This window comes from Aptenodytes patagonicus, chromosome 1, assembly GCF_965638725.1.
Source record: "Aptenodytes patagonicus chromosome 1, bAptPat1.pri.cur, whole genome shotgun sequence".
NCBI classification, from domain to species: Eukaryota; Metazoa; Chordata; class Aves; order Sphenisciformes; family Spheniscidae; genus Aptenodytes; species Aptenodytes patagonicus.
The window spans coordinates 148,835,141-149,123,498 of NC_134949.1; the positions used below are offsets into that span (position 1 = coordinate 148,835,141).

Here is a 288,358-nt window from a genome sequence, read left to right on the forward strand (position 1 = left end):
CTTGTGTAACAGTACTGAATTTGGGAACGTGTATGTGTGCATGTCATTACCTAGCATGCCCTTTCAGTTCATGCCCATAACCGTTTTCCAGTAGTGCTCATGTTCTTAGCGAAAGCTGAAAAATATACTTGTAAAAATATGTGCAGAATTAAAAGAAGAGATGAAGTCTAAAAAGTGCCAGCTAATTCTAACTTTAAAAAAAAAAAGTTTCATTACAACACACTGATACATAGAGCTACCTCCTTTAATAGCCAAAAATAACACTTCATGTGACAGATACACATGCAGAATAGAAAACTGGGCAAGAGGAGCTGAGTCTAAATGCTTAATGCATCCCAGCTTGGCAGATAGCACATGCCAGTTCCACAGGCTGTTCAGAGCCTCCTGTCTTGTGCTTGAGATGCATTTCCTCACGCTCCTCTTTTTATGGACAAAATGACCTTGTCCTACTTTCAGTCTTTTCCACTACCATAAATAGATATTCGTACACTTCACTTTTCCATTCCGTTTCAACAACACACAGGTCAGATCTTTCTGACCATTGGAATGGGATATATTAACAGCAACGTACTCGTTCAGTCTGGTTCTGTCCTGCAGCTCTGTGGTGTAATATTCAGAGCTGAGAGATTTTATGGACAGAATATCCATCATAGTTACGGGTATTCCATTACTGACACAACAACTGCCATTGTTTTCCCATAAAATGGTGATAGCCATCTGGAATAACAAGGAAATGAGCAGAAAGCACTTCAGATGGAATAAATATATTTTATTTTAATTACCAGTTTTACATCCAAAAGCACAGGGGGGAATTTACAGTTTTTCTGTTGAAAAGGTAGCAATGGGAGGGTTTTTTAAACTATTTCATTCCTCCTACAGCCTTAGCTAGCAATGTAAGTCTAGCGTGAAAATTTCTAGTTTGAAACATTTATCCCTGATATTTTGCTTAAAATATGTTTATCTCATTTTTTAAAGGTTGATAAAAATTGCCATGATAAAAAATTTCATCATTTTTATTATTAAAATATTAGTAAATATTTATATTTAATAATAGCTCTCTAATTTACATTTTAAATTAGGCTATTGATTTATTACCATACAATAATCAAAATGTTGTTTCATTCATTGCACAGGTTTTCAAAATCTGCAGTGATTATTATGCAAATCCGCAAATGCATGAAGAAATAAATTATCATCATTAAAGAATGTCTTATTTTTAGCTGTATATTTTCTGATTTTATTGTAGCAAATCATACTGAATTTTTTGAAGTGTCTGACCTTTTTTTGGTTAATACTATTTTTTACCCAAGTAATTGTTCAGGTTTTGATCAATAGGTTAAATGAAGTGCTTCAATTTTCCTTGCAAAAATCCACATTTACTTAAAAAGTGGAGAACAAAAAAGTTTTTGGCTAAATCACTAAAATATTTTATATTCCTGTGACAATATTTCTAAATTTGTATTTTTGCATTTTTTTCTGTATTCATACTGAAATGTTTTATTTCAGTACAACTTGACAGTCATCACCCATATTTCTGATATATTATACTGACACAATAGTTGCCTTATTGACTATTTACCCAATAAATTGAATTCAAATTCTGATTTTGTTCACCCGAACAGCTCACCTGAGTTGGAGGCATGGAGCTTAATGTCTGATTCATAAACAAAATATTTTCAGCTCCTCTAGGACAAAATGCAAGACTTTTGCATCATGATGATGATTCTGATATCCTTATTGTCGTGGTTTAACCTCAGCCGGCAACTGAGCACCACGCAGCCGCTCGCTCACTCTCCCCCACCCCCGGTGGGATGGGGGAGAGAATCGGAAGAGTGAAAGTGAGAAAAACTCATGGGTTGAGATAAGAATAGTTTAATAATTGAAATAAAGTAAAATAGTAATAATAATGATAATAATAATAATAAAAGAATATACAAAGCAAGTGATGCACAGTGCAATTGCTCACCACCCGCCGACCGATGCCCAGCCAGTCCCCGAGCAGCGGCCCCCCCGGCCAGCTTTCCCCAGTTTATGTACTGAGCATGACGTCACATGGTATGGAATGTCCCTTTGGCCAGTTTGGCTGTGCCCCCTCCCAGCTTCTTGTGCCCCTCCAGCCTTCTCAGTCGGTAGAGCATGGAAAACTAAAAAGTCCTTGGCTAGTGTAAGCACTGCTTAGCAACAACTAAAACATCGGTGCGTTATCAACTTTGTTCTCATCCTAAATCCAAAACACAGCACTGTACCAGCTACTAGGAAGAAAAATAACTCTATCCCAGCTGAAACCAGGACATTTATCTATAATGTTTTAGAAAAACAAGCAAAACAAACTATGATACATCACAAATAAATGAAACAATATAAAATGTATATACCTGCCATACAATACCAGTATAGTTCCAGTATCCTGAAAATGAGAAGACTTGATTTCTGCTTCAGATTTTTGCATCTGAGCCCCGTCTGCAAGAGGGCCTTAGGAGGTTTGGGAGGTTCAAGTCAAATATTAGGATAAAAATTTTCATTCACATGAATGAAATGTGCAGCACTGGAAGAGGATATCTGAAGAGACTGAGGAACCTCCAACACTGGTGATTTTCAAGATTTGATTAGAAAAAGCTATGGCTAACCTCATGTAGTGCTGGTGCTAGATTTGTGGTAGGTTGGACTAGGTGACCTCCAAGGTTTCCTTCCAACTGACTCTACAATTAATTGATTTCAGCAAGATCAGCTGCTCTTGCCCAAATGCATGTCAAAAGGACTGCAGGCACACTTACAAGGTCTGATACCATACAACAGCGTACACTAATTTTCATGCAGATGGAATTTACAGTTACTATGTGCATTTTGTAGAACAATGTCCTTCCTCAAAATCCTGACTGAGCCCAGGCTTTTAATTCCCAGTGCAGTTGATTAGATTCAAATAAGAACAGTATTATGGTTTGCCATTCCGTTAGATGAAACACCATACACGAATATTAATATTAGCTATCCTGTACTCCTTTTTGTATTCTACTCAAATACATAAGTTGAATGAGATTTTTGTACTCTTGGCTAATGCAGCTGATTACAAATCCAAGTATACAATACACATATGGCTAAGACACCAACAACGTCTGATTATATCATTAATATGACTGTAGACTATAACAAGGCATTTCAAACCCAATTACAAAGCACTGCTATAATATGGCCCTGAGATCAATAACAGGGTTTAAAATATAATTAATTCAACACTATTTTACCAGAGAGACAGAAAAAAAAAAGTGAAACACATCATAACAGAGTTCTATTTTGAAACACATGCTTGCTTCCAGTTTCTTATACAAGACAGGTTCGGAAAATTATTTTATGACCTAATTTCCCCTGACAGCATTTGTCCTGAGGCTGAGCGGTGAGGAGCTCTGCAGTGCCCCACGCTTTGCTGATTGCAGCCCCGGTGCTCTGCAACTAATGGGGCCCAGATGGGGCGAAGAACAAACAAAATGAGCTGGGTAGGAAGGGACTGATTTATAGTCCTACTCATTCTCCTCCCTCTCCAAAATAAGCAAACCTAAGAAAAGGCAAATCCACTTGGCTGCCAGAGAAATCTCCAGCCCACGTGACGTGTACACTCTTAGAGGTCTCAAAAAGGAGCAAGAAAATGAGACCATCAGATGCATTCTTCCTGACAGGGCAGGCTAATCTGTAACTACTATAACTGCTGTATCTTTTTTGGAGTCATTGCCTTGGAGGAACATCTGGCCTAAGAGGGACAGTAGAGAGTCAGGTAAGCTGTGTGTGATATTTCAACCAAATGATACATATTTTCTATGTGTATGGTAGGGCTTAGGCTCTCCGAGGACTATTGCATCTGAAAAGTCTAGTATAGCAGAAGGCCAGCCTGTTTGTGAGTGCCTGCCTGCTCATAAAAACTATCTACATAAATATTTCATTCTAGGTATATGACAAGTTACCAGATAATGCATAAAATGAAGTACGTTTCCTTTAAAATAAATCCAGTCTAGAGGTAGAAAGAAATCTTTCATTTACGCATGAAACCTCTCGCATGTAATTTTTGCCCTTTCCACAACTGCTTTCTTTTTACACAAAAAAGAAATAGATTTTCTTACTGGTGAATAAGACTCTTGCGTAAGTCAATTTTTATAGGGTATGTTTTCTCATCTGGCCTTCTTCATGTTTGTTGTAAAGTCTAGCAGTGATCCAAGAGCAATCTCATGCAGATAAAATTGTTTTATGAGGTAACAACACAGCATGATTGTTTTACTACCCCTCCACCTATAAATTAGGATATAGGATTAAATGACATTTTAAGATTGAGCAGGACAATAAGTAAAGAAGGATAGTAAGCTGTCTTGAGAATTATAAATATATTGTCATACCTCCTGACACCCCTTGTTTAATCATCATAAATATTGATCGTCAGTAATATTTCCAAGTTTTCAAAAAATGGTTATGATTTGGAAACCAAATGCACATTTTAAATATTATTTTAGCCTCAAAAGCGGGACTCTGAAAATGGTGTCATCAGACCTGCTACCTGCCATTCCAGGAGTATGTGGGGAAAACACATCTCTGACGTTGCTGAAGCTGTGCACGTGGCAAGGTGGCTCTGATTTCACCAAAATAATGCCACACAGCTCTTGGGCAGCGATGGCTGCGAACCCTCAGCTCTGTGCTGAAGCTGGCCTCCTAACTGTTTGCAGAAGCCACTGACATGTTAGACAAGTAAGAAGCACTTGTGAACGTGCACTAGAGTGTCAACTTCAAGGTGTTAACAACATTTAAAAATGTTTCATGCACAGTGTAATCTCATGTCGTTTATGTACTTTTGTGTACTGTATTCATGTTGTTTTGTTCAACTTCTTAATTTACCCACAAGTCTTCGCAACAAGCAGCAAGAACCAACTGTGGCTTCATGCATTTTCTCTTAGGAAAACGAGCTCCCTGGTTAGCAAATCCAAGATTTTGGAGGAGTGTGGTCCCTCACAGTCCAGGAATTCTGTCTCTGAGCATTACAAGAATGAAAAAGACAGATGAGGAAAAAGTCCTTTTTAAGCTTAACGAAGAAACTAATGATTGCACATTTTAAAAGTAATTAGCTGCTGGTTGAGGAGTTGTTTAATAATGTTCCAAGAGCAAAGAAATGTAAAGGTACCCCAAGGGTGTTCATATTGCCCTTCTGTGACAGTGGAATGACCGGTAACAAAAGACCAATTCAGTGCTGGAAGAACGGAAGGGAAGACCCAGGTTCCACAAGAATCTCTCCAGTTCCCCAAAATCATCCAATTGACGGTAGCTTCTCACATTGCTATATGCATAAAACAGCAGTAATTATTTTGTAACTTAACTGTGCATTCTTGTCACTAAATTAGAATATGAAATCTTAGGGTTTATATTTCCCTACTTAGCAAAGGTGGAGGTGTTCTTTATATGAAAGAAAAAGCCTCAGTGAAGGTAAGTAAGACCTGCACCCCTGGGTTCTCATCTAATGTGCTACTAACCTCACCAGCCTGAGGCTGCTGACATGAAAAGTGGGACCTGAGCCAGCAATGTGGCCAGTGGACTGCTGCAGAGCCTGAGGAGCGACAGGAGTGACGTGGGGACCAGGAGGAAAAGGGGTGGCATGTGAGGCTGGGAGAGGGGAGAAAGCCACAGCAGTGAGACCCACCTAACATGGGAAGCACTGTGTTTTAGCCTAGAGTACGTATTGATTTAGGGGCTAAGGACCAAAATAGTTAACAGCAGATGTGAACATCTTATAAAAGAACAATGTAGCATGTTGCATTTTTACTGACCTCTTGTTTCCCTTATTAGGAACACCCTGAGACAGAAAATCACAGCTGCCCTCCAAATGTAAAACAGCAAACCACCAGACTAAGGGTGACAAACTATTTTCACTGCAGGAGTATCAGGGTTTTTAAGCACATCCCATTCTGTGGGGGATCTTTAATAATCTTTAATTTACATTGACTACTTCGCAAATGCAGCCAGCTACAGGGTCTGATGGCTTCTCTTGCCCTTCTGCATGGAAGGCCAGCAGCAGCCATTGTAACATTTCAGTTTGCCCTGAGCTGGTTTTGTTTGTGGCACAAATGTGAAACTATTATTAAGGATGAGTGACCTAGTGTGACACTGCTCATCAAAATGTTTCCACACTCTGCAGGCTGTAAATCTATTGATGTTCCTGAGTTTTGTGAACAATTGCTGTGGAAGTGAGGAATGTCCATGTAATTTTATTTGACATGTAAACTGTACTATGTGTTCCAAATCTGTCATCGCAGCGCTGAAATCCATCCTTGACACTAATTTGTACAAACGGCAGGTCACTCAAGGAGGAAAATATTTTTTCCTGGAAAGCAGTGCAGTTTGGTTTTGTAGGAGACAAATCTTTGAAGGGCTTTTTGCCAGTCATTAAGCTACAGCTGTCAGCTAGATCTGTTTCCCATGTAAATAAAGCTCTCTCCACAGTGTAGTTTTTTCCTCCTGGAAGTGCTTTGTTTAAATACAAATGAATGCAAACAGCGATCACATTTCTTTAAAATGGAGGAGAAGCTCGTGAAGATTGACAGGAAGGAGGGCTGGCTTTCAAGAATTTTGGAGTTTCAGGCAAACTTTTTTAGAAGCATAAAACTTGGCTTTTATTGTTTTCCTTTTAATAGCGTTTTGGGGTAAAAATGGACAGCTCTATTCATGGTATTCAGAAATAAACAAGCAGTTAAAGATAAAGCCAACCCGAAACCTGGATACCTTTTGTATTTTTTTTAAACATCAGCCTATGCCATGATTCATTTCCTTAGAAAGGGACTCTAGTGAAAATTAACGCTTTACACGTAGAATATAACAAAGAAAACACTGTAGCTTAAATAATTTTTGAGGCACTGCATAATTCCAGGGATGCCAAGCATTCTCCACTCTCATTGATTTCAAAACCTCATGGCATTAGGCCCTGAGTATTTTAAAATGGGTCCTAAGCTATCCAATAGTCTCATGTCCTTTCCTAATGAAAACCCAACTGACTTATAAACCAACTTAGTGCCAAAGATATCAAAATCTGAAAGAGTTCCTGTAAGAATTTTGTTCCAAAATGGAAAGAAATGTCTTTTCTGTCATCCACACCAAGCTTTTGAGTGGCAGTTCTCACAGCCTTGACCATGAAAATAGTTGGAAAATCTTATTTCTATAATTCCATCTCTAACTCAGACCCTCGGCACACAAAGTGAGTTCATACAGTGAGCACCTCAGCACTGACTCTGCCCTAAACACTATTTTACTGTAATTATGTAGTCACGCTGGACTGGAAAACAGGCCAGATAATAAGCAAAACTTTGAATCTTGCTCCCTGACACAAACACATACTTTAGGCTCCAGAATATCAAACCTTTGTTCCTAATATAGTTTAAAAGGCAAGGTGTCCCACCTAGCTCCTTTCATTTTGTTCATAAATGGAAGTATTGCATAGCTGGGTTATATGTGCAATTATCTTTTAATTCTGAATTAAGATCATCTTTCATTAGCTGTAAAGCTGCGGTGTTACTGAGACTGCCATACACAAAAAGTAACTTATTTTTCCAAGAGCTGTGCCTGTTTTTAGGGTCTTCCTGGGTGACTGGGATAACACCAGGCATGGTCACCAGAAATCCCAAGTCTCTCACTCCTTGCAAACTGCTCGAGTGCTTCCTCAGTTTGTCGCAAAACCTTCTGCTTTTTATCTTGCTCTCACACCACAAAGTCAATAGGAAAAAGGTTTGAAGAGCAGGCAGCATTGTTTCATCTTCAAACACTCAGAAGGTGCTTTTTTTTTTTATAACTCCAAAACCCCGTTATGGAACACTGGACTCCTGCTGGCACAGTAGATCTGCCTAGGTCAAACATGAAGGGATCACGCTTGGCTGAAAAAGCCAAGTAATAGAAATAGTAAAATTATTTGTTTGTATTCATATTACTTGTTTAATGTGTTTATTTGTGTACAGTACTGTAAGTTGGATGGTAGTTATCTGTACTGAAGCTGAATCCCAACATCTCCTCTCTGCTTTCTGGCTTATAACTTCCTCAATAAGGAAGTTAGTTCTTTTCTGACCTAATTTTTTTCACAAGTGTCAGTCCAAGGATACTTAGAAAGCAGAAGGAAAATTACTTTAAAAATCCCCAAGCATTGCATTCTTCTTCTGTATACAAGAAATTGCTATGGGACGTTATAAGTGGCTGCTGCCTTTGGCAGCACTGCAGCCTGGGAGCCCCTATCCTGCCCGGGGACCCAGGGTCTCTGCCCAGGCTGAGGGACACGGCTGTCGCTTTCCCCTTTGCAGGTTCAACCAGTAGTGAAGCTGAGTGTGCATCCCAGAGACACACACACGGACACACAGACACCTTCCAGAGTCACAAGCACTTTTCACAGATCCCCTGAATACCAGCACGGCTCCTCCGCCCCCTCTGGTGCCCCTGCCTGGACCCAGGGCCTCTTGCTCGCCAGTGGGTCCAGCATGGAGTTTGCTGCGATTGACACACACACCCCCCACACACACTCATTTTGGGTGAGATATGGACACTCACCCCTCATCAGCTGGCACCAGGCACATGGGCTGTGACCGCAGCCCCACTCCAGCCACCGGCATGGAGCCCATCACTCGCCTCATTCACCTGGTCCCCCCATAGTTGGTTTTCGGGATGCACACTGTTCCTGCTCCACGGGCTGCGGGCGAGTCCCCCACCTGCTCCAGTTAGTGCCCCTGAGACCCCACAGGATCCAGCTGCTGACACCACCAGCCTGGGGCACCTGTACCCCCATGACTCCAGTGCCTGGCCCCAAACCCACTCGCCCCCCCCCAGCAGCCGGCACCTTGTCCCTACAGCACTCACACCCACATGGGACAGCGAGTGAGGAGGCACAGGGAGAGCTACCACAGGATTTAAGGAGAAGACAGGCCAGGCTGGGGTGGTGAAGCACAGGGCTGGTCAGACAAGCGTGCTGACCCACCACAGTCTGCACACAGCCGGACCCTTTTATACACAACCCCGTCCACCTCTTACCCCTTTGCTCCTCCCCATCCCTTACACGGTCCCTCATCAGTTTTGCATAGTCCCACTGATACCCCACCCACCCCAAATATCTGGGACACCCAGCTTTGCATCCTTATCAGTGGCAAAGCCTGCAATTCCTTGATGGCCCATCAGTCAGTGTGACCAAAGAGGTTTGTTTCTTCCCACTGTCTCCATTATCTTTGTCGTACAGGTTTGTGACTCTGTATGATCTCATCACTTGCCCCTTTACTTGTTATCCCCTTTTTAATTGAAAAGGCCCTTGATCAGATCACCTTACTGGAGCAGGGGCTCTCGTCTCCCACGTGCCCTTGCAGAAGGAACAGGGCAGAAATTGCCCAGATGTAGGTAACATCGAGTGCTGAAGTGGAAAAGGGACCATCCCGGTAAATACTGTTGAGATCTAAAAATCAAGGGACATTCAAAGGCAAATGGTCAGAAAATGTAGTTGGTGGGTTCTGGAAATCAAGATGTCTACAGGAAATATTTCAGAGGTAGGGATGAAAGTGTTCCACTTGTGTGCTCCACCCAGTCAGAGACGCTCATCTCTTTTTCATACAAAGTATTTTCTGTTTAATCATTTCATACCAGAAATAAATGCTTTGGGAACCAGCATCTGTCAGCTGAGTTCCTGCGTTTCCCATGATCAATTATGCTAGTATACAGATAATAAAGAAGAAAGTAGCAATTTCTCCTTAGTCCTATATTTGCAAACCAGACCACCATGTACCCTAATGGAAAAGAAGTTGGTTAGAAGTCCGTGATGTTGGACCTCCTGTGCCTGTAAAGAAAACCAGTATTTCCCTAGGGGAAAGACAGGACTCTGTTCTTCTTCACCCAAATGTATGTTTTATTAATTTCTCCATTCAGTTCTTAGCAGTTTAAGTGGTAAATAAAACTTAACATTTTTTAGCTCATCGAAGCAAATCTAAATCAGGGTTTCACTAATGTAGAGCTTTTGGCATCCAAAAAAGCCAAGGGGCCTTTTAATTGTGGTGTCATATTGAGCATAAAGTTATTCATCACAGTGTTAGTTTTGTTACAATGCAATCATCAGTGTTTCATTATGAAAAAACTGTCAGTGGATCTTCCCTGGGCAGAGCCCTCCTGATGTAAGGAAAGAGAGGTGAGAGTGTACCTGAAATTAAGAAGAAAAGGACGTGGGTGTTTTCATCGCTACTTCAGCCAGCTAAAGAAAATCCACTCTGTCCAATTTTATATATATAAATATATATGTATAAAAATATAGTTACTGCTATATTAGTCTAATAGTAAACCTTTGGAAAATGAGCTTTGGAAAAGAAAATGCAACACATACCTCCGACGAAAACCTGTCCAATACTAGGAATAATGGGTCTTTCACTCACCAAAAGAATAATGACAAAAAACCCAGATTAATTCCTCCAAAATATGATTGTTGAAATGTGGTAAAATAGGTAGTGACAGATCTTTAGTAGTCTTCCCTTCCTACTTCCCCACCTCGGAGCACCCTGACCCAAAGCAAACTTGCCATTAAACTGCCTGTATCTCCTTCATTAAAGCATGCTGATGAGCAGTAGCATTTGAGAGCCATCAACAACTGGAAAAGTCTACCTTAAGGAGTACTATTTCCATTTGTGAAAAACACGGGGTTTGTTATCAGGTTCTCTGGTATCACTGCTCTTGGTTAAAACTAAATTTTACAGTTTATGCTTTGTAGTTCATAAAATTAATATTTTTCTTATCTGTAACTTTAACCAAAAGAATTTTCCCACTGCTGCTACTGCAAGGCTATTTCCAAGTGTCAGGCAACAAGCCCATTATTTATATATGACCCACACAGAGAAATGGAAGTGATTGCTTTGAAATCCTAGAGCCTTCTAATGAAAAAATGGCAAGGGTCTTCTGCCAGACAACAAATGCCATGTTTCTCCTGTAGTTGCCCATGTTGCCCACACTGTAGTGCTGGGCAATTCTGTGAAAGTCATCTGGTCAAATCAAACCTGTTTCACTGCATTTTTGCCTCTGACTGCTAGTCCTGTGCAAAATACTGTAAACTCTTCTTTTCCTGGGACATTCAGACACTTCCACTATTGTTCTTACAACGCCAGAATTGGAAAAATATTGTAATTTCGTTCTGAAAATAAGATTTATAAAGAAGAAGGTTGTTAGTTTGTATGCACTTTTTTGTACTTGTAGGTAGAATAGGCCTTTGAATCTCTAAATTTCCTTGGCGCACAATCATTTACACTCACTGGAGATCTGGCCTTTGGCTTTTGATTTCCACAGGGGCACAATAAATAGTATAGCATCATTGAGAAAAATAAAGATCAAACTTGTAGTCTTCCTAGCTTATGGAAGTGATAATAATAAATCTTCAGTGGCTTTAATATGTTTTATAGTAAGATAGTGAAATCCTATGGTTCCCTATAGGAAGGTGGGAAACAGGTTAATGGAATTGTAAGATAAAGAAGTGACTGGTTGACTGGACAGTTGCACAAACAATGACTGTAGATACGGTATTAAATAAATTAAGGCTTTTGTTCTGAAAGATATTGAGATGGTCAGCATGAACCGCTTCCTATCAAGTAATAAAAGATACTGTACACCGCAGAACTGCTGAAGAAGATGCTCGGTATGCCTTTTTAGCTGGTTTGCTATTTCTGCTCTGGAAAATATGACTTGGAAAACCCAATCTCTAGACGGTTTGGAAACACAATAATATTGGAAGGGAGGCAGAGGAGCAGGTCAGCTCTACGTGCTGAGTACGTGCTAGAGTTTAATCATGCTCTGAGGTTTTGCCTCTGCTAACTGCAAGCAGCTGACTTTTCGGCAGCTTTTCTTTGAAAAGGGTCTTTAGTACTATAGCACCAGCAACAGAGTTGTTCATCATGATCAAAACAGCAATAGCAAAAATTTCACTAATGGTCACAAAGGAGACAAGTGCAGATCCTCTGTGCTGGTTGAGGAAAAAGGAGGGGAAGTAAGTTTGCTGTCACCTCTGTATAATTCAGTCAGAAAGTATTAAGTGACTTATCTCTAGCTTTACCTCCTGCACCTTTGTTTTAAATTGTTACGTTTTTTAAAAACTAATTTCAATATAATACTACATTGGCAGTATCATAACACAGCTAGGATTTAGTCAAGTTTTCTGTTGTAAGGATCTATTTTCAGATGTCTGAACTAGAACTTAATGGGGAGAAAAAACTTTCTGGGGCATAAAGGCACAAAATTCAACTCACAAAATCTTCAGTCCAGGAGAGCCTATTTTTTCCTAACTATTTCTTAAATGTAGAGGCAGAAAAAAATAGTTTAAAGACTAGATACACAGTCAATTTATCATTCCACTGTCTCAACTGTGTTAACTTCTCCTGTCAAGCAAAAGCAATAGATTTTGGTATGATCAATAAGCATGGTCTTTTGGCATATAAAGCATTTTTAATGCATTTTGGGCTCAGTTTTTTGAGGTAATGGAATTTGGGTTTCCCAGAGAGCTGGACTGGGGTCTGATCCAACACATTCAGATTCATTAGCCATGATTTTGTATCCCAAGGTAACTCCTTGGAAGAAAACAAATACATCTGGATTTCACATCGATTGTAATGGAAAGCTGCAAAAGGAAATGCTGAAGTAACTGTTTCATTGCAATGGTAGTATGTATGCAATAGTCCCAAAGCCTAACCAAAGTCAAATAGCATCTAATGCAACTTGAGGAATTTAGGTAACAACCAGGCTGCCCACAATATGTTATAGTGAAGAGCTTATTATTCTTCTTTAAAATAATGCTACAGGTCATGAGATAGTAAGAACCATATAGCCTTTTCCAGACACAGAAGTTGTGTATCTTTTCTTTAAGAATAGCTTGAGATGCTGTCTTTTTTTTTTTTTTTCAGAGAGGAATCAAATGGAGTGAAAAATGCTTATTTCTCATCCAGAATTTCTCTATTCAAAGTTGAAAGTCAAAGTCTACAACCAACAAAACAGTTAGTAGTATCTCTATGTGAAAAGGCCATGACGTTGTGCAGCCATGTATGAAATAAAAGCTTTTCAAGGAATGATTCATAATTATCCAAATCTGTAAAGTTTTCTGAGCAGACCTCAGAAGAAAAATACATATGTCGATTTCTCTTTAGTGCCATTTCGCTAATGTGTGGCCTCTAAAGTCTGTCTCCAGGGGATGCAGTTTGAAGTAATTTTCCTTTAAATTAGCAGTGGTGAAATAGTCTTTTAATTCTTGGGGGGGAGGGGGGCGGGAATCACTCTTTGACTGTACAGTATTTATTGGCATACAGCTTTGGTAGTCAAAGTCTTCAGTTGCCTTGGAGCAGGGGTAACACGTCCCATTTTTAATTTGGAGGATCTATAGCCAGTACAGAGTCCAGCAATAACAGCTGCTACACAGGTGTGATAGGCAAGGAGCCTGCCCAGAGTTAGCCTGCCACTTGTGTCTTACAGGAGCAGGATTGATTTGTGACTGACAGAGGAGATGCCTTTCCAAGACCTGGCAAAACCAGCACCCAGGCTCCCCGGGCTTGGCAGGAAATATGCCGTAGCCCCTAGGCATTTATACACGTGTCAATGTGTGAGATCCACAAGGTCTGCCGGCACACACTCTTGTATTTTGGATCTTTTCCCTCCAAATAGGCAATACAACCTAATTGCTCAGCTTTGCCTGGCCACAGTTCTATCGTGCAAGTGCATGGGTAAAGAACGATACAGCATACTCAAGCAAACACAAGGTTAAACTCTCATTATAAAGTTGGAAATGGCTTAGAAAAAGAACACAAATTCTCTTAAAACCAGCTAGATTTATTTATGAAAATCCCATTTTTGGCTGTGTACCTTTCATTTAGGATATTTAAGAAACGCCTCAGCTGTTAGACCTGCAAAAACATCTCATAGGGCAACATCCCCTTTCTGCTCAACAGACTTGAAAATTTTCAATTTCTAGATCAAAAGTTATCTTCAGCAGGCAGAGACTTAGTGCCACTCCTTCTCAGTGTAACTTGCACAATCATTTTTCTGATCCACCCTCTTCCCTTTTCACTGTAACACAGCATCTGTGATTGTGACTGATCATACTGCATCAGTTTCTACATCAGCTGTTTATCGACACCAGAGACCAGCCGAAGCTGCCATCGGATTGTTTGTGGTCTCATTTTACAAGTGCCAGTGAGCACAGGCATTCTTTTATCCTCTCTATTATTACATTTGCATTGATCTGCATTATATTAATAGTCAGAAGACATTAATATTCATCATTATAATATTAACAATTAATATTATTACAATGCAAACATAGTAAGCATCACTACCTGTATCCATAGTATTTAATAAAATGAAATAAATTTCTGTTGCTTCTTTGTAGTTTGTAGTCTATGATTTACCATACTGATTTATATACTGTGTAAAAGAGCCTCTTCTTTCTTATGGGTTCTTCTTCTACACAATCTTCAAAGTTCTTACTGCTGAAAAGTAAAACTACACCAAAACAGTAATGAAATAAATTAAGGAGTCAAGTCATATATCATAGAATCACAGAATGGTTTGGGTTGGAAGGGACCTTTGAAGATCATCTAGTCCAACACCCCTGCCATGGGCAGGGACATCTTTCCCTAGATCAGGTTGCTCAAAGCACCTTCCAACCTGACCTTGAACATTTCCAATCATGGGGCATCCACAACTTCTCTGGGCAACCTGTTCCAGTGCCTCACCACTCGCATATAAAAAATTTCTTCCTTATGTCAAATCTAAACCTACCCTCTTTCAGTTTGAAACTGTTGGCCCTTGTCCTGTCACTACAGGCCCTGCTAAAAAGTCTCTCTCTGTCTTTCTTATAAGCCCCCTTTATGTATTGAAAGGCCACAATAAGGTCTCCCCAGAGCCTTCTCTTCTCCTACCCAACTCTCTCAGCCTTTCTTCAGAGGAGAGGTGTTCCAGCCCTCTGGCCATTTTCATGGCCCTCCTCTGGACCCGCTCCAACAGGTCCATGTCTTTCTTGTACTGGGGACCCCAGAGCTGGACACAGTGCTCCAGGTGGGGTCTCACCAGAGCGGAGTAGAGGGGCAGAATCACCTCCCTCGACCTGCTGGCCACGCTTCTTTTGATGCAGCCCAGGATACGATTGGCCGCCTGGGCTGCGAGCGCACATTGCTGGCTCATGTCCAGCTTTTCATCCACCAGTACCCCCAAGTCCTTCTCGGCAGGGCTGCTCTCAATCCCTTTATCCCCCAGCCTGTATTGATACCGGGGTTTGCCCTGACCCAGGGGCAGGACCTTGTACTTGGCCTTGTTGAACTCCATGAGGATCGTATGGACCCACTCCTCAATCCTATGAATGTCACGCACCTTTATTTTATTGCTTATTATCTGAGTTGTAGCTACTTCACTGATCATCACAGGTACAGCATTCACTGGGTACTCTTAAAATAAAGAATGATGATTCCCCTCCCTGGTCCCATGCTCTAATTTCACTGGCATCAGACAGTGCTAAAGCACATAAAACAGCTGGGAAAGACAAACAGTAAATGTGTCAGTTCTCAAAATTACAACATTTCTCTTTTGAGTATGATTTTTCCTCAGCCACAAGAGCTTACTAATTTGCTCCGGGACTGCTATGAGCAATTGTAGCCTTCTTTAGGTAGCACGTAATGTACTTCATCAATAGTCCCTCAGCACGCAGGGGAACTTCCTCTTGTTTGGGCTGAGGCCGACTCTCACTCTCCAGGCCAAGGCACAGGCTTTCAGAGCTCACTGTTTCCCTGCAGTAACTCTTCCTCAAGAGCAACTCTATCTTCCAAACAGAGGAAAGCCGACAGCAGGGGGAGAGAGCATTTTCTACAAGGCAAATCCTTTAGTCACTCTCCGTATACTTCCGGAATAAGGGTCCCTCTTTTTACTTTGCTTTGGAGAGACAAAGAGGAAAAATGGTGCTAATGCTCTGTGCCTAAAAGCACATTAAGAATTGTTAAGCTGATTTTAAATCCATGGGAATGCATGTGAACCTGCAATTGACTGGGCATTTTTAGAGGTATCAAAAACCCTGTTTTTCTGGCCAGTTACACGCATTGGTAAAAACGAAAAGCACAAATTGCACATACATTTTTGCATGTGCTCTTCAGCAAAGGAAGATCCACAAATAGCTCCTTTAGGTACCTCTGGTAGCACCTGTCAGTTGGTCTATGGCTAAAGTTTCCTTCTGTTATTTCATGCTGTAGAAACAGGAAACTCTACAGATAGATAAATCTTCTCCCTTAAGTTTTTCAGTGGCATGTACTTGGACATACGCTAGAGAAATTACTGTAATTTTTTGCTGCTAGACAGTATTCACAATTGACTTAATTTTTTGGCTCTGATTTTTTAATAGCTCTGAATATGACTGTAAAATATATGATAGTCTTAATAATATATTAGCTAACTTTGCACATGAGAATGGAAAGAACTTGCTGGGTCCTAGAGTCTGATTCTCTGCCTTTATGGGCAGATATGTCACATAATTCCTTTTAAAAATAAATAAAATTATCTAAATATATTTTTAAAGTATTCATAGGTCTCATTATTGTGGGAAGGTTGCTCTAGAAGCTACCTTCCTAAAGCCAGCTCGTAACTGTTTGGTCCTGGGACATCACTGTACTTAAATCAGAAGTTCTTTTTCACTCTTTACCTACCCAAAATATATATAGACAGGATTCATGAATGATGCCACTCTTTGTGTCATTATCTTCATTGTAAGTTCTAGAAATTCGGCTGACCTAGTAATGAATCCACCTCCTATCACATATAATTTTCTGCTAATTTATAGATGGGAAGAGAAATGGTCTCTTCTGGAGAGAGGAAATACAAAGTGCTGGTCATACATAGCATTACAGAATATAGTGCATTACACTGACAAAATTTAACAAACACAGAGCCATAGAGCAGCTGGGGTTCGGAGGGGATGCTCCTTTGCCCTCCATGGATGCTTCTCATGGAACCCCTCGCAGATGGGCTCTGAGCGCATTGAAGCTGGCTCTTCTAAAAGCCAGGGTCTTTGTCCTACTACTGGTCTTCAGTGTGCTCAGCAGGATCTTAAACACCCCAACGCTGTGATCTCTGTATCCAAGGCTAACGTTGGTGGTTATGTTGTCAAGTAAGTCTTCTTGGTTTGTGAGCAGTAAATTGAGCAATGTGTTGTCCCTTGTCAGCATGTCCAGCACCTGTAGCAGGAAGCAGTCCTCAACGCATTCCAGGAACCTGATGGACCACTTGTGCACCGCCATGTTGTTTTCCCAACAAGTGTCTGGGTAATTGAAGTCACCCGTGAGGACCAGGTTCTGTCGGCCCAAGACTTCCCTGAGCAGCCAAAATAACGTTTCGTCAGCCTCGTCATCCTAATCCTGAACAAAACTTCAACCACACTTCACCTACGGACAAATGTTACTCAGATATAAGCATTTTCAGTTCCAAGTAAATATTAAAATTACCTGTCTCCCACTTTCATCATGTTCAGATATCTTGCAAAGAAACAGAAAATAGTGGCTTGTGCAACTTGTTTGTGTTTTTCTATAGTTGCACAGAGATTCTGCATATGTCTAACTGCTATATGAAATAACTGACTGTAAACTTGAGATGCCTCATGCTTTGACTCTAGAGTTACTCATCATTTTTTATATATATATTTTTTAGAGCTTAATGAAAACTCTGGTGTAGAAATAATGAGTTACAGGAATTTAAATTAAAAAAAACCTAGAGAACTGCATAGAGACACTATCTGTAAGTTCAAATAATGAATGTGAACTTTATCTAGTTATTTAATAACACAGACTGTTTTAATTCTCCTTAGGTAATCAATCTTGATTAGGTAATATACCTTGATTATCATAAAATCTTTTTTTGTACAACAACATTGCACAGATTAGGACAATGGGTTTCCTTTTAAGCAGCAAATTACAGATGAGTTAAACCAGCTGTCGTTCAAATACCCTTTTTCACTCTAAAGGATCCCAAAGCTATTTACAAATATTGTGTATGCAGGAAATACTTCATCATTGATGCATATCCTTCTGGGAATAAGGGAGGGTAGAAGCATCATAAAACAGGTTAAGACTTGCAGCAAAACAAGACAGCTGAAGTTAGAGGAGGAATTGGGGGAGAATGAAAGGAGTGCCAACAAGATTACCAGGACTAACACAAATCCCCTTCCAAAAGGGGATTGTAGCGCGCACTTGTAGTGTGCAAGTGAAATGCTGAAGCATACTGCCCTCGCTTTCCTGCACTTTGGTTTCATTGCTCAGTGAAACACCAGCCCAAATTCTTTAGGGAGTTTAGGGACTGCAGGAAAACTTAAACTGATTTGACTCCTACAGCCACTGTACATATATATCTCAGTGCACTGCCATTTACAGTTGTCAGTCAAGATTCAAAAAGGGAATAACACGCAGCTTGTGAATAAAGCATTAAATTCACATGAAAGACACTTTAAGAATACTAAGAAATATAGTCAATATTATGCATACTTGTCACCAGAAGCTATTGGCCTACTATTGTCCATTAGATATTTCTATATTTTGTTGCTGTTGCATATTTGTCTGCAAGAGTCCAACAACATATTTACAGTGTCATATTTAGATGTTGCACACACACACACATATATATCTCCTCCCCTGACCTTCATTCAGAGTTGTTGGTCCACAGTTGCAACACAAAGCTCTCCTGAGCTATAGGGAAATGGCAGCATCTCAACCCTGTCCAAACTTCATCACCATGTTAGCAAAGATATTCTCGCCTGGGTGAAGGGTGACCATTTCCTTAGTCCATCATTACATCACCGGCTGCAGCACCCAAAATTCAGAAAGCACACATCCTGGGCATGTTTGCATTAACCAGGTTGGTTCACGCCCTCCAGCCTTGTTCTCTGAGCAGTTTAGCTCCGGGTAAGCACCTTGAGCTGCTCACAACTAAACCTTCTTCTGAATCACTGAAAGAAAAGATTTTACATGCCTGAGGTCTCACACACTCTATTTTCTGTTTATTTCTGCCTTTTACAGTCACCATCTGGCTCCACACTCTGCATGCGTGCAGAGATGGGGACACATGCAAGTCTGCGGCCCTTTCCTATTATTTCTTAATCTTTCAAGGACAGTATTTAATGTCTGTTTGAAGTCTGTGATTTGAAAAGATTATCCAGAACTACAGCTCATTTTACCACCTCATTTTTTTTCAGGGCCCTGTGGGGGTCAGGGGCTCTCTGGGAGCAGTGGGGGCTCCCCATGGGGTGTCAGGGCAGGGTCTGGCAGCCAGGGCCTCTCCCACCCCCAGCCAGGAGCCGGGCAGCCGGGGGGGCACTGGGGCACCCCCAGCCACAGGCATTGGGCACCTCCCTGGGGACGGGCCGAGGCCAGGCTGGGACCTGAGTCTGCGGGTGGGCCCGGCCCGGTGGGGCCCATGGCCGGCCAGGGCAGGGCTGTGGGCAGCTGGAGACTGGCCCTGCTGCGGCGTCGCTGGGGCAGGGGCTGACGGCCCCGGGGGGGGTTGACATGGGGTCCTGGGCTGTGGGCAGGGGGGGTGGAGGGCTCCGGGGTGCTGGGCAGGGACAGTCAGGGCAGTGGGGGCACTCAGAGACATGGCAACCACAACACAGCCTTTGTTCAGAGGAAAGAAATCTCTAATCTACTAACAGTGCTGTCTTTGCAAGCTAGTTTTTTGTTGGTAGTTTTGGGAATCCTGATCCGCTGGCTGGGCACGCCCATGCCTAGGAGCATACCTACCCACCCGGGTGCAGATAAACCCTAATGCACCCTGCCCATCCCATGCTCCGAGGCTGCTGCACTCAAGCCAGTTTTGACCCAAAGGCAGTGCAGTTCAGCAGAGGTTTGTAACCGGCCAAACTACTCGTCTTGAAGGAGCATGGCCCCGCCAGAGCCCAGTGCCATGCTGAGGAAGCCATCTGCCTCCGAGGTGAGTGTGCAGCAGCCTGGAGCACAAGCGGGACAAGCTGGAGTTCATCAAGCCCCACCTAAGCACACCTGCCATAAATTATGGCCTGCAGTTGGATAGCTCAGCATTTAGCTGGTTTTTAGATACTTCTGAACTAATATATTTAAGAGACAAGTGCATTTTACTGAGGCTCGTTGTTTTAATTAGTATTACAAAAAGCAATTCTGTAACTGACAGAAGAATTGACAGCATAAGATTGCAGTCCCTAACAAGTCTTTTTTCCACATAGCCCCAGGCCACTAAGTGAACACATCAGAAGTTGTAAGTATGTTGTAGCTCTGAAATCATAATGTTTGGCATTGATTTAGAAATGCCTCCTACACCTTAAAGGATATAGGGTTTTGCTACTTGCAAGCACCACATTCCCCTGTATTGTAGTCATAAATGGATCAAGTCATGCTTTTGCTTTTAATGGATACATCTACTCTTTTGAAGCAATTCCCCCTGTACTTTCATGTACACGGCGCATTTGTTTGTATGGTGGAGTTAGTGGAGCTGGCATGCACAAACCAGATTTCTTTCAGGTGAAATTAAACTGAAAGATGAACTGCAGGACCACACCTAATGTACTGCAGCAGCTCCAGCATTCAATCTCTGGGACAAGTCTGAAGTTAGTCTGAAGTAAAAAAAATCCCTCAAGTGTGTTGTGAGGTTGTAGCACCAACTGCCTCACGCTGCAGATCCAGCAAGCAGTGTGTGCATTGGTCCCTGCTCCTTGCTAATGTAGACAGAGCCTCTACGACTTTACAGGTGGGGTTTTGACCAAATGTCACCCTTTAATGATGCAAAGATATTTTTCATACAGAAGCATGTAACATGATATATTTAAAATCCATATTTCCACACAGGATATTGCAGGTTATATGTAATTTTTCCTCTTGTAAAATGGCCTTACACTGTGCTATACTCTACTGCTTTGCCATCTCATATGACTGTTTTAAAGAACACAATTTGTGTCCTCTTATTTCCCATTTTAGGTTCCTTTCTGCATTTATCTTTTATCTCTTTCAGTATTCGTCATAGTATTTCTAGAATTACAAACAAGAAACTACCAAGCAACTAGTATATTACTTTCATCAGTAAGGAAGCATGTAAAATTTGGTAGATAACTTCCTGAAGAAGGTGGGATGAATGTTCTGTAAGCCCTTTGGCACCGCAGGCTGGCTGAGCTGAGAGTTTAGGGTGACATAATACATTTTTCCATGTAAATGCAAGGAAGAAAAAAACACAAAGGAATCTAGGTTTCATCCATGCTGTCACAAAGTCTGGTAAATGCATTAGCTAAGGGCAGTGATTAATTCATCACTCATGTAAATGAAATGTGCTGTCAAAGTCATTTTTAGTCTTAGTCCAAGTATAACTTCATCATCAGCTGTTGATAACATGTCACTTCCTACCTTTGGTTATTTCTCATCCATACGCTCCCTAACATATTAACTACTCTGCATTATCACAATAATGCATATTTTAATACAAATGCATCAGTGTTTTCATAACACCACCAGAACAATTTCCAGTGGCAATGTACTTCTCTTCAGATATGATCTCATGACTAAATTATTCCTGACTTGCTGCCACATACACCCCTAGGTCATATATGTATTTTTCTTAATGGGTGAACATAAATTCTACCGTATGGAGAGAAGTAAAAGATGCCTAATAGGGAGGAAAACACATCCCTTGATAGGATTGAGGCAGGAAAAAGAAATGTTGCTCAATTACTGCCCTCTCTCCCCTGCCTCTCATTTATCTTTGCTCTTTTTTCCTATAATTATATGTGACAGGCAAATGAAGTACAATATTTCTAAATAACGTGTATTGCACCAGCATATAGGAGGAACAAAATAAGGGACACCATTTTCATGATACTTAAAAGCAAGAGCTCAAAAAAGAGAACTAGTGTCATAGAACATGGAATGGGAACCGTTCCAGGTCTAACTTTCTTGAAAATAGGGAAAAGATGGTACACCCAAGTAAGGTTATCCTCGTAAGGCACAGAGGCCTCATCACGTTGTCTCCATTAGCTTGGCTGAGAGACCGGTGACCACCTCCCTCCGCCTTGTGCCCGTTGCAGAATGCACCTATTTGATTGTTAGGCTGCGAAGACATTTTGAAAACTTCAAATTCAGAAAGTAGCGGTTTCCAAACTGTAGGATAGCTCTCTGTGTGCTTGATTCCAGCAAGACTACTGCTAATGCAGTGTAAGCACTTAAATAGCAAAAACAACCTTGCAATTTAATACATTCCCCCTACTTTGCTACTAAGAACTCCTCTGGAGGTCAAAATATTCCTTGGGGAAAAAAAGAACAAACCACAAAACAACACAGGGATCCGAGAGCTACAGCTCAATAGTGTTAATAAATAGCAAAGCACCTGGCAAAACATCGGCTGGAATAGCGGAACCTGGTGTGTGTGGAGGAGCATTATTATTATTTTCTCACCAAGCCTTATTTCAAGACAATGTTTAAATCAATCAAAGCATTTATATGATTTCCCAGCTAACTAGATCATTGGATGAGATTGCTGTGTAAATTTTGCTTCATAGCATCGTTGCTGTGATAGAAATTGCTGCTTCTAAAAGGGGAAGAACCAGCATATGCAAGCATTGCTGCTATAAACAGCGTGGCAGAGGAACTGAAGGCTTGTTCTGAAACTATGTAAAGCTTGTTTTGCCACATTAACACCAACTGGAGGTGCAAAAGCTCCTGACCTCTGACAACTGAATTGCTTATTCAGTCAGGTGCCTAAAAAGAATCAGACATTAAAATCTGCAAGCATTTAAATTTGAGGATTGTTTGGGGTCTCTAATAATAACCCACCAGCTACTTGCAGTCATGTGAAATGGCTCAGCCGTGTCAGACGGACTGTAATGGCTCACTGGCATCAGTTTGCATTTCTGTTTGTGCACTCAGATTTGCCTAAAGAATATACTGCATGAAACTTGCAGAAAGAAACGCTGGTTAGAATCTGGAGGAAAGCCAAGGAATTATTTTATCCACAGAAAGTTAGATTCCTAAGTAAAGTCGCAAAATCTGGGCAAATATGGATTAGTATAAGAACTGGATTAGCATAAGAAATATGGAGTCCCTTTGTACGATGTCTTTACACCAGCACAATACGTAAAGCCATAACTGTGCTTGCATTTTATATCTGCAGATGGTTGAAAGGCAGAAAGGTTATGTCAATTTCTCTATTTACATATACAAGTCCAGTACTTACATTGAAAATAAATGGAAGATTTAGACTTATAACCCCTGAAAAAATTGCATTCCACAAAAAGATCTTATTAAGAAAGTCCTATGCCCTCAGAATTTAGGTATTCAGCAGTGCTGACTGCATCTTATAAAACCTAAGGCAGAAGTGCTCTCTATAAAGTCAGTATATCCTGTTCTTGAGCTGCCCCTTAAAGCTATGGCCAAAACAATTTTAAAAAGATAACTAATGTAACAGGATTTATAGTCCACATAAAGTCACACATGCACAGTTATAGGAGCAACTTGAAAGAAAAGATTCACTATGATTTTTCTACACTAGATTATTACAAGTCATATATTAATATAAAAGAGAGAGCAAGAAAGAAATGAGAAATTTGTTTGAAACCAAAACTGCAGATATTTATACTAATCTGCAGAATCAATCATGGGGAAGGGGTAGATTTTATGAATGGAGGACAAAATACACGCTTTTTTAATAGTGAACATTTTGTATTGGCATGAGAAACCTGACATAATTGTTTTCTCATATGCTCAGGAACAAGGCGTAATTGACTTGACTGAAAAAAGTACAGTAAGTTGGAAGAACAAAATGAAAACTATTTCAGAAGAGCAGCAGTAGCTTTCAATAGCTCCCTGACCAGACAACACCTTACTTGTTATTTAGGCATTATTATAAGCCTGCCAAGGACAAACGGTCCAAGAAGGTCATTCCTTCTTTAAGGCCAGTTTGGCTTTTCTCCTGTACTGAACCAGTGCGTTTTATTTTATAATGAAAAGGAATCCTGCAAAACTGCTTAAAAGCACTGGTTCCTGGTGTGTGCTTCAGTCTAGACTGTCTTGTCTACACTGAACTGCTAGAACATGTTGGGTAACAGCCTTTTCAGAGACTCATGGAGTTGTATGTCAGTAGGGACCATTACATCATCTAATCTGACCTGCAAGATATCAAAAGACCTTACATTTCATCCACTTATTTCTGTATTAAGCCAAATAATCTACTTGGCCGAAACTTTTCTTCCAGAAAGGCATCCAAGCTTGAGCTGAACATGTTAAGAGAGAAGTCTATGCCTTCTTCAATAGTTTCTTCCCATCTGAGATCAAACAAGGTGGCTTATTTCCTGTTTGTAGGTGTCTATCCAGATTCTGCTGCCAGCCACTGGTATTTGTTAAGTCTTAAAACATTAATATATTAGTGACTCTAGTATTCATTATACCCTCCCCCCCGAGAAACCTGCATATTCATGAGGAATCACCTCTTGGGACATTCTTTAATCAAGTCTTTTGAAGACTGCCACTGTAAATTGTGTTCTGTGATCCAAAAATTATTTTTCTGTACCTCTTCCATTGTTTCAAAAGTCCTTTTGAGAAAGTAGATACCGGAAGAACGGCTTTCTAGCACTCCGCTACTCCTTCCTTGTGTGTATAAACTCAATGATCACATAATCCTTCCTCTATACTATCATTCTGACAATCCGTGCCAAGTTAAAAGGACACCATCACTAGTTGCTTTTTACAGCCACTCTTTCCAGGATATGCTCCATACTTGATAGCTTGCCTGTCGCAGTCCACCATGCGAATGCCCTGCCTTTGTCGAAAGGACCCAGCTTATCAAGCAATCCAAATTCCAGTGTAGGACTGTCTTGCCTTGACGATTACTTAGTCTTCTTCAGCCCTTGGAGCAAATGTGTTCAGCAGTAATTTTTTTTGCTCCAAGTCACACGGACAATGTCAATTGCACTAGATCTAAGGCAGATATTTATAAACACAAGTCTTAGAATAACATTTCCTCACCAATGACTGCCTTATTCATAATATGCCAGTTAGTCTATTCTTAACCCATTTAATATATGCTTCGCTGGTATTGTGGAGTATTTACTTTTTAAATTAGAATTCATTCTACATTATATAAAGGCTTTCAAAGCCGTAGGCAGATTGCAATCCTGCAATTACCATCACCTCCCAAACTAGTAATTGCAAAGGAAAACATCAGGTTTGTTTGACAGGTAATGTTAGTGTAGCTAGCCCAGGCTTGCTCAGGTCAATCTTCCTGTGCATTTTAAACATCGCCATCACATCACCACTCTCCTACTTTTTCGAAACTTCCCTGGTATTATCAGTATTTATTTTAAAAGCATGGCATTAGGCCAAAGATTTCCTTTGCCCCCTATTCAAATATGTAGTCAATGCAGCATTCAGTTCAAGACAGACAGAAGGTATGATGTCTCTGCGTAATTATCTCATCCAGTTTGGGTAATAACTAAGCTGCCCACTTTGTAAAAAGGTCATAGATGAGCCGTGCTTGAGAGCTGTTGGTCCTCCAGCATCTCCCACAGTTTCTGTGTGTGTTCAGAAAAGGACACTTCCCCCACTACCACCACCCACAACTCACAAGGATCAGTTCATCAGCTGCAGTACAGAGAATTAGAGGAGGTGTCTTCTAGAGGCCTAAGCCCACAAGAAGGACGAAGCCAAGTGTTCTGGTTTTGGCTGGGGCAGATTTAATTTTCTTCACAGTAGCTCGTATGGGGCTGTGTTTGGGATTTGTGCTGAAAACAGTGTTGATAACACAGGGATGTTTTAGCTATTGCTGAGCAGTGCTTATAGAGTGTCAAGGCCTTTTCTGATTTCACACCACCCCACCAGCAAGGAGGCTGGGGGTGCAGGAGAAGTTGGGAGGGGACACAGCTGGGACAGCTGACCCCAACTGGCCAAAGGGATATCCCACACCATATGACGTCATGCTCAGCATATAAAGCTGGGGGAAGAAGAAGGAAGTGGGGGACGTTCGGAGTGATGGCGTTTGTCTTCCCAAGTCACCATTACGCATGATGGAGCCCGGCTTTCCTGGAGATGGCTGAACACCTGCCTGCCGATGGGAAGCAGTGAATGAATTCCTTGTTTTGCTTTGCTTGCGTGCACGACTTTTTCTTTACCTATTAAACTGTCTTTATCTCAACCCACGAGTTTTCTCACTTTCACTCTTCCAATTCTCTCTCCCATCCCACTGTGGGGGAGTGAGTGAGCAGCTGGGTGGTGCTTAGTTGCCGGCTGGGGTTAAAGCACAACACCAAGAACATGCCACTAATGAGGAAACAGTAATTGAAGCAAAGACTAATATGTGCTCTCTGAGCTGGATGCCAATCACTCAAATGCTGCCTGCAGTGAACACACACCCTCAACAAGCACAGCAGAGAGCAGATCCTCAGCTTTCTCTGCGTCCATCTCCTTATCCACAGGCTCAGACTGCAAGGAAGCCAAAAAGGCTCTTGCCTCCCTTCCCAAATAGCATCTGTGTCATGCTCCTTTGTTTCATTTCCAGCAGCATTAACACACCCAGCACAGAGCGACTGCTTTCCTCTGGCTCTGCTTCAGGAACAGGACTGGTGTCAGTGCAGCTGACTGGACCCAGGAGGTGGGAATAAACCTTTTCCCACAGCTGCGGTAGGTTAAAGTCACCCTTTCTTCTCCAGAGTACCTAGAGCCAGGGCTGTAAGTGCTAGGGCTATAGGTGGTACTCCAGCTATAGGGGGTGCTAGGTCTATAGGTGGTGCTCCAGCTATAGGTGGTGCTCCACACACAGAGGTTTGGGCTGTTGGACTTCCCCCTCCCACTCTTATCAGACAGCCTGTGCCAAGGAGGAGGTTTAGATTGGATATTAGGAAAAATTTCTTCACTGAAAGGGTTGTCAAGCATTGGAACAGGCTGTCCAGGGAAGTGGTTGAGTCCCATCTCTGGAGGTATTTAAAAGACGTGTAGATGTGGCACTTATGGACATGGTTTAGTGGTGGACTTGGCAGTGTTAGGTTTACGGTTGGACTCGATGATCTTAAAGGTCTTTTCCAACCTAAACAATTCTGTGATTCTATGATAAGAAGTGAGGAATAAACAGGGTTCAGGCCATTCATTCACACTGGGCCTGCATCTGTTCCCATTTTGTTTTTCTTTGCCTCAGCCTGAGCTGAAGTAAAGCTGTGATGTGTATGGCAGCAGGCAATGAAAGGGGACTGTTTCTAGGAGGAATTCTTTACAGCAGATGTTTTTTAAATAAAGTGGTTTTTTTTCACCTAATGCTTTTAGCAAACTCTAAGGAAGTCAAAATCTGTTCTGAATATATAAAAATTCAGCTTTGTGAAAAGTTGTATTTATCTTCTGATTGTCTTTTACTTTACATATAATTTGGGGGACTTTTTTTCCTATCTTTTAATTACAGGGGTGCCTCTAAAACAGGATTCACTGGCTTCTAACGTTTCTTACCTAAGGAGTCAGATAGCAATTAATGACTTGTTGGAAGAGGAAAATGTTATCTTCTGAGCAGGTTTTTTTATTCCACAGAAGAAAACAAACTAATGAGAGAAAACAGAAAAGAAAAAAATCTTTCCAGTTATTGTATCTTTTTGAGAACTAATAAATTTCTCTTGACAGCCTAATCATTGATATCTATTCTTCATTTTTAGAGTAGCTTCTCATATCTGAGATAGTTTGAGCTCCCCTGGAGTCCCTAAATCCCCTGCAGAGCACTACCAGAGGATCCTACTACAAATTCTGTCAGAGGAGCACAGGGCTGCAAAACCCCAGTGATGATGACAAGTGTCCTAGCACCAGGGGGCTGTGAGTGGTGTCACTGAGAAATGTAAAACAAAGCCCATGGAACATCTGAAGTCTTTCTTTTGCAAGCAGTATGGCATTTCAAACTGCTTTAGGAAAATGAATTAATTTAGCCAGAAAGTCAGGTGGGGATTTTAATTCTGCAAAATATATAATAACTCAATTATAATATACCCAGTACATCAGAACTAGTACCCTTCAGATTGATGAATGAACAGAAACATGTATAGGTTGAAATTAGAAGGCATTCATATAGAACAAACCCTGAGTCCAGGGATGCCACCTAAAGCCCTGTACACCATTTACGTCTCTAAAGAGTTAAGGAATCCATTAGAAAGTACCTGAGCTGTCTGCAACAAAATGTTTTAACCTGTGGTTTTTTTCAGTAGAGGACAAATTTTATTGGATTATGCTAGAAAGATGATCTGAGTGGCAAAGGATATACATTACCATCCTCCATTTTGTGTATTTTGTTTCTGCTCTATACATTCAAAAGAAGTTGTCTTAGAATTTAATTGTCCAGTTTATAACTTACAGATGCTTTAATTACAGTGCATAAACCTTCAGATAAGTTTAACCAAGAAGCTGAGTTTAACCTTGAGACGCTGCAGTGATATACTACTACACATACCATATTTTAATTATATCACCAGATGGTTAGAAACCAGCCTAATTGTATTTTAAACACCTCCCTATTCCCAGATGTTGCATTCTTGCATACAGATAAATTCTCTCAGAGGATTTTAAAACACATCACAAAAATGGCTATCACGATCACGGAGTTTTGGATTGCAAAGCAGAGATACAGAGGACAACTACTCATCAAAAATCCCACCAGCCTTATGAAAGTAGGCTTATTAAAGTACTTGTGTACTTTAATAAGTAGTTTAGGCTACCTCACGCATAGCTAGGCTTCAGCTTTCCGGCCTTAGAGAATATCTGGGCGCGGTGCTGCAAACTTAGCACTCAGGTTGAAGTGAACCCTGATATTCAAATACGTTGGCAGAAGATTGTTTGCAAGCAGTCACGGTAATGATCTGGTTTTGATTCACCTCTTGCCTGGGAGCTGTATTCTGCTAACTTTACTCCGTCTGAACAGTCGTGTTGAAAAGAGTGATGGAGGAGCCTCTGGATCCTAAAATCAACAAAGCAGAGTTATTTTCCTTGTAGATCAGGGCATTTTTACTTGCTGGCCAATGCTGTATTTCTCTACCCTCTAGTGGTGAAAACACACTCTCAGAAAACAACTTCAGTAAATTTTAAAAATATCACCAAGATTTTAGCCAGAAGATAGTTAAGCATTTGGAAGTTCTTAATGAAAGACAAAATGACTTTTTATGTTGAAATAGAATACCAAAGCACTTAAGGCACTAAAATGTAATAGGATTCCACAAGTACGGAAGTGTCCACGTTAACAAACCCAGCCTGGAATGAGGGCTGCGGCAAGTGAGAGTGTGCGTTAGTAATAGAAAACGGGGCATGACCCAAATAACTGCTTGTTACTTATTTAGTAGAGTATTTTAACTAAGAATCTCGGGTGGAAAGTGTAATGCATATGCAACATGTTGTTAGCAGAAGCAGAAACAGTTAAGGTTTGCACAAGGCATGTGGCTTCTAACCAGATCATTTGAGCATATGTTATAGTTCAACCCAATAAATGGAAAAATGCAAACTTGATTTTTACATTAAAAAGCTTGTTTTCCTGAAGATTATGTACAAGGCTTTTGTCCATTCATCAGACTGAAGAGTATTAGTTGTGATGTACTGTGTGTATTCTAGTTGGATTTATTATATATTATGCATAATTTAAATCCCTACCTGACTTTCTGGCTAAATTAAGCCAACAAGCTGGGATAACTGAAATAACTGCCATGTACATGCTGTATACCAAAAACGTGTTAAAATACTTAAAATGTATAGGAGCACACAAATAATTTTATCTTAACTACTTCTCCCTTATTTCACCTTCTTCAGTTGTTGCCCTTTTAGATAATTTCTGCCTTAGCGTTTATAGTATGTTTCAGTAAACACAATAAAGTTTAGCCGATTGTTAAAATCAGAGCCTAAATAATGAATAGTAAGACTTCCTTATTGGTCTGAGCATATGGAAGCTGTCAACACACTTTGGATCAGAGTTGCTACATTACTGAATACCTGAAACTTGCACGTAAAAGTAATACCAAACATTGTTCGTATAATCTTCTCTTCAGTACAGGAAATTGTTTGGCTGTGGTAATTAGCATTTCTTCAGATACATTTTCCATACCTATTAACAAACTAGTTAGCTCTGTAGCATAATGCATATTCTCCTAATTACTGCATCTGGACCTGTTTTCACTGCTAATATTCTGCTTTTAATTTTCTTGCATGCTTAGATAGATAGATACACATACTATGCATACACACATGTACCATAACGAAATATATATGAAAAATAACTCACTCTCATAAGTGCATAAGAAATGTAAAGCAATTTAGAGTTGCTAAGATGTAATTTCCCTAATGCAGGGCCTGTAAAGGACAGAAGTGAATAGTTGTGTCGTTCAAAATCCCATCTCTGCTTTTAGGAATGAGGGCAGCCTTCTGGGCGGTCTCCAGAAATGACATGGGGAACTGCAGACGACAGAGCTGAGTCTGCTGAAGTCAGAGTGACATTTCCAGTATTTTTATGTCTGTCTAAAAGAAGTTGAGCTTCAAACCCCAGCACAATTCTCTTCCTTCTTAACCAGACTAGAAGAGAATGGATGAAGGTGGATGAAGGCAGAGAGAGAAAAGAGAGATGTAACGCAGCCCCAGTGCTGGCAGAGACAGAAGCCCATGTCAGGAGACATAGCGGGGTCAGGTCCCAGGCATTTTGGCAAACACTGGGACAGCAGCTGAATGGGTAGCCCAGGCCCTCTGAAACACCGAAGGGTGTCCCCACACTGGGGTCTGTGTAGGAAGAGAGAGCTGGAGAAAAGTCAAGACTCTGCTCAGGGAGCACATGAATCTCCAGGTCTTCTGCAGCGAGGTGAGCATTTAGGATTAGTAAAGACTGAAACAAGGGGGCTTGTGTCAGGGTGTGCTGTGGGGCTGCGGTGGGGCAGGAGAGGAAAGGGTTTGCAGGGGAAAGAAATCTGGGAATGAATTAAGAGCCTGGAGCCTCTTTGGGTCCTTGGTAAACCTGGACGTAGATGTAGCCCATGTTGCTGATGATCAAAAGCTAGGAGCCCCTAGAGACAAACGTTGACTTTGGCAGCATAGCAGAAATAAAGTACCTGGTATTGCTGAGCACTTATGGTTGCAGACCAGTTAAGTTATAAAACTACAGGGGAAACTCTTGGATTGTTTAATATTTTGAAACTGGCCAGTGCCTGTAACACAATACAGGAAGGAAGGAAGTCTGCAGTTTGTGGGAAATGTGATCTGCTTCATTGGTAAACCCAAGCTGGTAAATTCCAGGATAAAACTAAAAATAAAGAGACTTTTAAATTAGTGCTATAGTTAGTAAATATGTGGCATGTAAAATACAAGGAAATTTTACTTGTTTTCTGTAGAAGTATTTTGCAACTATTAGAGAATTCTTCATTTTAAAAATGAAACAAGGGAATTCTAGTTCTGCTTCTGAAAATCTGCTTAATACAATGCCAGCTGTAAAGTCACAACTTAAACTTCTGTAACAAGAAAATGAAAGAGAATTCACAATTTCAAAGACACTTCTTAATGACTCAATAGATATATATAGAAGGAGCAAAAGATAAAAATTTCTAATTACATTTGTGGGTATATTCTGCAGTGGTGACCTTCCCCAAGCTACACTAACAGTAGAATTTAATTCACTGGCCCTTAAAGAGGGGGGTTTACAGTATTTAATTACAAACCACAAAAAGCCAAGAGGGAGGGAATGGGTAGGAAAATCAGACATATTAAAATAAAATGTACACATAGGGGAAAAGGAATTAAATCTATAACTTCATAAACTGATAGGTAATTGGTGTAGAGAGAGCGAAATATAGTACTCAGCATTTTTATAAGGCTACAGATGCTATAGTATTTGGATTCCAGATTACAGTATGTAAGGTACAAGCAAAAATTCCAAGGGTATTTTGATATGTTTGTCTACTCACCTCCCCCCAAACCTACATATGTTGAAGTGAGATGTTAGAAGAAGATACAGCACATTCATGAGTGAAAAGCATGAGACCACATCCATTTTCAGAGCACTTAAATGGCACAGTAGAATATCGTATCAGCCAATCAGTTCTACTGAAGATGCATTTTGTACCAAAAAAAATCTCTTCTAGCATTTTAGTTTGTTTTAACCATTTCTTTCCCACAATACACTGGCAAAAATGCATTTCACACCCTTGACCAACATAGCTATGCCAGCAGAAGTCTGTAGTTCAACCTTGGCTTAAGAATGCCATTGATATAAAAACATTTCAGGCCTCCTAATCCATGTTTTTGTTCTATGTAGACCATCACAGCAAAGCTGTTTCTTTGTGGCTTCATTAGGAATGTTCCCACCTTTGATTTCTGGAGCAAAGTCGCATTCCCTGAGAGTGCAAACAATATCCCTGTGATGAACCTGCACATCTCCTTTCTGCAGTGCTGGAGCCATTCGGGTGCTCAACTGCTGTAATTGCAATGGACAGTTTATGTGACTTGTGATTTTAAATAGGCAAGAGGATCTACTCTGAAGTCAATCCTCAGACCAGTGCTCTTCTGCAAGCTTGTAATACAAAAATACTATTTAAAAGGACTTTGATTTAACGAGAACTAATTTTAATGCTCTGTATTTACAGGTCAGTGTTCTCCTTTTTTCTCTCCATTGTTTTTTCAGTGGTGACGATTACAATTAGTAGGCTCGAAATCAAAATGTGTCATGGCTTTTGAAATGCTAAACTCAGAAACTGCAGCTTGTGGCAGTTGCCAGAAAAATACTGAGGATAGTTTTAAGCAGACTTATGAACTGTAGTAACAAGGAGTAACATGTCTATAAATCTAGAATAGTAACCATTACCAAAATGTACGCCAGGGTTTCTTTTTGACTTTGCCGTTGGGTCTGTTTGCAGACAAACATGAGTGTTGTTCTGTCCCCTGCAAGTCATACGCAATCTGTATGCAACACTTGCTCTATGGTATGGCTCCCGGCTTTTTAAGAAGTCTCAAGACCTTTTACCTTTTAAGACTCCATACCTCTCTGGATGCTGAATTATAGATCTCCTCCATCATGGGTTTAAATGATCACTTTCCAGTAGACAGAAAAATTGACCTGAAGATGAAATACTCAGTTGTTAGGCTGTTTATTTTACTAGAATTTTATATAATGTCCAATTATTAATACCCATTATTATTAATTGCTAATTAATAAGCAACAGAAACTAAAGCCTCCTATACTTCATCTTGAAAATCTTTGATAAAGTATATTAGCACTAAGGCATTCCTGACTTCATACTACTAGAGTTTATAAAAACATTGAAAATCTGTGACATCCTGTGAGTGCCTTATCTAGTCTTTATTTAGTGACACAGGTGGCTTGTGGTTTTTCACTATGTTATCTTATAAATTATCATGCTAGTAAAAATATTTTGCAAAATTCTCATAGTAATTTTTCTAGATAGTCTCTGCCTATGTGAATGCGTTTAGTCTCAGCATCAGAAAACAGTCTGAAACAAAATACTGTAGATTTTTAACCATCCCCTGTATTTGGAATAGCACCCCACTGAGACTAAAGCTCTTGGTATCTGCAAGACCAGCTGCAGTGCTGGAAAATTCATAAAGCAGCAGAACATGGGATCAGGTAATACCTTCAGATCCTCATGTATTATTGTGCTTTATCCCAGCCTCTTACAGATTTAAGCAGTTTTAAAGGGCAGAGTTTTTAAAGAACATGCTAGATATGTGCCTTGCTTCCACCAGCTATCAAAAAAAAACCCAAACAAACCTGTTTTGTGTATTTTATAGCTTGTCAGAAAAAATCCATGGTTTTTTTTTTTTCAGATCTCTCCACTCTGTATTGATCCTATTACTTGTGAAACACTCTTGGTTTGGTTTTTAATATTTTCAGTGTAAATTTTAGTCTAGCAGTCTCAACTGCCTAAAAACTGTTCTAAATCTATTTAGCTTTTCTTTCCCATGAGAAAAAAACAGAAATATTTGAAATAAGCTCTATAAATTCTGGTATGTACATATGTATTCACACACATTAAGCTATCACTACCTTCACTGCAGCAGAAGGAAAAGAGGACAAGAGACCACCTGCCTGTTATTAAGCATTTAACTTACATGTGACTGTTCCTAAAAAGCAGTATCCATGCAGACTGCCATGGATGCACACATGGCCTGCATTGTCCGGAGAGGTCAACAGCGGGAGTGATGATATGGTGCTTAGAGGAGGCGGGTGCCCCCCTGGAGCGGCACACAGAGAAGTGGCCACCTCTGTGGGACAACAAAAGGGCTGTGCGCTCCTGAGCGGGAAGAAGCCATCAAAAAAAGAAGCTGTAAACCTGCGATGAAAAAGTGCATGACCAAGGGCAGCAGAACGGCCTCGGGAGTCTGAATGAAGCACCATCTTTTGCAGGCAAGCACAAGAAGGAGAAGACTATTTCTTTGCCATTGAAGATCATCTACAGCAGTTTTTCCTGAGCTGGACAGAGTGGTCATGGCCCTTTTTGCTTTTAACTACCTTACAACAAGCTATAAGCTACTCTGAAGAGAGCTAACATCCCTCTCTCTTGTAAAAGGTGGGGTTCCTGAAAGGGAAATCCAGAGCCATGGTTCCTGTTGTAAGTGCTCTTTATACACCTTATTCACGGCTTTTAATTTAAAAAAAAAAAAAAAAAAAATCCACCAAAAATCATGGGAGTGAGATCCAGAAAAAAAGGTTTCCATTTTTTAGCTAAGTTCCCATCCCACTCTGCTGAAGAGTTAGATCATGCCTATGTGCAGGTTCCTGGCCCCTACCGTTTATACTGGCCAAAGTAGGCTGTTATGCTTAGACAGCACAGCAAATTGTTTTTCAAAAATGGAAACACACACTGATGTTTAGATTTCCTTGAGAGGTTAGGTGGTGTGTAAGTAATCTGAATTGTTCTCTGAGACTTGTGAGCAGCAGCCTTCTAAGTTGAGCCTTAGGCAGGAATTGGGGCATCTGAATTGCTGCTTTACCCCAGATCAGGAGTGCACTTTTGAAGTTACCCTCCCACTCGCCCCTGCTTACTGCGCTTTGGCTAATGTTGCAGAGCAGTCCTGGAGTGCACAAGCCAGGTTCCTTCCCAGTGCCACAAACCTGGATTACATGCTCCAGGACAACAGGTAAGGCTCTGCAACTGCTCCTGGGCATTCAGGCCTTGAAGACCTAGTGTAAATCAGAGTTCAAAGAAATAACACCATTTTGCATCATTGTGCAATGACTTTTAGAAAGGTAGAGTGTGAATCAAATGTTCTCTGAAACAAAACAAGATTTCAAAAATAAATTAGTCACTAGAGGGAGCCTCTTAATCATCATATCGTAGTATCAAACCACTACTAACGGACCTTCACCTCTTAGATGTTGAAGTACTTTAATAGGGTCAGTGAGTGCTACTTCCTTCAGTACTCAGTTTAAAGAAAATGAGGGTAAAAGACGAGTATGCAAGGCTTCTACAAAATTCCACATTCATTCCACATTCTGAACAAATACAGATTTTCTAAAGACTTCCCCACAGAAAAACAGGTAGACCCAGTTAGTGCAATGGCTGGGAACAGAATTAGCTTTGCCTAAGCCTCTTAAAAAAGCCATCTTTACATGGCGTCAGTGAGAGGGCATTCACCTTTCCCTCCTTCAACGATCAAACACCAAAATAAGCACAAGTTGTCACTGTGAGAGAAGTCTTTAGGCCGCAAGCACTACCCTCCCTCCGTTATCTTCAATACACCATAGCTGTGCCCAGGCGGTAATTCCCAGCAGCCAGATTTCAACGAGCGCTACTTACAGCAGTGATCTGGTCTAGCTCTCTCGGTGTTAGAAGGCGGCTACCTACAAAACAACGAAGATGTGTTCCTGCAGTGTAACTGCAGACATGCATTCAGTTTTCTGCTATACTCTAAATTTAGTAAATAACATAGCAGTTATAGTTTGTGGTTCTCCGTTACAAATACTATAGAATTTGCTAGAAGTCCTGGAAAAACACAGGGAAAATAGGAGAGCTGTGGAGGAGAACCCAGCTGCAAGAGGGGCCCTCCCAGTCAGCAGAGCCTCGCTGGGATTGATTGCAACCTGGACAGAAAAACCCAGCACCTCAGAAGGTGCTTTCTTTTTAGAAAATATACAGCAGCAGAGGGCATCAGACAACAAGAAATCCTATATACATTAATGAATCCTGAAGCACTAAAGGCACAGTGAAGGGGAATGGGAACTGGAAAGGTACAGATTGAGATGCTGTAACATAGGTGGGGACAAGGAAGCAGGCACTGAGAGAAGGAAAACCAGACACACCACTTCTCCTGTGTGTGTTGGCTGTAACCACTCCAGCATGGAAAGGCTGGGGTGGGAGAGACCAGGGGAGGGATCACCTATGGCGCTGTAACTAGCCTCAGAGGTGCTCCACTAGCAAACCAACCTGAGTACTGCAATTGGTGATGAACCACCAACTCATAACCCTTCTCTTTTAAGATATGAAAGCACAGCAAATTCTGACACTAAAGCAAGATTGCTGTTTGATAGTATCTCATGCTCTCCCAAAACTCTCGGTACAACAGGACTCAAAGAAGAAAAATCAAGGGAGAAAGCATTAGCCAGCATGTAACCTTAATTTGTCTCTTTGAGTGATGACTAGGAAACAGGCAGCACTCAGAAGTGAAGCCAAATGACTCATTTTCTGCAAAAGCAAATTCAAGTCTCTTGCTGGCATTTCCTCCCCACGCCTTAAAACTGTTTCTCACTGCGTGTGCAGAGATGAGCCTCTCATTGCTGCAGGCACTCAGGGCTGCCATAAAGTGAAGATATTCATTCAATTTCTGCTTCTACAGACAAAGTATTGTTGCTTCGTAAGTACAGCAATTTTCTGTTTTCCTTGGAAATGAGGAGAGGTTTATGGGAAGTATTATTTATAGTGCCTTTCATTGGAGTGTCTCAGACTTGAAGGAGGTCCTTCCCTTCCCTTGAGAAACGGCTGCTTGGGCAGAAAGCATTTTAGCTACACTTCTGGTGTTCCCCAGCCCGACCCTCACGCGTGTATGAATGTCATCGTTGTGCAGACGGCGGTGGGACGTGCAGCTTAAGGGACTCCGGGATAAGTTAGACCATCCAGCCGCTTGCAAGCTCCGGTATAACACAGCTTTCCTGTGGCAAAGTGTGCATGAGCAGCTAGGGCAGATTTAAGGACTGCCTTCAGAAACAGATGTTAGACGCTGTGCTGTAACAGCAGTCATTGTGCTGAAAAATTTGGAATGGTTTTAAGTCGACTGAAAATAAGCTCACGCTCCAGTCTATCAGCTGCCTACTTTGAGCATAACTTGACCAGGTACCGTATTCCTCCCTTTCTATGTTGGGAAATGCACGGGAAAATTTTAATTGGAATTTGGAATTTTTTTTTTTCTTTTGCTTCTGTAGATAAAAATATCTCGAGGAAGTTTTTAAAAGGCATTTCTCTTTACAACAACATTATTCTCATACATGCCTGACTACAAAGTCAGAGCAGTCAGCTGCAGGCAACTTGTTATCATGAGTCTGGCTTTTATTATCATGAGTCTGGCTTTTATTGTATCTATATCAAGTCTACAAAATAGGAGTTTTTAGAAGACCTTTTCACAGACTGAACAGTACCAAATTGAATGGAATTACCTGCAAGACTTTTCACTGAGTATTGCCAAACTGATGCCACAAATGGGTACTCTTTTTGTGAAATGTGTATCTGAGCGTCTCTAAAATTATGAATATTTTCTCTCATGCAAACTGGCTTCGATTGGGATTTCAGTATCTTGTGGGTATTTTGATAGAAAAGACAGATTACAAAAGTACAATCAGTAAAGGAAAATAGTTAGTAAAATATGAAATATATGCAAGCTATATCCCCCCTGGATTATTAAAACGGATGAAGAAAGGGATAAAATCTAAATTACTTTGGGGAGGTTAAGAAATGGGAGAGGGAGTTTTGCTTTAAGCCAAATTCAATTCAGATAGCAAAGTGGACAGTTTGCTTGCAGCATGGCTTGAGTGCCACTTTGGCAAAAGCGGTCCCAAAGAGGTCCCCAAAAAGGCATCCTCCAAACTGCTGGTGGCTGAATCAGGCGGGCGCTTGCTGCTGCCCCAGCTGCGGGGGCTGAGCAAGGAGCTGCACTGCAGTGCGGGGACCTGGGCCCCCCCCGACTTCTCAGAGAGGGGAGGAACGGGGCAAGCTGCTTTCACTGTCCCTCTTGTTCCCACCTGAGCTGCTAAAGTTTCTCTGACCGGACTCCCATCACCTCTCACTAAGGAAATGGCTTGACAGGGATAATACCAGTCAGCGCAGTAACTGTTTTCTGTATATTACCTGCTATTTTACAGGCAGCTTCTGAGGAAACTCAGCCTTGAGCTCCAGCCTGTGCTTTGAATCAGTGTATCGCTACTGTCAGGTACAGGCAGTTAGTGACAACCAATTACACAATTAAATTTTAATATTTCCAATTCCCATTTATTTCAACTGTTTTGGAGGCATAGAGTATGCATATGCAAAAGACAGCTGAGGTGTCCTCCGTTATCTTTCCTATACCTACTTAGGATGCAGCAAAGGCACAAATCCAACTGCAGGAAACTGAGCCTGAGTGTCTGTAGATAGCGATGCTGCATCAGCATTGGTACTTGTAAATAAGTGTTTAGAGCCGTCTGGATGCCAATTTCCTAAGCATAGAAATTTAAATTTTCCCATTGAGGCCTGTAGTGTTGGTGAATAAAATATAAGAACTATGGATATTAACTAAGCTGCTAAATACTATCATTTCTGGAAACAAAAATTTGAAACCAACATAATTTATAAAATTGAAATGCTTGGAATAGTTCAACCAGACATGGGATAAATTTGAAAGGAGTCTATTTTAAAGCCTTTGAACCAAGGTCATTTGGCCCTTACTTCAAAGCCTTTAAACAGTTTGTCTTGTCCTGGCAGTGAAAGAGAAAGCCCCAGAGGAACCTTTGCAGAAAGCAGTACAGAGAAGGGGAAAAGAGCATCACACCCTGAAATCTGACACATACAAAGAAGGAAAAGGCTCAGCTCAGAGTCAAACAACAGGAGGTCACAAATTCAGTGTCTCCTAAGGAAAAGTCATCATTGGAAGAGGATGACTAGAATTTCTATAACTAAAGATCTCTCTTACAAGCCTGAAAGGAAACTTGGCACATTATGTGAAGAAGCAGCAGGCTGGTACTGTCTCTGTGATTACAGAAAAATAAATTACATTGAGGACTGGATTTTAAAAAGCTCTTCTCTTCCTTTCTGAACAGCAAGTATTTTTCATACAGCTGAGTTGTGTAACAAAAGAGAATTATTTTTCTATTTTAAGATAAACTTCTCTACACAAAAAGAAAAATTCCTCTAAGAAGTGAAGAACTGCTAGCAATAAAAATAGCATTAATGCCTTCATTCTTCTTCATTAGGGTCTGATCTGAGGTGCACTGAAGTAAATAAAACAGAGAGAATGTTGATAGGCTTAGATTACATTTTTTTAATCTATTTTTATTGCAGTGACTACTAGGAAGATGCAAACATGACAAGGCTCTCTCTTGGTTTTGCAGGATCTGAACACTCCAAATGCAGAAATGATTTGGCAACTAACATCTTATTGGTAAGAAAAAAGTTCATTGATTATTGTTATATCATACTTAGATCTAAAGTGAGCAAAGTTTAATAATGACATAATACCGTATTACAAAAGAGTAGGGTTGTTTATAAAGTATACTCAATGTGAATTTGTTTGTTTGTTTTTCTTGTTCTTAACTTTTTCACAACACAAAGGTCCCAGTCCGGGCGAGAAGGATGTCAGAGGAAGTTGATCCCATTCTCAGTTTCCCAGACCAACTTCTAAAAAACATCCCAAGCCACTAAAGCAAAATAACTTACACGTCATCTGTCACATGTAAATTCCCAAGTGAGACTGCTCATAGGAAGTTTGGAAACAATCAGAAAAGGAGATTTTAAAGTTATGGTCCTGACATTTTCCTTTTCATGACATCTGTTTGGGTCAATGATCAAAATTTAACACACCCTCTACATCTGGGCGGAGAGTGGTCTGGTCTGCAGCCCGGCTCACATGGGAGGGTCTTCAGCCACTTGCAGTGGGAGTGATGAATGGCCAGGTCGTTGGCTTCTTTTCTTCTTCTGTGTTTCAGGACATCTCTGGTCGCACCCCTGGTTCTTGGTCTGCTTCTGCAGCCACCACTGACACAGCTTTCCATCATCACACAGCCAAACATTGTCCTGTTGATGGCTGATGACCTCGGCATAGGGGATGTAGGTTGCTATGGGAATGATACTATCAGGTAAGGAAATGGAGCGTAACATTGAACAGAGCTGGTGGTTTATTTAATGTAAGACTGCAATCCTCTGCCCATCACCAGCTATTCGAGCTCTCTTCAAGTTCATTTCCTGGAGAAATGGGAGGATTTCCCTTGGGTGCCATTAACAGTAAATGTAAAGCACTACCAGGATTATCTCGCAGCCTAGAGGGCATTCCCAGGGCCAGCTCTGCTATGCCGTGCTGCTTTACTGTGGGACTATGTCAACCATTCTTGTGTATTCCTTAATTGCCTGACATTGAGAAACGCTAAGCTCTTACACATACCTGAAGATAGAAAAGTTGTCCCATCTTTCAACATATCAGGCCTCATTACCTCATTTAACTCTGTTTTGCTATTCTTTCCCAGTCTCACATCAAAATACAGTAGAAATCACTGCAATGAGCTATGTTACTATGAAATACTTCTCTTTTCTGACCCAAGGACATAGAATTTGTCTTCTCTCTGAGAATTGTGCCACGGTGTTGCCTGCTGGCTTCCTACCAGCTTGTCACTTCTTTGAACAAAACCAAATTTGGTATGATCACTCCCCTTGTCCAGCAAAGTTCTTAGAATCTCACCCTGATCAGCACCAGCCGGCAAGTTTCTGATAGGTAGCTGATGATCATAGGTAGCTGATGGGGCTCTGCATGGCTGGGCCTCCACTTCAGCATAGCATCATCCCCAAGGCATGAGTTTTCATCTCAAAAGCCTTCTGCAAGGCTCTTCATAGGGCTTGGGAAACAAGAAGGAATGATTGGCTTGAAATTTATCCAGATAGCAATTGTTAATGAAGAAAGAAAAAAAAAAACAAAACATTTCCCCATCACTTGAGAGAATTAAAATAAAACTAAAAAATAAAATATTTCCTGGCCATCTTCAAATAGAAGAAACTTCCAAAATAAAGATAAGTATATTATTCCTCATCCCCATTCCCTTGAAGACCCTCTGAATAATATCTGACAGTGTTGGTTGCATTTTTAGGACCCCGAACATTGATCGCCTGGCAAAGGAAGGAGTGAAACTGACCCAACACATTGCTGCGGCTCCACTTTGCACCCCCAGCAGAGCAGCTTTCCTCACTGGCAGATATCCCCTCCGATCAGGTTTGCCTTGCTAAACCAAGCAGCCTTTAAACATTGCTTTATCGCTGAAGGGAACAATGTCATACAATGGGCACAAAAGAAATGAGGGTGTGCAAATAGAAGGGGTGCCACAGACATGTCACCCCTCACTGAGGCACACAAAGACACACCAGCTAGGTCTAGTACCTTTGAGGTGGCATCTAGATTTATGGGTACAATGAACCAACCTGGGGCAGAGATGAACAAGCTCTGCAGAGCAACTTGCTCCCTGCAAGCTCGCAACTTGGGTTGCGTTTTGGTGCTCTGTTGCACAGATTGCAGCCAGAATGGAGTTAGTACAAACTGTTAGATTCAAAAAAGTCATTACATAGAACATGTATAATAAAAACAACACGTTTCTAAAGCACTAGTTACATTAATTTCTGACATGGGTGACTCCTCATCAGATATCAGAAACAGCTCAGCCCTGCAGGGAGCAGAGTAGATCTATGCAGATGTGTGTCCATTCCCTCCAGTCAAGGTGCAGAATGAGTAATTTACAGGAAAACTTTGTTACCTATGTGTCAGAATTCATCTGTCCTATGAAATAACAGTTTGACAGCTATATTATTTTTCCCAAGCTCTTTTCTTCTTTTTTGAAGAAAAAATACTATCCTGTCAAACTGCATCCCTGAGATGAAGAGGTATGAAAAACAAACAAATAGCTCTACATGTTTCTAACAGCAACTCTCTAACACCTGTTCTATTGCAAATAATCTTCAGTGTCTTCATTCCCGAGGCATTTTAAAGCTGACATGTCGTCCTACTTCTATCATGACAGCTCCCACTGAGATAGATAGCTTGAAAACACACATGAGCTTGTACAGACTGTCTCCCGCTGTAACAACAGGGCCAGAGACGTTCAACGCTTCCATGACAGATTGTACTTCACATAACGTTGTATGATGGGGTTATGCCAGTATATAATGCTAAATAACAGGGTGTAAACCTGCAGGTGAGGAGAAGATTGTCGTGCTAGATAGCTACTCTGTGGTTTCAGAAGTCAGATACCAGCCACGCCACTGTGCAGGGAAATCTTGAGTTCCCAGGCAGCCTTATGCAAGCTGGAGTTTGAGACTGACAGAGGGCTGACGTCTCCCTACCCTCCTCCCTGCCCTCACAGTCACACTAAGTAAGTGCACTTCATACAGCCTGGATGCCACTGTGACATATAAAAGCTCCTATACAACTGTGCCATTCCAAACAAAACAAAACAAAACGTCTCATTATGAAGTACAAAGAAGAATAGGTATAATGGAGAGACTTAACTCTTTCTTATTCTTGTCCAGTGTCCTAGATGCTTTTCCCCAAAAAAACCAGCATTAGGATAAACATTTAACACTATAATACCAATGAAACCAGGAAACAAAGAAGTGTGTTTGACAAAAGTATTCTACCAGTTATACTTACTAAGATTGTTTATTATTGTATTTTGTAGGGATGGATGCTATAAACAATTACCGTGTTATTTTTTGGAATGGCGGCTCAGGAGGGCTTCCTCCAAATGAAACCACTTTTGCCAAAATACTGCAGCAGCAAGGCTACAGCACAGGGCTGATAGGTATGGGAACATTCCTGAAGATGGCCTAGAATGTGTTTCACCTGCACATCTCACTCAAACCATTTGTTTTAGTTAGCAACTGCTCATACCTCAGCTGTAATATTTTTATTTCCTGATTTAAGAATATCTTGTAAGAAGAAATCCTTGCCAAGAAGAATCTTTCTCAAAAGAACAAGCATCTGATAAAGTGAATAATCTTTACTGTTGACCTGCTTTCAAGCACAGCTGTGGTTGTTAAAATATATAATGGAAAACATGTTAATATTTCTTGAATACTATTCTACCAGGTATATGATAATTTTTCCAATGCTATTTCATAAAAAACAAAAACATGAGTTCCATTTAAATATGCATGCCGATGCTTTACACAGCTCAGAGCAGATTCACAACAAAAGGCAACAGCTGCTACTTAAAACAATGGAGCCAGTTCATAATATCACAGGATTTTGCCTTTCAAAAACAGAAACAAAGCAATTCTTTTTTCTTTAATTGGAGCTTGCCTCTAGTTCACCAAGATTTCAGTACAGCCCACAAAACATTGCCTCCTTCAGCACTAATAAGAATCCCATTTTACAGGACTTCTTTTTTAATACATTTGTAACTTTTGGTCATGATCCAGCTGCACATAATTATTTATCTTAGATACATCACATAGTTCCACAGACTGATAAAACACAAACATTCCTGAGCCGAGTTTTCAGCTATTTGCTCTACCTCATCTGAGCATCTAAATGTCAATATCCAAAATCTATGTCTGACACACACAAAAAAAATCAGCTGCACAAATAAACTGAATTTACTAATAAAAGTGTCTGCAGGAATGGATTTGTATTCATTCAGCAGAATAAATCTGAACCATACAGGACAATACTAAACAAAGCTCTCCAAGCATTTTAAGTTCTATGTTACTGAATCTTCTTTCCTGTTATTTTTGTAGCAATATTATTTTGGCTCTTTTAATCAGCTCACGTCTATTAGCCACGTGCTTCAGCTTGGCTTCAGCACGTAATCACTAACAAAACAATCAGATTTGTCTCCACTTTGCCAAAGGAATTGCCCTGCAGGGAGATTGTGCTGCATCCCTCCTAGAAGCTAGCTAGCAAAATGGGCTGGCATTTTACCTGTGGGCATCTTAGCTAAAATCACACCATAGATGCCAAGAGCATCACTTAGTTTAACTGGATTGACAGATTCTGATTAATTGCACCTCAGGGGATGATGGAAAGCACTGGTGATAAGTGACACAAAAAAAAAAAAAAACATAAGAACAACTTTACATTCAAGTCAGGAAGCAAGAAATCTTACAGAACATCTACCCACATCACCACAGCTGAATGAGCACTAAATAGTCTTACCTGAATGGTTTGTGATTGTTTTGCTCTGAGCACAACCAATTTAACTGCAGAGTTAAATCCTATTAATAACCTGCAGCCTGATGTGATAATGAGACTTTTTATTGGGAAATGCTTTGCAGATTTTTTGTAGTTAGAAAGCCAATGTTGTATAACATATGCCCTCAAGACTAATTTATCTTAATCATACACTTAGTTTATCTTCTGGAGATTTGAGTCTTTTGTAGCATGTCAGAAGCCTTTATCGACCTCAGCTGGAGATTTTAGGTGTTGGAGTGCATCTGAAGTCCAAAGATACTTTAGCTGCACCTGTATTTATGACTACTGCATCTATGTATTGATTACAAACCTGTTTCATTGTATCACTGGCTCTAAATATGTCAAGAGGTAAACTGAGTAGACGTTTTAGCTGAAAGCAATTAATCCACCTAGAATAGAACTTTCACTCCTCCTTTATACCCAAAAAGCAGCAATTTTTTTCCTCTGAAGTAGTTTTTTCTGCTCCTATTGTAATGCACAGCAACTCTATTGAAACCTACTCAGGGTTGGCTGCTAGTATATGTATTGGTAACATAGTGAATCAGTTGTTTAGGATAATATCCTTCTGTAAGTACACAGTTCTTTACTCCACAATAATAATTAGTCGCAAATTAGTTTTCAGGTAAAATTTTAAAAGTTCCTTTTGATCTATAGATCTGGTATCCAAGGCCTGCATTACGTCAGAGATCATAACATGCAATTAAACTGCATCTCCCTGATGAGAGGTAGATTTTGGTCTCTTGATTCACGTATTCTCAAGCCTCAGTGTTTGAGCCAAATGAGCCAACTTGTTATGTCTCTGTGTAAGTGCCTAACAGTCTGTTTGAATAGACTGGAGGGGAAGCAAAAGCATGGTTTTGATGTGCCACTCATCATAATAGTGGACATATGTTCGTAATAAAGAACAACTTGTATTGCAAAAGGTCAGGAGATGTTCCTTTTGATACATGAAGACTTCAGAATTTAAAAGGCGGCGGCTTTGACTTTTTAAATTTGATGAATGCAAATAAATGGCAAAAATACTTATAAAACAAAGCCTTTTATCCTCATCCAGTATACAGAGATATTATCAGCAAAGTTACTTACATATGTACAGCTTCATGAGAAATACCGATCTCCTGAGCTCAAGTTCTTCCGGATCCGGTGGTTTGTCTGGCAAACCCACTGCTGAGCTGCCAGTTACTTGACTACGCTATCCATAGCTTCCCTTATCAGTCTGGCACCAACACGTCGCTGAGTGTTGCCATAGTCCTGACATCAAGCCGTCCAAAACTTTCCAGAAACAAGTCTGCATAGCGTCTTGAAGGTAAAGAGACAACAGAACAGTGTTCTTTTGCCCTGTGCTTACAAAAGGACTTCTTCCTCCTGTTTCATACCTGACAGGTCTCCAGGAAGGCCATACATTTTTGCTCGGCTCTGAAAACCTGAATTTTTCTCAATTTCTAGTTCCCTTTATAGTCCAGGTTTTTTTACATTTGAGCAAAGCTACAGGGCATGAATATGTATACAGAGCACCAATAACTCTGTTGGAAATTTATAATTTGTAGATGTTTACTTTCATCAATCGCAAGGTGTATCCCATTATATCACTACATACTCGGTATATATGTGCAGGATGAAGAAGTTGTCACAAGTAGGAAAAAAACCAACTGTTTTTTGAGAAATGTTTTGTATGAGGAAAAGCCTGGTTTTAAATATTATCTCTTTACATTTTAATAATCTGTATTTTCAGGGAAGTGGCATCAAGGTGTTAACTGTGAATCCCGCAACGACCATTGTCATCACCCTTTAAACCATGGGTTTGACTATTTTTATGGGATGCCTTTTACGCTAATAAGTGACTGCCAACCAACGGAAACACCAGAGATGGACAGAGTCTTTAGAAGGAAACTCTGGGTTTACACTCAGATGATTGGCCTCGTTACACTCACGGCTGCCCTAGGAAGACTGACCGGCTTGATTTCAGTCCGCTGGAAAACGCTGACCTGCCTTGCTGGGTTTAGTCTCCTGTTCTTCGTATCCTGGTTCTCAAGTTATGGGTTTGTACGATACTGGAACTGCATTATGATGAGAAACCACGAAGTTACTGAGCAGCCAATGGTGACAGACAGGACTACGTCTCTTATCTTGAGAGAGTCAATTTCTTTTATTGAAAGGTAAAGTGTGTTTCCTTTGGTCACATTTCTTCTGGTTCTTGCATGTCTTGCAACTTTTAAACAGCTATGTGAAGTCTTTATAATTTTTATAATATTATATAGCATTATAAGTACTGTTATGACTATTAATTATTAATAATAATGATATCATGTTATTAAACAAAAAAATTAGCTGCTGCTTAAGGATATCTGTTATTCCTAGCTTCACTAAAGCTCATAATATTTCCAAATTTCCATGGGCTGGATTGAATATTTCTAGCCTAATTTGAGGAAAGACATATTTCTATCCACGAGACCCACATTGCAGTTAAGGTAGCCTTATCGTACGGACTGACACTGGGCAACAGCTGGCAGGAGATGAACCTGCCGCCTTTGTTTCAGTAGCACTGTGGTGGTTTGCAATAGCAGAAAGTGGAGCTTCAATCTGGAACGTTTCTACCCATGATTCAGGGAAAAAAGAGGGTCATTTTATATAAGCCAAACGTTATTTTATCAGACAGATCCTAAACACTGGGATTTAATACCTAACAAAGTAAGATGTTTCTGAAGTGATTGTTGAAATATGTATATACGCAAATCATAATACCATTTTCCATTACGACTGACCTCTGCATGTATTGAGAACCTTCCTCCCTAATAACAAAGTGTTGATTTCTGTTTTTTAGAAATAAGCACAAGCCATTCCTCCTCTTTCTGTCCTTTTTACACTCCCACACCCCTCTCCTCACCACAGAGAAGTTTCTTGGGAGGAGCAGCCATGGTTTATATGGAGACAATGTAGAAGAGATGGACTGGATGGTGGGTAAGTCACCATAGCAAATAACAATGTCTCCAACTACATAATACCTAGGTCTGAATATATAATAAAAATGAAGTTGTTATTAAAAGAACAAGGAAGAGAATTAAAAACAAGAAGGAAAAAAGTCCTAAGCTTTTCATGAGCATCTGTCAATCTTGTATGAGCACTGTCGGTTTATAGTGTTGGCTTTTTGTTTCCTCCAGTCTTGGACTAAATGAGTCTTTCTGTTCACTCAGTTCTTTTGGTCTAGTGTTTACCAGTTTTAACCATGTCCCCTTGGCTCCTGCCAAGGAGCTCTCCTGTTCTTCTTACACTAAATACTACATGGTGAGAATTATTTCGTTTTCTGTGATTATTAAAGATCAGGTAATTTCAGCCTCTTATGGTCATCTATTTCTAAGTAGGACACATCAGAAGGAGATAAAACTGATAAGCAAATTAATGCCAGGTGTAAACCAGCAGGCTAGTTCTCTGTGACTGCTGTATTCAGCAGAGTACTGAATATTTTTCAGCCCCATTCACAAATCCAGCAATGTTTGTAAATGTTAATTGGTATGCCTCCAGAAATTAGATTCATGTTATTTTTTAGCCTGTTTTTTGGAGTGGAAGAAGAATTATTTATCATCCAGTCATGGTGGAGGAAAAGTAGCCACATTTGCAAAAGAGGTAAGAATCAGGTAGACATACAGAAAGAATTGGTTTTCAAACCTACCTGTTAAACACTTAAACACTGGTGTGTTAAACACACCACAAATATAATTAAGAACATCAGAAACAGCTCAAGAACCACTTTTAAATAAAAAAGAACTGTATTATTAATGCATATTATATTCAGCCAGTAATTTAATGCAAATACTAACTGTGGTCTAGACAATGTAAGATAAGGGTATATGACATTTTTTCCTCGTTCTCACGATGGCCATGACTGATGCAGAATCTAACTTTTTGGGGGCCTTGGATCATGCTTTCTTTCCATATTTTTACAGCACACAGCACTTCTGCCCTTTACAACACAGGGTTCTGGTCTGTGACTGTGGTTCTTGCACTCCTTTGTTATAATATTAATAATAAAGGGGTTACAGCACATCACAATTTTTCTGTGCTTTTACAGACAGTGAAATCACAACTACAAATCTTGATCCTAAAAAACTCTTCTTTTAAACAATGAGCAGCCCTACATAGATAAGAAATTATATTGATGAATGTTTACAAGTCAGAGGCTAAAATTTATGTAGTGTAAGCAATATTTTTGCTTTTTAATACACACATATTCCTGTGTTTACAGGCCAGGTTCTAGACGCTATTGACAAGGAAGGTTTGAAAAATACTACACTAGTTTACTTTGCCTCTGATCATGGTGGATGGCTGGAAAGACAAGAAGGCAAAAGGCAGCTGGGTGGCTGGAACGGAATATACAGAGGTAAGAGCTGTCAGGGACAGTGACAGCCCAGCAACAACTAGCAAAGTACTCAGGACAAACCTAAAGCTTAGATAAGACTGTACGCTCAAGGAGTAACAGTGTTTTATCACTGAGAAGCAAATTTGTCTCATTCTAATCAGGCATATAAGAATTTAGACAATTCTAGCATGTGCAGGTGTTCTTTACAAGCATGAATTCTCAAACTGGCATTTCCTTGTGAGGCAACTGATCACAAGTTAATTTTGATTAAGCATGTGTAACTTCTCATTAAATATTAGCTGCATCTTACATCTGAACCCTTGCCTTAACTACAACAGGTATGTTACAGGATTGTAAAAGAGAGAGGAGAACTGGGCTGGGAAATCACTTTATGCCTGAAAATTTTATCCACACTGAGTTCTGATGGGGCAATGTGTTTGTAAAACAATAGAAGGGAGTAAGGTCATTCGAGGGGTCTGATATAGTGAACACTCACTGATGCTGAGGAGAAGGAGCTTAGCAGTAAAAACAAAAGGGTAAGGAAGGCTCATAAAGGTAACATTAGACAGCTTATGATAATACAATAACATTTGTCTAAAAATTCTGTTTTAAATGAAATATTTATTTTAATGATTTTTTTTTTTTTTTTTTATGAAAGGTGGAAAAGCTATGGGAGGCTGGGAAGGAGGAATCCGAGTCCCAGGGATATTTAGATGGCCAGGAGTGTTACCTGCAGGCACAGTCATTGATGAACCTACAAGCCTTATGGACATTTATCCTACAGTAGTTCATCTGGCTGGAGGGGTGTTACCCCAGGACAGGTACAAACTCAAGTGTCTTTATTCCTCCTTCTCTCCCAAGACGATGGAAAATCTAGTTTGGAAACACGTTCTGAGTCTGACATTTTCTTTTTCACTCCTGCTCCTTTTCTAGACACATAAATGTTACCACAGCTCAGTCACCTCTTCTCTACATTTCAGATCTAGCATCTACCTGCAATCTTCCACAAGCATCTTCCTCATTCAGAGTTGGCAGTTCCAGCAAGAGGTGTGCAGAGGGAACGCAGCCCTTTACAGCTTACCCCAGTCTGATGGTGTCCATTTTTTTCTGCTAGGGTAGTTGATGGCCGGGATCTGATGCCTTTACTGCGAGGAACAGTTGAGCACTCAGAGCACGAGTTCCTGTTTCATTACTGTGGTATTCACTTACATGCTGTGCGGTGGCACCAGAAGGACAGTGAGTACGGAACGTCTTTCCCCAAGAATTAGGTTCAATCTACGGGAGAGCAGATTTGTCTCACACATTTTTTCTGGGATTGTAGCTTTCCAAGTAGTTCCAGACGTAACGTGGTAAAGAACTTACTAGCATTGCCTGTACTTACATGGCACAAAGAGTTTGTTCGTGGCTTCAAGGCAGGCTACTGGAACTCAGGATGGGTCTTGTCCACCTCTCTATCTGAATGCAAGGCCTGGGGAGTCCACACCCTCCTTGTCTCAAGGAGAAGTCCTTACCTCAGTTTTTGCCTGTCCTTCTGCTACCTTAACAAGGAAGCAAGCCATGGAAACCCCAAAACTTTTTTTCATGTCTTCACAAAAAACGATGTCAGGGATAACTGATACTTGCTGAAAATTTTGGAGAAATTTTCAAACATCAGAAATCATTTTACATTATTGGCTTTATTCTATGGCACTTAATTTTAAATGAAATTACAATACTATATCAACTAATAAGTGTAGAGCTGAAGTGCAACCAGAAATGAACTCTAGAAAAATATTCACTCCTCTAATGCCTTGTGATAACCACCAGTGTCATTGCAAGCCTTCTTTCTCTCCTGCCAGGTGGAGCCATCTGGAAGGCTCATTATGTGACCCCTGTCTTCCGTCCGCTCGGGGCTGGGGCTTGTTATGATAGAGGATTTTGTCCATGTTTTGGGGAAGGTGTGACCCATCACGACACTCCGTTGCTGTTTGATCTCTCGCGAGACCCTTCTGAAGCCAAACCTCTGTCGGCTGACACCGAGCCCCTCTTTGACACTGTAATAAGGAAGATTGGAAGAGCCATAGAAGAGCATCGCAGGACACTGACTCCAGTCCCCGAGCAGCTCTCCTTGTACAACGTCGTGTGGAAGCCGTGGCTGCAGCCGTGCTGTGGGACGTTCCCATTCTGTTGGTGTGATAAGGAAGGCGATAATAAAATTGCTGACCTATAAAGGAAAGAACCAAAGTTACTTCCTCAAAAGGGTTTTTAGATCAAGAGTGTTTTCTTTGGGGGTGTTGATTGGTGGGTTGGTTGGTTGGTTGTTTTAATGGAGCCTTTATTTGAGAATTGTTCCAGTGAATGGCACAGTATTTGGCAAAGGTGGCTTTAGGATGGACACTCTCAGGGAGGGATCAAGACAGAATGATCTGAAGAACATGTTTTAACTTGCATCTGCTGACAACTGAACGAATAGGTCAAATGCACTGAAGCGGGCCAAGATTAGAGCTGTACAAGTAATAATATAACTTAGGTTTTGTTGTTTATGAATGTATACTTAGAAGCTTTGCTTTGATTTTTTGTTCTGAATTTCTAAGTGATTCCTGGACTGAAGCCTCCCTTAATTTTGTTATCCTTATTGGCGATGCATAAAATGTCCCTATAATAAATTTTTGCAGACTGCTGCTTCCAAAATAATTCAAAAATAGTTTTGCCCACAGTTCCTCACAGAATCTCCTTTAAAAGTAGCTTTCTTCTTTCCTTGTAGCTAGTGCCTCCAGCACCAGTGATGATGGCAGCTGATTATCCGGGGGCTTCCGGATCAGGAGAAATTGCCCGTGTGAGGCATAAAGCTTGGAAACATGATAAGCTGGGTAACAGCTGTCTGTACTTTCCGAGAATGATGGGACTCCTCTGATTGGAGTCAGCCTCTTTTGATGGAGAACACAAAAGGGGAAGGATTTTCTCTTTCCAAAGCTCCCATTGCACCCAGCTCCCTAAGCAGCACTGGCAAGGGCGTAGTGGCACTGATGGTCACAGAAGTGCCACGCTGATAACCACTTCAGTCATTTGGGCACAGGATTGCACGAGTTACCTTCCTGCCCATATCTCAGTCGTAACTGGTTCCTGCTAACAAGTAGTAGGTTCAGAAAAGACTCTTTGCAACATGCCCAATACTAATTATGAAAACAAACAAACTCTAAATTACTATTAAAGAAAGAAATGGAGAATTAAGGGGTTTTTTTCTTCACAAGTTAAATTTTCATCCCACCAAACAGCTAGATTTACTTAGATGTATCTCCTTTGCTGCTGTAAATTCAGTTCTTTCCTTCTTTGTGTTAAAATAGTTGTTCCTATTAAAGTGGCCCTGCAGGTAATGCTTCTCATTGTAGGGTACAATATATATCTGTTCACATAGACAAGTTTACATTGGTATATCTGAATATGTAGGCATCTGAGAACGTAATTTGCCCATTCAATTTATTTCAAATGTTTTTTACTATTTTTCTAACTATCGTGCTAGGACCCATTTCAATTGTTCATCTCCTTTGATAAATGTTTAGTTTAATTTGGTTTTATTTTCCCCCTTGTTTCCCGCCATTCAGCCACCAGGAAATCTGCAGGTAAACAAAGCCCTACAGCTTAAAAGCAAAGTTTTACTGTATGTTGTGACTTCATGCATTTCACAGACTGTTACAATTCACCCAGATGCTCCATCAGTGCTGTTGATGAGAAAGGCACTCAGTCTTACTGTGAAAACTTCAAGAGATGAAGTGAATCCATCACTTCACATGTACTGGATTGTTGCCTAATTTCCTCCACTGTTAAGAGTGTGTGCTTTATTTCTCATTTGAATGTATTCTATTTCACTGGTTCTTTCTTGGCTAGATTTAAAGGTCTTTTCATATGCAATATGCAGTATTTTCTTCACATGAAATTACTGTAATCAGACTGGCATTCTTGAATTTTCTCAGTCATTTTCCAAGATCTCACTTTCATTCTCAAGCCAGTTTAGTACCTGGGATTTTACATTCTCTCAGTTTTTCAACACCTTTAAAAATATGTGGGTATAATACTTGTTCATATGATTGATTGAACCAGTTTTTCTTGCACAGAAATACTTCATAGTACTGTGGGATATCCATTTGGAGCTAGAGAGTACAGGAAGACATCTGAGCTAGAATTTGTCCTGGATACTGACGTTTGCCCATGAAAGCACAGTTATCAGGCCCTGCTGACATGCAAAGTGCCTTGGGATCAGCAAATGTTCAGGGCTTGGTAACATGGACATTACGTGTGGAACAGCCACGAGCAATAATAAAGGGTGCCTTGACAAAACCATACTGTCTTTCTTTTGGGTAGTCAGCAGACGATGGTATCCTGCTTTCTTGTGCAGCTGAAGCAGAAAAACAACTTTTTAAAATTCCTTTAGTTTCTTTTTTCTTTAGGAATTCTAACCTTACATTCGTCTATGTTAAGTGATAGGAGCAGGGCCGCCTCCTCCAGCCGCCCCGGCCCAGGACCCTCCTGCCCGGCTGCTGGAGCCCAGCCCAGTGCCTGGGGACGCGGGGTCACTGCCCAGGCTGGGGGACATGGCTGCTGCTTTCCCCTTTGCAGGTTCAACTCGTGGTGAAGCTGAGTGTGTATCCCAGAGACACACACATGGACACACACAGACAGATACACACGCAGAGGACATTGACACGGCCAGTCATTGTCTCCATGTATTGTGTTGTCTGATGAACGTGGCACAGGCTTACATGCAGTTTTGGTAGACTCAAAATGGCATTTATTAGATAAAAACAAAGTAGTGCATCAAAATAGTCTCCTTGACAGTAAATATAATGAACATCCATAAATATTTGCCATTGTTAGGAGTCCTTCAGGCTGTTTTCCAGTTGAAAAAGAAGTGTATGATTAAGGCAGGTATTTCTTTAGGACAGTCTTATTCACTTACAAAGAAGGTACCATCTCCTGTACGTTCTATAAATACCATGGGAACTGGTTTCTCTTTTTGCTGTTCTTAACCTCTTCTTGTCATCAATTTGTTAGAAAGTGGTTTTTTTCAGAGTAATTTTTCACCTTCAGGCTATTCCCCCTTTTCCATTTATCATATTGCTGTTGTGGCAGTGAGAGTTGCAGTTTCTCACAGCTGGGCTACCAGCTTTTCCCCATGTCAAGAGAGCATCCAGATTTATTTTACAAATGGAAAGGTCTAACAGTTAATATTTACTAACATATTGCAACCTGTGCTTTGAGCTTCCCTCCCCCCCCCCCCCATTGCTTACCGTTTTCAGCTTTTTGGAAACTTATTTAAATCCGTGAAAACTGACAATTTCAGGAGATTTGAGACTAGGATTTTTACACATTGATAATTTATTTATTGTTGCCACACCTCACAGGAAGTTGCAAAAAAGAACAAGGCTAGGCTATCCCCCTTTGCTTTACAGGATCCTGAGATATAAAACTCAGAAAGTACATAGCAAATAAAATGTTGCAGATAAGAAGAAAGTCCCCTAGGAAAAAAATAATATTCTATTCTATTTGGAATTAGACTGCTATTAGTTATATTACCATACTAGTGTGATAAAAGTAGTCATTTTATGTATCTCATAAATTGTTATATTAAGTAACTAACACAAGTATGTCACATATTTTGTAAATACTTTAAAAATTTTGGTGAATATAAGATCTATAAAACATGAAAGCAATGTGGCTTATAGGTGGTTTTCTGCTTCCCTTTCTTAGTCTTTTTGTATCACCAGCAGCATAAACTGATGTGAGGAAAACTGAAAGAGGACTTTCTAAGTATCAGTTACAACTCTTCAGCCTAATTTAAAAAAAAAATAAAGTCAAAGCCAAAGCATAAAAAAATAAAGTACTTTCCCATTAAGTGTTACATGTCAAGCACCAAGCTTGAGTAAAAGTAGTTCTGAGAAGGTTGAAGGGAATTAGAAGGCTGGAAGAGGTAGGGTTGTACTTTCTCTTTGTGACAGCAGTTTGGAGTTAATAATCCAAGTTTTGTGCACTCTCTCTATTAAATGGAGAACAGCAGGGGACCAGTTGGGTTGTACCAGAGTGCCACGTCAGGTTCTCAACCTCACGCCAGGTAAAATTTAGCGCAGAGGAACACTGAGTTTTCTCTCCTCCATGCGGACAGGTCTCCTGCCTTCACCAGAGAAGCCAGGAAGGACAAACCAAAGGCCTCCCCCAGGTTTCCCTGCCTTGGTGGCATTTCAGGAAGGGACCTTAAAGGTCACCTTGTTCCAACCCCCATGCCATGGGCAGGGATATCTCCCACTAGATCAGGTTGCTCAAAGCCCCATCCAACGTGGCCTTGAACACTTCCAGGGATGGGGCATCTACAGCTTCTCTGGGCAACCTGTTCCAGTGCCTCACCAGTTATCAACTCATTTTCTTGGCCAAGTAGTATGAACTGCTTTATTACTATCTTATTAGAAATAGAATAAGAATTTCTTGTTGTCTTAGAAAGACCAACAATGCTGAATCTCAGGTGCGGCGTTTGAGCTCTTGGCTGTGAGCTAACCAGGTAGCAGAAAGTAATCCTGGTAATAAATAAATAAATAATCCAGGTAGTAAAAAAAAAAAAAGAGAGAGAAAAAGATTGATGCTGTTTTCACTCCTGAGTAAAGTAAGCTTAACAGATTCTTCATATATGTAAAATAGATCATATGATTTCTGCTAGCCTCAGGAATTTATAGGTTGGGTCCTCACATACACAACACTTTGGTTCCCTGAGTCAAACCATCCATCATGGATGGTCACTCGCAGAGGCGATCAGCTCCGGTGCAGGCGCGTCCCGCAGCGGAGCGGTGGATCACAGTGTACAGAGGGGTTTCCTGAGCCGGGGAACCCACAGGGGAGCGCAGAGACCCGCCGGGAGCCGGCAGCTCTCACCAGGGCGGCTGACGAGGCCTGGGCGGGGCCAGGAGCAACGGCTGCCACCCCCCACTCCCACTCGAGGCAGCCCCGGGGAGCGCTGCCACCAGGAGCGCTGCCAACAGGGCGGGCAAACAGGGCGTGGCGCGGCAGTTCATGTGGCACTTCGCGGGGGAGGGCGCCTCTTCGAAGGAGGGGCATTCCACGGGCCGAGTGGGGGACTCGGCGTGCACATAACCCAGCAACTGGGCACAGGCCAAGGGCACTCATCCTACCCGACCCTCAAGGCAGAATGGCGGGCACTCGTCTGAGGGTAAAGGCCGCGGCTCCAGCTGGGGGGTCTGTGCCATCTACCCCAGCGGCGGCCGGTGCCTCCACGCAGACGGAACTGCTGAAGGGAGAGGCTGCAGTGCAGACCTCGGGCTGCAGGGAGTGCCTAGACCTCTCTCCTGGGGCAGGGACAGGCACAGACCTGCCTGCAAAAGGTGTGCCCAGGTGGAGGACCTCCTGCAGCAGGTGGCTGAGCTGCAGGAGGCAGTGAGAAGGCTGCGTAACATCAGGGAGGCAGAGAAGGAGCTAGATAGCTGGTTCCAAGTGCAGTCTGCAGCGGACCCGCAGCCCACGGTCAAACAGCCAAAAACTCCCCCACACACTGGCACACGCAGAAGGGAGCAGGGGGGCCAATAATGCAGAAGAATGGATGGTTGCAACAGCAAGGACCAGCAGGAGGAAGAGACTTCCTGCGAAGCCTGAGGCGCCCTTGCAGAACCGCTTCACTGCTCTGCAGGCTGAAGAAGAAAGTCCTGTCACAGCAGGAGAAGCGCTGGAGCTGAGCAATGCAGCCCGATCTGCCCCCCATATAACAACCAGCGCAATTAAGAGAAGGCGACGGGTGACAGTAGTAGGCGACTCCCTTCTGAGAGGCACAGAGGCACCCATTTGCTGACCTGACACACTCTAGAACGGTGTGCTGCTTGCCGGGGGCTCACATCAGGGAGGTCACCGAGAGGCTACCAAGCCTCGTACAGTCCACTGACTATTATCCACTGCTGCTGTTTCATGTGGGCACCAGTGACACAGCCAGGGGCAGTCTGAGGACTATCAAGAAGGACTACAGAGCCCTGGGAGTGGCAGTAAGGGACTTGGGAGCGCAGGTAGTTTTTTCATCAGTCCTGCCGGTCAAAGGGAAGGGGTTTGAAAGGGCTAGTTGAATCTGGCGAGTCAACAACTGGTTATGGAATTGGTGCCACAGCCAGGGGTTTGGCTACTTAGACCGTGGGACTCGCTTTGAGAAACCTGGTCTCTGGGGGCTGATGGGGTCCATCTGTCAGAGGAAGGGAAGAGCATCTTCGGTCATAGGCTTGCCAAGCTGGTGAAGAGGGCTTTAAACTAGAGATGCCGGGGGAGGGGAACCTCAATCCATCCCACTCCTACCAGTTTGATGCCAGGGCCAGCAATAGATGCCCCGAGCCTGGAGAAGCATCACAGGTCAGCAGGAGAGCGCCTGGAGAGGAGCACAAAGGAACTCCAGCCAGTAAGACAGCTTCATCGGGGACCCAACTTAAATACCTCTATGCAAACACACATAGCATGGGGAATAAACAAGAGGAGTTAGAGACGTGCGCACGCCTGCAGGGCTACGACCTTATTGGCATCACGGAGACATGGTGGGATGGGTCCTATGATTGGAGTGTTGGGATGGAGGGATACAGGCTCTTTAGGAAGGACAGGCAGGGGAGACGAGGAGGGGGTGTCGCCCTCTATGTCGATGACCAGCTGGAGTGCATGGAGCTCTGCCTGGGGATGGATGAGGAGCCGACCGAGAGCTTATGGGTCAGGATTAAAGGGAAGGCAGGGACAGGTGACATTACGGTGGGGGTCTGCTACAGGCCACCTGACCGGGTAGACCGAGTGGATGAGGCCCTCTATAGACAGATAGGAGCAGCCTCACGCTCACAAGCCCTGGTCCTCATGGGGGACTTCAACCACCCCGATACCTGTTGGAGGGACAACATGGCAGGGCATAAGCAATCCAGGAGGTTCCTGGAATGCATCGATGATAACTTCCTTCTCCAAGTGGTAGAGGAGCCAACGAGGAGAGGTGCTATGCTGGACCTTGTTTTCACCAACAAGGAGGCCCTGGTGGGGAATGTGAAGCGCAAGGGCAGCCTGGGCTGCAGTGACCACAAAATGGCAGAGTTCAAGATCCTTAGGGCACCGAGGAGGGTGCACAGCAAGCTCACTACCCTGGACTTCAGGAGAGCAGGCTTTGGCCTCTTCAGGGATCTGCTTGGTAGAGTGCCATGGGACAAAGCCCTGGAGGGAAGAGGGCCCCAAGAAAGCTGGTTAATATTCAAGGATCACCTCCTCCAAGCTCAGGAGCGATGCATCCCAACAAAGAGGAAGTCTGGCAAAAAAGCCAGGAGGCCTGCATGGATGAACAAGGAGCTCCTGGACAAACTCAGACACAAAAAGGAAGCCTACAGAGGGTGGAAGCAAGGACAGGTAGCGTGGGAGGAATACAGAGAAATTGTCCGAGCAGCCAGGGATCAGGTTAGGAAAGCTAAAGCCCTGGTAGAATTCAATCTGGCCAGGGACATCAAGAGCAAAAAGAAAAGCTTCTATAGGTATGTCGGGGATAAAAGGAAGACTAGGGAAAATGTGGGCCCTCTCCAGAACGAAACGGGAGACCTGGTTACCCGGGATATGGAGAAGGCAGAGGTACTCAATGACTTTTTTCCTCAGACTTCACTGGCAAGTACTCAAGCCTCACCGCCCAAGCAGCAGAAGGCAAAGGCGGGGACTGGGAGAATGAAGAGCCGCCCACTGTGGGAGAGCATCAGGTTTGAGACCATCTAAGGCACCTGAAGGTGCACAAGTCCATGGGACCCAATGAGATCCATCCATGGGTCCTGAAGGAACTGGCGGATGAAGTTGCTAAGCCACTACTCATCGTATTTGAGAAGTCGTGGCAGTCCAGTGAAGTTCCTACTGGCTGGAAAAGGGGAAACATGACCCCCATTTTTGAAAAGGGAAAAAAGGAATACCTGGGGAACTACCGGCCAGTCAGTCTCACGTCTGTGCCTGGGAAGATCATGGAACAGATCCTCCTGGAAGCTATGCTAAGGCACATGGAGGACAGGGAGGTGATTCGAGACAGCCAGCATGGCTTCACCAAGGGCAAGTCCTGCCTGACTAACCTAGTGGCCTTCTAGGATGGAGTGACTACATCACTGGACACGGGAAGGGCTACAGATGTCGTCTATCTGGACCTCTGTAGGGCCTTTGACACGGTCCCCCACAACATCCTTCTCTCTAAACTGGAGAGGTATGGATTTGATGGGTGGACTGTCCAGTGCATAAGGAATGCTTAGATGGTCGCATCCAGAGGGTAGTGGTCAACGGCTCAATGTCCAGATGGAGGTTGGTGACGAGTGGTGTCCCGCAGGGTCCGTATTGGGACCGGTACTGTTTAATATCTTCATCAATGACATGGACAGTGGGATCGAGTGCACCCTCAGCAAGTTTGCAGATGACACCAAGCTGAGTGGTGTGGTTGACATGCCTGAGGGACAGGATGCCATCGAGAGGGACCTGGACAAGCTCGAGAAGTGGACCTGTGTGAACCTCATGAGGTTTAACAAGGCCAAGTGCAAGGTCCTGCCCCTGGGTCGGGGCAACCCCCGGTATCAATACAGGCTGGGGGATGAAGGGATTGAGAGCAGCCCTGCCGAGAAGGACTTGGGGGTACTGGTGGATGAAAAGCTGGACAGGAGCCAGCAATGTGCGCTCGCAGCCCAGAAGGCCAATCGTATCCTGGGCTGCATCCAAAGAAGCGTGGCCAGCAGGTCGAGGGAGGTGATTCTGCCCCTCTCCTCTGCTTTGGTGAGACCCCACCTGGAGTACTGCAGGGGGGTTGGACTAGATGACCTTTAGAGGTCCCTTCCAGCTCAAACTATTCTATGATTCTATGATCGTGACATAATGGGGGAAGACAGGATGTCATGTGTCTTGTATAAACTAGCACATTTTCATTAGATAGAAACACCATCAGTGACTACTACTGCTCACAAGCTCTATGCTGCTCAAGTTCATTCTTAGTAACACTAGATTTGCTGTTAACAACCTGGATTACAGGTCCTTGGAGCAAAGACCCTTTGAAGCTTTGCAAAGTGCATCAACAAAACTGGTGCCAGACTGAAACAGTCACATGAAAAGAAGGAGGAAAAAAAACATTAATTATACTCTAGGTGAAACACTTACATTGGGACTGGTAAAAGGTTGACTAAGTAGCCTCCAAGAATAGAGAATGCCTGTAAGTGAGATTTTGCCCTGTGTTTTAGTTGTTGCAGTGGTCCTTTAGACTGTATAACTCCCAGCTCTAGTCTATTTATGACAGTTTGGATAAACAGCTTCCTGGAAGCTTTCTTCAGCCAAACAAAAATAGTTCATTGAAAGCTCTGCAGGGTGCTGCACGTTCCTGACTGACGGGCACACTGCTCTGGGAACCCCACATCTATCAAGATGAAAATTTTTCCTCATTGCAACAAATGTGCATTCCACTTCCATATCTGAGAACTAACTGAGAGACCATGTGTCCCCAGTCTGGTCTGTGTTGCCTCTCCTTTCCTCATTTATTTCCCTCTGATACTCTTCATGAAACTGGGGCCAGGCGCTGCATCTGACGAGTTTTCAAGGAATCACCAATAAGTCACTGAAGCTCTTGCTCTTGTTCCAGCTCTAGGAAACTCCCCGTGTCCCTTGTGATGGGCTCCTGCTCTCTCTCTGCAGGAGACCCAATGTGAGTCATGAAGGAAGAGAGGATTAATTGCTGTCTTGCTCGCACAGTCAGTCACAGCAAGTGAAGGTCAGATAGCCTACATGTTGAAGACAGCGGTAGTCTCTGCTGATGTGCAGCCTTCAAAAATACAAACAACAAAAAGACTGTAGCGTGAATAAATGTGGATATTATTTCCTGTAACAGACTACTCCCGTTCAGAAACATGAAATCACTTAGCCCTTAGCCCTACAGGTAACCGAACTAATGCATGCAGACTCACGCTCGTTCCCTTCAGGCAGAATTACAGACAGGACGTCTGGCTTGCAGACCCATTTTTGTTAGCTGTATATCAAATTTTGTTCATCCCATAAAATAGCCATCAGTTTGACCACTATATTATTTTCTGAAATTCCTTCTTTCAAGACAAGCTATCCTGTCAAACTGAAATCCTCAGAAAGCTCCGAAAACCAGACAACTATATACACCTCTATCAGAAGCTGCCTAGTGCCTGGTACTGCAATGGTTTCAACGCGTACATTCTTGGAGGAGTGAAGCAGATACTTCCCTCCACTCCCATGCTGAGAGCTCCCACTGACATCAACTGAAGATGCCAGTGAAAGCCAGGCAGCTGGCCAGTGTTTTCTGCCACCAGACCTTTTGTGTGCTTCTTAAAATACTTTATTTACTAATATCTCACTGCTGTTGAATGAAAGACTCATCTCATCTAGTATTCTTGTATAAACACACATGCGTAAGTTCAGTTTTTAAAAGACACTTTCAGGTTAGATATACAGAATTAGATCTATGTAACTATATGAAATTACACCGTTTGTAGATTTAGCCCTTCAGAAAGAGAAATACCACTGGAAGGTTCTTAAGAAGTTAGAGGACATTACATCATACAAGAGCAGGATTTGGAAACATCCTAACTGTCAAATAATAATCAGTTTGTCCACATTTCTTTTTTTCCACCTGATTGATGCACTATTATTTCAGTGCAAATCATTTGCTAAGACTGATTTTTACTGCTTAGTCACAATGCAGTTTTCATCTGGTTGCATTTATACTGGTCATAGCCTAAGATGATGTAGATAGTGTTCAAGACTGGATTTCAAGAGTGTCTTGCAAGACCCCTAAAACCTAAATTTGGATACTGAAAATGCTTTCAAACACAGCAGCAAGCAACATTTGAGCATGCAATTACGCTGTTGAAAATCTAATGATCTTCTCTTCATCTTCATCACTCTGTTTTACTGAAAAGGAGATCTTTGAAGCTTAAGGAAGAAGAAAAGAATTACTACCTTTTTTTTTTTAAGCTGTATTTAATCTTCTTTTTTTGCTTTAGAGTAATAGGAATATTTTTAAGCTTGTTTTGAACTCTCCTGAACACACATTGGTCAAGCGCTTCAGCTTGAATTCAGCATGTAATCACCAACAAGATCACATAATTTTCCGTGTTTCAAGCTAAGTGTTCTTCTGTGGAGACCATGACGCAACATTTTGAGAATCTGGCTGGCCCCACGGATTAAGTTTTGTCCCTGAATATACAGGTTGGTATCTGTGATGTCAACACTTGAGCACTATCTAAAGCAAGACTGACGGTTTCTGTCAAATAGCATCTCAGGGGCAAAGCAAAATACCAGCAATCACTGGCAGTACCTGGAAACGTCAAAATTAGGATTATAAGAAAAAAACCTCACACAGCATCTGTCTGTACCATGCAACTGGAACGGATACAATGTTGCCTCATTACATCCTTTAAGTGTCACATCATAACATGGTATTTTATAACTAAGCACTTTTATCCTCTCTAAAAATAGTAATTAAAAAAAATTATCCCTAAGTAAATTACTAGTAATATGATATAAAAAGAAAACACTTACTGTCCTGCTTTTCAGGATTCAACTTCAGTTAGCATTGTTTTCTCATTGGTGCTTCAGTGTTTTTCTCTTGTACACTTCAGTATCCTTCACAGGAATGTTTTTGGGGTTTTTTTCTTATAAAGGATTTTACTAGCCTCAGCAGAAGACTGGGATACTTCCAAAACTCAAAACCCATGAGCTAGTTACAGAGTTGACTTTCTGCCATTAGGCAGTTCATTTATTCCTTATTCATCATTGCTACAATTAATAACTATTTATAAACCTGTTACTTATGTTCATTCACTCCATGAAATCTCATAATCTCTTTCTAGACAATAGGGGTAAGACGAGAATGGTATTTTATCTTTTGCTTACTACGTATTTTCTTTTCTACCTCTTAAAGCTGGCAGAACTAAAAAAAGGCCAGAGATATTCTGTTTTGCCTTGGAAATGTGGGCTCTTCAAGTTCAAGATTCTGGTTTATATCTTCTTCTTGTGTGTGATCTATGTTGCAGGGCAATGTGGAGGTCCTCCAACTTCTGTAGAACCTTACCAAGGAAAGGAACAGCAATGCTAAGGGCTAGCAGTTTCTAAGCGAGGAAACTTGATTTTAAATATTGTTTCTTAACATTTAAAAACACTCATATTTTCAGGAAGCCACCATCAAGGTGCTTACTGTGAATCCACAGAGACCAATGTTATCACCCTTTAAATGATGGGTTTGGTTATTTTTATGGACTGCCTTTTAGCTTAGTAAATAGCTGTCAGATAACTTGGCCTCCAGGACTGTTGACAGCCTTCAGTGTGAAGCTCTGGCTTTATAATCAGATGATTGGCCTCATTACACTCACTTTTGCCTTCGGATGACTTACTGGCTTGATTTCAGTCAGCTGGAAAACTGTCATCTGCCTTGCTGGATTTGATCTCTTGTTCTTTGCCACCTACTTCTCATTATTGATTTGTAAAACACAGGAACAGGGTTAAGATGAGAGCCCACAAAACTACAGCACAACCAGTAGTGATGGAAAGGACTTCGTTTCTCACCTTGAGGGAGGCAGCATCACCTACTGAAAGTTAAAGTATATTTCCCTGCAAATATACTTTTGTTTCTGGGGCCTTTTGCTTCTCTTTTTGAATGTCTGAGAAATGAATGATGGGTAAGTTAATTGTCTTAAGCCAGGATTTCAAAAGTAAGACTGACTCTATATTAATGATAATATTATGTCTTCATTACAAAAGTTAAGGTTGCCCTGAATTTTCCATGATCATTAACTCTTTTCAGGCACTGAAAATTTTTGGAAACTTTCATATTTTGGAAAAAAATTGTCCAGACTACACTTAAATATTTTTTTTTTGCTCAGGAGACCAAAACTTTTTAAAGGATTGCAGCCAAAGACAGCAGCCAAAGACAGCAGCAGACTGGCCTCCCAGAACAGCACATCCTATGGCAAGTATTTCATGCTCGCTTCTGTCATGGGTGCACCAAACTAGTCGCATCTGATGACTGTACTTTACTTGAGCTACTGACCCACGTAAGAACTACAGGGAGGCTTTTTCTATTCTCTGCCCAGCACCTCCCAGCAGGAAGGATTCATCATCACTTCCAGTCTTCCCACTTCTGGCAGCACTGCTTAGGGCAGGTGTCACAATAACAAATGACATTAATTTCTGCAAGGGATAAAAAGCCAGGGAATCTTACCTGCTGTGCAAATCACACGTCTCTGAAGTTTTAAACTTTTCTCCTTTGTCTTCCAGTCACATGTCAAGAAATGCTATCACAGCATCAGTAATCATAGTTGAAAACCCAACACAGATCTGCTGAAGAGCAGAGACTGATTTATTATTCAATAATTGTAAAATTAATAATATAATTACCATATTTTGACTATAACTAATAAATTTTGTTTAAAGTACCTAATATCTTAAATAAGTGTCTTTCTTTAAGTGCAATGACTGTTTAGTTGTTACAATATGCAAGCGCACCAACACAAGTATACTCAGTAGGCTCTGATTTTAAATAGTGCTAGATGGGACTCTTCAAATATTGATACAACTGATAGATAAATGTCATTTTAACCTTATTACGACCTGTGAGTCTTCAATATTCAGAAGAGCACTGAGTGTTGATGAACATTTTCAAATATAAAAAAATGTTTACGAGTTTTAATCTTTAACACTTAGGGGCACAGCCCATTCTCTGTCTCTTCACTGTGTGACAGCATCTTGGTCTGGAACTGGGTCTCTATATATGGCAGCAAAGACACTGCCAACAAGGAGCTCCCCTCACGAAATGCTCTTTCTTGGCACTTGCAGGCTGCTTCCATGATTGATAATACAGCTCCTGCAAACACTGATGTTTAGGCTATGTGCGACTGGCCCATCCATTAAGTTTGGATGACTGTGGGGGCTGAATTTAAAGCTGGTCTCTTTGGTTATTCCTGTATGTTGGGGATCCATATGTCACTCAGAGTGATTATGTCACTCAGCTTGCCAAATAGACTGGCTTGAAGGACTAACAATAAAACAGCCTTATTGTAAACCCAAGCTAAAGATATTAAAGTCACAAAAATGCCAAAATAACCTATAAAGAGATGATGAATAATACTGGAGAAAAAAAGCCAAATAAAAAATGTATCTAAGGTTAAAAAATGCACTTTCAGTTCTGTGGGGAGAGAAAAAGAGCAGATATGTATAATGTAAGCCAACTAAAACCGGTTAAATCAACAAAAATACATACTAAAATATTCACATAAAATTAACATAAAAATAGCAAGTATTTTTAAAAATTCATATTCAATCTGTATGAAAGAATTTGAGAAATCACAGAAAAATATTCATAATCTGCCAAAACCAGGACACAGGAGATACCGAAGTTGCTTTATTTCACTATATTTCAGTCTTTCTCTGGAGGCCAAACTAAAGATGCCGTTGACAAGGAGGGTTTTAAAAACATCACATTACCTTACCCTGCTTCTGATTATGGCAAGTGGTCAGGGAGAGAAGATGGAAGAGCCTTTCTGGCTGGATTGAGTGAGATTTCCACAGGTGTGAGAGTCAGGAATGGTGTGATCAGATCTGCGCTGGAGTAAAAGGGCCAAAACCAAACCCCTACTTTCTTCACCATGTCTTCACAGACTGGATCCTTTCCTTCAGTCCTCATTTGTAACGCAGAAACTTTCTGCTGCTTCCCGAGTTGTACCTTTTCCACCTAGTTCTTTCCAAGTCCCTCAAAAAAAAAATCTCTCTCTCTTTAGTATTTCTGAAGCTTTACTTCAATATCTGTTTCTTGATGCATGCAAGCAACCTTCCCTCCTCAGGAGTGTCCTAGCCCTAATTTGAGCTGAAGGCTCCTTCCTTGCACTCTCATTTCTTTGCCCCGCTCCATGAGCTTCTCCCAGCTTCAATTACTTCTACCAATTACTTCTTTGGGCAGAAATTCTTGGTTCTTGAGGAAAATGGTGCAATTGCTACTGCTATATCCAGATAAACATTTAAGTCCTTAATGTTCTCCTTGAGACTCATGCACTGCACCCGCTGATGATGCTATGAATCTCATTGTATCCATACATCGTATTTATCAAGGTCTAGTTAATAAGTTCTGATTGTTTTCTCCACCTTGCCATGGTATTTTGTATTAATATTTATTTTGGCCTCTGAGCAATAATATGTCCACACCAAGAACCTCTATCCTTTTTTCTGTCTGTCTTTGAATAAAGCCCTTATTCAGTGGATTACAGCATGACACATTTGTACCCTCTTTCCAAACCACCGTAAGCACACGCAGCCAGTAAAAAGAGGGTCGCGGTGCCCCCACGGGCCTGTGAAGTTGCATGGCAAGCCAGACTGTGCAACCACATGAGTATGAGCGCTGGCACAGGAGAGAACTCACAGACAGAGGAACTGTAACAACATAATGGGGAATTAGCCAGGCTGCCAGAGTTGGTACGCGTACACCACCATGACACGATGATGATGATTGATTTTCTTTGATCTCAAGGGGGCTAGCGGGCTCACTGCCTGCATCAGCCATGGCTATCTTGCTTCCACCCGTAGGGCACGATGTAGCCTACAGTCTCACTGCCCGTGATTTACGATCTTCCACTCAGTTACCACTAAAGCTCTTTCTACCGGCCTTGGCTGTTACAGGAGCTGTATTTCCAGCTTCTACTTTAAAACAGTTCTTCCTTATTCAGCACTTGTTACCAGGAGCAGGCAGGGAAGCCCTCCCCGGCGGCAGGCGGGATGAAATGCCTTTGACCAGGTTTTTAAAGGAGACGGACACCCACCCATTACTCTGATACGAATACAAGCCGTGCTTTTGAAAGCCCCTCTTTAGAAGCAAAGATCAGCAAGCCTGAGGCGGAGCGGAAAGGGAGAACAAAGCTCCTGCAGCGCGTGTGCGCGGAGTAGGTAAAAGATTAGGTTTGGGTTTTTGGTTGTTTTTTTTTTTTTTTTTTGGGGGGGGGGGGGAAGTCGCCTCCGTTTTTCCTTCGGGAAGGACTTTTTCTTCCTTCCTTCCTTTACACAAAGCTGACACGTCTTTCTGGCGGGGGGCGAATTTGCCGTTGCTCCCCGCCGAGCCCCGGTACCCGGGTGCCGCGCTGCCGGCGGGGCTCGGGGCGGGGGCGGGAGCCGGGGCCGCCGCCGGGCCGGGCCCTTCCCGGGGCGGCATCCAGCCCGCGTCCCGCGAGGCGTCTTCGGGAAGCTGCGCTGAAACGGTGAACTCTGCCCCGCAGACCTCTGCTTTCCTTGGACGGCGTCCTGCCTCTGCTCTCGCTCGCGTCTTCCCCTGCTAACCTGGGGCTGCGGGGGCAGCCCGGCCTCCGCCTTCCAGCGGAGCTGATCCGCCGGGTCGTAAATAGCAACAACGACGCGTGAGCGGGGTTAGAGTGTGCGTAGGGGGGGTTACAATAACTAACAGTCTCTGTTTTCCTTCCCTCTCTAGCGTTTCAAACCAAACTCCAGTTTTTGGAGGGTTAGGTGGTGAATGGCAGGTGTTCCGCTTTTATTATTATTATTGCTAGAGTTACTGCGGCTTTACAGTGGCGTACAGAAAGCACAATTTGCCTCCAGATTGCTTCCATGTGGTCTTTGCTGTTTCTCTAGCAGCCGTGCTCCTAGTTGCCGCTCTTTTTCTCTCGTTTGTCTGCCCTGTTTCCGTCTCCAATTTTCCACCCTTGTGCGTTGCTCTTGTCTGGGCTGTGAGGAAAGCTGCGTGTTCCTAGCTGAGTAGTTTGAAGTCAGAAGGCACAATTAGATCATTTAGACCAGGGGGTGCTAATCATGACGTGAAAATGCCTGGGCTAATTTAAAGCCTAGGGCCCGACCATCCCTTTCCGCTGTTGCTCTGAAGGCAGGGTACTGCTGTGCAGCAGCAAGGCCAGAACAGGGTAGCCACAGTAAACTAAAAAAACTGGGTTGTGTGCCACGAGAGTTTTGGTTCCTGACAACGCCAAAGCTAAGTGGTAATACAATGCTATAATCATGGTAACAGATAAGAACTATTGATATTATCTGGGTCAGTAAGAACTATATTCCCCCAGTGAGCACTGTTGCAGTTGATTCCCTGAGGGTGCGGAATAGGCAGGAAAAAAGACAGACCACTGAGCGTCTCCTGATTCTTGGCTCCTACCTTTCTTGCAAGGACATCCCTTGTTTTATGGTTGATGCACAGCACCTGTTCCTGGCTCACCAGCTGCAAGCACTGAGCAAGTGACTATGTTCACACCAGCTGGGAGCTTTTTCTTCCTCGTTTCGCTCGTTCCCTACTCGTTGCCTCTCCCTTCCTGAATATCTGGATGCCTAGAAGCTATGGGAGGGAGGGAAGAAAGGGACAGTAAGGTGGAACAGCGTGTTGCATAAGGTATGTTGCATATGTTTGTTTCAGAGCCATAACGAAAGCTTGAGGTTAGCACTTTAATTACATTCTAACATACTGTTGAATGTGATTAACCTGTAGGGTAGTATATTTTTATAGAAGGCGGACAGTGAGTGTTTATTTTTCGCTAACAGCTAAGCAGCAACATACCTCCACACATTACTTAAAAATGTTTGTCCTAATACTTATAATTCACTTTTGTTATATTTAAATAAAGTGGTAAAGGGTTTGGGTTTTTGCATCAGTGTGCAAATAATTTCTTTCAGTATCTGAAGTTAGACAGAGAAAGCGAGAGAGCAAATTCTTTTGCTCTGTCCAATTACTGACTTTTAGCTTAACTGGCAAGAGCTTATTCTATTTTTTTCTGTTGGAGCTGTATCTCTCAACATGTTTAAGAATGAGAAGTTCCTTTGAATTCTGGTGGATTCCCAGAGCGAGTGGTGGTGTTGCTAGTCTTCTGGGGATGAGGGTGAAACATAAGATATGCCTGGCTTCAATAAATACTTTGTCCACGGGCAGATATTTTTGAAGCTAAGGTTTGTCTTTTTTCTCCTCTGTAAGACTTCAAGAAGGATAGACTCGAATCTGGGAATGTATTCAACAAGTGTAATATTCAGAGGATGGGGGAACTGCCTGGAGCCAAGCTGCAGTGAGGGAAGAAGGGGCTAATTTTCTAGCAGTTTCAGGCTTGCAGCTTGCTTTCTGTAAAGCAGAGATATAAAAAAAAAAACCCGGGTCTGCACAAAGCAGCTGGCTAGAAGAAGCTATATAACGCTACTTGCAGTTGTTACAAATCCGTTTGAGTTAGGTCCACCTAATTCAGCCACTTAACCAAGCAATAGCTTCTTTTGCTAAATCTCTTCACGTGACTGTTGAGGGAGCTGCAGGCTTTGTGGTGTTCCTGGCAGATTGAATTGTATTGTAACTTGATTAAGCTTTTGTTAATGGCTGACAAATCTGGAGAAAGAAGTGGCAGGGCAGTCATGTGTAGTATCAGCTGCAGAAGACAGTAAGTTTGGGATAAGGTTTACAGACAATTAAAATGGTTTAACTAAGGGGAATATGTCCACACAAAGTTGTGCTGGCCAGTTCCTGCTGTTCATGGCTCTGCAGGATTTGGCCTCATTTTGCAGAAATATTTAGACTGAATGTCGTGGTTTAACCTCAGCCGGCAACTAAGCACCACGCAGCCGCTCGCTCACTCCCCCCCGGTGGGATGGGGGAGAGAATCGGAAGGGTAAAAGTGAGAAAACTCATGGGTTGAGATAAAGACAGTTTAATAGGTAAAGCAAAAGCCACACACGCAAGCAAAGCAAAACAAGGAATTCATTCACTACTTCCCATGGGCAGGCAGGTGTTCAGCCATCTCCAGGAAAGCAGGGCTCCATCACGCGTAACGGTTACTTGGGAAGACAAACGCCATCACTCCAAACGTCCCCCCCTTCCTTCTTCTTCCCCCAGCTTTATATACTGAGCATGACGTCACATGGTATGGAATATCCCTTTGGCCAGTTTCGGTCAGCTGTCCTGGCTGTGCCCCCTCCCAGCTTCTTGTGCACCTCCAGCCTGTTCAGTCAGTAGAGCATGGGAAGCTGAAAAGTCCTTGACTAGTGTAAACACTACCTAGCAACAACTAAAACATCGGTGTGTTATCAACATTGTTCTCACCCTAAATCCAAAACACAGCACTGTACCAGCTACTAGGAAGGAAATTAACTCTATCCCTGCTGAAACCAGGACACTGAATTATTATAGAGTCCTATGACTTTTTACGTGGAGGTACTAGGCTGAATAACTGATGCTGTGTACTTCTAGTTGTAAATGAAGTAATAGTGTTTTTAGTTAATAATGACACTTGAAAACCTTTCGCTGAAATTAAGTAGTAACAGCAGTGATAAATTGCAAGACTGTACTTGCTATCAGCTTGAAAATAACCAGCTCTGTTAGACTTTGGGAAATCCACAGTTGCCTCCAGTGATTCTTTGTCTGGGGAGACTTCTGTTGAGAATAACTCAGTATCATCACATATATTCAGAGTCCCGTTTGCCTGTGCAAAGACTAATCAACGTATAGAATTAGTATTTTAAGATTACTTTGGGATTATATGAATGAGAATTTATATAGTGGGGAGGCTTATTAGTGTGAGAACTAAAAGCAATCTTGAAATAAAAAAGGAATGGTTTGATGAGAAGCAGCTTCTTCAAGTCAAGGGCCATTTTCTTCAGGTTATTTGAACTGTTTAGGTAAGAGTCTTTAAAATTAGCTTTAATTGAGCTCCTTTAGGTAGCTTAGAAAAAGATGTCTCATGAAGTGGCTGCTGGGGAAAATACTATGGAGTTTCTATCAGATTGTTGCTCTGATCTTGTTTACTGTGAACTGTTAAATTTCAGCTGACTGCCCGTTATGGGGAGTCCCATAACTTGTGTTTCTTTACAATACTTTTCTTTCTTCCACTTAAGGTACACAGTCATGATTATATTGCACTCTACTTGGAAACATGATTGAATAATAAATCGCCTTGCTTGCAGAACATGCGTGCTCTATTTGTCTGACTTCACCTTCCAAATACTGGCTCTGTCTCAGCAAAATTGATGAGCTTTCTAAGACCTGTGTTTTCCCCCCATGAATTTATGCACTAATTGATCTTTTACTGTCTTGTTCTTGATTGAGCTCTTGTTCTCTCAAAATAAAACATCTTCTCCCACTCTTCAATCGTTTATATGTGGTTTTCTGCCCCGTCTCCAGTTCTCAAACTTCACTTTGAAAATAGTCCGCTTTTGGTCAGTACAGTTTGATCCCATCAGTACTCGTGTCTTTGAGGTAAAATAATCTCGCTAGTCCCTCTTTTGTAAAGAGATATAAGGATTGATTGAGTTCTTTTTTTCCTCCAACATCACACTGGTGACTGTGCTCAATTTGTTGCTTACTATAAGCTTAATTTATTTTCAGGATCGCTGCCTACCAGGAGATGATTGCACCGCTGCCTTGCACAGCCATTGCTGCCATTCTATTCAGGTGAACAGATTTCTGGCTCCCCCCTGCGTGTATTTAATTCTGCGAAGTAGAAACAAAATTGCGTTGTTTGAATTGACCCACCTTTTTTTCCCTAGCGACCCTGGGCTCAAATGAATCACTTTTCCTGATGCTTCATTTGCTTTAAGTCTTTGTTGTTCCCTTCCTTACCCCTATGTAAGAAATTCAACTCCGTTAAAAATTATATCACTGTTCTCTTCCCGCCCCCTCATTTTTTTTTTAATTCCTCCCTGACTGTGAGTCCCACACTGTTCTAAAGTTGTCTTTCCCTTTGTACAAGCCCTTAGAGAAGTAGTCTAAGGTGCCAGGCTCTTACACAGATATGAAATCTTGTAGGAGGAGCAGATTTCTTGAACAGAAGGATGCTATAATCTCATAATGCTGTAATTCTGTAGGTATGCACTAAGCACAGCAGTATCACCTTAGAAAATAATTCTAAGGCAAGTACAGGCACCAAATTTTATAGTTTAGTAGGTTTTTTTCAACATCTGATTGCCTATGCCAATCGTTTCTAACCTGTCCTCAGAAGATCATTGTCAATAAATCTATGGGAGCTCAACTATGGTGTGAATCCATATTAAGTCTTGTAAATAAAAGTTACATAAATAGTGGCCTGTATTTTCCTAATGTTTTGCACTTACCTGATTTGTTAAGCAGATGTTGTAAAATCACTTAGTAATACTAGCTGCCAAATGATTTTTAGGACTATCTTAACTACATACTTATTTAATGTCTTCGTGTTTTTAAACAATGAGATCTGTCTCCCAAGTGGAAGTCTCTGGCTATGCCTTTAACATTATCATTTCCAGAAATAGAATCATAAAATAGTTTGGGTTGGAAGGGACCTTTAAAAGACATCTACTCCAACCCTCCTACAATAAGCAGAGACATCTTCAACTAGATCAGGTTGATCAGAGCCCCGTCCAGCCCCACCTTGAATGTTTCCAGGGATGGGGCATCCACCACCTCTCTGGGCAACCTCTTCCAGTGCTTCACCACCCTCAGCATAAAGAATTTCTTCCTTACATCTAGTCTAAATCTACCCCCCTTTAGTTTAAAGCCATTCCCCCTTGTCCTGTCGCAACAGGCCCTGCTAAAAAGTTTGCCCCCATCTTTTTTATAAGACCCCTGTAAGTACTGATAGGCTGCAATAAGGTCTCCCCAAAGCCTTCTCTTCTCTAGGCTGAACAACCCCAACTCCCTCAGCCTTTCTTCAGAGGAGAGGTGTTCCATCCCCCTGATCATTTTTGTGGCCCTCCTCTGGGCCCGCTCCAACAGGTCTGTGTCTTTCTTATGCTGAGGGCTCCGGAGCTGGACACAGTCCTCCAGGTGGGGTCTCACCAGAGCAGAGTAGAGGGGCAGAATCACCTCCCTCGACCTGCTGGCCACGCTTCTTTGGATGCAGCCCAGGGTACGATTGGCCTTCTGGGCTGCGAGCGCACATTGCTGGCTCCTGTCCAGCTTTTCATCCACCAGTACCCCCAAGTCCTTCTCGGCAGGGCTGCTCTCAATCCCTTCATCCCCCAGCCTGTATTGATACCGGGGATTGCCCCGACCCAGGGGCAGGACCTTGCACTTGGCCTTGTTAAACTTCATGAGGTTCACACAGGCCCATTTCTCCAGCTTATCCAGGTCCCTCTGGATGGCATCCCGTCCCTCTGGCATGTCAACCGCACCACTCAGCTTGGTGTCATCTGCAAACTTGCTGAGGGTGCACTCGATCCCACTGTCGATGTCATTGATGAAGATATTAAACAGTACCGGTCCCAATATGGACCCCTGTGGGACGCCACTCATCACCAGTCTCCATCTGGACATTGAGCTGTTGACTACTACCCTCTGGATGCGACCATCCAACCAATGCTTCACCCACCAGACAGTCCACCCATCAAATCCATACCTCTCCAGTTTAGAGAGAAGGATGTTGTGGGGGACCGTGTCAAAGGCCTTACAGAGGTCCAGATAGACAACATCTGTAGCCCTTCCCATGTCCACTGATGTAGTCACTCCACCCTAGAAGGCCACTAGGTCAGTCAGGCAGGACTTGCCCTTGGTGAAGCCATGCTGGCTGTCTTGAATCACTTCCCGGTCCCCCATAGGAATCATAGCTTCCAGGAGGATCTGTGCCATGATCTTCCCAGGCACAGACGTGAGACTGACTGGCCTGTAGTTCCCGGGTCTTTCTTTTTTCCCTTTTTAAAGGGGGGAAAAAAGCTTTTTAGGTAATTCTGAAAAGGTTTATATATATCCATATGTATTTATATGCATGTTTTATGTTCTACTTTCCTTCAACCCTACTGCTTTCAAGATTTATCAGTGTTTAGTAACTAAACATTCTTGCACTCTTCCTCCATGTATTGCTAAAAGATGATCACTTTGAGCTCTAAGCATGGTTGTTTTATAATGTATAGCAATGCCACATAACAACTTAGGATACAGACTTGGAACTATAAGCAGGAGGTTACCCAAGATGGATTTTATCCTTGACCCTATCTTAATCCACAAGCAGGATTACCGCAGGGATCAGCAAATATCCAGCACTTAACACCATGAGAAAACGAAGTGCTAGGATGGGGCTGCAGACATCAGTAAAAGCAGATTTCATCATTTGCTTTTTTTTTTTTTCCCCTTTTCCTTTTTTTTAATGTAACAGAAAGAAGTGGGGAGCACTACTCTTGTCCCCAGCTTGGAAAGAAGAATGCCCGAGTGACTGAAATGGGCTGTTGGGGGCTGCTTATTTCCAGGGTCCTTTAGAGACCCTGCAGCTTCCCCCTGCAGCTCTAACTGAATGTATTAGCGCTCTGAAAGGATTCATTATACCAGTATAATGCCCTGTAACTCTTAGGAGATACAACATTGGGAAATAGAAAATTCTTCTTTCCTTCGAATGAGTAATCCGAATATAGAGATGGAAATTGCCCACAGTGCTTCTAAAGCAAGGTTTCACCACAACTCTGTAAATCACTGTTGTAACTTAGTAGTAGAATGTACAAAAAAACCCAGCTGGACCTTTGCTCTTGGGTGATTAAATGCCCATAGCCACTGGTTACTTATTTACAACTGGGAGTTCACAGTCATGTTTACAGAAGGTCCTGCGTGTTGTGTTTGCCTGTTAGAGGTGATGGTTACTTGTTCATTCAAAAACATGTTTTTGCATACAAGATCTTCACACCAAAACTGCAAATCCTGGAATGATTTGCAGGAGCTTTCTCAGTCTGTGCTAGAGAGTTGCTGCTGCCCCATGTCCTGCAAAATTAGGACATATTGCAGTGATAACTCTGTCCAAATGAAAAATTGATCCAGGATTAGGTTTTAACACTATTGATCAGCAATACTTACTTGGAGGAACACATAGCTTCAAATGTTCTGAGCATATTTATATAAAAAGTGTGATATGTATGTGTAAAAATGCAAATTCTGTTTTCTGCAGATAGTAAATATAGTTGACGCTGGTATGGGGCCTGCTTGGCATCCTGGAATGGTGGTAGAGGAGATGGCTTCAAGTTCAAGTGTTCTTGAGTTGGAGGGGAGAGTTTGTTTAGGTTTTTCCGCTTCCTGTCCAAATATAATTAAAACTGCTTTATCCACTGGAGACAAGAATAATCAAAAAACGCCAGAGTGACTTTGGAACATAACCTTAATTTTCATAGAATTTATGAAACTTAGAAACACTAATTTTTCTCAGCTCTTTGAAGTTTTTGATACATTTTGAAATCTGTGCAACTGATTCAAGATGAAAATTCCTGGGCCAAATGAACAAGATGACAGCCTTCACTTACATCCTTGCTTCTTGGGCTGTAAGAAAGGCTGTTGCAGCCTCTCTGACTAGAGTGATCTAGGTGGTAGAAATGGAAGAAACAGAACCAGTAAAACTGTCCTCCTCCTTCCCACTGAAAGTGGGGCTGGGAAACAGTCTCCCACTATTTTGTGTTTCATGCTTCAGGTCTGCTGCCAGAGGGCTCCCAGCAGGCTCCAACCCTTACAAGTCTTGTATGTAAAAAGTTATTTTGTTGTGTTTCAGGAGGTACCTCCTAACGGCACTGACTTCATGTTTATTCTGGAACACGTTTGGCTCGAGTGCAGCTATGGACTCTAAACCCAATATACTTCTGTTTCTGGCTGATGATCTTGGCATCGGAGATATAGGTTGTTATGGCAATAATACCATCAGGTAAAAGATCTCTCAATACAATATATTTAACACTATAGAACACCTATCCTGGGTAATTAAGCCTAATTATAAAATAAGAAATGTTCTTAATCTCTTAATCCAAGGCTCTAGTAGTTGTGTATTTAAGCACTTGTCTATATGCACAAAGGATTGGGGCCTAAGTAAACAGTGTGCAGTGAAAGAAAAAAAAAATACCATATTTTCATTTTGTTTTTTAAGTTCTTTCTGGGAATTCCTCCCACCCCCTCCTCCATGTGCTAACTCTCCAGCCACTTGTTTTAGTATGAGTTACTGTTTTCTCTCCTCCTCATGCGTGAATTTCTTTGTTCCTTTTCATGCATAGTTAAGCAATACTCTATCCATCCAGTGCTTTTCCAGAATCCCTTGCCATCTCCTCCAAAACACTCTGATCCAGACTCATGTGGACTGACCCACATGATTTATTATGTGACTATGTGCCTTCAAAACTAGTCATTATATTCCTTCAAAACTAAAAAGGCAAAGCAGAACTGAATGGGCATTGGGAGCACATCTTACAAGCCTCAACTCAGGTCCTCCAAGTGGAGCATAGGCATTTTGTCGGCATGCTCTGGGTGCATCTGCCTTGCATGATGTTGGTGGGATTGTGCAGAGAAATGGCAATGTGCTTGTGGAACTCCGTTGTCCTCCTCTGCTGGTGGTGACGACAGCGGGGAGGCCTCTTTCACTCTTTGTAGTGTTGCAGTCCATTCTTCTGGGAGAGTTAGGCTCCCATGCAAATGTAACTATGTAAAGTTATCAACATATTATGAAATAACTAGCACATGTTAAAAACGTGGAACAGAAAGTCTTGGTTCCAAGAGCTCCAGACACCCTGGGAGATTCTCTGGCTCAATGAACTCTGAAATTTAGGGTCCAAATGTGCTGGCAAAAGTGATCTGTTGGCAGTATTAGAATAGAAAAATATCAGCCTTTCTTAGATAGGTCTTTCCATTTCAGTTTTATTTTCAAACTAAACAGTACCAACAATGCCTAGGTTTCTTTTCAGTGTTGCCAAATGCACTCTATGGTTGTGTCCCAAGAATGGATTCTCCAGTGGCTACAACCCAGTGTATCAGACTTGTTTCTATATCAGTCCTGGAGTGTGTAAAGAAGAGATTTTTCTTTTTTTTTTTAAGGAACTGTTATAAAGCTCTAGTTCTTCTTGGCAATTTATTAAAATAAGTTTCAGATTACCTTGCTTCTATTAAACTTCAAACTCTCTTTTAGGACCCCGAACATTGACCGCCTGGCAAGAGAAGGAGTGAAACTTACTCAGCACATTGCTGCAGCTCCGCTTTGCACTCCGAGCAGAGCAGCTTTTCTCACTGGCAGATACCCCATTAGATCAGGTTGGGCCCATTTTTGAATTACAAATTTCTGTGTATGGTGCTGAGGTACTACAATAGCCGGTGAGTATTGGAACAGGAGAATTCAGCTATTTCCTCAACCTGAGATAGAAGATACACTGCTAGAGGCTCAAACTTTCTATAAGTAACTTCTGAATGGGAACCACTGCCTCACCAGCTTGACAGATCTTTAGCCTGACTTTATCGGATAAGGGATCTCCATGTGATGGAAATAGATAGGTATGGAGAAATGCCAACAGCAGTAATATCTGTCATTTCCTTGCTGCAACACAGCCTAGGGCCAACTGATGGAATTCCTCTTGATGGTGATGGTTAGAGGTAAGGGCTTGAAACAGGGCTCCCAGGAGAAATGGGTGAGTTCATTGCCGACAAAGTGCAGAAAGTCACAAAACTCCAGTGAAAAATGGAGTGTTGCATCCATTCCCCACCTATTGAAGGTGCCTTATGAGGATTTCATAGATATCCAGCTCTCACTAGGTGCTATATAGGAAAATTAGATGCTTACTTTGAGAGCTAAGTGCAAAACCAGCGTGTGTTGGGTGAACTGTATCTAACCTAACATGATACAACGTCCCTCTGAGGTAGGGAAATGCAACTGTAATCTCTCATTTTAGATGAAGAGCAGAGAGACTAAATTATCACAGTTACTCAGAAGGGCAGAAAATAAAACCTACTATATGCTGTCACCAGTGATTTATTTCAGTTTGATGGTAAAACTGGTGCCAAGCAGTATTTGTTTTGAAATACAACTCTTGACTGCCTGAAGTACTTAGACACACTGATGTGACTGCCTACAAGATATGCCCGGTTTTACGTCTTGTGAGGAACTCTGCTGGCTTCAGGTTGAGCTCCTGACATGGAGGTTGACAGGAGCAGCCCAGCCTCTGCCGGCAGAGAGCGAAAGGCCCGCAGGAATGACCAGAGCTGTTTCTGTCAGGGATGGCATCCAGCAACAGGTACCGAGCGCTGCAGTGGAACGCCGGGTCAGGAGGGCTCCCTGCTAATGAAACTACTTTTGCCAGGCTGCTACAGCAACAAGGCTATACCACTGGACTGATAGGTAAGGGGAAATGTTTTAGCATGACTTTGAAGAATGAACTAGTTATATGAAGGGAATTTAGGGATTGTATTTGCCCAAAATGGTCAGTCACACCTCTCCAAAAGGTTGGGGGGGGGAAACCCTCTTCTTTGCAAGACGTCTAAAAATACTGCAGTCTAAAGAGTTTTAAGACAATGCTAATGCCTGTACAGGGCACCCGAAACAGGAAGAATTAAAAACTGTCTCATGATTATAATGGGTGAGCATTTATTTTACTTGGCCTGAGACTTTTCAAAGGTTGGTCCACTGTGAGAGTTTTGTTAATGTAGAGATTTTTCCAAACAAAACAATGTCTTTAAGTATTTCATCTGCCTTTAGGAGGCAAGAAGCAGAGAAACCAAAGAGGAGAGGGAAAGAAAGGAACAAAGTTTGTAACCACAAGAGGAGAAGACGAAGCATAAGTGCCTCACAGATGAGGTTGTGAGGTCCAAAAGAGGCATGATACTGTGGCTGTTTCCTCAGATGAAGCCAAAATGCAAAGGTGTCAGGGAAACACTGCCCCAGAGCACCTTCCTGTCTGTGACTTTGGTCAGACCTCGACAGTTCCAAGATTCATCATTCTTTTGCCAAATATCTCTAAAATCAACTGGCAAAGTCTCTCTTTTCCCTTCCGTTCGCTTTTATTACTGTCAAGTGACAGGCACTCCCGCAATGGATCCCTTTACATAAATGGGTAGGTAGGGTAAGCACTGTGTCCCTTAAAGCCAGGGAGTTTGGGGTCAGCTGTGCCAAATTCATTGTCATCTCCAAGTGCTGGAAATAGATGTGGCTGCATTGAATCACGAGCTAATGAACTGTAGTCTTCCTGGCTGAGTCTGTAATTACTCGGCATTCACATAACCCAGCAAACCTCAGGGTCCTTTGATCCAGCACATTTTCTAAGCAGACAACAGCTTCTGTCTACTTGCTCTATTTCGGGCAGGGATAGAGTGAAAGGTTGGTTTACAGCCTTTTCTCCTTTTCATATGGAGTCGGGACATGCCTGAGAAATCGTCTTCCTGACTCTGGTGATCAAGGTATCTGTTAACATTGGCCAACAGTTTACTGGATCTTCCAGTAAATTTGTAACATTATGTTAAAATGAAGTTGCAAGTAAATAATTGAAAGTCAGGAAGGGAATGTATTAAAGCAGCCAGGGAGTTAGAGTACCTTAATTCCTTGATCCTCATTGAAAGGTAATGAAATCCCATCCTTATGTGACCCTTAGCTGAGTAGCTGAGCGTCTTGCAAATTTCTCTGTTTATCCCATGTTTGTTTGCGGATTGCCCATTACGGTATGATATTCACCTGATCAGGTACTGGTTTTGCCCTTGTGCATGAGGAGAATGTGCCGATGCTCTGTTGAAAAACAGAGTGACTTGCCTAATTCCCAAACAGATGCTGACGATGCTACCTTGGGCTCCTATTGAATTGTCTACTTTAATGTTCTAATTTCTTTCATGCTTTAAAACCTTCAGGAAAGTGGCATCAAGGTGTAAACTGTGAATCCTTCAATGATCATTGTCATCATCCTCTAAATCATGGGTTTGACTACTTTTATGGTATGCCTTTCACACTTCTAAACAACTGTCAAGAAAATAAACCTCCAGAGCTGGATGTAGCCCTTCAAGCTAAGCTTTGGGTTTACAGTCAGATAATTACTCTCGCTGTGCTCACTCTCACTGCTGGAAAACTGACTGGTTTGATTTCCATCCGCTGGAAGATAATTGCCTGTTTTACTTTGGTGGGCGGCCTTTTCTTCATTTCTTGGTACTCCAGTTATGGCTTTGTGCAGTATTGGAATTGTATCTTGATGAGGAACCACGATGTCACTGAGCAGCCAATGAGGTTAGAGAGGACTGCTTCCCTCATGCTGAAGGAGGCAGTGTCATTTATCAAAAGGTAAATGATTGTCTGTAGTTTTCTTTAAAGGGGTCAGGATGTTCTGGGCACTTGGAATAGAGTATTTTTCTCCAGTAACTACAGCTGTATCATGATAACTGCTTTGAAACTCATATTCAAGTTCTCTATTTAGAAACCCAATGCACTTAAATTTTAATTGCAACCGTCTCACATTGGAAGCTACAGTAAATGAGATGGATTTTAACCAAATGATACATGGTGTTGGTCTCTTTTCCCAAGTAACAAGCGATAGGACGAGAGGAAATGGCCTCAAGTTGCGCCAGGGGAGGTTTAGGTTGGACATGAGGAAAAATTTCTTTACTGAAAGAGTGGTGAAACATTGGAACAGGCTGCCCAGGGAAGTGGTTGAGTCCCCATCCCTGGAAGTATTTAAAAGACGTGTAGATGAGGCGCTTAGGGACATGGTTTAGTGGGCATGGTGGTGTTGGGTTGACGGTTGGACTCGATCTTAGAGGTCTTTTCCAACCTTAATGATTCTGTGATTCTATGACCATCTCACTATGCCCTGTAATCTGTAATTACTATATTTCCTCCAAGATTAACCAGCTAATTTTTACACTTCACTCTACAAGCCTCATTTGTGCTCTTTTTCATAAACCCTACAAAACACCTATATAAAATGTGTGTGATGCACAAAATTATTTCATGTGAAAATCTCAAAACACTTTAAACCTATTTTTATGGATTGAGAAGGAAGCCAAGTAAGATCATCCATTTTCTAGATTTAAGTTCTGCCTGCACAGCCTTCTATAATATTTCTGTGTCTTTCTGTAAAACAGGGAAAGTAACTATTCTTTTCTTAAAGTTTGTGAAAACAAATACACTGAAAATTGTAAGTGGCCATCTTAGAAAAGCCACATGAATATTAAAGTAAATCCAAGACTGTGTCCAGTTGCATTTAATTAAAAAGGCATCAGAGCTAGGCATCCAATTCATTTAAACACTGTGCAAATACTATGCCTGTTTACACATTGGAATTTGAAAATAACTTGGCTGAAAAGGATCTTTCTTGCCCACATTTCATGCAAAAAGAAAACGGCCAACTGTGATCAATGGGGATGCACTAGATGTGGGTACAGTCTAGACCCAATGTGTGTGTCTGTGCATGGATGAATATGAAACCTTTCAAAATATTCCAAACACACAACAAAAATTATTTTTATTTTTTGTTTGTTTTTAAGAAACAGGCATGGACCATTCCTCCTCTTTGTTTCCTTTTTACATGTTCACACCCCCCTCTTTACCACGGCAAAATTTCTTGGGAAGAGCCGTCATGGTTTATATGGAGACAATGTAGAAGAAATGGACTGGATGGTGGGTAAGTATTCTTCATGAAGGATTTGTTTCAGACACATACACCCCTGTATTTTAAAGCAGGAAAACTAATAAGGCCAAGATACCTACAGAAAGCTAAGCTATTAAAAACTTCTTATAGGACATTGCAAAAGATAATTATTGAAACATTATAAATGTGGCTTGATCTTTCTAATTGGTTAATAGGAACCTTGCTGCCTCTTTTCTTAAATTCAAGGCAAAATTCTGGATTCGCTTGACAAAGAAGGTTTGAAAAATCATACATTCACATACTTTGCCTCTGATCATGGAGGACACTTGGAAGCTCAGGATGGATCTGCCCAGCTAGGTGGCTGGAATGGTATTTATAAAGGTAGGAAAAACACTATGACTTTACATGAACGTTAGAATCAGAATCACAATGAATTTGCCTGGCTGAAGCTATCGAGGCTGGAATGAGTTGCATTTTTAGCTTGAAATATAGGTGACATACAGAGGTGCTTTAATCTTAAAGTCACCTTTTCTTTCAGTAAAGTGTAAGCATTATTACACATCTCCTTGCCAAAGGTATTGTCTAGCTTGATACATGTAAATTATTTGGTGTTCTCAAGTAAAAGGCGCTGGAAAAAATGTGATAGTTCCCAATATTGAATTCTCTCTCTCTCTGAGGCTTTTTTCCCCTCTCTCCACAATAGGACTGTTTCCTCATCTGCTTGTTTCTTTTTCTCATTATGTTCCAGAAATCATCGCTGCCCAGCTAATCAGTACAGAACAGAGTAAGGGCACATTGTGTCATGACTTGCGGCAACAATTTATTCCCTGTATGCCTTTATATTCCATGCAAAATCAGTGACTGGCATAAAATCTAAATGGCCTTGGTGGTCTAAGAGGATCTCACTCTTTACGTCCTGCTTGTCCCTTTCTGCTGTGAAACATTCTTCAACCTGCTGAGCAGTGCAGTGGCTTTTTTCAGTCCAAAAGAATATGCATTCATTGCACTTTCTCCCACTTACCCCAACAGTCCTGTGTCATCAGACCACCTCATCCCGTGACCTGTCATGAACATGTGACAATATGTGTCAGGACTTAGGCTCTGTTATCACCAATGAGCCATCCACCTCTTGCCCAAACTTTTCATGTTTTTATTTTCCTAAAGCAGGTTTCTTCCATTTCAAAACCTTCTTGAGCTGCTCCACAGGGCACAGCAGAGGTCAAAGACATGGAATTTTGGCTCCCATGAGATGGGTGCTCTGCTGCTGAGCAATGGAGCTTGCTGGCCCTTATGAAAGGGAAGGGCTTTCAGTTAGTCTGTTCATCCTCCACCTCACTCCCTGCTTTTGCTTGAGAAAGCGCTTCTCTTTGTGGATAGTGAGACTGATTCATAAGCCTGATGGGATCTAACAAAGACAATGTTTTTTTCCATATTGAATATATGAATTAAAACAGGTTTCTGCTTTGGGAGTTAGGTAAATATTGTCTTCATACACCCAGCATCAGGATGCTTTATTAGGTTAGTTTCTGTTAGTACCAAGTTGAGAAAAGATGTTTTTCTGCCATTTGAAGTAAAGCGTATATGGTATGATTTCATAGGTTCAGATTTTTTGCTTCTGAGTTAAGAGATGTTGCATTAAGTATTGAGAGAGTCAGGTCCAAATCTCAATTTCAAAAAAGGGGGAGATGCATAAGGCATATGGAAAGATAAGTGTTAAGGACACATGTTTTGAAGGGAATCCATGGCTATAAAGAGAAGACATTATTTTTTAGCTCTTTATTAAAATAGGATACTAATTAGTAAGCCTTGTGTAGGTTTAAAGAGAATATAAAGTATTTCTTCAAACTTGTGAGTTCTTCCAATTTCCAGTTCCTCCTCTTTTCTTTTGCTGGGAAGCTCTTCAATAACACAGGTGAATGCAGGCAACCCATGAAATGGAGGATAACAGAAGGTTGAAGCTGTTTTATTGTTGCTGAACATAGAGGTTGCCTCCCCCTATCTTTCTAGGTTTGGATGAGTTATATGTCACATTTTGAGGCCTTCTAAAGTATGTGAATTCCAATGCAAATGAAGAGTCAAATCTGTTGGATAAGCGGTGTATTACTGCATCTTTTTCTGTACATTCAAATGCAACAAGCCAATGAAGAAGTTTGTGTTTGCCTCTGAACTGCCATATGTTGATTCATTTCACTGCAGGTGGAAAAGGCATGGGAGGCTGGGAAGGAGGGATCCGTGTGCCAGGAGTATTTAGGTGGCCAGGAGTGTTACCTTCAGGCACAGTTATTGATGAACCTACGAGTCTCATGGATATTTATCCCACAGTTGTTCATCTGGCTGGAGGAATATTGCCACAGGACAGGTATGGAGAAGTTTTCAACAGGAGAGATCGATAGGAGAGCTAACTACCAACAATTTACTGTGTTTCTTATCATCCTTGGAGGTTCCACAAATATTGCTTAGCCTTAAGCCTGGTCTGAGATTTTGAACTACTGAGCAAACTCTCCCAGATATGCCCACAGGTGTGCTCATGGCCAGAGGAGTTGTTCCCGCCAAAGACCAGGTGCTAGTTTCAAACCCAGGTTCAGCCTCATTCATGAAAGAATTGGTGGCTGAGGTTGTTTTGGTACTAACTGACTTGACTTACGGACACTTGTAAATACCTCCTAAAGTCATTAAACCCATCCTTGCTCAAAAGATTTCTTTAAGCTCCTTTGAAAATTTCTAAATGTAAACAATTAAGAGATTGGTATTGATTACCTGAATAAATTGCTTTTTTCCACTAAACCAAGCTCTAAATATTGTTTACGTATTGCTGAATGGAATGAGTTGACCCAGCTATTCTAAAAAAAAAAAAATCTAGGGATTTAAATATTGGCTTGGCAGCCTGCTGGCTGCTCTAAACCTATGACCAAATTATTCTGTATGCTGTCTCAAGCACTGGTGCAGCCAATGCAAAGGCAGTGATAAGTATGCAGTTCACTGTCAGGTTTGCCCCCACCTGAATACACTTCTCCCCATTACATTAGGGTGATTGATGGACGAAACTTGGTGCCTTTACTGCGAGGAAGAGCTCAAAAGTCAGAGCACGAGTTCCTGTTTCACTATTGTGGGTCCTACTTGCATGCAGTGCGGTGGCACCAAAAGGACAGTAAGTATAAACGTACGTTTTGTGATAACTGCAAAGCATGAGTTTTCTCCTCTTGATAACCATCTTGCTAATTGACAAATTTATTGCATCATGTGTGTTTATCAGTACTGATAGCTGAGATTCTTGAAATTGTTGTGCATGACATACCAGTGACTCCGGCTAGCTGGACATGTCTTAACAGCAAAGCAATATTTGTAACAAACCTATAGGAAGTGGGGTGGGAATATAGGCTGTCTACTACTACACTGGAAATTTAATGTGGTTTTCTTCATCTTTCTAGTGTTTTCCATCTTCAGTGTCAGTACTCCACATAGAGAATCTGATTTGTGGTGATCGGGGTGCCAGGGTGTGTGAGAAGAGGTCTCCTTAGTAAATAGCTGTACTCCTATTGCTTGAAGGCACTTTCTATTTTCCTCTATCGTCTTGTAGTTGTGCCATAAGATTTTTTTCCTGCCAGGTGGAGCCATCTGGAAGGCTCATTATGTGACCCCTGTCTTTCATCCACCTGGGGCTGGGGCTTGTTATGGAAAAGGAATTTGCCCATGTTTTGGGGAAGGTGTGACCCATCACGACCCTCCATTGCTGTTTGATCTCTCGCAAGACCCTTCTGAAGCCAAACCTCTGTCGGCTGACACCGAGCCCCTCTTTGACACTGTAATAAGGAAGATTGGAAGAGCCATAGAAGAGCATCGCAGGACACTGACTCCAGTCCCCGAGCAGCTCTCCTTGTACAACGTCGTGTGGAAGCCGTGGCTGCAGCCGTGCTGTGGGACGTTCCCATTCTGTTGGTGTGATAAGGAAGGCGACAGCACACAAGTTTGAGATGGATGTCTACTAACATGTCCTGTGGCACTGAGTCCTCTGCTAGCAAAGGTTTCAGAAAATAACTGTGTCCTTTCTCTCTCTGGGAAGCAAAGTGGATGAAAATAAAGAAAAGTAATGTTGATCAGAAGTTTTTCCCCTTCATTCTTCACCAGTAGCCCAAGGTCTAAGGAAATCCTGTCTGGTGTGGTAAAGGGCTTGAATGGAGACTGGTTTTGCAGATTTGTGTGTAAGAGATGGCTATAGAGGTATATGCCTAAACTCTGCCTAATTTACGCCTGCTCAAGGAAGATAATTGGAGAACTCTGCGGAGAGCCTAGCGTGTTGTGCTGAGCAGGCAGCAGTAAGAAATACTAGACTTACGCAGAACTCTAGATGTTTGCAGTTGCATCCCTATAGTCCACAAATCATGGTTGTACTCTATCCAAACACAGAAGTTTGCTTCCTGTACTTCTCTGTTATCTCTGCAGTAATCTTGCTGAGATGTTGAGCAACACCTGAGACAGAGTGAATCTGATTTGGTGAGGGATCGTCCTCAAGTTGTGAATAGCTTTTTGAACAGATCTGCAGCTTTAGCTGGGTAAAAATAACATATATCACAAACTGTACAAAATGTTAAAGTCCAGTATAACTCTGAAACAGTTACAAAAGAGGGAGAAGCATTTTGCTCTTCAGAAAGAGGTCCTGGCGCATACTAATTTGGCAAACAGCAGTTTTATTGAATATAAGATGCCAAGAAAAAACGTTTTGGATTAATAGCTTGCACTATTTCAATGTCAGTTCCAGAAAAACAAGGTTCCTTTGAGAGTCATATTGGAATTAATGCTCAAAAATATTTGGTAGCAGTATACATAGGTTTACTACAACTTGTAAAAAGGGATCTTGCCAATACTAGTTTAAAAAAAAAAAAAAAGCACCCCCCAAAAAAAACAAACAAAAAAAACCCCAACCAACCAACCAGTGGTGTGACCCTAGCCAGACTTTCAAAGGAGACACGACTTTGCACTGAAGTTTGCAGTGAAATTGCAGAGATTTTAGGGCTTTGAATTGTATTAATGACTGGGTTCTTTGCAGGAGTGGATGAAGTCAGAGTTTATTATAAGCATGCTGCTAAAACTCTAAAGAACTTGGGGGTTGAAGTGTGTAAATGGAAACAAATTATTTTAGTTTGTTTTTTGTTGTTATCATGTGTGTGTCCCCCCAGGAATACTTCTGCAAATGTTTTACTTGCTCAGCCAGTTTAGCTGATTAATGATTTTCTTTTTATCTCTCAGTCTTTTTTCATGTGTGACATAGAAACAATTTTACACATTTCTGTTTGTGTCACTTCAATATTTATGTTCTTCACTCCTATAAGTTCACTCAAAGGTAGAAAGGATTATATGAATGCCAGTGTTTTGCTCTTAGTACTCAGACATGTGCAAAAAGCCAGCTAGAAAGTGGCAGTATAAAGCACACAATGACTCAAAAATTGAGGTTTTGCTGGCAGAGAATTTGCTTTATGCAGCAGTGAGTAAACAGCAGCTTCCTGTGCCCAGGCGCAGTGAAAAACCGTTAGCTGAAGAGGAGGAAACACTACTTGGCTCAAAATGCAGAGATAAAAATAATCTCCTTTCGGCTTCATTGTTACAAAGGTTTTTTTGTTTGTTTGGGTTTTTTTTTTGTTTTGTTTTTGTTTTTTTTTTTTGAAAAAGGGGTCTTGGTGTAAAGCTTAGTTCTGTTGAAGACTAAGTAATCACAGCTGTTACCTCTGTATTGGGTCGCTAACGCAGTGGTGAGGAACGGGATGCAAGGTCTGTGTTAGTGGAATGCCTCCTCCGCTTCCAGACAGAGTTTTGTTATCAGGGAAAAATTTAAAGGTGGGGGGGTTTGGGGTTGTTTGTTTGGGTTTTTTTTGGTTGGTTGGTTTTTTTAAGGCATGCCAGCAGCAGCATGGGCACATCTTCAGTAGTGAAGATGGTGAGAAAGATGTAAACAGTCTAGAAAGGCTGACAGAAACGTTTAGTCATAATTTGGATCAAAGACAGATGGAAATTAGTACTTATGTTACTGGCAACTTTTAAAGATCCATCTTTCCCAAGGCATGATGTAATTTTTGAGAAATATAATTTTTTCAAGAAAAATCTTTGCACCAGAAGCATCACAAGCTGTTAAGTAATCATACAAAATAAGTAGTGTGGTCAAATAGGTATGAGTAAAAGTAGCCCAATTTGAAAACTTCTATCTTATAAAAATACCTGAGTATAGTCGTAAGTGGGAGGAGATCAACAAATAAAAAATTGCTTCCAACCATGATTATTCCTGCCATGTATTATACAAATCTGCTAGTTTAAGCTGCTTCATCTTTCCACCTCACTGACTCCTACTGACTTCTCTAGAACACAGCGTTAAATTCAGCATTCACTGTATTCAAGTAACTCGGAGAACTGAAATGTCAACAAACAAATAGATGAGAGCTCCTCTAACTAATTGCTTAAGACCTTTTGAAGGGTGAAGTGTATTATAACAGAGTTAAGTTCTGAAAGAAGGGGGGGAGGTGGAATAACTAAACTTTCAGTTCTTGGGGGTGGGGGAAGAAAGTGCAATTAGTATCTTCAGCACAGGTAGGTCTACCTTTCCTGAAAATGCAATGAAGAAGAAAAGGCAACATGACAGAAGGAAAGGGGGAAGGACAAGCTAGTCCTGTTATAGTGCCTGGAAGGCTGGAAAAGTAGGGTGGGAGAAACAAAACCTCGGGGCTCCGAGTGCCGTGTTGTTACTATTTATAGCATCTCTTTTGAGGCACTGAAATAGGGCAGTGACAGGCTTTATACAAATCTGCACAGAATTAACTGGGTAGGGAATCTAGCAAAGGCAGTAGCCATGTTGTGCCAGTATTTCAAGAATAAGGACTTTGTGCTCTGCCTGGAATTCATGTAAAACCTGCACAGCAGTTCCAGTTTGCTGGCAGTTGCTGGCGGGGATCCCAGGCGGTTTCTGTGCCGGAGACTGGGGGGAAGGGAGAGTAAGAGGACAAGGAGCGAGTCCCAGCCCGCTTCCTCCCATACACGTCTTGGTGTGCAGAGCAGTCCTGATCCTCTAAGGAGCAAGAGGGATTTCAGAGCAAGAAGAATAATTGAGACGAGGCCAACCCCCATTGTTAAAAGGGGTTGGCCTTTTTTATTAGTCTTGATCATTTATTGTGGCATACTGGCTTACAGAGGGAATTACTGTCTGATGTTTTCTCGGATTTCTGTAAGTAACTGCTGATTTCTAGAGGGTGATGTTAGATTTATGGATTAAGTCGTTTTTTTCATTTAACAGCTAAGGACACTGGACAAGCCCTAGGGCCCAGTACTGGGTTCACAACACTCCTAGCGATGTCAGTGAGAGCTCTGCTTTCAGAAGGAATCAGCCCCTAACAGAAAATGGTGAATATGCATATTTAAATTGTTGCGGGGTTTGGGTTGTTTTTTTTTTTTTTAAACAAGTTTCATATTTCTTCTCGTCCTTTAGTAAGGTCAGTGCTCCTAAAATGGCTTGCAGAAAATCAGGAAGCACCAATTTTAATCATGCCACTGCCAGGGGTATGAAGACCCAAATATCTTTTAATACCACCACTGCACCTCCCTGGTTCGAAATTCACAGCTTTCCTGAGGGGGTGTACAAAGTCTCTGTCTAAGTGTTGTGTGCTTGCCATCACCAGCTGGCTGTGCTGCATGAACCTGTGGGGAGAAAGTGGAAGGTAGCAGAGCTGTTGTACCAGCTTGGAAAGCTTATCAATGCCCATGGGAAATCAAAGGATTTTTTCGATGTCCAGATGTGTCTGGTTCCTTTGCTCCACCACAGCTCACAAGGGCTGTGATGATCCTCAGCTACTCAGCGTAGGCTGAGAACATTTTCATTGCAATAGTTTTGGCTTAATGATGTACCCCAAGCCCTTTAAACACAACGCTGCCTGCCAGTTGCTGGGAAGGCAGAGCTCTGCCCCCATGGTTAAAGCACCATAAAGATGTTCCCATTATCGATAAGGACCAGTTCTTCCTTCTCACAGGTTAATGCCTTCGTGCACGTGCCTGACCATCACCTCAGCTCTGTCCTATAGGGCCGTAGTTCATCGGGGCTTCAGGGAAACTGCTGCCAGGCTGTGATTCTGAGGCACCACTACCATACAAATAAAAGATTTGAGCTCCTAGTACCGAGTCCTTTGCTTCACATTAATACAGCCTGTTTTAAAAAGCATGATATTAGGCTTCTGGCGTCTGCATTCGCAGCAAGATCCTGCTTCAGACAGCCGATGCATTGGGCCAGAGGGATCTTGCAGCTTCCCCATTAATCTCCAACTCAGCCAATGGGCAGGGAGGATGAGTTCTCAGTACTGTCTTTCAGGATCTTGCCAATAGAGAGGGGGAAGTGTCATCAACCCTATGGAAAATTCCACATCTAATAGAGATCAAGCTTTTTTTTTTTTTAATTATTATTATTATTATTTCCCATATTGTCTCAGCCATAGCCAAACAAGCACCTAGATGTTACTTGGAAAAATCATCAATGGACCCCAGGTTCTGACTCTTTTTATATTATTTTTCTGACCAGGAAAATAGCATCTGCAATTCTTTTTATCCTATAGCTCATTCTTTGAAATGCATAGGGCAGGATTATACTCTGCTCTGGCCAGTTTAGTATTTCTCAGACATTCAAGGTAACTGTAACACTCGTATGTACCAAAAAGGCAGAATAAAGTTATCTCAGAAAATGCTACTTTTTCCCACTGCAGAATATGCTGATTTTGGAAAAAACCCACACGTCTTTCATTAGTGAAGATGGAACTTTTCAGTTCTCTGTGTTTAGAAGTGACTTTATGTTAACAAACATGCTTTTAGTTGTTACAGAAAGTAAATATTCTTATTCACTTCAATCTGTTCCTTAATAGAGCTGACATCATCTTTGTTCTTGTGCTGGTTTGAAATGGAAAGAAGTGTGGAAAAGTAGGGATTTCGCATGGACGGGTTATTTCAGATTTTTATCTCTTTTCACAGTGAAGGAATGAATGTCATCTCTAATTTACTTCAGTGTACAGCATGAAGATGAACATATGTCAGTCCCCGTGGAGCCGGTTTATCATGTACTTCTGCATGACTGTTTGCATGATTCCAGTGCAACATTTTCTGCAGATCCCTTAGTCTGTGGCCATTCACAAGGAAAAGGAGTGCGTTTCCTAAACCATTCTTTGTCGAAAGCAACTAGTTGTGCTATTTCAGCAAGCATAGGAAATTGCTTCCACTCGTAAAATTTGCCTTGCCAGACAAAAATAAATATTTAGAAACTGAAGGGTTATTTCTAGGTTTTTAAAGTCCAGGTTGAGTTTATAGAGTTGGCAGGTAGAAAAACTGGCTTGCTAAATTTATAAATGACATTAAGCTTTGGAGTCCTTTAAGGAAATAATCATAATGATATTTATGTTTCTGGACAGTTTTTAGTAACATCCAGATAGAAACACCTCCTTGAATGTGCTAGATGGCATCCAGACCTAAGAATGTTACAGTCCCTTCCCTAAGAATTACACCGCAAATATTGCTTTCCAGGATGGCTTTTCTTTGAGGCATTTTTTGTAGTTTCAAAGCTCACAGTAAAGATTAGATTCTTTTCCTGGACCTTAAAGATAATTTGAGGTTAAGTAAAGAGTGAGATGCTAGTTTTGCCTATCATTACCTCCTGTTTGTAAAATGGTGAAAACCTTCCTTTCAGTGAACACCAACAGTTCTGTGCGTGTATTGAGTAATTGGCACCTTTAACGCTTGTTTAAAGCCATGGGCATTTAGCCGCCTTGCCCAAACACTCCCAAGTCCCCCTGAAGTTATCGGCAGCTGGGAACAGGCCAGATCTTGCAAAACTGCATGCTGTGCTGTCCGACCGTACCTGGCCCCAGAAGCGCCCTTTCTGCCTTGCAGCGTCAGTTCAACAGGTCTCTGCAAGCACACGTTCAGGAATGTAGGGCTGCGTAATCAAGCCCTAGTAGTTCAGTCCGCCTCTGTTACTGCCGCTGCCTGCGGCTGGCTACGATTGCGGTAATGCAGGGCAGTTAATGACCAACCTCACAGACAAGATCCCCAGAGCTACTGGGCTCTGATTTTTTTTTTTTTTTTTAATATTTTGTTTTTCCACCAGAATTTATGTAACCAACTATGTACCTGTTTCATACATGGGGAAGCCACGAAGTTTACCAGGGAAAACAATGGTAAGAAAAGATATTCATTGAGGGTCTTTTCTGGTTTTTACATGTTGTACTTAAGAAAATTTAAACAGATTTCATGCTCTCTATTTTTTTTGTGGGTGGGGTTTTTGGGGTTATTTTGTTTTGGTTTTGGGTTTGGTTTTTTGGTTTTTTTTAGAAACTCATTGAGAATCTGAGACCAGTTAATACAGGCTTAGAACTATTGATTTTTCAAGGCCTTTCATCCTACTTTTACAGGACATGGAGGTTTAGGAGTATATATAATATATGGTATAGTCCATTTACTATACACTTATCACATTGCAGTATCTATTAATGAACGAGCAGTCAGTAGATATGTTCTAGCATATGTATCTTACTTCACGTGAAGATCTGTAAGGTGCCTCTTGCAAACACCTTGAGCAACTAAGACATGTGCTGAGGTATTCTTAGGGTCTTCTAGGAAGATAACCAAGATTAAGCCCGTTGCTGCAACCTTGAAGGAGCACTTTCCAGATGCTGTGTGTAGCACTGGGTGCAGTGGATGCAATAGTCAAGGCATTGCCGTCGTAACCAGTGTGCCTCCACACCAGCCACCTCCATGCTCCTGTCCCACTCATTCCAGGAACCTTAACAGGAGTGTCCTACGCCCCTCTACAAGGAGACTTGCAAGCATCCAACCACTCATTCTACTGGAAACATCTGCTGAGATCAGTGCAAATCTCAACACACAAAATTCCTGTGCGAATAAAAAAAAGAAATAATATTACTGGTTTTAGAAAACTCAAGAACTTTTTGTAAGTATTCAGGAGCTCCATCTGCTGGCAGTATTTGGTAGCTGTTTGCATCTATACTGAGTCCTCATAAAACTTTAAGGATAATAGTTTAAAGTCTATTGTAAAGCTTACAAATGTTTTTGTAATATTACCTCTTTACTTTTAATTTCAGGAGCTGCCTAAACATTTGGCTAATTCTATGCTTGTTTCCAAGAACCTGTGTATCAAATCCTTCAAAACCCAATTTTTTATTGATACTGGCTGATGATCTTGGTATTGGAGATGTGGGTTGCTATGGTAATGATACAATAAGGTAAGAATGTATTCCACGAAATAAATTATCCCTTCCTGGTGAATTTCAGTGGAAAAAAACACTGATGACACTTAGTATTAGAAAATTCATTATTAATGGATTAGTTTATCTAGATACACTTCTTTTCAAACCATGTACAAAATGAATGTTCTACAGTAATTCCTACTGGAGTAATAATTATGCAGGCATGCTTGAGCAACTTTCTTGGACTTTTCAGCATGTACAGTCAGAACTTTGCAAATGTGTCCGTGCGCTGTATTTGTCAGGCATGTGTATAACTTATAAGTTTCCACAACTCCAGGGTTGAAATATCAAGGACTGAGATTGGGATTTAATATCGGCTAACAACTCTAGTAGGCTTGTTATGAAATGACAACTCAGTCTGTGATGTATTTATCCCTAGTGCAGTTATCAGTCTGTATATGGATTGATTGTGTATATATCCTACGTTTACTCTAACCTATTATAGTCTTGGAAATTGTGTTGTGCTCTATCTGTTAATGGAATCTTTTCATGTTGCATGAAATCAACTACGTTGCATGAGCTTTTGATATGGGATAGACCTGAAATACTTTTTTTTCTTTTTTTTTTTTTTTTTCTTCTTTTTAGTCATTACTAAGAACACATTTATCCATGGAAAATTCATCTCTAAGGAGTCAAGGTATCTCAAAAAATATATAACGCAGAGCTTTCCTAGTTGAGTTGTAGATAAACAGAGAGCTTTGTAAATTTGATGGTGATGTCCTCGACAAAATTAGGAGGAGCGGGATACCACGAACTTCTGTGTAATACATTTTTATCAGAGATGGAATTTTTCTCTTTAGGACCCCTAACATTGATGGCCTGGCAAAGGAAGGAGTGAGACTTACTCAGCACATTGCTGCAGCTGCTGTCTGCACTCCGAGCAGAGCAGCTTTCCTGACTGGCAGATACCCCATCAGATCAGGTTGGGCCTCTCCCTAACAGTTCATTGCAGTCTGTCTAGCCATTATTGCTATTAAAAATCCCCTTAAACAAACCATTTTAAAGACTAGTTAATCTAAGGATTTGGGGTCTCAGTGAGATGGGCAAAAATAAAGATGACTAGATTTAGTGATTGAGTTCTATGGGGAAAATCCCCACATAAAGCACATTTAATGTGGCTAAATGACAACACAGAAATGGATGAAAATCCAAACGGCACAAACCACCCAGAGGTAGAAACATGAAGAAGAAAATTGTGTAAACACTGTATGTTCAGTGGTATTAAGATTGTATCAAGTAAAGTGTAATATTTTGAATATCCTGGAAAACTTTTTCATAGTGAAATGTGTCAGAGTGTGGAATAGTTCTCAACAATAATGTTTTAAAACAGATTTACTTCAGCCATGAAAATTCATGACAGAAAACGTCAGCCACTGCATATGGCAGTAATAATCAGTGTAGCTCCTCTGATGTGATTCTGACTTGCTAAAGGAGAAATGTAATCATGAACTGTACATTTCAGAAGTGTGTACCCCTGACTCTGTAAGCCTTTTGTTCTATATAAAACTTTTATTCCTCCCCGCCTTTTCTTTTTTTAACATTATATTTTGATAAACTTTTGTCGTAAGAGGTAGCCTAATGTCCAAGCATAGGCATCTTGGTGCCATTTGTAGACACCCCAGCATAGCTGAGGCATCTGCATTGGACTAGCAGATAATGACATGGGACTTGGAGGAGACATCGTTCTGGGGGTCAACCAGAATATCCCAGGGCGTACTAAATGGCTTATAAAAGGCACTAGGCTTAGGCAACTGAGTCCCATTCATTAGAAAGAACAATCTGAGAAGACTGAAAATCTGAAATATGTCTTGTTTTATTTTAAAGACTGTCATTCCTCTCTAGGCATGGCATCCGGCACTCAACGGCAGGTTCTCTTTTGGAACGGGTGTTCTGGTGGGCTCCCACCAAATGAAACTACTTTTGCCAGAATTCTAAACCAGCAAGGTTATTCTACAGCACTTATAGGTATGAGACACAGCAACTTGCCTCCTTTTCATTGCTTGTTATTCAAATGAGGCTGCTTCTGTAAATATTTTTATTTGCCAAAATGTCTAGGATCCATTAAACTAGAGTTTCTTGCGTGCACAACTTTCAAAATCAGCAGGGTTTTTAGAATGCCATCCAAAAGCCCCAGTGTCCCCACAGCATATCTGATAAATCCAAAATGAGGATGTATGGAATATGTAGATGGACACTGCAAACAGAAGTAAATGCAAAGGAAAGAATCTTGTTTGCCCAGTACAGATTGCTTTAGGAAGAACCAACAGAGATATTCACTGATCTATTCGAGCAGAAAAATGTTGTCTGCCAGTTGGTACCCAGGCACCACAGTGGTCTTAATTGTATCTGGCGGCTAGATTTTGTTATTTACGCATCCTGCTCATTATCACAGTTAAGACTCTAAAAGTGCCTTACTTTCTGCAAAAAGAAACTCTGCCAAAAAAGCTGAAAGAGTTCCATTGACTTCAGTGGGTTTTGGATCAGCATACATGTCCAAAAAAGAAAATCCTATTGACTCTTTGCTAATTTTGCCTGAGCAGCGATTAAAGGCTGTGTCTTTCAAGCACCTCTCATTTTTAAACTCTTTTTGATGTAGTCAAAGGTGTCATGTGCTTAATTGTAATTACTGTGATTTTCACACCTCTGCTCGGCTCCGTCACACTGAGGTGTCATTTAGTTCCTAAATTGAAGTGAGTCTTGGGGATGTGCTGATTTCACACAAGCCTGTGCAAAGGGGTGAACTTTTCCTAGCTCACTGCAGTCTGGTATAGCTTATACAGTAAACTACATTCATATACACGTGCACAGAGCTGGTCAGCAGTTCTCAGAAGTTATTTGTCTAGCTAATAGCCCCTAAGCCCATGGTTATAGACTGTCTGTCCTTCAGTGTCAGGATAACTACACTGCTCTGTAACAGGACTTCATTAAGGTTCATTATCAGCGCATGACATATTCCGATATGCCCAATTGTACTGGATAATTGGAATGGCCTTTTTTGCTACTCATTTTAGGATGAATATAGACACACAGAGCCAATATGTACACCTTCTTCCTGAAATTTGTTCTTGGACTGTGAAGGTCAGATAGAACTTGTGTGTAAATTAGTTCATATTTTTGCACTTAGCTGTTTCTTTTGGCACAAGGGTTTCTCCAGTTTCTCCCCATCAGGCTACCCATTAATGAATGGCTACTTTATCATGTGAAAAATAATAAGCACCAGCTATTGCAACCCTATTTGTTCTTATTCGAGGAGGTGTCTGAGCTGGACCATTGTCCTTTGTGGAATTTTAAGAGATAGGTGAGGAAAACCAGCTGTTCTAGGCAGATTAAACTGCCAATGCACGATTGCTCCCTGAGTCTGTCCCCATTCCACACCAGCTCCTCCCTTGGCTGCACCTTAACTGAGGAGTGCAGCCAACCTATTAGAAATACAGGCAGACACATCCAAGAGTAACAATGTTGGATTTAAGATCTTTGGTTTATATTTTCAGGGAAGTGGCATATGGGTGTGAACTGCAAATCCCGCCGTGATCACTGCCACCATCCTTTAAATCACGGTTTTGATTATTTTTACGGCATGCCTTTTACCCTTTTGAATGAGTGTCAAGGCACAGATGACCCTGAACTGGCCAAGTCTTTGCAAGATACGTATTGGCTTTACACACAGATGATCATCCTTGCAGTGCTTACTCTTTTGATTGGAAAACTTACCAATTTATTCTCAGTAAAATGGAAGATAATTATATGTCTGGCCATCTGCGGTCTCCTGTATTTCATCTCCTGGTTCTCCAGCTATGGTTTCACCAAGTACTGGAACTGTATCCTGATGAGAAACCATGATATCACTGAACAACCGATGGATCTAGAAAAAACTACTTCTAATATGCTGAAGGAGGCAGTTTCGTTCATTGAAAGGTAACCAACAAAAATTGTATCTCATTTTAAGGATTTTTAAAAATAATGTGATTACTGTGTCATACACCACTAGGTTAGGCAGCTGGCATGCTGAACTACCCATCCTCATGCTGGCCAGTAATTTGTTGTTTTCTGGCATCCCCCTACCTGTCAGCATCCAACTGCTGTCCTTCGTCTTATACATAGCTTGTCAGCTCCTCAGGAAAAGGAAGATGATTCTTTTTGTGTTTATGTTTTGTTCACCTAATACAAAGGGGTCCTGGCCAAGGACTGGGCCTTCTGCCAGTAGGAACAGAAAAATGATCTTAGCCTGATGAATGATGAATGGACTGTCATAGAAAATGTCATATGAAGTTAATATTTTACAAACAGGAGGGTGATAGTGAGTTTTGTTTTGTTTTCCAAAGGTGTCCTTCATTTACAATTCTATCAGTAACCTCAACTGGAATTGAACAAACCACTAAGTCTTTTAAAGTATTCATGTGTCAAGTCTGGGCATATCCCTGAGTAAGATTATACTATTTCTGTCAGGGTTTAGGGGTTGGTTGGTTGGTTTTTTTAAGAGAAATTGGGGGAAGATAAATCTCTTCTGTGAACCTTTGAGCATAGATAATCTCAGGTTCCTAGGATAAGCTGCCTGGCCTGATGTTAAAGGGATATGGTTCCCCTGTGGGTGCAGTGTTGTATCTGCCTCTTCCATGAGGATGTCTCAGATGCTCAGTGACATCCATGTTTAAGTTTAAGCAAGCGAGTCCTATTCTCCTTGCCTCTGAGAGTGTGTCAGGCTTTTGGCTATGAACTTACCTAGTTATTTATTTAACGTTCTACACATACCTAATTTGGAACCAGAGGAAGAAAGGACCCATTACTATTTTGGTCTTAATACACAACCAAAATCTTTGAGGGGTGTTTTAATCCCCTCTGTCTCCCAAAACCTCAAAAATGCAAAGATGTCAAAATCAAAAATTTTTATTGAGATAGTCACTACCATGTCACTGTTATATTTTAGTTTGAGTGACAGTTTGCAGAGAAATGACTATTGTTTTCTTTTATTTCAGAAACAAGCATAGACCATTTCTTCTCTTTGTTTCCCTTTTACATGTTCACACCCCTCTCATTACCACAGAGAAGTTTCTGGGAAGAAGCAGACATGGCCTATATGGAGATAACGTAGAGGAGATGGACTGGATGGTGGGTAAGTGGTCATCTTGAAGAAAATCCTTCATTTATTTGAATGTGGAAAAGAAATTAAAGGTGTGGCCACAGAACTCCCTTTTTGTATATGACAAAAATCAGTGAACTTGCCTTGGACACACAGTTTGCCATTCCATTACCACACCTCATTTTTTTTCTTTCTTAAGATTAAAGCCCAAACTTTTTTCTTGTGGGGATTTGTTCTATTTTTTTATTGGACACGCTTCTGTGCTGCAGTGTTAAATGCAGTCAAATAATCAAATATGTGCTTGATCACGTTGTTGATGACGTTGTTAATCAAAATGTATGTCATCTCTCCATCTCTGTCTAGTCTCAGAAGATATAACTGGTGCTGCTGATGAATACTACGTTATATGGTGGTTGGTTTGTGTACTTGTTCCTTTTGATTGAAGAATAATCCTTGGAGCAGAAACCAGAACTCCCTCCTAGCCAAAAGGCCAAGTTAAAAAGCTATGGAGTTTCACTTAATAAATTGTGTGAAGTCAGTACATCGTGAAGACTCACTTAGATCTAAATCTAGGCTCTGAGTGCCGATTAGGTTAGGTTTTTAAACCTAATTGGCACTCAGAGCCTAGATTTAGACCTAAGCCTTACTTAGTAGTTCCTTTCTGCTTCAATGGGAGGGAGGGAGGGAGCTAGGTCCTGTTTGTATTTAGTCAAAAGTGAAGACCCTATTGCCAAAGTATTCGCCTCCTGTCTGGGCCAAGATTCAATCCCTGAACCTTTTCTTCCTCCAATAACCATGTTTACAAAATTGTATTTTGAGAGGAGCCCCATTGCTTCTGATGGGCAGGCTGACAACCTCTACAAGATCCAGTTGAACCAGAGGAGTCTGCCATGTTCCTCTTCCAAATTTTTGGCACCAGTCACCTTCAGGCACAGGCTATGCAAGCAGAGCTGGATAGCAGAAGTCCGATGGTGTAAGGAACATGCCTTGTATAGGCCAAACAGCTAGTGAGGACAGAACTCTCCAGAGTTGGACTGCTAAGTAAGAGATTTGGGGTCTAATTCAGAACCAATATGCCTAGACTCAATCTAAACTCTTTTTGGGGGAAGGTGTCTGTTTTTAGGTAAGGTCAGTAAGTAGCTTGACCAAGGATACACAGGAAGTTTGTAAAGGAGAAGAGATTGAGCAAAAGAGCCGATCGCTGGCTTATGCTTTTTCCTTGCGTACTTCAGGCTTTGCTGCTGCTTCTGTAGCTATGGAAGCTGTTCTTGGCGGATACATTTGATGCAGTAGGTGATGAGCACAAGTAATCAAAGATAAATCATATTCTGTGTAAACATTTGACACTATCGGTACCAAAAGCATTCCTTATGAAGTTAGGTTTGAATTACAGTCTGTGAAGTTTTTACCACTGACATTAGGAGAAGATTTTGGTTGATAGTATGCGGCCTGGTCTCAGAGTCCCTGTTCAGTCCCTGGTGAGACACAGCCGTTTTCTATGATTATGAACCTAGGCAGCACTATTATTTAAGCTTTTCAAGATGGTTGAGGCTACACAATGGAGACAATCCTTGACTCAGAGAATTTACAGCATAAAGCTGACAAGTATTTTGAGTAGCTTGAATAAAAGGATCATTCATTTAAATTTTTTCCAATTGGTTTTATTTTTTATTTTCCTGTTTTCATAGACACCACAAACAAATTTTGGACACATTCAGCAGCTTTCTGTTGGGCTCTTATTATTTCTGTAATGCAGGATTACTCTTTGCATTGCTTGTGGTAGCTCGTAACAGAACTCGTTCAGGTAAACGGAAAGACTCAGTCTTCACTGAATTTTGAGTCAAGACCTAAAAAATCTGACATAATTATGATGTTTTGTGTTGTTTCTAGGCAGGCTTCTGGATGTTATTGACAAAGAAGGCTTGAAGAATACCACATTTATTTATTTTGCATCTGATCATGGAGGATCCTTAGAGGCTCACAGAGGAAATGCTCAGTTGGGTGGATGGAATGGGATCTATAAAGGTAAAATTTTGGTAGTGTGTACAGACTTCATCTTAAAAATAAAATGATAGACTATATTTACTGAGCTGGGATGATAATCTTGGATTGTAGGGCTGGAGCAAATTCAGGGCATCAGCTGTGCATCTTTCAGCCCCCAGACAGGATCACTGTCACCAAAGCTACTCCTCAACAGCTATATTTTCTAACCTATTCTTAAAGACCTTCAGTGATTTCCCAGATAATCCAGTTTTCATTGTCTGTGCTACTGGAGTTTTTTTCCTGGTACCTACCTTGGATTTCCTTGCTGCACTTTGAGCAACAGATCTTGCCCTATTCACCAATCTACAGAGAAGAGATTCTTCTTTTCCTCCTTGCAACAGCCTGTTGTTGCAAGGTCATCATGTATTTCAATGCTGTTATGTTCCCTCTCATTCATCCTTTCTTTAGACTCCAGTACGCTTGTACCCCCTTCTAGTTCCATGTTGTCTTTAAATACTGTAAGCATGCTATCTAATCCATAACCCAAAGCACTACTTGAAAATGTTGTAGCATCATAGAATCATACAATATCTTCAGTGGGAAGGGACCCATACGGATCATCGAGTCCAACTCCCTGCTTCTCGCAGGACTACCTAAAACTAAACCATAGGACTCCTTGAACTCTGCCAGGCTTGGTGCCGTGACCACTTCCCTGGGGAGCCTGTTCCCATGACCAAACACCCTCTCAGTGAAGAACCTTTTCCTAATGTCCAATCTGAACTCCCCCTGACTCAGATCCAGAACACGCTGTTTGGAGTCTCACCTAAAACATCCTTCTGTTTTTCACAGTAGACAATTATCTATGTCAACACTGGCAGATATCATGAAGACTATTTTCTTGATGTAGTTTTGCAGTTTCTCATCTATCATATAGATGTTTCATCTAGACTCTCTTTCTATGACTGGCTTGCGACAGTGTCAAGCTCTATGGAAATGAAGATCTGTGGTTATCTCTCTCTTGCATGTGCTCCCTCCAGACTGCCAAGACTCAAAAAGCCACTGTGACAGCTTGGGCAGCTTGGCAGTTATTGTATAATGAAGCCTGAAAACTGCTTCCATCACTTATTTCCCTACAGAAGAAGATTCGGGTGCCTTGATCTTGCTCAGCATCAAAATGCACATTGCCTAGTAGTAAGTTACTTGATGAGCCACGCAAGCAATGTTTGATACTGCTGGGATCTCATCCAGGAACAGTCCTAAATGCTAAATTAGCCTTCAGTTCTGGATATGAAGTTTCCATACCAGAAACAGATGCAAAAAGGCCAACGGGCTCACTTGAATAGCTCATGAACCTAACCTAGGGAATTCATTTCTACTAGCCTAACACAAGTATATTAGTAACAGGAGAGTCCGGAGAGGAAAGGTGAATGTGATTAGACAGAGATTTCGGTATGAGAGGACAATGATGAAATTATGCCTGCTTAGAGAGGAGACAAGAGGAGATAGAATATCAGGTTAGATACTAATAACAGAAAGGCATTCCCATTTATGTCCGCATACAGCAGAACAGGGGACATCCCAGTGAAACTAACTAGCAACGACACAAAAAAGATTTAAAACATTAGTTTAATTCATAAATATCTGTAGAAAATTCTGCTGCTATTGCTAACAGGATATTAAAAACAAGAAGATAAATAAGCCATGAATATGAATAATGAGAACAGCCGCTAGTGAGTAAAAAAGCATGAGATACCATTTTCTTACGTAGCACAAAGGTTATAGCACAAGCAGCTGGACTTGCCCCATTTATAATCCATCGTGCCACCTTGTCAGCCTTTAAAACCAAGCTCTGGGAACCTTGCCTCTCAGCTGTAACTATGAGCACACCTCCTCTATAGCAAAAAGTCCAGCATTACTTAGCCAAGCCAGAGGCTAGTGTAAGCTCCCATTCAGCTGCTGATTTATTAGCTGAGCTAATAAGCTAGCTTCAAGTTTTGTTTGCCAATTTTCCTACGACACTTTCCAGCAATGACTTGTCATTTCTGCCCTTGATAGGAGGGGGTCCTAACAGAGCAAAGGTCATATAGGTACCTGAGCTTCAACAACTTGCAATATTTTTTTTTTTCTAACTGGACTCTCAGCTTGGAGTTCTGGCTTTAAACCACATTGTTTCATTAATATCCCCATATTTGTTTCTGTAATTAATGAATGGTTCTCACTTTGAAATACTATTCAAAACAATAAATATTTTGACTCATAAGAGAGCCAACTGCATGGTGGAACTAGAGGACTAGAGGAATGCAAGAGAAACCAAGTTAAGAAAGACTCTTTGGATTACCTCAGGACAACTTCAACAGACATATAGGTGGAAAGTCTTCATCACTGCAGCATATTCAGAGTACTTCCCTATTTACTGCACGGGTTCCACACTTTTCCGTTTGGGACCACCTCAGAGCATCCCTGGGACAGTAAACTCCTGGAGGGCGATCACACATTATCCTAATTCCCCTCATTGCTCTCCAGGACTGCAAATCATTTCGTAATGTTCCTGCTGCCTCTGATTGTGAACTGTCTGACAACCAAGCTTGCCCTGTGTTAATCCCCCTTCCTCAGGCACCAAGTGGGGCTGCAACCTCTCATTGACTCCAAGACAGATTTTGCTTTTTATTAATAACAGACTTTTGTGCGTGTTATTAGGGAGTATGGAGATTAATTGAATGTCATGTCTGAGAATAAAATTATTGGTCAGAATGTCTTCTCAGGTGTCAAAGGGTGGAATTGTTCCTCTTCTGCCAAAAATACTGCTTAGTTGCCATATGTGCCACCCAAGAAAGCAGCGTAAAATAAAGAGGTTCATAATACTTACTTTTGAAGAATGGAATTTGCACTGTAGTCATTCTACTGTTCTCCAGGATTTAGTGTGTTTTCATTAAAGTTATTTGAATATTCTGAAAGTTTTAAAACCTTTTTTTATACATCCATAATAAATGTCTAACAATCTTTCATTCTTTTATCTTTTTTGGTACTTCTTTCTCCCCTCTAACAGGTGGAAAAGGAATGGGAGGCTGGGAAGGAGGGATCCGTGTCCCAGGAATAGTTAGATGGCCAGGAGTGTTGCCTGCAGGGACAGTTATCAATGAACTGACAAGCCTTATGGACGTTTTCCCAACAGTGGTTCACCTCGCTGGAGGGGCAGTGCCTCAGGACAGGTACAAAGGTGGCTTCATAAACCATATTTGCTCCCCTTTCTTGATTTAGATAGATGCTGACTATACATGTCATGCATCCTAACAGCCACAGGTTAAATTCTGTTTGTTTCTTAACCAGCCAATTCTTTAGCTTGCTTCCTGTGTAGCTTTCCCCATCTTGTCTGCAGACACAGATATTCACAAAGCTGGCTGGTCCTCTTGGAGTACTAGGACAGGCCCTTGCCAAGACTAGGAAGCCTGGTTCTTCATGAGTAGGGAAGGTGGAGCACATGGCCTGCATTTGACTGCCAGCACCAGAGAAGTACCTTCCTCGATAGCAAACAATTTGTAGCATCTATGTTAGACTCCTCTAAAGAACACAAGAAAGCATGGGTGGCTAAGCCATTTGAGCAAAAAGCATAAAAGCACTGGTGGTGTGTAACTAAACCAACTGTTAGTCAATTTTTAATTTTTTTTTCTTATGAAGCCTCGAGCTCACAGAGCTATCAGTGACTTCCATTTCGGGGAGCAAAATTAAAAGCTGTGATCCATGCCTTCACTATGCTTATCACTTACTTCCAGGAAAATTACAGTAATGGTGACTTATCTCCCGAGGCAGGATGTGTGAACTAGCTGTAATTGCAAAAACTGCTAGTAACTGCTAATCACTGGTCTCCACCCATCCACACAATTAAAAATCTGAGGGCTCATTAGCTAAACAGTAGCTTGGTTTAGAAATGACACTTGAAATCCTGCATACATGGAGAGTGAGTACTGCTCACTCTCCAGCTGCAGACTGAAATTCTTAAGCAGTCTGGTGACTCCTGTCCTCTCCACTAGGGTAATCGACGGGCGCACCTTGCTGCCTTTGCTGCGGGGGACAGTTCAGCACTCCGGGCACGAGTTCATGTTTCACTACTGCGGTGTGTTTCTGCATGCAGTGCGGTGGCACCAAAAGGACAGTGAGTATAAACACCCCGCCTCCTGCATATCAGAGATGATGTAATGACCTCTAGCTTCCAATAGAGTATCACATAAAAACATACGTACATATATCTGGAGTAAGTTTATTGCCTCAAACGCTCACTTCTTCTGCAAAGCGCAGAACGGCTTCATTGTTAGCTGTCCTGCCTTGCCCGAGATGAAGGGTGTCACTTCCTAGGTAGCATACCTTCAAGAATCTCCCTGTCGTTGCAGTGTTTCTATCGCTTTTGCTGCAAAAGCATTCGGCATCAGCTTTAGTGCAAGATTGAAGAAAAAAGAACTGCACACATAAGGTCTTTATCTTAAGCAGTAGTTTGTTTGTTTTCAATAGCCCCATCTTATTTGTTTCATTTTTTCAGCTGCGGCATTAGACAAGCTGACTGCAGCCATAATGCTTTCCTGAGCTTTCAACAAGCACCCAATCTTTGCTGATGTCGCCCTCCATGACAGTGTAAAAGAGAATGGGCCAGTGACTGGTAGCTGTGTCCTTATTCCTGCTCAGAATGGAGGATGGCATTTGTGCAACCAAACACAGGTGCTTGGATCTGAGCTTGTTGTTTTACAGTCACTGAAGAGATGCAGGTGATTACCGGGTGTGATTCACCTCCTTCTGATTAGCACATCTGGGCTAGATCAGTCATGCCAGTTTCTCTCTGCTGACTAAAAAGGGAGCTGAGACTGACCATATCAGATCTAAAAATCACCCTCATATTAAAGTTAGTTGAGATGAATTGCACCTTCTGTGACTGGATGATGTGACAGTAAGTGTAAAGTTGATGAATTTGTGGTGATGCTGTACTTTTTTTTTTTTCTTTTCATTCTGCACAGCTGGAGAAATGCAGAAGTCGATGGAGTAGGCTATGCCTACTCATCTTCCCATCCTTTAGAAACTTGAATGAGCCCCTTTAATTTTTGTTTAGCTTTCCCTGTCTGTGAAGTGAGAGAATAATTACAGAGTTCTTGAGAGACTGCAATTAGATAATAGTTACAAATGCTAGGGCATTCCACCATCAGCAGCTGTTCACATTCAGCTGGTATGTTGACAAGGAGCTGGCTGTTCGAAGAGCACGTTGAGTGCTGAGCGTGGGGTGAGAGAACCTTTGGCAGCCCAGCAGGAAATCCTTCTTATGTCACAGTGTTAACTGGGTGATCTTTCTTGAGCCCATTTACATTTCCTTTATGCTACTTTCTGATACAAGGACAGTATCAAGTACAGATAGTATCAAGCCGAGAATCTACTTAGTGAACACTTGAAGACTACAAAACTTACTTGTACTTGCAAATATTTCAAAATTGACTTCTCTGTTCCCCTAAATAGATACACCCCCACCCCTCCCACCCCACCCCCCCCGGATAATGGTTGAGAACTTTGCTGTCTGTCTTGTTGGCCTGAATAAATACATACCAGAGTTGCAACACCAAAGTTTTAGTCATGCTGCCAGTTTAACCTTGAGGTCTGTGCCCGTGTCCTCACACCACGTTTGACAGAAGCGTGGCTCCTGGGCAGGAAGTCACGGCGCTCAGCTGACTGGAAACATGGAGGAAAGGGACTAAGGACTAAATGTGAGGATGTGATGCCAGGTGCTGCAGTGGAATTTTTATTTGTAGGTTCTTGATCCCCAAAGATAAATCTGTGTACTTCATTCAAGGAAAAATGTGTAAGCTATACAAGTCATACAGTACTTGAGGAGCTAATCCCTTCAGGGTGAGATCCAGAGCAACCCGTGCACTGCTCAAGGAGCTGTGTGGTAGAAAATGCTGTTTCATAAATCTGTTCTTCCATGGAGTGGAGCATCTTCAAGCCCTCCAGGGAAGGGTTGGAGGTTTTTTTTTCCCTCTTGGGACTCCTCATTCTCTATTTTCTCTGGAGAGAAGATGCTGATAACGTTTTTGTCTAAGAACTAGGAAGGGGATCGTTTTGGGTTTTTTGGTTTGTTTTTTTTAATAAAGAAAGAAAAGGGAAAGAGTGCTGCAACTGCTTATATTCTGCCTTGTAGCTGAGTGGTAAGGCCTTCACAGCCCTACCAGGGCTGCTGCCATGGGGCAGAACTGCTGCAGAGCTGGTGCTTGGCGCAGCCCCAGGCAGGTGGGCCTGGTCTCAGCAGCTCACTCTGCCTTGCTGCTTACCCCGAGCTGGGGGTTTGGATGACCTGATACCACCACGGCTATGAAACAAGGGGATCCCAGTGAGGGGACCACACTTGAAGAAGTGCTCAAGGCCAATATTTTGGCTGTTTCAAGTAATTACTTATCTATGGAGACCAGGACTCAATTCTTTTCTCTGTTTGGGCACAATCAAATGATATCATCTCTAAGTGACACGCGTAAATCACCACTCTGCATCTTTGCTCTTCCTGGGGAAAGTGGGCCTCTGCAGTAATTATAAATCAAGATTAGTTGAACCAACCCCGTAATCTAACACTTTAAGCAATCAGTTTGGGTTAGGAGTATCATCTCCCTCTGTTTTTATTAAGCACCTTAACATGATTAAAATACAGAAAAAAACACCGGAGGAGAAACTGGTGTGCTCCTTCCCTCGTAAGTGCTGTAGGAGGTAGGCCAGCAATAGAGAGAAATGCCTAGCAGGGAGACGCTGCAGGCGTGGTGTTGTGCAGCCTCCCGGAACATACCGCATCCCCCCGGCCTAACCGTCCCCTAGCACCGGAGGGGCAGGCATGAGGGTCTGGTTTTTGAGCGTACCGCCGCAGATCTGCGCCGCGGGGCCGCTCTCCCCTCAGTCAGCAGCGCGGAGCCGGCAGGGGAAGCCGCCGCCAGGGGGCAGCGCGGCACCGCCAACCGCCACCGGCCAACCGCCACAACCGCCGCCTCGCTGCCCGGCAGGCGGCGGCAGCGCCCGCGCTCGGGGGGCCGCCAGTCAGACGCGAAATGAACGCATCAGACGAGGAGGTCATAAAAAATAAAGTAAAATAAAATGTCCCTGGCTCTTCGGCGCAGTTAGCTGCTCCGCTATTCATTTTCACATCTCGAGGTGCCTTGTATGAAAAGCCACCCACACCTGTGGGCGTGCAGAGGGAGCGTGGCCAGGTCCCTGCAGGCTCAGGGCTGCGGCCTGCTGCCCTGGGGCCCCGGGCACAGCCGGGCTCTCGGCGCCACCCTCGCCGGCCCACCCCTCCCGTGCAGTGGCTTAATTTCCAAAGCGTTGTCACCGCTGGTGCCCACCTGAACCACACCCTGAGCTCCAGGCCAGAGGTTTGAGCTAACACACACCAGCAGAGCAGGGCACAGCCTGTGCCCCAGGGAGCACTGCGCTGTTGTGCACGAGGCCCGCAACAGCCGACACTGGGCAGAAACATGAGTCACCGCTTTGAATCTCTCCCTCCCCCTGTATCCAATCCTCAGCAGACCAGGGCTGACAATGAGAGCACAGCTCGCTCTTACATCTCTAGTGACAGCTATGAGAGATCAGTTCACCTGACACAGACTGGTGCCAGGCTGGCTCCACACCAGGTCTCCCAGCTTGATCACATCTAACCCCGAGCCCATTCAGCTGTTTGCATTACCTAAAGCAGAACAGTGATCAGAAACTCAAATCCCCTATGTCTCTAAATCCATCACTATTCTTGGAGATCGCTCTTCATTTCTTTGTACTGCATATTTTTTCTGGACAGAGAAAGTTTCTGGGCAGAGAAAGCTTTGACTGCAGCAACTCCTGGAGAAAATTCCTGCTAGAAGAGTCATGCCGCACTTCCCTAGTGAAAGGCTAAATACATACTCCATCAAGGGATGCATTTGAAGAACTGCTTTTCAGGTTAAAGGACTGCTGTTGTCCTCACCTAGCTTTCACCTCGTGTTCTCCTAGGCTATGTAAGGTGTGTCTATGTTACAATTTTAGTTCAGATCAGAAGCGTGCTTTTGAAGCAAACCCCTCTTGAGCATACCCACTCATTGTGCTTTGGGTTGCATTGTGGAATGGGCTTGGTGATCATGACTTCCGTTTAGATAAAACTAAACTGTAAAATAGGCTCCAGGACCATACCTAACACGCTCTAATCACTAAAAGATGTGTAGATAGGACCAGACAAGAGTTAGCTCCCAGTAAAACACCCCCAGCCAAACACAGCATGGATGTTAAGCCATCAATAACTGTTCTGCTCTACAGATCGGTTTCTAACAGGCCACACTACCTGTAACATAAACACAGATACAATACGCAGATGCAAGGTGTATTTTGTGTTCCTATGAAGCCACACGCACAGCTAGATCTCCTATGCATGCCCTTCTGCAACTTTTCCCCATTGAGCCACAACTGCTTATGGCAAGGGGGTTGAAAACAATGCGATGTTCTGCATATGAAAGACTGACTAATCAAATATTACCGTGGGGCTCACCTTTCAGCCAAGCCAGAAATTGATTCTTTGCTCCAACTGCCATTACTTCTGACTGGGCTGACAGACTTTTTAGAGTCTGTTTTAGCTCATTTACAAGTATATCACGTTCATATTACATATTTGTTGTCTGTTTACTTCCATCTATTGGACAGGCTAGATATGAAGCCATTGTGCATGATGTCACCCAGGCAGGACCCATCAATTAAGCCCTTCACTGAAGCCAGAAGAATCCTTTGTCTGTATGTTAAAGAGTCCTTTCCTCTAGCACAACACAATAAGGCTTATTAGTGACAGTCCATTTCTTTCTGCTCGTTAAACTGATTGATTGTTACCAGATGGGTTTGAGAGATGCTTGGATTGAAGAAGGTGGTTTTCTTTCCCTTGGCCATATTAACATGTTGCCCTAAAATTCACATGCATCCTTCAAACTCTGTCAGAGCTACTTCAGTAGCAAATTGCATATCCCTCTTTGCCTCTTGGAGATGACTGAAACCCCTGCTGCTTCCATCAGCACTGATTTCTACCACCTTTTTTTTTTTTTTTTTTTTTTTTGATCCCTCTGTAACCCAGCTGTCTACTCAGCTCACCAAGACAGGTTAATTACAATCAGCCTCACTGTATCCTTCCAAATGAACTAAAAAGGACCTGGCTCTCTCCCACTCTGCAACTCCAGTAATTATTTGCAGCTGTGGAAAGTGGATGTTAAAATTTTGGAGAATCAGAACAATTCTCCTCACTCTACACTCACTTCTCTGAACCGCCCTATAGTTTGTAAGTTAGGGGGAGTTCAGCTCAACTATTTATGGAAAAGAGTGACTACTTAGTTTGGTTTTTCTGAACATTGATTGCATAAATTCCTACCTATAGCTAGGTAAAGTCTACCTGTCCATCTCATATTAATCTATTAAATGGTAATTTTAGCAAAATCACAATAGCACTCTGAGTAGAGCCAGCTAATCAGAAAAATGCATATGGCCATAAGAGTACTTCACTCCTTCTAACAACTATCTATGCTACCAACAGACATTAAAATCCCGACAGACCCAAATCTCATGTTCAGGGAACCCTGATATGACAGAGGATGGTTGCATTTTTGTCACAAGACAGGGAAAAGTAGAAGGACATGGAACACATCCTGGCCAGCAACAAAGCACACACCCAAACAGAGCTAAGGATAAGGAATACCTGTCCTTAGTAAGCCATCAGGAAGTAAGCCCATTTCCTTTAAGAAATCCACCTTCTGCATCCTCTCACAATTTCAGAAATTGAGATATCTAAAATCTGTAACATTTCTAAATGTATTATGCCAAAACATTTGAGAGTCATTGAGACATCATCCCTCCACAGAAGTGCAGAAGCATAGCTTAGCAGGACGTGGAAACTGTGGGGTGGAAATAGATAAGATAGCCAGCCAGCAACTGGGGATTTTAAGCTAAAAGATTATCTGAGCCTTAATATATCTGTTATTTGTTACCCCTCACCTTTTAAGAAGTTTTAAAATTTTATTTATTAACTAAGTATGTTCTAGCAGTAGTGACACAACAGAGAGAAGAATAAAGCTGCAGACTCCCAGTCATGAAGAAAAGCTCCATGGACAACAGAAGGAAGGAAAGTTCAGCTGATTCCATTGAACCAAAAAGAAAATGCCATGTAGGGACAATGCCCTTGTCACCTCAATGCATTACAGAAGTGGCTCCAAAGTGTTGAATGTCCCCTTTCTTCTCCTCTCCCTTTTTCAGACACAGTATCTAATTGCTGTCTTCCTGTTGGGCACATCCTTGCCTCCGAGTTCAGCGTAGTGCTTTCTAAACGCAGGGTGAGGAAAAGGGGAAAAAGGAGGAGGGAGAAAGAAGGAAAAAAATCACCTGTTGAACCGCATTCAGATTTAGTCCTAGTCATTTGTCATTTCTTCATTACAAGTTACAGACCTGCACTTATCCAGCGGTCAGTACAAGAGCTTGATAAAGCACAAGCTCTAAAGCTGCAAACTAGTTGCCTTCATCATGTTAACTTAAAAACTAGACTCCATATTTTACTGTCTTCATGGCCTGCAATTAGCACCCTATTTGAAAGTGTGCTAGAAAGGGAGCATGGAGACAAGCTGTGATCAGTTCCTGCCCAGGTGCTCTTCTCGGCTCAGAAGTAGAGAGCCAACAGAAGAACCACCTACCAGTACCTGCACCCAGAAATCGGGGGCTACATTCTCCATTTTTCCCCACAAGAGGCATGTAGACTTTTAGAGGGACACATGAAAGCTGCAGATACTCCCTCTGCACCCAAAATATTAGACCTAACCATCCACATAGTGTACATGGCCCTGCACGTACCCAGAGCCCAGGTGTGCCTGTGAGCCACGACAACCATTCTGAATCCCTGCCAGCTCCCAAAAGAGCCTTTCCCCGTATGTGACAACCACGACATAAGCTTGCCCTAGGAACAACAAAGCAGGTCACTTAAAACATGAACCAATCTTTCAGGGACCTCCCCAACTCCTAATGCCATTAAGCTGTTCAAATGTGCTTCTTCCGTGACAGGTGGCACCATATGGAAAGCTCATTATGCTACTCCAGTATTCCAACCAGAAGCCTCTGGGGCCTGTTTTGGAAGAGGAATTTGCCCATGTTTCGGGGATGGTGTAACCCATCATGACCCTCCGCTCCTGTTTGATCTCTCGCAAGATCCTTCTGAGTCAAATCCTCTATCAGCTGACACTGAGCCCTTGTCCGACACTGTAACGAGGAGAATAGGAAAAGCTGTAGAAGAGCATCGCAAGACACTGACTCCAGTCCCACAACAGCTGTCTCCTCACAATAATATATGGAAGCCGTGGCTGCAGCCATGCTGTGGCACATTCCCTTTCTGTTGGTGTGATGAAGAAAACAACAAAGCAGATGGCATACTTTAATACCAAAATCAAAGTACAGTTAGCTTAAAAAAAAGTAATAGTTTTCACATTCACATGACTACAGTCATACAGAGATAAGGGTCAAATTACACTGGAATAACTGAAAGGGACGTTATTGATGCTTTTTATTCAACCTTTTCTCTTACCCACAGAAATTCAGTAAGCCTGTAGTTTAAAAAAAAAATGAAAATGCTCCGAACATATTCTACCTGTGGGTCACCTGTATAGTCTATCCCTCAAGTGCATAATTCTGGATCAAATACCCAAATAAATGAAACAAAATTTCTTTCCTTACTGATTTTCAATTCAAATAAATTATGAATGATAAGAGAGCAAACTTTGACTGCGCTGTTTGTACAGATAATATGCTTGTTAAGGCAACAGGACTGAGCCCAAGAGGGGATCTCTATTCAGGCCTTATCTTTTTAATGAAAAAAACTGTCCTGTGTTTAAAAGCACAATTGCACATTTAATTTGGAAATATACCAAAACACATTGGCCTCTAAGAAATAAACACCTACTAATTTACAGCAATTTTTTTGCCTCATCTGTACATTCATTTATCTATCATGCAAGAATTCCCAGTAAAAACTGAACTGACAAGTATGTTTTAAAAATCAGGTAGCTAAAGTTATCATCTCAAGTTCAGCAGTGAAGTATCTAGCTATTCTGAAACACTAAACCACAGCAATTCCTACTGACATACATTTTCCACGTTGTTAAATGATGTTACTCGCGAGAGCATTGAAAATCATCACCCAGCTGCCTTGACAAGATAGGTCCCAAATTTCACGATCTGTGAGACCAATTCATAAGCTGCATGTCCCACTTCAGTGATAATGCTCCTGATTTCATGAGTGCTATTATGCCCCATGAAAAATGTGCTTTCTTTTGTGAGAGAGCACTTTGTTTTCAGTAAGAGGTGTTAAAAAATCCACTGCACACACTAATCACTTCAGTGTACAGGTCATCTTCTCCAAGCCAAACAAGCGTCAGCACTCTGCACTGTCATTAGGGAAAGGGAGGGAATTAAATTATCTAATCCTCTCTTGCTGCTCTCAGGTTAAATAAATTCATCTCTCAATATATAATCCTAACCATGCTCTTGCAGGGTTTTTGTGTCAAACCCGATTTTTAAGCGGAGGTTCCTGCATTTTCTGCTTCAAAAAAAGTAGATTGTCTGCCAGAGACTCAGATTCAAACTTCTAAGCCTTCCTGGACATTGTATATTCACTCCTACCACACAGCTAAAGGTCACCAAGATTTTAAAAGTAACAAGGGATGGTAAGAGCAGCACAGCAGGTGCTTCAGGTGACTTGTTTCTTTAAAGCTAGCTGCCTTGTAGAACCACGCCAGTGCAGCTCTGTTCAGTACCGAGGTGGTCCGTGTGTCATTTTTTGCCTTTTAGAAACGGGAGGAGATAAGGCGGCCCATGGCAGCTGATAATCCCAGAGCAGCGCGCTGCTCTCTCAGCTCTTGGGCTGCAACAGCAGGTCCCAGCCCCTTCACCAGCCTCAGGACAAAAAAGTGTGTACGCCTGGACTATGTGCCTTTTGCAGTGTTTTCAGACAAGCTCCCGACTTACACACCCAATCTGGTATGTCACTGGTGTGATAAGTTGCTATGTTATTTTGCTCTAAACAGCACAGGTTGTGACCATGATGCAGCACTAAACACCGGTCTCCAAAAAGCTGACCGGGCATTTCTTCAGGTTATTTTCTTTTTTACCTTTCCTCTAAAAGGTCACCAAGCAAGTTATGTGGAAAGTGTTCCACATAAATCAAAGGGCTAATCTGACAATGAACTGATAGGACACATCAATGCCCGACTTGACAGAGTATTAAAAAAAAAAACCAAACATTTGTTCTTATTGCTTGATAGCATTTAAATCCACATCAGCATGGCTAAGAACTCGTCAGAAGATTTGACATTTTTCTGTGGCTGACAGGGATTGAAACCAGAGCGGCTGCATTTTGCTGGATTCATGCAGAAATAAAAAAGCATAAAAGACCATGCATTTTAAAGGCAGTTTGGCCGATTCACAGATGGAAGAGAAATCTTATTGCTCAGTGGGGAACAAAGCCAAAGCTGTTCTCTTCTAGAGTCAAGCCAGTCAGTTCAGTAACATCGACATTGTCAGTTAAGCATGAGGATACGCTTCTTCTCAGTTCACCTCAGTGCCACCCCCACCCCCCTACCCCGTTTACACACAAGAACATGCCCAGTCACAGATGAGGCCACGATTAGAGCGTTTACCAGGGTATGGGAAGGTGTTCAAGCACCCACGCAGCATGTAAGCATAGGTCCAAGCTCCTGTTGATAGACTGGGAAGCCCAGTACATCAGCAAAACCCCTGAACTCCGTCTCGAAGCATAGGGTGAACACTTTCAACCCAAGTTAAAAGCCAGGCTAGGAGCTAGAAACATGCGCAGCGTGCATTTGTATTGGCTTATACCACGTCCATCATGCAAGCCTGCCCTTCACCTCACAGGAAAAAAATCACCCCGTCTAAAAGCAAACACTGAACGTTTGTGCAACACCTCACTCCTCTGAAAGGTAAATTTGCTAAACTGCCATACAGAGTCAGACGCTAAGGACTCACATAAATTTATTTGCTGCCTTCCTGACATCCAAACACAGATAATTTCTTCTTGGCTGGCATCTGTGGAAAGCCAGAGGGGCTTTTGGGCAAGAGGGGGAGGAAACAGGCCTGGCAGCATGGAGTAACTGGCTTTTGTCAAGTAACTGTCAGAGACCTCAGCCAGGCACAGGGAAATGGGCTCTCTGCACACAGAGAGGGAGGAAGAGGGCAGACAGTGCATGCAGAGGTAATCTGTAGATGACAAGGAGAAAAAAGTAATAGGAAGTCACTGAATAGGATGTACTATGTCACTTAAAAAACCAACCAGACAAACAAAAAAACCATTGGGGAGGGAGAGAAAGGATGCCCTAAGCAGACTATTTTCAGTCCTAAATTCCTTTCACTGTCTAAAGCTAAATGTATCTTAAAAGATGCACATTTTGAGGAGACAATGGTAAGCAGGGAAAGGAAGTAAATTATTCTACCTGTTTCCTGCAGATCCTAGCCATGGAGTGGCTGCTGATCTCTTCGTCTGTATACACTCTAGCCAGAGGATGCAAGCTCTGCACGAGCTGTTGTTCTGATCTCCTGGGAAATGTATATTCCCCATAAAGCAGGTGAACCCAACATCACACTTAGGAGTTGTCCTGGTGCACGCTTCCACATAAAATGCATCAACAGGTAAAAAGCTGTTACAAAAACTATTTGCATTTGAGTAATACCGAAAGAAATAAACTCTTACGTCAGTTACCTAGGTTTGCTTGAAAAATCATCTATAAAGATCTTTTGCAAAATATATGAATATAGGAATAAAAGCTAAATTATATGCTTTCTCCTGTCTTTTCTCATGTTCTCTCCCTTCATAGAAGGGAGCAAGCACGGCATAAAATGGCCTGTTGGGAAAACCTGAGACAAATGGCAAATCTCCAAGCTGGTGTTAACCATTGGAGAATGTGCCTACACACGGTTAAATATAGACACCACAGAGAGGGAAGTATTACTCTGCAACAAATGAAGTTTGTTTTTACTGAAAGAGCTGTGGCTGAACTGTGTAAATGTTTGACATTCATGTTGTACGAAGCTGACTTCCATCCAAATAGTTTGATCGTTATTAAATGACATTTGGAATTGCTGCATTAGACTGACTCAACAAAGTAATTGTAGAGTCTCACAGGAGTGAGACAATAAGCTTCTAAGAGACCTCACTTCACCGTGTTTAAATATCAGACACGTCGCTTTGCGCTCTGCTGGGACCCAAGGGAATGCCAGCACATGGATCACAAGATCCCATCATTTGAGGATGCAAAATAATCGTGTAACAGATAAACTGAGAAAAGCAATTGGAACTCAAAGTTTATCCAGCTTGAAATGCCTGGGGACTCTGAGTATATTTGAGAAGCATTTACATAAATGACCAAAAAGAAGGAGTAACATCAAAAAACTTTTGCTCACCGCCAGGCTGTAAGTTAAAATACACACACACACATTGTGAATAAAACATTGGAGGATTTTTGTAGAATGTTTTGATTGTAATGTTACATCTAAACAACTCTGTAAACATCCAATTTATTAAAAACCTAGTTTCTCTTTGAATTACCGTACTACTGCATTACTAAGATTTTTTGAAAGCAAGAAAAAATATTTAAAAAACAACCCAACCCCACATTTCTGAGATAAATGGGGATATTACAGGTTCTAAACGACCCTGGCTTCTGTTCTGCCATTTGTCTAAAAGCTGTAAATGAAAGGTTTGGAAACACAAAGAATTTAAGGAGGTTTAAAAAAAGTAAGTTTTTAAACTAAACAAAACATAAAACAGGTACCCACCCATCACATGCAATAAGTTTTGTTCCAAGTATTTAATACTATGAGAAGGCTTTGAAAGTCACAGTTCTCTAAAATAAAACAAATCACCTGTTTCTGGTATTACACACCTAAAGGAAAATCACCTATATTTATCATGGTTCACAAGCCTCTAAGGTACCATAAAAGAGAACAAACACTTTTCCAAGGCAGTTAACGTCATGCCATCCTGAAGCGGGAAAAGTATTAAAATAATCACAAGTCGGAGGCTGGCTCTCTTGGAATTTTAATTTTTTTTTTTCCCCTCCGGTTTGTTGAAGTTGAAACGGTTCTGACAACGAAGTAAAAATCAGGAAAAATGCTTGCAACTATATTTTTTTCCTTTATTCACAGTGTATCATTATTAGTCTTCTAACAATTTTTATAATGTTTAGAGTCAATTATATATCACTGTATTTTTTTAACTACCTTTGCTATAATTATGGCATGCTGTTATTACAAGTTGAAAGTTTATACCAGGATGCAACGTATTGCTTGAGTGTCACCCCTTTTAACTGTCAGCACCAAAGAAACTATTATTTATGAGCCAGCCAACTTAGGATGAACAGAATTTCAGCTGAAGCGTTTTGCAACCAATATACTGAAAATTCAGACTATTTCAATGACTAGTATTAACTGACGTATATTTTCGCAGGCTATTTAAGAATTGACTGCTATGCATTTAACCTCATTTATAGGTCTGATTTAAAAAAAAACAAGAACAAACATCACAGAAATAAAATCCCAAAATAATGAAGAGAAAACTGGAGGGAAAAAGCAATCAAATATATAAAACATTTTTACCATAGACTGACCTAAATACCTTTACACAAAGATAAAAATATTAGAGATGTGAATTAAGAAAGCAGGCCCATCTCATGTTATTTTCAAAGTCATATGAATCAAAACAGTTTAGATTAGCGAAACAACAGAATCAGACCCATTCAGGAATAAATAGGCGTGCTTCAGACTTGTTTGTTTTGAACAAGTAGACAGCATGCAAATGTATCAAGCCACCTGCTACTAACCCAGCCTCCCATTCATGAGCAGAAAAATCAAGGTAAAAAAAAACTAAGCATTTTTTCAAATACCAGCCTTACAAAACAACTGATGTGAGCTGACTGAACTAGAGAGACAAAGAAAACTACTTCTTTCCCAAGAACAACCCAATTGGAAAGGCCCTCACAAGACACCAGACAGCAAGTAAAGTGATATTTCAAGAACAACAATCTCCTTTTCCTGTAGGCTAGGAAAGTGCATTCATTAGCCCACATGTCTAAGATTTTCAAGAATTTTCCTTGTGGCACACCCACACTATCTCCTGTTTATACATGAAGAGCACCCAATAAAATTGTTGTACAATTTGCAAGTAAAACTACTCTCTAAGTCCAGCTGTGAACATCTCTGAGCACGTGACAGAAGAAGAATCAGCATGTTTTGTATTAGTAACAAGCTGCCCTCTTTAAATACAGAGTTTGCCACACAGCAATAGGGCAGAGTCTGGCCTTCCAAAATCCTTACAGCTGCTTCTCAGGTCACTAGGGCTTAAACAATACTGACAAAACTCTCAGTCACACACATGCACAGACCAGCTGGTAAAAGATCTTTGGTGGTTCTCATTTTACCATGCCATTTTTTTCCCTTTACATTTCATTGAAGTTATTACTCTACACTGCTTTCCAAATTGCCAACGTGAAAATATGTCTTGTTTAGGGAGGAATGGTGCTGCCAAAAAGCCTGCATTTCTCAGTTTTCTTTACCCTAAAAACATACCTATACATGTGGTATACCCCCCCAGGATTTTTTTTATATATATATATATATATATATATATATATATATATATATATATACACACACACACACACACACACACACACTTTAACGTGGAAGAAATTCTAGGTGAAGCTTACTGAGCTTTTTTTCCAAGTCATGTTTTAACTCAGCAAACCTCAACCCTGTGGACCATGGCAACACGCTGCCTGTAACACCCCCCAGACCTGCTTGTGGCCCCAAGATTTCAGAATGATGTCTGTAAGAGCAAAAGAACGCTGCCCAAAACGCAGCACTTGCAAATTCTGGATTCACTCAGAAGACTCTCCCTTCTCACACTCTGGTGACAACAGTACTGTGCTAGAATCCACTGCGACACGGTATTACTTGTAACTAGTGCAACATTTTTTGTGTGAAGACAGTACACAAAAACTCGGGCAGGGTTTTCAACCACAGCTGTACTTCTCCATGAAATACAACAAACCAACTACTGTTGTGCTAATTCAAGAGATCCTACAGCTTATAAATATTTATGTCTGTAGAAATAATTGTAACTCGCACCTTTTAATTCTGCTCAGCAGGTAGTGCTAATGTCTCAAAAGCAATTAAATAAAATTAAAAAACATATTGAAGTAACTAGTCAGTCACAAATAATACCCCCGGCACAACATAAACAACCTGTAACTCTGCATCATCTGATAAGCACATGACTTCATATGTCCTTTCCATTTCTATTTTATTTCCATGACATTAATGTACTACATTTCTTTGCAAAACATTGTGTAATCCACACACGGTACCATTTTACATATTAGCACTTTCAAATGTATTCCATGACAGCTCCTTTTACTACATTCATATACCTACTTTAAAACCTTTCAGTTACTGATTTCACATCAGTAATTTTTCTCCATAATCTTATTAATGTGCCCAGTAAGATCTAGTAGTTACTGTAAAAAGTACAGCTGCACGAAGCATGAGTTCACATTGTTGACTACAGTTTCATATAGTCTTCAAAAACTGTTTGAATTATATTAGTAATAATGCTTATAAAGCAGAGAACTTTTCTCAGAAGTGCACAAGCTCACTAAGAAATGGGGATAATCAGCACATCAAATGCCACATGACTAAAAGTACACTGCAGCTGCGGTAATCTCCGCATAGCGCTGCACTGGGCCGCACGCAACAAGAGGGAGAATGCACCTACCTGTGTTAACATGCAAAGGTTACCCACCCAGGAGGGACAGGCTATCAAGGGTCCCCTTATGATCAATGGAGAAATTGAGAAGAATCATCTTCTGGACATCTCCCTCTTCGACTTCAGAGACCCTAAACATAGAACTTGAACTAGAAGCTTGAATTCAGCAGACCCACCAAAGAGATTCCCACTTTAAGAGTGCTTAGAATAAACGAGAAATAAACAACTAGATAAAATCAGAAATAGCCCACTAAAGTAAAAGCAAACCCACTATTGTGAAAATTAGAAATTAATTCTAAAATACTCAAAGATAGTTTTTCTTCCTTTAAGGGACCTTTTGACTCTTTTGTTCCTTTCCTAATTTTTGCAAGTTATTCCCCACTTCCCCCCCATCCTTTTTGATGGAGGAAAAAGAAACAAAAATTCCTTCCCTCCTCCCCCGCCTTTTTCTCCACTAGCATCTATGGCAATCCCTCTGATGCATAACGTTACATCATTGCTTTTTAAAGAGAATTCCCAAGTTATTTCATTAGGTAAATCTGTACCAAAATTGGTGACATACTGAGACTGAAACATCTTTCAAGTCCTGCATCAGCACTGCAGAATCCTTATTCTAATACTGAGTGGCATTATGAGTAACTCTGTCAAATCTGTTACCGTATTAGCATGCCTGTCAAGCTTCTTTCTTTTGAAGTGTTTCTTTTTCCTTGTTTGTCAAGACAAACTTGCTGAGATTAGTCAAATTTAAACACCCAAATTCACAAAGCAATCCCCCATAAATATACTTAATATAATGGAGTCTCATCAGTAGATTTTTCTGGAACTACACTCACAGATTTATCAGTTCCCCCACACAGCTATTGTTTAAATGATCTTCAAAGGGCCTGTTTACTAAAACAAGCGCCAATTTTGTTTTCAGTTGCACTCAAACTGCCTGCAATATGGTGCAGCCATGTTAAACGAGAAGAACGCCTTTGTCAACTGCAGTTTGAAGTACTGTAAACAATTCATACAAAGCACCAGAAAGTTTACGCCATAGTGTCAGCATTTCTTCCTCTGACTACGCAACTCTGAATATGCAAGTAAAGCTAACAATATTTAAAAAACCCAACAGTATCCTATAGCAACAATATAAAAGGTTAACATACATTATCAGTCTATCTTGAGAGTTTTACACCACTCTTCGTCATGCTGGTGATGAAGCTGAGCAGTTTCCTATAAATAGGGAGAACATCCACTAGTCATCTCAGACAAAGTCTGAATTTCCTCTAATCCTAAGTATACTTAAATTAAAAAGTTTTGTCACAGACTCCTATGAGGTCAGGATTTCATCTCCTCACTTTTTTCCTCACGTTGAAGTCTACACTATGGTTGCCTTTGAAAGTGTTAACTTGGTTTCGAGAACAAGGTTTTCATTTAAATAGTTTTATAGCATCTTCTAAAAGGTAAAAGTACTTTTGAAATAATCTCAACTTGTGAAATAATCTCAACTTCCAACATGTTTCACGTTCACGACTGTTTCTGCAGAACGCTATGGGGAGGAGCAGGAAAGAGGGATAAATATGAGAGTTCAAACTCAGAGGGTATCGTTCATTATACTTCAGAAGGCACTGTGGGAGAACAATGAAGATGAGACACACATAACAATAAAGATGAGGCACACTTAACAGTTATAAAACAAGAGTCTGCATCTGTTAATCTTCCCTCAAAATATATGAGGATCTATATCTACCTCTAACTTTGGTGTCAGATAAACTATGGAGATAGCCAAGTATCCAAGGATTTAATTTATAGAAGAAACACAGATCGTGATGGCCATTACAGGACACTCCATCTTAATGTAAAAATGCATCCAACTTCTTTTTGATATGTTCAAAAGCATCTTTCCCCATATAGTCCATACGCCCTTCCTCCCACTTCCTCCGTTCATCTTCTCGACTTGGTTCTTCTGGCTTGAAGTGAATAGACAGCTCTGAAACAGAATGTGCAACCTCGTTCTGTGGGAAGAAGCAGAACAGTGGGAAAACAGTCATTTGGTTGTTCTCATTTCAGTGCTGTGAAGTTAAACCTTAAATGTCAAACTTCTGCTTTGTACAGTCCCGGTTAAAACAATAAAACAAACAGTATTCAAACATTCATTCTTGTTTTGATAATGTGATCTCACTTTCCCATGCTTTTACTACTTGTCATAGCATCTTTGAACATACCAAACATTTATTTTACTTGTCTTTACTCAGACCTTGGCATACTCAGCAACAACACAATGAGAATATTACAAATACGGCTTGTTCAGAGTAGAGTATCTCCTACAATAAAGTGTAACCAAGTATCTGTGCAAATTTTGTCTTCAACAGGCTTTCATGTGAACATAAGTTCCTATAATTTCTGGTCATTTGTTTTATCTGATATCCAATGAGATCAGTATTATTTAGCCGATGTGAGACACACTACCCATGTAAATTAATTCAAAAGATTGACACTATTCCTTATACCAGTAACTACTTCATTTTGAATGACGGCCCAAAATTGTGAATCCTGGTTCAAGATCAAGTTGTCATAGGTGCACAAATGCAAGACACATTATTAGTGATAATTTCAACCACATAAAAGAAAAACTGTGTCCGTGATTGACCAATGCCAATAAAACCAGAACATCCCAACAATTATAACCAGTAATAAAGATGAAATATAGCAAGGACTAAGCAAGGCAGCTACTGAAAACTTGCTTTCAGTACTACTCCAAGAGGCTCCAAGGCAAACAACTCATCTCACGTTTTTCAAAACTGAAATCAACCAGAATGGCCTTCCAGTGAAGCCCTCACAAATTCAATATAGAAATGTTTCAGTATAGAACTTAATGGGCAGGAATCAGTGGCTTAAACTGCCTAAATGCCCTGGAATATCCATTACATCTGCCAACTTGGGGCACATAAGGCAGGACTTGTGCAAGACCTGCACCTACAGACCAGGTAAGGTATTTCAAACAGCCAGCATGACACTGTATGCTTAGGCAAGTGCATCCTTCCGTATGTACCCCACCTGGGTCACACTCTGTACATGACTTTAAACATGAACAAATACTCTGAAGAGCACGCCTGCTCCCTATATAAGGAAATATGCAACAATACTTGGTATTTAATTTTCAGGCTCTGTATACGCATAACTGCAGTAATGCATGAAGATTCCCTTCTTTACCATTGGCAAGCCTTATCAACAGCTTTGGATGCCATTAACAAGACGACAGAAATCATGATGGTTTTAGAAATGAAGAATTTTAGCTAGGGCACAAACACCCCTGGCTGCACAGGAGCTACAGTTTCACCTACAGTTTTGTTTCTCAGTCTTAAAGCATTTCACTGCAGTGCTTCACAATCACACAAAAGGCCTCATTAGGAATACGGCTGTGTTGTGTACCTTACATGATACAAACTCCTTGACAGTCTGTCACCTCCATCAACGCCAAGTCTGGCACTCCTGTCACACTGCCCACAGATAAATTCAGTGCAAGACCACAAAGGAAAGCCTAGTAGCTTAGGCTTCTTGCCTGACTCACCGTACATTCATTTTCCACTTGCTTGGAAACATCACTTCAGCAGGTAAAAAAAAAAACAAACAAAAACCCAAAAACCTAACAGCTTTGCTTGTATTAGTATTGGAGAGCTAAAATTAACACCGTGCATTTATTACTTGGGGGCTAGCGCAGGAAAATATACATTTAAAAACAGAAGTATAATTGATAGAAAGGGATCACACCCCAGTATTGGAAGCAGTTAAGGAATTACACAGCTAAAAGTTTCAAGAATTTATTTGCACATTGCGTCATAATTAGTTGAGATTTCCCAAAATAATGTTGGCAGCAAAGGCAGGCATGCAATTATCAACAGATGTACAATGCAGAAAGCTACATGTACCAGTTCTGAGGTTTCCTGAAACGCAGGATGAAATAGAAGTTGTTCTGAAGGTCTGCCAGGCTCAGAGAGATGGACGTTAGAACCGCTTTGTTCAACTTCACATACAGGTTGCTAAAATAAAACCTCAGTGGCTGTATTAGGAGAATATTTTTTCATAGTTTCCTTATCATGAGAATTCATACAATACAAATCGATTTCAGTCTTGGGGTAGGGGGAAGCAGGGGATGGGAGGAAAAGGAACGAAACACATTATCACCAAGGACAAAATTCATCTCTGCCAGCTTTAGCTATCAAAATGGCATTGAATCTAAGCTCCTACTATAATCAACCTAGGATAAGTACCTCCAGAGGGCAGCTCATCTCATCCTAAAATAGGTTCAAGAATGGCTGTCGTTCTTCAGAGACTACAGAAACAGCCCGGAAAGCTAGCTTACAGTAGATGCCTACCATTCATGAGGTGAAACTTCAACGAGAAAAATCTCATTTTAGGATAATAGCTTACTCTGTAACTCATGAGCTTTTTATATGTATAGAATGAGAACAGAACTATGAGTTCCAAAACAGAGGTAAAATAGATTGCCCAAAAAATACCGCCCAAAATATTTGCCTTTGCCAGATATCAAAACATAAATGAGTAGAGAGACCCTATTCTGAAGTCCCTCCCACCAAAACAATCCCACAAGACTACTGAAGCTAAGCAACAAGAAGTGGAATGATGGTGTTCCTAACTAAGACGACAGTCAGGCTATTAATTTCTAATTAATATGATCTTCTGATAAACCAATCCTAGTAATTAAAAAAATAAAATAAATTTAAATTTGAATGACACTACTTTAAGTGAACATTATGATTTTTTACCCCAAACAAACATCTTGAAAATGTGTCCCTATTTGGTTTGAGCATTTCCAATGGAGTCAGATGCACAAGGCACACAAGATAACACATCCTTTGCAAATAAATTATTCTTAAATTATAGAGCTGGAAGGTTTGCAATTTTCCTTCAGCCCCTCCACACTCAGGGTGGAAAAGAAAGGAAGGAAGACCACAGTTTTACTTTATGGAGTAACTATAGTCTAAAGGGATGAAGCACTGAACATAATAAAAACTCTCATCTTACTAGAGAATAGTCTACAAGTTACAATACCAGATGACATCAGAACATTAATTTTATTTTCTCCCAATTGTACCTTGCTGTAGCATGGTTTATCATACAACATGTAATGACCTTTACCTGCAAAACATTGTGCTAGTATGTCCAACTTAATTCCTGCAGAAAATAAGGGGAGTCAGTGCAACAGAAACACCCAAATACAAACACTCAAACACAGGAAGAGTGACAAAAGAACCAGGACCCCTGCAATGTTCATCAGTGGATTCTTTTAAGACACTCCTTGTTGCCCAAATCACCGAAATTTGGGGAACAGTTTTCCGAGTCAACGCTTCTGGAAAAAAAACAATTATTTCTACAGAGGAGTGACAGAAAGGATTCTAGTTTCAAATAAATTAATTCACAAGAGTATTAATATTCAAAAGATTACTTTAGTAACAATTTTTTTCATTACACTTTACTAAGTACCTAACAACTTTCAATAAGCAATCTCTTTGTAAAATTCAATGCAAACTCTCTGAACCTCCAGACACATCATGCATGCGTGACTAGAGATTAAAGAAAATAAATACTATTTAGACTATTTCTGATGCTAGCAAGAAAATTAAATAGCTACAGCTAAATTGAAGAAGATATAATCTCCCAGATCAGAAGCATAATTTTAAAAAAACCCTCATTTTAGTGTATCATTTTACTTTGTTACTGCATATAGTAGTATACAACATACTTACAGCTTTGAAAGCGCGTTCCTCAGGTGAACATGCTGCGGGATATATTTCATATGTCTGCTCTGGAAGCACAGGCATTTGCTGCGAATTGGCCACAGAAGGACTGACCTTTTTCAGTGTAATTTCAACTCCATTGAAAGTGTGCTAACAAAAACAAGAACACCTCACCACTGAAATGCAATTTTGCAGGAAATTAATCTCTTATTTACAGCAGTTTCACTTCCTTACAGGGATCTCAGCATTAAAGGAGTAAGTTAATAAATTCAAAAAACTTTGTGGTCCCAGATTCAGAGCATGTTGCAATTTAGATTTTTGCACTCATGAGTATGCCAGCATCATCAGGACGTAAATCTAACAGGTATTTCCACCTTCATGTTACCGTGGCTGAAATATTTCTTTACTGCACAATTTCTTAAAAATTAAAGCATGTTAAAGTGTGAGATCAAAAACTACCCATTCCTTCCTCTGCTTTCCAATTTGTCATAAGGTTAACAAACCAAATTCCTCTCTGGGGCTTTGACAGTAATTGTCCAACTGATCTTATGGGACTATGCAATGTTGGTAATAATGGGGCAGTTCAATGTCCAGTTCAATGGACAGTTCAATGATGGTAATAATGTTTTTTTAATGTTAGACTAAGAAAATATTTATATATGCATAAAAGTGATCTAAATTGTCATGTCTGGATACAAAATTAAAAATCGTACTTCTCCTACTCATTACTTTATGCTGCTGGTCTCCAAGAAATCATCTATTTATCAACAGATTTATTATTCTATCCATGGAAACCATACATTGCTGCACTTCCTTTGAAGAAAAAAAAGGCGTAAAGAGCTCAGTAAATGCTTGATGACATATGAGTACTGAATATAACATCCTAAATGTAATTAACACTGCCTTTGCAAATCTGATTTATTTGTTATGACCCTCAAAACAAGTTATAATGCAGTTCTGAAAAGGTAAATTTTACTATAGTTCAAGGACTAGTTTGATGGTCTACATCAACTTAGCTTCAAAAAGTCAAAAGTCTGTTTGTTTCATAGCCAGATTATCACCTTCTCTGGCTAATTTGTACCGTACTTTGTGTTTAATTTGCAGAATCTGTACACATACATTCCCATACAAACTCTTCAGCCATTAAGAAGGGGGCTGGGACAAATCTTTGGAAAGCCAATAGTACTAAAAATCCTTCCTAAACTGCTAGTTTAGATGCTTCTAGAAGCAATCACTGCTACTACCAATCAACAGGTATTATGTTTTTTCATGTAATTCCTTCCTCTAGCACACACATAATTTTCAGAATTTTTCTTGTGATTCCAGCATATTCCCACTAACTCCTTATTAGTTACCTTGCATTCCTCAGATTCTGATTCTTCCATCTTTTGAGGCTTTTCTAACAAAGGCAATATACTGGCACTGTATATATTCCACCAGAGGGCAAGAAATGACAGCTGATGAAAAGATCCAGACGTGGTGCCATCCTCCATAACTCTCTTTGTTTGGAGGTTGTATTTGTAGTTCCAGGGCTTTGTTTCTCCCAAGAAGTGAACAACTTTGGCATCTCTACCAAAGCTGCAAAGATTAAACATACAGGTCTATACATTAATTAATTTTTTTTTTTTAGCCTATATAAACTGCTAAAGAAACATGCTTACTCTCACTGGTGAGGTAATTTTGACATTTTGCAACAGCAACACATTCAGTATGAGTATATATATTAATATTTTTTCTATCTTATTAGGTTAAGGTATCTTGTTTAGCATACAGAAAACAAAAGGCTGCATTGCCATTTGCTTCCAGCTGCTGATTCTAGTAGAAAAGTTCATGAAGGAAAATGACAGGCTCGTGCAGCACCATTTCCAGTCCTCCTGCATACTCTGTTCACAAACAAGTAAATACCACTTCAAACACTGAATCAACAAAATTTGTTGTTACTGACCCCATATTAAAAATTACTAATAAATTCATCGTCCCAAGTTCACCTTCCAGTGAGAGTGTTTTGTGCAACTGGAACAGTAATTCATGACACCCTAAATCCAGCATGCCTTCTGCCAGAAAAGTTTCTCTAACTGCGTTGTCTGAAGTCATATAATTACTAGCACAAATTTTGTTTCATGGAAGAACCTAAGAAATGATTTAAAAAATAGAAAAAAAAACCCAACTGTTTCCCATAGAACTGACTGGAAAAGAAGGCAACAACTGTCAAAGTAAAGCTGTCAGAACCTGTTAACAAACTGCAGAGGTTTACAGTCAGTCAGAAGTGTTACTACTTACTGATTGAAAGCAGGAATGTAGGTATATACAGCACTGCTGCTTAAGTTATAGAGGAAAGGTAAGTGTTTGCCAATATCTGCTGTTGCCCAGTTGCTGAAGAAGCTATTCAGCAAGCCTTGATCACCTCCTAAAGAATATATAAAACAGTATTACCATAATTATGCATACACCCAAATTTATGTCAAAATTTCACGTCCAAGGATGGGAGTGAGACTGGTGTGTTCATGGGACTACAACTTGGACTTGACAATATGGCCACGTGAGCAGGTACAAGTGAATAATACCTGATCCACTCCGATGCAAGTTCAGTCTAAATGGAGTCCTATTGTAATATATGAAGAAAGGAGTAGGAAAGGGTTTCGGTCTCCCTCAGAGCAGAAGACTAAAGATCAGCTGTATGTCTCTCTCCTAAACCAGGCAGCAAAATTAAAACTTACTGAGCAAGACTCAGACACAATGTTCCTTCATTGCACTTTTCCAGGAAGCACAGTCCACAGTAAGTTAATGGGTCTTAAGTACTGTGTAAGAGGCAAAGGTCTGCACCTTAGATTTTTGTGGGGGCCCAATTACGTAAAGCCCAGAGAACTCCTGCCTTCCTCCACTCTACCAGATAGCATGGAAGCTATGGAAAAACAGCTTATTGAGGAGGAATCCAATGTCTTGCACTTCATCCCTTACGCTTTGCCCCTTACCATCAAAGCTGCCATGTTCAGCAGCAAACCGGAGCAGTAGGTTGTAAGTTTTCAAAGAAGGTCGGAACACAAATACACCACTATTAAAGCAGTCAGGCCAGCCAGAATCAGGAGCTGCTGAAAACTCTTCTCGATCAAACAATTCATCAACATTGCAAAGCACCTTAGAGACAGTAGGGAAAAAAAAATTGTTAGAGCAGATGTTTTTCTAGAACATGAGTAACTAAATCAGTACCAATGGAGTAAATTGCTAATTTGGCCAAGTATATAGCTTGCAGAGCATAAAAGCAGTGGCAATGCAAAATATGCTAGGGGTCAGAACCTCTATTTTTAATATAATAAAGTAACATTAATTGTGGATCTCCATGATTTCTCTGATAAAAGCACAAACCCTGTGAAATCACTCCATGAGCCTCAGAGACCCTCCAGAAGGTCCCTTTAAATACTATAACATACCATACCTCCATTTTAAAACTGGCCTGCCTTCCTGAACAGAATAAGTCCAAACGAAAGTATATGACACAGATCTATTTTAAACATCTGTCAGAAGCCCATTTGCATAGAGTGTGTTTGCGGTATCTTTTGAGGACAGTCCTGAGGCTACTCTCAAAACAGCGTTTATTTCTATGCAGCCAGCAAAACTGTGAGCATTGCCAAAACATGCCAGCTGGAGCTCCTGCGACCTTGTGACCACCAGCAAATCTGGTCACTTCGTAGGCCAGTAGGCTGCCTGACGAGGAAGCATCCCACGCTCAGAGTAGCTCTTTAAGACAGACACAAACATTTCCATGGCTCCCAGGCTACTCACCAAAGTGTCTGCATCCATGAAGACACATTTGCTATAATGAGTAAGAGTCCAACAGTGAAGCTTAGTGAAGGTTACACCCAGTTCTGGCCTCTGCATCAGAGCCAAACGGACTGAGTCAGCACTGTGAAGCGCATCCACCTCGATTACTTCGTCAAACACGCTGTGGAGGACAGGCCTGCCAGAGCAAGCAGTGGAGAGAAAGAAGGGAATTTAGAGAGGTTCATCAGAGTTCACTTCTGGCATGAAAACAGTGACACGCAGCACAACATTTTTTTATGACAATAACAAAGGCTAGATTGATTGCTTAGAATGACAAGTCAGAAGTGAAAAGTCCTTGTAAACAGCCTGCTGAAGTGGCAGCCATCGGGCCACAAACCATCGCCTCTTCCACTACGGGGCCAGCACATCTCAAAAGTGACAGGTGCTGTACGGAGGAGAAACCAATCCTTATTTTAGTTACTTAATCTCCTATAGAAACACCAACAGAAATTAAAGCAGCTTTCATCCTGCACAATTGTCTCTGAAAAACAGCACCATACGGCGTTCCCTATGCATTGCACAGGATGTGGCATGCACTGTCAGCGCAGTCATTTGCACCTATTATGCCCAAGTAAATGCAGCTTCAAAACTGCACCTTTTAAAACAGGCAATATATACTTGCTCACTACTACAAATCATCTCAAATGAGACTTTAAGGAAGACATCTTTTTTCTATGCATCTCTTTCATGATAATTTTACAGGTGATACCAAAGTAGGTAATTTTCCTTCAAGACACGAGAAAAAAGTCTTTTAAACACAGCTTATTTATTTACATTACACTATTAACTACAAAGTCCTGGATGTCATACAAACACAGAAAAAGAAAAGCCTGTGCTGATTATCCAGATTTCAGAGTCATTAGCTTTTGCTTGACTGATCTTCAAGGGACAGGAGTTAACTGGGAAAGAATTAAGAGTAGGTACAGATTTTTAGAAGCATAGTTCAGTGATGTACTTTTTTTTAAATGCTATCCTTCAATAAAAAAAAAATGTATTATAAAGATTTTTTCCCCCCACTGAATGGGGATGAAAAACTGGTGGACTTAGTAACCACCCAGGTGTAAAATGTGTACAGTATTTCCTCAGGAAGGTTACAGTGTTCTGACAAAATCCATACTTTAGAAAACCTGTAAAAACACATTTCTGTACATCTAATCACAGCAAAAATGGGAAAAGATGTTTCTTGAGCCAGATGCACTGCAAATACTTTCACATGGCATACAGAAATCAGGAGCTTGCACACTTCCTAAGCCATAGCAGAACTAAGAGTTTAAGTAGCTATGGCACATCATGTTCCTTCTAATAAGCAACACAGTCCTCCAAGTAACAGGGCTTGAGTTCAACAGATCTAATGAGATTTCTGTACATGCAGTTCTGTAGTGCCTGTAGAATCATAACCCAAATTGGAAAGTGATTTAAAAAAAAAGATTGATTTCTCATCATGATAGCCGTGCACCAGTATTTTAAGAAGATTAGTCATCTGAAACTGAGCCCCTAAGGTTTTTGGAGAGTTCTGATGTCACAGGTGGTTACGTATCTTGCTCTTTCTAAAAGAGAAACACTTGGGGGAAAAAACAGTAGTGCCTTTATTTCGGCTCAAAAGCAAGACACTAAAACCTTAGTTCCTAAACTTTCAGCTTATGTTCCCAATTATGGGCTTAAGACAACTTCCAGCCACAAGTTCTACATTTTGCAAGTGAATTCTTATTAGGCTTATGAGCTTATCATGGATGTTGTTATCTGGGACTCGTCTCAGAAATTGCTAGCCAAGGGGGAACTTCTAGACATAATGCTGCGAAATCCACAGGAAGCCTATTAAAATCTTTCATGCTGTTGTTTATTCTTCCACATTATCAACCTCCAAAAATACATGAATCCTTACCTCATCCCACTGGAAACCTCTGGTGTAATTAGTACTGCCAATTTTCTAGATGTCGTATGGTTCCTCAACGACTGTCCAAGAACCAGAGCGCCTTGACAGTACACATCATTAGTAGCAAGGGTCACAAAGGCTTGATCCGTTACTGTGAGCAAATATTCAGAAGAGTCACTTTACAGTTTTAACATAAGCTCTTTTCGCAGGTTCCTACAATCTCCCTCCTCCAGCTAACCAACAGGCTGCGGCTTATAACAACCTGCAGTTCCTGTGATAAGCCCTTTCCTTTCCCAAACTCCCCCAGAAGACACAACTGAATGGAAAATCCAGACTGTAAGTTTCTGAATTTTGTTATTTTTTATTTGCCTGATTGACATAATAACAGGTATGAAGTTTTTGGACTAGCCTTAAACAAATAATTCCCCAAGTCTTATTGCCTAAACATAATGTCAATCAAAAAAGCCGATCTGTAAATATTTAGATTTTACATTTAACTAACACAGTATGATACAACTGATAAGGAAAATGTTCCTGTTTATACAGTGTCAAAAGCTAAGGAAAAAACCAGGATGTTAAGTACTAGCCAGAAACGTCCTTCTTTCCATGACCTCACTGAATCAACCTAACAGGCATTCTTCTTTGCTCTATCCTCTTTGTACGGGAGTAACTGGTGCTGGCTGAACAAACGCAGAGAAATTGCTACTGAGATTGGTACACCTCCCAGAAGCTAAGGATCCCTACCTCAAGTAACTCCAAGAAAATTAGGAATGTTTCTCATTGTCAAGAAACACATGGGAAAAAAGTAACAATAAAAAAGAAAGCAAGCTACACTTCTGCACAATAGCAGACACAATGTATTTTGTAGAGATACCAGGCCTGTGGCAGTATCACCGCGGGCTGCTGCTTCAGCTCTGCCCTCTGACAGAACCACCGTTACCAGGGTTCTCCTGGGGAGAGCCAGAACCTACGATTCAGCAAGGTGAACAGCATCCTCAGAGCAGAAGCAAGACCTCAGCTTTCTAGGCTGCAAAATTAACTAGAACAAGATGAGCGGGTCACACAGATGAGGGGAATTCCACTGAGCTCTACAGAGCTTCAGTAAATACTCGTGTTGAACTACTTGTTTAAAACGACCGTCATCTTAAGGGACAAGCAATTATGTTAAATAAATTAAAACAACCAAACAATAACAACAACAAAAACACCCTGTCATACAGTTTCCAGGCTCTGTGAGAGACACAAGGGAAGAATCTCACAGAACTAGTTCCAGAGAACCCAACAAATGACCTCATGCCTGCCTCAGCCAGAGGCTGCCAAAATGAATGAGTTCAAACCTCTAACCTAACATTAAGGCATGCCGTGAAGTACGGTTGGTGCCTGTGACAAGCTCTCAGGTACTAAGTATTTTCATTTTTCATGTCCTCCAAATCCAGAGCGAAGCGCAGACCCACTGCCGTGCTGTCTTCTTCCCCCCTTTTTGCCCTACCTCCCACTCATCCCCAGCCAGACCTGAATTCGAATCAAGCACATACACCTTACGTTTGCTGACATTGCAACAGATCCCTGCACCTCAGGAGAACCCCAGTAGTGTTAAACTTGGCCAAAAAACCTGAACCATCCATCCAAATTTAAAACAGTTTGCAGATCCCTCAGCTAAGCAAACTCCAACAACATTTTTAATCACAATTTCCAGAAGCAGCAAATGAAAAAAGGAGCTTTCAAATTTCCCGTTATCGTAACAGCTCAAGCAAGCTATGGGTGTCCCAGAAAACAATGAATAAGGAGTTGCTTACATGGAGTGGTTTAAAAGGACAGTTGTGCAAGTAAACTGCTCCTATTGCAATTTTCCAAAAGGTTAAATGAATAAATACAAGCATACATAAAAAACAAACCAAAAAAAATACCACTGAAGGCTACTTTAGCAATAAAGTTATTCTCAGAAGACACAGAGTCAGCAAAGAAAAGCACTTTTGTGTCAGGCAACAGGCATCTTTAGCCAAATAAAGGTAATAAAACAACTACTGAGAGGAACGTGGGGGGTAGGTTAATAAAAAGAGCAAACTGTGAAATGAGTGAGAGTTTAAATCTTAAAATACTGTTTTAAATAACAACCACAAAACTGAACACATAATCCTCTTATTGCTTCTGCAAATTCTTTTAGCTACAGAAGCTGAATCTTTACGTAAGTGATACATCTAAAAAACACACAAGCTACTCATCAAATAGTTCAGCAAGTCGGTATGGCAAATTACCACATCCCATATATGCTTTCATGCCCTCAGTACCTCTTGGGCTAAAGTTGTGGTCAGAACCACAAGGAAGCAAACTGCCAAACAAATACAGCTTCTAAGAAACTCTTGCTAATACCTCACACAGAAAAGAAACCAACTGTCTGTTTTGAGAATCAGATGGGGGATACATATTATGGCCTTCTTAATAGAGTGAATCATTACAGAGATAATTAAATAGATAATCAAACTATTGATTGAAATGATGCAACATTAAAATATTTCTGGTGCAGAGAGAAGCATGTCCTAGCTATTTCAAAATTGTACAGGGGCATCACTAATCCATTAAGGATCCACAGGGAGTTTAAAATCAAAAGATTGTATCATTACTTGTTCTTTCATCTAATCCCGGTTTTCAAGGAAGAAGTGTTACTTGATTTGCCTCGTTTAGAAAGTTCTTTGGAACTCTGTCCCTATAAGTAAATGTTTTATTTTTATAACTGAAAACTAAGGATCAGATTTTCATATAAAGTTGTGAAAGTAAACCCTTTACCTGAAAATTCCCATTTAACTGAAATCAAGGACAACGTTGCATTAAATCTAATGTACCCAGGGTTTCACTCACAGACTTTAAGCTGCAAAAGAAGATTTGATCTTTTAAGTTTGAAGGCCAAGGGTGTAGGTATTTAAAATTCATTGAAACTGGATTTTTTTTTTTTTTTGTTGTTTTTGTTTTTAAAGTGTCAAGTGCAGCTTTATAGAATCCTGGAATAGTTTGGGTTGGAAGGGACCTTTAAAGGTCATCTAGTCCAACCCCCCTGCCGTGGGCAGGGACATCTTCAACTAGATCAGGTTGCTCAGAGCCCCGTCCAGCCTCACCTTGAATGTTTCCAGGGATGGGGCATCCACCACCTCCCTGGGCAACCTCTTCCAGTGTTTCACCACCCTCAGCGTAAAAAATTTCTTCCTTACGTCTAGTCTAAATCTACCCCCTTTAGTTTAAAACCATTCTCCCTTGTCCTGTCGCAACAGGCCCTGCTAAAAAGTTTGCCCCCATCTTTTTTATAAGCCCCCTGTAAGTACTGATAGGCTGCAATAAGGTCTCCCCAAAGCCTTCTCCTCTCCAGGCTGAACAACCCCAACTCCCTCAGCCTTTCTTCACAGGAGAGGTGTTCCATCCCCCTGATCATTTTCATGGCCCTGTTCTGGACCCGCTCCAACAGGTCCGTGTCTTTCTTATGCTGAGGGCTCCAGAGCGGGACACAGTAACTTTCAACTCTTTGTGCTGAATGACACTAGGTGTTCATGGAAAACACCTGGTGTGAACAGTATTGAGTTTTCAAGCAAATTGTTTTCAAGCTGTGGAACCCTATGGCTAATACCATTGACCCTCAGTGAATTATAAGAAAAGTAAGTGTATGATTAGAATCACATTAAAACCACGCTGTATGAATTTATAAGTCTGCTCACTTCTCTTGTCTGGAATACCACACAGCACATGAAGATGCAAATTTAGAAATAATTATCGTCAGCAATGGCTTTTCAGTTTTAATACCTAACAACAGTTTCTCAGAACAAACAAAGGATTTTCAAGCTATAACTGTGGTGAGTTATTTTAGAGCCCGCTCTGCAGCTACAGATAGCAACACAGAAAAGACAGCACAAGTAATGTGAATAGCTACAGTCAGGGTGATTTTATGTCAAACTTGTTACAGTTTTTTAGCGAAGATCACCAACTACTTATGCTACTTACTCATAGCAGTAGTACCTCTAACAACACTGCCAGAGGCAAAATTCTTCAACAGGCCTGAAAACCAATTCTAGGGCAGCTAAAAGCCTTAGAATCCACACCAGCAAGCGGACAGGGTGGTGCTCACTGTGATGTTCAAAGAAAAAAGAGAGGGAATGAACAAACACCAGGTACCCACTGAGAATCAGGAGTGACTCATCATAACAAGCACTGAATGAACCACATGCACCTGACAGCTTCAAGACAAGTCTCATTGCAGGGTGGGGGGGTGTCCATAATCCACTAGACATAGCTTTTTAAACATATTTTGTTCTTTCTTCTGATAGACAGAGAAAGGATAAATGTGCTTCTAGACTAACAACTCCAATTTGCCAAGCTGTCCACTCCAAAATTGCAGTAGGAGACCAGAGACTCATATGCTACAACCTTCCTACAAGCATATTCTAAATAACACATTGCCATCTTACGCATAAAATTAAGAGTAGATAAATCAATAGCTCGAAGCCTCCAACAGGCTGGTTAGGTCCCCACTATGTACTGCCATTCATACGAACCAACGCTGTATCATTGCTTTCTTAAATTCCTCCCTGGTACCATCTGCTACTCTTTTGTTACCTCCCCGCTTCTACTTCAGACACAATCTGCAGGACCAGCAGGCTGCAGTCTGGACCTGTGCCCGCTGAGCCCAAAGCACCCTTCTGAAATCACAAGCGACAATGACATAACACAGCCCCAACTCACATCACGTTTTCTAACAACAATTTTGTTACTCCCCCTCCCACACAAACGTCCCTGTGCATCCTCCCCCAGAAGCATGTCTCAGTGAAGATGTGTTGGGCTACTGCAAAGATCAAGAAAGCTACAGGCCTTCTCAGTTCTCTGACCTAGCACAACTGCATCAGAAGCACTTGGAACAGAAAGCTCTGCTCCAGCTGACACCCAGAACCTTAAAAGCAGTCAAGAAGTATTTTAAGTAGGTAAAATGAATAATGATGTCAAACAATAACCTATGTCAGAGCACCATCAGAAATTATTATGCAAGTTTTCACCAAAGATGCAGTTCTTGCCATAGTAATCAAATGACAGCTGGCAATTTTAATGCCCATGCTTCCTCGGTCTGGGTCCAACAGTAGAAAAATTTACATTACTGATGAAGGTGGCACAACCAACGCTTTACACAGACCTTTTTATAACAGAATATAAATTGACATCTGATGGCATGCAATATTTCTCTTGGTCTAACAAAGTTCTGCCCGATCCAAAACCAGACTCTCTCTTATCCTTTATTAAAACAATACTGAATTTCAGTAGGCAGGTTTACAACTGTTATCTTGGAAGGCTATACAAGAGGACTTGTTTCTCATTTTGTGTAGCTTTTACTAAATATATTTGTTAAGAACAGTTACATTCTGCTTCAAGACCCTGCAATTTTGTTATTCAACAGATAGTAAATGATCTTTAGGAAAAATCAAATGCAAAAATATTATAATATGCAAATAAGGGTAACGCACAGCACCCAAAACTAGTCCCAAAATAGTAACATACCAGTTTGAAAAAAAATAGTAGTAATTTCTTAAGCAATCCAAAGACAGCAGAGGACTTGATACATTAAGTTAGATGTTTCCAGTCTTTCCACCCTCCTTTAAAAAAAGAAAAAACAGAAAAAAACCCAAACCAAACAAAACCACAATCCTCTAATCCTTTAGTCTGCAGACTCCCTTTCTGCATCTTCCTCCAGCACTGAGGTGCCACATACATGAATTCGAACTCCAAAACACCAGGCCGAATGCTCAAGGAGGTATGCCTACGGCACCCTCCAAACGGTTCAACAAAGCCAACTTCGGGGGGCTGCCGCCCAACTTTCTCCTCAGTTTTGAGAGCACATTCAAGAAACAAAACAGCACCTGCACCCACCCTGTGCAGTTACCCCTAAACCAGTCCCTCGTGGCTTTAAGGGTAACTTCGAACAAACGACTACCGCTGCTGTGTAAGAAGGGACACAGGAAAGGTTTCCCTGAACGTGCCCGAGGCTGAGGGAGCCCACCCCAGCCTGCCACCCTGCAGATCCACCGGGAAAACGCACCGAGGCCCGGGTAGGCCAATCTGTACGTACAAGCAGGACGCATCAATGAGTTTAGCTCTTTCATCCCACCAGCCAGACGGTTTAAATCCTAATCTGAGCCTGCTAATTACAGCACAGTACTCTGCTGACAACGAAGCAGCGGAGACCCTCGCCCGCACGGGGGTGCGAGAAGGGAGAAGGCCCCGGGGGGGGGAACCGGCCTGCGCCGCCTGTGCAGCCCCGCCGTCCCCGAGAGGCAGCTGAACACAAACGAAGCGGGGTGCTGCGAAACGCGACGGCACCCCTCGGGCAGAGCCCGGCGGCCGGAGCCGCGGTACTCACCGGACATCCTGCGGCAGGCAGGGGCCAGCCGGGCAGGGTCACGGCCCACGGCCCAGGCCCGCGGTGCCCACCTCTGCCGCCGCCTCACCTGCTCGCGGCGGGCCCGGTAAATCGCGAAATGGGATTAGCCTCTTTCCTGCTGAAGACAGTGGTAGGTGAATTATATTCGCAGGGACTCCTGCGCAGCAGCAGCAGAGAAACGGCATTAGCGGCAGAGACCATTTGGGAGGCTTGGCGCGACCCACCCCGCCCCCCGTTCCCGGCGCTGGCTTTACTGCAAGGGGGCCATCCTTCTCTCGCCCCCTGCCCCGCCGTGCGCCCCCGCGGCGCCCTGCCCCCGAGGCGGGGCAGAGCCCGGAGCTCGGCCCCGACAGCCGCCGTCTCACACGGGCCCCGCACCTGCCCGCTGCCCCGTGCCCGCCCGCCCGGCCGGCGCCCCCCCACGCCCGGCGCCCCCCCACGCCCCCACGCGCGGCGGCGCCACCGCGGCGCCTCCTGGCGGCGCGGTGCGGCGTTCCCGCCCCATTGGCCGCCGCGCGGCAGCGCCCCCCCCGCCCGCCCGCCCGGCGCAGGCGGCGGCGCCCCGTGGGGCGCTCCCGTCGTGGCGGGGGTTGGGGGACATCCCATCCCCTCCCCTTCTCTCCTCCTCCCTCCCGCCCCGTCCCGTCCCCTGCGCGCTGCTCTCGGGGGCTGTGGGTTTCAGCGGGACCTGCAGAGAGCCTCCCGCAGGCGCCTCCTCTCGGGCCGTCCGCCCGGCAGGCTGGCTGCGCGCTGCCCGAGGGCGTTGGGGAACCCCCTCGCCCCCACCCCCCGCCGTTGTTTCCGGGCGAGGGGCGCCGGACCCTGCGGAGCTGCGCGGTGTCTCAGGCCGACGTTAAAGAGAAGAGCAATCCCTCTGGGAGGGTCGGGGGGTCCCGCCCCGTGGCTGCGCACCCGCCGCGCCGGGAGCAGGGAGCGCCCGGCCCGGCCGCTGGTGTGGGGGAGTGGCGGCCTGCGGGGGCCGGAGGGTCACGGCGGCAGACTGACAAAACGGGGGGCGTGGGGGCCGCGTCCCGCCGCCCGTGGTCCTTCGATTGCCACGCAGCCTCCCCACCAGCACACTGCTGTGCAGAAACGGAGAGGAAGAAAGATAGCCTGGGGGAGACTCTGCCGTGCAGCCCTTCGAGGAAAACGTCGATGTCTTCGATGGTGAAGATTGCGGAGCGTGGAAAAAAGATCTTCGAGCATGCGTACCGTGACTCCGGCGTGGCTTGCGGTAACCCAGCTACATGGGATTCACCATGAGTTAGGGGAGTCTGCCCCTTAACTGAGACTCTGGAGCCATCATAACCCCTGCAGATGCACGCAGCCTGATAATTTGTCACCCAGATAAATAAATAAATGTTTTCAGAGAGCTTGTGCTATTCAGAGTGCTATATATATTTTCACAAATATATCTATAAATGCACATACATTCGTACAGCGTGTTTTTGCCAGTAACTTAGAAGTGAGGTAACCGTTACATGTAATTCAGCCACACAGTGTCTCTGCAAGGTAGTTTTAGGCTGATGTGGTTCAGCCGAGGCGTTTTTGCATCAAACTCTTCTGTGAACATCGGTAACTACTTTGCAGAGGACAACGATTTAAGACACTGTGCCACCGAAGAAAACGCACATACCACTCAACTATTTAAACCTTTCTTTCCAGGAATTTGCAAGTGATCAGTGTTGCCACTCCAAGCCGCAGCATTTGTTCTCTCACGTACTGGGAGGATCCTAAAGGTCCACCGGAGAAGAGGATGTCATTGCTCTGGTGGTGGCGAGGTGTTTAAGGAAGGAAGGACGTAAATGCATGGGAAATCAAGCTTTACTTATCCCGCAGAAACAAAATTCTCAGGAAATGTGTTCATCATCTGCTCATATAGACGGGTCAACTAAACCATGAGTAGCAAGATCGCTATTGTAGGTAATTCTGGCAGCTCTGTTTCAGTTCAGGGACTTTATAATCAGCAAAAGCATTTTCTTGGTAATAAAAATGGTGTCTACATTTAGATGATTTTCTGTTTCACTTGTGTGCCAGCAACTTTTTTACAGTATAGAATAGATTTTAAATGTCAGAGCCAATAATACAAGCTAGAGTTCTGATGGTCTAACAGCCAGTTTATATTCCTTCTTTCCCCTCCAGATTTAAATATGTTAGAGCTTCCCTACATAAACCCCCAATTATCTGAAATAATAATTATTATTATTATTATTACAATAATTACAGAATTATCATCATCATCATCATCATCCTAGTTAAAAGGACAATTAACACTGAAAAGTGCCTGCACACAGGTATATTGGTCGTATGTTGATGTAATTAGACCAAAGAGCTTCAGAGGGTTAAACACTTGGGTGGGTGGGGTTTACCAATTCAGGTTCATGGGGTTTGCTCAAATGCTCCATAATAAAATCTGGGTTTTGGCTAATAATATTGACACAAGTAAGAAATTCGTTTGAAAACACTATGGACAAGATTAAATAAATTGTAATAATATATCAAAAGCAAAAATGTTCATAATGTACATAGGTCCTTCTCACTGCTCCTGGAAAAAAAAGATTCTTAAGCTGTTTTCTTTTTTTCCCTAAAGTCTTTAATTTGAAGCATTTCTTTCTCTTCTCTAGCGGGACATAGATAAATTTGTATATAGAAGATACCAGCCGGCATATGTCCCAGAAAGTAACAAACAAAACAAACAAAACTTAGATCATCTTAGATAAAACCTAGTATGTGTTTATTGAAAATTTTCAAGAGAAAGAAGCAAAATATATATTTTCATTGGTAAACAAACAACTGAAGTGGTAACCACAAAACACTTTTAACGTTTCATTAATCAAAACTTTATGTCTACCTGGCAAAATATATATGAATCTGTTTTAACTATTAACATTGAAAATTAGCATTTTTAAAGAAATATCAAGTGTCCTTGAAAACCATAGTAAAAATATGTTATCATTCATAAGTTGAAAGTGATAGCCACAAAGGTACTCACTCGTTTATGTGTTGTCAAGATGTTTCCGTATTTAAACTGATGTACATAATCATTTATTACTTTCAGGATCAAAATAAAGATTATGGTAATCTCCTCAGCAACTGATATATATCAATTTAAAATATAATTGAGATAGTATAGTATTTTATTTTATGAAAAGAGTACTTTTTCAGATGATGTCTTTTGACAATTTAATAAACACAAAATCATGTTTACCTCCATCTACATGGAATGTCAGTAAGAAAAAGCATGCTTCACATATAAGCTGAAGATAAAAACACACAGATTTCCTCCTTGCTTTAAAGAGTTAACTAAAATGGCTGTATTGTGGAATTATGTCGGTAGACTACTAGTTTTGCCATTCAATCTGCATTTCATTCATTTCCTAGTATTTGGATTCAGTTAACTAAATGAAGGCAGAGAGACTGGAAAAGCGTTAGTTTTTGTCAATAGATTTGTCTACTTAAGGACATTTGTTAGCACAGCAAGGTTGATCAGAAACAAAGGAAAAAGATGAAACAGCCTTGCTAGCAAAACTCTATCAACCATACCTCTGCAGATGTATGACATTTAAAGCTGGTGTGACATAGATTTTCTAGAACAAAGTGCCACAGACTCGTTCTAAGTGATTCTGAAAACTTCGTACCTATTTTCCCTTTACAGAAATTATGAATAATATGATTCTTTAAAAAACCAGCTGCCAGATTAATGCCTTTAAAGGCTTCTAGAGCAGGACCTACATTTTCAAGAAGAGAAACAAAATTTATGTCAAATTCCAGTTCCTGAGAAGAGCTAAACACCATTTCAATAACAAACAAACAAATAAATAAATCAGTATGTGTTCCTCATTTTTATTTTTTTTAAACAGTGGTTCATCAATGTACATATTCTTTCATGCTATATTTTAAAATCAAGAATGAATTTTCCATCTATAGCTCCTTTCACTTTGCTAGAATTCAGACATAAATACAAAGTAAAGGCATTAAAATTTGTAATCCTTTATACAACTTCAGGTTTTTCTTGAACATTATAGACAATACAGAAATATACTAAAGAATCCCAACATGTATGAACGGAAATGGCAATTTCCTTATTCCTATTCTATCATCAGAAGGATTAAGTATTTTGGCTAATTTTGAAAACAGGAAAAAAAAATTGTTCGGTGACTCAAATGCTCACAAACCAAAATCTTTCCATTTTTAGTTTATATTAAACTTGATTTCTTTGGTTTTTAAAATAACTTCTGAATCAAAATGCGTATCCAACCTTTATGAATGCAGGTCAGATAGTTCAATACCATCCCCAGACGTTTTAAGCACATTTTTGATGATGTAAAGCTCAAGGTGTGAGAGTGACATCAGGTAAAAAAGAGTAGGATTGCAATGTCTCAACAAAACGTTCGTTAGAGGAAGATTTTTCTTTTGTCAGAATGATAAAGTAGAAAAAAATTGTCGGATCTGTGCGCTGAATGTCACCAACCAAAAGAGCCTGTGATCAGAGGGCAACTCTTCTTTCAGCAGTTTACACTGTAGCCCCGCCTGAAAAATGAAGATTGAACATTCAGCATTTCCACCGCGGATGCCCTTTGCCAGCTCTTCTGGGCTTCTTTTGCTCCAGTCCTTTTGAGGCAGCAGGTGGGAACCTCGCATCCCCAGAAACATATAGACAGCCTTCCCCAATTGTCTCACTCCCCATTTCTAGAGGGCTGCAGAATCACTGACCTGATGCTTTAGTTACACCCCCGCCATAGAAACAGAGGAAAATAAGTGACTGTCAGACCCTGAGGGCACAAACAGCCTTCAGGCCCTGGCGGGCCTCCCCCGAGACATCCCGGGCCGTGATCCGGCTGAATCTCCCCTGTGTAACCCTGCCCAAGCCTTCCCCCGGCACCCGGCCAGCAGCAGCCACCCCGGAGCCCGCTATGGCAGCCCCAGGCTGGGGCTTTCTGAAGTGCTGGAGGATCCCAGATCTCTCAGAAACGCCTGTGAAGCTTCTCCACACACCTCCTGTGTTTCACTCATGTCTTAGTCGTTAGTCCCGTTATGGAACAAATAACATGAATTAGAGGTTTAAATTGACCTCTGTGGCAGCTAAGGGCCAGGGCTGGGCTGTTCCCAAAGAGCTGGGAGCCAAAGGCAGCAGCAGGGAAGCCCAGGCCGTCGCCTCCCCAGTGGCAGGCACGCACAGAGGGGCGGTGATGGCAAACAGGCCCCATGGATGGGCCAGCCATTGTCAGATGAAGACAAGGCAACTGGCCCGCCCAAGGCCAAGCCAGGAAACCCAGCCAGCTACCCAGGCTCATGGCCGGGGCAGGCGTGCCAGGGATGTGGCACAGGCCGGGGCAGGAGGCCCACCCAGGCCAGAGCTGAAATGGGGGCCCTGGCCAGAGGATACATGGGGATGCCCCAGGCAAGGCTGATCTGGGCCACGCAGACTGGTTTCCACACACAGGGCCGTGACAGTCAGTCACCTCTGTGGTGGCAGAGACCTCACGTCATGTAATTTCCTTCATAAAGTTACGTACATCCAACTTCTGGGCACATTATGGCTTCCTATACTTGTTCTTGATGAAAAACATTAATTACCAGTATATCTTACAGACCAGTGAGTTTGTTTAGGACGAGATTTTCAAATGCCCTCATCCCTGACCTATTTCTGCCCCCGCTGAAATTGTTGGTAAAATTCCCATCTGCTCCAGCGCTAAGTCAACTCAGAAAGCTGGAAACCAATTTGGTCTTACCATGGGGTTTGAAACAAAGTCTCTTGTTCTTATAAGCGGAGTAGGCCGCTATTGATCCAACAACTAATATTACAAAAGCAGAAATTATAGGAGATGTAACTCCAGCTATTAATCCTGAATCTGTGGAAAAAGAGAGAGATTTTTTTCAGAGGCACTGAAATGGTTTGAGTTAAGCATATTCTCTACTAAGGTGTGCTTTTGCCAAACTATGAGAATTGTTTGGTGAAACATTGGAAATTCATTAAACAGAATTAAGCAGAAGACTAGAAATTACGCTACATTACAGCTGGTGTGAAAATGGTGTCTTAAAGCCTAATTTAGTATATGTACTTTGTAAGGCTAACATTTTCTTACTATTTTATGATGATCGGAAACAAATTATAGAATAAATTATTTACTATACCCGTGTTTCCTCCATGATTGAAATTATGCTCTTCTTCTCCTGGAATAGAGGGTGAAGTTTCATCAAGAAATGTTTTTCATCTTGTTTTGAGAACAAGGTTTCAATCACGCAAAGCGTGATTTCGTACAGAAGGTGAAAGGGGGCGGCTCGACAGGACTGTGAGAGAGGAGCTCCCCTTCCAGTCCTGACTGACAGCTGCGCTGGCCGGAGGAATAACCGTCTATCCTCCTGACACTTCGTTTTTGGAGAAGAATATTATCTTCTAAAAAAAGGATAATACTTAGCAGTCTACATCAAGCTGATTTCACAGGGAGTGGGAGGCCAGTATCCTCTGGCTATTCTTTACTGCCAATCAGATGATTTATCAGTAATTTAAGTCAAGATCATAGGCCTGGTGCATCTACTTTCAGTTCTCAGCAGAAGCCCCTTGCTTTGGGACTGTCCTAGCTGAATTCAAAGGGATTAATCCTGCAAGGTTCTGGCATGTGCCAGAATGCTACAAAGTATTTAGGAATGTGTTTCAAGTTTGAGCTTCAGGCTCAAAGCCATGGTTTGTGGAGAAGAATAACTAATTTAAATAAAAATAGCAGAGTCTTGTCCTATACCTGCAGTGACAACAGATTACCACTAAAGCAAAACCAGCCAGCTCCAAGTTACAAGTAATAGGGAGAAGCTGCAAGGAGAATTGGCAAATACTACCTGTTACGTGTGGTGGTAAAGGCTTCCCATCAAGGAGATCTGAGTCATCAAAACCTCCTGCAAGATAAAGATTAGGATTTATTTTGCAAAATTATCTGATCAATGGTAACCCCTTCAGCTCCCTTGTCCAGTCTTTTTGAAATGCAGTAAGGAGGGCTAAGAGACCTTTGAAATCCCAGCTTCGACATGGCGGATAGGTCAGGTGTCTTGCACTGAATGGTCGCCTATTCAAATTCACCTGGAAGCTGGAGTACTAAAGCTGTTGGTGTCTACCTGTTCTGCATCTGTATTGGCACTTGTGGGATGTGTGGGCTTGAGTTCTCAGTAGCACAAATCGTTATATAATATGGACATCTCAAATCCCAGCGGTTCCTGGAGCAGGAAGTCAGTGGGTCCTTTCCAGGAAAGACTCCAGAAGGACTCCAGAAGGACCTGCCCACGGCTCACCGCTACAATCATACCAGAAGTAAATACGGGATACATGATGGTAGCTGGGATAGATGTGCCACTTCCACTTTATTTAAGTGGGTGTCTGGGACCACACTCAAAAGCAATACAGGCTTACAACCATCTCCCCAGTCCCACCTGTTGTATGCCCCAGGGCCATCTCAGGTGCACATCTCAGTATGGATTTGAACATAAGCTTATCCACGCCTTGTGGCTAGATATCAAATTTGAACCTTAGCATGGTTCAGTGTATACATACCCAAAATGAAAAGGCAAACAAGGTGAGTGTTAGTCTCATGCCACTTAGGAGTCAACGTCCCCCATTTTGGGCAGACAGAAAAGCTTTATGGTACCAACACTAAAACTCAGAAAATCTTTCCAAACCCTGGGTCAGGAACAGTGATTACAAAAGGGAGATGGAGTGAAGGGATAATAAAAACTATTAATAAAGAATTAAGAGAGTAAACTATTCAAAATATCTGCTCTGAACAGCTCATAGTGCTAGATTTTCTTAGGAGAAAATATTCTTACCAGAATTACTATGGCTTCCCGGTCGTGGTGGAAGAGGTGGGTATAAAGGTTTTCTTGGGATGTCACCTATTGATAATTAATAGTGTTAGATGGTTGGCCAGGCAAAAGTGAGAGCTGTAAGTAAAGAGTATGATAACCTGAGATTTTATACCTATTTCTAATTTGTCCTCCGGTGAATTAGGAAAAGGACCTTGTCACTAGTTAAAAAGTCTCAAGCCCTATATCAACAAATAGCTAGCTACTAAAAGTAATTAGAAAGTGAAAAGGGAATATTTTCAAAATTAAAAGGAGGGAATTCACAAAAATGTTGAAGGAAAATATTTCACATATTTCTGGCAAATGCTGGCAGCTGGGAAGCACAGTGTGTTACTGTAGGTGTCAGTGGTGCAGTTATGCAGAGCCGACAGAGAAGCTGGTGTTCTGGGCTGGGCAGGAGGCAACAGGTTATCTCTGTGCCATCAGCAGGTATTACTAAGAGCTGGAGATTAGTTTCGTCTAACAGGTGCTGAATTCATCTAACGCATGATGAATTTTCTACTCTTGAACAGTGCAAAATGAACTCAGACTTCAGCTTTGTTGTTTAGGAGTTTGTGCTGGTATTTGGCCTTAATTTTTGCCGAAGTATTAGGAAGGGATGCATTGGATAGAGCAGGAGATCTGATGACTAATTGCAGTTTCCAAACTGCACATACAGTACTGGAGTAGCAAGAGCTGTCTCAGGTCAAAACCTGCCAAAGTTAACGCCCAGGGCTGTTGCTCTGTGTGTATAGAGTAGGTCCCCTCTTGCCGTCCTTTCTCTGCGTGTATAGAGTAGGTCCCCTCTTGCCGTCCTTTCTCCAACCAGTTCAGTTGCATATTTAACTGTTTTCAGCCAGACAGTGAATTTAGCTCTGAATAAATCAAAGTTAGGTCACAGAAATAAATGCCAATTTCCATCCCTCTCCTTAAATCTTTCTTTCACCTTCAATACATGCCAGATGCCCTTCTATCATGTTTTCTTCTTGCCTAGCTGCTAAATATAATGCTGTTTGTGAGTAATGTTTAGGTTCTGCTTCAGCAAATTATTTAGATATATGCTTAACTTCAGGCGAGTTTAGCCTACTGCAGTCAATGGATTTTAGGTAGAGTCTTAAAGCTTTGCTGAATCAGACTTTGCCCCATTAATTCTATTCAATAGAAGAAGAGACTTGTTCTGTTCCAGAACTGTGTGTAACAAAATAAGACTCACCATGGCACAAAAGCAGAAAACTACCCATCCCATTATTCATTTCTATTATGATTCTGCACTTATTCAGTCTTCTCTAAGCATAAGAAGATATATTCTATGGCATAGCTAGTGAAAAAATAATGTCTTCAGAACTATTGATAATGAGGTACATATCATTAATCCCATTACACCATGTACGAATGTCAATTAAGAACCTGAACTGAAAATGGAGCAAAGAAATAAAAACTGAGGGAAACATCATTTGCCATCCTCTGAATGAAAAGGTGGGTTTTAGTGAAGATACTTAAGCTGTTCATTAATAATTTAATCAACATACTAAACCCATCCTCTCATAACAGTACCCATCAAAAACTTGCAGGAATGGACATTTAGTACAGGCAGGAAGAAGTAACAGTATAAACATGGGAATTATAAACAAAATTAAATTCAGCTTTATAAAGTGTGGGCTAACATGTCATTCAAACACAGGCATGAAATGCCACAGGGGAACCTGGAAATGCAGGAAGCCCTGGAAATGGGAAAGAATAATATAAAAGTTATGATTCTCTAAGACTGAAACATGAGTGAACCAGACCACTGCAACCAGAGTCATAATTCAGAGGTTCTGTGCAATGGGCTGAGAGGTAATTTTTCTTTTGTGTAGCCTTGATTCAAGTGGAATTTTAGGCTTTGAATCAATACTACTTGCATTTTAGATAATTTCAGTGTACAAGAACCTTTCTAGAGTACTTCACGTCCTTGGTATACCTCTAAACACACTGAACAAAATGTGGTGCAAAAAATTCCCAAAGTCAGGGATTTCGTATGTCTACACGCCTCAGCACAGTACAGTGAATACTTCCTGGGTCAGTTCTGGATGTTATAGAAATACCCGGAAGTTATAGCAGGTTACAACTGCTTGATTGCTTCAAGCTTAAGCTATATCTTGTCCATCAGTGCTCATCTCTGAAACATTCCTTCCTGCATTTCTGATCTGGGATCAGCAGAGCTACAACAAGCTCACATCTCTCTCCACCCACCGTTATCTCTGATTCCTAATCTTAGGCAGACTAATTTTTGGTAGCTGAAGAAACTACTGCCATCACCTGTTGTCTTCAACCTTCTGCCAGAGGCCACCACCCTGAACCATCACGGTTGAACAGGCAGTACATCCTCTCCCCAGCCACGACTGTGGCAGCCTGGCATGGTAACGTAAACCGTAGCTGACTTAGTTCACGCAGGGAGGCCAGCCTGCAAGCTCCCACAGCTGGCAGCCAGACACAGCCCATCCTGCTGTCCCCGCTCTGCACGATGGCCTCTGGCAAAAGGGCTGCATGTACATGAGTTGTAATGACTCCCATTACTACAGTTCCTCCTTCAGTCTTGAAATCTCTTTTCACAAATTAGGCAGACTTCAGAAAAAGACTATGAAAAACCCCGACCATTATATGTGAGAAAAGAAGAGAGTACTCACCCCCACCAAGAGCATCTCCTAAATGCAGATCGTTGTCTAAAATGAAAAGGAGGAAGATGTGGAGAAGTGAGTTACACACAATTCTTGAGGGAAATGAGATGTTAGTTTTAATAGAAAATGTACAACTGAATGTTTGACAAGCAACTTTTTCAGGTCAGTCCCACAAATTCAAATAAGGTATTACACTTTTCTTGAAAACTCTTACAAAATTTCATATATGCCCACACAATATTTGACAAATGATACAGTATTTTCTACTCAAAATATGAAAGATTTATTTCTGCTTGAAATAAGCTCAGAATAAATGTCATAATGGAATCAAGATCAATACTTCTTTAATATATTTGCAAGTACATAAATAAAATTAGCTATGTTAAGATACTAAAATGTATCTATTTTTTAAATATACTTATTTATTAACATTTATGTCTTATTTATTAACATTTATGTCTGTGGTTAAAACTGGTATATGCATGTTTGGCTCACGTGTAATCTGTTGAACTGCAAAAACTGAATACCCTTTTCAAGAACAAATACTGGGAAGTAATAAGCCTACTTAGGGAGAGATAATTAAATCAACTAACTTATGTAAGGGTCATGGTGACATAAAAATTTTTGCTTCAAGCGATCATACGCGCCTGTCTGAGGTTGGGTGACAGTCTGTTTTTCTTTGGCTGAGCTATAAATGTTTTAAAATATACTTAAATGTCTGCATGTGCATGTTATGCAGTGAATCAACAGGCTATTGCCATTCCCCCAGCAATGTACACGTCTTGCTGTACCTGGGATGGAATTTGCCTTCCAATAAACAATTTTTCAATGAGCTGCAGATGCATAAACAAGAGGAACTCCATTTCCAGCATGCAGGTGTGGATATGAGTATGTGGCTGGTATTTTAGGGTATGGAAAGACGGTGAGCTCTGAAAGGTCACTGAGTGATAGGCAGAAATACATTAGATGGATGTCATAATTCCAGTGATCCCTTTCTTGCTCTTTATAAATGTGGAGTGCTGGAATGAATCAGAAGGGACAGCAAAATCTACCTAAATTTTGATACCAATGCTTATTGCCACAGAAAATTAGACAGACACTCAATTAAGTGGGTTTTTTTCATTATAATTGTGTCAGAATTCCCAAAACGCAGGAAAAGCCATCCAAATGCATCACCGTGCAGAAGTCTGCCTTCATGTGTTCTTTATATCCAGAGGGAGTGGGAAGCTGCTTTTGCACAGCATCTAGTCTTGTTTGTGTAACAACTCAGAAATGCTTTGATGTCACCAATCTGGCAGGAAAATAATCAAATTCATGACTCGGTTTGTTCTTGTCAAGCCAGGTGTTGATCCTGTCTGTGTCTGGCCAGCAGAGAGTTGCATTTCAAAAATACCTTTATGTGTCAAATACTAACACTGTAAGAAGCAATAAATTGCAAACTGGATTCAATTTATTATTGAGATGAAGAATTCAGGTAAAATGCAGGGCTCCACTCTGGAGGGTTCATGCAGTGATTTGTTGCAGAAATGCTAAGGTTGATATGAATGAAATACAAATGGAAATGCGTGTGTCTGTAGGGACCAGAAGAAACAGCAGAGCAAAGGGTTAAAAGAACAGACAATGAAGGTCACTGTTCCCAGCAGTAAAATTGAGGAATGTGTTGTTTCTGTCAAAACCAGCAGGCCTGCGCTCCGATAAGACGACAGCACAGATGACTTGTCAGCAGAGGAAAAGCAGAAGGGCACTCAAGCCAAAGATTGCAGCATATCACCTATTCCATTACTTTTCCTGTTCGCCCACCCAGAAAATAGGCTGTAGACATAGTCTGTGTACCCCAAACAAGCAAAACCAGACAGTGGGCAGCAACCTGCCCTAGGGTTCAGAGACGTACTTGCTGAAGTACGCAAGATTTTGAGGCAAAGGACCTCTCCATAATAGCTGATCACTCCTAAAGGGTCTAAAAGATCTGTACATAAACTAGCTTGTCATTTCTGATCAAGAAGAACCGCAGAGACGGGATAAGGACTCAGTAGCTGGCGTACCTTGTCCTGTGTTGCACATGATGCTCACCAGACCACCTGAGCACACACAACTTGGTGCTCATGCGTGTGTGGGTTTGAGCGTGTGGCTGAATTAAATCAATGGCAGGATGAATGTGAGTGGGTAAAATCAACTTACTTAGAGATTTTGCAAATAAACATCACCTTCTCCGTCCATTAAGTTTTGTGTTGAACTTTGTTACACTAGATGGGAGGTGCCTACAGAGAGCTTCAGCTCAGGCAGAGGTTTCCATGTGGGAGGTGATGCCCAGAGGACATGGCCTGTACAGTAATTGGCTCCAGCTCAACCAAAATCATCATCTCAGGCAGCCTCATTTCTCAATGATGCTAGCTGAATGAGACATAGAGGAGACCCTGAGGTTAAGATGAAGCATCAGGCAGATGCTAGGACATACCTTTGTATCATCTTTCTGCACATGTTTCCAAATACAGTAACTGATTTTTAACACTGTTTTTTCTAAATTAGTTTTAATTGCTTTTAAACTTCCTGCAATCCTCTTCAGTGCTGAAAGAGATTCCAAAATGGTCTGGAAAACATGGACTTCTCCATTCCCAAGAATTAGTGAAGTTGATTCAGGTAGGGCAGATAATCACCTGATGGCCGTATCTCTAACAGATTTAGGAGTCCCTAAAAATCAAATTCCTTTCACCTGACTGAGGCAGCTTCACTGTAGATACTGGCATCCCTAGGTTACCTTTAAACATGACTGAGGGCACGATTCAAGTAACCTACTTAAAATGTCAGGATGAGAACAAATCCACATTTAAAGTGATATGAACTGTCCCTAGACATGCATGGCAGGGGGGTTGGAACTAGATGATCTTAAGGTCCCTTCCAACCCAAACCATTCTGTGATTCTATGACCCTATGCTGATTTCTCTCCACAAACTTTAAAGGAAGTCAGGACAGTTAGCTAAGTAGAGGGCAGTGGCTTAGCAGTACTTTACAATAGACACTTCTAATCTAGGCCAAACACAGATTTTCTTTGCAAAATGAAGTGGGAAGGAAGAATGCAACCATTACAGGATTTAGTAGCTACCACATTTGCAAAACACTGCCTTGTTTGTTCAAAGAGCAAGCCAGAGAATCGTGTGGAAAATGTAACTGCTTTTGTGTACCTAAAGACTTATTGCAATGTTTATCCAGAAAAAAGCTGAAAGTTGTTGTGTGGGCTAATGTTATCCAGCATTTCCTGATTCAAGCATTTTGTATGATAGCCAGAAATTTACTTCAGGTAGTTTAGTTGAAAAATCTCTATGTTATCATAAAATGTTCCATCATAAATGCATGTGTGGTTTTGTTGTTGTTTGGGGTTCGGGTTTTTTCAACAATAGCGAGTGTTCATTGGAAATCATAATTTGTCATCCTCAGGACTACAGCTAAAACCTTTTGGTTCTCTCTGCTGTTCAGAGCCTTTTTTGCTTTCTGACACAGGTCTTTGTAGCAATCAATACTAGCTAATATTAAGTAAATACATGGGGAGAAGAAAGAATACCCAAATGCCTTCTGATTCTTTTCCAGGTCTGTTATTAAGAATCATGAATGTTTATGCTAAAAGAAAAGGTAATGGAAAAAAAAAAGCAGAAGAACAGTTACCCATTTTTAGCAACAGTTACCCATGGTTATACTCCCCAGGGAGTTCAATACAGGCTGGAAAAGGGTGAAGAAGATCTTCAGGAAATAAAATGCCATCAGTGGCCAGTCATGCTCTAAAGCCTTACTGGAAGCAGTAAAGACTGCTGGTCTACAAATTGGTAATTGTCCAAAACCTACTTACTTTACATATAGAAGACAGCTAGTATTCACACAAATGATCTCAGCTACAGTACATTAGGAAATATGATCAAGAATCTCATGGGAGACAGTTTCTACATATCTAAAATCAGTTATGACCCGTTGTCTTCATTACTCACTCAGCACAGGCCTTGTCGGTCTTCTGACCACTGTAGGCTTCCTGGTAATTATGTCCTCTGTAGAACACAACGACACACCAATAAACAATAACAGCTTAAACTTTTTCAACTTATCAAAAGAAGGTATCTGCAAATCTAGAGAGCTGCATTCAATAAATCTTTACGCATCATGACAGAAGCTAAAAATGAAGGGATATGTTTTCAAAGCCTTTTTTTTGTTGTTTTAAAGAAACTTTTAATTTTATGACAGAAACATGGAAATCTAGCATTTCTCAATTCTGTATATCTTTAACTTAAGTACTAGCCACTTCATATTCCAGTCCTCAAGGAAAAGGACTTAAGATTTATTATTGGGTCTAAATGCCATGGTAAAATAAGGATAGGAGATTTACCTACCTGGGTGATCGAGAGCATCGGCTAAATCAAAATCACGTTGACCTAGAAGGAAGGTGACAGAAGGAAAGAGACTAAGTCAGTGGGCAGGTTTCCATGACCTCCTGGTCTGAGGGCTCTGGACAAAGCCAGAACACCAGTAAGAGGCAAAAGAAAAATCCATCCAAACAGGAGCAGGCGCAGAGCAAGCTGTCCGCTGTTGTCCCTGCGCCGTGCAGTCCTGAATGACCACACGAGATGGGCTCATTTAATTCAAAGAAGCTATTCATGCAGGTAACGCAAAGAGAAGCGGCTCTCTCGTGTTGCCCATATTCAGCCGCTGTGGAAACACGCCTTTGAAGAACACGGGTTGCCTGTTGCGGGGCACAAGGGCTATTGCCAGGAGACGGCTGAAAGTAGCGTGCAGCACGGTACTTGCAAACCAGAATCATTAGGTGAGAACTTTTAATATCTCCATTATTGTTTTACTAGCTCAGCTTCAGAGAGCAGCTTTATGGGCAAGCCTGCCTTGTGATCACTTTTAACATGAATTGACTTTTTTTTTTAATTCTTCCTGTAACATGTGCCAGGAGTAAAAGATATAAAAATGTGTTTACCTAATTTAGTTTCCGCTGAACCTTAAAAAACCTGAAAGGGGAGAAAAGAACCCTTCCTGTTCTGTGTTAGGTGACAATGATGTCATTAAATGTCACGGCAGGACAATTAGCATTCTGACCTTTGAAGTTAGCAGGTAAATAAAACTGGAAAATATTTAAAATGTACAAACTGAAGCAGACGACTTTGAACTGAACAAACACAGTTATTCATGTGAGTTTTACTTTCCACTCTCTACAATCTGCCACTTTCCTTTTAATACACAGCCTTCATGAAACACCTCTTTGCAGAGTGTGTATCCATTAGTTTTCATCCAGACTGAAACTTCACCATCCTTGTGTTTGCACACCAAATACAAGATCAGCCTGCACAAACCTGCAAAAAGTCACGACGTGCCATGGCTTCCCTAAGCAGAAATGTTTTACTGTGCTCTATCGAGTAAGCCTCTTGATCTGCATCTATTTATTATCCTGTCTAAAAGGCTTAATACCTAACTCTTCGATGAAGCGTTTTTCTTGGTAAGTCTTGAAGACTTCACAGCAAGAAAGGCGTCATTGTTCAAGCAGGGAAACTGAGGAACAGAGAGAGGCCGTCAGAGGTTCTCCAGCACGACAGCACTCTGAGTTCAGCTCAGCCCTCTCTTCTCGACAGGTGCTGTCCATCTTCATGGCATTCTTCACCTTAATTACTGTTCCTGAATAATAGCTCTCACCTGTGTCTAAGAGCTCCTGGAAAGATTAATTATCAGTGGTAAAACACTGTGTGATCCTCAGATAAAAATCAGCGCAGGAGCATGAAGTAGAAACGTTTTGATTCCCATGAGGATTTTCACGTAGGTCTGTGAACTTAATTATAGCTGGTGTCTGACGGGAAAGATAAAATGAAGCTGGAATGCAAAATAGTGAATGGCTTCTAAAGCAAAACCGTCCCTATAAAATATTATGACAAACCTGTGTTTGGAAAGGAAAAGCAGATAACAGCGTAAAGCTTTCCCATTAATGTTATTACAGTAGCATTTTATCTCTTATTTGGGCTGATCTTGGAGTGTCACCTCGTCCGACCACCTCTCCTTCCCCTGCCCTGGCCGCTCAGCCAACCTAGCTAAGTCCAGTAACCTTTGGACTGGGTCCTTAGATGGATAATATTCCGAGACCCTGACAGGTTTTTTTTTTTTACATGAATCCATTAAAATACATAAATACATAAAATTGACAAGTGGCTTCCTCAGAAGATATTCCCTGCCGGAGCCCTGAGGGCATCACCAGCCCTTCCTGGCCCTGAGCCCCTGCCCGTGGGCTGTCACAGCCGTGCTGCTGCCCAGCCATGGGACGATTTGATCCCCATGCAGACCCCTATCCGCAGGCTGACGCCCTGGCGTTGCCTCAACTTATATGGTCAAATTATATTTTTCTGAATCATTTCTTCAGTGCCAACAATACGAGCAACTTGGGTTTGGCTGTCCTTTGGTTTTGTCCTCTGGATCAATCTTCATTCTTGATCGGCACCCTGAGTGCTGAAGGAGGCTGTCTGACCTGAGCCCTGCTGCTGCAGGCTACTGCCGGCAGGTTTCAAACCATATCTCATCAGAGTGAGTCATCAGAAATAGTTTTGTAACACTGAAGAGCTGTTGGCCAAACCAGCTCCTTTGTTACAGGTCCTGACATGCAGGAACTAACGATATGGAAAGCAGCTACCGAGGTCCTAATGCTGTAAAGAGAATGTGACAAAATTGTCTTGTGCAGGAAGGCTCTAGAAAATTTCCAGGTATAATATTTCTTTGAAGTTAGGGAAAAGAAAAAAATAGAAGGAGGAGTCTAATCAAAAGAGATTATGGAATTCAAACAAGATGATGCAGATGCTTCCAATTGCATGAGAACCAAAGCAAAACAGCATACGGAAACAGTTACTAACATCTGCCCTTCTCCTGGACAATACCGACGTTTCCCTCTCCTGTTTTATGTCTGCTCTGTTATCAAAGAAGTGGGAAAAGACAAGAGATGTTCTTTTGAGACAGCAAGGGAGAAATAGAAGACAACTACAGAAATTTTCAGAAGAGAAAAAAGCAGCCTGACAATCTCCTGCGGAAATTATTCAGATTGATTGTTTTTTAATTATTTCTCATGATAAACCAAGTAATAAAATAAACAGATGCCAACACAGAATGAGCGATTGGGAGTAAGACAGGAATCTACACTGAAATCTCTTCAGCTGTGTAAATATAAACCTTGACAGATGGGCAGATTGTATGGGGACATCTGTGCAGCATGGTAAATGATACTCCAATAAACCAGAAGACTGCTTGGACTTCCATCCCGACTTCCTCCGATAATAACATCAAATGACCGCAAGGAGTAAGATTTTGTGGAGCAGAATATTAAATGCTCATTACCATTTCTGAGACTGCACCTAGACATTTTAAGAATCTAATTTGGGAGGATAACAGATGGTTAAATAGCTGAACACCCCAGATTTCATCCGTAAAATGGTGGGTCTAAAACCAAAAATGCATTAGAGACTCAGAGAATATTTAGTTCAATAGGAACTGCAGTCACTTCAGGGAACTCCGAAGATAAATGACAATGGAAATAAATTAGTCAAGCTTCTTCACAGAACAAACAGACTGAAAGAAATTAATTTTCCACATAGAAAAATGGCCTTTTTTTTCGGACCAGCTTCCATAATAGAAACAGCTGGAAATATACTGATGAAAATGAGAATGAAAGAAATTTTAGTGGGGAGAAAACAGCTTTGTTCCTTTGGGGTTTTTTATTTGGTTGGGGATTTTTGTGTGTGGTTTTTGTTGTTTTGGGTTTTTTTAACCTGGATAAAGTTATGAAGAGATTTAGCTATGCAGGAGTTATTATCTCAGAGTTTCTCTGTTATTACTGCTTTGGGCTAGTATGCTATTTCTTGGCATCACTCCTAGCCTTTCTTCTGGGAGTATCCCTGTTTTTACATAGAAATAAAATTATTGTAATAGTGGTTTTTGTTGTGTGGTCCACAACGATTCATAACAGAGAATTTGAGAAAATGCTTATAAGCTCCTGCCTGACACCACAGAACAGTCCTTATCTGCAAATGAGAAAAAGCTAAGCTGAGAAGGCAAGCCTTCCAGATGGGTATACAGTTTGTATCGCGAAAGGACCTATTTTAATTATGTTTATACTAGTTGCTCAAACACAATGAACTATACTAACAGCAGGACTTTTGCTGGCACTGGCAGCCTTATTTGGGATGTAATGCCCTCATCTCTACCCAACACATGTAGCTGTGCCTATAAAAATCTGAAATGTAAACCTGGCCTAAATAGCTAACAGTAGACTTCTCTGTAGCAGCCAGACAAGGGAGAATAGACTCCATAAAGCCAAGCATCAAAATATAGTAGCTTAAATTTCAAAGTTACTACATTTATTTTTACAGGCATGATTCTTTTGGGTAGGACGGTTGCTTTCACTAATGCCCATACCTTCTACGAGCCTTTTAAATATAATGGGTGGAAGGCTGGTGATACAAAATCCTTGTTAGTCCACTTGCTCTGCTATGGAGACTGTTATGGTTGCTGTTTGCCACAGGGGTACTGAGCCAGCTTTTAGTAAGTTCCCTTGAATATAAGACACATCTTGCTGAAGCATCACGGAGCTGAGGTCATCTTACCCCGCGAAGGCAGTCCCCTGCAAAGTCGTGTCCTCAGGCACATGCACATTTAATGTTCGCAAACTTCTTCCCGTATTAGTTTTCTGAAAATGTGACCCAAATATCCAGTCACTAAAATGCAGACAGCAGCATCTTTTGCCTATGGTTCAATTTGTGACCTAAACGTTAAATGGATCCATCACCCTTTAACTGTGAGCTGATTGATCACAAGGGTCTGAGGTCCCACCGTTTTTGAGGAGGGTTTACGAGGAACAAGGCTGGATTCTGCAGGTGGATGTCACCTTTTCGTCATTACGACTGTAGTCAGAAGTTTTCTGACAAAAGGCTACCATGGCCTCACTCTGCAATTTTTATTCTCTGTAAGCAGGCTCAGTCCTGCACTGGATCCATATGAACACAGCTTGTGGCCATTAAAATGATGCACATTTAAATAAGACAGTATGAATATTGCTAAATGAGAGTCAGGTTATGTGGCAAACGAAATGAACTTCTCAGGCATTTAATATGCATAGTCTAGTATTAAAAATGAAGCTAAGATCCATGAGAAAGTGTGTCTATATGTGTATATACATGTGTGGACATACATCTTAAATGCATACATGCACATGTGTGTTAGATAAATCCTTTTGTCATTAATAGGATTAAATTAACGGGCTTTGAGTGCATTGCTAGCAGTAATGTGATTGGGATGAGATTACCTGTGTTACAAATAAATTAGAAGCAACTAACTTAGAAATGTGAGCTAGATAGAAAGGGAAAAGAAGTTGATTTTACATTATTTAAAAACAAGAACAAAAATTATTTCTTCAGGGTAATTAAATAAGAATTGTTTTGTGAATACAATGAGCTTAAAACATCGTGAAGCTGTCAGAGACTGAGGAAGAAGTGGGTGACTCACAAATAAGAACAAAAATTTTCTAAAAAGGAACAATATGTTACCGAAATCGCTCGTGGGACCCATTTTATGTTCTTTTTAGCTGAAATGGTAGGTTATTCTTTGTCCAGATCATTTCTGGTTATTATACAATCATGAGACATATTTCCCCTGTAATGAGAAAATAGGATGTATTCTCCCAGGTATGTGATTCAGAGCATACCCGTTTACTGGTCCAACTGTGTTCAGGAAGCAATTATGTTTGTTTAAAGGAAATTACTCATGTAAGAAAAGTTGTGGGAGAACATAAAGGTTTACGCCCCAGAGTGGACACTTAGGACAAAATCTCAATGAGCGGGTACTATTTCTTTGATGTAATACTCTCATGATCCATACTTCCTGATGAGGTTACTGTAGCTTTTTTTTCCGTCGTGGCCCTTTTGTTCCATAAACAATGATTGCCATTACAACCCCTTGATGCTGGGGTGGAAAATGAGTATGCTTTAAAATCTGTAATTAAGATCGAAGTTCCAGTCCGTAAACCACAGCATATGGACCTGATTATTGGCTTCATGGTTTTTTCTAGGCCACTTCTGTTTATAGTTTGAATTCAAGGGAAATGAAAAGGTCTCTCTCACTTATTCATACAAGAACACATTTAAATAATTACCAGCAAATAAGATGCACTAATAAAGCAAGAGTGGCAGTACTGCTTTAGGTCTGTGCAGCATGGTGTCATCAAACATGAAAGAAAATCTTCTGGTTCGATGGTGTTTGCTTTGCTGTGGACAAACAACAGCTGCTCAAAGGTAGCTGCTGTTCTTTATGACTGCATACATAAAATAAAACTTACATAATTTTCTATATTTTGCTTCAGAGTGAGTGCAGAAGAAGCTGGTGCGTGCTGTAAAATTACAGGCAGAGCAAAGGAGTTGGGATCTCCGATGAAGCAGCACCATATGACTGCACATCTTACTGAAACTCAGATTTTCTGCTTTGTGTCATGAGGAAGCGGAGCTTAGGCCACAGCCTGGGCTGTTCAGCCAAAACTTCTCTCTGTCCCTGTGTGGTTCGTGAAGCTGTCAGCCCTTTTCAGCCATTTGGTCTGAGCGTGTCAGGCTTAATGACGGTCACGCTACATGAGAACTGTACACGTAGATAGGCTCAAACGAGAGACCTATATGAGTGTTCCTACTGAAACCCTATAGTGTGGCACAAGCAACAGCTGTGTTGGGCTCTCTGAGTGACCACTCACTGCCTAAGTACCAGCTGGTACTTAGTGTGGCTAACCCACACTTTCCCCAGCTGGTAGTTTGAAGACAACAGAGGGAGCTGAAGATAACGTGGGAGGTCAGGGAGATGCCAGGCTTTGTTATTTCTGTTGCTCACAGAGTGTCTTTTAATGTTCCTCATCCCACCTTCATCCCAAGTACACTGGTAAAAATACACGCAAAGTACCCTTAGCTCTTCAATATGGGTAGCACAGATCTCAGTAGTGCTTTTCTGTAACTAACATCGAGTTGAATTTGTTTCAGAAATTCTGTTGTATAACTAATCCTGTGCCCCCTGAAGTCACAGTAGCCCATTGGCATAATTATTTATATTGCTTCCAAGGGGGTTAGTAATACTGCCAAGTCGAAGTGCATGATCAGGGCGCTTTGTACACATTCTTTGTGTGTTTAAGATGCAAGACAGCAAAGAAGCAAGGCCTGCATCTTCTCTGTTTCATGCCATTAAGAACGTGTTTTCTGGAAAAGAATAATGCTGGAAAGAGTTGCTGGACGTCAGCAAGCAGGTCTCTTCAGCAACAAAGTCTCTGCAGAGTCTCAGGAGCCACATCTCATCTCATTTGGACTAAATGAGAAAAGCAACTAGGCTCCCTTTGCAGAGCTGAAGAAGCCTCTGCACATGCCACCGGAGTGCAGAGAGAAGCCTCTCTGAATGACTGTGGGCAAAGGGTGATGGAGCATCAGTTGGTATCTGAACTTCAAAAGCAGGAGACTCAGAAGAGGATCTGGCAGCTTAGCCTTCAGAGGGAACAGAAATCAAGAGTCTTGACATGCAGAATGCTCTGCAAACCTGGGTTGGATTTCTGCACGAAGAGCCATCCTTCTTTTTGTTACCATTATGCTCAGGAAACAAAATGGTCTGTACGATGTTTGTGAATGGAAATACCTGGCTCATATCTCAATGGTAACCTGCAAGGTAGAGCTGCAGTTTTGATGCGATACAGATTGTGACCTGGGAGGCTTTGTTGCTGTTAACTCAGGACTGTTCCTGGTGTGGACTGTATGCTCCTGGCTCCTCCACCACTGATGTTATAAGACCTACGACATAAGCAGCGACTTTGCTTTAATTTGTCTGCTAATCTTAGTGCCTGCTCTGGTCTTTGTTTTCATTTAATCTGGAGCACTGTTGCCCTTTGAAAATATTTTGCTGTGATTTAGCTTTTTAAATAAGTTCCTCAGGAATTAAGAAATGCATTGATGACAGGCAAAGCTTAAACAGTGGAAGTGGGACTGTTATATTGTCATAACCCATTCAAGCCCTTTCTTTCAATTGGGATGGCCTATTTGCCTTCATGAGATACTGTACTACAGATCAGATTTTAGATAGTATTTTCCCATAGCATTCATAAATGTCAGCCCCCCGGTGGAAAAGAAGGAAGACTGATCAGAACAATCTGAAGCTCTCTCCTCCTAACCACAAGGCAAAATGCCACAGAAAGGCATATTTTTATTGATTTTTAATCTTGAAAGAATTATGACATTTATTTTTTATTTATTACCCTCAATGGGATGGAAAGGGATTGACAATCGCTGATGCAAATGAGGGAAAAATACATACTGAAAACAGGCAGTTTGGGCACTGCTACCAGGCTCGCAATGTGGCAGCGATGTTGGAAAAGTGAACCTGAGAAGCTGAGTAACCACACCGGTTGTTAGCTCTTCCCAAGCTCTGATGTTCTAACAGCTCTGCTGCTGTTAGTATTTCAACCAGCTCAGGTATGTCTATTTATCAAACTGCAATCACACCCTTGGATGATAGCACTGACATGCCCACAGATGATAGCAGCTCTGATATTTGGAGTGAAATAGTTTTGGCACCCAGCAACAAGAGAATTCCTTGATACAACCCTGATGATACCACGAGTGCTTCAGCACATACACAGGGACCTCACACGGAGCGACAGCGAGGACTGGAGCTTGATGGAGCACTATATGAAAAACAGGACTGTTTTTCATCTCTCCAGTTCTGTCTCTTAACTCCAGTGAAAACTACGTTATTTATAAAACTAAGTCACACAGTGTCTCAAATCCAAACAGGTCTGTAATTTTCTCCCCATAAAGTGCCTAGCTAATTAACTGAGAATACAATTAGTTTTGAGTCAACATCTTTGTAAGCCTTAGCTGGACCGTGGTACATGGCTTACTGGCTAGCAATAAATGCTGTTCCTTTCACCTGCACAGCATGCAATACTTGATGCAGTAAAGTTAGTGCGTCTTAAACATCATCAGCCTTTGTGCCGTCTTTGTTACTGACTAAACATGTGATCTATCAGTTGGTCTTAAAGACCATGGATATGTAGATTATATCTATAGTGGGAACCTGAGGAGCATTTCTGAGCAGTCAGGTCTGAGTGAGAGTCTCAGCTGCTTTCCAGCTCCGTATAGGAGAGAGCCCTCAGGTTGCACCGCTTCCCCGCTACAGGTACGCACACAGGTGTACGGCCCAAATGGGACCTGCAGTGCGTTTCAGACAGGTGCGTGATCTCAGTTGCTGGGGGACTAGGACCTACGCTGTGTCTTACCACACCCTAAGTGGGCAGTGTAGACACAGCCAAAGCTGAATTACCACGGGTCAGCTGAGCTGCAGTAACCGACGTGGGACGTTAGCATGAACTTCGGTGGAAGAAGTTTCTATGAAGTTTCTTTCATTTGGGTTGGGCTAAAAGCCACTCAGACAATTAGTTGTTGCAGCTCAACTTACATGGGAGATCTCATGTAACCTGCATAAGCTTGGAAATAACAAAAGCCAAAGAGTGCAGATAAAAGTATGGAAGACTGCAGTGAGCATGTAAGATTCTGAACTGTATCAGGTCTCACTTTCCTTGTGCAATGTGGTCCTTGGTTATGCCACACTTCTGTTGAGATGTGTCCATCGAGGTAGCCTAGCCAACTAACTGAAGATAGCCGGACATAAAGGAAATGCTAGATGGTAAGGGGAGTGATGTGATCTGGCCTGGCCATGGCAGCACAGTAGTTTCAAGAAGCTATCACAGATGGTTACAGCTTAGAAAAGAATTAAGGCTGCGTATAAAAAATGCCATAGATGTTCCTATCGTAAGGACTTAGACCAGGTTTTCACCAGCATGGCCAAGCCTTTCTCGTATCATATCTTGATTAGGACTGAGAAGTGGTTCCTGTAAATGTCCCCTGAAACATGGTAAATACTTTGATGATAAAATTCAGTGGCTGTTGCCATAGACTTAAAATAATTCATGTTGCTTTTCAAAGTGGATTAAATAGTTTCCACAGGCATAAGACTGTGCCCAAAGCCCACAGCAGCTTTCAGCAATGACTTCTTCCCCAAAGCAGGGCCTGAACTGGCTCTAAATTAGCACGTGTAAAGCAAGAACGGTTAGGCTGACTGTCCTTGTAATTAAAGTGATAGAGTGTATGGAAGTTGGCTTGCCCGTGCTCAGATTGTTCAAACAGAAATATTCAACGTAAGAGAGTCCTCCAGAACAAGAAAGTCTGCATGCCAGTGACGAGACTGTGTGAATCATCGCTGCTCACAACATACTACAGGGCAGGCCAGCACAGTCCTACTGCTCTGCTGTTTCTATGCCACGTTACTTGCCGAAGACCTCCAAATAATTCTTTGTTTGTTAAAATGGAACTACGGCACTAATTTAAGGAAAGGTTTTTTCACTGCCCGTCACTGCAAGATCTCCTAAGACTCCATTTAAATCAGGGGTGGTGGGAGGATGAGCAGCAGCAGCAGCTATTTTGGAACTAGTGGTTAATGACTGATTTCTTCCTGCAGTCAAACACTGCGCTGTAAGTTTTTGAAGTAATGCTAATATACAAAAAAGAAAAGGTTACAAGTACACTACATGGCAGATGCACACAGGATGATCATGTTTGGTTTGGTATCAAAAGAAGTTTTACACAATGTTTTGCTAAAAGAAAATTATGTTAGAATATAGAAAAACAAGTCAATATGAAAGGACTACATTTTCCCAACTGCTATTCATTTGTCAAAAAATATGTACAAAATGTATTCAATTCTTCATTAATCCTGCATGAAAAAAAAGAAAGTATGCTTGTGTGTGGATTTTATATATTCAGGAATATGTTGACTAAGGTTAATAAATTATTAATTTATAATTATTAAAGCATGAGCACCAATATGAAAGCATGAGCATCTTTAAACTGAATCAGAATTTGTTTTTACAATATAACCAATATGTTTCAAAATATCGATAACCAAGAAAAGCTCTAAAAACATGAAGTTAGTATCCGACTAAGGATCTCTCTGGAAACTTAAAAGTTCCCTTGGAAGCTCTCATTTTACAGCTTCCATTTAAAAAATTTATACTCAAGTCCAAACTGGTGAATAATTTTATGGGAGTAACACTAAAGATAAAATAAGAAATTATAACAAACAAACCCCAACTAGCATGGCTATTATGAGCGATCATCCAAAAGATATATATCTCTCTAGAAACTGCAGAAGTACTTATCTAAACACTCTTGAATGCTTCTCATGAAACAGTAGCAACAAAAATAATGCCAGCAAGCATTTCTAAATAAACAAGCAATTTTTTTTAGGGATTGGGGTTTAGGTTTTTGGTGGTTTTTTTTCTCATTTTTAATAATCTCGACCTAGAAATAAGCCAAGGCAAAGGTCACTTACCTCTTACGTGGACTAGAAGAAAGCCAAGGCACAAAAGAAGGATACTTCTGAATTTCCCCATGGTCTTCTATGCAGTGCCTTGATTGCACTGGTGTTTTTTTTCCAAGCGATGATGGTAGATGTTGCAACTGCAGTGCCAAGGTTTGAGGGAGACGCTTGGAATCAGCGGCTCTGTCCAAAGAGTTCCCTCACCATCACACTCAAGCGCTGAGTAAGAGAGAGAAGTCCCTAAAAACCTCTTCTAGTACAAGACAAGTAACAAGAGCAGACGACCCCTCTACGGCCAAGCCATGAGCAGCACCGTAGGTGCCACCCGTCCTCTAAGAAATCTATTTATCGCCCAGGCAGGAGCGTGGGGAGCCGGGGAACCAGCGGCAGCACCCAATGAGGAGGGAGCCAACACGCCCTGAATCCACCTCCTTCCCAGAGGGAAAGCCAACCTGTTTGACATCCTCGCCTTCAAAGCAGGGTGCGGTGCTGCGGGAGCTCAAGTAGCTTGTGAGAGGAGACTGGCTTTCTCTGAAGCGTACTTGAAAAAAACTCTCTCAGATATACTCTGTCCTCAAAGCCTTCCTGCTCAGTTTTTCGCTGAGCAATAACTGCTGATAAAGGCAATCCTGTCAGAGTCCTAACCGCTAACTCAAGCCACCGAGTGAGGGAATCTGCTTTGCAGAGACTCGGGAATTGTCTACAGGGGGATGACAAAACCCCCTAATTTTGTAAACTTGAAATGTGATGTCAGACTACTGAACTGGAGCATGCTTAGCTCCCTGGCAGATGCTTATCTTTACAAGGTAAACGTTGTCTGTTATGATTTTTCCATTGGTCTAGATAATTTTTAAATATAAATATCCATGCATGTCCTACATGGGGAGAGATCTTAGATAGTGCCGAGCGCGAGAACACAAAGCTTTGGAAAATGAACAAAAATCATGCATCCATCTATACATGAACATACTTTAAAATCACTGATGTGATTTAAATCCAGTTTTGTCATAGCCTCTCTCTAGCAGACGTGTGCCAGCGCACTTGTCTGTTGAACTGGACTGCCACCGTCACACTGGCGCCTGGCGCCAGCAATGAGGCTGGTGTGCATCCTCCCTTTTGCTGGGGGGCAAGCTGCAGGCGTTTTTGTCAGCGCTGTTTTGACTAGGGCAGCAAATACTGTGCTACCATGAATGGCCGATCCGTACGCTCGTGGTGTTGCTGGGTGATCTGGTCTGATGTGGAGCACAGCTGGCCCCAAGTGCATTTCTGTTGAGTTACCTAGAACACATGATACAGTGTGTGCACTGAATTCATGCTTTCATGCTAACTACAAGAAAACAGAGGCAACAACATAAACTGGACTGATAAAACCCGGTGATATTGGATCTTCGAGAAGCTTGATGTTCAAGTAGGTCAGCTCCCCCCTCCCCAGATTTGAACCAGTAGAATGGTTTCTAAAGGCCTGGCTTATTGTATCACACGGCTTAACTGTTTTTAAGCTAGTAATGGAAACTCTAAAGCTCAATTTATGTATCGTCATTCTCCTTGTCAGGGCCAATTGCTCAATTTCAGAAGAGTTAAGGACATTTAGGTTTGAGAGGTGACTTTGTCAACCAGTGAAAACCATACCATGACACGAGCAATCCCGTAAGTCCACTGTTTATTTTTTCCAGAATAACAAAAGCAGGCACACATGTGCTAATCTTTGTATCAGTGATGAATTTGCCTGAAGGGAACAGGAAAGTTAGCAAGGCTACGTACTAGTCCCAGGCAAGCCCAAGCAGCTCACAAACATTCAGTAGCTTTACTTCAAAACAGTTGTTCCTGTAAGTGAAGTCTTCCCAAAATGCTTTAGCTCGTCTGTCTGCCGATGCTAGTTCATTGGGATATTGAAGATTCTTAAGTTTGAAGACGATGCACCCCTTGTCTAGTTCCTCTGAAGCCAGCTACTGCTCTGTCTAGCTAAATAAAAACAATATGAAGAAGGCACAGGAAGGGGAAGCTGAAGGAGTGGACCTAGCATTGGAGTCGGGATGTCTCGAATACTTATCCCACTTCTATTCTTGGGGCATTGCAGGAACTTCTTCATCTCAGCTCCCTCTGTCGAAGATGTGCAAGTGATTGCCCGAGATGTCAAGTAAACAATATTATAGATTAAAAACAAATATAAGGCCTTACACCTGACCATAAATTGTAGTTTTATCACTTTAAGAAACCATTGACTCCTCTTTTTCTATTTAAAGGGAAAACAAAGTTCTGCCTAATATTCAGCTGACAAGGTGGATGACTTTTTTTTTTACTTGTTCTTTCAAGAAAAAAACATATTTCAGAAATAGCAAATGGGTGGAGAAACGGAGCCCGTGTGTCTGTCTATTCTCTACACCATATACTTTTAGCCCATCAGGCCTCTTTTAGATGAGACAAGCTAAAAGAGAAGAAGAGGACAGTCACAACTTGCCACAGTTGCAGCCCCATCCTTCCTGTGGGCAGAGGTTAGACTTTGCTCTCTGGCACGGGTGACCTGCTGCATGAGTCTATCGGAGATGAAAGAACGCGATTATACACTCGAACTACTGGGGAAAGCCACTAATATCCTACAGTATTCACCTTTTGTCATAAAAATGGAAGTATTTTAATTAACATATTGAAACATCTGGTAATATTAGACATTAATCTAAATATAAGCCAAATACACAAGTGAATCGGTGATATAGTTTCTCGGCAATGGAAGAATACAATTACTACATGCTAGCTAAAACTTCAATGGTTTTTCACAAGCAGATGGAGGAATGTGCATTTAGTATTTCATCCTTGTGGTTCTTAAAGTACTCCAAATGCAGGGATTTGAAAAAACTCTTTTTGCTCCATTCAAGTCCTTTTGCTATTCCTAATCATCTCTTCACTTTCCTTCATATGTGTCTTTTATATCTGCGTAACAGAAAAGAGCAAAAAGAAAATAATCTTTTCAGTTTATGAAAAGGTTAAGGTTTGTTTCATAATCTTGTCAAGTGAAAACCACACAGAGAATAGTACAGCTTAGATAGTGGCCTAAAATAATTAGCGAGAAAAATACCAAAATGCACAAGTGGGAGTGTAATTCAGCCCAAGGTACACTGAAAACTGAGTGCACTAAAAGTAGTTTTCCTTAGCATTCAAAATTGGGCACAGATATTGAAATGAGCACGAATAGGAGCTACAGTAAAAAGCTGCCAAATTTTATGCTCAAGAATTGCCTGCTTTCATTTCCACAGCCCGATGAATTCGTTTGGGTAAGTTTAGATAAGTATTTGAAATGGACATCGCATTTGGAAACCGTCAAAACATTTTTCAGGCAGTCCTTTTCACTGATAGTTAGGGTGAATTAAACTGCCACCTCAGCTCCCTCGTAGAAGCTAAAGTGACATGATATTCTACAAGAAGAAGATCCTGCTTTGCTTTTTTCCTCCTATTACTGAAGGTAACTCCTCTTCCTCAAAGGAGGTAGAGTGGAGGAAAAACAGAACTGAAGAGGGTGTGCCACAGGAACAGGACAGAGCTCCTCGTTGCCATCCATTTAAACTCAGTTTAATGGTGAAGGTACCTCACCGGGAGTGAACTTGCAGTTTGGGCCTGGAAAGGACAGTAATTTTTCATCCCACTGCAGTGCCTGATCAAAACCTGTATGGAAACTAGAACATTAATTCCCAAATTGGGATCTGACAGCCCGTAAGGCCACGATGGGCAGCAGCTGATCCGTGGGAGAGGATCATAAAAATACTTCAGTAGGGTGATGAATAATTGCGATCGTGTTTCTTGACCCAATGAATGTGAGAACTAATGAAGTGGGATATTTAGTTACGCAATGCAAGAGCAGTTGAGCTAGGAAGGCACAAGATCAAAGTCTCACTGGGTAGCGAGGCAAATAGCAACGTAGCAATTAATACCCTGATAACTGAAAAATAAGCTAACTAACTGCTATGTTTTATCCACAGGTAAGTAACAGGAAACCCATAAATTGGCTGTTTCTTGCTCACTACAGAAGATCAGCCTGAAATTTCAAGCCTTCTCTTTAACCTTTTCTTCCTAGGTGGCAGCAGCCAGTCTTTCTTCCTTCTCAACACAAACGCTGTTAAGTTTGCCCATACCAAGCCTTCTATTGCTGTGCATATTTTAGTAGATTCCAGGCGTCCTTCACCAAGACAGATGTCTTCTCTGCACTTCGCAATAGTAAGCACCCTGTGAAAGCAGCTCACAGCTTTGTTGCTACTGGCCAACTTCCTTCTAAAATGGTTAAAATGTCTGTATGAAATAAACCTGAATTGCTGATGGAGCAGGAAGACAAACTCCCTTTGAAGACTGCTTCTCTGGTAAAGCACCAAAATTTTTCTATTTCTAGAGCTACTAAGAAGGAAAATACGTAAACATTTTCTTTTTTTTTTTTTAAATTTATTTTTAGAAAAATCACAATGTTGATAGGAGGTTTTAATAAGTAACTTTTAGGCTTGCAAAAGCTGAAGGAGGAGTCAAGAGTCTGGTTAGCTAAAAGCTAGCGTGAGCTTCCCCTGCCATTCTATCCCTAACAAACACTGGCTTATTTCTGTTTTCTCTACACTTGGCATTGATATGAGATACCTGTTTATTCATGCAGGTGAGCAGTACATTTCATTTCTTTGATTTTTATTTAAACATTTGATCTATGTAAATACAGTTTTCCACCCTCAGACACGCTTCAAGATTTTAGCACTTTTATACTAAAAGCAGAAGTGGGGCAAAAAGAGCTTTACAAATTAATTCCATAACAAAATACTAAAATCTATGTAAAGCTTTGTTGCAAGCTAAGAAACATGTACAAGAAATTCTTAAATGAATTATCCTTGGCATACATTCATATCTGAATGCACAGATATATTTACATGTTTAATATCCAAATTCATAATGACTTCTAAGATGGTCCATGAAATGTCATCTTTCTGTAGAACTTTGCCAGGTGGCTGAAGCACGTTAGTAAGACACATATTGTAAAACTGCATGAAAATTGGAAACAATTAGAATGAAAGCCAACAGAACCGGTCAGACTATTCTTTCCAGACAGAACTAGTTATTATTCCAGACTCAGTCCTTTAACTGCTATGAGTTGCACAGTTTTCCATATTTCCACAGATCCTCGAAACCTTCCTGTGGCTTTCAAGAGCCACAGCAAAGCTCACAAACACTTTCAGTTGAGGATGCAGTCACAGGTCCCCATCCTGATGGCAATCCTTCACAAGTCCAAAAGCATTCTTCACATGTATGCTATTTGTCCTGTTCAATGGATGCTCGTGGAGTGAGGCTGGTTGTTCTGGTCAGTCTTGCCATTATGTACTTTCGAACTGTAGTACTGTTTCTGTCTTTTAAGTGCGTATGACAAGCCCTCCGAATTCAAAGGATCACATTATTTTCTGTTAAGTTTTTGGTTATGGAAGTCTGAAGATGTTAATCCCCACTCCCCAATACTTCATCCACAACTGTTCAGACAACTGCCAAACATCAATCTCACCAGATGTACGAAATCCAATTATGGTTCTGATTTGCAAATCAGGCTTTTCCACATCTGACCAGCTCAGTACTTGCTAAGCAGGAAGAGCCAGAAAGGATGAAGGGTCTGCGTGCACCAGTTTGGGTGTTCTGAATCTGTACCAGACAGATGCAATGAAAAAAAATGCAGAAACAAAACTCTGAATTTTTGTCTCTTGGATGCTCAAGAACAAGAATCTCTTCCCTGGTGGCTGACCCAGGCAGCTACACAGATTGTATCGGCAGCACCCACACCCAGATCCATTATCCACACACAGCGAGCCATTTGCTTTCAGGTGCCCACACCATATATCAAGTTGTTTGGTCGGTACACTCACTGCGTACAGGATATTAAAAAAAAAATGTTTGCACTGCCTGAAAGCAATGGTGTAACAAAACATTAATTGCTTATTGTTTTTGGAGAGGTAAGGAAAAGTTAAACATACTGAATGCACTTGAGACACACCCATTTGTCACAGGAGTACAGGAAAGAATGTAAAGGCACAACATACTTCTACACTCCTGTCATTAAGGCCATATATTGGTGTGCAACAATGCTTCACAGGGCTAACTATACAGAAGTACTCAGGTCTAAGTCACACTCCCAGAGGTGTTTCAAACGAGAACTGTTTTCTCATGCAACTTCAGACTCTGCTTTTTTATTATGCTTTTTTTGTTTCCTTTTTTTTTCCAGGCAGAATGCAGGCTCTCTATCCAGTTTCAATGGTCTGTTCTTCACGTTTTCTTTAATTTAGTTCTCCAGAAGCGTGCGCTGAACTAAAAAGTGAAAAACAACTCAAGATTAGTACGCTAAGTTAGTATACATTTTAAGTTATGTATTACTATGTAACAATATATGTGGACAACAGGCTTTTTCAGTAGGCATTTGAAACTGTGGGATAAATTCAGGTAAGCAGAGGCTTGATTCTGTGTAGCCAGTGCCCTGCATACCAAGGGATATTACATCCCAGACTTCTCACTCAAATAACGACATCCTACCAGATCCCTGTAGCTATCTACACTTGCAGTATAACCCAACATGCGGTTTCAGACTTGCAGTTTTGCGGATGCAAAAACGAAATGGAGTACAGTCTGCATAGCTGATGGAAAAGGCGGATTATTGAAAGAAAGTGCTAGCCTAGGTTATCTACATTTTCAGGAAGTCAAAGATAAGTCTACGTAAAATTTTAAAAATGCAAACCTGTTCTGCCATGCCATCTGACCTGGCTTAATGCAAGGCTGCTTCTAGCTAGAAGCCATGTAGGTACATCAACACTGTATTACCAAAAGCACAGCTAATGTCTGCTGACTCCCAGAACTTAGATCAGGACTAGCACCATGCTGACCATGGTTGCCCAGTTTCTTGGCTCAAAACATGCTCATGCTTGCCTGCAAAATATAACAGAGGTATGAAATTTGGGATTTAACATGATGTCAATATGTAGGCAGGAGTAATCATTTATGATAACATCCCAGGTTTGACTTCATCGGTTAAAATAAAGTATGTACCATCTGATGCATTTCACAGCTGAGTTCTCGTGACTCTTTGCCAAAATTTTAGCATATCCTGACTCCAACTCGTAAGTTAACTGCCTTTGGTAGAGGTCTTTGAACAATGCTGCTTGCTTCACTAATGCATAGCTGAACTGAGGATACCTGCCTATCTCCAGTCCTGACTTCAACAGCCAGTCACAAGAAAATGTTTTCTCCTTGAGAGTTTTATATATTTAACAGCTGAAAGGAAAAATGTTTATAAAGAGGATCATGAGTCAGATGGAAGTTTTTAGCAAACTGATGAAATACCTGAAAGAAGTAAGGTATAAAAATTTTTTTGTTAAATTATAAAAACCCAGAACTAGTTCTGCAGGTTTTAGATTAAGCTCACAGAAGAATATATTGCAAATTTATACTGCTTTGAGATTTTAATAGTGTTTCAAAGACACTCAGCAAACTTCAGCATGAGGGTGTACTGCTTCTTCCTTTGTTCACCAGTCACAAGGGCTAGAAGGCCAAGTTTTCACCTATACTGTTTCCTCCAGATCTATCTATGGCTTTCCTGGAAATAATCACCTGTTCCACCAGCCAAGTACCCTAGACAACCATACCTGGAAGGGTGAGGTTGTTAGGGTTTTTGTTGCTTTAAGAGAGATCCTTCTGCAGCTGTCACCATTGTAAAAAGATTTGTTATTTGATGATTCTTTCATAGAAGAATCATTCTCGGTTCACAACACAGAATGTTTTAGTTACAACAACATGCTAGCAAGTTCAGTCCTCCTTGCCTCCAGTGTAGTTTCATCTCTGCCCAAACACTATTAACATTTTTTAATATGCATTCTTGCAGAGTCCTATATGGGTTTACAATCAAAAAAGGTATCAGATTCCAATCAGACACAACTAATAAAACACCTGTCAGCTAACTGCAGTTATGTATCACACTAAAGGAGCAGGCTTGTGTTTTCATAATTGTCTTTAACAATACTTTTGCAGAGAATATTCAATTCTTTACTTTCTCTAAGCTGCTGTATTTCAAGGACCCTCAAGGCAATAAACCAATCTGTTCAAAGAATAAAAAACTAGAGAAGAGTGGCCATATTATCGGAACTGAAATCTTGACTCAGTTCTAAGTTAGTTATCATGGTAGTTACGAACATTTTTTTTAAACAAAACAGTGCAAGTAATTTTTTCCACTATGTTAGATGTCAATAAAGTGCATTTAATAGGATCCCCACCAAAAAGGTGATCTTCCATCTAGATTCTTCTCTTACCAGGTGGCTCAGATTGTGCTCCCCGATGGCTGTCCATATTCACATTCTCTTCATCTGCTAGGAAACAAAGACGTTTAGTATTCAAATTCTCTTATCTTCAAAGTTGTTGATTAATAGAGATAATTTGAGAGAAGAAACAGCACTGAAGAAACTGGGCTACTGATAGTAGTTGAGTTTCCCTTGAGTTGCCTGCATGCTAATTTTAACGTGCATGGTAGATGTTACTCAGTTTCCAAGCTTCCCAAATTACAAAACAGCAGCACCTGGCTGGATTGCTGCTCTGTCATCTGCCTTCACCAACCAGTCAGAGAGACTAGAAAGGACAAAAACAAAGCTTCTGCCCCACCTCGCAGCCACAGTACTCCTCAAGTTCTCTGATCCAAGTTATATCTTATTTAGGTGGAAAGGAAGTAGATAGCAAGCAATAGATGACTGCAGAAGAAAGAATCATTTGGGGACGAACATCCGGGTAGTTGTCAGAAACCTAGTATGTAGGCAAGCATCTTATGAAGACACAAAGGCAAGATTTACAAAATTAGAAATGACAAGGTATTTTCCAGCATGAAAATAGTGTCTAATCCCCAACCTCCACTCAATTTTCCTTAAAGAAATGTCTTCTTACAGTCTCTCATTCTTACTCTTTAGCAGGAAGTGCTTTTATTTTAAGAAATGCAAAGCCTTAAGTCTGTCTGCTTCTGAAAGTCTAAATTTTGGGTGAGGCATTCTTCAGACACCCTGTCTTAGATGACTAGTAGGAGAGGTTACTCCCTGTGAACACAAATTCACTGTGCTATTAAAACTACTTTTTGCATAAGATCGATTTCTAGCCCCCATATAAATAAAAAACCGCATCTCTTGAGACAGTAGAAAACAAAACTAATTTAGAATTCTTACCGCTTTGTTTGAAACAGAGTTTCTTCTTCTGGTAAGCAATGAAACTAGATACCGCTCCAATTACAGTAGCAACCACAGCACTTACAATTCCAGCTATTGCTCCCTGAGAAGCTGAAAAAAGAGGTTTGCATACATTTTTCAGAATTGAAAGCAATGTCAAACTTGTATTGTCTCAAAGTAAACCCTGTGAACACTTCCAAAAAAACCCCAACTGAAATTATTACATGAAACTGTAGCAATCAACTCTTTCTTTGTGAATAATGAAAAGTGAATCCTCTGATTTTATAATCATTGATTTCTTTGCAATGCCTATTGTTAAACAACTTAAGCGTGCCTGTTGTAAGTTCCACTAATTAAAAAAGCTACCCTTTCATAGCCAAATCTGTTGTATGCATGCAATCACTGCACCAGCATCTCTGAGACCTTAAGACTTTTGAATCATTTGCAACATAGAGATTTTAAAGAATTATGAAAGCAGAGCTTGAAAGTAAGAATTCTAGATTCACAAAAGTTTTTAAGCTGAAACCCACTATCAGCAGTGACCATTCTAGCAGAATATTAGCAATACAGAAAAACCCTGAAAAAAAGCTTCAGACATGCAGACACCATCATACACATAAATTTATGCACTTACCCTCAGCTGCTTCACCATTATTTAGACTTGAGCCCTTTCGTTCTGTAAAAATGAATAAAAGGTTTAGATTTTACATGTCTAAAGAACAGTCATATCATAATTGACAACCTTTTTGTGAATTACTCATGCAAAATTACAAGCTATCTAATATATCCATACAGTGCTAAGCTCTCTGACACTCCAACATTTTATTTTCAAAGCACAGGTCATGGTGATGCCAACTTCAGCCTTGGGTGCTCGGCACTTCTACAAAATGAGCGCAGCACACCTGTGAAATCTGGTTTAATCAACTTGCCCACCACCACAGAATACTCAGTGGAGAGGAACAGCATATGATTTCAGGGTAGCATTCAACTGTATTTCCATGGAACCAACTATCTTTTCCTAAAATCCCAGCCTCATTTACTAAATATTTTTGCAATTCTCTTAGCAAACGAGACAGAAGTTCTGTAAATACTATCCTTATTTGGCACTATGCAACTTGCACCACTGAAGCAGGAACCTGTGCAGATGAAAACACCACACAAGTCTCAGCAGATGCTTCTTGCCCCTGCCAGTCTTCAAGTTACTGCCCCAAAGGAACCTTGGAAGGTGAAAGCTTCCCAAAAAATTAGCATCAGTAATCTCTGTCTGGGACAACTCTCTGAAGAAGTTAGTAACCAGCAGCACATCTCAACATCGTATCAAGATATTTAACCTAACTCTGACCTGGAAACAGTAAAGTTGCAGTAATGCACACAGGGACGACTAACCCCATCCTAACGATGACCATTACTGCAGCTTGGTCCCAATGACTGTGGGACCGATGACAGGGACCGATGGTCACCTCTGTACTGAGCTGCACCGTAACAATTAGACATGGCGGATTACTCAAAACAAGTTTGGTTTTTATACTGCTCAGAGTAGATATAACCTGCATCACTTGAAAGTCTAAGGATCAACTCATCCTGTGGGACAGATTAAATCTTTGAGAACACAAGGTGGACCCTCTTCTGGCCCACCCCAGGGCTTCCTAACCACAAGAACTAAAAGAAACTGAGAGTATGTGACAGAAAATCTGACAATAACACCTGGGTGCCTTTAAGAACTATATTTGTGGTGAATTTTGAAATAAGTACCACATTCACATCTCAGTTTTACAACCCATCCTTCTTAGCGTAAGAGTGAAAATCATTGAAGGTTCCTAGACCAGTTTTACCTCTTAATTATGTGGGGGTTTTTGGCAGAGACAAAACACATTGCTTTTGAACAGGAAGGTATACTCTTAAGTTTCAGATACCAGAACCAAAGGTGTTACAAGTTAGACCGTGTTAACCAGCTTGTGAGCAAGCTTTTATCAAAAGCTCAGGTAGCCACAGGATCAGTATGAAGCACAACCATCTTACCATTGTTGCCACTACCATCGCCTTTTGGTAAACTGCCATCATATAGATCTGAATCATCAAGGTTGCCTATGAATAATAAAAATAACATTATCTTATATATTTTAAGTTCAGTGAAAAGACACCTCCAGGCACATAATGACATGGAAGTTTTCTCTAGATCATCAGCTTGAGTTCGTGGTGGTTTTAGGCTCAGTGTCATAGTCACAACATGTTCATGTTTCAAAAGCCCTCCCAATCTCAAGTCCCTTCAGCTCGGCACTATAGAGTTTGACAGAAGCACTGCTGCCTCTGGACGTCGTGAACAACTGAGAGAAGGTAGTCCAAGAGCAGGTAGTACTGCACAAGTCATAGGTTAAGCAAGCAAGAAGCCCTGTAAGCTACTTAAGTGGAACAGCCCAAATCTCACTATCCTGTTAAAGCAGAGAAAGGACATGGACAGGAAAGGACCATTTCTTTTCAAGCCTGCAGCTGTGAATGTTTCTTCAGAGTTGGGTTTCTAAGTCACAACCAATCTTTCAAACCTGTACAACACAGTAGCTGGAGGTGAGGGGAAAAAAAAAAAAAAAAAGTTCAACATGCCACAGTCCAGTGGCTGCAGTATTTGCCTGGCAATGTGAAGATCCAAATGTAATTCCCTCCTCTGATTTATTGCAGGACATTGAACCAGTCCCTCTCCATTTTCATTGGACCCCACCTCATGGGGCTTGAGTTCTCCTCCTTCCCTCTGCTGCCAAATGAATCTTTAGTTTATGCAAAGCAAATCTGTTTCAAACAGCAAAACTAAAAGCATTGCATCAGAGGATGTTTTAGTTGGGTGGCAAAAGCAGCGTACTGAGGTATGCAAGACCTGAATTCAAGTATCTGCTGCAAATCAGGCAGGAGAAGGAACAAGAACCAGGGCTTGCATTTCAGGTAAGGACTCTTTACCACCATATTCCTGGATAATGGCATCATCATAGCTGCATCCATCTGAATCTGTTTTGTTCTGAGTTAGGCAAAGACAGAGAAGACCTCTAAAGCACAACAGGCAGGGAAGGACATGTATTTTAAGTCTACCTTTCAAACACAAGAGAGTTGTATTTCTTAACTGGAGCCTTTAAAAGAAAAACTAAAAAAAAACCAACCCCCCCCTCCCCCCCCAAAAAAAACCCCACCCTTTTAACTTTGAGCTTTACCTTTAATTTAGATGCTTTAAGAATACAGTTCACAGGTAGTTCCTACTGACTTTTTAGCATGACTAGCAGGGATTCAGTTTGTAAAGATGAAAGGACTCAATCCAATACACAGGTGCTCCACCATAGGCAGCCAAGAACAGCATTGCCCCAAGCACACACACTCTGTCCCATCCTTCCTCTTCCCCACACCATCATGCTTTTAAGTGAAAGGAAAGTGACTCGACACGTTTGTTATGGAATTTCAAGACTGCTGCAAAGCTTATTTGCAAGACAATTTTTCCTCAATCCTCAGTGTTTATCCAGTGCAACATTTGACATACATAGCAGCCAATTAACAAGGTGTAATTATTTTAAGTTTAACTGAAATAGTAAAACCATGTCATGATTCAGGAGTTTATGCTAGAAGCCTTACCAGTGTCTTTAGGATGTGCAGGTGGACCTTGCTTGGGGTTATCTACACACAAAAGAGAGATTTAGAAAAAAAAAGAAAAAGGTTAAGAGATCAAAAGCAGACTACAGTACAGTAACTTTGAAAGGGACTAGGAAAGATTAACAAATACTTTTCTACTGTTCAGAAATTCTTGTTAGGTCAGTCTTACCAGTGTCTCTGGGATTTGCAGGCGGACCTGGCTTGGGGTCATCTGTAGACAAATAAGAATAAAGTGACCAAAGTTACTAGTGTGAAGAGACCAAAAGCAGAGCACATAGTGACCTTGAAAGACTATCTTCCCTGTGTCATTTTCCTTTCCTTTCATTAGCTAATGCTGTATTTGTTTGGTTATTTTAGGTTAAACACTGTACTTTAATGCAATTAACAGTGTTTCCGCTTGTCGTGGTTTAATCTCAGTCGGCAACTGGGCACCACGCAGCCGCTCACTCACTCCCCCCCGGTGGGATGGGGGAGAGAATTGGAAGGGTAAAAGTGAGAAAAAACTCGTGGGTTGAGATAAAGACAGTTTCATAGGGAAAGCAAAAGCCACGCACGCAAGCAAAGCAAAACAAGGAATTCATTCACTGCTTCCCATCGGCAGGCAGGTGTTCAGCCATCTCCAGGACAGCAGGGCTCCATCACGCGTAACGGTGACTTGGGAAGACAAACGCCATCACTCCAAACGTCCTCCCCTTTCCTTCTTCTTCCCCCAGCTTTATATACTGAGCATGACGTCATATGGTGTGGGATATCCCTTTGGCCAGTTTGGGTCAGCTGTCCTGGCTGTGCCCCCTCCCAGCTTCTTGTGCACCTCCAGCCTTCTCAGTCGGCAGAGCATGGGAAGCTGAAAAGTCCTTGACTAGTGTAAGCACTACCTAGCAACAACTAAAACATCAGTGTGTTATCAACATTGTTCTCACCCTAAATCCAAAACACAGCACTGTACCAGCTACTAGGAAGGAAATTAACTCTATCCCTGCCGAAACCAGGACACTGCTACATTAGCCTGTATATCAGGCCCTTGCTATAACTGAACTATACAGAAGAACTCATTAAGTGTTATGCAGCATTTTAGTTTGCTCATCTGATTTCAAATGCTGAACTTTTCTACCAGGTACAGGTTACTTGGCTGTTTCCTCTTTTAAAACTAACAGATTTTAACCAATAATAAAGGTTGGTACCTCAATTAAAAAAAAAAAAAAAGATTAGATACACATGATAGAACTAGAAATATGGTCCTCACAATGACACTTCATTTAGATTGCCACAAAATAGGAGAATAAGAGATCTTAGCAATTTTCTCTGTACCATTTGGTCACAGTCTTTGTTGCCCACATCAAATTAACACACCAGCAGTGGTTTTCTAAAACTGTGTTTTCACCAACAGCTGAACCAATCCAGCGGCCCATTTCTTCTCTACGCTACTTCTCCTCGATGTTGCATGGTCTTGCCTCCTCCCAGCTCTAGCACAAGTCAGATCAGGTCTCCTTAGGCTCTCTGTATATTCAAAGTAAAGAGGCAGGCACCTCCAGAGCACAGTTCTAAGACCCCAGCTTAGGCTTGCCATCCTATAAAGGATCCTCCCCCTTCACTTAACTGAACCATCTGATTCATTCAGCCAACTGTTTCTCGATTAGCCAACTCTGATTTCAAAAATGTCAGCAGTTGGAAACAGACTGCTTTAAGAGAGAGAAAACTTCAAAGGGCTAAATCAAACAGAGCAGCAAACAGTGGTACTGTCCTACAACTGTATGTCCTGTGTTAGGAAAGCCATCTATACTCAACAGGTCTAGTGATGGTACTCGAAAAGCTACTGTGCATTATCTGCCTAACTGGATGCACCTTCTACTGGCCGAGTGAAAACAATACTGCAATTTCTACTGCTGCCCACACTGCAGAGCTGAAGCGCATTAGAAAGAGTACCTTCCCTCATATTATTTCAAACAGATTAATGTTTCCTTGTGCTACTAAAATTACTTCCTGGAAAGGAAGAGATTACTTCAGATTTAAAAACTACTTCCATAAGTAATAGTTTATGGAGTTAGTGCCATCTAGTGAAGACACAGCAATGAAACAAGTAGGACTTGGCTAAGAAATGAGTGAAATACATACAGGTTTTGTGATCCCGATCCTTAAAAATGAAGATAAATAAACATAACTAGACTGCAATTATTTTTATCTGCAGTCTGTTACCTTAATCAACTCAGTGCCCTTAATACATTTAGGTAATAAAGGACAGATAGATGTTGCACCAAGTACCTCTGAGCAGTATCCAGGAAAACATGATACTTACCAGGCTGAAGAGCATGTTCCAAGCTGAATTCATCTACAAAGAAAGAAGGGACGTTTTAAATGTAATGCAAAAACTGAACTAGTTTTAGACTATTTTTACACAAAACGCACCTCACAATGTTTTCACCAAGAATACAATGGCATGCTCATTCAACAGTGGCCCATGGAAGAGCACCAGAGTTACCAGGCATTATGTGCCAAACTACATGCTGTGAACATGCTACATGCCAAGGGCCAGCTCAAGGTGAGCAAGCTCAAAACACGCAGATTGAAAGCCAACAGAAGGGATTCTCACAGGGTCTTTAAGCTTGTGAAATCACAAAGTAAATTTGTGAAAGCACTAGCAGAAGACTCCAAAATGCAGAAATCATTTTGCTATTAGGGAACTGCTTTCTTTTATAGAAATATCACAACTCTGTGTGCCACTAAATTTAAAAATTCAGGCTCTCAAATTAGTATGTACAACTACACTTGACTTCACAGTAAAAGGCATTACAAGCCAATTAGATCTTACCGGAATCCGATGATGGTGGCTTCCGAGATGGAAGAGGCTTCTTTGTAGTTTCTGTCAGGGATGGTTAGAAAAAAAAAAGTTTAAATACTATTTAATACACTGTTCAGAAGGTACACGAAGGACAAATGAAAGGCACAAGATCAAGTCTATAAAGCAAGACATTTTCCCCTTAAGAGGAATCCCTGAGTGTTCCCAAAGACAAATTTCAGTTCTATGTGGTCAACACTTTGACATACCCATAGCTGAATTGTTCCGCTGAGGTTTAAACAAACCATATGTGGGGAATGTGTCATTCATGTATCATTATCAGTATCATGCAGTGATACTCAGAAACAAACAAGTCAAAAGAGCAGCCACTATTTTCCCGCCTACCTCCCAAAATTTGCAAGAGTGTAATAATTACCAAGTGCATCTTGTAAGCTCAAGTCGTCAAAATTGCCTGTAGAAGATGAAAGCAACGGTAAGAACACTGTTTTTTCTTACTCAAACCCAACACTTATTACAGTCATAAACATATCTTTGATCTATCTTGATGTATGTTTTCTGCTTCCTGCGTCAGACTAGGGTAATATTTTGAGTCAGGGCTGAAGACAGACATTCTTCTCTATTTCTCCAGACCACCATCCACACATCTCTTTGTCACAAAAAGGAACAGCACTAAAAATTGTCTCTATAGAAAGGGCCAGAACATATATTCCTACAGTCAATATAATGCACTTTATTCTTGCCACTGCTATTGCATGCTTTCTTAGTGCCATCCACAGCACATTCTTTCCCAGCCTTCTTTCCACTGAAACACAAAATGAGCAGGGACACAACCCCAATTCACAAGAATTTACAAGATTCAAGTGTGAAGAAGAGCCTTGGAGCACAAAGGCTCGTATGAAAGTTATATGATCGGGTAATGGATTTAATACTTTAGCATTAAAACTTAATTTTCATGGGTTTATAGGACTTACCTTTTTTATAGGACTACCCTAACAAAGGTTAACAGTATGAAGGTGGTTAAGTTATTAGCACAGATGATCTTGAGCAGTCTCTTCAATTTCCTAAAAGACCTCTAAATGCAGGTGTCACCACTATGAGCTCTCCACTCTAGGTAGATTAAGTTTCATTTTCAGCCCTTAGGCTGTATTTCTTTTTGCTTCTTGCTATTCTCTCTTGCTGTATTAGGTCAGTTGCTAGAGCTACTGCCGCTTACCCAGCCAACTGCAAACACACTAGCTCAATATATTCATGATACAAACTGGTTTCACAGCATGAATAGAGTAGTGTGATCTCAGCAGAGGCTTGTAAGATAAATGGACAGCTATAACAACTGCTTGGGATATTTCTGATAGTTCATCATTCCTACTGTCACTGAAGCATAGAAAAAGAGAAAGGCATGAAAGTAGATACCAGCTATTCAAGAAAAAGACATCCAATATACTGCTCCAGCCCCAAAGAAGCTGGTAGACTTTTTCTACCTACTGAGTATCAAGCCAGCCAGAGCAGAACTTAATTCCAGCCAGAGCTACCTTAATTCAGAAGATACATGCATAAAGCATTGATGTGTCTGGCTTTTCCTCCAGGAATGTAGCTACAGAAGAGGAATCAGAACTGGCTACTGCAAACCCTGAAGAGAGGAATAAAAAACAAACATCAAAAATCAAACCACAAGCAGAACGTTCCTTCTGCTTACATGACAGGCCAAGTTAACACAAGGACAACTCACGAATCTAGTACCAGGAATGACAGATGCTTATATACTTGGTGACATCTTTCATCTCAGCTGAGGTCAAAATTGAAATCTCTTTCCCATCTCAGATAACTGCACTAATAATGCCTTTTTTTTTTTTTCAGAGAAGAAATGAAACTAAGATACATTTTTATTTTTTTACTATGGAAGCAAGGAATGACAACTGGTATAAAAAAATCAAAGGCAAGTTTGCAGTTTCCTGAAAACACCCTTCAAGCTAGTCTTCAGTCTGGCCAACTGAACTGCTACAGCAGAAACTGAAATCTGAAATCTAAGCAGCGATTCCCATACTGTAACATTTGCACTGAGTACCACCTTGCTCACAGACAAATAGGGAGGTAGCACTGCCTGGTCAGTGACAAGCCCCTTCATGGAAACAGAGGCAATTCATGGCTTTATTGTGGTCCACAAGTAAAGTACATTTAGAACCTCCTGGATAAAGTCATTAGGTATAGATCTTGGATAGAAAGCAAGAAGATATTTTACTTGCTGCTTTTCACTCCAGGCGGAGACCATAAGCTCTTTTAGATACTTAGCTCATGAAACTGTTTCACAGAATGCAAAATATTTGCAGGTTGTTTATCTGAAGCCTACATCATCTTGCAATACAATCTTAAAAACCTCAGTAAAATGAGCAGTTGCTAAGACCCAAATCTCAGTTACCTCTGAAGTTACCCCTTCGTTTAGACTGCACCAAGAAACCTCCATATTAACAGGCAAGAAAGGTCAAAACACTCAAGATTAAACAGGTATTTGCATAGTTGTTCCTCAAACCTGAATTCTGATTTGTTTGTTTTGTCAAGTACATATGTCTCTCAGGCTACAGTCCTCCAAGGAGGAATGCTCAGATATTTGCTAGTCTAACTCTAAGAAGGCAGGCAGAAGGATCTGTTGAAGATGCATGCTCCTCAAAACACTCTACCAGAGTAGCAACCAGAGGATGGACCACCACCATCTGTTAACACTATCTGTCTTGAGGTTAAAGATATATCACTAAGTCAATGAATGTTACATTGGTGGGTGTATTTCAAGAGCAGTATTTCTTTTGAGAAGGAGTGGCAGAGGGAAAAACAAGCACATATACTCAACATTGCACATATGCTTTGGTGTAGCTGAAGTTTTACCTGGAGCAGAAAAGAGGCTATTTGAAGAGTCTCCTGCTGCCACCATGAAACTTAGTCCAAGAACTCTGAAGTGTTCCAGCTGCAGTGGTTTCCCTCAAGAGGAGGAAACCAGTATAAAAGAGTGCGCATTCAGCGACATTGCTATTTTAAGGGATTGTTTTCACACATGATCTTCATGGAGAAATAATTTAGGATGAGACTGCTGACTGCCAATCTCACATAAGACATGCTTTGAGAGAGCAATAAACAAATCTGAGTTAATAAAAGAAAAAAAAAATCATTCTATATTGACTGGAATTATTCAATATTCTGCAATGACAGTTCTGTTTTCCAAGCATGCAGCAAGATGTCAGGCTCTTCAAACACATTACTTCAGCTCAATAATGGTAGCAGAAAATGTCAAAATCTAGTTATGAAACTCATTACAATAATATGCACTCTGAAGTGCTACCAGTCTCCTTTTCCAGCAAAGACTGGTTGTTTCTCCACTGTTCATGACAAACCTTCGTAAGTCTTTAAAGCACTTGCTTTTACAACTGTACTTGCTCAGCTTTTAGTATGGGTAGGTCCAACTAAACTAGATGTTCAGTTACTTAGCCTGAAAGGAGAGGCTTAGAACCAGGGATTCAGCTGGTTCCAGGGAAGAAACAATCAGACAACAGAGATAAAGCTACAGAACTAGAACAAAGGTAGTAGCAGGATCCAAGAAGAAAAAGTCAGCAAGAATGTGCTGCACTCCCTACAGGTTTAGGAGCACCCAGAGTAACTGAGCTAGGAGCATTTTCTTAGTCTAAGCAAAGATAATTGCAAATAAAGCAGATGATATATTGTGTATAGAGCACAATATAGCAGGTATTTCTAGCTCCTATGGGCACAAGCAGATTCAAGAACGTTTTAGAAGTGCCTACACTATTTTCCTTCCGTGTCCATAGCTCAAGAGATACATCTTCAGCAGGCTGTCCCCAGTAACCTCCATAGTTTGTGTCAGATGGGGAAAAAACAGCAGGTAAAACAAAAGAGCAAACATAAGCTTTTGAAAAGCTGATGAGCTAAAGGGTATTCAAGAGAGCTAAGTAACTACGCAAACAGGAGTAGTCTGCAAAGACCCATCACCGCCCTCGGATATTTACTGCTACGGTATTAGATTAGTCATATTTACTACATTCCACTGCAGAAACCGACACAAGCTTTGGAAAGTTCCTCCATTAGTCATGTGTATGGCAACACACCAAAAAAGGAAACTTGTGATGAATCACCACAAACATACCTTTCTGACTTGAGCAGACCGCTTGAATTTTGTTTTTCTGAAAATGCTGGTGCGCTCCTCCTTCCCTCCCTCCCCAGCACACCACAGGGTGCCAACAGAGCCTGCATGCTGCAGCTGGTCTTCCAGTTGTAGGCCTACGGACCAGGTGGTAGTGGTCAGCTTGTCCCTGTCCCACCACTAGACATCACCTGCCACTCCATCAGTGGCTGACTAACTTAGAATCATAGAATATCTTGAGTTGGAAGGGACCCATAAGGATCATCGTGTCCAGCTCCCTGCTCCTCACAGGACTACCTAAAACTAAACCATATGACTAAGAGTGTCGTCCAGATGCTTCTTGAACTCTGAGAGGCTTGGTGCCATGACAACTTCCCTGGGGAGCCTGTTCTCGTGACTGTCCACTCTCTCAGTGAAGAACCTTTTCCTAAAGTTCAACCTGAACTTCCGTGACGCAGCTTCATTCCATTTCCTCATGTCCTATCGCTGGTCACCAGAGAGAAGAGATCAGCTCCTCCCCCTCTGCTGCCCCTCTTGAGGAAGTTGTAGACAGCGATGAGGGCACCCCTCAGCCTTCTCCAAGCTGAACAAACCAAGTGACCAGCCACTCCTCGTAAGTCTTGCCCTCAAGGCCTTTCACAATCTTAGTCGCCCTCCTCTGGACACACACTAATAGTTTCATAGTATCACAGAATCATTTAGGTTGGAAAGACCCTTAAGATCTTCGAGTCCAACCATTTGATGTCTTCATATTGAGGTGCCCAAAACTGCACACAGTGCTTGAGGTGGGGCTGCACCAGTGCAGTGTAGAGTGGGACAATCAACTCCCTCAACCGGCTAGCTATGCTGTGCTAGATGCATCCCAGGACACAGTTGGCCCTTCTGGCTGCTAAGGCACACGGTTGACTCATGTTCAACTTGCCATCAACCCAACCCCCCAGGTCTCTTTCCATGGGGCTGCTCTCCAGCCTCTTGTCCCCCAGTTTCTACGTATAACCAGGATTATCCCATTCCAGGTGCAGAATCCAGCACTTGTTCTTGTTAAATTTCATGCTGTTGGTGATTGCCCAACTTGGGTCTGTCCTGCTGCCTAGCCACTCATTTTCATGAACTGCAAAAATCTTGAGCTCAGAGAGGCCTCTCATCTCTGTAGAGTTTACATGAGGTTTGGCAGCCCTCTCGGGGGACGAGGATGCTGGTAGCCACAAGGGCAAAAACCGTTGGGCAAGCAGGTGAAAAGCAGCTTCTCCAACTTCCAGCAGGGAAACTGGATTTTATACTCCTGTGTCTTGTGCTCCTTCCCCTTTGGGGACTGAAAACACGAGGAGTAAAAATATTCAACACCTACCCATAACAGAAGCTACAGAAAATACAGGAAGGCCAACACATTGAAACTTGTTCATGAAACACTTTACATAACAGAGCAAAGCCATCACATCCCTTACAATTGCTTTTTAAGCTTACCAGCACTTGATTCCAATCCAGGGTTTGCCCCACCAGCATTAGTTATCTACAATAAAAGACTTCTACTGCTCAGCTCACGTTCTGACAGTTATTTTCCAACATGTCCTAAGCAGGCAAAACCAAGAGGAGCAATTTAATCACAAAAAACCTGGGAGAAAGGTGTCTTGGTTATCCATACCTTGCTGTAAGAACTGCCTTTCTAAGGTTTTAAATGGAGAACGTGGAACATGAAAACCACTCGCTGTGGGTAGAAGAACATACTTAAAACTGTACTCCTCTCAGCCAGGGCAGAGGTTTGCAGGCAAGATCCCTCTGCGTCAGGCAACGCAGATGGGATGTTCACTCCCACTGCCAAGCAGCAGTTTATAATTAGCCCTGCCTGGAGTCTCATGAAATTAAATCCCACACAGTTGGTTTCAAACCCTGTTCCTCCTACAAGTACCCACCTATCGATGCTGCTTTTCAAGTTGTTTCTCTGCAGAGCAAGAGAAAACAAAAAGCTTTGCATAAACTTCTGTTCAGAAGAATGAAGCCCCTTCCTACCTAAAACAAATATGGTCCAAAGACAAATAACAACTGTAAATCAGCCAAAACACAAAGATAATCATTTACATCTGGGGAGTGCCTGCTTTCTGCACATCTGGAGCGTTCACTAATGTATCTGACAGGACTAAAGTCAGCTAAGCCTCTGCTGCAACCAATAAAAAGATTTATTTCCTCTTCAAAAAGATGCATAAGACTACTCTAATAACTATCATATTTAATTTTTGTACAGTGATTCAAAAGTTACTTCCCTGAAAAGTTACTTTATTTGCACCAATCTTGAAAATACACTACAGAGAAAGTTAGGCAATTATATGGCCTAATCTTTTTCTGATCTGACTGCTGGAAAACAGTTTTTAGATTTATCTGTGATTTATTGTAATATTTGAATTACTAAGCATTCCTTCCATCCAAAAATGACAATTTAATATTTTAAAAAAGTCTACAAGGTCACACTTTGACTCAAAACTATTTACTTAAATAACTGTAGTCATGTGAGGGTTTTTTAACAGAATATGGTAAAATAAGCCATTTACTGGGGAAGAAAAACCTGTATTTTGAAGCACAGTTTGGGGAATTTTGCTTGTCTAAAAGTTTCCCATGCACTGGGCAACTTTTGTTGCCCCTTTGAGCTGTACAAAGTAGGAAAATACAATGGCGCTCTAAACATTAGCTATAAACAGAGTTTTCCGGGGAGGATTTGATATAGGAATAAGAGGACAGAATGAATAGCTCTAAATCAGCATCAAGCACACAGAAGAACCGAGTCAACCACGAAGCTAGAGAATTAACATGATGGCAACAGTCCTGCCAAATGCTGAGCTGCTTATCCAGAAACAAGAAAGGGTAAAAGAGAACTATGCAATAGTTACAAAAGGTCTAAGAACTCCTGTGTCCCTTCAATCAAGTCGTGAAGACAAAAGCAAGTATTTGGCATCTTAATCACAACCTGCGCAGTGACAAGTTGTCTACCACAGTCTGGTTGTTTTCTTACAGTCTGTAATTCTGCACATCCATAACCGATTTGACTACTTTCCCTCCAAGCAACGGTTTGGATGCTTAGTGATTCTCTTCTGGTTACAACCCTTGGTGGCAAACCAACATCAAACATCAGCTGGCAGAGCCACAGGTCCCAGATCTCCTCCTTAAGCTTAAAAGAGCTTCCAAAGCACTGTCACTAACAGCAGCTTGGAAAGAGCTAAAGTATTTTCCGTGCTTTGGGGAAAGTTGTTTCTTGCAGAGACTACTTCCCCCACATATTCAAAATATTCAAAACCCGGCTGACCACAGTCCCAGGCAACCTGCAGTAGCTGACCCTGCTGGAGCAGGGGATGGGACTGGAAGGTCTCCAGAGGTGTCCTTCAGCCTCAGCACCCTGTGGTTCTGTGACTTGGGCCAATTCTAGTGACTGGACTAAATTCCTAGAGCTACAAAACTCGTAACTACAAATAAAATAAATCACTGTCCCTCTGCAATTCTTTTTACAGATGAGAACTGAAATACATTGCTCTGTCTCACGAAGTTTGTAAGCGGAAACCTAAGCTACACTAACAAAAGCTGTTAGAAGAACATTTGGGTGACAGAAGCACAGCACTTGCATCAAGAAATGACAAGATTAAGTTTCGGGGGCACTGGGATAGGAAGCAAGAAGAGAGGAAAAGGGTTTTGCAAAATATAATAAAGGTGCTGAATCCAGATGGCAACAAATAAAAAGATATTGGAGATATTTATTTGATTTTCACTCGTTTCTTCTTACCTGTAACTTCAGGAGGGCCTGACCACGCTTCAGGACTGCAAATGCCATATATTATCCTTATTGCTATTTCACCTAAGTACTTGGCCTTACCAAGCATAAAGGCATTACTAAAATTAGTGAGTGTTTTCATAAAGTATTTTCTAGAAAGCAAATACTAAGTTTCCTTTTGTGTAAATTCAGGGACTAAGGCAAAATACAACAGGCAGACAGAAGCAAAGTCTTGTCTGCATTCATGTGCAGCATACCCTTGACGAAGGCTGCAGGTGTTTGATTAAATATCGCCTAGCCTTATGTTATTTAAAGCCTGCATGTTGGTACTTGCACCTGCAAGTGCTAGGCACACTGAAATTTTCAACCTTCTAGGTAACTGGTCTTGAGTACCTCTTTACTAGTCCTAAACCACAGAGGCATCACTCTGCATTAAGCATGAAGTTACTTGATGTCAGCAACACCAGTCCCCAGCTGTGCAGTATCACCCCACCCCTGGGGCCACCACTGCCGCTGCCTTCTCCTGCTTCAACACAGCACCTATGGAAGCCAGCCCTTGTCGTCCTGCCCCTGGGGCAGGCAAGGAGCACCCCCTGCCCCTCTTCCCAGGTCTCAGGTGCCAGCACAATCACTGTTTCCCCAGGGAGGCTCATGAAGCAGGCACAACAGGCCAAGACACCTCTGCTCTCCATCATTGCCTCTTCAGAAACCTGTGCCAGGGCTGGACCAGGAGCTCTGAAGCAGTCTTAGGAAACCCCATTCTCAAATCTCACCAAGATCAAGCGGCACAATGCACCTACTTCACATTCAGCCACTTTTGAAATTCTCTCTTGGCATAAGAAATGTCAGTAGTTATTTCTTATAAGCCTAAGAAACCAAAATCAGATATCCTGCTGGGAGCCTGTTATAGACCACCCAACCAGGATGAAGAGGCAGATGAAGCATTCTACAAGCGGCTGGCAGAAGTCTCACAATCGCTAGCCCTTGTTCTCGTGGGGGACTTCAACTTCCCGGATGTCTGCTGGAAATACAACACGGCAGAGAGGAAGCAGCCTAGGAGGTTCCTGGAGTGTGTGGAAGACAACTTCCTGACACAGCTGGTAAGGGAGCCTACCAGGGGAGGTGCCTCGCTCGACCTGCTGTTTACTAACAGAGAAGGACTGGTGGGACATGTGGTGGTCGGAGGCCGTCTTGGGCTTAGCGACCATGAAATGGTAGAATTCTCGATTCTTGGTGAAGTAAGGAGGGGGGGCAGCAAAACCGCAACCATGGACTTCCGGAGGGCGGACTTTGGCCTGTTCAGGACACTGGTTGAGAGAGTCCCTTGGGAGACAGTCCTGAAGGGCAAAGGGGTCCAGGAAGGCTGGACAATCTTCAAGAAGGAAGTCTTAAAGGCGCAGGAGCAGGCTGTCCCCATGTGCCATAAGAAGAACGGGAGGGGAAGATGACCAGCCTGGCTGAAGAGGGAGCTTTTGCTGGGACTCAGGAAAAAAAGGAGAGTTTACCACTTGTGGAAGAAGGGGCAGGTGACTCAAGAAGAGTACAGGGATCTCGTTAGGTCGTGCAGAGAGGAAATGGGAAAGGCAAAAGCCAAGCTAGAATGCAATCTGGCCACTGTCGTTAGAGACAACAAAAAATGTTTTTACAAATATATTAATGACAAAGAGAGAGCCAAGGAGAATCTCCATCCTTTATGGGATGCGGGGGGGAACGCTGTCACCGAGGATGAGGAAAAGGCTGAGGTACTTAATGCTTTCTTTGACTCAGCCTTTAACAGGCAGACCAGTTATCCTCAGGGTACTCAGCCCCCTGAGCTGGAAGACAGGGACAGCGAGCAGGATGAACCCCCCATAATCCAAGAGGAAGCAGTTAATGACCTGCTACGCCACCTGGATGCTCCCAAGTCTATGGGGCTGGATGGGATCCACCCGAGAGTGCTGAGGGAGCTGGTGGAGCAGCTCGCCAAGCCACTTTCCATCATTTATCATCAGTCCTGGTTAATGGGGGAGGTCCCTGGAGGGTCCCTGGGTCCCTCCAAGGCAAGACTGGAGGCTTGCCAGTGTGACGCCCATCTACAAGAAGGGCCGGAAGGAGGATCCGGGGAACTACAGGCCTGTCAGCCTGACCTCGGTGCCAGGGAAGATTATGGAGTGGTTCATCTTGAGGGCGCTCACAAGGCATGAGCGGGACAACCAGGGGATCAGGCCCAGCCAGCACGGGTTCATGAGAGGCAGGTCCTGCTTGACCAAGCTGATCTCCTTCTATGACCAGGTGACCCGCCTAGTGGATGAGGGAAAGGCTGTGGATGTGGTCTGCCTGGACTTCAGTAAGGCCTTTGACACCGTCTCCCACAGCATTCTCCTAGAGAAGCTGGCGGCTCACGGCTTAGACAGGTGTACCCTTCGCTGGGTAAAAAACTGGCTGGACAGCCAGGCCCAGAGAGTTGTGGTGAATGGAGTTCCATCCAGTTGGCGGCCGGTCACGAGCGGTGTTCCCCAGGGCTCAGTTTTGGGGCCGGTCTTATTCAATATCTTTATTGATGATCTGGATGAGGGGATCAAGTGCACCCTCAGTAAGTTTGCAGACGACACCAAGTTGGGCGGGAGTGTTGATCTGCTCGAGGGTAGGAAGGCTCTGCAGAGGGACCTGGACAGGCTGGATCGATGGGCCCAGGCCAACTGTATGAGGTTCAACAGGGCCAAGTGCCGGCTCCTGCACTTCGGCCACAACAACCCCATGCAGCCCTACAGGCTTGGGGAAGAGTGGCTGGAAAGCTGCCTGGCAGAAAAGGACCTGGGGGTGCTGGTCGACAGCCGGCTGAACATGAGCCGGCAGTGTGCCCAGGCGGCCAAGAAGGCCAATGGCATCCTGGCCTGTATCAGAAACAGTGTGGCCAGCAGGAGTAGGGAAGTGATCGTGCCCCTGTACTCGGCACTGGTGAGGCTGCACCTCGAATACTGTGTTCAGTTTTGGGCCCCTCACTACAAGAAGGACGTTGAGGTGCTGGAGCGTGTCCAGAGAAGGGCAACGAGGCTGGTGAGGGGTCTGGAGAACAAGTCTTCTGAGGAGCGGCTGAGGGAACTGGGGTTGTTTAGCCTGGAGAAGAGGAGGCTGAGGGGAGACCTCATCGCTCTCTACAACTCCCTGAAAGGAGGTTGTAGCGAGGTGGGTGTCAGTCTCTTCTCCCAAGTAACTAGCGATAGGACGAGAGGAAATGGCCTCAAGTTGCGCCAGGGGAGGTTTAGATTGGACGTGAGGAAAAACGTCTTTACTGAAAGAGTGGTGAAACATTGGAAGAGGCTGCCCAGGGAAGTGGTTGAGTCCCCATCCGTGGAAGTATTTAAAAGACGTGTAGATGAGGCGCTTAGGGACATGGTTTAGTGGGCATGGTGGTGTTGGGTTGACGGTTGGACTCGATCTTCGAATCACTAAGGTTGGAAGAGACCTCTATGATTCTATGATTAAGTAAAAGAAACCAAAGGACAGCTCGGCCCTGTAAATAAGGACTTTATTTCTTGGAAGCTTAGAGCTGTCCGTGAAGGATAAAAGACACCCCTGGACAGCCAAGGTAATGCCAGCATCCTAGCCCCTTTAACACCTCTTTGAAACCCTCCCAGCATCAGTTGGCATCATAGATAAGTAACTACAGCAAGACTGACTCCAGGGACATCTGGATCAACAGAGAAGCAACAAGAATGCTGTAGAAATATAGCTGCTTTGCAAAGTTTTACTATGATTAGTAATCAGTAGTGTGGGTGTTAGTAATTAGTCAAATCATGTTGTACCTGAACATTTGAACGGTATAAGAACCCTGTGTAAAACCACATTCAGGGTGCCCCAATTTGGCTAGGACACCTGATGTGCATGAATAAATATTTACTCTTGTAATTCTATATTTTGGTCCTAGCCTCTCGCTAGCAGACATCTAGCAATAGCTTCAGCAGTTCTTGGCAAGAACCCTTCCGCAGTTGACAGACATCTGTGAAACCTTTTGCTCTGTAGCATGTACTTCAAAATAGTGGGCGTACCACAAGCATTCAAAACTGTACTTTGAAAACCGTGGAGCAATACGCATGCTGGTGGCACTAAGATGGACACCAGAGGAGATGGTGGGGCTGGGAAGGAGAATGCATTCAAGGCCCCTTGAACACTCAGTGTTCTCACATTCATGAACAGATTCATGAACGTTAAGCCTCACAGGGATAACAACCGAAATCGCAGCCAGCACCAAAAATTAACAGTTAAATACACTGGAAAGAGTACAATGGCAGTTAATAAAAAGATTAGTCTCGAATTTAAGAAGCCTGTTTTATCCAAGCAGGTTGCAAACTCTTCAGTATTGTATAATTTAATAAATTCATTGGTTCCCTTGAAAGTAACTACAACTGGCATTAAGTAACCTAATGCTATTTTATCGCCAGAAGTTTATCTACACTCTTATTCAGACAATAACGTTCTAAACTCTCTTTGCACTTAAAACCTCTATATGGATCTGTACAGTTCAGTACCCTGCCCAGCCTTGTGCAGAGAAAGGGAGAAGTGTTTTCAGGGCAATCGTGCGATCTCTTGAGCCATGAGTCTTCAAGAGTTACGTGCTTTTTCTGATCATCCCAATATTCAGTAAAACACACTACACAAAAATAAAGTGTGTAAGATGATAGATAGATTGGCGGCTTCCCTCCCCACCAAACAGCCAGGAATCACCAGCATTTTGTTTTGTCTGCATCCTTATTTGCTTACACTCTGCATCTCTGGTAGCTTCTTGGATTGGGGCAGGGAGGGATGGAAGAACGAGCAGTCACTGAAAGGGCTCGGAGGAAAAGGGAAGTGCAGCAGTGAGGCTTAGCTGCAGAAAGGTTAGGGAGGTCTGCACTAGATGAAAGATGGTATAATTTTAGCACAAGGAAGAAGGAAGCATTAAGAAACCAAGATTTGTGATCTGGCAGCCAGTGAAGTAAAAGCTCCAAAACCTCAACAGTTCGAGTGGTAAATAATCCTCACTCTGATCAAGGAAAAAGAATTTAAATTATAACTTATGATGAACAAGTACATGGAATTTGGCCTTCCGTTTAGAAATTCCTTCTTTAAAATAAAATTTAGTTGAAACATACACTTACAATATGCACAGAACTAAGTCAAGAGTACTCTTGTTTTTACGGCAGTACACCAAAATGATGGCTTGCAGTAAGCAGGACTGTTTAGTGTCTGCTGATACTTGTAAGATGACAATTCATTTCACAGCCTGTTTCTTTTACCTTCCTCACCAGAAGTCTTACCAGTTCAACACAGTTTGTATACTAATAGCAAAATCCAGACAAAATCTGTAATCTAGTCAGAAACATTAACTGAATAGTTAAATTGACTTTGCTTTTCTAGACTCTTTTTCATCACAGCTTGTTCAGCTATGGCTAAAAAGATTTTTCAGTCTTTTCAATCTGCATACTTAAAAATAGCTACTACAGCTTTTGCTAAAAGAAAGAAGAGGAAAACTTTGGGTATTACAATGAGGGTTTCCTGTGGGGAAGGGGGGGTAGAGGAAACCAGACCCAGTACAGTGGTTTGCAATGATTCACCTCATATTTTAATCCATTGCTCTGAGACTGAATCAGTTCTGGCACCAGTCAACTCATTTTCTAACAAAACATACTGTTCTGCTCAAACTTCAAACATTGACATGTTCCAGTAGCAACAGTGACACTTTTCTTCCTGCAAGTATTTACTATTAAGGGATTAATTGAGACAGAGTTGCATTAAGTGATGCAATTCAGTGAGCCAGGATCTTACAGCTTGTGCTCCACTGCACCACGCCAGCATTGGTTTGGAAATGTGCAGACTAGCTTCAGCCACAGGACATGTGATATGACAGCAGTCTGCTTCCCTGGGCGATGGGGGGGAGGAGAAGGTTCATTTTTTCTACTTCAACTAACTTTGTATCCTGTATGCAAAATTACTACCTAAAAAAATATTTCTGAAGGACAGCCATGCACACAGGGATACTGCATGCACCCAGGTCAATGTGACTAGTTTTAGTTGTCCAAACCAGACAGACAAAAAACTAAATAGATTAGTTAGAATCCAACTAAGTGGCAGCCACAGATATATGGCAAGGCAGAAATGTGGCATAGGTTTTGTCAGATGAGGGTTTATTTTTTATTTCTCGTTTAAAAAAAGGTGCTCTTTTTTTACTTCCCATCCTTCATTATTGTTACTTGAGGAACAAGATAAATCTTCCCTTTTGTACCAAGGCTACGTTCTTAGTAGTTCGAACATGTTCATGTGCTCAGCAAAACATCTGGAACGTGTTCACAGTGAAGCCGTAAGCATTTCTAGTTCAAGAGCATCTTGTGAAAGTACTTCTATTCTGCTATATTTAGACAAAAACTTTTATCAAGAATTCTCCATGCCCACCCTAAGAAATAGTTTCACCATCTCCACTCTGATTCTGTATCACCTTCTAATGCAAATTGGATTTTATATCCTAGTGTTATCACTTGCAGGCAGCCATTATACATGCCAGACTTCAGTCTGCACTATAAATTTACTAATTTTGTAGAACACCACGGGAAAGCAACAGGAATGGATGGAAAAGCTGTCCTCAGGACAGGTAAGAATTGCAAGCTGAAGGGAGCCATGCCTGGGTATAGGACTGGCAGTGGAGACAGTGACAAAGATGCAATGGCAACACCGAAGGGAAAGGAGTAGAAACAGCAGTGGGCAGGGAAGAGGAAGGAGGAGAGAGTCAGAGAGGTCTGGATGCAGAGAAGTTGTCAGCTCACTACAGCCACAAGCTTCAGAATCACAGCTTTTGCCTGAAGTTTTGGGGGGAAAAAGGTCCACATCTCTGCTTAGTTAGCACAGTAAAAAGCTGGCCTTTACAGAAGGCCAAAATAGCAAAAAGGAAAGCTGGAAGTTTTTGTGAAAAGGGGCGGGGGGAGGGATGTCATAAATCAGACTGCAAACCTGCTGGCTAAGACAAGCAGGGACGGCTCTGATCTGAAGAAGTGATGCCTGTATAACTATTTGCAACGTTTGGGGAGAGAGAGGGCAGGGAACAGTTGGTGAAGTAACTACTGAATTTGGGATTCAATCACAAGATGCCTGGCATTCAGGATGCACTGAGAAACACGGAGGCAGGCAGAGATTTCTGGCATCAAAGAGGGAGAATACAGACAGGCATGGATAGCTGGACGCGAGGGAAGGAACAGAAGATTGAAAGATAAAGACAGAAATATAGAAAAAAAGCTTTCCATATAGGCTTCCCCAAACCCTTCCCCCAAAACTTAACCTGAAACTTCTTGTTTCTAAATTTAACAAGGACTTGTGTGCCTCCACAGCTGTCTGTTTTGTCCAACAATAGTATCAGCTCTAATAACAACTGTATCCTACCCGACACATTTGCCTCACTTATTTTTAATTCACCACATCACGCTACCACTACTATCACCACTAGCCCCTTCCCTCTTCACACAGGTTCGATATTTTCCTCCAAATCATAAGGAAGAAACAAGTGGTGGTAAAATATAAGGCTAAACACTGTAACTCCATTTTTTCCCCGACAGAAAAGGTTTAGAGCGTAGTATTTTTGTGGCAGTAATAAAAACAGTAATACTACCAATATTGCAAAGTATAACCAGACTTGCAGAATTGGCTGTCCTGGAAATGTCAGAGTTTAACAAATGTTTCACTTTATTTTTCCTTCAAAATATTGGGCTTCTTCACAAACAGAAGAGATGCAAGCAGTATTTTCTGCGGTTAAGCAAAAAAGCATACAAAGACAGTTTCACAATTAAAATCTGATTTTTACCAATGACAGTTTTACCAACGAAATTGATGGGTGTTTAATCGAAAAGAATTTCTACTTCATGGAAAGATTAACTTGTATGCTGAGTCATAACATTTACCTGATAAAAGAACAACTGCTATCCTAAAAACAAAGTTTGATTTTACCTAGATTAAAACGCTTTGGCTCAAACTGAAATCAGCTTTGCGGATACTTTACACGCATCAAGAAATGAATACCATTTCTTGTGAACAATTGTGAAGAAACAAGAGATCCAACTGGAGTTTTACAGAACTCAAGCTACGAGGAAAGTAGAGTGGAATTAAGATCTGCAGTTAATTAACAGTTACCTCAGTCAATAGGTTTTCCTTTTACAAGTACAGTTAAAGATGCCATTTTTTAGATGTTTATAGTATGTGGACTCTTCACAGGTGACTGAAATCTGTATAAAGGAAAGCAACTGCATTTGTTATACAGCCAAGGATGTTGTAATGAGACCTGACTTAGAAAGTAAATGTTTCCTTTTAAAATGATCCTTTTCCCAAAATGTTAGAATAATTCCGGCATTTGACATCTTAATTATGTATTTTAAAGGAACCGTTCTGCATTTAGAAAAACTGTTGTATATTTAGAAAAACTATTGTAAACAGGCATTATGCCACAAAGAACTAAGTTCTTGGACTGTCACAGGAATTTGCCTTATGACTTTTTGGAATTCTTCATAGAAAATCTTCTGGATCCTATTCTTCTGAGCTCCCCAGTCACATCAAATGCAGAGACTAAACCAATTTAAAAGGAGTTTGGGATGAGTATCACTGCAGTAATTTTTATTTTCAACATGTGAAAAAATGTGCTTTCCTGCAGCAAGCAGGGAAATCTTTCCCAGACTAGAATTTGCAAGCATATAGAGAAAGCAAGACTTCTTTTTCTTTTTATGAAAAAGCAAACTAAAACTAGTTTTTATGATACCAAGCAACCTTTCAAACATGAGCTTTTGCAGTATTGATCCCAAGTCTGCAGAAAAGCTGACTCAGTGCTGTTGCTGCCACTATGTCCTTTTGCAAGGTGGCACAGAGACCTCCTGCGGCAGCCGGTAAGATACAGACAGCCTGGCAAAGGGCAAGACACACAAGCTGGAACACTGTTTCTCTGTATTGGGAATAACTTGCAGGGCCTGGGTAGCAGGGGCTGATAACATGGTGGGACCCCTGTTGACCAAGGAATAACCTACTATGTACCATGCTGGAGGGAGCATGCCGTAGGATTCACAGCAAGACCAGGGATAATACCAAGATTCCGGCAGTATGGTAAATCTTGGGGAAAAATGCCTGGAAAGAATGGGAATTCTGCATGCCCCTGTCCTAGATATTGGGACTTAGGGATGCTCCTGAATGGAAAAGGAGAGGGTATGACCGAGTCGAACGGAAGGCGCTTCAGAGATGCAGCATTGCCAGCTGAGGAGTTGTGAGCACAGGGCAGAGTCGGAGCTTCGTTCAACCACTGCCTTCTCCCGCCCCAGCCTCCAGACCACATACTGTTCTGACAACGCATCTGAATTCACTGCACTGGAGGGGGACCTGCTGCTAGCCTGGCAGCAGGTAAAGATAACCAAGTTTATTGGGCTGTCTGGGTAAGGTGGCCAGGCACCACTTGGCCTCATCTACATCATGCCCTAATGGATACTGGTGCTCAATGTACCTTATTGCCCTTGTGTAGCAGTGATGAATAAGTAGTTATTCACAGAGTAAGTGGAGAAGACACATGACTACCTCTACTGGAAGGGAGTCTCAGTTTGAATAGACAAGATTGGTAGCCGCTACCTGTTGCCACCACCCCTACTGCCCCTGCCCTCCTTGGGCTTGACTTTCTTGACCACTGTAGAAGGACGGATGAGACAGGAAGGCATTGGACTTTTGGTATAGGCAGTGTGCTTTGTACAGGAGGGAAGCACCTACAGGACTCTTACTGACCCCAACAGTGTTGCATGCACTCACGTGTGCATGCTGTCCAGAAGCATACTGGAGAATGGCAGTTAACAACAGACGTCAGAGCTTTGTATGACGTAGCTGCTGCATTAGCAGCTGTAGTTTCAGGCATGCTGCAGCTCTTGCATGAGCCAGAAGCCAAAGAATATACTTGGTATGTTACAACTGATGTTGCAAATGCTTTCTTTTCAATCCCTTTGGCTGAAGAAGCAAAACCTCAATTGCCTTCACCTGCAATGGTGTGCAATATGTCTGGAACTGGCTGTTGCAAGGGGTGGAAATGCAGCCCTACCATCTGCCATGGCATCATCCACAAAACCTTAAAGCAACATACCTCTAGAGAATTTTTCCACTGCATTGATGATGTATTGATTAGAGGAAAAACTCTTGAAGAAGTACTAAGTAATGGGCAACAGGTAATCTTTATCTTTCCCAACTTGAACTGATTAGTCCGTGGCCAGGAAATCAACAATATGAGGAAGACTGAACCGCTCTGGTATAAAATGCCCCAGTGTATGATGAGTTATATGCTGAAAATAACCAATGGAGCTTGTTTACTGATGGATCCTGTAAAATCACAGCAGGAAACAGGGCTCCAAGCAGCTTGGAGCCCCTCCACAGGGGAGGCTGCCATCAGTTTCCAGAAGTAATGGCCTTCGGAGCCATCCTGAAACATGCTCAGGAGCATCAGGGGCCCTGAGTGATCACTAATGTGGTGCAGAAATGGCTCAAAGATTGGAATCATGATAACCAGCAGCAGTGAGGAAAACCATGTGCAGCATCAGAAGAATGGAAAGTAATACAACAGCTACGCAGAGAAATATCTACTTGAACACATGGTGTTAATGTGCATATCTGAAATTCAAAGGCAATTTGAGAAATGTAAGAGCCAGGCTGACCAGTTAGCTCAACTTGCCAGCATAGATTCAGGGTGTGAGCACAAAGGAAAGTTATTTTTAGCCAGGTAGGTCCACGAAACTGCTGCTCATGTACTGGGGCAGAGAACGCATCTGAGACTTGTCTCAGGAAGCCATAGTGCAAGCAACTAGGCAGTGTGAGATCTGTGGAATAATATGACACACATGGAAAGTATGAATGATGAACCAGTATGTGTGATGGGAGAAAGGGAAGTTTGGAGAAGCCTGGCAAGTAGATCAGCCCCCTTCTCTCCAGCAACACCGGCAGGTGCTGTGTCCTCACAGTGGCAAAGCTAGCAGTGGGTTGCTAGAAGCTTTTCTACTTGGGAAAGAAAATGTAGGCAGCACCCTGATGGAACAAACAAACATTTGTTGGCATGATGGAATGCAGCCTTGGCTAGACTCAGACAGCAGTAGTCATTTCAAAACCACAGCTGTCCAAGAATGAGGGGAAGACTGTGGAGCAGAGCGGGTGTTTCATATTCCCTTTAATCCCCAGGCATCTGGAAAGGTAGAACGGTACAATGGCTCACTTGAAACTGCACTCCAGGGAAAGGAAATCTCACCTCTACGAAGCTGGGGGGGAGCTAGTTAACATAAAAGTAGGAACCTGTCATAGCAGCCCTGCAGAAAACCACATACCCCAAGTTCAGATGGGTAACAAAGTATTAGCCAGGCCTGAGGACATGACAATTGAGACACAAGTTCATGCCTATCCTCCTGCAGCAATTGAAATCCCTAAGGAAGGAGTCTTTATCACTTGAGGACCAGGAATTACCTACTAGGTGGCCTTTGGAAAAGTGATAATGAAATTAAATCTGTGCTGTTACATATGATAAATAATCTTATTTTACTTTATAAACTATGCCATGTGTTTTGGAGACACAAGACATATGTCTTTACAGGCAAGATGTATGTCCAAACAGTTCCTAGGTACACATTGCTCAAGAATCTATGGGGCATGAACTGGGCAGGGTTTCAGCAGCAGAGGGCTGCAGGGTGCCCTGTCTGGGAAGAGGCCATGAACTGCCTCGTGCTGCACTGACACCGATGGTGCGCACCAAACCCTCAACTGGTCAGAGGAGCACAGAGTATTCCTGCTTGAACACACGTAAGAAAAAGCATCAGCCAGCAGGGACAGGAGACACGTGAGGAGACAGTCTGAGAGACTCGCAGAGGGCGAGACTGCAGGGGGTACATGTGGCTGGAGATATGCTCTGGGCAGGAGAGGTTCATGTGACCAGGGTACATCCCTGAGGGACTGCAGCTATGAGCCATCCACGTCATGGCAAGGACACCCCTGAGGGACTGCAGCTGTGGGCCACTCACACCAGGGCAGGGACAGCCCTGAGGGACCATAAGTAACCCTCACTGGGGCAGAGACACTGAGAAGCAAAAAGGAGCAGAGGAAAATCAGCAGGAAGCAAGGAGAAGCAGGAGAAAGAAACCATTAGGCATACAACCTTCCTGCTCTGCCGTCATCTCACCGAAAGAGCAGGGGATGGGCTGAGCGTAACCTGCAGCGAAAACCAGGGAAGCCGAGATGGGGTGGGTAGGGGTGTTTGGCTTAAGTTGAAAGTAGGGAAGGGGGAAGACCTTAGGATTTGATTTTCTTTCTCTCAATTCCCATATCCATGATTAGAAGTTTGTGTTAACTGACAGCACGCTAATTTAAGTAGAAGTTCCCCGAGTTGAGACTGTTTTGCTCATAACATTCTCTCAAAACACTTTTACTAGACTCCAAAGAGTAGGTTCCTGTGCCAGAGCATGGAAAAGCAGCTTGGCTAAAAGAAAGAGGCTTGCCCCTGGCAAAATGATCTTAACTGATGAAGATTACTATTATTACTGCATTTCACTAACACGGCTGTCACCTGATGAAATACAAGTTGATTGCAGTGAGAGGTTCAAGACAGCAAGAGTTAAAGCAGAGTCCTTTCTTAAGTGCAGGCAACCCCATCACATGCACCAGAGTAACATCAGGAAAATATTGAAATTGGTCTTGGCTGGATGGCAGTAGGCTGAGTCACACTTAACTCTTGCCAAGTTAAATCACTGTAACTACGGAAAGCTTAAGGATTGTTGCAGTGATGTCATTTTGATGTAGCAGTGCGGCCATTTTATATAAATAACAACACATTAAAAAAAACCTCACCCATTTCAAATTAGAGGAAACAGAAAGATGGAGAAACACGTGCTGCACTTTTAAAGTTCATGCTGCCATGTATGCACACTAGCACTGCTACTAAAATTGTTCAACTGAAAGTTGTGTGGTTGTTGATTTGGTTTGTTTTTTTTTTAAATCAGATTTAAAAGGCAAACAACTCCAGAGCCCACAAAGCAGAGATCAGTCTCCAGGAGTCCCTGTGCCACCTCCCTGCCCCAGCTGAAAGCTCCATCTACTACATTACAGACAGGCTCATTTCACCATCTTTCATCCAACTAGTCATTTTTCTCAACACTGACTTGCCTCAACAAGAAGTCAGGGGCACAAATGTTTCCTTCCCTTTGCTTATAGCCCTGTAATTACAGCGGTCTTACGAATAAGGGATCTCCACTTGTAATTCACCTTAGGCTACTGATCTTACAACATAGATACCTCAGCTTCCAGCATCTATTTTGCTCACCTCTGGAGTTTACTACCACAACTGTTGCTTGCGGCAACCGTGTTTCAATCAACAAGCTCTACTCAGTTCTTGCAAAGGATACTTAAAGCATATATTCCTGAGTCCAAACTCCAGATCCTCAGTAAACAGACAGCTTTTTATGCCTTGATATTTCTACAGTAGATAAGGGAAACTTTTGAGCCTTGTTGTCTGCATACAGCAGTATTCCGCCACTCATCACGTATGGATTTTTTTGTTTAATTCTCCTTCTGCTGTGCTCTTCACATAAATTGTACAGAAGATCTGCTGCCTAATACTTTTTTTTTTGGTTCTATTTTGAAAACCAGATGCCTAAAATTAGATGCTGGGCTAACCTGGTGGTTTTCCAGATGTAAAATGGCCGAGCCGGTCTCACACCTCACAGCCAGCCAAAGCAGGAAGCTTCCTGCCCCCACCTCATTTCCACTCTCTGATGCTCGGCCCTGCCACTCCCTTGCACTGATTCTGACACCCATCAAACACTCCGCAGAGCAAACTCAATGCACCAGATTAGTCACTTGCTGACTTATCAAGCTGAATCATCTCAGTACAGGCCCTGATGGGCACCAGACCAGGAGAAGAGAAATGGAAAGATCCCACTCCTCAGCAAGGGCAAGCTGTTAGGCTGCCTATACAAACTGACGATACAAAAACTCACGTTCGGCCTTCCTCTGGATCCAGCCCCAAAGATATCTAAATTCCAGCTCTACTTGACTTGCAGAGCTCATACTTGGCAAATGAGACAACACTTTAATACCTCTTTTGAGGTTAAAACTGCAAGCTCTTTTTCTAAGCAAGCTCAAATAACAAAGTTCACCCTTGCTTAGTAACACATTCAAATCCTCATGATATGTTGAATATTGTTTTAACACTAACAGCTTTCACACGGTTAAAATGGATGATCCTGTAAGAAGTTATCAGTCCTGAGGCACAGACCAGTCTGCTTAAATTGTGAAAGCAAGCAGTCCCAAGTGAAACCAGCTACCTCCAAATGGTCACACAACAGCTGATCTGCTTATAAGGTAAGATTCTTAACTTTCTATAGCAGTTCTGCAAATTCAGACTACAGATAGCCTACCAACAGTGAAATTAAAATTTGCAAAGGTACGTAATTCAGATTTTGCCTTTATTTTAATTTAAGATTGCACCACCACAAATCTGAAATTCCCCTGAAGGGCCCCACCCTCCCCAGGCTGACATTCTCAACAGTTCTTGAATTCTTACGTGTCTTGTTTAAGGAATACATGTCCAAACTAATTATAACCTACTTGGTTTGTATTATCAGCATTAATCAGTACCCAGATAAATTAACCAGCTTTTTAAGAGCAATCTGTTAAAAACATAGCATCATTTTCCTCAGAATTCAAAACAAAACCCCTGAAGGCAGTTTTTGTGCACCTTCCCCCTGGTGAAGCAGAAACCGGACAGACTCTCTTCACCTCCAAACTTCTTGGCAGAAAGTTTAGAAAGACTATTTTTTCAGTGACTCCAAATACTTCTACATCTTAAGAGCATCACACCAAAGATCTTGCTGTCCATGACTGTGAGGACTGCTTGCAGAGGTAGAGAAGCAGGTTTTCCACATAAGTAGTAAGATGATATCTAAATGTTAGCAGCCTGAATCATCTGTCAGTTTTAAAGGCGGCTACTGTAAAATTGTACTATTTTTCCAAAAGCTCAGCTTTGCTAACCTAGCAGTTAAGACCACAATAAGGCCACAGCAGGAGAACTGAATTCAAACAGGCTTCATGCCAAACAGTTTATGTGGCATCCTGCAGTATCTACAGCTTCCAGTCAAAGCTAGGAACAGGTATTTTTCCTTCTCTCTTACAGTGAAGAGACAGATATTTAAGTTTTGAAATGTTACTTTTACAAAGCACCTGAAAGAAAATACCTAGGCATAGCACCAAGTATGCTTATTAACACAGTAAAAAAAAAAAAAGTTTATTAGAAATAAGTCATATAAATGGGAAATGACAGTTTGCACTGCAGATTCCAGTTTAGGAGTCTTCCTCCTGAAAAAAACTTGGTATTGGGAACTTTGCTACTTTTTTCCTCCGCCCAAACTGTTTCCTTATACCAAATACCAACGTGCTATTACATACACACCGTTTTGATCAGGGTTCAAGAAAATCGTCCCTGACACACACTGAAGCCGTGAGAAGCTTCTCAGAGAACACACTACTGTGTTTTACCCTGCAGTTTTGCCCTTTTTTTTTTTTTTTAAACGGCCATCGTGTGACAGCAGACTTTCTGGTGAGTAACTATCTGATGCCCTGGAGTTACCGTAACTCCGCTTTCTTTCCTAAAATGGAAGCCAAGCTCCAGCAGAGCTCCCCGCCGCTCCGGAACCCCCTCCAAGCCTCCTTCAAGGACCCCCCTGCACCCGAGGGCCCTACTGGGGCGAGTACCACGTATTCACCGAAGAGATTACAAACAAGGCAGGGCTTCCAGTGCGGGAGGCGGGCAGAAAGCTCAGGAATACTTTTTCAGTTAGTTAAAAGGAAAAAAAACAACACAAAAACAAGCCAAAAATGGGCTGGAGGGAGAGAGTGCCGTTTCCCTGCCCCGGACAGACACAGGCAGCCGGCGCCCGGGGACCCGCCCGGCTCCTTCCCAGGCTCCTCTCGTCCCCGGAGCCCCTCCGCTGAACCCCCCCCCCCCCCCCGCCGCCTCCGTGCCGAGGACGGAGGGCAGGGGAGCGGTCCCGCCCCAAGCCCAGCGGGGCAGCGGGGGTCCGCGGCAGTGACCGCTCCCCGCCGCCCGCCCCTCCTCACCTCTGACGGGGACCAGGACGGCGAGGAGCACCACCAAGGGAAAGAACCTCCAGCGCCGCATGGCTGCCCACCCCACACACGCCGCCTGCTCCTTGACAGCCGCTCCCAGCACCCGCCGCAGCTGCCGCCGCCTGGCCGGAGGGAGGCACCGCCCCGCCCCGCCCCCCGGAGCTGGGTGCGCCGCGCGGAACACGCCCAGGCCGCCGCGCTGTCAGGCCGGGCGCCGTCCCCCCGCCGCCGGGGGATGAGGAGGGCGAGGGCGGCCCGTCTCGCCGGGGCTGCTCGTCGCGGAGCGGAGCCGAGCCGAGCCGACCCCTCCTGCCCGCCGCGGCGGCGGGACAGCGCCCGGCCGGACAGCGCCGCGGCGGCGGCGGGACGCGGAGCCCGCCCGGCTGCGGGAAGCGGGCCGCTCCTCGGGCTGGCGGGGCGGTGAGGCTCCCGTCAGGGCGCGGCGGTTGGGCGGCCGTTACCCGCCGTTGCCGTGCCGCGCCCCTGGGTAGGGCGGGCGGTGGCGGACTCGCCAGAGGAGGCCCCGTTTTCTGGGCGGAATGAGCTCCAGGGCTTTAACACTGGCCACAGGTTTTAATAGCAGAGACGCACGCTCTTGCACCGCTGCCCTCTCCAGGCACTCTCTTTTCAGAAAAGTTACCCAACACTAAGCATGCCAGGACACCTAATACTCTTGCCCATAACAACCTTGCTTTTTCTCTGGTCGGACAGAAAATCGGTAAATAGCTTTGAGTCTTGTATTTGCAAGCGATGCCACACTGGGCCCGCGGCTGACGGGTACAAATGTACACCCGTGCGCAGTACGGCACTGAGTTTTCTTAACTAATTTTGCTGGAGTGGGAAGATGGATGTTAGAGATTCTGTTTTCTTGTAAGTCCTTTTCCAATGGCCGTTTCGTGTCCTGTATTGCACGCTTTCGGTTGAGGGCCGGTCGGTCCCCTGCGTGCTGTCGTAGCAGCCTGAAGCACTGCTGCTGCGGGTTGGGGTGGGAACCGTGTCGACGCAGTTGTGCTGAGCTCTGCTCGGGGGCACATATGACAAAAACACATCTGTCCTGGTTTCGGCAGGGATAGAGTTAATTTCCTTCCTAGTAGCTGGTACAGTGCTGTGTTTTGAATTTAGGATGAGAACAAAGTTGATAACCACCAATGTTTTAGTTGTTGCTAGGTAGTGTTTACACTAGCCAAGGACTTTCTAGTTTCCCATGCTCTACCGACTGAGAAGGCTGGAGGTGCACAAGAAGCTGTGAGGGGGCACAGCCAGGACAGCTGACCCAAACTGGCCAAAGGGATATCCCACACCATGTGACGTCATGCTCAGTATATAAAGCTGGGGAAGAAGAAGGAAGGGGGGGACATTTGGAGTGATGGCGTTTGTCTTCCCAAGTCACCTTTACGCGTGATGGAGCCCTGCTGTCCTGGAGATGGCTGAACACCTGCCTGCCGATGGGAAGCAGTGAATGAATTCCTTGTTTTGCTTTGCTTGTGTGCGTAGCTTTTGCTTTCCCTATGAAACTGTCTTTATCTCAACCCACGAGTTTTTCTCACTTTTACCCTTCCGATTCTCTCCCCCATTCCACTGTGGTGGAGTGAGCGAGCAGCTGGGTGGTGCTTAGTTGCCGACTGGGGTTAAACCATGACAGGAGTCAACATTACATCGTTAGCAGCTTCCTTTTTTCTGAACTCCAAGCCTAGAAGGTAGGAGTGAATATATGCACATGTATTGTGTAATCCAGCAGTATGGATCTAGTCATTAATGCTATATGCACAACACAGGAAACTATTAATGTTGCTCAAAGGATGTCCTTTAACAGAGCGTTTGTTTATAGTTGTTGCTAAGCATCATCTAAGAAGTTGCTCTCTGACAAAAAGAACAAGAATCGGTACTCCTCAGAGTACCGCACACTTCTCTCTTTAATCACTCCGTACCAAACTGCTTTTTTTTTCCAGGATTGCAGAACTAACAGAGAAAGCCTAGTTATCTCACTGGAATTACCACGTCAGATCAGGGCCCTGTAGCTTCCTGTTTCGAAAATTAGTCTTTGTCAAAGTTGCCGTCTTCAGATGAGGTAAAAGCAACCTCCTGTCAGAACAGATGTGAGATAACTGCACTTTGCACTAGAGCTAGTGGTTTCCAGTTGGTTCAATCCTTGAGGCAGGGGTACAGTTTGCCGGCACTACCCACTTTATGGCTAATAAATTTTCCAGATTTATGAATATCAGGTAATTTTTTTCAATTTTACTAATCTTTTGATCTGAAGATTTCACTGACATCTTGTGAAAATTAGTTTCATTATTTGTGGTTACCAGCTCTTCTATGTGTTGAACTTTGATTAGAAAAACCCCAGGCTTTGGCATTTCACACATAAAGCCAACTCGTCTGTAAAAATAAAAAATAATTTAGTACTAGGGCTGGTTATCTGATTGTGTGAGTAATGTGCATAATCCGAGACCCACTTCTTCTGATAGCACCTATCTTTGCCCCGCTCAACCTGCAATGGTTGTCCTAGCAGGTGTTTCACTCTGTCTGTGTCCTGCCCATAGCCTCTACCAGGTAGCCTCTGCAAACAGCTCGGGCATTTGCCTGATCTGAAGATGCCTCGGAAGGAGAGAAGGTTACCTTAAGACTTATTTCTAAAGAACAGGATCTTTAAAAGACATGCATGCTCTGTGGTTTGGCCGGAAGAAAAATATGACTTATACAGCAGCACAATGAAGGCTGGAAGTTGTAAAGCCAGACGAAGCTGTTCAAACTTGAACAAACTCAGTGATGTGAGCAGCTAAAAAGCTGCCTTTGCAGCTGTCTGTGAGCTATGAAGATAAACACTCCTTTCTTCTCAGTTTCCTCCAATTCCTCTTCTGAAGTAAGATCCTTGTAGCTCTTTTCCTGCCTCGGCATAACTTTTTTGCCCCTTTTACCTATGAGCTCTCAACCTTGCCAGAAAGAGCATAGCTCTCCAGACGTTCAAAGCAGCAAAGGAAAGACAAATAGATTTTTACTTGCTAAAAGCAAAGTCTTCATGGAGCAGTTAAAACCTTACTGCTCCGTCCCCTGAGGACGCCTTTTGGAAGAAGAGGGCCACAGCCGCTGCCAGTGGATGGTGAAGCAGACGGACAAAGGCAGCACTAGGGAAAAAAGAAAGGAGGTGGGCTGTATTGGCAATGGTAAAAAGCTATTCTTTGATGCACACACGCATTCGGTTACTGTTACAAAGTTGGTATGAGTACGAAAATAACTCTGGAAATTATGTTGTCTTTTTTGCTTTTACTATTCACCAGAATTTGGCAATACTCTGCGATGACTCTTTTTATTTCAGGTGCAATGTTTCTGACACCAAGAACACTCATATGTAAGGAGTATATTTGGATGTGTTGATGTTGTGGACTCCTCTAACAGCAGGTATTGGAAGGCTATTTGCCAGAAGCATCTCTTACTTTTTTTAATCAATTGGAAATCAAACTGAAGGGCAGGGTTTCAGTGCTGGTTTCTGTCATGGCATCTACTGAAGCATGGGTTCTGATCTTTATGTTTCTTCTTGCTGTGAGGATATAAAGGTTCTCATTTATCTTTATTTTTAAATAAAAGTCAAACACATGAAACCTTATTTTTTCCCAATGTTTTCATACTTGAGCTGTGAGAAGGAGAAGGGACTAGTTCCACCAGCAAAGTTTCCTGTAAATAAGCGTAATATTTTAGCAGCAAGTTGAAGTTTTAGGGCCACAAGCGAACTGATATGGTATAGTCAGTCAATACAATCATGAATTTTTTTTAAAAGGATGAAATATAAAGCATGTATTACAAACATAGTTAACACCCATTTGATCTTTGGTTAAAGATTATAAGAATTGCATCAGGTTTTTTTGTGGTTTTTTATTTTGTTTTTTGTTTTGTTTTGGGGTTTTTTTTTTGTTTGTTTTTGTTTTTTTTAAAGCAGCAGCAGTATTATTTCCAGTTCTAAGGGTATATTCAGAATGAGCCAAAGTCCAAAGAGGCTCCAGAATCTGCTGCGTATCGTCTGCTGGCTCCCCTGTTGTGTGCCATTTTCTGATGCTCTCTGCTTTGCAGGACAGAAGAGACATTAAGACACTGCAACCTAAGGGTTTCTTCCTAAGGAAACAAATTAGATTCCTCTACAACCACCCTGTTCAATAACAAAGATTGTTTCAGAAAGGAGTTTCTGCAGGAGATGTGTAGATCCTGAACAACCTCTGCAAAGGCCCATTACCTGGTCTTAGTCACCCTCAGCTTTTCCTTCAGCAAGTGCCCTCTCTCTGTTGGTACCACTTGTTGCCTTCCAGTAACAGCAATTACTGCAGTATGCCTACAGGACTTAAAGCACTAGCTTGAACAGTAAGGCATCAAGGTCTATGGCAACTGGGAGCCCATCTTCTTTAAAGCTCATCCCATTTCTCCTGCTACAGAGGTTACTCCTGCTGTAACTAGGATTAGTTACAGCTGGTATTGTTTCCTTTTCAGATTCCCTCCAAATAGCTTTATACTTTGTTTTGTTGGTTTTTATCTTCCAGTAACATCTGTACATACTTTGACTACACTTCCTGTAGACTATCCAAAGACCTTTCAATGTCCAAAGTCTATTACGGTTTTTCATAACAGTTCATAAAGAGAAATATGAATTTATAGATCATTTTTCTGCGTACTAATCTATATTTGAAGAGACATTAGGCAAAAAATTGTTTAAAAAGTAGCTGTGCGTTATAGGACATGGATGCCATTCAAAGTTTAGTTCCATAACAGAACATGCAGCTTATTGATTAATGAAATAACTTATTTCTCTTATAAGAATTTTTTTTTTAGCATTATTCTGTTTTATCAGAAACAGAGGGATATTTTATTTACTGCATAACCCCTTTCAAGAAAATGCAGCCTGCAGCAACAACCCTTAACATGTTCTTCCTTGGTTATATGGAGGCTCAGCTATGCATACATCAGTAGAATACAGGAAGGCTGTCAACTGGATTTGTGGTAGTGATACACAGGCTATTTAAGTGCATTAATCTTAATATCTATAACTGTAGATACTCACTGGTAGTTCTTTTTTGAGTATCTTTTCTTAACCAATACATAGATCTTGAGGAACTAACTTTCCTACAGTTTTCTGAGCAACCTGTTCTTTACTATTTTTCTCCCCTTCTCTTTGGAGTTTTCTTATTTAATATATGCAACTGCAACCCTTTTCCCTTAAAGCCAATTTTGTTTTCTTCCGGAATAACTCACACCAGTAGAATTGGAACAAGTAGCCTTTTATTAGGATCAGGTCTTAAATAGTTAGCTGCCCATCGTCTAGGGTATTGAATTACTTATACATAAGCAGTGGTTTTCTTAAGATGTTTTAATAGTTCCTCTGAAAGATCTAGTGATGTCAGAGTAAGCAGGATATTAAGAGGTCTTCTTTGTTAGAATTAATTCTGTGGTATTTTTAGGCTAAGCATACCAAATATGGGGTTTTTTAATTATTATTTTGTATTTTTATGGGCTCCTCTTTTGTTGGAACAGATTTTTTTTACAGTTACTGCAGTGTGTTAAAATTTCTATTATTTATTATTAATTACTTATAGTCACCTTCTTTAATTAAAGATTTATTTTCTTTAATTCCTGTTTCAGTAGACTATAGTGTCTTCACTGAATTCTAGTAAGTTGAGTTTTTTGCTGTCTAGAGAGCCGTTTATAACAGTTTGTCTTCATAATCGTATGGGCTAGAAATATCTAGTCTCATATAAATGCTGAAAGCAGTCTGGCTGTAGCAGTATACAGTAGAGACCCTACATAGGCTTATCAATTACAGTGAAAAGCTTTTTTTAAAGATAAAGCCTTGTAAGGTATGCTGTGGTGTAGATTTATCCAATGAAAGTAAAGTAGGTCTACTGCTGATAGGAGCTCTTGATCCCTCTAGTAGTATTTCAATTCTATACTAACTGTATAAATCTGTCTTTGTAATTTAACTGCTGAGATACAGGTTTCATGGTTCACTACATATCTTTTGCAAGCTGTTTCTCCTGTATCTGCATTTCACCATGAAATTTTGTTTTGAATATTTTAAGTCACTTGTATTTTAATGTAACTATTTGACTTACTGAAAAGAAAACCTGGAATCCCTTTCCTCTGTTTCTGGCAAAGTGGCATTTTCAGTAATGAAATGTTTGTTCCTTTTGAAAAACCTCTGATGTCCATTTTCTTTTCTTTTTTCTTCTAAGAACAAAATAATTCAATTTTAAGATGGTAACTTAGTGCTGGTTTTGTATGTTATTTTCCCTGATGTTAAATTCTGTTTGTCTCTGCTCTTCAGAGAAGAAGGAAGGAGAAAACTGACTGAAGCAGTTCTTAAACAGGTAAATGCCACATTCAGTTTATACTATTTGATTGAGCTGCATCCTTCCGAGTCTAAGTGAATGCAATTTTGGCACTCCCGACATGTATGAGAGGTGTTTATTCTATAAAACAGGAACATGTGAGTATATGTTTTAGTTGTTCAGGTACTGTTGCCATTTGCCATATTGTCTGAACATATCCTACTTAATACTTTTGTTGCTGTTTGTATTTTCTCCTCAAAGGAAATATAGCTCACTTTCATAAACTGTTATATTCACAAGGAGTAAAACAAAGTTGGAATGCCTTCATTTTCAGCCACAGCATGATGTGTGTGATACTCCCAGTACTGACATTGTCTAGACAGTAAAAAAAGGCAGAAGGTTCCTCTGTTCTTGAAAATCTTCTTTTCAAGCTCAAGTCTGCATGTCTTATTGTTTCAGAATCAAGTTTCCCAGAAACATCTTTCCTGTAAAAATTGGGGGAAGCAGTTGCACATGTCCCTGCATGTGTTCCCCTTCCTTTCCTTGCCTCGGAAGTGCAGCCCTGGGTAACTAGGGCTTGCTAGGGCTTACTTTCCTGTGTGCCCTCTGATCCATTCATCCGAAGCCTCCTGCAGTGTGGGCCACAAGGCCACCTGCACCAGAGACGTGAGTTGGACCAGTTGCCTTGAGAGGCAGTTAGTTTGACACCGAACTGCATGAACTTTAAGATGACCAGGATTTAGGAATTTCAGTGGTTACCCAATGAGATAAACCCAGGTTATGTGCTGTGCTGAGGGCTCGGGTTAGAAACAACTGATTTAGAGCAGGGAAGAAAGCTAAGGTTTAATGAGAGCTAATTATTCTTCCATGGTTTTGTTGTCTTCTATATCTCCACCTGTTACGTAGCATGGGTTACGTGACTGCTCAGTTTCATAAACATGGTGAGGGTGTAGCTGGATTCTTGAAAGAGGCCAGCAGATCTGACAAACATGGCAAGAATTTAGCAGCCATTTGTGAAGGCATTTTGTTCATAATGATTTTTGTGTATGCATGCTAGATGCATCACATCAGGGCAAAATCTTTTGAGCTGCACTGATAAAACAAAAACATCTCTGTATTTCTCGCTTAGATCTCCACAAAAGAATCCCTCATTAAGATGCTATGGCAAATGCTGTTGGCAACTTCAGCCATCTACAGTCTAAGACAGGCATAAGCTATTTCAGTTGTGTGTTGCAGAATAAAAGCAGCAGCTGCTCCAGTGTGTTATGAAGTGTACTTTTGTTGCACTTGGCATGAAACGGGGCCTACGGGAAAGATGGGGAGGGACTCTTAATCAGGGAGTGTAGTGATAGGATGAGGGGTAGTCTAGTGGAACCTGATCTAGTGGAAGGTGTCCTTGCCCATGGCAGAGGATTGGAACTAGATGATCTTTAAGGTCCCTTCCAACCCAAACCATTCTGTGATTCTATGATTAAAGCTTTTAAATTTACGCCTCAGGCCCAGGTGTAGTTTGAAAGACAGTGGCCTCCATCTTTGCATAGCCTGGCTATGGACTCAGTGACCCAAAGAAGCTCAAGTCACTAAGTCATGCGTGTGTATGGAAAGATGCTAAATTTGGTGCCTGTGCACCAGGACAGGTAGATACTGTCCGTTCTCGAAAAGACAGAGCTATATAAATGAATGCAAAATCATGGCAGCGGAAAACTTGCAATAAATATGGGAATACCCAGAATCAATCTCCTTGCACACACAGGAGAAGTAAACACGTTGCTAGTCATGCATGGTCTTAGGAACAAATGAATACAAATAGGCAAATGCCCCCCTAATGGGTGGGTGCTTAAAAAGGCAGGTAGGAAACCGTTGTTCTTATTTCCCTTTGAAAACTTTAAAATTCTTCTTTAAAGAATAATGTCCAGCATTAGAGTGGATTTTCTGCTTTAGGATCTTTCTTGTGGTTTATCTCATCATCTGTTTAGGAGCAGATGACAGCCTGTGTCTTTGTGCTCAGCGATGCCGATTAGCCAGCTCACGAGGCTCCCTCCTCAGCCCATAGAGCTTTTTTTGGATCATGATACAGAAATGTGTGGCTGTCATCGTGCACTTTGTTGGTGAACAAAGTTGATTTCCTGAGTTTGGTTCCCAAAAGATGACTGTTAGTACCCTTTCCCTTGCAACTGTTTGTACAGCAGTGGCGGAGAGAAGGGTGTAACGGTGGGGAAGCCTAGATATTTGTCTGGGTGGAAAAAAGCAAAAAGTTGAGGAGTTGCTGATATTGATGTCATCGTCCAGCTGAGAAGAAACCAAAAGCAGTTTAAATTATTCTGTGGTTCAATTTACAGTGAGCGATAATATATTTCACAAATTAATCAGTTGATTCATACTTGGACTTTCTTTTTTTTGAAACTGGTGGTTTAAAGTCAGTTGAAAGGCAGGAGTAACACTGTAGGGGTTTTTTTCCATACTACAGAAGGAAATAGTTTTTCCTCCAATTCTCTGTTAATTATTTGCTTCCTTTCCGCTTCTGCCTTTCTGCCTTCGCAGAAAAAACCCATATATAACAGAAAGGCACTTAGTAAGCCTAAATAATTCAAGTTCTCTTTTATTATTTCCTTAAAGGATATCTTATGAATAAAAATTTACTTATTTATATGTGATTTTGTTGCTAATGCTGGGATCTGGGGGTGGCAGATCTACACTGTAATTCTGAGCAAGAACATTCACACCATTGCATTCTTCTAATATTTTTCTCTTATTATCCAAAGGAAAATATAGAGAAGTGCAGCTTACTAAACTAAACTTATAATGTCCTTGATTGTGTAATTTTTTTACTGCATTGCAAAATTAAGGAAAAAAAAAAAGAAAATAAATGCAAGGTGAAATGGTATGTATGTGAAATACAAACCACACAGCTGGAACACCCCCTTTTCCTGTGTGTGTAGTTTAAGAAAAGTTGTTAAGTCAAACAATACAGCATTTTCCATTTGAGCACATAAAATTTGAGTTCATAAAACAAGCTAGCATAACTGTACCTGCCTTGGGAACACTAGCTATGAATAACTTCTCCACAGAATTTAAGAAATGTGGAAAGCAAGCATCACTTTAGAAAAATAGCTCATGCATTTGTCATTCCCACATCCATTTTTCTGACTCATTTATTTTTACACTGCTCTTTTCCTAAGTGCCCAGAGTGCTATCAGAAAGCTTAAACAAATGAGAGCAAATCCTCCTGCCTCCTTTTGGTGGGGGTAGAGTGGGGAATTGGAGTGAGGTCTCACTGGCCCTGATAGGGCCAGATTTTCACATATGGGGCTTCTTATTACCAGATTCAAAATCTCGAAACTATTACTGCTTGCCTTTCCTATCATTGCTTCACCTTCTTTTGCCCATATATTGTTCCATTTTGTTGCCTTGTCTCCTTCTTCTGTACCGGGGTAATTGGAAAAGTCATTTAAGCTTGCCCTTGCTGTCTGCTGAGAGCTCTAGACAGGAGCCAGCAAAGGAATTCACCATGGCCTTAGTTTCAAGCACCCCCAGCTACGTCTAGATACTGTGGAGTCAGAGAGGAGATCACATTGGTATAAGATTCGTGTGGAAACCATTCCCCCACACCCTTGTAACATAAAATCTGAAGCTTTATGCTTGCCAAGATTTAAAAGAAGCTAAAACTACGTAGTGATATCAGATGTAGAGGAGGGATCAAAAGCACAAATGTGTGCATTGATGAGGTCTTGCATTGCTACTGACTATGCTGTGTCTCATTTCTTGTGCAAAACCAGGCCAAACCCTAACGATTAAGATGGTTGGTTATGCTTCAGTCTACACTGTGTTGAGCGCAGTGACAGACTTCAGTATTTTAAAACCAGCTAAGAAAGTGGAACATATCATGTTGATCATATCATATCTCAGAAGAGAGGTAAAGTTTATGGAACTGTCCAGGGCATTTCTACCATAATTCTATATTTTACTATAGACGGTCCCCAGTCGTAGTTGACATCTGCTGATACATATGCCAGGGAGAATCTTTTTAAATGTACAAAATACTACAGATATCTATAATTTCTTTCCTCCTGCTCATTAGTAAGAACTAATTGTGTGTACACTTCTGTGCTTTGAGTGACAAATACACATTTACCACCTCAGTCCCCTCCCTCCAGATGCATCCTGCTAGCATGGGTTCCTATAGGAGACTACTGTGTAATGGGACACTAGGGACAGCTGCAGCCTATGGTTTAGATGAACTTTAGCAGAAAAGTACAGAAAGGTGCACTTAGCCTCTCTCTGAATATTCTGTGGGGAAGTGTGACTATGGGGAACGAGCTGTCCTTTTATAATTAAAGTAGCCAAGTCCTACAGAGCGCCACTGCCTTTATATGAGAGTACAGAATGCACAAAAAGATTTTTGGTTTGTGTAAAGGTTCAAAAGAGGACTTTCCACATTTTGATTGTTTAGTGATGCAAACAGGGAGCTTAGTAGTTGAGATTTCTGTTTCTGTTCCTGGTTTGTGATCTTGAAAACATCAGACTCTCTTCCTCTTGTTTCTTTCCATAGCTCTACAAGTGGACTGACACCCTTGAAGCTTTCAAAATTCAGCTCTAATTTTTTTAACAAGCTAAAGTGTTCCAGGTGCAATCCTTGGATGCAGCCAATGCGGATGCAGTGGATGACTTGAGCAGACCACAGGTGGCATAAAAGTAATTTCTGTCTTCCTGGATACAGAACCAGGAAGGCTATGTTTCAGCCTTCACAGTTGAAGTTAGCACAGCTGAAAAACTGACCAAAACTTTATTGCAACGTCTTCGCAGAGGTTGTGCAGTTAGCAGGAGCATGCAGCACACTGAGCCTCAGCTGTGCCTTGTTATATTCCGGTGCTGGGGGGATTGGGCGGCACAAAACTGACACCACCAGAAAAACCAGATGTTTACAACTTGTTGGTTTGCTGACATAGCAACAACAACAACCCATTGATTTCCAGAGGTTTAACTCTGTACAAAAGAGACGTCAAGTCTCCTCCACCTTTTACCTGCCACTCTCTACAATAGCTTCCTAGCCCACTTTCTCTTCCTGAGTGCTGAAGACAGCACTAAGAAGCAGGGAGAAGAAACTCTTCCTTCCTGTCTTAAGCAGTGTTTTGAAACACCTTCAGATCCACAGTATATTTCTCTGATGCATTAACTCTACTCACCAGCCTTAGTGTTCACGTCCTAAAGCTGGCTAATGAGAAGGAAAATTGAGCTTTGCTTATCTATTTGTCTTATGGTAATGAATTTTCTGCTTCAGAAGTAATGCTGGGCAGGAGAGGATGCATGAGGAGGGTGAAGCGCCGGACAAACATGCATCAGACCTGACAAGTTCTGTTCTGGCCCAGTGCTTTTGCAGTGAACTTTTTAAACTTGACACAATGAGATTTAAAGAAAACATCAGCTCAGCACACCAGTTCTAATGGTTTTTTGTCCTCACTTGGCAACAGCTGAATGCCATGTTTATGCTGTTCTTGCACATGCCTCTTCATCTTTATTTACAAATAATAATTTATATAACTTCTTTTAACTTTTTATACAACTCTTGAAGATAGTCGCATGACTTGCAGCATTTATTTGTTTAGAAAGTTAATGGCATTGTAACCTTTTGCCTCTTCATTTAGCACATTCCTAGTTCCCGTGAGCTTCCAGGTGTGTTTAATTACCAGAATAGTTCACAGTATACCATAAATTGTCTTCTCCCCAGCCATCAGCATTTCTTCAGTTAGGCTTTTGTATAATGATATAAAGGATCTTACAAGTATAAAAAGTGAAACTTATACACACGACTAATTTGATATATATGTATAAAGTCAGTTATTTGGCTAATACCACTTAACACCAGAAGACTAAAAGTTTAAGTTTACATCCTTGTTCAAGTGTTCGAGTTTGTCATATGGGAAGGTAAAAATCAACACTTGATCACTTGGCCAAATTCTCAGGCATCTGGCTTGCGGAGCCTTGACTTACTCAGCAGCATTCATATTTAAGAGCTCAGAAACATTGCTTAGTAGAGAATGGAAGAGTGGAAGAAAATCATTAACTATACATCCTCACAAGTATGTTCTTTCAAAAGCTGAAGTAGGACTTTTTTTGCAAGGAGAGGCAGATGCATTTTTGTGTGGCTATGTGTGCATTACTGATTGTGTCCTAGAGTCTGTTTTCAAGAAAAAAAAAGTAATTCGTGTTGCCATCCTCGTACACTATTTGGGGAATGTCTCAGAAATGCCTGCTCTTGCTGGAGAAATCAAGAGGAGTATCAGTGAACTGAAATCTGATCTCCAAACTGTGGAGGAGAGGTTGCCATTGCTTTTCCACAGAAAGGTGCTTTTGTGCTAAGAAAAACCCAGCATAACTTATTTCCCAACTGCGATCACTGTACCAGTGATCCAACAAGCAAATACGAGAAGCTAGATTTAGTTACTTTCTTTGTTAAAATACAACTGTCTAGCCTGTATGTTAAAAATCAAGCAACCAAAGGCCTGCTCAGTTATTTCCATTTCTTTGCAAAGACTGAGAAAAGAGGAACGGGATCTGCAGTAGGCCCAGTACGTGAGCAATAGGATCTCTGGGAAGCTGTAACCTAGACTGTCTATAGAGACTACCCAAGCACAACTCTGTAGTTCACGTTAAGGGATTTCCTGCTTGAGATTTTCAGCTGATTTCAGCTGTAGCAATATGTGGTAAAGGAAAACACAGTCTCTTGGGTAGGGCACATGTGCTGTGCCAGAAAGAACTTACACACAAGTTGAAACTTTATACAAAGCACATTCTCCACCCTCAGAGAAAGGAAACCGTCAGCAAAGCACAGAGAACAAAGATGCCTATGACTCATGAAACAGATTAATGGGGTTTCACTAGCATGCCTAGTTTGAGTTGAGTATAAAGGATAAAAGATGTCTCAGACCATCCCTGGTGAATTAAGCAAATGCTGGATTCAGCTGTGGTTATGCTTGCTGTTCATATTTGGAAGCTGATTTCTGTTGGAATTTATCATATCTATTGTTTTTCTTCATAAAATCTTTTTCAGTGTACCCAGTAACTGTGGGCCAAAAAGTAGGCATGCACACATACAAAAGCCGTGGGTTGTATTTTAATAGGGATCCCTACTGCTTATCATTGCTGTTTTATGTAATTGTCTGGAAAAGGTCAGCATAGTTTATGCTGTGAACAACTGAAGCTGAAATTTTTGATTTTTTTTTTTTTTTTTTGCACTGGACTGGTAATCTTTTGACTAAATGCAGTATGAAAAAGGAACTGTAGAAAAAAATGAGGCAATTCCAGCCTCAGGCCATTGCACCTTTGTTCTTAAATTGTTGTGAATCTTACTAACAAAGCTAGTCCCAAATAACAGTTGGTTATAAAATGTTTGGTTTAAAGACAAAAAAAAGTTCAGATCTTTAGCTCTAAGGCCAGTCCCATAGTGCTTGGTTGGTTTTTTTCTGTATCATCGCTCTCATAAATCCTGTGCTAGAATATCTATAATTTTGATTTTGCTTTCTCTAGCACATAAGCAAACAGCCATCTTCGGCATGACTTTTTATGTTGATTATACTTCTCTAATTGCTTCTATAGGCTTCTATATATACTTCTCTAATTAATTCTATTGGCTTCTATATACTTCTCTAATTACTTCTATAGGCTTAGCATAGAATTTAAAGTATTTGCTTTGCTTTTAACGTGCAGTTGTTCAAAGCAGCTGACTGGTTGCTTAAATACATCTCAGAAGAGGATAGGGCTGAGGTACTTAATGCCTTCTTTGCCTCAGCCTTTAACAGGCAGACCAGTTATCCTCGGGGTACTCAGCCCCCTGAGCTGGAAGACAGGGACGGCGAGCAGGATGAACCCCCCATAATCCAAGAGGAAGCAGTTAACGACCTGCTACGCCACCTGGATGCTCCCAAGTCTATGGGGCTGGTTGGGATCCAACCGAGAGTGCTGAGGGAGCTGGTGGAGCAGCTCGCCAAGCCACTCTCCATCATTTATCATCAGTCCTGGTTAACGGGGGAGGTCCCTGGGTCCCTCCAGGGCAAGATTGGAGGCTTGCCAATGTGACGCCCATCTACAAGAAGGGCCGGAAGGAGGATCCGGGGAACTACAGGCCTGTCAGCCTGACCTCGATGCCGGGGAAGATTATGGAGCGGTTCATCTTGAGGGCGCTCACGAGGCATGAGCGGGACAACCAGGGGATCAGGCCCAGCCAGCACGGATTCACGAGAGGCAGGTCCTGCTTGACCAACCTGATCTCCTTCTATGACCAGGTGACCCGCCTAGTGGGTGAGGGAAAGGCTGTGGATGTGGTCTGCCTGGACTTCAGTAAGGCCTTTGACACCGTCTCCCACAGCATTCTCCTAGAGAAGCTGGCGGCTCACGGCTTAGACAGGTGTACTCTTCGCTGGGTAAAAAACTGGCTGGACGGCCAGGCCCAGAGAGTTGTGGTGAATGGAGTTAAATCCAGTTGGTGGCCGGTCACGAGCGGTGTTCCCCAGGGCTCAGTTTTGGGGCCGGTCTTGTTCAATGTCTTTATTGATGATCTGGATGAGGGGATCGAGTGCACCCTCAGTAAGTTTGCAGACGACACCAAGTTGGGCGGGAGTGTTGATCTGCTCGAGGGTAGGAAGGCTCTGCAGAGGGACCTGGACAGGCTGGATCGATGGGCCCAGGCCAACTGTATGAGAGCCAACAAGGCCAAGTGCCGGGTCCTGCATTTCGGCCACAACAACCCCATGCAGCGCTACAGGCTTGGGGAAGAGTGGCTGGAAAGCTGCCTGGCGGAAAAGGACCTGGGGGTGCTGGTTGACAGCCGGCTGAACATGAGCCGGCAGTGTGCCCAGGCGGCCAAGAAGGCCAATGGCATCCTGGCTTATATCAGAAATAGTGTGGCCAGCAGGAGTAGGGAAGTGATCGTGCCCCTGTACTCGGCCCTGGTGAGGCCGCACCTCGAATCCTGTGTTCAGTTTTGGGCCCCTCACTACAAGAAGGACGTTGAGGTGCTGGAGTGTGTCCAGAGAAGGGCAACGAGGCTGGTGAGGGGTCTGGAGAACAAGTCTTCTGAGGAGCGGCTGAGGGAACTGGGGTTGTTTAGCCTGGAGAAAAGGAGGCTGAGGGGAGACCTCATCGCTCTCTGCAACTCCCTGAAAGGAGGTTGTAGCGAGGTGGGTGTTGGTCTCTTCTCCCAAGTAACAAGTGATAGGACAAGAGGAAATGGCCTCAAGTTGCGCCAGGGGAGGTTTAGATTGGACGTGAGGAAAAATGTCTTTACTGAAAGAGTGGTTAAACATTGGAACAGGCTGCCCAGGGAAGTGGTTGAGTCCCCATCCCTGGAGGTATTTAAAAGACGTGTAGATGAGGCACTTAGGGACATGGTTTAGTGGGCATGGTGGTGTTGGGTTGACGGTTGGACTCGATGATCTTAGAGGTCTTTTCCAACCTTAATGATTCTATGGTCTCTGCTATCATGAGGAATATCAGGATTCAATGCCAGCTTTTATTTGAATTAAAGAGCACGCTGGAAGAAGGCTCTGAAAGAGATTTGGGCATGGCACTTGGTCCTTGAGGGACTGGGGAAGGAAGCCAAGCCCTCGTGTTGGACTGAGTAGGCATGCTGACAGGTTGCCTGCAAAGCCAAGGCAAGCTTCTGTTTGCTTGAGAAATGGGGACCCAGAAGTGACCACTGGCAGTGGAGCTATGTTACGGAGCTGCAATCTGAGGAAACTTAGAGCAACGGCAACAGGACTGAAACTGAAACCAGTCTAGAAGAAGGCAGTGGCAGAGGGGACCACCCTCAAGGTTCTTCAGCACTTTTCTCCCTTACTATTTAATATGTGATAGAGTGCAAGGGCTTTTCTTCCAGTGTTCCTGGAAAAAAGCAGTATTAAGTTCTCAAGTTCAAATTACATTGTCACCACTCAAAAGTACATCTTGTTAGTCTTGCTGTCTGTGTTTGGGAAAGCAGAGATATACAGAGATGCGTAACAGAAACATAGCTGAATTTTTATGAAAACACGGACTTCTTGATAAGCAATGGGAGCAACTCCTTAAACTCACTTTACTTGTAGAAGTTTCTTCTCAAACAAATGAAAAACTTTCCATCAACAGTCTCCCAAGCTGTGTTTCTACCAGGGGAGCCTGGGGGTGATTCCCACCCCTTGGCTCCAGATGTACCACTTAGCACCATCCTGGTATTGAGTCAGGTGAAGACCCAGATACACATCTCTCCTGGAAAGTTAGGCATGGCAGGGAGTTACAGCATTTTTCAGGAGGTCCCATAATCAGGGTGACTGGGAATCAAGATATGCTGTGGTCCTGCTGTAGAGTATGTCTGTCCTTTGAGGTAAACATAGTCACCAATGCTCAAAAATTGAAGGCATGATTATTATGTAAGGAGTCCATCGACACAAGTAAGGAGAAAATAGTGTCTAGGAAACTAGCTTTGTAATTGCAGAGGCAGCCATAAAGAGTGCCTTTTGACACACCTGATGTCGCTTTCATAAAATATTCAAAGCAGCATGTGAGTAGTGAGCTGTAACCAAAGCAAGAAGCAGCCCTCTGTCAGCGAAGGGAGATGCATGCCAGATTTACTCGTAGCAGCAGAAGCTGCAGGACAGCTGTCCCATCAGAATTAAACTAGAAGTGAAGTTTTTGTTTCAGTACGATCTATGCATTTGTTTGGGGTTTATTTCCTCTTTGTAGCCTTGTGTTGCCCCAAATTGGATACAATAAAATAGGTTAATTATTCATAATTAAATTGTGTTCCATAATGAGTATGGCTTCCTGGGAACAGAACACCTGTGTGTGCATAGTTTCACTTACAGAATAATGAGCCTATAAATAGGGCAGGCAATTGTACTTACCCTTTATCTCCTTTGAGGTTTGTCTTACAATAATCAGGCATTTGCATGTATGTGGCTACAGCGGTGCAAAGGCCAGATAAAAGTCTGTAACACCACCTGCTGCACTTGTGAAGAGGAATATCCTTCAGCAGATATTAGTCAGGACCGATGTAGATAACACAGATTTGTAGAGATACTCACACACCTGACAGAGGTGCTGCTTCTCCTACCAAAGCCAGAACATTCAGAAAAGCACAGAAAGCTAAAAATTCAGTGTTGGCAGGAGAGTGCAGTGCAGAGTTTGTCCTAGCAGGAAACTTTCCTTGGGAAAGGGAGAAAAAAAGAGGGCCCTGGACTGAGGGTGCAGCTATGGGAAGACTGGCTCCTGTGGTCCTTCAGCGCCAGGGACCGTCATGCAGTAAAATGCAAAGGGGCCCTGCAGTGTAGGTAGCAAGTGCTATTCGTGATGTCTTTGTGCTGCCTCCTGAGCTTGTCTGCTTGTTCTGAATAAGTTTGTGTCCCAGCAGAAAAGCCAGAAGGAAATACAGGCAAAGAATTTAATTCTCTGTGTATAAGGGAACAAGGCTGGACTCTGTGTAAGAAATAGGGAGGATCTGAAATTAGTCATGACACAAGGTGGCTTTTGTGTGATATAACCAGCTCACCTGTGATTGCTAAGACAGCACTTCAGCTGTCCTAAAACTGCCTGCTGGGGACCAAATGCTGACTTTTGTCAAAAGATCAAATGCTAAATAAGAAAAATCAGCATGTCAGAAAAATTACACTCTGGAAGTGAGTGAGGGTGTGGCAAGATAAAATATCAGAAAAAGGCAGTCTTGTCTAAGTCAAATTGGAAGTAATGCAAGGGTGTGAGCGGCGAGTGTTAGTCATCGCTATTTTCTGTGCTCTTGCTACATGCCCTGGGAGATCCCGGCTGTGTGCTTAGGCCAGATGCAGCTGTGTGGGGCAGGGCGCTGGGCAGTGCACAGCCCCCAGCTGCGTCTGTGGAGGGGTCTGAACTTTCTGGCCAAAGAAAGATTGAATTTTCTTCCCTTCCTCCAGAGAGCTTCGCTCAGCAATGGAGCAACTTCAGAGTACATGTTATCCTGACGGCGTGGAGAACCTAACTTCTCACAGGATTCCTGCATGCTCTGGATTTGGTAGAAGACTTCAGAGCAAAACCTCAAAACCTCAGTCAAGAGTGAATATTCCCAGAGTCCAAGCTGGTACTGACTAAATATCTGCTGAATGGTGCAATGCCAAGCACTACAGTTTATGTTATTATTCCCTTGGAAGGACATTTGCTCCTTTATGCAACTATGAGACTTTAATTTTGTATCAGTGTAAGTTTTTGAGAGGCTTTTAACTAGCAGAAACCTGGAGTACTACACTGGTTGACTGGATTCTGACTTAGCAGCAGTGAGAACAGCTGCTAATCTTTTCCTGGGTTATGATTTATTTATTCGTAGAGGCTAAAAAAGACCAGATAACTGGAATTCATGGACCGTACATTTAAGACTGTACACTCAGCGAAGTCCAAATAAGTAAGCCTAGCCCAGAAAATCTTGCCAGGGTGAAGGTACTCTTTCCTTCCCTGCTGCAGTATTTATGTATGGCAAAGCCCTAGCTCCTGCAGCACCTATGGTTTGTAAAGCATCTTGACCATCCAAATCTGCTGTAAGTAGCCCCTCTCTGAGGAGTGCTGAAGACCAGCATAGCTGCAGTGTGGAGGCTTTCTATTTCTGTCCTTCCCAGGCATCACCCAGATAACAAAATCAATGTATCACCACCTGATAGCATGGACAAATCAGTTTTCCTTTCTCCCCCCCCCCCCCGCCCTTAGATAACGGGTTTAGAAGAAAAACATAAATGTCTGTGTCCAGATATGGACTTGCCAGTGAAGGAAGCGGATCTGTTGGCCAATGGACTCTTGGTTGTATGATACAGCCTGCCTTCTCTCAAACTGGAGCTGAGCTAGTTCTGTGTTTCTGGGAGAAGCATGCAGCACACTGGGAAGAATACAAAAATGCTGTTCTTAGATAATAGGATATTAAGTAACAGCCTAGCTTCTTAGTGGCATTAGTAATCCGAAAACTTGGTGCTTGAGGCAGGATTAGGCAACAGCAGCCCATTTCCACTGCAATGGAATTGGTCAGATCCTCTTTCAGTTCATGGAAAAATCATAATATTTAAACCTTATTGCTGGCCTCCAGGTCTTTCATGCACACATAGATTTCTGGTGGGTTGATGTTGTTGAGGCCAGTGAAACACAGTACTAAAAATATATTTTGAAGCTACAATGACAGATGAGCTTTTATCAGATTTTCAGTACTAACAGCACCGACTCCAAGCTTTTCTAGTCCCCTCCAAAAGATGATGTTCTTAAAATGTGATTCAAGGAAATGGAGTTCTAAACATGGGTAAGTCTCTGTCTTTATCTGGTCCTAGCCTATGAAATCCTGACATATTTGTCTGTTACAGCTGTACAAATCAGGACAAATCTAAGTCAAACATCCTGGGACCTGTTGCTTTTTTCACCTCATGTCAGTGTAATTAAGGAAAAAGCTAAGAGAATAGTTACACCAAATGAGAAGTAAAAAAAGTCATGCTGAATAAGCATGCCCATCTGTCTTTCATTAGCGTGCTATGACTCACACAGATGTCTGGAGATCATCCCATTTCCTTCGTGCCCTGAAAAAGAGGTTTTCACAATTAGAATGTAGCCACCTTGTTTTAGACTTAATTTTAATTTCTGTGCAGGAAATTCATTCTAGAGAAAATAACACAGATGCCAGTTGCTAACTAGTTAAGGAAGAAAGCAGAGTAATAAAGTATACACTTATTCTCTTACCTTTTATCTTTTTCTGTATGTTGCTTCAGTGCTGCTTCCAAAATTGTTCAGAGTACTAAGCTAGCATGGTATGTCTGCTGTTCCTCATACTCTGTGTCTTCACCACCTGGATGTAGGATGGATGAGAAGCACATTTCGAGGCCTTATAATGAAAATTCCCACAAAACAGCCATGGATGTAAGAAGTAGAAGAGACAGAGAAGGGATTTGTCGGTAGGCTTTAGCCTGTAGAGTAAGTCAGGGGAGGTGTTCCTCTTTGGCCTGTTTCTGCATTTTGCGTGAAGCAGTCACTAGGTAAAATGCAGAATGACTCCTGGGAATAGTGCTTATGCCTCTTCATGAAGCTGGCCTGTACTACAATAGAAATCTGTGTATTCAGATGGTCAATAGACCAGAAATATAAATAAATCTATTGTAAAAGTGGAGGGAACAGCTAACTTACAGTGATTCTACAGCTGCATTTGCATGGAAAAAGAAATGTTTGTAAAAAGAACTGGCAGTGATTATTAATAATAATTATTAATAATTATTAATTATTCTTGGTTATGATTAATTATTCTTGGTTAACAGAAAGCAAATTTCACTTCATATATAGATATAAACATTGAAGAAGTATGGTAGTGTGTCTGAGAGAAGCATTTGGCTTTTAGCCGTGTGTTAAGAATGACAGCGTGTTCCCAGGACGCAAGAGAAAGCATTCCGTAAATATTTACTACGAATGCATTGTTAACGCTTGATTAATGTGAATGGACAAGAGACAAATGTTGGTTGTTCTGTTTAATGTTTTGGTACTTTTTTATTTATGCTACTTTGTTTTTCCAAGGAAAAAGGACATACAAAGAGAGTTTAAGCAGTTTCGAGCAACGAAGCTATCCTTGCAGCTAGAACTGTTCTGTTTTTTCAGTAAAATGGTAACACGTGAATACTCTCAGTAGACGAGCGGCAAATTAGGTAGATGTCGTTGTGTAAGACTTTCCATACGGATGCATTGAATGTGTCAAATAAAACAACCTACCATTTGACAGATGATGGTTTTCAAAAAGATTACTGCATTCACGTTGCTGGATTGCTATTGGAAGAGCCAGATGAAGATGATGCAGTTCCAGATGCTAAGTATGACAAGTTTATTGGAAGACTCAACAAATGTAGCATTTACAGCCACAGACTTGCTGCTGAGGTACCAGCTAAGTGGGTTTTGTATACTTTCGATGTTGAAGCACTGCAATGCATGGTGTAATACATCAGAGAAATGTTAGTTTTGATGTCTCAGACACACATTCATTTGCAAATACTCAGTCCATAAACTAAGGACTGTTTCCTTTAGCCATAGACATATTTTCTTTATGGCCAACTTCAATGAGCATTTAAGTTTACATAGCAAGGAAACAAATAACATTAATGCAAGCAGCTGTGTTAAACAGTTTGAGCAGCTTTTCAGATAATGAGAAATGCTAGTGAAAATGCTGAAAGATGCTGACATTTGGTCTCAGGTTGTGACCTTTCCTCCTGTGTGTTATTTAGCGGAACTTGAGAATTTGAAATAATGTCCTTGGTTTTGAGTGGGAGAAGGGGTAAAATACAATCATTAAAGATGATCAGCAAGTGCAAAATGTTCCTCACAGCTTCTTGACTACTGTTCACCCCTCCCTGCAAGCCATTCATTCCTGAGGCTTGTGGTTCTGGCAGAGCAAATCTTCATTAGCATGTCCTCAACACTCAGCTGTTTTACGAATAGAAAGCACCTACCTACTGGACAAGTTTTGTGATAGCTTAGGATTGCTATAAAAAGAGGGTGGAAACAACTTCAATTAATGTATTATATTCTCTCAAAATATTGTCTTGGCACTTGGCATTTAGTATGATACCTATGGATTCTGAATTCCAAGGTTTTTGTAATTGGACCTAGTGTTCTCTCTCCTGCAGAATTTCTTTGCTGGGCAGTCAGTATACTGAACATATTGTAACATCTTTTAACGAAAGAATTTATTTTTTTAATTGTATATGAATAAGATTTCCTTTCTACTGTCCTTCATAAGTACATTACAATCTCAAGTGTGCTTCATAGAGGTATTTGCATTCAAAACAATTCTCCATGCTATTATCTTTAAAAAAAAAAATCTGAGTCTTCCTGGTAAAATACATGCAATCTGACCAATAAAATGCAAGTGGGCTACTCTTCGTAGTCCTACAGTGTTCAGAGCAGAAAGAAAATGCTGGAAAGAGTTGCCTTAAAACTAGTGGTACATGGCGGACTGCTGTTTGCATTTTCACTAGAGCTCTGAAGCCAGTGGCTTCAGCAACTTAATAGACACCATGAAGGAGATATTTTGAAAAATGGCAAGGTATGATTACTTACTTTAAATGTAAGTTGTACTGTATGATTTATCTTTTCCATAGAGCACATAGTGCAGCTGAATCAACTGATCTCTTATTGTGTTTCAGGTTCACAATGCTCAGGCCCTATAGGTGATCTACTCGACATGTCGATACATGGCTGCTTGGGAAAGTGGTGAGTTAAATTGTATGCCAGTGTCCTAAGAGTCTTCTGAAATAACGTGCCTCTCAGATTCACAGAGAGGCATGATCACTATGGAAGTGGGAGGTGGTGGGCTTGCATACAAAGGCTTATTTCTCAGATGTCACTACCTCCTTGGTGGAAATGTGACAGATCAGAGGTGCATAACAAACTGCTTTTGAGAGAATTTTGAGACCGGCACGTTCATACTTTTCACGTTTGTCACTGACTTAACACAATTAATGAAATGCCATCTGCATATTGGCTCACATTATCATTCTGACACAGGCATTTAAAGAAATTCCAGTTGTGCTTTTTATTATACCCAAGTCATTATTCATATAGACTAGATAAGAGCAAGGACCATCTGTGTGTGTGTTTGTGTGTGAGGGAGAGTGTGTGTGTGTGCACTCATACACAGGGAGAAGTGTTTGCAAAATGATTGGCACATAGCAACAGAAAACAATAGGTCTCTACTGTTTATAAGATGAACCCCTTTAAAATTATAATGAAGTGTCTGACATTGCAAACACAGAATCACAGAATCATTGAGTTTGGAAGGCATCTCATGAAATCATCTAGTCTAACCCCCCCTGCTGAAGCAACGTCAGCCAGAGCAGGCTGTTCAGGACAAGCCTCATTCTGATCATCAACTAAATGTTGGACTATCAAAAAATCTATGGTAGTGGCTTAAAATCATAAGATCTTTCTAAGTGCGTTTTGTCTTATTGTATTTTGTACTTAACATTCATGGTTCCTGTTTTCAACTGTTTCTTTGAAACGATGACAATGAAGAATTGTAATTAAGAAAAAAGCTAGAGAGTCTCCCTTAATCACATGATTCCAAGAGCTGAAGTTTAAGACAAAAAATACATACAGAGATTTTTGAATTATACAAACAATGTGTCACATCCACTCTAGACTCCATGTAAAGTTGCACGGTGTAGAATTAACAGCCAGCCCTTGAGCAGAGCAGTGGTTATAAATGAACTATGCAGACTGTGAAGAGAATGAATCTCATAACCAAGAATTTCCTCAGGATTTTCTCAGCTCAGGAATGAAAACTAGCAACTGTTTTAGGAGGAAGCCACAGTCAATCTCAGCTACCATCATGACTTTTTAAGGAGAGGGTCACTCCACTTGTTCTTGATACAGTTTGATTGCTTCAAAAATGGTACAGGAGAGAAAAATGTTGATGAATTACTTTGAAATCTTAAAATGTTGATAATTACTCTTTCCTTCCCTCTTCTGGAAGCTTCAAATTCTTCCTTATGCCATCTGCATTTCCAGCACATAACTTTCAGTGATTCATACCCATCTCCTGTTTGTCATAATTGTCATTTTTCCCCCTTGTGTACACATACCACACCCTGAAGTTGCTTGCTTGCTTTTTAAAATAACATCTGTCCTTACTCATTGAAGTACTCCATAAAGATCCTTGAGACAGGAGACTTTTTCCTCCTCATGTGAGTAATGTGGCAGGCACAATGCAGCGAGATTTTCCAAAGGATACAAAGGGGTTGGTCTCTTAGAATTAAACGAACAGGTAAAACCCCAAGATTGACTCCCCCCCCCCCGAAAAGATCCCCTGATGGCCTTGGTTTTGACTGCAGGGGTCAGTAGGGATAATTCATTTAGAGGTTTGCTCCTCTAACTTTGCTACAAGCATACCTTGTCATTTCTGAGAGGGTCAACATTGTTTTAAAAGTTCCCATGGTTACTATGAATTCTTTCATCTCGTATCATATTGCCAACTGCCAGCAGGCGTCAATGAAGGCTCCTAGTAGGTCCTATTCAACCAGATGCTATTGACTTTGAAAAAGGCTTTTTATGCCTTATTAAAGTAAACCTGATCTGACTTTGCAAGATTACCTAGAGAAGGTTTTTCATTAAGAACTGGTTTACTTCTGGTAGGTTTTTTCCTACTCCTATTTATTTGCAGATACAGGACATCTTATCTTGGGCTTTGTTTAGAGGAATATCTCTTCTAGAAGTTTCCTCTTTTAAGACCTAAATTTCTGTGTGTTTTCTTCTGACTTCAGTGAAGCTTTTTTCAAACAGAACCCCTCCAGATTCATGATGCTCTAATTCATCGTTCCACAATACTGAGAAGACAGAGGTATAAGTGAAAGATCTGCACATATTCTTGCTTTCTCTGTACCTCTGTTATGGGACGAGCGCACCACTGAGTATTCTGTTTGCACTGGTACTTGCAGCCCTCCCATCCATGACTGTACTGTAGAGCTACATAACTTCAAGAGGCCTTCTAGGCTGAGTAAAAGCACCAGGACACATGGGGCAGAGGTGCATAGTCCAGATGAAAATGAGACTAATGGCTACCAAGTAATTAATATTTCATGGTGCCCAGGATGGCTGAGATGAATTTGGATTTGATTTTGGAGTCTTGATAAAATCTGAACTTAAGAAGTTGATTAGCTACTAGAAAGTGTACATTGACCAAAAGACACAGCTGTGTCAGAGTTGAATGAACAGGGGGAAATCAGAAGTTATAATCAATAAACACTAGCTAACAAAAAGAAACCTTCAATTTTAATAGTAAAATTTTACAATAAAATTTGTAATCTGCCAAGTGGAATTAAAAGATAACCTCCCAGTGTTTCTGAAGGTGCCAAGATACTTTAAATCACAAGAGCAGGGTAGTAGAAAAAAATAGACTTTGGATTTCCTGGCTTTAAGGAAGAAAACACACCTATCTTTTGACTGATACCTTCACTCAGATCCTTTTCCATTATTTACTGCCAGGAAGCTGGAGTGCGTGACCTAATTCCTGGAATAGGTCCTTCACTTCTCCTGTTAAGGATAACTAGTCCAATAGAGGTAAATCTTGAGGAACGTTCCTGAAGCCTCACGGAAAGGAGAAAGGAAGCTGAGCAAAGGTATTCCTCTTCATCTTCCCAATCCAGGGGACCTCCCATCGTGTCTCCTCTGGGCAGTGCTCCTGCCCTGCTTCTCTATTCAACACCACTTGAGTCTTCCAAAGTTTCATCTTGTTTCCATCTGACCGGAAGAAATGATCAAACAGGAAGTAGGAGCCCGAGAGAAAGAGGATTAGTGAGCTGCTTGTGTTCTTGCCTGTCATCAGATATCTTGCAGTTGGATATAGTGGATGCATTGAACCTGTCTTATCCTTTACAGACCTAAAAACTGTAATAGATCTTGGTTATAAAACATAAAAATCTGGGCTGAAAACTGCAGCCGATCAGGAGCCGACCCACGAGCAGCTCAGATCTCTGCTGTAGCAGAGAGAAGACAGTCGGCTATGGCACAACACCCTGCCCCAAGCTAAGCCGTCCCACATGACAGCCATCTGCGTACAAGCCAGTTGCTGTTAGATGAACGCAAGACTGTGCTGGGTCTCTGGTGGAGAAGGAAGGGGCCTCCAGTCACATGATGGAGGCTGGCATTTGTGGAGCCACATGATGTGGCTGGGCTAGAGGTGGAGCTGTGGATGGTGACTTGTGACGTAGTGGTGGGACGTGGCAAGTCCATGATATGGGGGGTGGCTTCAGTTCCCTCTCCAGTGCACCTCTTTTCAGAGAGTGGGCAGTGGAGAGACAGACCTAGGAGACTAACTCTCTCCCTCTCTCTCCCACACCTCTTCAAGGGAGATCTTGAAGGACCCCTACATTTGTGGTCACACTATGTACTCACGGCTGCCTCTGGACTCTGTAACTTGAAGAGATCACCATTAGCATTGCTGCAATTAAATGGATATTAATAAAAGGAGCTGCAAAAAAGCATTATAGACAGGAATTTTGCTAGTAAGCTGTGGCTATGTAAAATGTATATGTGACCTGTTCAGTGACCCTGGAGCATGCTGAGGTTATCAGGAAGCCACAGCTGGCAATGTTAGATTTCTAATCAGGAAACACCCTTAAGAATGTTGAAGATAACAGAGACATTCCGCTGGGGGAAAAAAGCAACCAGCCATTGTACAGAGGTCACATAACTTGACCATGTACAGAGTAGTTTGTAACAACCTGAATAGGCAGAGCCTGAGTATTTAAGACTGTGACGAAAACCACCAGTTGTGCACGCACTCTTGCTTCAGCACTGGGTATGCAGAAATGTTCACTTGTTACCCTGTATTACTATATATGTAAGTGTTATAACATCATTAGGGGGAACAAACGACCCATGCTTGTGTCTAACCTGGTATCCTCCCCGAGGCTTTGTTGTAATTCAGCTACAACTGCCTGTCCTATCTATAAAATGAAAAAACCTCTATTTACAGCCAGATAATTTTTCCTTGAGCTGAAGAGGTAAACAGGCCTCAAAATTAGGTGATGACTTCATTGTCTTTGCATTTGTCACCGTTGGCGATTGTAGGGCCTACATGATAAATAATTAATGATGGCTTGTATGAGGAGTGAGGATGCATTGAAAAATAATCATGATTAATTTGCTTTTCTTTTACAGAAAGTTATTGCACTCCACAGCCCTGAAGGGAAAATCATAGCAAGGGAACAGCTGTTAACAAGTCTTTATACAAATCACTTTAGTGGCCTGTTAGGTAAGGCTTTGAAAGAGTGATGGAGGGAGGAAATAACAGTTACAATTTTGTACAGCAAAATCTTGTTACGAGAGAACTCCAGGACAAGATAATGATATTGTTCTTTGTTTCAAAAATACAGAAGTTATGACTTTCCTAGCATGCGTCACAAGGCCAGCGCTTAATAGGACGTGCAGTCTCGTCTGAGCTGCAGCGTAGTACCTATAATAAGGGACTAGCAGCTGAGCTAGCTGAGATGTCATGTTAACACTAATCCTAACTCCTTGGAGAACAAGTAAAGAGCGAAAGGATACATAGTCAGAGTTCTGTGCAAGCACTGTGATGAATGTATATTGCCAAGGAAAGCATTGTTGGGGTTTTTTTATAAGAGCTTTTTTTATAGTATCCAGCTGTAGCACAGATGTAGCTAGACTGAGCTTAACAGAGGTGAACGCCTCTGTTGGTTGGGGAAAGAAGAGATCTGCTTTACTAACGTTTGTTATGGATGGGCCAAACTTACAGATATACAAATTCTTCTGTATTCAGCCTTTGAATCTGGCATTATCATTTAATCCACTTTATAAGCAAAACTTTGTTCCAGGTAGCAGTTGTTATTCAACAACCGCACAAGTGTTTTGCTATCTAAACTGCAAGGAATTCACTGAAGCAACTGATCTTATTGACAACTATCAGGAGTGATCAAGTGATCTCTTTGGGGAACTGAAGTTCCAAGGAATACATCTATGAAGAAATGAAGAACAGTAAATGTCTTTTGCTGATAGCATTTCCCTTCCTCTTTTTTCCCCCACCCCAGTTTTTGAAACAGCAGCAGCATTAGCTTCCCATTATTGTGTTGCTGAACCTTCCTTTTCATTAATTCTTGGCTCATCTTCTTCTGAATCATGCCAAAATTTAACCCAGTGTGAAATTTTATGATGAAGCTGCAAAGCAGAAACTTAGCAGGGGAAGCTGACATCAGCATGCAAAAGAGTGTACGCAGTCCTGTTCATCTTTTCAGGGACATTTCTGGCTCTACACACTGGAGATTAAATGAAAAAAATAACAGCAGAACCCCCCACTTCCTCCATAATTCAGCCTCTGCTTTCCAAACTGTAACTGGCTTCATGCCAAAGACTCACAGTTCTTTCTTCCAAAATTAGCTTTCCCAGTCTTACATACCCCACCTGCTTCCGACTGGAGTAATGGCGAATTTTAAAAAATTGTTCTAGTTCCAGCGGAAGAAAATTTATCTGGGCCACTGTAAACAATATAACTTAAATGTCATCATAGCTAATTGTTTGCTAAGTCTATCAGCAGTGTTTTCTTTCTCTCTCCCTTCTTTGTCTTTAGCTAAGAATATACAATGATACCTCCTCCCAACTGGCCTCACAGTTTATATTCCATATGTAAAATACCTTTTTCAGAGTATTCCTTTGGGCTACCAATGAGTTGTACAGACTGGCAAGTTTTTTAATAATGCTTTGAAATAAAATTTCCAGAAATACAGCCCTGCCAACTGTCCCAACTTCCTGTATCCTCATTCTTTTCTTCTTATTTTGCAGCTACTGCTAGCTCAAGACAGTGTTTTACATGGAGAAACTGAGGCACAGAAATGCTGCAGGTGTTAGATAAAATCAGGGAGAGATCCAGGAACTGAAGTAGGAGGGCAGTCCTGGACTTTCAGCATATGCCAGGAAAGCAAAGGAAGTGTGGGCCAACAAAAGGAAAAGAAAAAATGCTTTCTACCAGAAATGGAGCATTTGTTATACCATCTTTTTAATATGCTGGAAACCTGAGAAGAAAAAGCACTGGTGATCGGTCCCTTCTCTGACTTTCCTCATGAGGCAGTTTGAAGAAGACCAGTCAAAGGAAGCTGAACCAACATTTCTAACCTGCACTGCAAAACTCTCACCAGTGTGCAGGAGGCTATCTTTTCATGGTAACACTCTCATTGCCATATTTTTAAGTTTGGGTTTTTTTTTTACCTCGTCTTGAATGATTAAAGTTCCTTGTCTTCAGAAAAGAGAGCCCACATGCCTCCTGCAGATGCAGTGTGCAGGCTTCTGCATCGCTCTAGCTCTGATTCTTCATCTTATCCAGTGAAATTTTAAATAAGCTTCAGCAAAAGAGGTTGAGAGAACCTCACATGAGCATATCTCACTGGCCAGGATGCACTCCTGGGATATGAGTGTTGTGAGGAGGACATTTGAGATTGAGCTCTCTGTAGATCAACTAAGTAACTCCAGGAAGAAAGGATGCTACCTTACACTCACTCTTCTCCTTTGAAAGGCACTGAAAGACTTTCTAGCTAAAGGAAAAAAGTATGATCTGCAGATTCCAAGTAGAGTTAGGAACTCACCTGCTTCTACCCGTAGCCAAAGCTTATTTTATGTTTGTACTTTGAACACTGGCATTTGTGGCACCACAAAGTGCCTTATTCTCTCTGAAGCTCATTGGGAGTGCACAGGCAGCACTGAGCATTATGCTACATCCTCTGCATGAATATTTCCCTCCCTACAGTTCAATACAGCCATTTGTAAGAATATCTAATAAGGACACTCCTTTGCATGCCATTAATCAGCAAAAGCAATAAAAGAAATAGTGTGGTTTACGTGCTTTTAGTACTGAGTCCCTTGTCAATTGTCCTGGTTTGGGCAGGGATAGAGTTAATTTCCTTCCTAGTAGCTGGTACAGTGCTGTGTTTTGGATTTAGGATGAGAACAAAGTTGATAACACACCGATGTTTTAGTTGTTGCTAAGCAGTGCTTACACTAGTCAAGGACTTTTCAGCTTCCCATGCTCTACCGACTGAGAAGGCTGGAGGTGCACAAGAAGCTGGGAGGGGGCACAGCCAGGACAGCTGACCCAAACTGGCCAAAGGGACATTCCATACCATGGGACGTCATGCTCAGTATATAAAGCTGGGGAAGAAGAAGGAAGGGGGGGACACATTTGGAGTGATGGTGTTTGTCTTCCCAAGTCACCGTTACGCGTGAAGGAGCTCGGCTTTCCTGGAGATGGCTGAACACCTGCCTGCCGATGGGAAGCAGTGAATGAATTCCTTGTTTTGCTTTACTTGTGTGCACGGCTTTTGCTTTCCCTATGAAACTGTCTTTATCTCAACCCACGAGTTCTCTCACTTTTACCGTTCCAATTCTCTCCCGAATCCCACTGGGGGGGAGTGAGTGAGTGGCTGGGTGGTGCTCAGTTGCCAGCTGAGGTTAAACCACGACATCAATGAAAACAAGATGGAGGTGGTTGGGTCAGGATCTCTAATGTCACAAATAACGGGACAGAGCTATACGTAATAGACGTCTCCTGTTGTAGTGCCACTCAGAGCTGCTGTTCTCCTCTTCTTTGTAAAATGTAATTGCCATTGGTTCTTGATGCAAGACAGAAAAGGGACCCTTAGTCACTCACCATGAGGAAACATATAGATAAGAGCTGGGAAGTGGCTAAATAAATTTTCAATGTGTTTCATCTCATTTTCCTTTGGAAGTATCCAAAGTCTTCATACACTTACATTAATACTGACAGAGCAGCACAAGACAGTGCACAGCTTTTTCAGTGCAAAGCTGCGAGCATCGTTCTAACAGGGGAAAATGCTCATTTTTGGACTTGCAGGGTAAACACAGCTGAATAGTTAAAGTTTGTTTTAATCAGGCTAATCTTCTTTGTAGTTTAAGAAGACTGCAGTTTTTGTTTTGTCTTGTCTGTGTGAATAAGACAAAGGTTTTCAGTAATGTTAACCAAATTTTTAACGGTACTTTGGTAAGGTTACAAAACTACTGTCTCAAAAGTAAAGATATACTAGGGGTGCACATTTTTGCAGCTGTTAAACACTGGCTTGTGCCCTTTGTGAATCTGCAGCGTGATGTAAGTCTTAAAAAGATTGTTTTTTTCCCCACTGGTCCTGTGTATCACTCTGTGCCCAGGAGGGATGGAGTTCACTTCCTGAGCAGCTATTTCCTTCTTTGTCATCGTGCTGTTCTGTGGGAAGCCTCTTGCCTTCTTTACTGGTCATTATCCCAGCTCAGCTCACATGATGTACGTGTTCTCCATGACTCCTCCTCTGTTCCTTGATACAGGTGCTTCAGGAGACTGAATTAATTCACCGTCGCATCGTTCCTGTGGGAGAGGAAGATGGTGTCCTTCCCGTTTAACCAAGAAGCAATTGAGATGCAGAGGAACTAAGGGAAAATCTTTCCACTGTTTTGGAAAGTCCAGCCTGAAACTTCTGCAGCCTGATTTTTTGAGAGCACCTGACACTAGCAATTCAAAGAATAGTTCTTGGTTTTCAGCTGCAGTTTGCAAGAAGCAGGTTATTAATATACACTTACAAATTTTGATGATAAAATAATTACAGGCATACACAATTTCATATTCCGTGGAAATATTTTTTAAAAACAGCACTGTAACAGTGCACTGGTACTTCAGTGAGTCAGTTGGCTCCACTAGAGCATAAAACAGGTATTATATGAAGAACAAATTACACCTTTTCTACCACATATTTATACAAATTTGTTCTTATGCTAGCACAGAACGAGTCTCCAAACTAATAATCAGACTGCGATCATGAAGCTCCCCGACTCTTAAGTGCCATGCTGTCTCAGGCTCTGTCACACTGATGATAGCTATTTATCTTAGATCTCAGCTCTCCTAGACACAGCCTAAATTATTTGCCTCTCAAGCGACAGCAGTCAGGCTTTCTGCAAGTGATAAAGAGGAAAAATATGCTGATCAAGTGCACTACACAAGATGGAACATCCGTTATTTAAGCATATTTCAATTCTTTTAAACGTATCACTGCACTAGTCTTTGCTTTCAGTGGCTTGATCTTGAGAGCCTGTTTACTGACTTGAACAGCTGAGGGCCAACCTTTGTGTCTGGGAGGGATTGTAGATTTACAGTATTGTTCGTGTGGGGTTTTTTTCCATTTGTTTGATTTCAAGGGCCTTGCTTGTATAACTGTGTGTACCTTTAACCCGATTGTCTTTTGTTTTCCTCCTTCTTCCCCATTTTGACAAAAGCCTTTGATGATTCCTAGTGGTTCCCAGTGTCAGGAGATGCTAGTGGAAAAGTGTTTAAAAGATACTTGGCAATTTCTTGAGAAATTAGAAAGACTTGTCCTTGCTGGATGCAAACAACTATGAAAAATCCATCCCAGAATAGCACACAACAGCCTGCAGTCCTCTGGGCAATGTGGACTACTGGTCAGAGGGCCAGGAGTGAGGCACCTCGCCATCATGAACCCGGTGGCAGGCATGTGGGTCAGCTCTCTGGAGTCCTAGAGATCCTGCCCAGGCCTTGAGACAGCGTTTTTCTTCTGGTTTTGGTGAAACTCCCATGCTGTGTTGACGGTGAATTGAACTCAAAACCAATCAATCTTACATCCACCTTTCACCCTTTCATTATGGGATTCTCCTTCTAAGACCCTTTTTGCAAGATTAGGGCAAACAATCGTCACAGTTGTTGCTTTCTGTTCTGTTGTATTTCTTTCTAGCCCCCAGAATACCATTGAGTGAGGTTATTTGCAAATAAGGATTTGCTTAGATTTTTCCTAGAAATGGTAGGCTTTGTCTCCTTCCTTTTCTTCTCAATTGCTGTGTCCTTTTATTGCATAAAAGATAGAGCAGCCATTGGACATAACCATTCAGTTTTGTGTTTACAGAACCTGCTAATGAAAATAAGCCTAGATTTCTGGACATCTTGCTGTTTACACGCCATGTCTGGCTACATACCTCTAATCATGAGCGAGCTGCATTTTATGAGCTATGAAGGGATCTGGCAGACTACACTTTTCTGAGCGAGGGTTTTGGGGGCAGTAGTGAGTGCGCTGTGCCAGCACTGCACCCCTGCAGCCCGCCTGTCCCCCAGCAGCCGGCGTACTCGGGGTACGTCCTTGGGCACCTGGAGGTGCAGCCGAGCGTGCATGAGGACCCACTTGCAGTCCCACACATAGTGCTCGAGGTTATGCTCAAAATTCAGGCTGAACAGAAAAATACACATCCTCTTTTAATCCTCTAAGCTGGAATTTTGTTGGTTTGGCATGCCGCTTGACAGCTAGGCATTCAGAGGATGATAGAAAAATGAAGGAGAGAGGATTCATAGAAATGTAACACCTCCGCCATGGGGAAAAAAGCCCTCCTGGGGCTGGTGAAGTGTCAGAAACAAGAAATCAAGCATCCCTCTCTATGAATATTATCTTTCCAAAGAAAATAAGACGTATGATAGTGGCAGGAAACTTTTGTTAGTGAGTTGCTTTCCCTCCAGCTTGTGGGATTGCAGCAGCAAAACCAGCTCAGCAATAAAAGTTGTGGTTATGCCAGCAGCAAGATACTATTCAGAAGGGATCATCTGCAAATAAACAAAGATTAAAAAAAGAAAGGAGTGATCCGTGATCATGTGATGATGAGCAAAGTTTATTCCTGACTGACCGTGGAAGCAGAACTTTCCAACCCAATTTGGTGTGCAAAGCACTGGGAATACTATTTTTTTTCCTTGTCTTTGTCTCTTATTGCTGCCAAAGAAGGAAACTGTAATTTTGTCCTCATTTTATAACAAGATTGGAGTAACTGGTTAGCAAAACGCATAAAGCCGAGTTGGAGGAAGATTTAATGTGGTTGTTTTATTGGTATCCTTACAGAGTGCCATCTAGGGGTAACTCATTAAAACCTCGTCAAAGGTTGAAAGCTTCGTCTCGTTAAAAATCAAACCGGAAAATGCTTCCCCTGTATGATGCTCTAAGATCTTGCTACAGATACTGAACACAGTGTTTGGAGTACATAGGGTGGCATTAAAACTATAGGAAAAGAGATTGGCAAGAGATTACTACAGGATACAAAGGAGCTAGGTTCAGAAAATCATTCGCTCACCTCCACAAACTACCTGGTATTTACAGCCAAATCCTCCCGTGCCGTCCAAGTGACTGGCATTCATAAGCCAACTTATTGTCCAGCTTGCGTTCCTTTTGTTTATTGGCTTAAGCATGAGAAAAAATACAAACTTTAAAATCCTAACTCATAAATGTGGTTAAGACAATTAGATTTTCTTTGATTTTCTGACAGGACAAAAAGGAAAATTGTAATTCTTACAAACGTGAGGACATTAGCAACCATATTTACCTATATTTTTGCTTTATTTTGTTGGCCTGTTTTGATCCCCTGTTCTAACTTTACATATTTTTAATCAATGTATATTTAGAGTAATATGATCAAGTTCGTAATTACACTTCTGCCTAACATTTCCTTTACTTAGCTTAAGGAAGCCTGTTTTTTCTCCTATTTTTCTGGAAATTATGATAGGCAACCAAATAAATTCTGAAGGTCTCGAGGCAGCTAATTATGCTGAGATACTCTGATGATGCTTCAATTTCCACCATTATTTAATTTCCTAAAACAAACTTGCTAAAGAAAAAATCCTTTCTTTTCATTCTTTTAGACAGACTCCTAAAATTCTTTTACAGTTGAAGAAACACTCCGAAGGCCTTGTGCCCTTAGGACCAACTCTCCCCAGCCTTCAGGCATGAAGCCACATGCAGGCAAGGTTCCTTTCCCCTGCAAGAAGCAGCATTTGTTCCTTCCACCATCCCTCTCTTGCCTGTTCCTTTGTCATCTCTTTTTGGCCTAACATAGTCGAAAAACTGTATCTTACAAATGCTTGTCTTACAAGGCATTCCATAAAAGGTCTATTCGAGTCTAATATCATTGCTGTATCCCCTCTAGCATATACATTTCCTAAATTTTTGGATAAGGAACAGTCTTCAAACTCTATACAGCTCCTAATCTAGTCACAGTTTGGTCTGTGGCTTGGGCTCCTAGGTGCTGTTAAAGATACATGTCTAGAAAACTTCATTCTGCTCATGCCTCCAGTATCATCGTTACATCATTATATTCAGTTCTTTTCCTGGGGAGAGCTGCAATAGACTGGTGCTATGTTAAATCAGCCTCTGGTAGAAGAAGCTGTTCTCATTTTTCCTTGAGCTGCACGGTGTTTTTTCTTTACAATATTGATTTAATATTTTATAAATATTTGATATTTACAAGTACCGATGGAAATAAAAACTGCATTGGCAAATGTATCAATGTCATTGTGTCATTCAGTCGTCCCTCTCATGAATTCCTAGCACCTCTTTTAAAAGCAATTTCCACGCTCTAAATCACGTAAGTTTAACAAGAGGATAACAGTCAGTTCCTTATTTTTGTAAGCATGATTTATAAAAGGGGGGATGGAAATCAATTATAATTATGGGTAAAACGCTAAAAAAACCGACATAGACCTGTGATACCTGGAAGAAAATGAGTTGGTAGAAATTGTGTAAATGGTTAACAAGTATTTAGCGTGTTCCTGTTCTAACACTTTTCACACCGCTGAACTGGAAAACTCAAAGAGTTAATGATGCCAGTGGGTGAAATTCCTCCCGCCTTCACCTCCTTCCAAGTCAGTGTCAATATGCATTGATTTTTATAGGTCTCATTCTCAGGCAGTGCCACGTAACACATGCTTCAGTTTTGTGCATAGCTAAGTATACATAATACTTATGTAAGTATACCTATTACTGAAGCCCAGAAACGGTAAAGGATTTTGGTTTTATTTCAAACTAAATAATAGTGGGTGAAGTTGTGCTGTGATTTATTTTTTCCTCAGTAGCTAGCCCTCTAATGCAGGCTTTCCTTCCTCCCATTTCCTGCTTTTAGTAGAGAGACGTGTTGCTCTTTAGCAAGTGGCTTTGTCTGCTCTACTCCGTGCTGAACTGACAAATGTAGAAGAATAGTAAAAATAGCCAAAAATTGTAATGATAACACAGCCATTTCCTACCTTCTTAAAGAACTGTACAAATATGAATAAATAATCCATAATAGCATATGATTATCTTTTACATTATCTACATTATAAGAGAAATAAAAGCATAAAGAGCTTTAGAAAGGTAACAATGAGTTTTGCAGTGCTTTTTATTTTGTTGTTCAAAGTATATTATACTATATAGAACAGAACTAATATTTACTAAAGGTATATAAAAAAGAAGGGAAGCTTAATTTTCCATACTGGATACAGCTGAAATAATTAGTTAATATTGCTGTTAATATTCTTTAATTGTTGCCTGACCAACAGCCTTTTTGCTTTGTGTTTCGTCTTGGAAGCATTCAAGGTCTGACATGCCTATGTACAATTGCAGGACATTTCTCATTCACCTGGCACTAAACTGCAATAAAGCAGTGTTTTAATCTGAATAATCTATCATGGAAGAATACTGCATGTTGGTGAGCCCTCCTCTCCCTGAAGTATTTTAAGTTAAAATGCCAAGATGGGAAATTGTATTAGCCAAACACCTCTCCACCTGCCAGTAGCTGCTTTGAGTGGAAATCAAGTGATGTGAAGAACCTGAACTGGGGCACATCCCATCCCAAGCGAGAGACTGGTACACAGGCATCCAGTCCCTTTCTAATTAGCTCCAGCAGTCACTGTGCCTGTGCTTCAATTAGCACTTTGTAATTGTAATTTCATTCTAACCCTATTTTTGATCTTATATAATGCCTCAAGCCTGCTAAACTTTTTTTCTTCCTGTCAGAAGGGAGTTACTAGCAGGGAGCTGGAACGGCCCCACCAGACCTCCCCTGGCAGCCGCTGTGCTTGCTATGTGAAAATCTATGTTTCACCCTTCAGCTAGATCTAATTTAGAAGTCTTTGAGCTCTTAATGATTTCCTATAGTTTGGCCTAATTGAATCTAAGTGCTTTTGCATTAAAACTAAAATGCCCAGCTGGGCTGAAGCTGAAAACCTGTGACCCTGAAATACAGTCCCAGAAACACAAGCCCGCCTCCGTGTTGACAGTTGCCATCTACTGCATGAAAGCCACAGCCACCTTCTGTTTCGACCTAGTGCCTAGATTGCAAAAATAGTTTGGTTATGACCAAAGTCTTCTGCAGAACTGAATTACTACCAACATATGCAGCAGCTGCTCCATGCAATGAAGCTGCTGCAGCCTGAGGGACTTTCATCTCCAAGAAGGGAGGCACTGCTGCAGGAGCTGCTCCCGCCACATCGTGTCCCCCCACAAGTGAAAGGAGCTCTGCTGCCGCTGGGGAACATGCCACCTGGGACGGGGCCCAAAGCGGGGAGCTGGGCTCTAGAGCACTCCCTTCGCTCTGTGACTTGAGATGCTGCGTATGACTGATCAGCAGGTCAAAAGATCTACTTCCAGGAGGTGCATCAAGCCACGGAGAGGGAAAGAAACCACTGAGAGCTGCAACTAATGGGTTTGGGGAATGCGAATCAGGAGTCAACTGGGTGAGTGCCCTGCTGAGGGAGAGACGTGACGGCAGACTCAGCCAAAGCTGCCTGGGCTCCCCTGTCTGTGTCTTCCAGCGGTGTTTGCTGTTTTCTCTAAATCTATTAAAGCCACTAGTGAAATCCCATTAGTTTCCTACGAAATTCTCACCTTGCAGGCTTCTATAGTAGGGGAACGTATACCATCCAGGGTCTATCCATTCTCGGTCTTTGTTCCACCCAAATTCTGCTGTTCTCTTTAATGTTCAGGCAGGAACGACAAATATTTGCATCATGTCTCTATTCAGAAGCCTCTTCTAAGGATATCATACAACTACTGCACTGTGCAGCATCTGTTACTGATCTATTAATAATCGTAACAGTAACATTAGCAAGTAACTATCAAGCACAACTACAGAGTATGAACCCATGATCTTATCCCCAAGCTTAGAATGATACGAATGACAGTATGAATAATATCTAATAATTATCTAGCTACTAAAATGATGTCCCTACAAAACCAGACAGACTTGTTTCTTTTATTTTAAAGACTAAGTCTAATTAAGAACACTCCTGATGTGTCTAGGAGTTTGGAAGAACTTAGGCGATTGATGTCATACATTCAAAGTAAATCAGACCATTAGGCTCTAATATTTACATTTCACAATTTCTGGCTTACTAAATTACACTCCCAAAGTAAATATCATTGCAGTATAGGAAATTATTTACAAAAGAAGAGCTAAGGAGAGCTATTCCATCATTTCTATTTACATCAAGGGGAAAAACACACTCTTGCAATCATCTTATTGGGCTCAATCCTATGCTCCATTAGCAGGAAAATTATCCATTGAAGTCAGCACAGATCTTGCTTTCATAAGAGAATTTTGTATTCTGTAGCAACACCTCATCTTGCTATCAGTAAAGTCAGTGGGAGACGTGCTTCTGAAGATAATGGTAGTGAAATGAGGTCTTTGGTGGTGTTCCATAATGTGCTACACCGGCAGGAAAAGAACCATCGATTTCGAGAATCATGGAGGTTCGCATCAAAGAACAGATTTGCTTCTGGTAAAGAAATACATGGGAGTGGGCCTGAAATTTAAGAAACTTTAAAGTAACCTGCACTGCAGCATGGGAAGAACGTTAGATCTTATGCATTTTAATAATCCCCACAAGGACATATGACCCGATTCATTCAATGACTTCAGTGTTCCAGTTTATGTCAATATGCATGCAGTATAGCACCTTAAATTGCTGATTTTGAATTTTACTTATATTTTTAAGAAAACTCCCTTTGTCTTCCCCAGAAATGTCCCAGAAACTAAGGAAACCTTTTGTTCTAAATGAAAGGTGTTTCATTTGATTAGGCAGCAATATTCTTTTCAGCTTTTAATTTGGCAGGAAGCAGGAGAATCCTCAGTTTTAGCCAAAATTATTTCATTTTTGGCTGTGATTTGTTTGCATTTTCCTACTTTGAACCCTTTCATACATGCTAAGCAAAGCTCATAGGTGACCTTCTGAAATCTAAGTCCGATTTGGCAGTTAGAGACAGCATATAGCTCCAAAAACACCTCTTCAGTCCTCATGGGATAGTATGTAAGACTATCTTCCCCCTGCTATCACGTACAAAAGCCCTCGGAGCTCTCCGTAGAGATGTTCACAATGTGCAATTAAAGAGGGGTGGTGCCTAGATCTCACCAACTCTTCTGCATATTGCAAACCTACCATATTGTCTCTGGACTTAAGCCAGAGAAATAATTTAACTTCTCACAGCAGACCATTTTTGTCTTCGGCGTAGCTGATATTCCCCAGGTAACTTAAAAGACCAGCCTACAAAGCTATCGGCTTAGAAGAAACAAGAAATTAATTAACAGAAGTGTGTTGCAGTAATGTAACTTTTAATCAGTGTAATCACAAAATTCTTCCAATTCTAAGTTTATGCAAAAAATATATAATATTCATCTGAGCAGATACATAATTCCAAACATCCGCCTTTTCCATAAATAATTGGCAGAACAATCTACCAGTTGTTCATAGTTTGTTGCAGGCATTCCCAAATACTTATGAATTTTATTATAAGACTGGGTGATTTTATAAAATTGATCAAGACAAAAGAAATGTTCACAATTTATTTTTCAGTTTAAAGTGTCACTTGTTTATAAAGGTTCAATTCAAATTTTGAAGTCGTGATAATTCATGAGCTGAATACCACGATTAAGAATGTAACAATAACAATTGCTTTCAGGATTCAGCATAGTTTCTACACAGTTTTACTTTCCCCATGATGGCTACTGCCAAGCACCCCTTCACTGCCTGACCCTGCCGTAGGGCACTCAAGTGACAGTCCCACTGGGCTGGATGTCGAGGCCACATCTGGGCTGTTCACATTAAACACACCTCGGGAATGTTTCAAGGCATCGCTTAGGTTCTGAAATTTTTAAAATGTTTCAGGGCACAGTTTTAGCCCGACCAGGTGCCCAAAGAATTTGCAGGCATGGTTCAGGGGTCAGCACTGGCCGCGGATCGGTCCAAACACACCGGGTGCATGTAACCACCCTGCTGTCAGTGTCTGCAAGCTCAATGGGCACAGGCGTGCAGTGCCAGCTGGCCTCTGCCAGGGAATAATCCTCTGCATATTTAACTTACTAGCATAGACGAAGCTTTAGGGGCAGCAGTACAGCTAAACTAACTTTCCTGTCAATCAACAATGGATGAACGATTTATGCGAAGACGAAAGAACGAGTCTAATCTTTACAACTCAGTTGACTTCACACTTGTATTAATTTCCTCTTTCTTAAGTAATGATTACAGCATTTACTGATTTTAGATCCTTGGTAGAACAAAAACAGGTAAAAAGATCAGTGCACCTTAAACCATCTTTTCTTTGAGATCCACGAAAAACTGTACCTTTGAATTGCTGCTGATTCCCGTTTTTCAGTTGCTGTCTCTCTCTTGCAGCACAACCCCAAAAGACTCTGCTACCACATAAATGATGCATAGACCAGGCAGCGATACAGTACAGTGGAGAAAAACAAACACTGAGGGAGGGAAGGAGGAGTTGGGGCAGGGAAGAGGAAAGCAGGAAAAGGTGTGAAAAGCAAGGCGCACAACACAGTGCAAATCAGCTATGCTGAAATATGAGCTATGACAGGAATCACATGAAACGAGTTCTGCATCATCTGCCACTTCTAACTTATGCCCTATGGGACTCCAGCTGGGGCACTGAATCAGGATCTTACCGCAGTCAACCCCACTGCCTTTCCCACAAAAACTTCTCTCCACCTTTCACTTGAGGGGAAACCACAGGGGAGTCAGGATGAGAGCTCCGCTGGGTCTTGGGGAACTTGTGGGCCAGGGCAAAGGGATCAGCCTGACCATGGTCCCTCATGGGCCAGCTGCCACGGACAGTAGAATTCATGGGGTTGGGAGGTGGAACAACTGAGAAGTAAGTCTCAGCAAATTTTACTCACCATCCCTTCTCTCCAGCCTTCTCGTGGCTTTTTCCCTCCCAAGCAGAGGCTGGTTTGTCCCTTGGCTTCTCAATTATACCCAGTTGGAAGTCAGCCACCTAAAACGGTCGTGCTGTTCTTCCAAGTGTGTATGGCAGTCTAGTGTAGGCATCAGGAGCGTGATTCATCAGACCAAGGGTGGACATATACATCTGAACTAGCTGCCTAGAATCCATTTATCATTTACTGAAACAGATACTTCTACCAAGTGACTCATCTCATGCTAAAGTTGCTCTCTGAAATGAATGGTACGCCAGAGAGTGCCTATTTCCCTCCGTTAACTGCAAAGGGAGTTCAGATGTGCTTCAGACATGGTCACAATACTACAGACACCTAAAGTTAATGAGGTGAAACCCAGTCATTGTTGCTCTATATAAGGAATAAAGTAATCCAGAAATGAGAATATCGCAGTCCAAGATGTGATGTAGCTGAATTAATACAATCAAAGTTTTATTTAAAAAAGCATTGTATTTCCCATAGTGTGTTTCAGTTATCATTTAATCTAGTAAATACTGTTGAATGAAATACCAGCATTTGCAGTATCTCTCTTAAGTGTCCACTTGACAAATCAGGATGTACCACAACCGGAACATGACATGTTACATAGACTTTATGTAATTACTTCGCAGTTTAACCATCAATTTCCTCAGGAAACACTGTCAATCTGTGTAGGCCAATAACCATCCCTTTCAGATGCAATGTGCTATACTTAAGTTACAGGATTAAAGATTTATCGTTATTAAAAAATGTTTACTTGTTTAAACCTTTAAAATACAGCTCTCATTTAAACTCTAACATTTATAATCAGCTTTATATTTATGTTTACGGTATGTATCACTCAGGCCACTGTCTTACTCAGTAATGCTTCTGGGCTGAATCGCAAGATTCATACCTGGGTGATGGAAGTTACAGACCTGAAACAAGAGCAGTATTTGTGGGATCAGTCACCAAGACCCCTACCAGATAAACTGAAGGCAAAACCCCTTCTAGCTTGTTTGGTTCTGCTGCACAGGAGGTGCAGGATTGTTCAAAATTTGTCTATTGCTAGAAGTAGGTGTCAGCTGACTCATTTCTAGGGATCAGCTACGCCTCCTTGCCAAGCAGAAAGCTCATAGTCCTTGAAGCCTTTTGCTTCCTCACAGCTTTTCGGTCTGGGAAGGCTGAGCCAAGCAGCCGCTCCCAGCTCCAGCCCGAGGGAAGAAGCAATCGGGAGCAGTGGTGTTCTGGGAGACTCCCACCCTCAAGTTTTTTCTTCACCACATTAAAAGTGCAAGCATGGCCGTAGGTGTCATTTTTGAGTTTCCCAGAACAGCATTTAAATTTACAGAGACACATAAGGAACACCTTCAGATCAAAGCCTTATTTATCTACTTATCCACGGGTACAAACCACAAGATTTAACAGGGATGTAAGAAACACCCTATTGGATCACCCCAGTGGTCCCTCCAACCAGTAGCCCGACTCCAGCAGTGGCAGCAGCATATATTATTTAGGGCAAGTGTGTGAGCCTACCATTTTCCGCAGTACATTCCCTCTCACACATCCCCGGAATCGAGTAATTTCATTTGGAAGTTGGAATTTTCCCTAGTGTGGCCTCCTTACCCTTTCTACCGAGCCGTGCAGGGATTTTATTGGAGTGCTTGTTTTGTTGTTGAATTGAGGCAGTTTACCAGGACTTCTAATACAATATTTGTAACAATATCAATACAATACTACTACTCTGTGAGTCCTGGAGTACCTACATGGTATTTGAAACAACAGAAGTGTCTAGAAGTATTTCCCTTTACCTGACCTCCAGCCGTTCATGACAACCTTGAATACAGAGCATCTGACTCAGCCGCTCTCTCTCTACACCGGGAGAAACTGCCTGCCTGCTGATAGCATTTTTTCTCTATTTCCTTAGATACCGGTCAGCACCCACAGCCCTCTTTCTAGCCTAGCATCCTCCTTTGGCTTACATTTAGACTTTGAAGAGTAAATTGTTCTTAGTCTGCCAGGTATCAGAAAGGGTATATTCCCCAAAAACCAGCATCCTCATTGCATTTTCAGGGATTCGTGTTGCTTTGCTTTTCTTGCTGGCCCTGTTACATCTTCCATTTGGTTTAACTCTCTGTGCTGAGGCAACATAATACCTCATCGGTAACGTGAGTATGATATTAAAAATGTTACACACAATTGCTTTGTTTGTTATAGGTTGCAAGACTAATGGTGTTCTACATCATGCTTCTCAGGTCTTGGATACTAAGGGACCTTGGTTACCGTGAGGATCTCAGCTTTCACTGCAGAAAGGGGGAATTTCTATCCCTCCTTGTTGCAAAGAAAAGCAAGAAACCATTATTTTTGCGAAAATAATGGAAATCTGGAATCAATTTAATATAAAAGGCAGGCTCATGATTTTTATGATTATACATCACTTTGGCGGGGGCGAGGGGGAAGAGACACTCTTTCATTATTTCTGAATGTCTGCAGGTGGCAATACTGACTGTGGAAATTTCATCTTTGGAATGCTTTGTCACTGATGTCCTCAGAGTGGTAATAATACCATTCTCCCATTAGTTTGTGTGAATAAGAGTAGTCCTACGGCCTAATTTATTCTCTCTGCAGATTTGGACCCTGATCTTGCAAGCTGTATTTTGTACCCATGAAAAGTGCTGCCGTGATATGCAGCAGTGGTATGCACAGGTAAGAAGCCCTGTCTGTGCAAGATAATAGATCTTGCAGCTAAGCCAACGGAGTGCAAAAATTGGGAGACATTTAGTTTATCTATATTAAATTTGCCTTTATAGAAATAGCAGCATGTTCAAACTCTGCATTATTAAAATAGAAGACAACGTAATACAGAATTCCTGTTCACTACTTGTCCTTTACTCCAAAAGTCAAAGGATGCACTTCTTCCCACACCCTCCCTCCTGAAGACACACAAACACCAGCACAGAAATAAAAAGAGGGATTTTAATCGAAAATCTGAAAGGTTGATACCTTCCTTTCGGTCCCATTAGGTGGAGCTCTCAGACAAGAAGAAATGAATGGAAAAACCAACCCAGCAGGCACCCTTCAGAATTATTAGCACTGTACTATGCGGGTATTTTTCCCTGCCGAGAGCTCTCTCCTCTTGATAGAATTCATTTGTATCCAACTAGAAAGCTTATTACATGCTTTCAAAACTACTATTACTCAGCAACCTGCCTGTACAGCTAGGTTTTCATTAGCTTAACACATTACCGAGATCAAGCTGCAAACTTTGGAGGTAGCTGAATGCTACATCACTGGGGTCAACATAAATAACCAGACCAACAGAGAAATAATTATGGAAATAGAGAAGCAGAGCAGATAAAGAGTTTAAGAGCAATACATAAAAATCAGAAAATTCCAGCAAGTGCTTGACCTCGCTTCCAGTAATGATAAAAGTCCACTGGCATTAATAGTGCAGGATTCAGCTGAAAAATTGGCCATGCAGACACGGTAATACAAATGGAAATGGCAAAATGTTTGTAACCGGATTTTCTGCCGCCTCCTGGCTCTAGTGTCTACTCTTGTTTTGATTTTGTACTTAACGTATACATTCTTACAAAGTTTTGGGGTAGCTCTCCCAATTCCTACACAAGGGGAAGGACGAAGATAACCCTGTGTAAAGTACTGTAAAGTACTGTACAAGCAAAGGACAGAATGATGGGTACATATTTTCAAGGCTATTGGCTCTTACACCAATTGTTCATTATGTGCAGTAACTCAGCAATGTCAATATTTTTGCCAAATAAATGGCTGTGGTTGGCAAAATGGGAAAGAGGAAAACAATGTTATACAGACAATTATCAGAATTAACAGAAATTAGCAGAGATTGTCCAGATATATATGGAAGGAAAGAGTCTGAACTGGTTCCTGTTAGACTGTACACCCTATTCAAGAGAAATGATTCACTTAATTTAATCAATTCAACTGTGATTAAACCCTGCTAGTTTTACCTTTTATGAAGGCAAACGTGACATTTTTGTAACTGACTGTTTCAGTAAAGCTTAGCCTATCTCCTAGATTTATACTTGATACAGAAATATGATAATTTCATGACCATTGAGGTATGATGCTGGAAGGTGGTTTTTATTTTGTGTTTGAATACCATCTGTCTAGTTCCAGGTTTTGCAACAAAACCTTTTGCAGACACTTGAACAGTCTGAAAGTCTGTTCCATTTTCAGACTTTTTAAAACCTGTACTCTTTTGCACCCAAAGTAAACGCCATTTAGCACCCTGTGCTAAAATAAATAATATGCAGTGCCTGTGAGACATGAGAACCAGCAACTTTGTTTCTGCGTTGAAATCATCTGGTCTTGTTATTTGACGGGCTTTAATTTTACACACTGCTCTAGATTTGCTTCACCAACGTAAAAAGAAAACTTCTCCTACTAGTACGGACTGCTGCAATGTAAGAAGAGCGTCTCTCCCCAACACTGAAGATTTCTCCCTCACTTCCATATTCTTCTGCTCTGCACATTTCCCCAGAGGAATGTTTTGTGATCAGGATGATCTTTTAAGCTTTTAATTTTTCCCACAGGAACTGTCCCAAACCTGCCACTGACATAAGAAAGGTGTCACAGGTCACAATCTGACCCTTCCTTCATGACACTGACTCCATGGACCAGGATTGTTCTGGTCATACGGGGCAACACACACTGGTTCTGGTGGCTGCAGCTGTAGCTTCCACAACCTGTTTCAGATGCAGAGGGCATAAAAAGCCAGAGCTTCAGGAGCACATCTTATTTTTAACTTCCCCTCACCTGCCTTCAGGGTGATCTTAATGACTACAGCATGCAGTAGTCATTTCGAGTTCTGCTCTGTGAGTCTGTTCCTCTTTCAGGTGCTACTCTCTATCTATGGTATGGATATGCTCCATTCTCTGTCATATATGGCTACTCATAGCCTCTACTGTACTTACCCTGAGACCCCTAACTCTAATGGAGGGAGTTGTTATTATCCTTATTTTACGCCTTCAGGCTAAGCGACTCCTTTAGCGCTATCCAGGAGCCTGCAGCGGAGTAGGAAACTGAACCCGATTCTGGTGCATCCTACCTCTGCCCATTGAACTATACTTCAAGGTGACATTACATAAATAGATGAGCATAGGTCTGATTTAAGCTTCAAGAGAGAGGATGAAGGTTATGGCAGTCTTACCTCGCTTGCCTAGATACCTGAGAGAAGCAAGCAGGAGAAGGGTCAAAACGGTGGAAAGCTGAAGCACTTGGTGCCACATGGTGAGCCTCTAATAAAGTCCTGTAGGCGAAGAACACAGCTGGTAAGGTTCATCTAGCTAGGCATCACAGAAGCATCATGCCAATTTTCCCAGTGTAAAAGAAAAAGCTCTCTCCAAATCTGAAATTTCTCCATCAAGAACTTGTTTTTAGGAGATGAGTGTTTTTCACTGGAAATTTTTCCAGCAGAAAATTCTCAGCTATCCATTATACGCCCCACTAATTCCCCTCCAGCTTCCCAGTGTCCATGCCCCTGAATGGGCGAGAATGTTCTCTTATCCATGATTCAGTATTTCGCTAAAGTACAGTCTGGTTACAAGACAGAAAATCAATCTTTACTGAGATTTCCATAAGGTTCAATTAAAAGTGTCAAGCTATTGTGACTAGCTTTGTCAAAATGTGGGTGACAAGCTCTGTTGTGCAGCAAAACGTGCTTGTTTCACAAAACGCTGGCGAGGAATGGCAGGATGCTGCTTCTCAGGCGGCTGCAGGCACACGAACCTTCTGGCTGCAGCTCCGCAACTTGCATCTGACCCATGCGCCCAGAGCTGAGCCGCCTCTTGGAAGGGGAGAGCCTGAGAAGACAGCCAGTGCAGGTGCTCAGGGCTCAGAAGGAAATCAGTGTGATCTTGGTAAGAAAAATAATAGCATTCACACAGCCAAAATCCCGATCTGTTACTGATCCTGCTGCACCACTCTCTTTCTTTCATTCACCTGATTCGGACATGGTGCTTTGAAGAGAACATAAATACGCTTCTCTTGACTTCTTTGTCTATCCTTTCGGAAAAGTGCTCGTGCTTCTACAGTGTATCCCAATATGGTTTCTTTTTGAATATCTATTTCAGAAAACACACCCCTACTGCAGCACAGTGCAGCCTATAGCAATGAAGAGGAATAATAACACAATCCTTAAAGACAGATCAGGCATTCTAAGTGCTATACTTGGGTCAAACTTGAGTCTGAAGGTCTTCTATATATCATCAAAAAAATATTTTCTCCCAGTCTCACAATAGGTTATAGGATGTTAGAAATTTCTACTAGTAATTATGTGGGAATAAATTCAATCAGCTGAATTCATTATACTTCTTAAAACCAAACTTTTATTTGCTCTGAATAAATTCAGTCTCCTATTTAGTAATAGTCTCCTCCTATTAAGCTTCATTAACACCTCATCCTGACAATGGCTGTTAAACATAGGTGCTTTGCGAGGACCATGAGATGCCGTGATAAAGAAAGCTTCTCAGCCGAGTTACATGCTTCACTCAGGACCGATCTGTTCAAAACCTGGTAATCCTGCACATTTGTTTAAACAAGTGGTTCTGTCATGACCAGCCCTGACCTACTTTCCCCAATGCCTTACTTGTTACACACACGTTTCAGCTTTCCTCCGACTATACTTCAAACAGACTGCCTTTTGCTATCTGTTAGCAAAATGCTCAAAACAACGGGGGCCCTGATGAGGGAACACCAACACCGCTCTGCTACGCAGAGCAGAAAGTACCATGTATCACCAGCACCCAGCAAAACCAGAGGTACTTATCTGCTCCTTGAGCGAGCTTGGGAGCCATTTCCCTTAGCTGGCCAGTTTGACGTTTTATTGCACAGAAACAGAGGAGCAAGTCAAACATAAACATGCGACTCCCGCAAAATGAAGGATTCTGTGGAAGAAAATATGAGTGCAATTAAAGGGTAACAGCATTTAACAGTGGCCATGTCTAACTTCTCTTTACTATTAGCAAGAGATAGATGGAAGAAAAAACTAGTTCACTCCCTGCAGAATACATCTCTCTTCATCTTTTAAATAGACCCACAATAGAGCGTTCTGTTGGTCATATCGATCTCTTTCTCGTTGCACGTGAGCTATCATTTTTGTTCAGGACATCTTTCTGTTCTTTAAAAGACGGCTTGATTGTTGGAGCCAACCTCCATCACAGCAAAACTGTTTATCTAGTGGTACGGGTGAGTGGGGCTATTAGTCCTCAAGTCCTGTTGTGTGGCCGCTGGCTAGAGAAAATGATTTTAAGTTGAATGGATTCTATTTTGATGTCCAATATCCAAATCTTTACCTCAGAAGTGGTTCTCCAAAGGAGCACACAGGAACAGAAAGCTTCCCCCCCAGCTCTTCCACTGAAATCCTCGGTACGATGTCGGGCACTTCCTAGACATTTTGCAAATAGCTTTCCTCTGGTTTTGGTTCCTGGTAGAGATTTTTCATTCCAAACATGTGGTATAAAAGGTCAGTTTACACTTCAGTGCAAATAAAAAATCCATAACCCAAGGTATTGGCAGAAGGCTTATGTAGGAGCATGTGGGATGAGTTAAGTTGGGAAGGGAAGGGAGGGGAAGGCAAGGCAAGGCAAGGCAAGGCAAGGGTGAGGTCTAATTAATTGACTTAGTTCTCTCTTCCTGCACTAAAGGACAAAAGACTGGTCAGCATATCTGAAAAGAGTCAAAGAGAAAAATCTTTATTTATAGACTTCTCCACCATTGTACCAGGTAGGAAGGAGAAGGCATGAAAATAATTCTCTTTTGAAATTTGATGAAAACATAGCTGAGCCGTATTAACTACCTCTTCAGATGGACATGTGCCTAACATAAGCTCTCCTCTGTACTCTGTACTCTGATCCAAAAGACAAGTATCAAAACTGTTGATGGACAATTAGGTTAGAGATACCTCCTTTGCCCCTCCTTTTCCTTAACTCGCTTGCTGAGTTTATTCCATGTTTTCAAATTCCTGTAGAAAAAACTGAAGAACAGAAGTGCAGCTGGGGTTTGCGCAAGTGGCAATTTGAAGAGTACCTTCATTCTCCAAACAGCTTGACTTTTCTCGTCAGGGAAGCATATCTGTCAAACCACACGTTCCTCCTCCCTGAGCTCCAATAACAGGTGGCTGAAATCCGAAAAGGGCTGATATTCAAGAACATGCAGTATTTAGCAGAGTTACATTCACAAGAATGCAGCAATGCAATCATATCCACTTTCTACTCCTCCTGGACAGAGGAATTAAGTAAATCACCCAAACTTGGATAGCGAATCAGGGCTACAGGCAGGAGCAGGACTGAACTTTCCTGAGTCTCAACCCTACCGCGTAACCACAGGGCCACATAACTTGCTCTCGTGGTCTGTTAGTAACGCCATGAGCCGCGCTGGCAGACAATGACATCAAGAATAAATCCAGCTGGCATCAGCCACAGCCTTGGCTAGGTACAGGATGAAATTCAGCCTGGGGAAAAGAGCGAACATGGTCCCTATGGCCAGGCCACGCTAGTTCCTGCACCACCACACAAATAATTTTCCCTCTTTTTCTGGGATGGGGTGTCAGGTTTGGATCAGGAGCAGCACAAGGGCAGCCCCGGCAGTAAGTGTGTGAGGGAATAGCACAAACACTGCCCCAAATGTAACTGCCTGTGCCGTAAGCCAGGTAACCTGCAAGATGCCCGAGGGGCCTCTGAGTAAACCCAAAGGCAAACAGAATTGGCCACCCTCTTTTGTCATCTCCCATGGAGAGGTAGGAGGGCTTGTGTCTGCAGCTTCAGGAGAGACTGGGAAAGTAGAGCAACCTGATTTTCTGTCCTGATTTGAGCCTTCAATTTTATAAAGATCCATTCTTACAGCCTTGAGTTGTTTTAGTTGCTTTTTCTCACCTTTTTATTCCCAAACACTCTAACCTGGAAAGTGGAACTCCAGTACCCCAGGAGGGGATTACTGACGTGATGCAGCAAGACAACATGCAACTCCTGTCTCCTTCCTGCATTTCTACTCTCGAATATTCTGTAAAGAACATCTTTTTTTCAAAGATGTGTTGTGCTGAGGGCCCATTTAATCTGTTCTTCACTGTGGCCAATAAGCTTTCTTTTTTCCCCATAAATGACCATTACTCGATACCTCTCCTTGCTGTGAATCTTTCCAAACTGTGAAGTTTTACACCCCCTTACATTAAGCTGCCTCTTCTGAATAATGCAGATGGATTATGAACTGTTATATTTTGAGTTTTCTCATGACTTTGGGTCACCCAAATAGCTGACCAGAGGGAGGTCCATTAATTAACATCACTGATAACTCAGAGCTTGTTTTCCGGCTCCCTCTTTTGAGAGGAAGATTTGTTTTGTTTGTGTGATTGCTCTTCATGCAGCATGTTCATGTCTGCCCAGGCTTTTACGCTGTGCCCATCATCGTGAAATGTGAGATGACTGATAACTCTCTTCTAATTCACAGAACAGATACTGTCTCGGCAGCAGCACGTTTTGGCCTCAAAAGCAGTATTTGAGGCCTGACATGTAATCTATGGATTTGTCCAATCTAATTAGTGCCACTTGTGTCAGTGTTTTTATGATATATACATACATCCACTCAGAAAATCACTAAAGCTACAAAGTCCGCTGCCAGGCAGTCGTTCCATCAACACATGGTCAACTTCTGGCTTGAAAATTATTTGAAAGATGCTCTAGAGGTGGAAAGCTCTGAAACGCATCATCAGTCCCTTAAACAATGTATTTTCCTATGACTCTCTTCATAGTCAAGTACTCTTTTATTAGATTAGACTCCAATTTTCACTAATTTCATTGTACTTTCTTGTAATCAGGTAAAATTCTGGTTTTGTTGAAGTCGGTGATAAAACTTCTACAGCAAAAAATACTGAATATATCTATTTTTAAGACAATAGACTGAGAGTTAGGCTAAATTAGTATGCATTGAGCACCGTGCAGCAATGCCAGACAAATTGCCACACTCAAGCTAGCTTGTTGACAGTTGCCTTTAGTATTTCTAACATGTGTGGCCCTCTTCAGTGCAGACACATTCCAGGAACAGTTGGCCATGTGCATTCACTGGGCATCCTAGCCACGGTTCTGACACTCGTTCTCCAAGGAATTGTTCTGTGAGTCTCAAAATCATTCTAATAAACCAGCATGTATCTCCTTACATTTTTTTGCACCTAAAATTCCCGTGAAACCATTGAAAACCGGGCATGCAATGAAAGATCACGTTTAGAAATGATCAGTCTGTGTTTGACTCTCTGGACCGGAATCGCCTCCAGCTAACACCAGTGTAAATCACAAGCCTTTCACTGACACCCCTGAAGTTATATGCAAAAGCAACTGCCTTAAAAAAGAAAGGGATAAGGGTGGCTGGATGTTTTCATTGGTAAAGGAATTAAAAAATGTTATTTATTTCAACCTGAACTCATCAGACTTCTGCCCCTGTCTTCACTGCAAGAGGGAAATACGTTGGGTTTGCATTGCTGCCGGTCTCAGGTTTACAGTGAGAGAGGATCAACAGTTAGGACTCCTCCAAGCAGCCAGCTCTGCTGGCACAAGCCTTGCCCACCACCACAGACCACTGGTCATTCCCTTCTCAAACACCGCAGCCCACTCCCGGGGATTCGATGGCTTCAGATCCCCTCCCAGACCAGGGATGTGCTGTCAGTTGGCAGCATTTGTCCCCACTAGTGGAATCTGTGGTGACGTAAACTGGCCAAGCCTGGGAATATAAAACCGACCCTGCCTTTCCAATAGGTTCTAGCTGGTCTGAATAAACACCCTAGCGGGAGGACTGGACAGCCCAGAGGGAGCAGTGATATTTTCATACTGGCTAAGGTTGCCTGTGAACTTAACAAGAAACAGCCCGGTCTCCTTGTGCCGTCTATGTCGCATAAGCATTCAGTACATTAGCATGGGATTTAATTTGGGCATTTAAAGCTGCCTGCATTAGCTTGTGATTGTGGGTCTTTTCACCCATCTTCTGTGCATCTTCTTCCTTGCAAACGTGTATTTGCTGCAGCACGTTTTCAAAGGGAATTGAGAAAGAGAAAAATAAAAGCTACTTGTATTAGTATTCCTGTTTAATTTAATATCAGCTTACAAGGTGGAAATTAAAATGATTTTTCTGTCACTGTTATCTCTCTTCACTTGGCAAAGATCGATTTCCTTCTTCCCCGCTGCTTACTAATAAGACATCTGAAAACTAAGATGGTTTTTATGTTTACTTCCTTGTTTAAATCAGCTTTCTCAACTAAGGACAGCTTTGGCAATACATTTGCTTTTTAACTTGTGATTTCTGTGTTGGCTCAGACTCCGCCACTGACAGAACATCAAACACGGAGAGGCTATATATTTTTAATTACTCAGGGATGCCCTTGTGCATAAGAACATGCAAATTAAACAAGCAGAATTCAAAACCTGTTCAGAACAGATTGCACACGTTACACAATCAGTCACATTTTGGGCTCAGAAATGATGGTGCACTATTTTGCTTCTCATGCTGACAAGTACGGAGGTATCAGACATCACTCGGTACAGCGTCATGCCATTGCTACTGCTGTGTCTGACACTGCTAGGTTTGGTACCACTTTCTCAAGAGCCGACAAGCCAAGGAACGTGGATGGCAACGCATGAATGCTCGGGTGTGAGAATCAGCTGAACAACAAGCCTATGTGGAATTACACCTTCCTACAAAGGAAATACTAATGTCCAGCAAGAGGATTAGAAAAAATACGATGTTTTTGACATCTCAAAGAATCCGACATAAGCAGCCAACTGCCTGCCTCCAGAATCTAGCACTCCTTTGAAATGGGGAGGATAAACTAACGAGCAAAGTTGTTGTTTGGAGTCCAAGCTGCATTTTATGAACTTGGTACTTGTACCCCACTAGCATTACAGCTCCAGCCAAGATGCAAATATTTCAAAAGACAAAAAACGTTCAGTGAAAATCTTGCAGTGTAAGGCGGTCACACCAAAAGGAAAAGAAAGGAAATACGGTCATCTGCATATGGCAGATGAGGAACTGTAACACTAGAGACAGAGGCAGCACAGTGGGTATCCCTAAAGAGCTGACCATTCCTCCTGCACGAAAAAGCCGAGCTTTTTCAAAAAGTCAAGTAATGTGTCCGGCAACACATTCTCTTGGGATATTATCTCATACCCTTTAGACATTTCACTGTGTCAGAAGTCTCCTTATTTAACAGCCTAGCATTTCTCTTTCCTATTTTCTTTCCATTGCCCTTTCTTAAATACCCATGCTCAGCATTAATAAGATTTTTTCCTCTAGGGTGTTTATGCCTGGAATACCTATATAGTATTATCTTACCTTCTTCCTTTCAAACTTGATTATCCTTCGTTTATCCGGTTTATATGTATTGAAGTTTTAACCTTTCCTTCTCCCTCTTGATAAAGTTGCTCTTGTCCTTCTTGGGGGGATGACATCTCAAGGTTTCTTTCAGCCCTGTCTTACCCGGTTCCACAACTTTCTTCAGTGTTTCTGTATTTTTGATACGGTTGCGCCCAGAACTGAAATCCAGTGAGCCCCTTCTGTGAAGTCGCACCTGGCTCTGCCCCCATTAGAGATCCAAGGTGACAACTCCTCGCATTGCACCAGAAGCGGTTCACGCCGTACAAGAGGCCTGTGTCCCACCGAGTGTGCTCTTGCCAGCTATCTGCATGGGTGACCCGAGGCAAGGGCGCCCGCATCTCTGGTTGCCTCCCAGCACAGGGCTGGTCTTGGGGCACCTCGTTCCTTGCCAGGGAGCCTGGTCCTGGCCCGCTGCGCCAGGCCGGCAGGCAGATGTCTGGACACACTTCAGGTGATGAGTGACAAGGCTGGCGTGTGCGTGACGTGACACTCGTTGTATGGACACCTCTGGCACTACAGAAATCTGGGGTGAGTTGAAAGCTGCACCGGAACCGCTGTTAGGGGGTGAGTATGCAAGCGACGGTCTTTCATCCGATTTCCATCTTCCCGTCCTATTTTTGCGCCATCTGTCCTGTGGCGCCTTTGGTGCATATACCAAAGGCCACAGAGCCACCGGGGGGTTCTTGGCAGGTTGTGACCCGTGCCGACCTGCCAGAATAAAAAAAAGCCTTTTAATTTTATCCGGGGTGGGGAGGGGTGACCTTTCCACTTAGGCCACGGGACAAGCCTCAGCCGTCCCCCCCCAGCACCCGGTCTCCAGCGGGCAGTGAGGATGGCGGAGATGCCAAGTGCGGCGGGAGAGGGTGGATGGGGAAAGGAAATCCCGGCCCTTCGCACCACCCTGCAGTTACAACCACGGCACGCACCCGGGCGGCGGAGCTCCCCCGCGGCGCGGCGGCGGCGGCGGCGGGGGGCGGGCGGGAGCGCAGGAGGCGGTGGCGGCGGCGGCGGCGGAGGAGGAGGAGGGAGGTGGGGGCGAGCGGCAGCCAAGAGAGGGAAAACCTCGGCTGGGCGGAACACGCCGGCCGGCGCGGTCCCAGTCAGCCGCGGCCGCGCTGCCCGCGCTGCCGGCGGCTCCCCCTGCCCCCGCACGGTCCCCCCGGGGCCGGGGGCGGCGACGCCCGCCGCGTCCCACCCGCAACTTTCCCTCCCCCGTGGATGGCTTTCGTCGGAGACCTGCAAGGCAGCCGGGCGCTTGACACCTGTCCCCCATGGGCCGCCCCCGCGCCTAAGTTTGCCGGCGCCCGGCCCCCTCCCGCCGCCGCCGCCGCCGCCGCAGGGCGGGCTTGAAGCCGCGGCGGGGTCCGCGGTGCCCATGGCCGGGCGCCCCGCGGCGCCGAGGTGTCCGTGCGCGCCGCCCCGTCCCGCCCGCCGGGAAGCCGCCGCGCCCGCCGGAGCGCCGCAGCGGGGGCGCTGAGGGAGGCAGCCCCCGGCACACCGCCACCGGCTCGGCGCCAGCCGCCGTTGCCCGCCGGGTCGCTGGCGGCGGCGGCGGCGGCGGCGGCGGCGGCGGGGCTGCGGGATCCGTCCGCGCTCGCTGCCCCCGTGTAGTTCCCGAGTCGTCTGTCCTCGGCGGCGGCCCGCGGGTGACATGCAGTCCCTCATCTCTCCGGTGACCAAGGCTATCCTGGTGGCTTTGTTCATCTTCGCCATCCTGCTGATCCTCTACGTGATTCTGTGGTACATCTGCCGCGATGTGGATTGCGACCATGGGATCTGAGCGGCGCCGCGGGGCCAGGGCTTAGGAGCCGGGATTCACCCCGCGGGGCCGGGAGCGGCAGCGGCAGCGGGAGCCCCGCCGGGCGGCAGCCGCCGCCACCGCGGCCGGAGCAGGGGAAGGGGAAGGAAAAAAAAGAGGAAAAAAAGGAAAAAAAAAAAAAAAAAGAGAGGGAAGAGCCGAGCCGAAAGAGCCCGGAGGACAACTGCAATCAAGAAACCAACCTGAGCTTGACCTTCAGAGACCAGGGTGACCCGGTGAGTCTCCGCTCTCCGCGGCGCGGGGGGTGCGCGGGTGCGGCGGCGCTGCCTCCCTCCCTCCCGCCCCGCTCCCCTCGCACGCGCACGCACACACACACACACGCACACACACACACTCTCTCTCAGACACACTCTCACACACACACACGCACACACACTCACACAGGCACACGGATGTGGCACACGCGCCCCAAGCCGCGCACACACAGGCACACACGGCCCGGTAGATGTGCGTGCCTCAGTGCCTGCTGCGCGCATGCATGCCTGTCCCCAGGGGGCAAGCAGGACCCGTCCTGCTGGCCGGGGTAAATTGTGCCTGTCCCCGCGTCCCCCCGCTTTAAATTTAGCGAGGTGACAACGCGCAAAAGGCAGCGCGCCCCGCCGGCCGAGGCCGGGGCCGGGGCCGGGCGCGGGTGCGGGTGCGGGTGCGGGTGCGGGAGGGGCGGCGGGCGGGCGGCCGCCGCGCTGCCTTTGCGGCCCCACATTGGTATGCAGGCGGTGGCTGCGCCGCCAGGCAGAGCGGAAAGGTGAGCCCAGGGGATGGGGGAAGCCAACGCTTTCTCAGCGCGGGGGGCAAATCGGGGAAGTAACGGAAAACGAAGGGGAAGATGTCGGGTATCCGGCGGGCACCAGCAGGCAGACTTCGGGGAGGGGATGCGAAGCGGGATGAGTTTCTCCTTCCTAGAGGCAGGCTGGTGGAAGGAGGTGGGGGAGATGACAGAAGAATGTGCATGGGAAGTTCTGGATGGCAGCGGTCCTTGTCTGGTCTCACCGACGCTGCATTTCCTACATGCTACTCTCCGCAAAAGGGTTAACGCTCGAGGGTTAAACACATGCCCAAGCCCGGCAATGTCAGAAAATGTTGATAAAAAAGTACGCAACTGATGAACATGTACGTGCCGAGCGTGCTGGGACACTACAAGGGACGTATCCTGCCCAGCTGTTTTCCCACCTGAAAGAATTTGTCGTTGGCTATTTCTGCTCTTATCATTTGGTTGTATTGAATACCGTGTGCTAAAGCGGAGAGACGGCAACGCGTTGTGTTTAAAGTGAAAAAGACCTACTGGAAGAAAAATGGTCCTGAACACTCGGGCTGTAAATGTTTCTGTCCTTGACAGACAAGCTGTCAGCAATCGGAGCAAACTCCAGCTGTGTGCGTTATCCCTGGCGGGGATGTATTCGGACGCCGCAGGGTGCGGGTGCGGGTGCGTGTACGCAGTGGGGAATAAGAGAAAAATCAAATTTGGGCTTCAAAGGGGGGAACGGGGACCCAGCCAAGTGTAAAGTGTAATCGTGCGATTCAGGATGATTTGACATTGAGTGTTGGTGACCGAAAGCTCACCTTTGCAACAGGGGTCTGTATTTGGAAGGAAACTGTTCGGAAGTCGATTCTCTTGACGTTTTGGTTTGTGCTTCTGTTCAGATTGTATTTCAAAGGGCTTGTGACCCGACTAGTTGATCAAACATGACATTACCGTTAACGCACCCTACTAATGTGATTATAGCGGCAGTGACATCAATGTTTCCTTGCCCTGCAACTACAGTAGCAATGCATTTGTTTACTTCCCCCATGCACACTCTGAAATGTCTGTTACTCAACAGCTCTGAACAGCAAGGGAAGAAGGGAGGAGGAGGGGGAAGCTCTTAAAGGCATTTGAAAAAGGCCATAGCTCTGTTTTCCTTACGCGTTTAATTATGTAGAAATAAAATAACCTCCAAGTCCTCTTCTTCAAAATTTTTTTTGCAGTTTCACCAGTCAGTACACTTGTTTTTACCTAAGTGGCAAAAACCTCTTCACACTTTGACATGTCAGGTTGTGTCACGTGTTCCCTTCCGAATTAACAGCGGTGCGCACCTTCTGCCCCTCTCCCAGCTGGCAGGAGCTAGCGGGTGATACAGTTGTAGAGGCTTTGCCATTTAGCATTCATTATTTCATAGTCAACCAGTATTTCATACTGTTAGTTATAGAACTGGACGGAATGTGGCAAATTAAAATGGTTTTCACGAAACTTTAAATATTGGCAGATACGTGTGCGTGTGGTTAAATGCCTGAAGTGTCGATATGACCAAGTATTTTATAGTACCCATCACAACTAACGTCAATCTGCTTAATATTTGCAGAAACTGTGAAATAGTCCATTCAGTTATTGTCTGACCATTAGTGTTTCCAGCTGGCTCATTGTTATTTTAAGAATATAGTTTCTAGGAGACAAGATATAGAAAATATTTTTTCTTCTAACGGCTTTTATTCTAAATAACGTAAATATATGTGTGTTTGTATATAAATATGTATATATGCATTTGTATAAACACTAACGGGTATTTTCTGGCCTAGCACAACTGAAAAATAAGTGGAGCAATGATCAGCAATATCATACTTGATTTATAGTTGAAGTCACAGATTTGTTGGCTTTGGATCGATACTATGTGTATTCATTATTGTGTATTAACAAACGCAAAACCCTAAAGATATGAAACCCACCTTTCCTATTGCTGCGGCGCCTGATATAAGAGGATGAAATCCTGGCCTTGATGAGGTCAGTGTGGAATTTTGCAGTTGGTTTGGACGGAGTCAGAAAAATATTGGCAGATTTGCATGTGAATTTGAAACAGCAGGATGTTACTGAAGTTGAGAGAACTATTAAAGCAGTAAAAAAGGGCAAATCGGTTACAGCGGAGTGCCTGCAAACCTTATTTTTGTATTTATTTACTTGCTTGCTCAGAAGTTTGGTGACGATTTTATTTCTATTTAGTGCTACTAGGTGTTCCTGCCCCAACTCAACAGTTTTCACCAGCTTACTCCCTCTTAATGTATGCTAGTGTTTCAAAGGTGGTACCTGAAATATCATCTGCAACTGAGGTAGAGTACAATAGCATCAGGTAGATATAGATCACCTGTAAGTATTTTCTGCCGTAAGACGGGTTGTAACGTCATGAGTAGTACCTTTGTTCAAGGCAAAGACAACTTGTTATCATGTTCCTATTTGAGCCAAGAGAAATCTTTACCGTATTGCAAAAATTAGTAATGTCATAGGCTGAAAGTGTGTTATTAGTCCAAAAGCAATTTAATAGGCTATTCAAGCATTGTGTAAAAGGATATTTCAAAGCTTTGCCTTTTTGTGTGAAAAAGACTGTGAAGAAGTTACCGCTGCTTCATCAGCAGAATTGTAATGAATTTTATGGATTAATTCCTGCTGCAAGGCAGCATGCTATAGCATGGTCCCAGGAACCCTGTCACGTCTGACTTAAACGTGCAGTATGTTTCTGGATAAGTCACTCCTTCCTTAATCCCTATTCAGGCAAATTCCCTGAAGGTTTATTAAATATTTTCTGGAAGTGGCATGTAAGCGTAACTGGACAATGAACGTCACAGGTTTGCTTATTTTCTAGTTCCTTCCTCATAAAATGGATTAATAAGAGTCAGTGTCTTCATGGTATGCCCTCTGTGCATCTTACACCATTTCCCTAAAACAGGCTTAAAATGAGCATTGAAGATCATTGCGGCGTAGGAGGGTCTCCGCAGAGACGAAAGGTTAGCCAGGGTCCAAGGATGGCCAGTGCTGCATCCTCGAGATGTCCTTGTGTCATGCGAGTGCTCAGCTGTACTTTTTCCCCTCCAGGTGAGCGTAGAGTAACCTTCGGGCTGCTGTCAGGCAGGCCGCGTAGATCTGCCTTACACAGCTCCAGCCCCATTTAGTGGAGGTCTCGATGTAGGAGCGATTTTCTATACTGTCTGTTTTACGCAAGAGGTCAGACACAACGATTTCGTAGTCGTTTCTCGTGGCCTTAAAATCTGTGACCCCGCGATTATTGGTAATGTGACAAGCGCTCGCTATTATTTGTATGTTTATAAACAGCTTGGAGGTGGGATTGTGGGGATTAATTGTGTGATTTATGCCATGATTATAACACTTGAAACTGGCAAGGCCCTTCAAATGACAAATTTTGGGGCAGTGTTAGGGAATACAGTGTCACTGTAAGAAGTGTATTAAACCTGCAGCACGAGCGGGCCATATCTCCTCTCCTTTCTTTGCTAGAGTAACGATCTTGCACTGGTAATGTTAACACAAACTCTGGTGGTGGTGTAACGGAGTTACACGGAACAGGAGTGTTTGCCCTTCAGCTAAAGAGCAGGCTCTGCGCACACATCGGGTACCTACGTACCATGAGACACTCGCCTGGCGTGCTTCCTCCCTCCTGCACGGCACCGCTTCAGGGCTGGAATTGGACATTAAAACGTACGGAGAAATCCTGCTGCCGTTTCTTAACAGACAACTTTTTCCCCAGTTTTTCTTCGATGCATGAGTGTTTTCTCCTTTTCCTCCTAAGCGGTAATCCTCTGAACTGCGAATATTTAGTGCGTAACGCAGTTTGTAGACGAACTGCACGAATTGATTTTCCTGAAGTGGGCTGACAAAATGATGAGTGTATTGGAAAGCAGCACACACTTGCTTATTTGTTGTTCTACATTAAGCTAGGTTTTTTAAGTAAATATCCTTTAAAATAGCCTTTTTTTATTTTAGCGTGCTGCTTTTAATACGCATAGCTAATATGGTTCATAGAGTTGCACAGCAGCATCTGCTCTCGTTAGAGGCACTCCGATAGCTTTCAAAATTCTGCCCAAATGAGAAAATTGGAGCTTCAGCTTGGAGGGGCTCATAACACTGGCTGCTGTTGAGAATTACATCCTTATTTTGAATGTCTTGATGTACTACTTTGGAATACTAAAGATTCTTACTGGCGTTTTCACAAGTCACCATTAAATTAAATCGTATGTAAAGGATACCAATAAGGTGACATTCAGAGTTTCTTTGTAGACCGTATTATGAATGTGGATTATGGTTGAGAAAAAGATGTGGGATAAAATTGATTGTCACTGATTAAGAAAGAGAAAGGAATGGGAAAAGAAAGAAGGAAGAATGTTACATCAAGATGGAAGAAGAGAGACTCCAGAGTATTCAAATTTTAAAAAGTGCAGCTAATGTGGAGTAAAATGCTAAGCTCACAGGACAAAAATTGCCACTTTCCTTTACAGAAAGTGTATATACATGTATATATACACATGTACATGTATGTGTGTGTATATGTGCACATACATATGTACAATCTATGTGATTGAATTAGAAATCTGCATCTCTAGAACGAGCTGAGAATCTTTACATGGATGATTTTATTCCTTTACCCTTGAAACCTGGCTCTATTATTGCCCAATATGCATTTACTTTAAAACCAGATAGTGTTGCAGATGATTTCTTGAGGACTTTGTGATCAAACACGAGTGATATTGTACACTGAAATTATAAATGAATCATTCTTATAAAGAAAACGCTAACTCTCTATTCACTTTGAAAAAAAATGAGTTCGGGTTTTATGGCCTAGAAGAAATACATTCATAACAAATAGATTTTACATCTTGTTTTTTCCACTGACCTCAAAGAGACAAAGCCCTCATGTACTAGGGAAAAAGCCTATTAGGTAATTAACCTATTATGACTGAGAAATATATGTGAGAAAAGAGGACCTCAGAGAGAAGAAAGCAGAATTGTAATATTTTGGCTAAAACCAGTAATAGCCAACACCTTCTTACAAAAGTACGAATCTTTCATGTAATACATCTTTTGTACTTATGTCTTTAAGTGCAAAGGAGGAAAGAAAACCCCTGAAGTTATGAGTGCTAAAACTTATGCACAGTGAAACCTGCTACATGATTATGATGCTTTTTGGGTATTAGGGTGTTTTATATAAAGCCTGCCTGAGAGGATGTTTGGGTTTGCATGGAACAGGGGAATGTATGTACCAAGGGCTGGGAAACAAAAAAAAAAAGCCTTTTGTATGAATAGCCTCTTCCATATTTATTGTACATTGGGGTAAACCTGGACACGTGAAGGAAATTTTATTTGCTATTCAGTATCCATTTCAGTGGTGGGTTGCATGCGCTCTGAACCCTGTTAAATGAATACCCAACAAACTGATCATGATACCTACAGCAAAAATTAAATAAGGACTTCATTAAGTTGTGGTCTTCATGCAAAACATATATGACATAGTTAGCTAATTTGCAGGACGTGTTTCTTACATAGCTCTTTCAATTAATGTACTTCTGAACATACTATCATCACCACCCTTGTGAGGTATGTATATATAAATGGGCTTAAAACGAAGTTTACAATCAATCCCCATTCTAATGACTTGTTTTTATTTTCTGCTGTAATACCATTCTGACACGCTTAATAGGGACTATAACTAAGTGGGAGTTTAATGAAGTCTTGATATCGGTGAAGATAAAAGGAAGACACAGTGAGCACACAGATAGACACTCATCAGAATACATTTCTAGTGACTGACATAGCATAATTGAACTGTAATGTGAGTTAAGAGCTAAGGAATATGCATTTATTCATTGATGCAATGAAGCAGAGAGATGGCACATTACGGCACCTATCAACCTCTGCCCTCAGGCCACTGCAGCCTGAGTATTCACCTCAGTTTGAGGATTCTGGCACAAAAGAACGTAGGATTTGCAGGAGTCTGAGCACTGCCAATCTGTGAAGCGAGACGAAATAAAACCTTCCTAAGCATCTTTACAAGGACATATCAGAGTATTCCCTGTAAATTCCTACGAGTCTTGTTAACCCCTGCTAGGGAACAAACATGTGACCTCAGGAAGCAAGTAGTGATAATGATGATAACAATTAATGATACCAAGATCTGAATAGAAATTTTCTTCAAGGCTCTTAGGGTACTGCCCGGAGCATTCTAGATCTGCCATCCACATTTTACATGTGGAGAAAGAAAGCTATGGGGGGATCCAGTGACTTTTTAAAGCCACCTAGCAGTTCAGTGTTAACATATAGGATAGTCTCCAACACTTGCTTTTCCTCCGTCTCTCAACCTGTAGAAGGTGACAGAGTGCACTCTTCTCATGTTTGCAGGTGATGCCAAATTGGGGGCACCAGCCAATAGACCCAAGGGCAGAGCTGCTGTTCAGGGAGGCCTAGGCAGACTGGAAGAATGGGCCAACAGGAACCTCATGAACCTCAGCGAAGTGAAATGTCAGGTCCTGCACCATGGCGGGAAGAGCCTCTGCAGCACCACTGGCTGGGGATAGATGGGCTGGGGAGCAGCTCTGTGGAAGAAGCCCTGGGGGGGTGGTGGGCAGCGAGCTGAATGCGAGCCAGCTGTGTGCCCTGGAGGCAAAGGCGACCAACAGCCTCCAGGTCTGTGTGAACAGAAACATAGCCCATAGATTGAGGGAAAGGATTATCCCCCCCTACACAGCACTTGTTAGACCACCTCTAGATACTATGTTTGGTTTTGGTCCTCCCAGCAGAGGACAGACATGGACAAACTGGAGGGGGCTCAGCAGAAGGGGCAGTGGGGGCTGGAGCATTTGCCCTGTGAGGAGCGGCTGGGGAAGCTGGGCTGGGTCAGCCTGAAGAAGGCATGGCTTTGGGGGCACCTAATAGTACCACTGCCTGCAGTGCCTAGAAGAGGTCTCCAAAGAGATGGAGCTGGGCTCTTAACAGTGGTGCATTGGGAGAGGATCAGAGACGATGGTCATAAATTGAAGCAAGGGAGGTTTGGACTGGATGTAAGGAAAACCTTTTTCCCTATGAGTACAGTCAGGCAGGTTGCCCAGAGAAGTTGTGTAGTCTCCATCCTCGAATGTTTTCAAGACCTCTTGAGCAATGTGGTCTGACCTCAAAGCTGGCCCTGCTTTGAGCAGTAGCGTGGACTACAGACCTCCTGAGGTCCCTTCCAACTTGAATTATCCTGGGATTGTATGATCCTATGAACCATGTACTCTTGAGAGTCTTCTACTGGAATGAGCGCTGGCTTGCTTGTTGTAATGCACTCTCTCCCTTAACTCTGTGTGCTAGCCAGATAAACCAAAAAGATGGAGGCGCAGAACTGGGACTGGGTCAGAGTGGGGATCTGTTCTCAGTAGCCCTGGCCATCCTTACATTTTACACCTACAGCTCGTAGACAACACTTCTGGGTGTGGTGTGATCTGGAGCTGAAGTGGTTACATGGCAGTGCGTCACTAGAGCAGAATGACCACTGTGCTGATATGTCCGTGGAGAATGAAGCCATCACAGATAATAGTAGCCTGAAGGTTGAAGATAAAAATCGCAATGTACTTACAGCCTGTTTAATTCTTACACCTCTGTGGGGACTCTAGCATATTTCTAGGAACTGGAAATTAATTCAGTTACATCACTCTGACTATAATATAATCATGCTGAGCATACTCTGGTGCGGTATAATATTTTCCATAACCTTGTCCAATTTTTATCTTACTTTGTGTTTGTCTTCAGCTGTACAAAGCCTGTTATGTTAACTATAATGTCCATACAGGTAGTTGGTACAGTAGGATTTTCAGGTACCGCCTGGCTTGAATGTGAACTGCTTTGAAGAGAAAAACAATCCCATGGGAACCGCACGCTTCAGCATCAAACCTGTCATCTCATGCCTAGGCTACTCACAGTTTATATTTAGGTGGAGAACAGAATACTAACTGGAGAAAAAGACACTTAATGCAAAAGGCCATTGTACTTTTTTTTCCTAGGTAGAAAAAAGCCTTCTCCTCAGCGCTCGGAGTTGTGCCGTGACGCCTGCCTGCTGTACTGGAGGGTGGGCAGGCGCTGGTGAGAACAGGGAAGTTTCACAAGGTGATAGTGAGCCCGCTTTATTCTTCGGTGTACACCCAAGTTTATTCCAAAACTACAAGACTAGGCTATCAATTATTTTCAGTGCAAATCCAAAATAAATGAGAGCTGCAGTGCATCTGTTGTCAGGGGTTCAAACTTTGATTCTCTCACGATAGTATGCAGACTCACTGCCACCCCCCTTATTAAACTCAAGGAAAGCCACATTTGTATACCTCAGTGGATTTTTTTACTTGAAGATGTGTCAAATCATGATGAAAAACATTTTGAGCCTAGAAAAAAACCCCAGACTCTTACATATTTGAATGCATAAACTGCTGTTTTGGAGATTTCTGAAGTGACTTTAATTTTTTCTCTCATGGGGGCTTACAAGCCTGGAGAGATTTTAAATTAAAGGTGGAAGAGAAGAGAAAACTTGCTTTTCAGGTGAGTTTATGAAAGCTCTCTTAGTTCTAAAACTAAATTATGTATGAAGCAGCAAGATTCTGTATTGTGTATTAAATTCACATGACGATTCCCTTTTTAAAATTTTACAGAGTACGCAGGTGAATTAACTGGATATAGATAGTATATCTAATATATTTATTCCAGAACTTCTATGAACCTACTGCCTTTAGGAATTAAATGTTTGACTGTTCCTGTCCCAGGAACAAGACATTGACACCAAATTCATTTGACTTGAGTCCGTGTGTTGGCGGTGCTGTGGATTCCAAGGGTAAACGTGTGACAGTATTATGAACTAGTATTACCACTTTGATCAGCCAAAGGTTTCTTCTCTTAACTTCTGGCTTTACTAATAAGGTCAGCTGGAAGATAGAGCACAACAGAGGAGGTGGGAACAGGCTTGGAAGACGCTGTAGCCGCTATTGTGAGTCATTCTCTTTTAATCACATAGGCAAAATCCTATGGGCATGTGGGATGATACATAAAGGAAGGCAAAATTTTGCTTGCTGTGGAGGAGCTGTTCATTTGTTACAAACATTCAGCTGACTTCGGTGGAGCGGTGCCAATTTCTGTTAGCAAAGGCTTTGGTTCTGAGGATACATATATGCATTAATAAATGGTTGAAGTCCTTCTTCAGGCTGCAGACAGTAGCAGCCAAGTAAGTGATGTAGCTAGGATGACATCCAACCACCTTTGTCACTCTTCAGCCCATGTAGCCAAGTACCCTTTTTTTAAACTAATTTGGCAATGATTGATGTGACACACAGACCTTAAAACTAATAATGTTTATTAATAACGTGTAATGTGTGTTCTATATAAAATGTTGCTAAATTAAAAGGCAAACTGCTACCCATGAGAAAAAAAATGTTCATGGTATGTGCTTGAAATATATAGCTATGTAACGCGTGCCTTTGGTTCAGCAGATTTTATGAAAAAAAGTGAAAGAATCAGCACTCCAAAGAACCTCTGTAAATACCAAAAAGGAGTCGTTCCTGGATAAGCTTGTGGGTATGCTACTGCTATTTTTATGAATGTCAGCTAGGCAAACTAAACTTATTATACACAGTTTGGTCCTTTAGATGATTAAATAAATCAAGTGGTTCTTGTGATAACTGTAAAAATAACTAAAAGCCTCTTGAGATTCAGCAAGGAGAGGGCTAACTGAAAGACAGCGTCCTGGGAGGGGTGTACTGGTGGTAGCTGCGCTTCGGGGGGTGAGAAGAGTTTTGCAGGACACCTCACCAATAGCTGGAACGGGAAATTGGTGTATAGCATGGATGGATGGCAGGCAAATCCCTTGGGAACTTGCAGACCCCAGGTAAGTCTGGGAATGCCAGACCTTGTGATGCATTTCTCACACGGAGACGCTTCAAAGACAGAAAAGTCTACCCTGACAGGGGCTATCCAGCGTCTGGCGAGGAGGTGAAGCGTAGAGCTAGACCGTGACTTCAGGACATGCCGTATTGTGGCAGTCACCCTTTGGTCCAGGCTTGAAAACAAGCTGAAATGCACGATACTAAATTTATAGTGATATGCCTTAACAACCCGATGTTGTGATCCAGTGTGGGCATGTATCAGTGTGTTTAATTAATATTTTATTAAATAACATCTTCAGCTGTGTAGAAAGATGTATTTCCTAATTTACCATTTTTAAGATAGCTGTTGGTTGACTTAAGCCTGTGAATAACCTGCCTCTTACACTCCTGTGATGCCTGCACTGGTACTGTAACTTCATTTCTCTTGGAGCTACAGTTTTATGAGTAGAACAGATGCTTGAACTGTGAAATCCATTTATTTTTCTCTTACTATTTCAGTTACATAAATGTTGTAAGAGTGTAGATGTTGCTCTCATTATCAGCTGGATGTTGTTTACCGCCTGATTTCAGTTCTGACACAGTATCTTCACGCTTATTTATCCTTACGTACAGCCCAACAGCCACCTACCAGCCTCATCCTCCTCCCACCAGAGCTATTCTGCTGGAAACCTGTGCTGGATTTCCCTTTCAACACTTACGCACCAATTTTTGTGTTCTGATAGGGGACAGGCTGAAAAATGCCAAATTATCATCACCTTTGAGCATAATGAGAGGAGAATAAGCTCTTTCAATGCAGAATTGAAAATCCATCTCTTGCTGTAATAGTAGCAGATGGAACTTCTGGCCCAGAATATGCTGTCCTTTGAATAATGGTCCTTGCTGAGGAAAGCTTGATTTTCTTTTTCCATGTGTAAAAAGTTGATTTTTTTTTTATTTAAAAGCACAAGCAAATCTTATTCTTTACCTGCATTTTGCTGTTTTTTTGCCAATCATAATGGTTCAATTTCTTAAAACATTCTCTGTGATATTACATTATCGTTCGCACCAGAAGGATTTGTTATCGTGAGTTTAAAGAGATGTTATGCATATGCACATACGTGCATAGCCATGCAATCACATTTATTACCAATGAGCATGTAATGATGCTTGGAGTAAAAATGGTCACTTCTCATTTGTCCATTTCCAGCAAACAGACCTTGATTTCCTTGTTTTGCTTAGTTTTGGGTCACGGTTTGTTACATGGGCTTAGTTAGTGCCCCAGAAATGAAGGGTGAGACCGCTTGGTTTGCAAAAGCAGCTCCTGGAATTCCGGACAATCTGAAGTTTATATGGCTTTCCATTACATTTATGCCAACTTCTAGCGAGGACGGGAGTGAGAATGGAAATAGACTCTGTCACAAATTAAAGGCGCTTCTGAGTCAACTTTCTGGACTTCATCTCTGGTCAAGACGGTGGCCCGTCCATGCCTGTCTCCTTTCCTGCTCAACACCTTTGGGTAGGGGATTCTCTGTTTCAAGAGCATCCTCGGCTTCAGCGCATGGTGGTGGGATGCCCTTCTATCAGTGCTGAAGCACCATGGGGACCCCGTGGTCTTACAACTGACAACGCTCAGATTTGGAAAGTCTCTTGATTTTCAGCTGACCTGGACGTGCTCAGTTCTTACTTTTTTTGGATAGTGATATGTATATATCTTTATATAAATTTTACAATTTAATATAAAATGTAAATGTTAAAATCCTTATATATAGTTTTATATTAAAAATCAGTCTAGATACATATCTGTACAGAAACATAAATCAGGAAATGAGGAACTATTTAAGGAAAGGAGAAAGGAAGAGTTTATTAATTTTAGATTGCTTATTAGGTCCGTCACTGAAATACTACATTGCTTTATTATTTAGTTAAGGACAAAATGAGTAAATAAAAGTAAAGAATAAACAATATTTCTTCCATTAAGAAAGCTGTTGTTCTCTGTCTCAGAGAGTTAACCAAAACATAAAAGTATTTCTATAAACATCTCACGAAAAATGGCAGCACGCATGGGTTTAGCACTATTGCAAGGTTTTTCTATTTATATTTGAGGATGGTTTGTGCCTTTTTACACAAAGCAAGACCTACTGGAAAAGGCCTAGTCAATTTGTAGAGAAAATTATTGATTTTCCCATAAGTTTAAGTGCACTGGTGTGGAAAGGATGGTCTTACACTTCTAAAACATTTTTCAAATGTAAACAGCAGTGGGCTTTGACCAGCCTGCATTTGTGTTTGCTCAGGACCCAGCACCCTGGAGGCAGAATACTGTAGTAGTAGGAATAATATCACTGTAAAAATAGAACAAAAACTGTAATAACAGGAATAATATCTAGCCTCTATACTGTAAATACAAAAACTACATAGCACCGTGATGTCCTTTACAGAGACACTTTACAGAGAAGATGGGTGTTAGCCCCCCTGCTTTAAAGGAGAGGAAACCGAAGCCGAGGAGGTGGGGGGGACTTCCCTGAATTCCCCCAGGACCGCGAAAGAACCAGGCTTATAAACCAACTCCGCGCATCCCAGTCCAGTGAGCTACCCTTGAAACGGCTCTGGAATAAGATAATGATGTTGGTGATTACTGTGTTTTGATCTGAGAATGAAGTGGTACCGGGTTACGTATCACTACACTATCATTTTATGTAATTTTCCAAACATTTATAAATAATTCAAACTTCAGTTTGGATGTGGCACATCAAAGGTATCTTGTCACATCCCCTTGTCTTTTTACATCAAAGGAGCATTGGAAACAGTGCTGACATGTTACAACCATTAAATAAAACACAGCATTTTGAAGTGAATGACATTTGAGTACCAGACTTTGGCTTATAATGGGAAAGTAAGAGCTTTGCTAATAAATCTGGTTAGAGCACTGCCATCCTGAGGACAGTCAGAGACCTCTGTAATTTTAAAGAAAGACTAAAAGCTGTTGTTGACAAGATGAAAGAAGGTTGTTGGGTAGAGAGGCCAGGGTTCTTCACTGTGACCATTCCTCTTGAATAACACATCATTATTTTTAATGACGTTATCCGTGTCAGCTTATGTAGAAGTGGGAACCGCTTTCAGCGAAAGGAAACAGCATCCCAGACTCCAACTGAAAACCAAAGCAAACCCAAACTTCAGATTTGATTTTATTAAAATGTAAAACTAGAGATGTTTGAAGAGATCTTTGACCTTCATCTTTTCTTAAATATGGGAACAGCAGATGGTGTTGCTGAATGTTTAAAGTTGCATGAACGAACACATTCAGAGATGGACGTGGCACAGACAAAGCCCAGAAACACTTGGGAAGGATTCAGAAGGCAGAACTGCCCAATAAATTATGAAAGCACCCAACGTAAGCAATGACTGGCCATGGCACGTTGGCAAAAATCAACACAGTTTGTTGTTAGTGACACAGGAAAGGAAACAAAGGTCATTCTGTGTGAGGACACCTGAACTACTGTTGGCCTTTTTAAACTTGGAGAGTTGTGTTATAGACAGGAACGCCAACTTCCCTGGGGTGCATGTGAAGGAGGTGATGCAAATGAAACCAACATGGAGAATCCTATTAGTGAGTGAGAATGCAATACCTCCTGTGACAGGAGATTTGGAAGGTAACGTATGCAATTTAAGGAGGTTTCAATCAATCGATTACAAGGCTCGCTAGGAGACAAATGCCATTTTCAATGAAAGCTTAAGAGATGTTCAGTTTAAACTGTCTGAATATTATTAATACAACATGATTGCTTTTTTAGGTATTGTAATAATTTTTGCAGCAAAGAAATGTAGATAAAAGATCTGCAGGGATCATTAGTTTAATCTATTGAAATGTACAGTGCTCCACTGCCCTCTTTTGCCTTGTACCTGGAAGAGCAGCAGTCACAGTAACGTGCCATCATAGCAACAGGCACCTTTCTCTTCCAAGGCATGTACCTTTTGAAATGGCTTGCAGACCAGTGACAGACCACGAGTGTTCCTTTGGGAATCTTCTCTTTCTTGCTACAAAAGGAAAAATACTGCAAATATGACCTCTTCTTTTACATGCCTAAGGACCAAATATTCATCCTTCACTCCTGCAGATTTTCCACTGAACTCTTAAATGATAATTAGAATTTGATTCCAGGTGGATTTGTTCAGAAGGTATTGTTACGCAAAACATCAAATAGGGATCCTGAAGAAATGGCATTAAAAACTACCTCAGGGCTTGCCCTCCACATGCATTCTGCTGGGAACCAGTACAGCCTGGTTAATATTGCCTCTGTAAGCTATTTTGCAAAAGAAAATCACCTTAATTGTTTATTACCTGTCTATCTTGCTTATCAGGAAAAAATGTGTTTAGAAAATACTGTGCTTGTCCTTCAAAATCTTCCTGTTAGTTAACAGGGCACACTTGAATAATTATATTTATAGTTATCTTTCTGTTTTTCACAGTTGGCAGTACCCTCTAGCAGCTTGAAAATTATTTTGGTTTTCCTGCCATTTTGACACTGAAATCTATGTGGAAAAAGAATAGCCTTGGGCTTATGTTGGTGTCTTACTGTCTTGCCAAGATATTTTTTTTTGCTTTTGCACAAGCATCACTGACAGTGACAACACAACTCTTGAAACAGTTTTTATCTGTTAGGGTTCCTGCAAAGTCAGTAAAGAATAATAATGCATCATGAACAAATTAATCCATCCTAAAGCAGAGTTACCTCCTGGGCAAGCTTGGCTGTCTGCATTTTTACAGCTAGCACTTTCGTGTTTCATTTTTGTATTTTATGGGGAAATGAGCCTTTTATGCATTAATTATTTGTACAAAAATATAGGTGGAAACATACAGAAACATATGACATGGAAAATGTTTATGCTTATATGTTACATGTATCCTATTACACCCTTTTCTTGGAAATTATTAGACTGCCAATTACAAGATCTATGTTTACAACATCTAGCCAAGGTTCGCTTTTAATGAGAAGAGGTAATAATTTGAGGATGTTTAACTTTTATTTCTGTTCTTGTCAATGACAACTCATTTGTTGCCATTGAAAAGATTCACTGAAATATTTTCAATGGATATTTTCACAGGCTAGTGAATAACAGCCATTGAGAAGTTGATACAGTAGTGTACCTATTGCTGTATTAAATTCTGGGGGCAGGGGACGTGGATGGAAGAAATTGAGAAGACAGCTGGGGAGGCAAAAGAGCATTGCACAGCTTGAGAGAGCTGTTTCGAGGAGGCAGCAAAGCCAGGGAGATTCAGAGTGGACCGTAAGAGCATACAGGAGTGTTAGGACATAAGGAAATTAATACTACTCAGCCCTTTTCTCTCCCTGCTCAGATCAACATTTGGCCCAGCTCCAGTGAATTTTCAGCATATATATATATATATATCTCCATCTCAACGTACCTACCTTCCTCCAGCAGACTCTAAGGAGACTGAAGAAGAAGCTCTGACTGCAGCCCAGCTGAAGCTGTGGCACTGAACAGGCAGCAGTTGTAACACAACTGCCTGAGAGATGTGTGAAAGTTATCTCACACTTGGCAGCTTTATGATACCAAACGTGTTGAGGTAACAAACATCATGGAATTCACAGCAAATAATCTATGATATGTTTTCCTCTCCCTTCCCTTCCCTTCCCTTCCCTTCCCTTCCCTTCCCTTCCCTTCCCTTCCCTTCCCTTCCCTTCCCTTCCCTTCCCTTCCCTTCCCTTCCCTTCCCTTCCCTTCCCTTCCCTTCCCTTCCCTTCCCTTCCCTTCCCTTCCCTTCCCTTCCCTTCCCTTCCCTTCCCTTCCCTTCCCTCCCCTTCCCTCCCCTCCCCTCCCCTCCCCTCCCCTCCCCTCCCCTCCCCTCCCCTCCCCTCCCCTCCCCTCCCCTCCCCTTCCCCTCCCTTCCCTTCCCTTCCCTTCCCTCCCCTTCCCTCCCCTCCCCTCCCCTCCCCTCCCCTCCCCTCCCCTCCCCTCCCCTTCCCCTCCCTTCCCTTCCCCTACTTATCTACAGATAGTAAATCCTAACTAGCGCAGTCCTTCTTAAGGTCTGTGAAATGCTTGAGTTCAGTTGCAAAGGTTCCTTTTTTTTTCCCCTCCTGTTTATTTTAGAAAAACACCTCCTTTCAAGCCAGAAGCCCAGAAAGCTAAATTACATTTTCAGGATACTCAAAAACCTGTTTCCTACTTTCAAGCAGTATTTTTTTTAAGTCTTAATTTTATTTTATTAGCTGAAATAGAATGCGTGAAGAACTGGAGCACCGTGACACAGCACCAGGGTTGAAAACCTTTAATAGCAGGACTTAACCACGACCCCATGGGATAAATGGAAAGCATCTACATTAGTGTTTTGGTTTGGATCAAGAGCATGCTTCTGAAATTCGACTGCTGGTTGGCGCCACTTCCTGGACTTTGGTTCCTATCACAGAGCTCTCCCAGTGAGTGTGAGAGGGCTTCTCTTTGGACAGCACAGGATGCAGTCCAGGAGCCCTCCTGATGTGCTCCAGCTATCATTTACTAGCGATACTGGTCACACACAGCTGCCGGAAAAATATGGCTGTCTTTCACCAGTTACAGAGTTTTCCAAAAGCTTCAACTATAAGTGCTTCAAGCTCTAACTAGCTCTGAACTGACTCCAAAACGTGGCTTAGGACTGAATCCACAGAAGTGATTCTTCCCCTGTTCTGTAGGATTTTCGGCTGTATGAAGCAGTCATTGATGGTCTCCAGAAACTTCACCTGTAACTCTGTCTTATTATGACACTTGGGCAGCTCGTGTACCAGCAACTGAAGCTCCTCATCGTGGATATTTTATGAGATATTTGATGACTGTTCTTTATCTAGCGACATCCTACACTTGATAGTATTTTTAACTCTAAAAGTGTATAGCAGTAGCTGTAAAAATCTAATTTAATTAAGGTTAGTATCAGGAAAATACTAAAATGTTCGTATTTTGTCTTATAGTTTGGGAATTTGTATCATTATAGATACAGATAATTCTGCAGTTCTCTTCTTTATGAAGCCATAGCTCTAATCTACAAAGCTGTTGGATACTTGCCATCAACTCAGATTACTCCAAGATTTCATGTTGAATTTTTCCATTATATTATTATATTTTTCTATTTCAATGATCAAATACAATATTTCAGTGATCAAAACTTTCACCCAGTGTAGCCAAGTATTAGAGGGAAGTATCCTCTGGATTGCTGTTATTCCACCAAATAATTATTTTTATATTAGAAATGCACAATATTTTGTGGGTGCAGCTGTGGAAAGATGCAAAGGGCAGTAGTTCTGCATGTCCCATTGAACTTCAAAGGAAACCGATGCCAAAAAATAATAGGATACTTAAGGCATTCCAGTATATTGGACAGTAAAAGAACAGCAATAAAAACCAAATTACTGAGAATTCAAATGGGATGTTTATAGGGTCTATCAAAAAGAATAAAGACGTGGGGTAATCTCGTAATAACAGAACTGCATAACAATTGTATCAGATTATCTAATTATAAAAAAAATGAAGTAAAAAATACCTGCATGTGATCTTTAGGCTCAGATGGCCTACATGTCAGAATAGTGATCTGATCCTCTACAATGAATTTTGAAAAGTTGTAACCAGTTGGGAAAAGCTGAAGACAAACATCCGTATAGCTAGCTAAAGAGACAATAAAACTGTAAATAGACAAGAGAGGTGTAGGGGAGTAAGGATGCAATTCTTTAAAAAATTGGAGCGAGGAATCCCACCATTACCATTCAGTAAGTTGCATGTTTAACTACGGTTAATTACTGTTACAAATGGTAGAAAAGGATGTATTTGAATATCTGAAGTATGAGAGAATGATGACCAGCACACATATGGATTTCCAAAGATAAAATCATGTCGGATAATGTCACATTTTTCTGAGGAAATAAAAAAAAAAAATTAGGAGTTACTAGAGATGTAGTGTGTCTAGAGTGTAATACAACATTTGATACTGTGTGTCACGAAGCACTGTGTTAAAAAAGAGAAGACTGGTTTCGGTACAGTGAACACTTGTACCAACATTGACGAACAGCTTACTGGAGGCCTGTATAACAGGTGGCAGGTGTTAGGGATTAGACAGGAACATTTTCAGTGAGATATCTGAAGAGAAATTACAGGACATACTTTATTTAACATCTCATGGTCAGGAACATCCTTGCTCTTGTGTTTGCCTGGTCTGTAGTAGACTTCCCTTGGGTACAGGGGGGTAATAATAATTGCTTAAAAAATCGAGGATATATTTTGCAAATTTCACTTTCCCCATTTGCAAGACAAATTTCGCTGCGCAGGGTTTAGTTTAGGTTCATCTCTAATAATGTTCAGGGGACTCTTCCACTGGATACATTATGTGGGATTCATAAAGGCTGATTTTTAAGATGGCCACTCTTCCTTGGATCTTCTATTTTGAGTGGCAACAGGAGAGGTCTTCATTCAGCATCTAATTTAATTACTTTGGGTCACCATCTAGAAAGGTCTGTCATTCTCCATGAGCTAAACAGGAAGCTTGGCGATCTTACTCTTTAGGCTAATCAGAGGCATATAAACAAGTCCTAGTCCTGATGAAGTCAGTTCAAACCTTCTCAAATTATATCTGGATGAAGTTTGAGCAGATGTGTCCCACTACTGCACCGCTAAGGTAACTAATGGGCTGAGTTGTAAGAAATGGTCTGAATTTAATGTCAGAGGAGGGAGTTTGCCCATTACTGTTTGGAGAAATCTGGAAGTACACCAGCTACCTCCATGAGCAACACCAATAGGAAAATTTAAGCTACTTTAAAATGTCACGTTTATCAACTCCTGAAATTCAAGCAGAGTGGAAATAAATGTTTCCAGGCCATCGATATCTCAAGATGGTATAGTAGACTGGACTCCAGCAGAAGTGAAAACTCTCCTCTGAAAGCACTGAGTACAGCAATCAGAAAGCCAGGCTGTTCCCACCGTCTAGTTCAGTTACCACCCTTTGGCACCAAGGAAAAATCCAAGGACGAAAGATGCAACGCCTGAGCTGTGACTGTACTGCATGGCAGTTGTGCATTGCCAGCGGTTCCTTGGTGACTAAATGAACTCCAAAGGCCAGCCTAACCAAGTGGCTGGTACCTTCCACCCGGGATGTGTCAACAGCAGCATCTCCCTATGGATCATAAGTGAGAAGAGCACAAAACTGACTTGGGCAGAAAATGGTAATGACCTAATATCACTGTGTGACTTGGCAAACCAAAAAGATCCCCAAAGAGCCCTTTAGGTCAAAAGGCTTTAATATCAACCCCACAAAAGTCACAACCGTAAACATTACTTGCTGATAAGATAATCGTCTGGCACATAAAAAAACAAAGACCAAGGCCTCCATGGCCTGGGCATCCTACCTCAGTGTCCGGAGCCTGCAAAAGGCTGCTTCTTGAAGACGCTGACAGTGCTGTGACGATGGCTGCACACCTGACGATCTGGCTGTCATCAGGGTTTCTAGGCCAAGTATATTCCATTAGATTTGTATGTGGAACAATATAAAAACTACAGAAAACTCGACGACATAGATTTAAATATTAAATGCATAGTCAAGCTAATTGGCAAGAAAGTAAAAATACGCTGAACAAGTCATCTGCCTCGAAAGCTACAAAGAACAGTGAGGGAGACAAGGTTTTTCAGACTGTTCCCTCTTCAAGGGACTACGTTTAACAACTGAAAAACCATGGCGAGTGTCCGTGAAGGGCAGTGGAACAAGTGTTGAGTTGCGCAGTACGTAGTCGGAGCAGAGCGAGTAGAAGGTTGTTGGGAGCTGGCTATGAGTCTACGGCAGATTCTTCCTTCGTGCCTCTTTATTTCTAAATAAAAATACAGAGAAAGGATAATTATGCTTCAACTTGGGATAAGCTAAGCAAGTCAACAGCTGAGAAAGTTCTCCCTTTCTGTGATTCATGTGGTTCTTTAACACACAGGGTAGCTGGCCTTTCTGACCATTTTTTCCACTGAAATAAAGATTTGCTTGTTCCTGGGTTTATGTGACTGGTAGGACTTGTGATTTCTGATTCTAGTAACTAAGGATTCAGTAATGCTGGAAGTACTATTTCTATTTTATTTAATAATCTTTAGGAAAAAAAATTTCAAATTGGTATTTTTCTGAAAAGGGAAAAAATAAAATAAGGATATTTAATTAAATAAATTAGAGAGAAACTTCTGTAAAAGCTTGCAACATGAACATAATGGAAGATAAACCAGAACAAAATAAATGTACCCTCTGGTAAAAGACCCAAGTGCTAAGAGATGCATGGTTTCAAAGAATTTTATAAATAGCAATCAATTTTTATAATCATATGGTTTTATCTATTTGTTTATTTCACAAATTGTAATATCAATTTTTTTTTTTTACAACATTAATTAAAAATACTTTTTTTTTCCTTACTCTGCTTTCTCCCTAGAGGAACACCAATGAATGCCAAGTTTTATTCTGAGATGCATAAAGGTCCCATTGACTTTAGTGAGAGCTTAGTATCAACCCTTTGATGAGAGAATTTGGTCCTAAGATGTGTCCAATTAAATAAATGTCCAAAGAAGGACTCACTTCATAAAGGAGCTTTCATGAGAGTTGCCAGTGAACTGCAATGATTTTTTTCACTCAGTCGGTACTTTGTTATTTCTGAAGCCCAGTGGTTTCGCTCAATGTGTAACATTCATTAAAAAGCAACATGCTAATCAGAGTGCTCGTTTTACGTTAGGTTTTGCTTTTTTATTACAGTGCTAGCTGACATTTTACCTGACATTTTAGAACCTGGCTAGAATTTTTTCACTTTGGATCTTTTGTCATGCTGAATGCATGTGAGTGCTCTATGGCTTTCACCAAAAAAATGAGGTGGCGTGTTGCTGCCCCTGTGACGAGGGAGAGAGACCCTGGGGCTCCGTAGAGTATTACTGAAATCACTGGATCTCTGTGAAAACTCTGGTTCCATCTTTTCAATCTTCTTTGGTTCGTCTGCAAGTTTCTGAAGGCTGTGATAACCCAATTGTAGCTTCAGAGCAGTGTGAGCAACCTCGGCTTGTGTGGATCCCACCAAAGAACTAGATCTAGTAAAGAGAAGAAACCCAAACAAGTAAAAATGAGACAGCGATATAAAAATATAATTAAAATGGTTTGAATGACTAGCCTCTGTGTTGGTGAAAACACGTGGATAATTTAAAAGGGAAATTGCTGTAAGTACTGCGACAGTGATGACAACTCTCATTGATTGTGTTTGATTAGATTCTGTTGTTCTTAAAACCCTCAACTTTTACTTTCTAACTACATCTGATTACATTAGCCTCCCCATACTTTTAGGAGAAGTGTGTGTCTAATGATCAGGATTGTAGGAAAAAAGTGGCATCACAGACTAGGTAACAGATTTAAAAAAAAAATCCCCGAATACTAATTTTTAAGAATGCTATTGTTTTTTAGGCTAAACGTGCTATTTTGAGCCAGGTGCTTGCTAAAATGCACTAAAATAAACCAGGCTCGCCCAAGCCTGACGTTCAGATGGTGGTTTGGGTTGGACTCTCCTGCCCAGCCAGGGCCGGTGGCGAGCGGCAGGATCTGGGGAGAGCCTCCAGAGGGAGATGCTGCCCAGCGAACTCGGCGCCTCGGCGGAGGGAAGCCCGGCTCCCTGGAGGCCCCTCAGCCCCGGCTCTCCCCTGGGCTTCACCGGGCTCCTGGGGTTCAGGTGCAAGCCAAGTGCCGCTTTAATTCGTGGCCCTGAGTGCCTGGCTCTGGCAGTCCTGGTTTACCGGCACACATTGCTGGTGAATTTTATCCCCCGCGCTTGCGTTCTCATTGCTCCGAGCGCTGTTTGCAAGGAAGTTGACAATTTAATGAGGTACTCGGCATTAAAAAGGTTTCTGTGCTGTACTGAAGTGCTTACTTTTATGAAAATCCATCTTTAGTTGGCACTTCTTTGAAGTAGCGGAGTGTCTGGATGAGACTCTAAGGGTAGTGACTGGGCTGCCGGCAGGAAGGGGACTTCTGCAGCACCTGAGAAGAACAAGAGCAGGAGATGCCCCAGCACCAGTGGTGACCTGCTGAGGAGCACCTTACGCTTTTCAGGATTGCGAGGTTGGGAACTTTTGCAATAGGGCATATATCTGTTACACTTTAGAGCTTGCTCAGGCACAGGCTATGTGCTGAAGTTTGGCTGGAAATCAGGAATACCACTTACTACTCGGCAGTTTGGCAACACACTGAAAATCCCACCATCGGCAATCGGCTTTTCAGTGTGAGCGTGTCCCTGCTAACTACACAGGCTCAGATAAGCTTGTTAAGCGATGGAGACTGAAATTTGCTCCTGGAGAGAGCTGCCTTTTTTTTGGGAAAGTTATCAGATACTAGAGTGATTCATCTGCTACTTCAGGCTAGCCGTTCAGTTTTCCTTCAAGTCAAATCAAACAGTTGCTGTCGGCATGAAAAACAGGGAAGGCAGGCAGAGCAAGAGAAAGGACACCTTATAATTAAGATAAGGCTTGATCTTATACCTTACTTCATTATACTACTGAAGAAAATGGCAGGTTTTACTTCCAAATATTTAGACACTCTAAGCAATATTCAGCTGTAGCAACGCAGCTTTAGACTAGGCAAGAGCAAGTGTTACAGTAGGAAGATTAGCTAAGTATTTTTAAATGCTCTTAATCTTAAATGGCAACATAATCTTTGATAAAAATTTAGTGCGGGCCTCAAAAAAATTGACATCGGCATAGTCATGAAGTGGCAGCTGACCTGCAAGTGTGGTGTTGCCTAGCAATCGCTCACCATCAGGCAAATGGGGAAAGTGGGTTAAAGTGATTTACGCCAGAGAAGAGAGAAATGCTAATTTTCTACAGAAGATTCTGGTTTCTGTGGTTATTAGGAAGGATATTAGCTCATAACCCCCTCTTCTTCCTTTTTTCTTTTTCTTTTTTAACAAGCTGAAAAGCATTTTGAAACAGATCATCAGTTCAAAGAGAAGTCTGTGAGAACGCAAGTGCATTTGCCTCCAGAACACTAAGTTAAAAAGCGGTTGATATAACTGATAAGTTTGGAGGGAAAGAATAATAAATAACACAAAGGGAACGTTATTTTAATGCTTCCATGAAAGTTTTCGTAGCCACTTTGATTTCTGGATCCGTTGCCAGAGTCCTGACCCTGCCACAGAGTCCCTGCAGGTGGATGCTGACCCTGCCTGGCGTCCAGCTGCTTTCAGAGGCTGTGCCAGCCCACCTGAGCTCACCGCAGGACCCAGGCCTGAATTAACCAGCAGTCTGGGTTGGGATGGATGAGACAGAAAAAGCTGACACGCTCGCTGGCTCAGGTCATTGGGGAGCTCTTGTACCAACGCATTGCGATGGAAAGGGAGCATTTTGAATTTGGGAACTTGGTGGCAGAGGTTGAGAGTTCGATGGAGATAAGAATTTTCTTTCTCCCTCCTCCCGTTTTGATGTATGATCCACTTTTCACACCTCCATAGCAGCAGATAAGGAAGGGGGAGGCATTTTGCTTCACCCTGGTTGCCTAGTCCAGACAGATCTCTTACTGGATGTGAGCAGTAAAGTGAAAGCTTTGTCTATCAGACTTTCTGGTTATACTGTAGAAGACGCAGGATGCAACGATGCCTTCTGGCGTACTGTGTGGCTGACAGGACGGCTTTCCACTCTACGTGATAGAGGTGCTCTCCCTTGCTTTTCCTGCAGATTTTTCCTCTCTCTTACAAATCACAAGAAAGGTAGCCGTGGTTCCATCTCCTCCCCGTCCCTTAAAAACATTGGTAGCCAGGCAGTTACTGCGCTTCCAGAGTGGAGGGGCTATAGGTGTGCCAAGCCTCTTTGTGTAGAACACATAAATTCCCTGTACTCCCTCCCACTTAGGTCTGTGCAAAGCCTAAATCCAGACTGAGCTCTCACTTCCAAAGGTTTCTGTATGGAATTAATGTTGCACTCTTAATAAGTTGAGCTTGTAGCACCCCAGAAATACGTCCACCCAACTGAGAGGTGCAGCATGTTTGCTACGTGTGACACATGAGCTGCTCTATACAAAGATCTTGAGAACTGAAGCATAGCAGAGGTTAGAGTAGGTGAAATATTCAGAACTGTAATACGTGTATTGTGTGATGGATTTCCATGGAAGGTACTACCAAATGTAGTAGCTGCCCTTAGAAAATAAGCACAGTAGCTTTTCATTTGCTGCTTATTTTAGCACATGGTCGAAGAGTGAAAAGAATTTAATGCCTCTATCGCTTAATCTGGAACTTTGACATTTCTATAGCCAATGACAAATGATTTTCCAGGCACATTGCTGAGTTTATTGAAACTGAGAGGTAGCTGTTATCTTTTTGAAATGTCAGAATGCTTGTCTGAGGAATACAGATACTCCTCTCCTTTAAGTGGCATTAAGTATGTGAGAGCAGGACGCACAGGATCAAATACAGATAGACCCCTTTGGTGCAATAAACAACTCCCAAGTCATAAATCATGTCTTTATAGAAGCATCCAAAAAGTTTTCAGCACGTTTTTGTCTTGACCTTTTAACACAGGCAATAGAACTTCTGCTTGTTAGGCAACTGATTTTTTGCTCATCTCTTGAGAGTTTAAAATGAAACAGCAGTGATTTTTTACCACTGCTTCAGAGGACTGAAGAAAGAAAATATATTTAATCAGAATGCATAGCTTCAGGAAATTACCAACTGCTATTATGAAAATAACTGAAAATATTTCAGAATCCCCCACCGTGACAAATGGGACTGCGTGCCAGTGTACCATTTTAATGATAATTTTGAGAGGAAACAAAGCCTGACAACACGTATCATGACAGGGAAATCAGAGCTGCATCCAGAGAAAGCAATTTCAGGCAGGAAGCAGTGGGAGAGTTTCACAGTTCCTTTTAGATAAGAAACGTAAGCAACATAAGAATGTGGAAAATAAATTAAAATGCAACGTAAAAACTTCTCTCTTAAGTAAGGTAGTGAAGAAAATCCCCCTCAAAATGTACCTAAAACTTGCTGTGGACATGTGTTTTCCCACTGTCATCACTGCAGCTTCCTGTGACTTTGACAATAAAAACCAGAACCAAACACTATTAATGATTTAGTTACACTGAATGAAGTGACTATGCATGTTTTATAAATATTTACATTTTGCCTTTATTAAGACAGATTTTGCTAAGCTACCAAAATCATTGACTTCAGGGGGGAGGGCAGGCTTCTGTTTGACCCCCAAGTAACAGGGAGGAAATGAACTTCCTTACATATTAGTAATAACAAAGCATTTTAATCCAAAGTTCATACAAAGCCTAATCACATTCCCATCTTCGTACAGACTTTGCTTTGCAGGCTACTGTGCAAGCTTCACATTCTCAGATGAAACTATGCAAAACTGCATCTGTGTATCTGCCTAAGAGCAAATGCTCCCCGAAGAACTGTGAAGATCCTGACTGTGTTTGCACGGGCATCCCGTTAGCTTGCACGCCTCGTCTGTGCCCTCAGTGCCCAGTTCACAGCCACAACCTGCTTCCTCCCACTCTCAGCTCGAGCGCCGGGCAGGCTGGTCGAAGCTGCAGAAGCAGGCGTCTGGCTCTGGGGGTCTGTGCCGCAGCCTTCCTTCGTCAAGACGGCAGCCATCACGCACGGTCATTAGCTACTTGCCCTTCTCCGGCCTGGAAAAGGCACCTACGGAGCAAGACGTGCCTTTGAACCGGAGTGAGAAGACGGACAACAAAGTGCAGCGTGTTCCTGGGTTTGCCGAAAACATTTTACTTGCCAAATGGCGCAGCCTTAGCGGGCTGAGAGACCTTTAGCAGAGAGGAACTGTGGAACAGGAAATCTGGGCTCGTTTCACTCTGCATGTCAGGCTGCGGCCAAAACCAGAGTAGCTGTGCTAACATGTGAAAAGTCATCTGATAAAAGGCTGCTGCCAAAGAGGCACAACTCGGAGGAGGAATAGCCTCAATGCTTTCTTTTTCTTGGTTTTGGTTCCAGAAGATGCCTCTGTCTCATGACTGTAATAATACTCAATCATCATGCTATAATTAAGGGCTTTTCATGTAATCATCTGTAGAACTGATTACTTTGGGCTATACCCTGCTCATGCTGAGCTTCCTGGCAAAATTCCCACTGACATCAGTAAGAGAAGGATTGGCCCTTTCCTCGGCAGTTTACCGCTATTGTTTGACAATACCACACTTTTCAGACAGTTTGCAGTGGAGATTAATATTTAGACTCTTAATTCTTGGAATATTAAAATGGCACTGTAGAGATAACATGCTCTTTCTCAGAAGCCTGAGTTTGTTCTGGTCGTTATTGCTTCCAAGGAGTACATCACCAAAGCAAGGCATGAACAGGTATGAAAAAGATTTTATCCGAGAAGCTAAAAACGATAGAGTCTCAAGGCATGAAAAATAGGAAGGAAAAGATTTTATATTGCGGATGATATAGCAACATTCGCTTGCTTTTTCTTACGGTAAAAAATAACCAATTAAGCAATCAAACCCACTAAAACTTCAAAAGATAATACCCCCACAGATTTATTCATTATTTTTAAAAAATGTACTTCAACCTTTTTAGCCAAGCTTTGCCATTAACTCTGATGGGACCCAGGTGCCCAGGAGATTAGTAGGATCTGAAAAAGCATTGGACATTTATAGGGATAGCCAAGAACGCACATGCTATGAACTCCATAAGCTCTTGTTTGTAAAGGTTAAGAGCTTGTTTTTCCAAGTATTGAATGTATGTATGTAATTCATTTTGACTTGAGCTGGAGTTCAGGGCGTGCAGCAGAGTTAGAGAACAGACCTTGATTTCCTGTCACAAGGACCAAGTGTCTCTATATTCGGATATTCTTGCTTTTCGTAATTTGCACTGCAGTAGCAATTAAGGGATACCATTATAGACAACGATCCCATTGTACTAGAAGTAACAGTTGTTCATTACTCCAGAGGCCTTCGACTCTAAAGCCAAGGCAATTATTGGAGACAGTTTATTGAAAAGTGAAGAGCAAATTCCTCAGTGCCCGTCCTTCGGCAGCAAGCGCGGGTGCCTGGATTTGGAGCTCTGCCTCAAGAAGAGCGCTCCTTGATTTGAACTAAAAGACTCGTGAAGGTGCACCACCCGCTACCTGCACTCCCACTTGCATGAATTGTGTTGTCGGAAATACACTGAAAATCTGGTTTTACGCATGGCGCTTCAGCTGGCCGATCTCTTCTGTGAGCTGATGCACTGAGCCATTTTTCAAGAGGCATGATAGTCTGAGGCACGGTGTAAGAAAGACCCAGGGCTACGCTGCTTCTAATCCTAGCTCTCCCCTTAAATGCACACCTCTCTTTGTCCATCTTTTTATCTGCTGACTCACCTCGCTTGGATTTTATGAGGATTCAATTTTGCACGCTAGTCCAGAGATGTGAAGGTTTCCATATAACTAGGCACTGTAAAAAAAAAAATCCAAATACAGTAATAAAGCTGCTTTGTCATCATACTAATTTAAAGGAAGAAAGAAAGGAAGGAAGGAAGCGAGAAGGAAAGACAAACTGCATGATCAGGATATTGTCAAAGAGAAAAAGTGCTGAAAGGTGTCAAAACTTAGCTAGTAAAACAATAGTGGATGAAGAAGTTTACTGTCAGCAAATTTTTTTTTTTCAAAATGCAAACATTTCCACAGTGCTGAAAATCTCACCCCAACATCCTTGTTCAACATAAAAATATTCTGCTTTGTGAATTAGAAGTGTTTAATTTTCCTATTCCTTTCATGTTGACTTTGTAATTATATTGGAATACCAAATTAAATATTACAATATGTTCCTACTAGATGCTGCAGATATTGATATATGTAGGACAGTGTTTTGACAGTATCTATATTTAATACCTAAGAATCATAATTTTTCAGAATTTTTCTCTGAGAGGAATTTGAATTTTTTTATTCTGATTCAGCACGAAAACAAATGTTGAAATGCTAGCGTTTCCCTGAGCGTGGAAATTCTTCCCAGCTGTAATTATAATTATCCTAAATAATTTTGTTTCTGAAGCCAAATAGAGCAACGGCAGCTAGAATATGCAAGCCTACATATTGTAGCCTATTGATATTCACAGCTTATGCTTTTCATTTGAGCAATTTTCCTTAATTTTTATTTTCTTCTTGTGTTTGCGACTTAGGCAAGACACATTTATTCTAAAATAGCTTTCAGTCATTTAAATCCTTTGCTCTGTTGTTTCTAACATCAGACATCTCAGCGCTGGGATCTTAGCAAAGCATAAAATGTCTCTAATTTTATACGCTAACATTTGTTTGACCTGTTCCCTTCTTGGTTAGGTTATGAGAGTAGAGAAAAATAGAGTATTGATATTCAAAGACAAGTAAGTATGGAAAGTTTAAGAGTTTTCCAGTAAACCGTTCAAGTATGAGCTCAAATCTTTTTTTGTATACAAGCCTTTTTTTTTCTTCAGCATTGCCTCTTTTTGTACGACTATGTCTAGAGATATTCACGTCCCCAGGTGAGAGCTGAGAGGATTTAAGGGGAAGAACACGCCACCTGGAACGTTTTTTTTTCAGTTTATACATTTGCAACGTGATTTAGCCGTACCTGCCAGCTCCGCAGCTCGGCTTGGGCTACGCAAATCGACTGGTGTTTTTCTAGCTGCTGTCTCAGAGCATTTACATTTCTGCAGGCCAAATCCACCTTCCAGTTACACCTCTGCAACCCCACCGACAGTTTATGGCGTTGTACGAGGGTAACTGAGGATATCATTTGGCCTGCAGTTTCGTGGAATCACAGAATGCTTTTATTTCAGTTTTTTTTCTTAGGGTCACTTTCTGGAGCAAAACTTACTGTTACAGACCTGAAAGGGTGCTGGGTATTTCCAGGCAGCCCTCCCTCCCCAGCCTCCCTTCTTCAATATTCTCAAATACTCTGCCCAGCTCTGCCCTTTCTTTTCATTCTGCAGTTGGGTGTCGTGTCCAAAGAGAACCAAAGCCTACCGAGATGTGTTTCACAGACTTGTTGGGCTTCGAGTCTTGCCCTTCATGCGTTACCAGAGAAAATTCTCAGCCTGAGCATTTTATGTACTTCTTCTAAAGACATTAACAACTGCAAATTAGCTTTTGACAGAAGGTTTGCAGCCTGGCCATAGCACCAGGACATGAGACCGTGCAGCCCCTCTCTCCTTCCTTGAGCTGGACTGTATCCACTGCTGGGGTTTTGCCACTCTGTGACACAGAAAATGACAGGTGAAGTTGAAACTTCATTTTAAGCCTTTAACTTCTCATGTTGCTTGACTGTACCCTCTAAGGAAAGTGATTTATGATACTGGCTTTGCCCTCCTTGCTCTTCTAGGAGATGAAGCAATGCCTGACGGGGGGTATCCATCTTCACTGCTGTTATTTTGATTGGAATTGGTGGGTGCTAAAGATGCAGGAGACAGTAACGGTGCCTTTCGGAATATTAGGAGGTGAAGAAATACGCTTGAGGAACTGGCAGATTATCAAAGGAAAAAAAAAAAATCGGGGAAAAAAAATCTCTGTTAGGAAACCAATGTTTGTTTGCTGACTCTACTAATTAGTCCATAGGGGTTTTGTCATGTAATTGTCACTGATCTTAACAGATAAATTTCTTTCTAGACACATACTAGGGCTTATTTCATAGATTTGGATATTTTCAGTGAGTTTATTCTGTAAGCGAATAAAAAAGGACACTGACAAATAGGCAAAGCCTAAAATTTTGCAAATCCACGAAGTACCACAAAATTACTACGGGAGGATTTCTTCTGCTTTCCGGACTGCCAGTGATAGCCAGTGATAGTGCCGGCGCTGGCTGGCAATCAGGAGTGCTTGGTATGCTGGTAGTGTCCCTCCTCCCTCCCCAGCCAGCTGCTCGGAAGAGTCCCTGCACGGAGACGTGAGAGCACAGGTTCGGGTTTCTCTGTGGAGATGTCGGAGGCAGCAGCCTTACGCTTGAAGTGCAGGTACGAGGCACAGAAGAAAGACAGACAAAAGCTTTGCGGAGAGTGGACTGAAGCAAGCAAGCAATGTCATAAATAAATGACTAGGTAGATGAGGTGCCACGCTTTTTTCTCATTTACAAGCTCTGCCTAGGAAGGCTGGTAAATAAAACCAGTCAATCCGTGGAGCGATTCCTAGACAAGAAAACGAGTTAATGCGCAGCAGAGTGGAGCTGATGAAGGAAGGCCGTGTGCGCCATCGCTACCTGCTTGCTCGTTTTCCCCCAAAACAAATATTTCCTATCGTCATGAATGATAATTTCTAGAGGCGCTGGACAGAGGTGATTAAATCACTCCATGCTTCAGATGCATGTGGTTTTTAGTCACTAATAATCTGGATTATTTTTTGGTTGGTGGCTACTAGTTACCAAGAAATGTATCTTCAGGGTAGTGAAACCTATTGTTCTCTCTCTTGTAAATGTGGAATAAACTTGAAGTCACTAGTGTGCCACTGATGCGTAGCAAGCTTAATTGAAGGTAAAATGATTTCTATTTGCAGGCACAATGCTAATACTGAAAGAAGAGCAAAGTTCCCCTTTGTGCAGGAGGCCTGAATGCAGCAAAAAATCACCTCCTGAGCACTCAAAACGATGTACTTCTTGGCCCTCGCTAAAGGGGTGAATGAATTTTGTTCAAAGGACACAAACCAACCACATACAAAAACATCCAGTTGGTCGGCTTTTCTGCTGGAATCATTGTAGTATGTATAAATGGAAACTGGTTGGTCTGGGAGCAAAAATAACCCAAGCTAAAGTATATGCACCAAGTAGGACCATCATCCAGTGCAATGATCAGAAAAATGGCTTGAGGTTATTTAGGGAAAATCATTGAAACTATCAGCCTAGTGCATAGCAAAAAAAGCAAACAAGATAATAGATTGCAATAGATTGCTCTATGTAAGCAAGAAAATAACAGAGAGCACGTCTGAGTCTTCATATATGGAAAAATGTATTTTTCTGGGAAAAAAACTGAAGCATCTGTACACTCAACAAGTGTGTTCATTTTCACATATGATATAGTTTGCAGCTTGTGTATCGATGTGTACATCAAGTGTTTGCTTTTAGAAAATTATATTGACTGATTTTTTATCTCTTTAGAAAAACCATTGCAATACATACTATGAGCATAGAGAATGACGCAGCAAAAACAAGAGAGAAGCAATCAGCATGGTTTCCCCCCCCAGCAGGAATAAATTGTTTTAAGTATAAATCAAACAAGTTATTACAGGGCTCAAACGGCCCTGAAAATTCCAAGTAGCAGCA

The 288,358-nt window shown here is 42.0% G+C and overlaps 6 protein-coding genes across 31 annotated transcripts; 3 read left to right on the forward strand and 3 right to left on the reverse strand.

Moving 5' to 3' along the window:
- The first annotated feature begins 36,760 nt into the window (after positions 1 to 36,760).
- LOC143170128 (arylsulfatase D-like) lies at positions 36,761 to 51,421 on the forward strand. Of its 6 annotated transcripts, none has more exons than XM_076358149.1 (11): positions 36,761 to 36,818; positions 39,541 to 39,590; positions 40,135 to 40,284; positions 41,284 to 41,405; positions 42,862 to 42,984; positions 46,108 to 46,531; positions 47,197 to 47,333; positions 48,616 to 48,750; positions 49,388 to 49,550; positions 49,844 to 49,965; positions 50,568 to 51,421. In XM_076358149.1, exons 2-11 carry the CDS (start codon positions 39,565 to 39,567, stop codon positions 50,936 to 50,938), a joined length of 1,773 nt encoding a protein of 590 aa, XP_076214264.1. In that variant the 5' UTR covers positions 36,761 to 36,818; positions 39,541 to 39,564; the 3' UTR covers positions 50,939 to 51,421. The 6 variants fall into 6 exon arrangements, with proteins under 6 accessions (XP_076214264.1, XP_076214255.1, XP_076214246.1 ...); XM_076358140.1 differs by having other exon boundaries at positions 36,781 to 36,818; positions 39,491 to 39,590; XM_076358131.1 differs by lacking the exon at positions 36,761 to 36,818 and adding an exon at positions 37,173 to 37,294 and having other exon boundaries at positions 39,491 to 39,590.
- Positions 51,422 to 66,505: 15,084 nt separating this feature from the next.
- On the forward strand, positions 66,506 to 85,097 carry LOC143170158 (arylsulfatase D-like). Of its 8 annotated transcripts, none has more exons than XM_076358179.1 (11): positions 66,506 to 66,657; positions 71,075 to 71,140; positions 75,180 to 75,329; positions 76,578 to 76,699; positions 77,655 to 77,777; positions 79,274 to 79,697; positions 80,900 to 81,036; positions 81,250 to 81,384; positions 83,200 to 83,362; positions 84,030 to 84,151; positions 84,609 to 85,097. In XM_076358179.1, exons 2-11 carry the CDS (start codon positions 71,094 to 71,096, stop codon positions 84,971 to 84,973), a joined length of 1,788 nt encoding a protein of 595 aa, XP_076214294.1. In that variant the 5' UTR covers positions 66,506 to 66,657; positions 71,075 to 71,093; the 3' UTR covers positions 84,974 to 85,097. The 8 variants fall into 8 exon arrangements, with proteins under 8 accessions (XP_076214294.1, XP_076214311.1, XP_076214353.1 ...); XM_076358196.1 differs by having other exon boundaries at positions 66,506 to 66,653; XM_076358217.1 differs by lacking the exon at positions 66,506 to 66,657 and adding an exon at positions 66,919 to 66,965.
- Positions 85,098 to 87,941: 2,844 nt separating this feature from the next.
- On the forward strand, positions 87,942 to 111,051 carry LOC143170181 (arylsulfatase D-like). Of its 11 annotated transcripts, none has more exons than XR_012997022.1 (12): positions 87,942 to 88,383; positions 89,992 to 91,190; positions 92,115 to 92,255; positions 93,080 to 93,201; positions 94,122 to 94,244; positions 95,771 to 96,194; positions 97,253 to 97,389; positions 99,247 to 99,381; positions 102,386 to 102,548; positions 103,368 to 103,489; positions 103,871 to 104,093; positions 110,395 to 110,461. XR_012997022.1 is itself a non-coding variant. In XM_076358276.1 (12 exons), exons 3-12 carry the CDS (start codon positions 91,138 to 91,140, stop codon positions 110,763 to 110,765), a joined length of 1,791 nt encoding a protein of 596 aa, XP_076214391.1. In that variant the 5' UTR covers positions 87,942 to 88,383; positions 89,992 to 90,161; positions 91,121 to 91,137; the 3' UTR covers positions 110,766 to 111,051. The 11 variants fall into 11 exon arrangements, 9 of the variants coding, with proteins under 9 accessions (XP_076214391.1, XP_076214399.1, XP_076214375.1 ...); XR_012997023.1 differs by having other exon boundaries at positions 103,871 to 104,046; positions 110,395 to 110,442; XM_076358276.1 differs by lacking the exon at positions 103,871 to 104,093 and having other exon boundaries at positions 89,992 to 90,161; positions 91,121 to 91,190; positions 110,395 to 111,051.
- Positions 111,052 to 119,933: 8,882 nt separating this feature from the next.
- On the reverse strand, positions 119,934 to 136,252 carry GYG2 (glycogenin 2). 2 transcript variants are annotated; one of them, XM_076358341.1, is made up of 9 exons: positions 135,978 to 136,252; positions 129,602 to 129,743; positions 127,681 to 127,855; positions 126,873 to 127,035; positions 126,181 to 126,307; positions 125,256 to 125,478; positions 123,910 to 124,050; positions 122,071 to 122,181; positions 119,934 to 120,156 (listed from the first exon to the last, which is right to left on the reverse strand). In XM_076358341.1, the coding sequence occupies exons 1-9, from the start codon at positions 135,982 to 135,984 to the stop codon at positions 119,995 to 119,997; spliced, it is 1,251 nt and encodes a 416-aa protein (XP_076214456.1). In that variant the 5' UTR covers positions 135,985 to 136,252; the 3' UTR covers positions 119,934 to 119,994. The 2 variants fall into 2 exon arrangements, with proteins under 2 accessions (XP_076214456.1, XP_076214464.1); XM_076358349.1 differs by lacking the exon at positions 122,071 to 122,181.
- A 3,573-nt stretch (positions 136,253 to 139,825) lies between these two features.
- XG (Xg glycoprotein (Xg blood group)) lies at positions 139,826 to 162,217 on the reverse strand. The gene is made up of 9 exons (XM_076328898.1): positions 161,894 to 162,217; positions 150,853 to 150,894; positions 150,457 to 150,513; positions 146,492 to 146,527; positions 143,811 to 143,876; positions 142,833 to 142,889; positions 142,134 to 142,172; positions 141,731 to 141,850; positions 139,826 to 140,528 (listed from the first exon to the last, which is right to left on the reverse strand). The coding sequence occupies exons 1-9, from the start codon at positions 161,952 to 161,954 to the stop codon at positions 140,512 to 140,514; spliced, it is 495 nt and encodes a 164-aa protein (XP_076185013.1). The 5' UTR covers positions 161,955 to 162,217; the 3' UTR covers positions 139,826 to 140,511.
- A 4,067-nt stretch (positions 162,218 to 166,284) lies between these two features.
- Positions 166,285 to 201,590, reverse strand: LOC143170253 (CD99 antigen-like). Of its 3 annotated transcripts, none has more exons than XM_076358369.1 (11): positions 201,481 to 201,590; positions 177,906 to 177,941; positions 177,503 to 177,553; positions 176,990 to 177,022; positions 174,866 to 174,907; positions 174,679 to 174,720; positions 173,092 to 173,157; positions 171,707 to 171,748; positions 171,073 to 171,183; positions 170,179 to 170,232; positions 166,285 to 168,190 (listed from the first exon to the last, which is right to left on the reverse strand). In XM_076358369.1, the coding sequence occupies exons 1-11, from the start codon at positions 201,539 to 201,541 to the stop codon at positions 168,165 to 168,167; spliced, it is 564 nt and encodes a 187-aa protein (XP_076214484.1). In that variant the 5' UTR covers positions 201,542 to 201,590; the 3' UTR covers positions 166,285 to 168,164. The 3 variants fall into 3 exon arrangements, with proteins under 3 accessions (XP_076214484.1, XP_076214476.1, XP_076214494.1); XM_076358361.1 differs by having other exon boundaries at positions 170,179 to 170,235; XM_076358379.1 differs by having other exon boundaries at positions 170,143 to 170,235.
- Positions 201,591 to 288,358: the final 86,768 nt, after the last annotated feature.

Coding starts and splice junctions, on each gene's coding strand:
- LOC143170253 (XM_076358361.1), bottom strand. CDS start 201,541: ATGCGGCGCTGGAGGTTCTTTCCCTTGGTGGTGCTCCTCGCCGTCCTG. Junction 177,023..177,502: donor GCCACCATCATCGGATTCCG/GTAAGATCTAAT, acceptor CTTTCTTTGTAG/ATGAATTCAGCTTGGAACAT. Junction 168,191..170,178: donor AGCACAATCTGAGCCACCTG/GTAAGAGAAGAA, acceptor TTCACTTTTTAG/TTCAGCGCACGCTTCTGGAG.
- GYG2 (XM_076358341.1), bottom strand. Junction 127,036..127,680: donor TCATGGATGCAGACACTTTG/GTGAGTAGCCTG, acceptor ACTGTCTCTAAG/GTGCTTTGCAATGTTGATGA. Junction 124,051..125,255: donor CAGAATCTGAGGAATGCAAG/GTAACTAATAAG, acceptor TGTTTTTGTTAG/CACACTTTCAATGGAGTTGA.
- LOC143170181 (XM_076358260.1), top strand. CDS start 91,138: ATGTACCTGTTTCATACATGGGGAAGCCACGAAGTTTACCAGGGAAAA. Junction 92,256..93,079: donor TATGGTAATGATACAATAAG/GTAAGAATGTAT, acceptor TTTTCTCTTTAG/GACCCCTAACATTGATGGCC. Junction 96,195..97,252: donor GCAGTTTCGTTCATTGAAAG/GTAACCAACAAA, acceptor CTTTTATTTCAG/AAACAAGCATAGACCATTTC.
- XG (XM_076328898.1), bottom strand. CDS start 161,954: ATGGGGAAATTCAGAAGTATCCTTCTTTTGTGCCTTGGCTTTCTTCTA. Junction 150,895..161,893: donor TCTTCTAGTCCACGTAAGAG/GTAAGTGACCTT, acceptor CCTTCCTTCTAG/GTCAACGTGATTTTGATTTA. Junction 141,851..142,133: donor CAATCATGGAGGAAACACGG/GTATAGTAAATA, acceptor CTTTTTCCACAG/ATTCAGGATTAATAGCTGGA.
- LOC143170128 (XM_076358121.1), top strand. CDS start 40,094: ATGGCCAGGTCGTTGGCTTCTTTTCTTCTTCTGTGTTTCAGGACATCT. Junction 41,406..42,861: donor CAGATATCCCCTCCGATCAG/GTTTGCCTTGCT, acceptor TGTATTTTGTAG/GGATGGATGCTATAAACAAT. Junction 49,551..49,843: donor GGGGTGTTACCCCAGGACAG/GTACAAACTCAA, acceptor TTTTTCTGCTAG/GGTAGTTGATGGCCGGGATC.
- LOC143170158 (XM_076358179.1), top strand. CDS start 71,094: ATGATTGCACCGCTGCCTTGCACAGCCATTGCTGCCATTCTATTCAG. Junction 76,700..77,654: donor CAGATACCCCATTAGATCAG/GTTGGGCCCATT, acceptor TGTTTCTGTCAG/GGATGGCATCCAGCAACAGG. Junction 77,778..79,273: donor CTATACCACTGGACTGATAG/GTAAGGGGAAAT, acceptor TAAAACCTTCAG/GAAAGTGGCATCAAGGTGTA.